Source organism: Schistocerca americana, chromosome 5 (assembly GCF_021461395.2).
Source record: "Schistocerca americana isolate TAMUIC-IGC-003095 chromosome 5, iqSchAmer2.1, whole genome shotgun sequence".
NCBI lineage: Eukaryota > Metazoa > Arthropoda > Insecta > Orthoptera > Acrididae > Schistocerca > Schistocerca americana.
Window position 1 is genome coordinate 97,884,832 of NC_060123.1, and position 236,828 is coordinate 98,121,659.

The window sequence follows — 236,828 nt, forward strand, 5'->3', positions numbered from 1 at the left end:
TGTTTTACTGCATCACGTTTTTATTCCGAAGACACACTTGTACACACGGTCTTAAATTCGTCTGAGTGTGGTGTGGTTTGAAACATCCAGGCCTAGAAAGAGCTACATCACAAAATGTATACCACCAGGATAGTTTCTTTTCGAGTGTGCGTTTTCATGATACAGGGACTTCCCTGTGACGTCTACGTGGCTACCGACACGTGGCGGGAGGCGGAATGTCAGCTACGAACTGTTACGCTCGGCACGAGCAGGACTCGGGCGATGTCCGCTCCAACTGCTGCTGCTCGAGCCCTACTCGGGCTCCGTTCAGAGTATGCTAGCGCTGTGGGCTGTCAATAAACCGGTGGTTTCCCGTACGGTGGAAACTGGTACCTTGTGAAACGTAGGTTCTCGAAAATTACAATTACCGCCGACTCCAGCCGAGTCTATCACGCACCGTACGCAGGAAAGGAAGGTGTGGTGGGGGACACAGTGTATTCGGTACACCTTGTCACTATCTACTTGTTCTGCTGAGAATTGAGGAATTGAAAGAGTACTAAAACCAACGGATCGGTACGAACGTGCGGAGATGACGACAGGCGGATATCGAAACGAGTCCGCGAAGGATAGCGAACTGGAGATGTGTGAAAACTGTCGAGTCGTGCGCGAGCTGCGTTCGGGGAGGCGACACGCGAGTAACGAAATGTTTGAGGCGGCAACGAAACGTGGACGGAGTCTGGTGGAACACTCGCTCCTCAATAACGGGAAGTCTACGATGTGGAACACCCGTAAGGGAGGGCCGTCGAAGCTGGTGTGAATTTATTTCGTGCGACCCGCGTGCGTGCGCCAGTGAGCGGCACAGCAGGCCGCCTGTAATAAGTTGGGCGAACGGCGGCGGCGGCGGCGGCAGCAGGGGGCGTAGCGGCGGCGGCTATCAGCGACACGCGACACCGCGGCAGGCGGCGGCCAGAGGCAGCGGGGGCGGCGTGGGCGGCGGTCGCGGTCCGCACACTCCGCGACATGGCGCCGCACGCACCGCCTCTGCCGCTGCTGCTGCTGGCGGCCTTAACGGCTGCTGTCACAAACGGTAAGCGCTCGTCAGCTGCTGTTGCGTCGCGTCTGTTGGCGTTTACCTCTTCTTCACTCTGCTGCCGTTTATCTAACAGCGTACAACTCTCGTTGCCATTCCCAGCGCACCTACCTCTTCATGTTCACCCACTACACTGATTCTAACATGTCTGCTGCAGAGACACAAATCACAGGCCTCATTAGCATGCCGACCGTCAGCCAGAGAGTTCTTCTTCTTCTTCTTCTTCTTCTTCTTCTTCTTATCCTGCCTATCCATTAATGAATGTTGGCAACTCGACGGGTCTTTATTCTGGACCGTAGTACCGTGTCCGCTGCCTTTTGTTAACGAACTGAGATATGCTTCTATGTCCTTTGTAATGTTGATGCATTAATTTGTTCTGAAAGCGGTGCTGTTATTCAAGACAATAAAAGCGGGTTAAAAGCTGGGAGCTATCTGGGGACGTTAACCTTGCGTTACTGAGCAACTGTTTCACCGCGTATCCAGTCTAGCTTACCAAATTCCCAACCAGACTAATATTAATTATAATCTTTTGATAGTCATCTTACGACAACCGGTGATATATGTATAAAAAGAGAATTTAAATAAAAAGAAATAAATCAGTTTGTATTTGGACATTTATTTTAACATTGATCATTGTTCCGTTAAAAATTTCAGCATATTAAACTTGATTCATAACTAAACTGGTGCCTTATTTAGGGTTGTGAAAATGCGAGTTTGTAATCTTACGGAACACATCAAATATGGAGCCAAGATTGGGAGACTGCATACAACAATGCATTCATAAAATAACACACGAAGAACGTTGAAACATATGCAAGAGGAAATTAACCACAGCCAACCGATTCAATTTTCATCCAAAGAAGTTACGTTCGTAGCGCAATCCTGTCCGTCATGAAATTACCACACACTGGTATACTAAATGCATACTAACTCTCTGTGAAATGTTCCCGAAAAGAATATCTGAGGGCTACTTTGATGCTGACACCACATGCTTCACATGGTCAACTTGGTTTACACAAAGACTGTAACTCCACAATAATTTTGATAATTAAAATAAATTACATCGAAACGCAATTTACAAAAGAAAAACGTCGAACTGGTTAATATCGTCTTACTATTAACTTGATGGGTCAAACAATTGTATAAGCACGTGGTACTGGTCTCACAAAGTACACCCCACGTGGGTCGAACATAAAGAAAAGTTGCTATATTGAAAAATATTGTCAAGACAAGACATTAAAATCTCACGCACATTCGCATTTAAGATTGATGATCCTAGAGTTACTGATCAACACGAGTCTCCACTTTACTCACAAAGTAGTGACAAAGCAACTACCGGAAGATATTCTGAACTTCACTCTCGAATTACACTGCGTTGCAATTTAAGATAACATTAGATATTTTAGATCTAAACCTGAAATAAAGGTTATTAACTTTTCAGTTAGGCTGAACTTAAGAAATCCATTGTCCTACGGACTTAGCAGAGACGCACTTAGCCAGAGATCTTACCACTTCAGACGCTCGCCGCGGACTGACTGCCCTGGGCCCCTACCGAGGGTGCTTCCAGATACAAAACGAAAGTGACCAGAGAGGCAGCTTCCTATACCAACATGACAACGGACGGACAGGACACCGAGCGAGGTGGCGCAGTGGTTAGACACTGGACTCGCATTCGGGAGGACGACGGTTCAATCCCGCGTCCGGCCATCCTGATTTAGGTTTTCCGTGATTTCCCTAAATCACTCCAGGAAAATGCCGGGATGGTTCCCCTGAAAGGGCATGGCCGACTTCCCTCCCCATCCTTCCCTAATCCGATGAGACCGATGACCACGCTGTCTGGTCTCCTTCCCCAAAACAACCAACCAACGGACAGGACCATGCCAAGAATAGAAACCTCTTTGCTTTTAGAAAGCGTAGCTACCTGTTCTGACGTTGGTCCTACTGTCCTCTAGCAGACCGGCTTGTCTGCTACCACCGAGCATGCAACTAGAAATACATTTGCTCATTCATCCTTTCACACAGAAGGGAAGGGGGATGACAGTATCTTATCATATACAGTATATAAAAGAAAGCGGATGTAGGTTCCGTATGAGATTGTGTGACATGAATTACATATAAACTGTGTTTTAAAGTGTAGTAGTGTGACAGATCGTTCTTGATTATGTGTAAAAGTAACACTTTCCACTGCTCAGTCTCCTCCCTGATAGAGTCAGAAACTCCACAGTAAATTTAGAAGTGGAATGTATGCCGTAAATGACAACAGTTTTAAGAAATTAACATGAAAGGAATCCAACAGGGACCTTTCACCTTTTCTTCTTTTACCGTCGATCTTGCCTTATATGATCAACTGTAGAGGTATATATTTGATGATCCGTAAGATATGTCGCTTGTACGCATTTTTTGCCTTTTTTTAAACCTTGTTGAGATTTATCGCTGTTTACATAATATTCACAACACTTCGGTGTCACTTATTCTTGCTGTCGACGGTATTTTAAGCATTCTGCAGTAAATTCACATTTCAAATGCCTCGATCTTCCTCGCTGTTTGCTTATTTAACGTCCGTCATTCAGAACGGTGTATAAGTACGGATCGGGTCTACCATCTTACGTCTATGATTTATATCTAGGTCTGTACTGCAGAGAAATATCTCGTATTTTAATGGAAGCGTTATGGGCATTCTCTATGCGACAATTCATCTCCCCACCAGTAGTAGGGTGGTGGGGTTACAACTCCTCTATTCATATCAAATTGATGTACAAATTAATTACATTGATCAATTGATCACCGCTGCCCACACCCACACCCCCGCCCCCGACCACACCCACCCCCGCCACCAGATGATGTCATGTGTTTTCTCAGCTGCACGTGTGTCCCATCCCCTCCACAAGCTCCCTCCTCCCCCCTCCTCGAACCTACCCTATTGGTGGAAATTTCGAATTTTCTTGGGAATGTCTTTGTCCCAGGGCTGTACTGACATCCCACCCCACCCCCCACCCGGGAATTGACGGTAAATTAAAATTGGTGGTTCCCTTCCTGGGACTCAAACCCTGGTCGTTCTGGGTGGAAGCTCAAGTGCACCCTCCTAACACAATTAAACCACTAGAGGTGCTTGGAAATGAAGGGAAATTAAAAATGACAGTGCCCTTTCTGGGAATCGAACCCTGGTTCTACTGGATGGAAAGCCCAAGAGCTCCCCCCCCCCCCTCCCCCGCCAACACATGAAAGCTGTCCAGATGCAGGAGAGGAAGGTTGGTTAGTGTTATTTATTTATTTTGGTTGGGAAACTGACGTAAAGATCGATCCTAATTATGTAATTAATCACAAAGATCGATCCTAATTACACAACTATATGCATAGCGCTACACAAGAATGGCACAAATTCGCAATACAGCTCAACGACTGATGATACCATACAACTGATGTTATCCTGCTGGAAGAAAATTTTGCGATACCAATCGAAACTAGCGACAGACACACTCAAACTCTACCCTACACGTACAAGCTGGTGTGAAAAAGGCTGGGGTGTAAGGTACTACCTTTATTCTTTTTGGTGGGAAATACATTCAACTGACGAGATGCTGGTGTTGGACAGAGAGGAGTTTAAAAAGTGTATTACCTGTAAGCATACAGTATCTATCGTTATTTGACGTCAGAGTTCGCTTCAGATGTCTGCTCAAAACCCATCCTGCAGCCCAGGTAATCGAAGCCAATACACGCTACCACAACTGATGGAAAAAATATGCGTCACAGTTATAATTACATTTCAAAATTGTCGTGAAGAAACCAGCACTCATGATGAACGGGTCTCAATGCAGCACATTGTGGAAAATCGTCATCCTAAAAGACTGCAGAGGAGGTGGTAGTTGAATGGATGCTCTCCTCGATATGCGTCCACAAACTGCCGAAAATCGAGGCCACCTTCCTCCCTCCCTCCATCCACCTACGGGGAGGACACATGTCCCTTCAAACAGCCAGCTGCTCCACCGACCACCTCGTGGTGCGGGCAGGCCGTTGTCCGCCCTTTGCTGCCACAATCTGGCAGCCGCCTTAAGGCGACGGTCCTAGACAACATAAAAGGGAAATTAAGTAGCCCAACCCCACCCATCCCGAGAATGATCCAGATGATCCGCAAAACTCGGCTTTCCACCACCTGGCCGCCGACTTAAGGCGACGCTCCTACACCAACAGTAGCGTGTATAGTCAACTAAACAAAAGGAGATAAAAGGACGAGTGCCACAAGTGCAACTTCTTCTTTGTTTTCACGTTCAACCCTGAGGTTGTTTTGCAGCTGAACGCCATTCCTCTCTTCTGTCTGCCTACCTCTTCATTTCCACGTATGTGTTACATCCATTGTCATTCATGATCTGTTGCATGTATGATATCCTTGGTCGCCCCCGCCGATTCCTTCCCTCAATAGCTGCTTCTGCTATTGTTCCAATGATGTTGTTGTGTCGTAGGATGTGCCCTACAAGTTTGTCTCTTCTTGTTTGGATGTGTCTCCGCAGAGATCTGGTTTCCTGTACCCTTCTAAGAACTTCTTCATTTGTTACTTTGTCTCTCCAGCTGATCTTCATCATCCTTCTATAGCACCACATCTCCAGGGCCCCCAGCCGTCTTCTCTCTTCTCTTCCAATTGTCCAAGTTTCACATCCGTATAGGGCCACACTCCAAACGAAACCTTTCGTGATGCTCCTTATTTTCAGACTGATGTTGTTGCTGGTGAGTAAGTTCCTTCTCCGATTAAATGCAATTTTGGCCTTTTATATTGTGCTCGCAATTTCTTTCCGGCTTCAACGATCCCTTGTGATTTTGCTTCTCAGGTAAGTAAATTCCTCTATCACTTCCAGCTCCTCCCTTCCAATTCTCATTCTCAGAGATTCATATTCTGCTCCTGTACTGCACACCATCACTTTAGTCTTTTTCTTGTTTATTCTCATTCAAAAAATGGTTCATATGGCTCTGAGCACTATGGGACTTAATATCTGAGGTCATCAGGCTCCTAGAACTTAGAACTACTTAAACCTGACTAACCTAAGGACATCACACACGTCCATGCCCGAGGCAGGATTCGAACCTGCGCCGTAGCGGTCGCGCAGTTCCACACGGTAGCGCCTAGGACCGCTCGGCCACTCCGGCCAGCCTTATTCTCATTCTATACTGATTGCATAGATATTTTCCCATTGTTCTGAGGACTTCCTCTAAATCTTCTTTTTGTCTCCGTGACTATAGTAATATCATCTGCATAACGCAGCATGTCTATCTTCTGCCCACTAATTTTGATCCCCACCTCAGTAGTTTCTCGAACTTGGTCTATAGTTTCCTGGATGTAAGCATCGAATATAAAATGAGAGAGAGCACATCCTTGTCTTACCCCTTTTCTAATATTTGCTTCTTGTTTGTGTGAATACAGCAACAGAGCCCCCAGCTGCCTCGCCCCCGGACAGAGAGCGGCTGTGTCCGGCGACCACCACAGTGGACACGCCCCCCCCCCCCCCCCCATTCGCCCACAGTAGCCCGCCATTCGGTGATGGAGAACAACTGTATTTGACGCCAACGCATCTATAATCAAGCATCTATTTTATAAAAGCAAAACACATTTGCGGCAACAATAAATGACCTCTTTCCACGAAAATAGGTAAAGTCCATTTTCTTTTAATTTTATGAGCAAAATCGGTATAGTTTTTACGTTCGACTGCAGTCGCATCTCATTATTTTGTGACGGCCAGCGAAATGTACAGCCACTGATCACATATGATCAGCAGAGACATGAACACCTTGCATAAAATGAGAAAAAAAAACTTCGACTATTTTGATGCGAGAATTACCGATCACCACAGAATGTAGTCGTTATTTCGAAAAAACGAGTGTTTGAACTCCAAAGAACAAAATCTATATTAAGCAATTTCTTGCAGCTTTCTGAACAAATTACATGACCCGAGAGCGTCTCTCGCGTTCAGTGTCTGCAAATAAACTCTTATTCACGTGTGTATTACAAACATTACAGAGAATCTTTCACGCCATTGGCACACATGTCGAAAAAAAAAAAAAACACATTCATTTAACGCTTGACAGCAAGAAGCGATAATTCAAGAGAACATAGCTGTTTTGTATACTATGACAAGTACCCTTTTACCAATGCAATGCTATATCATACTATCGTTTAGGAAACAAATCGTGAGAGCCTATCTCGACCTGTGTAGGTGGGAATTGAAATTTCGTTAAAACATATCGGCGCAACGAAAAAAAAAAGAAACTCTTGTCACGAATCATTCCGTGATGCCATAGCCATGGCTTCCACGCGCCAGGCGGTACGTCATTTTTATCAATTTGATAGGCTAATTAATTAAAATGATCATGAGAGTCACTTTGTATGGCGAGTAGTTTTTTTTTCAGCAGTCGGATTACACTCGCCATGTGGGACAACTGGGAATCCATGGAGGGAGCACGGTGTTGTTTTTGAGGAACACTGTTGAGAAATGACATCTGAAGCTACCCACAGAAGGATTCTACAACCCATAACATACACTCCTGGAAATTGAAATAAGAACACCGTGAATTCATTGTCCCAGGAAGGGGAAACTTTATTGACACATTCCTGGGGTCAGATACATCACATGATCACACTGACAGAACCACAGGCACATAGACACAGGCAACAGAGCATGCACAATGTCGGCACTAGTACAGTGTATATCCACCTTTCGCAGCAATGCAGGCTGCTATTCTCCCATGGAGACGATCGTAGAGATCCTGGATGTAGTCCTGTGGAACGGCTTGCCATGCCATTTCCACCTGGCGCCTCAGTTGGACCAGCGTTCGTGCTGGACGTGCAGACCGCGTGAGACGACGCTTCATCCAGTCCCAAACATGCTCAATGGGGGACAGATCCGGAGATCTTGCTGGCCAGGGTAGTTGACTTACACCTTCTAGAGCACGTTGGGTGGCACGGGATACATGCGGACGTGCATTGTCCTGTTGGAACAGCAAGTTCCCTTGCCGGTCTAGGAATGGTAGAACGATGGGTTCGATGACGGTTTGGATGTACCGTGCACTATTCAGTGTCCCCTCGACGATCACCAGTGGTGTACGGCCAGTGTAGGAGATCGCTCCCCACACCATGATGCCGGGTGTTGGCCCTGTGTGCCTCGGTCGTATGCAGTCCTGATTGTGGCGCTCACCTGCACGGCGCCAAACACGCATACGACCATCATTGGCACCAAGGCAGAAGCGACTCTCATCGCTGAAGACGACACGTCTCCATTCGTCCCTCCATTCACGCCTGTCGCGACACCACTGGAGGCGGGCTGCACGATGTTGGGGCGTGAGCGGAAGACGGCCTAACGGTGTGCGGGACCGTAGCCCAGCTTCATGGAGACGGTTGCGAATGGTCCTCGCCGATACCCCAGGAGCAACAGTGTCCCTAATTTTCTGGGAAGTGGCGGTGCGGTCCCCTACGGCACTGCGTAGGATCCTACGGTCTTGGCGTGCATCCGTGCGTCGCTGCGGTCCGGTCCCAGGTCGACGGGCACGTGCACCTTCCGCCGACCACTGGCGACAACATCGATGTACTGTGGAGACCTCACGCCCCACGTGTTGAGCAATTCGGCGGTACGTCCACCCGGCCTCCCGCATGCCCACTATACGCCCTCGCTCAAAGTCCGTCAACTGCACATACGGTTCACGTCCACGCTGTCGCGGCATGCTACCAGTGTTAAAGACTGCGATGGAGCTCCGTATGCCACGGCAAACTGGCTGACACTGACGGCGGCGGTGCACAAATGCTGCGCAGGTAGCGCCATTCGACGGCCAACACCGCGGTTCCTGGTGTGTCCGCTGTGCCGTGCGTGTGATCATTGCTTGTACAGCCCTCTCGCAGTGTCCGGAGCAAGTATGGTGGGTCTGACACACCGGTGTCAATGTGTTCTTTTTTCCATTTCCAGGAGTGTACATTTCGCGTAAGGACCACGCTATTAAAAAACACGATCATAACGCCTATTTTACCATCACCCTGCATAAAAAGCGGTCTTGAGTCTACATGCACACACGATCGCTGATAGTGTTTCACTTTCAGGCAGAAAAGCTGTCCGCACTTTGGAATCAAGTCTATCCACTCAACCACACATTTGCGTTCGATCCTGTAGACACGTCTTTTAATGATTACAGCCACTGATGAATCATATTCGTGGCACTCTCGTATCTCGAAAAGATTCACCTTTTTTTTTCGAATCTATCTGCTAAGAATCCCACACACCAAGAACTCCAACGCTGTTTTTAGACAGTCCCTCTGCATCTTGTAACTGCCCATAAGTCCCTGCCCCGCCTTCCCTGCAGCTTAGTCCATGTGATCGTCCTGATTTAAGTCTGACCTGTACGGAAGTCGGAAGGCTCTATATCTAAGACCATCTGCATCCTGTGGGGAAACAGGACGAGCTGAGTTAATGAGGCAGGAGCGCGTTTTGACCACTCGCTGGAAATAGGAACATGTTGTCATCGCTCCGTCAACCGTGTACAGTGTGCAAGGCCAGCGCCGAATGAAGCTTTCCTCTGCAACACGAGGTAGTAGAAGAGATAGTACGAGCAGTTACGGTGGTATTTCTTGTTGGGAATATTAGGAAGACTACACAACAGATATGGCATGGAGGAAGGATGAAGATTTTGTGAAAAATCTCCAAACTACATACAGGTAGTCCGAAGGAGATCTGTGTCTCTCAAGGTGCATTCATGTCTACCACCTAAACATATGTGGCGATCCTATTAAATATACAAGTATTGATTCATTGGAGCAGGAGGTTCGTGATCGAAGTCGCTCCCACAGACCAGTTTCATCACCTGTACTGTAGGATGACCATATTCAACAGACTATCAATCACACGAGAGGGTTCCTGGATTCTTACTTCATAAGCAATTTAATACACTTTTTTCCCGGTTGTAACACACCCAATCAGTGTACAACGCCATACATTTTGTTTTTTCTACCATGACTTAGAGATCCGTGTCAGCTGCAGCTAAACCGACTTCAACGCGTTTCGATCCTCCGACTCTCACAGAAAACTGAACATCGCGTGGCATAAACTATACAGCTACCATACAACAGGCTGGTAGAAATAAAACACAGATGCGATGTTTCTCATTGACACAAATGTGGAAGACATCGCAACATATGGAAACTGGAAGAGTTTGCGGTTTTGTAGAGCGCTTCCAGCAACTATTCGAAGGTGATTATCTGTACAGTTAATCTCATCTTCCCATCGAAATGGTAGTGGATGTCTCGGATGCTTCGTTTGGAAAAGCTTTGTTGCTTCATTCTCCAGTCATGTACATGATTACTGTTCCAGTGTTTACCATCGCCGGAAGATGCTGTTCACAACAAGAGTGAGGTAGCACAAATAAAAAGAGGTACTGTTATCTTACTGGTGAAAAAAAAATTAAAAAAATACCTTTAAATAGCATGAGTCTGTAGCAAAGAGGAACGCTTCCAAACAACTCTATTAAGGTGATGGATGACCTCTACATTTAATCCTATGTTCCACAGGGACAAGCAGCAGATGTCCAGTGTTCGGCCAAGGTTCCCTACATCTCAATGGAGTGGTGTCAGTCAAGCGTTATGCGGAAATCAACAGCGTACCTAGTGGACGGTCGGGATTGGAAAGACGCCATTGATATGGAGCAATGTAATGTAATACACACCGCAGTTGATAGCGAAATCAATTTTAGCAATTTTGCTCAGAAGTCGGAGAGAACAATATTAACCACATTCTGCAACCTGTGTAGAAACAGAGTGAGTTGAGTTAACGCTGTAAGAGCGTGTTTTGACCACTCAATGGAAGTGGGAACATGTTGTCGTAGCTCCACCACCCGTGTATGATGTGTAAGATCAGCATCAAATGAAGGCTGCTTCTACAACACGACGACAGTACGAACTGTTACGGTGGTGTTTCTTACTGGGAAAATTAGGATGACTCAACATCGAAGCAGAGCGGCATTTCGGACAGCATTTATGCCTGAAAGTGTAACTCTATCAGCGACCGTGTGTGCCTGTAGACTCAAGACCGCTTTTTATCTATATATATGACGGTAGTATCTGTTCCCGAAAGAACAGTTACCGTGGATGACCATGCAGCTTTGCTAGAAATGAAATGATAATTAAATGGACACCCTAGCTGCAAGCAGGTGTTGATGCACTTCATTGGGGACATGTTGAAAATGTGTGCCCCGACCTGGACTCGAACCCGGGATCTGTAAGCAGGTCGTGTAATTTGTTCAACAAGCTGGAAGAAATTGCTTAATATATAATTTTTTTTCTTTACTCTGATGTCGGTTTCGGAATAACGTGTACATTCTGTGGTGATTGGTAATTCTCGCATCAAAATAGTCGAAGTTGTTTTTCCTGATTTTACGCAGGGTGTTCATCTCTCTGCTGATCATATGTGATCGTTGGCAGTACACTTCGCTGGCCGTCACAAAATAATGATAAGTTACTGCAGTCAAAAGTAAAAACTATACCGATTTTACTCATAAAACGAAAAGAAAATGGTCTTTACCTATTTTCATGGAAAAAAGAACACTTCTTTTTTTAAATAGATGCTTGATTATAGAAGCGTTGACATCAAATACAATTGTTCTCCATCGCGGAACGGCGGGATGCAGTGGGTGAGGGGTAGAGGGGGGGAGGGAGCGGCCTGTCTAATATGGTGGTCGGACACAGCCACTTTCTGTCCTGGGAGGGGGGGGGGGGAGGCGGCGTGTGGGGCCTCTGTCGCTATATTTTAGACGAACAAGTTGCACTTGAGGCAGTCGGCCTTTCATCTCCTATTCTTTAGTTGACTATACACGCTACTGTGCAGGTGTAGGAATGTCGCCTTAAGATGGTGGAAAGCCGAGTTTTGAGGACCGTCTGGACCATTCTCTGGATGGGCCGGGTTAGGGTACTTAATTTCCCTATTGTGTTGTCTAGGACCGTCGCCTTAAGGCGGTGGCCAGATTGTTGCAGTGAATGGCAGACTGCGGTCTGCCCGCACAGCTAGGTGGTTGGTGGAGCAACTGGCCATTTAAAAAGGAACATGTGTCCCCTCATAAGTGGATGGAGGGAGGGAGGGGTGGAAGGATTTAGGAAGGTGGCCTCGATTTTCGGCCGTTTGTGGACGCATATCGAGGAGAGCATCCATTCAACTACCGCCTCCTCTGCAGTCTTTTACGATGACGATTTTCCACAGTAGATGTGCTGCATTGTGACCTGTTCATCATGAGTGCTGGTTTCTTCACGACAATTTTGAAATGTAATTACAACTGTGACACATATTTTTTCCATCAGTTATGGTAGCATGTGTGGTGTCACCGCCAGACACCACACTTGCTAGGTGGTAGCCTTTTAAATCGGCCGCGGTCCGCTAGTATACGACGGACCCGCGTGTCGCCACTGTCAGTAATTGCAGACCGAGCGCCGCCACACGGCAGGTCTAGAGAGACTTACTAGCACTCGCCCCAGTTGTACAGCCGACGTTGCTAGGAAAGGTTCACTGAGAATTACGCTCTCATTTGCCGAGACGATAGTTAGCATAGCCTTCAGCTAAGTCAATTGCTACGACCTAGCAAGGCGCCATTTATCCTTTGCTATGTATCTAATGAAGCATGTACAGTAACAAGACCAATGTTCACCAATTGTGGATTAAAGTTAAGTATTCCAGCAGCTACGTACTTTTCTTTATAGCATTCATTACGTATCCTGTTTCAGACCTCACGCCAGCCTGCGTGAGTTTAAGCGCGTGCCTTTCGGTTACCCGTCACTGTGGACTGGCTGTCTTGTCAGTCCACAACAGCATGTATTGGCTTCGATTACTGGGCTGCAGGATGGTTTTTGAGCAGACATCTGGAGTGAACTCCAACGTCAAACAACGATAGATACTGTATACTTACTGGTAATACACTTTTTAAACTCGTCTCTGTGCAACATCAGCATCTCATCAGTTGAACGTATTTCCCGCCAAAAGGAATAAAGGTAGTACCTTACACCCCAGCCTTTTCCCCACCAGCTTATAGGTGTAGGGTAGAGTTTGAGTGTATCTGTCGCTAGTTTCGTTTGGTATTACGAAATTTTTTCCCAGCAGGATAACACCAGTTGCATGGTGTCATCAGTGTTGTGTTTGAGCTGTATTGCACGTTTATGCCGTCATTGTGTAGCACTATGCATATAGTTGTGTAATTAGGACCAATCTTTGTGATTAATTACATAATTAGGGTCGACCTTTGCGTCAGTTTCCCAACAAAAATAAATAAAGTTCACTTAGCTAACCTGCCTCTCCTGCATCTGGACTGTTTCAATGCGTTGGTGGAGGGGGGAGGGGCGGCACTTGGTCATTCCATCCAGTAGAATCAAGATTCGATTTCCAGAAAGGGCACCACCATTTTTAATTGCCCTCCAATTCCAAGCACCTCTGGAGGTTTAATTGTGTTAGAAGGGTGCACTTGGGCTTTCCACCCAGGAGGAGCAGGGTTTGAGTCCCAGAAAGTGAACAGCCAATTTTAATTTCATGTCAGTTCCTGGGTGGGGGTTTGGTGGTATGTCATTACAGCCCTGGGACAAAGAAATTATGACGAAAATTCGAAATTTCCACCAATAGCGTAGGTTCGGGGGAGAGGGGTGGGTGAAGGGGGGAGGGGGGTGGAGGGGGCTGGTGCACACAGGCAGACGAGAAAACATGTGTCGTCATCCGGGGCGGGGGTGGGATTGGTCAGGGGCGGGTGTGGGAGGGGGGAGGGGTGATTAATTGATCAATTTAATTAATTTGCATATCAATTTGATACCAAAAGTAGCGCCACTACCCTGCTAATCCCGCCTAGTCTAAATTCTTCAAGAGCCGGGATCCGAGATTCTTATACTTACGTACTCTTTATACCAAAGAGCGATTGCCTCGCAGATCCTCATTTGTAAGGGTTTGGATGTTGTGTGACAGTCGTAAAATGGGTTTTTTGACATCCATATTTATATGTAGATTTCTTCTGTAATCTCCTACTACGTCTACGAGTTGTCGACCGTGAGCAATCAATACTGTACCATCAGCATAGCGAATGCTGTCGATGGAGACTCCATTGACCTTGATATTCGTAAGATAAGAGCTTACGGTACAAGACGTTAGTCACTCCATAAAAAAAAAAACCGCTCGCCTCTTTGTAGTGCTGCAGACGTTGTAGTAGTATTTGCAGAGAATCACGTGACCCTCCTTCTCTGACGTATGCCACAGCACTGGCCGGCCGGAGTGGCCGAACGGTTCTAGGCTCTACAGTCTGGAACCGCGCGACCGCAACGGTCGCAGGTTCGAATCCTGCCTCGGGCATGGATGTGTGTGATGTTAGTTAGGTTTAAGTAGTTCTAAGTTCTAGGGGACTGATGACCTCAGAAGTTAAGTCCCATAGCCCTCAGAGCCATTTAAACCATAGCACTGAATTGGTGTGTGTGTGTGTGTGTGTGTGTGTGAATGCTGTCGTCAGATTCGTTGTCGTACCAGCGTGCACTGACCAACATGTCTACAAGGAGCGGTTCTCCTCATCAGAGAGAACCCGTCTCTCAGCCGCCAGAAAGCGCTGCCCCTGTGAGTGCGAGCCTGTCTCGACCAGTTTCCGAGCGAGTACTGCGGCTGAAACTCGTGCAGTGGACGCCTCGTATAAGGGGCTGCCTCACGAAGCGGCCGTCGCTCACTGCGACACTTGCGTCCTGGAGCTTCACGTCTCCAGTGGGCTCAACGAGGCACTAACCAGCAGCAGCCGCCGACAGGAGGCGGAATGGCCCGACCAGTCGCTATTTTTCGTTTCTCCAGATGAGGTGAGGCACCCGGGCAGTGTTGGCTCTATGAGGCCGTGGGGACTATGCAGAGTTCCGGCCAGATGTAGCACTGCAGATGGCATTCTGGGGGTGCTTCTCGTACCGAGACTCGGGTCTAGTCATTCACGTTGCACGAACCGGGATGTTTTCTTCGACATTCTCATCTCGGTGGCCAGCATGCGGTGGACGCTACCACCTGTCAATACGGCGGCACGGGGAGCACCAGTCCGCGTTGGCGGACACAACACCCAGGCACCCAGCCGCCCAGCTGTCCTGCAATACCACAAGAAGCGTCTAGCAGTCTTTCGAATAGCAACAAACAGCATGCCCATAAATCTTGTAGCTCTACGGTGTGCGATCGACAACAAGTTGGTTACTATTAAAAATCAGTCTTGATCACAAACTTATTTATTCTGGTAACCGGTTTCGACCACGCCTGTGGTCATCTTCAGACCTACAAGTCAAATACAAAAACTGATCAGAGGGCTACATATATTAAAGAAAATTACATAAAACTACAAAGTTATAAAACGATGAATTACCAAAATGCTGTATGAGCAGGAGCCTCCTTCTGGTAGTAAATCATTGCTAGATAGAGCAGTGCACGTCTTACTTATATGCTGGAGGCTCCGCCCACTTTTGACAGAATGATGTCATCGCTAACCAATGGTTAAAAGTGAAGTAACTACATAAAATTTCGTAATTAAAAGAACAATGACAAGAATGAAAAATAAAAATACATGGAACTTAGTTGGTTCAATAGTTATTGTCACATAAAATACGCAAAAATATTAAACATATGAGATAAATAAAAATCGTTTCGACAGTATATTGGTTGCCCTCTATAGGCCTGTTGGAAAACCATTTAGAAGCTACTGGTTGCCATGGTAAGTACAGACGCCATTCCAAAGATGTGGCAGCCGGCTACCCTCCAACGAGTTTGTTGTAACGTCGGTAGTCTAACACTGTCACGTCGGATGACGCACCATGAACAGCAGCATGTTGTTATGGAAACGATAGACGCTCTACAAGGGCACTTTCCATTAAGGAAGCTGCAAAAATCGTTGTCTGACGTCTTGTAGTAAATGCTGCACAGATGCAGTTTGAAGGTGTCCTTTTAATATTCTGACACTACGGCTTCTAGTATTGTATTTTAAATTCCCTCTACTTTCTGACTAGTGGTCTATACACGATTTATGTTTCTATATTTGTTTCATAAACATTTTTAATATACTTATGGGCAAATGATCTTATTCTATGATAACATAGTCTGTCTCATAAGTTTTAGCCACTCTTCAGTTTTTCCTTTTCGTTTATACTTTACAAAGTTAATATAAACTGGTATAATTTGTGTATATTTTTTATTGACCAATAATGCATGTCACCCGTTTCAGTGATTGTCACAGGTACCTGTTAATTCCGTACCTTACACTCTCATTGTTTTAATCTTAGTCTTCTAGTACTATTTTTTATACTTTAACTATATTTTTGTTTATACGACTGGCATGTAAAATAAAACATAGCATTGCTGTCCAATATTATCACATGTAAAATTTGCAGTATATTTAGGACCGTCATAGGCAGTATTTTAAGAATATGCACAAGTACCGTACACTCCCGATTACTTTCTTTCTCAGTTCTCATCTGCAAGAACTAATTATTATCTATCGAATAATCTATACAAATGGATGTCTCTTGTTACACCTTCAAACTGTATCTGTGCAGCATTTACTACAAGACGTCAGTCAACGATTTTTGCAGCTTCCTTAATGGAAAGCGCCCTTGTAGAGCGTCTATCGTTTCCATAACAACATGCTGCTGTTCATGGTGCGTCATCCGACGTGACACTGTTAGACTACCGATATTACAACAAACTCGTTGGAGGGTAGCCGGCTGCCGCATCTTTGGAATGGCGTCTATACTTACCATGGCAACCAGTAGCTTCTAAATGGTTTTCCAACAGGCGTAGACAGGGCAACCAATATACTGTCGAAACGATTTTTATTTATCTCATATGTTTAATATTTTTGCGTATTTTATGTGACAATAACTATTGAATTAGCTGAGTTCCAAGTATTTTTATTTTTCATTCTTGTCATTGTTCTTTTAATTACGAAATTTTATGTAGTTACTTCACTTTTAACCATTGGTTAGCGATGACATCATTCTGTCAAAAGTGGGCGGAGCCTCCAGCATATAAGTAAGACGTGCACTGCTCTATCTAGCAGTGATTTACCACCAGAAGGAGGCTCCTGCTCATACAGCATTTTGGTAATTCATCGTTTTATAACTTTGCAGTTTTATATAACTTTCTTTAATATATGTAGCCCTCTAATCAGACTTTGTATTTGACTTGTATGTCTGAAGATGACCACAGGCGTGGTCGAAACCGGTTACCAGAATAAATAAGTTTGTGATCAAGACTGATTTTAATAGTAACCATTAGTAATAACTTTGATCACTGTCTGCTCCCATGATGTATTCGAAAGTAATTAGGCAACAAGCTGCTTCAGCTTAATATGGTACACCTGAAGAAACTTACGGGCCATTATGAAGGACGCAGGTAGTGTTACGCAGTATTTTCGTGATGCCTGTTGGAGGTGACCGTTCTTCGACACTCTCCCAAACTCTTTCAGAGGATTCCAATAGTTTCATTTCAGCCTAAGATGTCTAAAACGAATGAAAGCAGCAGCCCTAGATGGAGTATTCCCAGAATGTAGCCGGCCGGTGTGGTCGTGTGGTTCTAGGCGCTTCAGTCTGGAACCGCCCGACCGCTTCGGTCGCAGGTTCGAATCCTGCCTCGGGCATGGATGTGTGTGATGTCCTTAGGTTAGTTAGGTTTAAGTAGTTCTAATTTCTAGGGGACTGATGACCACAGATGTTAAGTCCCATAGTGCTCAGAGCCATTTGAACCCAAGCCAGAATGTATCATGAATCATGCCAAACATGAAAGGAAGTGGCTAAATAGACTTTTCTCACACTGTTCGAGCAAGGGTCAGGTACCAGCACATTTAAAGACAACAAAAAACCCTTGCAGTCCTCGAACGGCGGAAACCGAAAGACGATGCCTCGAGCTATCGTCCAATCGCCCTTCTCGGGGTCTGTAATAAACTACTGGAACGACTTATCTACAACAGGATTTACCGAACGCTTCAGAGTAAAGCGCCTTCGAGCGAACCAGACTTCAGGCAAAACTATAGCTGTTGTGAACAAGTGCCGGCATTAATTTTTTTTATGGAGGCTGGTCTCCAGACAGGATTAAAAACTTCACAAGCGTTTGTATATCTAACAGTGTGGCTGGATGGACTGATGTTGAAGCTAAAGCAAACTCTACCTTGCTTAAGACTAACGGCGCTATTGTCCAACATGTTGAAAACCGGTATTCCTGAGTGTGCCTTCATGAAAAAACGAAGAAGTCATACACAATAAAGAACGCTCTACCACCAGGATCTGTCCTGCCCCACTTGTGACGGTGCATAACGGTTTACTACTGAGTAGAGACTCTCTGACCAGCTGTCCATACGAGCAAACTAATTGCCACTTTACCTGATGTTGCTCTCACCTTAGGTAACTAGGCTACGCATGACTCTGTCAAAAGGAATAGCTCGACTCAGTCATAGGGTGGAGCCGTGCACGCCTGCTTTCATGTCCAGCAGCTAACTCGCTGCAACTAATAATCTGTAGTTGTGATCCCACAGGCAAAAAGTCTACGTATTGGCTAGAACTCCGATTAATAAAATACACAGAAATATTAGGTAAAAGATAAATGAAGAATGTAATATAAAGGGTTCTATTCTAACGCCTGTAGTTGATGTAGATGGCACGGAATTATGTTGAATGATGTTCATTCTTGAAAGTATACCTCAAGTAAATGGAAAGTGGTCCTACTGTACCTAATTAAAAAAAAGACACAAAATAACCTTACCAAATGCAGTAAAGTTGCTTTCAGAGCTTTACGAGAATGGTAGCACAGTCCCCATGCTAAAGACGCGCGGAAACTGAGTTCATTTCTAGATTCATCATCATCAGTGTTCTGCCAAAAGGCAGGTTTTCACATGGTAGTTCTCCAGGCTGTCCGGTCTTCTGCCATCCTCTTCAGGTCTGCATAATTTCCTCTTCCCTTTATGTCGTCTATCATCTTGTATCTCCTTCTTCCTCTCAGTCTTCTCCCACAAACCAATCCTTCCAAAGCATATGCTAGCAAGCACTCCCTTCTCATTGAATGTCCCAGCCAGTTCTTTTTCCTCTCTCTTACAACCTTCAGCAGATATCTTCTCTCACCAACCCTTTCCAATACTCTTTCAATTACTCACTCTTTCCATGCAGCGTATTCTCTCCATTCTCCTCCACATCCACATCTCAAATGCTTCTAACCTTTTTTCATCCCCTCGTCTCAGCCCCATATAGTGCCACACTCCAGACAAAACATTTGCCAAACCTTTTCCTTAGACCTTTATCTAATTTGCCACATAAGAGTCTCCTCTTCCTGTTGAATGCCTCCTTCGCTATGGCAATTCGAGTTTTCACCTCCTGGTGACATTTCAAGTCTTCAGTTACTGTGCTTCCAAGATATTTAAATGCACTTACTTGGCTAATGGTAGATTGTCCTATTTTAATATTGGACAGTTTGTGTCCTGTACTGATGACCATACTCATTGTTTTTGCTGTGTTTATCTGCATCCCATATTCCACACAAGCTTCATTCAGATCTTTCAGCATGTTATTCACTGTCCGCTCACTTTCTGCCACTAATACCATGTCATCAGCGAATCTTATGCATTCTATCCTCTTTCCACCAATACATATTCCTCTTTTCCCATCTAAGCCTTTCCCAATAATCTCTTCAATGCATGCGTTAAACGTCAGTGGGGAAAGGCAACAACCTTGTCTAACACCTCGTCCAAGGCTGCTTCCTCCTGATATTTCATTTCCAATCCTTATCCTTACTTTCTGGTGTAAATATAGATTCTGTGTCAGTCGTCTCTCTTTCCAATCCGCCGGCCGTTGTGGCCGAGCGGTTCTAGGCGCTTCAGTCTGGAACCGCGCGACCGCTATAGTCGCAGGTTCGAATCCTGCCTCGGGCATGAATGTGTGTGATGTCCTTAGGTTCGTTAGTTTTAAGTAGTTCTAAGTTCTAGGGGACTGATGACCTCAGATGTTTAGTGCTCAGAGCCATTTGAACCAGCCTTTCCAATCCACTCCTTTCCTCTTCAAAATATCCATCAGCTTGTTCCACTGAACTCTGTCAAAAGCCTTTTCTAAATCTATGAAAACAGCAAAGATTTCTCTACCTTTTTCCTTATATCTTTCCCCTATAGTTCTTAACAGGCCAATAGCATCTCTTATTCCTTTTCCTCTTCTAAATCCAAACTGCTCCTCTGCAAGCCCTCTATCCAGCTTGCCATATAGCCTTCTATTCAACACTCTCAGCAAGATTACAAATTTCTAGATTACAATACACTAAATATTCACCAGCTGAAGACAGTTCAGACTTCAACATGATGATTTATGAATTAACACTCGCGAAATAACGAATAGAAACTTATACTCTGACTGTTATCAATTCCGTAATGCAATCATAAAATGTTGGGGTGTCGCGGCGACCGTGCACCACCCAGACTCAGTCACCTACACGTCCGAATAATTCACGTCACCTGAAGCAAGTCTGCCTTCGGCCGGCAGAAACGTAAAAGTATCCCTTGTAGATTCAAACGAAAAGTGTCCTCAAAAGTTTAAGTCTTATAGCTGCCATTGACCGCCCAGAATCTATCACCTACACGAACGAATAGCACACGATAGCACAGGCACATCTGCCTTCATCATAAACATCATAAACTCAACATAAAGTTCCTCCAGCACACCACCCGAAAAAAGTGTCGGTCTCGACTTTATCCCTGTGGTGTTCCGCCACTGCCAGTTTCTCCATTGGCCGAAGGTCATCCCTACCAAAAGTACGTCGTCCTCAAGTTCTACAGAAAGTGAACTCACTTCGTACGCCACAATCGCAGTGTAAACATTTCTTTATTGTTCCAAGATGACCAGTTTCAACACTCTTATGCTGCCATCATCTGATCTGAAGGGAAAACGTAAACATGATAATGGTGGGTGGAGAGAGACTACAATTCATATCACGGATTATGTAAGTACACGAAATTCCAATGAACTTTTCGCACCTGTCATAAAATTGCAACGATACGTTACCTGAAGTCAAAGCATAAAAGGCACTCTCCACATATACCTGTCTTGATAGAAAACCAGTTGATAAAATGCACACAGTTGATGAAATCGTCGTATCGTCTATACATGCTGGTGGTGAACATGATTCTCACTAGCAGTGCGCTAAGTAATCACGTGCTGCGGTTGCAAGCAATAAATAGCGGAGCACCAGAGAGACAGGAGGATTTTTCAGTGTCCAGTTTCACGAGTAGAAGTGCCACCTCACCATACATATAAAAATACCATGGGCTTGTGTTCCAGATAAAATATGTACAAATTGCTTACTATGTGCTTGTTGACAGTAAGAAAATAACAGTAACAATAATTTTTTTTAAAAAAAACCTATATCTTTATCTAACAGAGCGACGTGATGTAAAAAGAAAACCATACTGGTGCGAGCGCCGATGCTTTGAAGTATCACCTGGTGGGGGGGGGGGGGGGGGGGGGGAGGGGGGAGGGGGGGAGGGGGCTGTGCGCAGAAACCACGCTGCGCTGGACGTACTTCAAAAGTCGTCGGAGCCAGAGGCAGATGCAAGCTTTATAGGGCGCGAGGCGTCACGCACAGAACCAATCGAAATTATATATACCGTAAAAAACAACGGAAGTGACTTCAATAAAATTAAAGGTATGAATTGTTAGTAAAAGTGTGTATGTGAATAAGCCATACAGAGTGCAGAGGATGTCTGTACTCCACGCTGTGTGTCAAGAACTACTGTAAATGGGGACATTGAAGCACATGACAATAACGATAATCAAGTAGATGGCCGTAATTAGTAATATGGCTGAGGGATGAAACATAACCTGTTATATCTCCAATCCCTAAGCATATATGATAACCGGGCTTCACATTAATGCAGTAAACGATGAAATACTGACTGCCATATGAGATACCGTTAAGCGCTGGATGCAAAGTGTGGATTCGTCATACAATTTGGGATACGTTACCTATAAAGTTTTGGGGTAAAGGAACGGTACCTACAGGCTGTTCTATTATAAGCGCCCACGTGTCGGTATACACGCACTTTACTTATAAATTAGCCAAGTAAGTAAGCTGCAGTCTCCTGCTCTGGCTTATCTAGACTTACAAAACACCATCAAAACTTCTAAAAAAAGTATGGTCAGCTGACTAATTGGGCATTCAGAAGATTATCTGTGTATCCTTCTTATGTTTTCCAAATGGGGAGATCTTTTTTCACCTAGTTCAGAGAACACACAAATGTATGTAACAGAACTGCCTTGAGGACAGTCTTCGCATATCTGAGCATAGAGTAGTAGGCATATGCCATAGAATGAAAACCCTTCATAAAGGTCCCAAACGTAAAAAGCTTAATATATTGGAAAACATACAACTTTACATAAATAAAAAGATACCCATATCACCTTCTGACTGACGAGTCAGGGTCAGCTGACCATACTTTTTTAGCATTTTTGATGGTGTGTTATAAGTCTAGATAAACCAGAAGCAGAGACTGCAGGTTACTAAGTTGGCCGGTTGATAAATAAACTATGTTTGTACTGACCCTTAGGCGCTCATAGTAGAACAGCCTGTAGATACCATTCCATTACAACCAAAACCGTACAGATAACATAACCCACATTGTGTGACGAGTCTGCAGTTTACATCCAACACTTAACGGGAATCTCATATGGCAGTCAGTATTTCATTGTTTACTGCATTAATCTGAAACCTGGTTATCATATACGCTCAGGGATTGCAGATGTAACAGGTTCCATCTCATTCCTCGCAATATTACTGATTACGGCCATCCACTTGATTTTCTTTATTGCTATGTGATTCAGTGTCCCCATTTACAGTAGTTCTTGACACACAGAGTGGAGTACAGACATCCTCTAGACTCTGTACGACGTATTCACATACGCACTCTTAGAATCAATTCATACTTTTAATTTTGTTGAAGTCATCTACATTATTTTTATGGTAAATATCATTTCGATTGATTCTGTGTGTGACGGCACGCGCCAAATAAGGCTTGCATCTACCTCTGGGTCAGATGACTTTTGGAGTTAGATCATCGCCGCGTAGTTTTTTTACACAACTCCCCCCCCCCTTTTTTTCCGCGGGGTGATACTTCGCTAGACCCCTCCAGGTGTAGCCAAATAGCATCCGCGCTCGCACCAGTGTGGTTTTCTTTTTACATCTCGTCGCTCTGTTAGTTAAAGATATAGGTTTTTTTATTTTATTTTTGATTATTACGGTTGTTTTCTCACTGTCAATAAGCACATAGTATGCAATTAGTACAGATTGAAAAAAAAGGCTCTGAGCTCTATGGGACTTAACTGCTGTGGTCATCAGTCCCCTAGAACTTAGAACTACTTAAACCTAACTAACCTAAGGACATCACACACATCCATGCCCGGGGCAGGATTCGAACCTGCGACCGTAGCGGTCGCGCGGTTCCAGACTGAAGCGCCTAGAACCGCTCGGCCACAACGGCCGGCAGGTACAGATTTGATGTGGAACATTAGCCCATAGTATTTTTAATATGTATGGCGAGGTGACACACTAATCGTGAAACGGGACAGTCTGAAAAATCCTCCTTTCTCTCTGGTGCTCCGCTATTCATTGCTTGCAAGCGCAGCATGTGATCATTTAGCGTGTACTACACATGCCACCCAGCGGCGAGGTAAGTACGAGTAACTTCAAAAAAAATTTGTGGTAAGAACTTATGGGACCAAACTGCTTAGGTCATCGGCCCCTTTGCTGACACACTACTTAATCTAACTTAAACTAAATTACGCTATGGACAACACACACACACATACACCCATTCCCGATGGAGGACTGGAACCTCCGACGGGGTAAGCCGTGACAAGACGCTCAAGACCGCGCGGCTACCTCGCGTGGCTACGAGGAACTTGGTAGCACGTCTACCGCCCCCTCTGTGTCAATACTCCCCTGACAGCGAAATGCTGGGCGACAAGCTCGTAAGAATCGTGTTCGCCACCAGCATGCATGATGATACGAAGATTTTATCAGCTGTGTGTATTCTACCATCTGGATTTTTATCAGGACCTGCATATGTGGAGAGTTCCTTTTATACTTTGACGTCGTGTAATGTATCATTGCAATTTTACAACAAGTTCCAAAAGGTACGTGAAATTTTCCATATTACATAATCAGTGATATGAATTGTAGTCTCTCTCCAGCCCCTCGTTATTTTCTTTATGTTTCCCCTTAGATCATAGTGTGGCTGCATAAGGCTGTTGAAACCGGTCACCTTGGAACAATATGGAAGTGTCTACACTGCAATCGCGATGTACGAAGTGTGTTCATTTTCAACCATACAGATCGCCGCACAGTACCTTATAAAAGTTTTACAAGCTGATTTCACTGCACTTGACCATTTCCTGCACTAACTAATATATTAAAACACTATTTTAATAAAGAAATGTTGTAAACATTGTCACACTCAGACTATTCATAATAATTACCAGTAAAGGTCTGCTCGTAAATAGGTAAGCTAGTATTGTTACGCAAGTGCACTCCCTTTAAATGACAACCAACTGTCGTTAATTACTGTTTATACAATTATTTACGTCTGCTTGACAGAAATGTCTTTTGGTTCTCTTTTCAGCGGTGGCATCAGCTAACACATGCAACTGACCACTTTTAAATTACCACAGTTTTTAATTGCAATTGCACTCAACATTTTAATAAAATTACTGACAAAAATAGTAAACTGTTCGTTAAATAACTTCCCAAGTATGACAACATATTTATGCTGCATTTACTTTCTGTGTTAGTGTGGAGAATACGATATTCTGACAGACATTTGTGTAATAGAAAAAGATATGAAAAATGTCATAATCAAGAAATGAAATACTTACAGATAGCTAGCTTTCAGCGATGATAGCTTTAGCGCAGTTCTCTCATCTGAGATATGGTTTGTTGAAATCACATGAAGCATTTAAAAGCTGTTACGTCACAGGTTCATTGTGAAAATATTTAGTCACTGTAAAATATTAACTTCAGGAGTTTTAACGATACTGAAAATGTTTTTGTGTCATTGAATCCTCCTAATTCTTTATGTAACTGTGATTTATTGTGAATTTCCTAGAGCTGTAAGAAGCCATCTTTGAGCTTGTCTGGCACTCTGCCGGTGTTGATGCACTGCCAGTCGTCTTAAGCGTCCACGCGTCTTCCACATACCCCGCCACCGTAGCCACTGTTAGTGCTGGAAGACGAGACTGTCGGTATACTATTGTGGTTTAGTAACCAATAATCAAATGACTTCCCGAATCCACGCAGATCAGGCACTGAGTGCCCACCTTACTGCAATCGACACATTCACAATCAGGATAGCAAAGCAAGAAGAGTTATTTATTCTATTGGCAAAGTATATTTGATGTACTTCAACATTTCAAACACTGTATCGATGTTCCCTCTACAGAACATGTCTTTTGTGCTATGAAATTTGTTCGATGCTATAAATCAACTAACATTTTGTCGTTTCTTTACAATTTTACTGCGGCTAATCATAAACTTAAAAACACTGATATTAGTCTGCGCAGGAATGCTCATTTAACTCTCCTTTTCTCAGCAGCTGAACTGCACTATGAATTCATCAGTATCCTATTTGCATAATAAAACACTTCTCCCTAGCATTATTCTCTCAAACGAAGTTATCCCCAACACTTACTGATACAAACCTATTGAAAAATATTCCAAAATAACATACATTATAGAATTAAGCCACCTAATATATCCCCAAAACTGAACTTTGCACATAACTATACATTTTACTCCTAAAAACAATTAAAATTTTAATGAGGTTTGATGGCCTAAACGCGCCAATTTTTTGCGAACAATAATTACAATTGAACGACACACTTTATATCGAAATCCACCCAGAATACTACAAGTAACACGTATAAATATCTCCTTGAAATTTTCCACGCAAATCTCATGTAGAGTACTATTTATATTTCGCTCTTTTATAAACGAAAAAATTAATTATGTTCTGCCGAGCTTCGCTCACCAACAATTGTGCGGCCAATATATGTATTCCATTCTTGCATAGTGACATAAATTGTCCCTCCCTACTCTATCAAGTAAATTTTTAATTCTTCAGTAGTTTACACAAAACAGAAAAAAAACTATAAAATTATTAAAACCTACACATTAAAATACACTTACGTAATACGTGTACTTGTACCCATCACGTGCTTCATACACAAGGTGCAACTCCGCCAGAACTGCCTCTAATAACGTCGATCTCGCCAGTCTGAGTACCTTCTGAATCTCACTTTTTCCGGCTTTTTCAACTGCTCGAATTCGGGCCCCCTATCCTTGTTCACCAACGGACTCATACGCACACACACAATATTTGTGACTACTGCTGGAAGAACTTTTATAGTTTCGAGAGATGTACACTTCCTTTCTTCAGCAACATCGATCATTTCACCTATAGGCTGCATACTTTTAATATCACCTCTCTCCAAACATCGCTCACTTAAAAGATCATTTCCAATATCCCTTCCTTTCTCCTCTACATCTATTGAACACATTATAAGTTCAGACCAACCGTCAATCTCATGAACCATTCCCAGATTTTTCCGATCCGATTCTAATTATCAGTTGCATCTAAATCTTCTGCAAAATAAGTAATTTTGTCGCCCTCTTCAGAATAAAATATTATGTCTCCTTACTCTAATGTAATGCTGTCAATACCTTCAACCTCCTCACAATTACTCACACTACTTACTTCTTCCCCATTAAAAAAAAAGAAAACCTCACTTGAATGAATTTTTCATCTGCAGCAAAGTGTGCGCTGGTATGAAACTTCCTTGGCGAATTAAAACTGTGTGCCGGAGCGATCCTCGAACTCAGGACCTTTGGCTTTCGCGGACAAGTCCTTTTCAAATTCTACTAATCTATCTGACTAAAACATAATTAGTGGTTACTTCCTCCAGCGCCTTTGCCTCAGCACACAATTCTTAACATCGCCACACAACTCACCCCAATCTTTTCCAACTTTTCTCTAAAATATTTTCCTACTATATTGACTCTGGTGGTAGCCAAGCCACCCTCCTCAGAAACATTGCCCACACCTGTCCTTACAACTTCTAATTTTGAATCGATCGCGTCTTCTTTATTCGATTTATTTTTTTTTCATCTCAGATTTTACAGTTTCTGATACATTTGTCTCTACATCCCATTTTTTTTCTACATTCTCAATTTATGTTTCTATGGTCTCTTTTTTTTCTTCCTACTAAATCTGAGTCTGTTTTTACAGAGCTTATCTCTGTTATTACTGAACTTAGCTTAGTACTGAAAGCCCCCATGTTGTTGTTGTTGTTGTGGTCTTCAGTCCTGAGACTGGTTTGATCCAACTCTCCATGCTACTCTATCCTGTGCAAGCTTCTTCATCTCCCAGTACTTACCGCAACCTACATCCTTCTGAATCTGCTTAGTGTATTCATCTCTTGGTCTCCCTCTACGATTTTTACCCTCCACGCTGCCCTCCAATGCTAAATTGGTGATCCCTTGATGCCTCAGAACATGTCCAACCAACCGGTCCCTTTTTCTTGTCAAGTTATGCCACAAACTCCTCTTCTCACCAATTCTATTCAATACCTCCTCATTAGTTATGTGATCAACCCATCTAATCTTCTGCATTCTTCTGTAGCACCACATTTCGAAAGCTTCTATTCTCTTCTTGTCCAAACTATTTTTCGTCAATGTTTCAGTTCCATACATGGCTACTATCCATACAAATACTTTCAGAAACGACTTCCTGACACTTAAATCTATACTCGATGTTAACAAATTTCTCTTCTCCAGAAACGCTTTCCTTGCCATTGCCAGTCTACATTTTATATCTTCTCTACTGCGACCATCATCAGTTATTTTGCTCCTCAAATACCAAAACTCCTTTACTACTTTAAGTGCCTCATTTCCTAATCTAAATCCCTCAGCATCACCCGACTTAATTCGACTACATTCCATTATCCTGTACTGCATTGGTCTCATACCACACTGGAAAGCCAAAGAAACTGGTGTTCCTGCCTAATATCGTGTGGGTCCCCAGCGAGCATGCAGAAGTGCCGCAACACGACCTGGCATGGACTCGACTAATGTCTGAAGTAGTGCTTTAGGGATAAATACGATAGTGCACTGCCCGTGCTATTCTGATGACGAAGCTCTGCGGCGACCACAGCCATTACGAAACACATACCGGGCATGCGACTTCCAAGTACAACGTCTGATATGTACGGGAATACACATAATGTAGTGCGAGTACAGATCGTAGACTGTGGTTGGTGACATACGGAATGTTGGGTCTAATCGTGGATCGTGCACGGATACCCAAAAGGTAAGGCGACCCCTCGCAATAAGTGGGAAATCCGGGTTCGAGTACAGGTCCGGCGCAAATTTTCACTGTGGGCATTCCATTCTACAGCTGATGGTAGTCATCATTGGCAACTGCGAAGTCATCTGATGTGTTTCGTAACAGCTGTGGTCGCCGCAGAGCTTCGTCATCAGAATACCACAGGCACAGCAATATCGCATGCTCAATATGTTCATGTCTGTGGAGTTTGGTGGCCAGCAGAAGTGTTTAAACTCAGAAGAGTGTTCCTGGAGTCACTCTGTTGCAATTCTGGACGTGTAGGGTGTCGCGTTGTCCTGCTGGAATCCGTCGGAATGCATAATGGGCATGAATGGATGCAGGTGATTAGACAGGATGCTTAGGTACGTGTAACTTGTCAGAGCCGTATCTAGACGTATCAGGAGTCCCATATCACTCCAACTGCACACACCGCACACTATTACAGAGCCTCCACCAGCTTCAACAGTCCCCTGCTGACATGCAGGATCAATGGATTCATAAGGTTGTCTCCACACCCGTGCATGTCTATCCACTTGATACAATTTGAAATGAGACTCGTCTGACCAGACAACATGTTCTCAGTCATCAACAGTCCAATGTTGGTGTCGACGAGCCCTGACGAGGCCTAAAGCTCCGTGTCGTGCAGTCATGAAGGGTACACGAGTGGGCTCCGAAAACCCTTATCGATGATGTTTCGTTGAATGGTTCGCACGGTAATACTTGTTGATGGACCAGCATTGAAAGCTGCAGCAGTTTTCGGAAGGGTTGCACTTCTGTCACGTTGAACGATTGTCTCCAGTCGTCATTCGTCCCGTTCTTGCAGGAATTTTTCCGGCCGCGGCGATGACGGAGATTTTATGTTTTACCAGATTCCTCATATTCACGCTACACTCGCGAAATGCTCGTGTGGGAAACTCCCCATTTCATCGCTACCTCGGAGATGTTGCGTCCCATCGCTCGTGCGCCGACTACAACGCCACGATCAAACTCACTTGAATCTTGATAACCTGAAATCGTAGCAGCAGTAACTGATCTAACGACTGCGCCAGACACTTGTTGTCTCATATTACTTATGACTATATTTGAATGCGCATGTCTATACCAGTTTCTTTGACGCTTCAGTATAGATTGCACTGCCACCTCATTAGAGCTCAAATTTGACAAAACTTCTTTTAAGCACGCCTTTGAATCAATGGCATTTACATCCCCTTTATCCGGCATCGGAGTGTTTGCCCCACTGATATTGTCGCTATCAATACTACCACGTTCAGATTTAGGTCTAACTAGCCCACTAGCATTACGTGAACCACACAGACCGGATAATTGCTTAATTGTTGGAAGCTCCGTCACTGATGATGACTGCCGATTCTCACATGTTGACGTTATTGGCGCACACGGGTGGATGTATGGGATGGGTCTTGCGTCTAGGTGTATTACAGGGGGATGAGCCTAGAGGTAAGGGGTTGGGAGGAGAGGTTGTCTAGTGACGGATGAGTATATTGTGTAGGTTCGGTGGAAGGCGGAAGCCACCTTGTGAGGGGTGGGAAGGATAGTGGGCACGACATTTCTCATTTCAGAGCACGACGAGAGGTAGTCTAAACCTTAGCGGAGAATGTAATTCAATTGCTCCGGTCCTGGGTGGTACTGAGACCCGCCCCATACATCCTCCCACCACCAGCTACTCCAATCCGATCACAGACATCACCTATCCCATCAAAGGCAGGGATACCTGTGAAACCAGTCATGTGATCTACAAGCTAAGCCGCAACCACTGTGCTGCATTCTATAGCATGACAACCAACAAGATGTCTGTCCACCTGAATGGCCACTGACAAACTGTGGCTAAGAAACAAGTTGACCACCTGGTTTGCTGAGCACCCTTCCAGACATGACATACTTCATTTCAATGACTGCTTCACAGCCTGTGCCATATGGACCCTTCCCACCAGCACCAGTTTTTCTGAACTGCGCAGTTGGGAACGTTCCCTGCAATACATTATGTGATCAAAAGTATCCGGACACCTGACTGAAAATGACTTACAAGTTCGTGGCGCCCTCCATCGTTAAATCTAGAATTCAGTATGGTGTTGGCCCACATTCAGTCTTGATGACAGCTTCCATTCTCGCAGGCATACGTTCAGTCAGGTGCTGGAAGGTTTCTTGGGGAATGGCAGCCCATTCTTCACGGAGTGCTGCACTGAGGATAGGTATGGATGTCGGTCGGTGAGGCCTGGCACAGAGTCAACGTTCCAAAACATCCCAAAGGTATTCTGTAGAATTCAGGTCTGGCTCTGTGCAGGCCAGTCCATTCCAGAGATGTTATTGCCGTGTAACCGCTCCGCCACAGGCCGTGCATAATGACCAGGGGCTCGATCGTGTTGCAAGATGCAGTCGCCATCCCCGAATTGCTCTTCAACAGTGGGAAGCAAGAAGGAGCTTAAAACATCAATGAAGGCCTGTGCTGTGATAGTGCCACGCAAAACAACATGGAGTGGAAGCCCCCTCCATGAAAACCACGACCACACCAAAACACCACGGCCTCCGAATTTTACTATTGGCGCTACACACGCTGGCAGATGACATTCACCGGGCATTAGCCATACCCACACCCTGCCATCTGATCGCCACATTGTGTACCGTGATTCGTCACTTCACACACCGTTTTTCCACTGTTAAATCGTCCAGTGTTTACGTTTCTTACACCAAGCGAGACGTCGTTTGGCATTTACCAGCGTGATGTGTGGCTTATGAGTAGCTGCTCAGTCATGAAATCCAAGTTTTCTCATCTCCTGTCTTACTCTCATAGTACTTGCAGTGCATACTGATGCAGTTTGGAATTCCTGTATGATGGTCTGGAGAGATGTCTGCCTGTTACACATTACGACTCTCTTCAACTATCGGTGGTCTTTGGCAGTCAACATACGAGGTCGGCCTGTACGCTTTTGTGCTGCACGTTCCCCTTCACGTTTCCACTTCACTATCATATCGGAAGCAGTGGACCTAAGGATGTTTAGGAATGTGGAAATCTCGCCTACAGACGTATGACACAAGTGACACCCAATCATCTGACCATGTTCGAAGCCCATGAGTTCTGCGCAGCACTTTCTGCTCTCTCACGATGTCTAATGACTACTGAGGTCGCTGATCTGTAGAACCTGGCGGTAGGTATGAAAAACGTATTTTTTGGGGGTGTCCGGATACTTTTGATCACATAGTGTATATCCTTCTTTCCCGTTACCCTCCTGGCCTCAACCTTTGTTAGTCATTGTCCTCACCCATCCAGCTCCTTCCCTGTTCCCATTTCAGCACTATACAGCCCTGATTCCACCATCTCACCCAGTCTCTTTACTTCTCTCCTTTTCCGCTACCTCCTATCCCCACCTCACCCTTGCCCTGCGTCTGAACTCCTGACTGCACGTAGCTGCCCTACCCTCTCCACCTCGCTCCTGCGTGGTCCCTAACAGCACTGCACTGTCTGCCACCCCTACGCTACTGCCGGCCGCTGTGGTCGAGCGGTTCTAGGCTCTTCAGTCCGGAACCACGCTGCTGATACGGTTGCAGGTTCGAATCCTGCCTTTTGCATGGATGTGTGTGATGTTCTTAGGTTAGTTAGGTTTAAGTAGTTCTAAGTCTAGGGGACTGATGACCTCAGATGTTAAGTCCCATAGTGCTTAGAGTCATTTGAACCTACGCTACTATCCCTCCCCCTCCCCACTCCAGCCTCCTCCTTACCCCTACCCAGTCACCACTCCAATCATGCGCTGGTGCTGCTGCTCGCAATGTGGCTACAGTTGCCTTAGACTGGAGTCATGTGCGTGTGAGTTGCGTTCGCATCACTGTGTGTATGTGTGTTCTGTTTTTGACAAAGGCCTTATGGGCCAAAAGCTTTATTTGGAACAGTCTTTTTGTTGTGCCTATCTGCGATTCAGCATATCTGCTATACGGTGATGGTTCAAATGGCTCTGAGCACTATGGGACTCAACTGCTGTGGTCATAAGTCCCCTAGAACTTAGAACTACTTAAACCTAACTAACCTAAGGACAGCACACAACACCCAGCCATCACGAGGCAGAGAAAATCCCTGACCCCGCCGGGAATCGAACCCGGGAACCCGGGCGTGGGAAGCGAGAACGCTACCGCACGACCACGAGATGCGGGCTGCTATACGGTGAGTAGCAACTTTCCTTTTCATAATATTGTTAAAGTGATTGCTGAGTGCGACAGTTGGAAGGTTCGCTGCAGGTCTACAGTGCGGGGCTCACGTATGTGTGAGTGTGTATGCCTGTTTGCCGGCAGGGGAGGAGCCCTGCCCGCGCACCCCCGGGCCGCAGTCGACGGTGGCGAGGCTCAAGGACCAGCTGCTGAGCCACTACGTCGCCGAGGAGATGCCGCCCACCCAGGGCGGCGCGGCGCTGGCCGTCGAGCACGCGGTCCTCATCAAGCACGTACTGGTCTGTACCTCTCACTCAGCAGTCAAGTACACTACACTGTCGAGTCACGTGGTCGAGGTAACCTCGTAGATGGGTAGGTCTGCAGTGTCCACTTCAAGCAAACTGTCACATTATTTACATTGATGAAGCAGGCATAACCCTTGCAGTCAAAATTACACAGACGGGTGTGGATCTTAAACTGAGTATTTCAAGACAAGGAGCCAATGGTGGTGGGTGGATATTTCAGGTGAGGTCCTGACTGACTGAGGACTGCAATCTGTAACTTCCCCACCGTAATTTTAAAAGAAATAAAAGGACAATACTTAATACAAATGGGAGCCAAGTGTAACCTCCCCTAGCAATTAAATTTAATGGCAACAAAAATGTGAAATTCGCAATCTGACTCAAATATAAATTCTTCACCAAAAATTAAAGTCCATTCAGTGATAAGAAAATTCAATTAAACCGAAATATCGGTCTTTGGCCCTGTGCAAAACAATCAGAATTAAAGTCTTACCTCAGAATAAATGGATGTCACATTTCTGCTCTTATCTTTCCGCACGGCTTGGAGGAACTGCATTGCAAATAATAATATTCTCTTTTTTTGTGATTTTACTGAAATTTTTCTTTAACGGAAGTGGAATGAAAGGGGAAGTGCAATTAAATCTTTAGTTCAATAAACAATAAATTTTTTTAAAAAAATGCTTTTGAAATCAAAATTATTATTGGGGCATTTGTTGGAAATTAATTACAATAAACAAATTTTTACATTATCTAATGATTATATTAATTAACAGTATACCTCATTCAGCATCTTGACCAGTGTTGCCGACCGCCTACATCACACAACCGCACTGGGCTGCTACTACTGACCGACCGCTCTGCATGACGACTATTAGCGTACTGCACGCGACGACTACTGACAGAGTACTGCTCTCAACTAGACAGAGCTACAGACTCGCAACGACTACTACTGACAGACTCGCAACGACTACTACTGACTGAGAACCGCTCGCAACACTCGCGCGGTCAAGCGCATACTCTCTGGTCACAGATGCTACAATGCCTCGCCATCGCTGCTATGTTACATACGTGTTTCATAACCCTCCACTGGGGGGGGCAAAAATTTGGCAGCGATGGTGAGTCATTTGGACTTGCCAAGCGCGGCAAAATTTTTCTTTAATTAACAAAATTCTACAACTTACAGAATATTTAAATGTTGTGCACACGCACTAAGTACAAAATATATCAGACAAAGACAAAATGTGAGTACAAAACATAGTAGCAAATCAGAAAAATGTATATACAAATTATTTGACAGATAACAGAGTGCACACGCACTGAAAAAAATCATACACACTGAAGTATTGAATATACAGAATGAGTACAAATCATCTTGAAAAATGAGAAAAGTGCACAGGCACTGAAGTTCAGTAGAAAACATATTGACACCTAACAGAAGTGCACATGCACTGTAGTTCAGAAAATAAAAAATGTATATACAATATAAAAGACAAAAGTGCACATATACTGTACTTCAGAACAAATCAAAAAAATGTCTTTTGCATTTTCGCAATGAATAAACTTAATGGCAAGAAAATCATGTCCAAAGTGCACATGCACTGAAAAATGTCTTTAGCATTTTCACAACAAATAAACATAATGGCAAACATCATGTCGACCAGTGCCATAAGTGTACTCGCACTGGAGTTCAGGAATCGAAAAAATGTATAACCTATGAACATAAATGATGTTACCAAAAATTTTTTTCTTTATGTGACAAGAATCAGGATAGGAAAGGGAAGGATTGCATCATGGTTGTAGCACTTTAGATTGCACACAGCTGCTCTGAAAGTCCATATCTTTCCACAGAAGTACAACACCAAGTGACACAACTTGAAGTTCTTTTCCCATCAGAATTTATCAGTGTAGCCAAGACACTGAACTGTCGTAGTAATGTTCCATGTTTTCATTTTGGCAGTACATTACGTACACCAAACAGTGGGACCATAATAATGTCTTCATCGCTCATGGTGGTGGACAGCATGTCGTGTCAACACCACACTCTTACAAGGCACACCAACGTAGAATTAGTGCAAAAACCAAATATAGTGCTCCATGATCACTAGGATAAACAGGACAAATGGACATTGCAGTAATTCAGGGTAGTCAGCTTATGAGGTGAAGGACATCAAGTCACATAATATTGACAATTACAGTCTTCATTGATAGTTTGTGGCATTCATAGCCCAGTTATTGAACATTTCTGTACCAAGTATGTAGTATTACAGAAAAATGTTCATTAATTGTTTTACATAGAATCAGTAGCCTTCTTTTCCTGGTTACAAAATATTATGAAATAATCGCATTCTTTTCAGTTACAGAGTATAATTAAGAATCATTAACCTTCTCCTAATTACAGATAATTAATCATTTGTCATTCCAATACTAATCATTAGCCTTTTCCTAATTACAGTTAATTAATCATTTGTCGTTAATTAATCATTTGTCTAATTACAGTTAATTAATCATTTGTCGTTAATTAATCATTTGTCATTCCAAAAGTAAGAATCATTAGTCTTCTCCTAATTACAAAGCATTATTAAACAGTCACATTCTTTTCTGGTTACAAAGTATGAACATTGAAAACAAGAGCTAATTAATCGCATAATTAATAACAATTCATCAAGTGACATTAATTATTGGCACTCAGTGGCCAGCAAGTATTGAACAGAATAAAACATAGTTCATCATTCAGTATTATTCAGATCATTACAAAGTCATTATTAAAAATCAGCTAATTACAATCATAGCATTAATAATCATGGGCATTATAAGTAGTCTCATTACAATAAACAGTGTTTCTCCTTCAGTAGTATTTAGATCATTACAAAGTCATTATTAAAAATCAGTTAATTACAGTCATAGCATTAATAATCATGCGCATTATAAGTAGTCTCATTACAATAAACAGTGGCAGTTATTAGCTAGTGACAAAGCATTATTTTATATATATGTGTATTTTTGTTGTCTCATTAATAAGTCATTACTCAAGTGACATACTATTCAGAGTTGATCAGTATTATTCAGAATTATCATAAACTAGTGACATTATGTGGGACTGGTAATACCTCTTTTAGCAATGCATTGCGTTGGGATCGATAATTAATTGGTGAGGTATAACACTATTTGCTTTTGACCTATTGCTGCAAATGAGGATAGGTAACGTCATTCGTCATGAGTCAGCTGTAGCAAGATTATGTAACAAGGCAGTATATGTGATCACATTTATAAGTGATAAACACAAATGGGTAAAAAATAAAAATGCAAGTACTAGAACAGGTATAATAACTAACAGGTTTAGTAAGTATCATGAAAAGCTTCTCCTGGAAAAAATACAAAAACGGATTATTGACCTGAAAGAAGAAACGCACACTATGCTGAAAAGTAGTGAACTTCGAATTAACAGGCAGTGAAGTGTGTATAAAAATGTGTTCCATAGCTGTCCTTTCCAAAACTTTCAGTCATCCTACTATGCAATGTAACACCTGGTGTCAAAGCAAACTGCAACAAATACTTAAATAACTACGTAGCATAAATACATAACTTCAACATTATCCTCATCTGTAAAGAAAAAAACTTCATTATCCATATCATCATAACTTCACCATTATCATCACCTGTAAAGAAAAACTTCATTATTCATAATACCATATCCTTCATCATTATTCATCAGTATTCATTATCATCTGCAAAAAATCACTTCATTACTCATTACATAACTATTCCTTATCTCTAGCATATTTCATCACTAAAACTAAGATGTGTAGTTCTCTCTGACAGCCTGCATCAATCACCTTGTATTCTGAAAGAAAAAAATTAGTTAAGACTGCTATTCTGTGATGAGTATAGTATATTCTTGTTAATGTTTGTTAATCCTGATCCATTTACTCTTCCTCATAAAGTTATTGCATCTCCTTTCGTTTATTCCGTAGGTGAAATTCCCATTTATGTTAAATTTATTTCTTAGAATCATCATTCCTTTCTGAAATTGATGAACAAAGATTAATGTCCTGCATTTAAATCATATACCCACTAGATAATGACTGGTTTATGGTAACATAATTAACCCTACAGCATAACATGACAGAAAACGTAATATGTCAAAAACATTGACAGTGTTCAAATGCAAAAATATACACAGAATAATACAATGCAGCAGCAAAAAAAAAATGTGAAACAGTCACGATGTTGAGATGTCATAAGGCAAAAAAAATGTCAAAGTCGACTGGTGTGTGTTATATCTTAACTATTTCATAGTGCATACAAACAAAACTGGAGTACAATCATACACACAAAAAAAGTGGAAAATGTGCACGGTCTGATGTGTAACGACAAGAAAAGCGACCTGCTAACCTTACCTTGCCGGGCACTTGCCAAGAAAAAATACGATAATCATCAGTAATTAGTCACGTGAAATAATTGCATTAGTAAATGGCATCATAGTGTGTTGAATCATACAGTGGTTTCACTCAATAAACGGTTTAATGTTTGAGATATGGTGATTGCCTTTCGATTTTCTGGTTCTCAAAGTTTCGACGTGTACAACATTGGGGTGAGGGATGCTGCGAATCCGATATGGACCTGCGTATAGAAGTTCAAATTTACTGCACTTACCTTTTAATTTACTGGATAAATAGTGTGTACGTACTAATATCTTCTGTCCAACGTGAAAGTCGCGGCGTGTACAAACCTGTTTTTGCTGTCTTCTCCGGCGCTCTGCGGCACGTTTGATGTTGTTCAGCGCAATGTCAATTATTTCGTGGTGTCGTAATCGACGAGATGTAGGAAATGTTATTAATTCTTTAATTTTGTTAGGTGGTTCAGCATTTTTCAGTATAACAGACGGAGATAGCATAGTGGATTCAGTTGGAATGGAATTAATTACATCTTGGAATGAGAATATGTGTGTGTCCCAATCAATATGTCTTTTGTGGCAGTATATTCGGCACAGTTTACCAATTTCTTTCATTAATCGTTCACAGGGGTTCGAAGAAGCGTGGTACTTGGATATATAGATCGGAGAAATGTTTCTGGCTCGTAACATGCGTGTCCATACGCTACTACGAAATTGAGATCCATTGTCAGAAATTACTTTCATCACATGCCCTACATGAGATAGAAAATGTTTTACAAATGCTTTCGAAACAGTTTTAGCAGTAGCTTTGCGTAATGGAGTGAACGTAACAAATTTTGAAGTGAGCTCAACAGCGACAAAGATGTAGCAAAAACCTCTGTTAGTTCTCGGAATCGGACCAAAGATATCTACAGCGGCCATATGTCTTAATTTAACAGGTATAATGGGATATAAAGGAGGAATATGTGAAGTGGTGTCTGATTTAGCTTTCTGGCAAATTTTACAAGACGCTAAAACTCGTCGTATACGTTTTTCCATGTTAGTAAAATAACAGTTCTGTCTCAGTATAAGAAAACATTTTCGTGCTCCGTAATGTGCGTAACTTAAATGAGTGTACCAAATTAATTTGTTAACCAGTTCGTCAGGAATGCATAATAACCAATTGTTGCTATCAGGATGAGAGCGGCGAAACAGAATGTCATTGCGCACAGTGTAATGGTTCCTAATCGTAACATTATTCTTATCTAGCCAAAGGTGTTTAATTTCTTTCCAGACATTGTCTTTGTTTTGTTCTTGTGCTATGTCCTGTAATGACGATGAAATAAAGTTTTCAAATGCAACTTGCTGAATGTACATGACACTGAAATTTGTTTTGCAGAAGTTGGTTGCTACGTCTTGCTGATTGTTGCCGAGAGAACGCGATAGTGCGTCTGCTATAACATTTTGTGTGCCGGGAATATGAACAATCGTAAAATTAAATTCTTGTAAATATAGTTTCCATCTACTTAATCTGTCGTGAGTAAATTTAGCTGAAAGCAAAAATTGTATAGCTCTATGGTCTGTGTAAACGGTGGTATGTCTGCCATAAAGAAAGTGCCGAAATCTCGTAAAAGCCCATACAACGCATAATGTTTCAAGTTCTGTGACGGAATAATTTCGTTCAGCAGGTGACAAAATGCGACTTGCAAATGCGATGTTTTTAATTATAGTAGAACCATCTTCTTCAATTTCCTGGAAAATGTGTACGCCTAAAGCGGTGTTGGAACTGTCAGTGGCAATGGAAAAATTTCTAGTAAGATCTGGGTGCGATAATAGTGGTGCATTCAACAAAGCATGTTTCAAATAACATTCTCGTGAGCAAAATTCTGCGTGTCAAAAGTAATGTTTGCGTTACTGTTATATAAAACCTGTACTGTGTCTGGTGAAATTCTGTCGTACGTACTATTATTTACGGGAGGATGCTGAGGCATATCCACTATATGAACTGCTTTGTTATTTCTTACTGACGTGTTACGCTATGGATGACACCTATTGTCTGTTTCATTCATGATTATTTGTTGTTGCTGATGTTGTTGCTGCTCATAAGATCGACTGTTATTAAATGTACGCTGAAAATTGTGCTCATCATTCTTTTTACGTCTGTCCTGATAGTAATTTCTATACGGCGCATTGCGATACGAGTTGAAATAGTGTGTTGTCTGTACGTAGTTATTTCTTTGCTGCCGTGCGTTACTATTGGTTGTAGCTGAGACTTTACGTGCACGCGGCGAAACATTAAAGTTTGGTTGACCTTGCAGACTGCATTGTTGGTTAGGTATGCTAAGCGGCTCACTTTCATGCTATTGTGGTGAAAAACATCTATTGTTACAAAAATATGGTTCCGATTGCTCAAAATTTTACACATACTGATGATTACGATTTTATCTGTTATTAAAGTTACGGCGGTAGTTGTCATTACGGGAGTGCCTACTGAAAATTGTCACATTCGGTAAAGATTTGTCATATCCGGTTTTCATTACTACGTTTCTTAATTCTAGATAGAGCAATAGTTAAAGAGCTATTTTGATAGATATAAAGGATAGTAGAAGAGAAGGCAGCAGTGCAGAAAACTAAAGATGAAACAGCACTACTACAGCTCGGGGCCCTATGCTCGCTACGGCACATATTCATTAAAGCGTAATGAATCCCCTGAGGTCATTTACGCACTGCAAATAAATTTTGGCTTTTGCGTTACAGGCAATTGCGGTATAAATCCAAAAGCAAATAGTTGTATCCATGTTAATTCAAGTTTCCTCATTACAGGCAATGCTGTTGTAAATACAAAAATAAATTGTCGCATCTGGTTCAAAGCTAGTTTCTGCATTACACGCAATAGCGGTGAAAGCATAAAAACAAATTGTCGTATACAGCTCAAAGCGTGTACCTGTGTTCTGTCATTATTAAATTCCTTAGATTTTCTTACAAATGCAAATTGCTCGAAATCTACGTTCTCGTCACTCAGTTTGATAACACGTTCAGGTTTGTGTGTGAATCTGTTCGTCTGTGTCATTTCGGATTTCAAGTTGCATAGCTTTTCAGATTTTAAGTCGCGTGGCTTTTCGGATTTTAAGTCGCGTAGTTGCTGTAAATTGCTCACATGATACGCGCTGCGTGACTCTGACAAATGTTCGCTAAGTGGCGTCTGCTGTGATGTGTTATTAACTGAGATGCTTTTCATCTCTGTTACTTCTTGTTGTAAATTTGATAACTTCCTACGTAACGTGTTGTTAGATGAATCGATCTCATTAATTGTCTGCTGTAAATTTTGAAATTCAGGTGTTTGGATAAATGAAACCGGTGCAGTATCGTCTGATTTATTGTCATTAGTATTTTCGATAGCATCAATACGACTGGCCAATTCATCACATTTTTCAGTCAGTATTTTAACCTGATCATCGGTTTTAGAATCAGACGCATTAATCTGTTTTTGCAACTTGCGCGTAGTTGCGCTCGGTTTTTTAACATCAGCTTTGATAACATCACAATTCTGTGTTAGATCTAATTGTTCGAATCTATCTGTCACTGTTTGAATATTTACTGTGTGTGTATCTGTTTTTGATTTAAGGTCAGAAATTTCATCCCGTAATTCCGCGTTCAATTGTTCTATGGTATTAATTTTGTCGGACACTGTAGTAATATTATTGTCTACATACGTCTTCGCTTTCGCGAATATTTTACGTTTGTCCTCTTGTCTTTGTGCAGTGATTGTTTCCATGACTTGTCGTTTTACTTTGTTTTGATCCTGAATAAATCTGCGGAAACGCGTATCACTGTTCTGTATGTGCTGATTAAAGCGCTCGTTAATCTGAGTGTTCTGCTGTTCGAATTTCGCGTCTATCTTTGCGTCCATAGTGCGCGAAAGTTCTACCGTCATTGCTTTAAACTCGTCCCGTAATTGTGCAGCTTTTTCAGAGCATTGTTTAGCGACTCCGCTAATTTCGTCTCTGAGTGTTTCTGTTGCGGCTGTCTGCATTTCCCTTAATTCTTGCGCAACAGACTTAATTTCTTCGCTATTTTTTTGAGAACAAGCCTCAATTTCCACGCGCAACTGTTCCTTAGTGTCATGACATTGCGCGGCAACCGCTCTAATTTGTTCACTAAGCTGTCTGGAATTGTCGTCTAATTTTTCATTTAAGTGTTGTTTGAGATTTTCATTATCTTGTTTGTTCTGTTCCCTAAGTTGTTTAAAATCTTCACTCTGTTGTCTGACCTGGTCACTAAGTTTGTCTTGTTTTTCGTTCTGTTGTTTGAAATTGTTGTCTATTTTCTCACTTTGCTGTTGTAGCAAACTTCTCATAATTCGTACCAAGTCAAAACTAGCGTTTATATTCTCTGTGCTGTTTAGTGGTGGATCTGGAATTGTCTCGTTTTGCGTGACCATTTGGTCATTCTGTAATTCACAGAAAGGTTTATCAGTCGGACGTACACTGTCAGTCATTGTTTCGGAATTAAATAAATCCGTCCTACTTTGTGTGATCTGTTCATCTTCATTAGACAAATTTGTCTGCTCGTCACGTGAATTTACTAAATCGGTTATGTTAAGCTCGGCAGCACTCATTACTATAGACCGCTCCGCGTCATCAATTGTCGTCAAGTTAACAGACGAGACAATTGAGTTCGTTTGTTCATCATTAAGGTAAAATTCATCATTAGTGGTTGGAATGCACTGATTGTTAGTGAACGCAGGATTGTCATCATTACGCTGCGTATCACAATTACTATCGGTCACGTTGTTTAAGTCGGTAATTTCATTCACAATACTTCGCGATACACTATTCACAGTCTTTCGCGGCATTTTTGCAATAGTCACAATTATTCACAAAACAAATAAGCACAATGCAAAAGCAACACACAAATACAACAGAGCAACGAATTGCCGTTGACCTGTAGAAAGAAAGTCACAAGTTAATAAAAGCATTGCGCCAAATCCTAATTATATCTAAGCAAATAAGAGCAGATATGTGACTGTTTTTCAAAAGACTCTCAACGAAATTCGATCCTGGCAGGGTCGCCAAGTGTAACTTCCCCACCGTAATTTTAAAAGAAATAAAAGGACAATACTTAATACAAATGGGAGCCAAGTGTAACCTCCCCTAGCAATTAAATTTAATGGCAACAAAAATGTGAAATTCGCAATCTGACTCAAATATAAATTCTTCACCAAAAATTAAAGTCCATTCAGTGATAAGAAAATTCAATTAAACCGAAATATCGGTCTTTGGCCCTGTGCAAAACAATCAGAATTAAAGTCTTACCTCAGAATAAATGGATGTCACATTTCTGCTCTTATCTTTCCGCACGGCTTGGAGGAACTGCATTGCAAATAATAATGTTCTCTTTTTTTGTGATTTTACTGAAATTTTTCTTTAACGGAAGTGGAATGAAAGGGGAAGTGCAATTAAATCTTTAGTTCAATAAACAATAAATTTTTTTAAAAAAATGCTTTTGAAATCAAAATTATTATTGGGGCATTTGTTGGAAATTAATTACAATAAACAAATTTTTACATTATCTAATGATTATATTAATTAACAGTATACCTCATTCAGCATCTTGACCAGTGTTGCCGACCGCCTACATCACACAACCGCACTGGGCTGCTACTACTGACCGACCGCTCTGCATGACGACTATTAGCGTACTGCACGCGACGACTACTGACAGAGTACTGCTCTCAACTAGACAGAGCTACAGACTCGCAACGACTACTACTGACAGACTCGCAACGACTACTACTGACTGAGAACCGCTCGCAACACTCGCGCGGTCAAGCGCATACTCTCTGGTCACAGATGCTACAATGCCTCGCCATCGCTGCTATGTTACATACGTGTTTCAAATCATACATATGACGGGTAGTCAAGTTTTAATCACCACGATAAAAACAATCGTGCTGCAGCCATGAAACGTGGTAATGATGCTAGTTCTTCTGTAGAATACGCTCACTCTTCAATGTGACACATTTTCCTCTGCAATAGATGTCTTGGCAGAGACCTCGGTTGTGGAGAAGTATCCAGGCTGCCCGTTCAGGACACCTCCCACCTCAAAAGTCAGTTTGTCATCGTTCTGGAAATGCCTTCTGCGAAATGGTTTCTTCATCCAAAGAAAAGACGAGGAAGTCATGTAAGGAGAACACGGCGTCGAGGCAAAATCTGACAGTTCAACGACACAGGACATGTGACTGTGTCTTCTGGTGCAGAATGAGGTGTAACGCTGTCCCGGAGAAAATCCATCTCCTTACACAGGATTTTTTTTATTTTCTATTTTACACGTCCAGTTCCATAGGGCCAAATTGAGGAGGAAATTTCCATGGTCCTGGAACGTGTCAATACGTGAAATTACAATAGAAAAGTAATAACAGATAAAACGAAATGTTTATTAATCCTAAAAAGACGTCAAGCTATAAGTTTGCTTAAATGCAGTCAACAATATAATACAGGAATGAGCTTAATTTTTCAAGGAACTCCTAGACAGGATAGAAGGGGTGGCCCATGAAGAAACCCTTCAGTTTCGATTTGAAAGCGCGTGCATTACTGCTAAGATTTTTAAATTCTTGTGGCAACTTATTGAAAATGGGTTCAACAGTATACTGCACACCTTTCTGCACAAGAGTCAAGGAGGTGCGATCCAAGTGCAGATTGGATTTCTACCTAGTATTAACTGAGTGAAAGCTGCTAATTGTTGGGAATAAGCTGATACTGTTAACAAGAAAGGCCAATGTCAGAATACCCAGACTAGTGAACAGGGGTCGACCAGAGGTTCGGGAACTTACACCACTTATTGCACTACTTTTCGTGTCGAACTATCACTTACTTCAGATGCTGTTCCAATAGAAAAAATGGCAACATTAAGTTTTTGAGCAAGATCCTGGACATGGGCTTTTCACGACAGTTTACTATCCATCTGAACATTGAAATTTGAACTGTTCACGAATCATATGCTCATCCTGTGTAATTAAGACGTAAGGTTTTGTTGAATTGTGTCTTAGAAACTGTAAAAACTTAGTCGTACTATGATTTAGTGCTACTTCATTTTCTACAAGCCATCAACTTATGTCTTGAACAACGCTATTTGAAACAGTGCTAACGTTGCATACAAAACCCTTTACTATGAAGCTAGCGCCGTCAGCAAACAGAAATATTTTACTAATACTAGAGGATGTATCATTTATATAAATAAGCAGCGACCTCTGGTGCACCCCCGCCCTCCCCCCCTCAATTGGACTGTGCCCCGCTTTGACCCCGCATCATAGCCCTTCTCAACACTGTGAATAATGACCTTTTGCTGTCTGTTGTTAAAGTAGGAGCTGAACCAACTGCGAGCTACTCCATTTATTTCATACTGGTCCAACTTCTGGTGCAATATTTTGTGATCAACACAACCAAACGCCTTAATTAAAGCAAAAAATATGCCTAGCGTTCGAAATCTTTTATTTAACCCATCCAGTACCTCACGGAGAAAAGAGAATACAGCGTTTTCAGTTGTTGAACGACTTCTAAAACCAAACTGTGCATTTGACAGCAAATTATGTAGCATTAAATGATCAATTATTCTTACAGATATAGCCCTTTCAATAACTTTAGCAAACACTGATGGCATAGAGATATGTCTACATTTGTCTGTATAATCCCTTTCTCCCTTTTTATAATGCGGTTTTACCAGTGAGTACTTAATGGTTTAGGAAACTGACCATTCCTATAGAAAAAATTACAAATATGTCTAAGTGAAGGGCTAACATGTGTAGCACAGTACTTTAATATTCTGCTAGGCATTCCATCATACCCGTGAGGGTCCTGAGTCTTCAGTGATTTAATTATTGACTCAGGGAGCCCCTTTTCTGTATCACAGAAGAGTATTTCAGTTATCAGTCTCGGAAAAGCATTTTACAAGAGAGTTATATGATTCCCTCTAGAAACTAGGTTCTTATTAACTTCACTAGCTATGTTTAGAAAATGATTGTTAAATACTGTTCATATATCTGACTTATCAGTAACAGAAATATTTTTACTATGAACTGACTTTATGTCGTCGACCTTGTGCTGCTGACCAGACACTTCCCTCACGACTGACCATATGGTTTTAATTTTATCTTGTCAATTAGCTATTCTGTGTGCGTACCACATACTCTTTCCCTTCCTAATAACATATTTAAGCACCTTATTGTACTTTTTTGTAATGGGCTGCTGTAGGTCGATTTGACTACTAAAAGTTTAATATAATTCCCATTTTCCTCTACATGATAGTCTTACCCCACCAGTCAGCCACCCGGGCTGTCTTTTACTGCCACTATCCTGTTTAGAACGTTCTAATGGAAAGAAATTTTCAAAGAGCATGAGAAAGCATTGTATTTGTCATCTATGCTGTCGGTACTATGTACATCCTGTCCCTCTTGTTCCTTAACGAGGTTAAAAAAAAAGAAACCTCTTTGGCCGTTGGAGTAGTTTTTCTACATAGTTTGTAATTATACACTGATGTCCAAAATGAAAACAATACACGGAAATTTTGCAAGGTTCGGTTATTTTGCTACAAAACAGGGTAAACAAGTGGTAGTAAAGTAGAAACAATGAACTGAATATAGAACGTAATAAACTGCAACTTGCATAACTGTAAACAAAAGTGTACTTCGTTTTTTCAACTCAGCGGATTTGCACAGACATTCCAACAACTGGTTAATATGCTCAGTGTGGGGTGTGACCACCTCTGGCAGAAATACAGACCTTACAGCAAGGGGACATGCTGTGAATGATGGCCGGCCGGGGTGGCCGAGCGGTTCTAGGCGCTACAGTCTGGAACAGCGTGAGCGCTACGGTCGCAGATTCGAATCCTGCCTCGGGCATGGATGTGTGTGATGTCCTTAGGTTAGTTAGGTTTAAGTAGTTCTAAGTTCTAGGGTACTGATGACCTCAGGAGTTAAGTCCCATAGTGCTCAGAGCCATTTTTTTGTGAATGATGTCTTCAATCTCACGCTGAGGCAATAACGCCAATTCTTCCTGAAGAGGTGCATGCAGGTTTTGGAGAGTGGTTGGTGGATGCTGACGTGATTCAACCCGTCTCCCTAGTGCATCCCAGACGTATGCTATGGGATTCAAATTGGGAGAGCGAGCAGGCCACACTATGCATGCAATGTTTTCTGTTTCCAAGAAAACATCAACCATTTGTGCTCTATGAGGCCGAGAATTATCTTCCATCAGTATGAAGTCTGGGCCCGTAACAACTCGCAACAACAGCACATGATGTCCCAAGATCTCGTCAGGATATCTGACAGCAGTTAAACCTTGCCGACGTACCCGTACACTTTCATGAAGAGTGATCAACATAATTCCTCCTACCGGACTCTTTCCCATATTTGGGTCCCGAAACCGTGTTCCACATTCCCTCCAGATGCGAATCCGTCGAGAATCACTCTCCAGACTGAATCGGGACTCATATGTTGAAAGGACTTGTTTCACTGTTCGACTGTCCAGGTGGCATGTTGACAACTCCACTCTAGACGTCCCCTTCTGGGAAGACGCGCCAAAAATACACATAAATCAGGTCTCTGACAATAAAGTCCACTCTTCCGAAGCCTTCTGTACAGCGTTTGCCTCGACACAACTCGTCCAGTGGATGCTGCGAGGTCAGCTGCCAGGTGCGGTGCAGTACTGGGGCAGTACCCTCGTGCTCTTACAGCCAAATAACGGTCATCTCTTCCTGATATCACACATGGTCGGCCCTTCCCTGGTTTTCAGGGTTTCGGTCTGTATAAATTGTCGCAACATCCGTGGAACAGCTTCCATTCTTCCTATGGCCGTCCACCGTAGGGTATCTGGTAGGTGTCTTCTCTGTGCCATACTGCACCGTCTGTGACCGTGTACACAGCGATTGTGGATGCGAGACTAACCAGCAAATTCTACCCCATTTGATAGGTGCCGTGACAGCATCGTTGCTGTGGTTGTCCGTTGATCGGAATGCTATCTCCAGTGCAGAACACGATCGTACGGACGTCTGTTGACAGTCTGTATGATTATAAAGTGAATTAGACACAGGACGGAGAAATAGTATTGAGTAAATAAACCATTTAGTGTTAAAATTTGTTCATCACGATCTCAAAGGCCAATTCACCCTTTTACTAACAGAATGCCCATCTACTAATGGAGAATGAATAAAAATATTGTCTGTATTTGTGCTACTGTTACCCTGCACCTGATTGGAAAAATACAGTCTGAGTCAGGTCATATGAATTTAGATCTTCGAACATCCTTTTTCTTGCACAGTCACATACAAAATTAATATTGAAGGCACCACATACAACTAATTATTGATGCTTCCTATAAAGTGAACCAAGAACCCTTTCTAGCTTGAGCAGAAATGCTCCGAAGTCAGACTTAGAGGACCTATATGCAACGACGATTAGAAGTTTGGTTTCACTGAATTCACCTGCCCATGAGCAACATTCAGATACCTGTGCAATGCTTTGATACATCTATGGGCTTAAATGGAATGCTATTTTTCGCATACATGACCACTCCTCCACGCCGCAAAGAACTCCTTGAAAAACGGCCAGCTAATCTGTATCCTGATAAAGGAAGCCTCTGAATTGTCACTTTATTTAAATGGTGTTAAATGGTGCTCTGATATACCAGAAATATGAGAGTCAAGTTCTATCAGCAGTCACTAACTTCATCGCTAATATCTCTTCTATTTTAATGAAATATGCTACTTCCTTCTCTACCTGGATACCTAACCTCCTCTCAGGAGGAGGAGGAGGAGATTAGTGTTTTACGTCCCGTCGACAACGAGGTCATTAGAGACGGAGCGCAGGCTTGGGTTAGGGAAGGACGGGGAAGGAAATCGGCCGTGCCCTTTCAAAGGAACCATCCCGGCATTTGCCTGAAGGGATTTAGGGAAATCACGGAAAACCTAAATCAGGATGGCCGGAGACGGGATTGAACCGTCGTCCTGTTACTCACCCCCCAACACTTCCTGCAACTGTTGGCCTACCCATCTACCACGAGAAGCATCCCACAGCAGAATCTTTTCTTTATATTTGAAACTGCAAATCTCAGCTAGTGAGATCTGCTGATGTTTCCTACACCACAACTACAAGAGGCTCCTCTCCACTGAACTCTGACAGTTGGTCAAATCTATGGGTGATACACAAAAGACAACTGTCTGAATATCTCGTCCTCCTAGCTGCCTTCTTACCAACTGCCACTCCACAGCGTCCTCCCCCCTCCTCATCCCATGTAGTTCCTCCTTTGGCAATGCTTCGTCTTGACAGCACTTTGTAACTTCGTCAGGAGATTGCCGCTTTCGAGCATAATCTGATAGCGCCACACCACGGCAGTCCTGAAAAAGAAACAACAGCATCAGCTTGTCCGATGATGGTCCGGTCTTCCACTTTTTGCACTGTTGGATTTGTTCCCACCGTCACTCGTGCGTGGTGATCAGGTGACTGAAGAAGTTGGCTAGACTGGTGTGACACAGCTGCTACGACGTTTCCGCCGCCGCTTCGGGCTTTCTCAGTGGCTGTGATCAGTCACGGCACCCAGGAGTTGGCGACCTCCATCATGTTCAAAATGGCGTGCTAGATGTTGGGAATTGAGCCGCTGCCGACCTCCGCTTTTTGTACGATTGCTACTCGGAGAGTCATATGCGGTGCATTCTTGGCGTTCACTTCCGCCGACTGATCATTAATTCTTGCTGAGCTGTTTCCTTTCAAAGTCAGAAAATGAATTATCCAACGAGACTGCACTTTTTGAAAGGGCTGTATCATTTAGTTTTGGATCCTATAGCGGCGTGTTACGCTAGCGTTGCGTGGGGATTTCATTGTGTACCAGGACTGCAGACATGTAGTTGCAAAAAGAAAAAAAGACTTACTTTTTTTGGAATTGATGATTAAAACATTCATTGCCACCTTTCGCAATTCCTGATACTCAACGAATGCACAGAGAAAAGTTTTGGAACAAATTGATTGCAGGAGGCAACACTGTCTGTAGAAACGTCAGCACCTTGTACTGTTGCCAGTTCATGAGAGTAAGCTGAATGTATGCATTAAGCAGACAAGGCAGCTGCTGGATGGCGTTGAGATCTAACAATATTACAGCACAGCCACGAAATTAAAGATAGTAACTGGCTGGAATTCGTTCCCAGCGAGTCAGGGAGTCACAATTCTCATCCAGCGTGGCGCTGCTTAGCTATAACAAAGTCTTGAGCAACCAAAGTGCGCTTCAGTGACCCGGTGGGTCGACGCTGTCTTGTTGTGCCCAAAGCCTGCGTACGATTCCCGCGACGTGCGATGATTTCCCGAAGGCACGAACGGACTCCTTCAACTCTGGCAATGCCAGGTTGTGTTGGGGCGGGTGACTGTCCTGAAAAGATAGTTTATCTCGCCTAAAAGTGCAGAGTTTAATGCTCCGCTTGTCACGCGGATTTTAATACGGCCGGCGCCCAAACACTCGCTAAACCGGAACGAATGAGACGAATGTTGTCTGATGTACGAACAGAAGTTCAAACCCAGTGCGAGCATAGTATCACTCACGATTACTTAACATTCCATTGCATGTAGTGACTCAAGTCTGGTGGCCACTACTGCAGCTACCTACCGTCACCAGCGAACACACCGCGACCTCGCACTGTCTGACTGGCACACCCACTACCTGACCAACTGTGACTGCGACGCACTATCACACACACACACACACACACACACACACACACACACACACACACACACTCACTCACTCACTTATGAAGGTCTTTCTGGACCCTGTTTCGCGTAGTTTGAGCATTGGTAATGCCTAGCCTACATATAGTCTGCAGTTGGGAAATTTGGACTTCGCGTTTATTTGTTTTTCTTCTCTCGTTGTCATCCAGTTTTGTGCAACTTCTCTAACTACTTGCCACAGGCTTGCTGCTCAAGTAGCATGTCCAGCCAGCGAGTGATCGGTCGCCAGTGGACTTGTTGCCTATGTTGACGGCGTACCTATTCTCCCACTGCTGTGCCAATGCGTAAAGTTGGCGAGCAGTCTGTTTAAATCTGTAGCGTAGGAATGGTACGCCTGCCATATCGTGCGCTTCTCTGGTGCTCGGTGTTCGCCTTGGGAGATATAGTGCAATGCGTAAGGCTTTGGTTTGAACCCGCTGTATTGGGTCGATTTGTTTATTGTCTGCATTACCCCACACGACAGCAGTACATTCTAGAATAGACCGTATAAGGGCCAGATACAATGTTACTCCACAATGTGTGGGTAGAGTCGAACTGGGATTCAGTAAGGGGTAGAGCGTTTTCATACGTCCTAGTGCTTTCCCCCTGACCTCTCTGACAAGTGAGGCTCACATTAGATGTCTGTCAAGGGTCACGCCTAGGTACTTCCCTGTTTGTGATCAAGAGATGGGGCCTCCCATGGTGCGAATCGGTTCTATGTCTCCTGGTAGCTTTTCCTTGGTTATGATTAAAGTCTGGCTCTTCTCTGCGTTCATTTTGAAGCCCCTCTTGGTGGCCCAAGCTCCGACCGTGTCGCATGCTTGCTGAAGGCGACGTCTTACTACGTGTAGTACTAAACTGCGCACAGACAGTGCAGTGTCATCGGCATATAACGCCAGTTCAGTTCTCGTGGTTTTCGGAGTATCGGCAGGGTGCAGAGTATGTAGTAGGGGCCCAAGCACAGAGCCCTGTGGCACTCCCGCCCTGATTTGTCACGCTGTCGGGATTCCTCCATCGGCTTTAACATGAAATGTTCTGTTACTGAGGTATCATTTGAGCAGGGCCTGCCGGCCGGTGTGGCCGAGCGGTTCTAGGCGCTTCAGTCTGGAACCCCGCGACCACTACGATCGCAGGTTCGAGTCCTGCCTCGGGCATGGATGTGTGTGATGTCCTTAGGTTAGTTAGGTTTAAGTAGTTCTAAGTTCTAGGGCACTGATGACCTCAGATGTTAAGTCCCATGCTGCTCACAGCCACTTGAGCAGGGCCACGCGAGACACCGGCACCCCCTCGTCCAGACGCTTGAAGAGGAGGCTGTTATGCCACACGCTGTCGAAGGCCTTCGACACACCTAGTAGTACTGCTGCAAGTTATTCCCCACAATCTAGTTCCCCCGCGCCTTGCTCAACTGACCTGAGTAATTGTTATTGCGTGGAGTGCCCCCTCCGTAAACTGAACTGCTTGTCCGGTAAGAAGCGCTCCGCTCCAACATGTCTCTGCAGCCATTTAGCATATAAACTTTCGAATACTTTCGAAAGTGACGGCAGAAGGATTATAGGCCTATAATTGCTCGAAAGTCTGGGGTCCTTACTCGGTTTTGTAATGGCTACCACCTCCGCATGTTTCCACACGGAGTCCTTAAGATGTTGTTAAATACGGCGATTAACGTGCAGACTTCTTCTGGCGGCAATTGTTAGGCGATCTTGTTTCTGATATTGACAACTGCTACTGCCTTACGAGTGTTCATGTGTGACAGGTGATTTTAGTTCTCATCATCAGAGACGTCGTCAGTGAGGTCGTTTTCGTCTGCATTTGCGAGAAAGACCGGAAGCCGCGCCTCCACAAGTTGACTGTGGTTTTCGTCCAGTACGTTGTCAATGGGCGTGAAATTATCTACAAAGGCATCTTAACCCTTTAGTGACCAAATTATTTCCCGAAGTTGTAGACTTTTTATGGGCACTTTATTGGGCTAAGAAACCATTCATAAAATCATAGTTTAAATCTTGAAAGTGAGAGTTTAGCCTACGAGCATAAAAAAATTAGTGGGAACTATTGTTCCCACCGAACTCTGGAGTAACTTCACTTGCTAATTTAAAAAAAAATGTATAGCCTTTATTTTTAGTACAAAAAGCATGTTAAACATTACATTTATATTTGTATTAGTTCATATTGTCCTTTGAGTTCACTAAGGTGATGTACTATGGAATTTAGAGAAGCATGGTGCTGCACACAAAGGTGCACGACAGTTGCTACACATTATTTTTGTTATCTTTTCTTTGTTCTTGATGCTACATTGGCGGCATCTTCTTTTGTAGGCAAATGAGTTCCAACTTTCTCCTGATGAACTTCATCTGGTACTCCAGACACGCCTCTTTTTGGTGTTTGAAAATGAACGGGCCTTCCTCTTCGCTTATCTCCTACATCTTCTGGTAAAGCGTACAAAATTCTGAAAACCTCATCTGGCGTCAGTCCACACATTCTAAACAATAAGAAACAAACAATAACTACGATGCCGATTGCACAGCCATATGCAATGCACTTCACACAAGTTCAGTGGGAAAAATAGTTCCCACTAACTTATTTACATAATTTTCAGTCAAATCAAGCAAATATACACGAATACTATCTCCCTCGTAAATATAAAAGTAGATAAATACAACACAAGTCATTTCACACGCAAAACGAAAGCACACTACAAAAAAACGCTGTAGCGGTCGAAACAGTGGCTCGTTTTCACGCGGAAACTGCGCTTCTCCATTGGCTCAAATGGCTCTGAGCACTATGGGACTTAACATCTATGGTCATCAGTCCCCTAGAACTTAGAACTACTTAAACCTAACTAACCTAAGGACAGCACACAACACCCAGCCATCACGAGGCAGAGAAAATCCCTGACCTCGCCGGGAATCGAACCCGGGAACCCGGGCGTGGGAAGCGAGAACGCTACCGCACGACCACGAGATGCGGGCGCTTCTGCATTGGTTGACTAAAAAGGCAGAAATACAACCGCTTTCGCACACCCGTTGACAATCTACATGTATTTAGCATACTCTAATAGAGATAAAAGCACAAGTTAGAAGTGGAAAACGGGTTACCACTGAACTTACAGCGAAAACAAGTAAGTGGGAACTATAGTTCCCACTGGTCACTAAAACGGCGTCGGCCTCGCGGATGAGCTCACGCCCGACTATGACTGATTGCGCAGCTTTTTACGTAGAAACTGTTCTATTATGCGCCAGGCAATATAGTAATCGATTCTGAGGGTCGCAATCCTCCGCTCCCTGTCCCGGTTCCTGTGGTTATCTACGGCAAGCTGGATTTCACGTCGAAGGGGGTTTTTAACCGTTTCGTCACCCGCATTCCGTGTGAGATGCCATTCTCGAACTAAACCGTTCTTTTCCGTAATGACCTGCAGTATGTCAGCAGGAAGCTGTTTTGCAAAAATCCTTCCCTTTAGGTGGTGTGGCCGGTTGGAGTAAACTGGTTAAATACTGCAAGAGCCTCGTCCGCTCCGACTTCGCCTGCGTTAGGCATTGCAGCGAATCTATTGTTTGACGAGAGAGAGAGAGAGCAGGATTCGACGCAGAATGTAACCAAAAACATGCATCTCTATTTATAAGGTTATTTGCAATGGGAAACCCATTGTCATCTCTTACTCACCATCTGTTTATGGAAGACTTCGAGGAACGTGCCTTGGAGTCGGTGGCTTTGAAACCTGCGTATTTTTTCAGATATTTAGACGATAATTTTGTTGTTTGACCTCGTGACGACGAGAATTTGAGCGTCTTGCTAGAACACCGGAATTCTCTCTCCTCGAAAATTTGTTCCACGATGGAGGCGAAAAGGGATGGTTTCCTTCCCTTACTTGATGTCTTGGTTAGGAGGAAGGCTGATGGTACGTTGGGACAGTAGGGTGTGTCTGTAGTAAGCCCACACACAGTGACTTGTGTCTGCAGGCTGGTAGTTGTCACCAAGCGGCTCTGCGTGAAGAGGCAACTCGTATCTTGGATCACAGGGCCCACGTCTTCACAGACCGAATTAGCCCGCCTTGAGGTCACCTTTCGTCAGAATGGTTACAGTCAAAGGCAGACCAGAGATGCACAGCTCCATCGACCAACCGTGCACCGGGTGAGTGATGATAAAACCGAGGTGGCACAAAAGTCAATGTCCTTTCGGCCTTACGCAAGGAGCATTTGCAATAGGATTAGTCGTACTTTGCGGAAATATGATGTGAAATGTATTTTTGGAACACCATCTAAGATCAGTGTCCTTATAGGTTCCGTAAAGGATAGTCCCGGTTTTCGTAAAATGGGTATCCACTATATTGCTTGCACCTGTGTCGTGGCACATACTGATAAGGATATCAGAACCGTGGTGGACCGGTGTACTGAGCATAAGCGGCACACACGCCCACAACTGCCGACCAAACCTGATATACTACGGCACCGGTCATCCTATGGAATATAACAACACGCAGATTCTGGCTTGAACTTCCAGCTATTGGTATAGCGTTATTTAGGCAGCAATTGAAATTAAATTAGCCAGTAACCTTATAAACAGAGATGGAGGTTGTGGTGTCACAGCCAGACACCACACTTGCTAGGTGGTAGCCTTTAAATCGGCCGCGGTCCATTAGTATGTCGGACCCGCGTGTCGCCACTGTCAGTGATTGCAGACCGAGCGCCACCACACGGCAGGTCTAGAGAGACTTACTAGCACTCGGCCCAGTTGTACAGCCGACTTTGCTAGGAATGGTTCACTGACAAATACGCTCTCATTTGCCGAGACGATAGTTAGCATAGCCTTCAGCTACGTCATTTGCTACGACCTAGCAAGGCGTCATAGCATTTGATAATTAATATTGTGAAGCTTGTACAGTAACGAGAGATGTTCACCAATTGTGGATTAAAGTTAAGTATTCCAACAGCTACGTACTTTATTTGCTAGACTCAAATCCTTTAACTGTTCCAGACCTCACGCTAGTCAGCGTGTAATTAAACGCGTGCATTTCGGCCTCCTCTAGCAACACAGTGTTGGCTCTTCTGCCAACACTTCAGAGGTTTTTGCTTTAATTCTGTGTAGAGCGCTGCTCTTTCGCTTGTGAAAAAAAAAGAGAGAGAGAAAAGAAAAGAGCGCAGAGGGACAGAGTTACCGCTACCCCACCCTACGTTGATCCTTAATTTTGTCTATCGATAACTTCCGTCGTCTTTGGCAGCGTGTTGGCGCTAAAGTGTGTGTGTTTTTTGTAAAGCGTTCGTAATTATTTTAAAAGGCATGTACGGAAATATGTGTGTGACGTTCCGTCTCTGACTGAGAACAAACAAAGGAAAATGAACAAAAGATTAACTACACCTCTCACGAATTATAAAGAAATCAATTCTCAGCCATCTGACTGCGAGTTTTAAAACATCCTCTAACGCCGCCTAACAACTGTTCTGCAATGCTCCGGCACAGAACAGATAACTTACCTCGTCTTGACGCTGCAATTGCGTTATCAGCAACATGCTACAATATTTCAAAGAGCAATACTGAGATCCATGCTGAGTGGAATGCATGGGCTAATTGCAATAATTACTGCCATACGTTTATACATAGAAACTGAATGATCAGGAGGGGTTTGGTCAACTAACCTTAAACGATGTAAAGAATAATGAAAGAAAACAATAAAAAAATTTAATTTACTATATTCAGAAAATTGATGACGTAACTGCTGACAAATTTTGCACAGACTTTTAATTATTCCACAAAGTCTATACTCAATAAACACGTTCCTGGCCACAGCAAAGATACAAATATTACTCTGAATGAATGTATACAGGGTGGTCCATTGATCGTGACCGGGCCAAATATCTCACGAAATAAGCGTCAAACGAAAAAAACTACAAAGAACGAAACTTGTCTAGCTTGAAGGGGGAAACCAGATGGCGCTATGGTTGGCCCGCTAGATGGCGCTGCCATAGGTCAAACGGGATCAACTGCCTTTTTTAAAATAGGAACGTCCATTTTTTATTACATATTCGTGTAGTACGTAAAGAAATATGAATGTTTTAGTTGGACCACTTTTTCGCTTTGTGATAGATGGCGCTGTAATAGTCACAAAAGTGTAAGTTCGTGCTATCACGTAAAATTCGCCAGTGCGGACCGTATTTGCTTCGTGATACATTACCCGTGTTAAAATGGACCGTTTACCAATTTGCGGAAAATGTCGATATCGTGTTGATGTATGGCTATTGTGATCAAAATGCCCAATGGGTGTGTGCTATGAATGCTGATCGGTATCCTGCACGACATCATCCAAGTGTCCGGAGCGTTCGCCGGATAGTTACGTTATTTAAGGAAATAGAAAGTGTTCAGCCTCATTTGTAACGTCAACCACGACCTGCAACAACTGATGATGCCGAAGTAGGTGTTTTAGCTGCTGTCGCGGCTAAGCCGCACATCAGTAGCAGACAAACTGCGCGAAAGTCGGGAATCTCAAAAACGTCGGTGTTGAGAATGCTACATCAACATCGACTACACCCGTACCATATTTCTACGCACCAGGAATTGCATGGCGACGACTGTGCCACTGGGCACAAGAGAAATTACGGGACGATGACAGATTTTTTGTACGCGTTCTATTTTGCGACGAAGCGTCATTCACCAACAGCGGTAACGTAAACCGGCATAGTATGCACTATTGGGCAACGGAAAATCCACAATGGCTGGGACAAGTGGAACATCAGCGACCTTGGCAGGTTAATGTTTTATGGGAGGAGGGATAATTGGCCCCCATTTTATCGATGGCAATCTAAATGGTGCAATGTATGCTGATTTCCTACGTAATGTTCTACCGACGTTACTACAAGATGTTTCACTGCATGACAGAATGGCGATGTACTTCCAACATGACGGATGTCCGGCACATAGCTAGCGTGCGGTTGAGGCGGTACTGAATGGCATATTTCATGACAGGTGGATTGGTCGTCGAAGCACAATACCATAGCCAGCACGTTCACCGGATCTGGCGTCCCAGGATTTCTTTCTGTGGGGAAGTTGAAGGATATTTGCTATCGTAATCCACCGACAACGCCTGACAACATGCGTCAGCGCAGTGACAATGCATGCGCGAAGATTGCGGAAGGCGAACTAGACGCTGTTGAGAGGAATGTCGTTACACGTTTGAGGTTGACGGACATCATTTTGAGCATTTATTGCATTAATGTCATATTTACAAGTAATCACCCCTGTAACAACAGACGTTCTCAGAAATGATAAGTTCACAAAGGTACATGTATCACATTGGAACAACCGAAATAAAATGTTCAAACGGACCAACGTTCTGTATTTTAATTTAAAAAAACCTACCTGTTAGCAACTGTTCGTCTAAAATTGTGACCCATATGTTTGTGACTATTACAGCGCCATCTATCACAATGCGGAAAAAGTGGTCCAACTAAAACATTCATATTTCTTTACGTACTACACGAATATGTAATAGAAAATGGGGGTTGCTATTCGAAAAAACGCAGTTGATATTCGTTTGACCTATAGCAGCGCCATCTAGCGGGCCAATCATAGCGTTATCTGGTTTCCCCCTTCAAGGTAGACAAGTTTCGTCCTTTGTAGTTTTTTCGTTTGACGCTTATTTCGTGAGATATTTGGCCCGGTCACGATCAATGGACCACCCTGTACATAAATGTGACAAAATCCCTCCAGTGTGCAAGCAACCAACAACCACGTGCAGCGAAAAGGCAAATTTACCAAAATTCGTCTATTAATGCCGCAGTCTCCTCTGGCGCCACTAGTATGATCACGGCAGGCTGCGACCCCTCGTGCCGCGCGGCATCTCTCCACCGTACTCTGCGTCCCATCACTGCCGACTCCCCTCGACAACGGCTCGCTCGCTACTACTCGCGACAATAATATCTCAGAGTTGGTGTATGCATACAGCAGAATCATAGGCGTCCAACTTTCAGTGTGTGTGTGTGTGTGTGTGTGTGTGTGTGTGTGTGTGTGTGTGTGTGGGGAGGGGGGGGGGGGGAGTATTTTTCTGGATTTCCCACGCGAAAAGTTGTTTTAAATGCCCTTTCATAGTGCTTCCTTCCTGCAGTGTTGCCTTGAAAGTGACTGGGTGTGAACCTGTCGAAATGTCGGCGGTTGTCGACGACGTTCCCCAATTGTTGCATTCCTATATGTTATTGGAACAATGAATATATTATTTCGGTAGCGTAATTTCTGTCGAGGATATTAAGATCTTGTCAACATGTTCACCGTAATTAACTGACACACTCCACCATTTAACTAAATATCTGTTGTTCTTTTGCAGGGGATCTATAATAACGTGGCCGACGTCCAGATTACAGTCGCTCTGGTAAGTGTGACTGTTGGTTTCTTTCTGATTTGCAAGTAAATGAGTAATTATTTACCACGGACGTTCAGATGTTCAGTCGTGAAACGTTTCTAAGCCCTTGCTGAGTGTCCATTTAAAACATATGTTTTCTTATTTCTTTCGCTGCTCTTCGTCGTCGCCTGTGATGGCAGAGTTGGCACGACTCCAGGCTGGAATGGGACCCCGCTCAGTACGATTACCTCTGGACCTTCTTAGCAGATTCTACTACTGTCTGGGTTCCTTTCATCGGCGTTCAGAGGTAAGCAAGAGCAGGCCCTATGTCTATAGCTACCTCCATGCTGATAACGTAGTCTGTTTCTTCATCAACTGTTTTCTCTTCCATTTATAGCAGGGATGGGCAACCTTTGGTGACCTGTGGGCCTGATTTACAGACACTGATCGGCCAGAACATTATGACCACCGATCTACTGTCGATATATAGACCCGTCCAGGCGATAGCAGCGTTACCTGGCGAGGAATAACTGCTAGTCAAACACACGCGGGGTGCATGTAGTATCAGTGAGCGTGCTGTCCTTGTGTAGACTTTTTAGGTTTTTTTTTTAGGTAGAGGTGGAGCCCCTCCACGCCCACACCGGCATGATGGCCAACACAAAAGGTCTACTGCCATCTCTGCATAAGGGTTAGTATTCACTAAAGTGAGGTGTCGCAGGATGTGGGTACTGCGATGTTTGCGTACGTCTGGTTAGGATTAACCATTAATACGCGCTCATCTGGAGATAGATTGGTCGAAATCTGACAAAGGGTAGCGGTTTGAAGGGCAGAGGAAAAAAAGTGCCAAGGCAAGAGCCAAGGGAAATAAACCTCTGCGAAAGTTAGGTCGGGTGGTAAGAGCAGTAGCGGTTGTCTTGCTGCCTGCGATAGGTTGTGCAAGGGTAGGCTTTGATAGTAGTGGGTATCATGCATGTCGATACCTTGACGTTGTGCGTTTGTGCTGCTCGGCGGCTGGCGCTGGGTGCTGGTACAGAGTCCTCGTTCAGCGTCAGCAACCTGCAACAGTTGGGTTTATTATCGATCTTGTGTCCGATAGGTCATATACCGGAAGCACAGTGTGAGGGAATGTTGGCAGCTTGTTTGTGCGTCTGTGGGCGAGCTCGTCGGTGTCCCTGCTGTGGCCTGTTGGTCGGCTCTAATAGCAGCTGGTAGTTGCCAGTCAGTGTTGCTGATATGCAGGGGCTTACCGACGTTTGTCGCTGTTTGCGTATGTTAGCTTACCATAAGTGGCTATGCCCTAGCTAGCAGTGTCTTTGGCCGCTTCTGCTTCCACCTGTGGTTGTGATCGTAGTTTCCCAGAGTGAGGATGAAAGGATTGTTCGAGTGTCTCGAGTTCCTGTATAGTCGTGTGGCGTGTTTTTTGAATACTTCCTTGAGGGTATCAAGGCGGTATTCATGGTGAAGATCCACGGTGCTAATGATTCATAGCACCTTGTTCTGTATGATCTGCAGGCGGTGCAGTCGTGTAGGAGCTGCATATCCCCCAGACGGGAGTTGCGTACGTCATCAGAGGTCTAATCAGTGTCATGTATATTTGTGTAGACTGGGTAAGGCGCGCTATTTATCTGAGTTTGACCGAGAGCAGATTGTGATGGCCCAGAGGCTCGGCGCTAGCATTTCTGAAACTGCACGACTTGTCGGGTGTTCGAGGAGTGCTGTGACGAGTGTCTTCGACACGTGGCGAAACCGAGATGAAACCACGTCCAGATGTCGTGGGGTTGGGCGTCCACCGCTCATTATAGATGTCGGACGTCGTAGGCGGGGCAGACGTATAACAGGACAGGCGGCGAACTGCGCCGCTGCTGACATCAGAGTTTAATGCTGAGCAGAGTATAAGTGTGTCTGAACACACAGAGCACCGAAAATTCCTAACGATGGGCCTCCACAGCCGACTATCCGTGCAAGAGCCAATGTTAACACCACGACGGACGTTGGCGCAGTAGCAGAGTGTTTCCCATATACCTTCGTCATCATGCCGGTGGGAGAACGCAAATCCGTCGTCTTCCAGGGGAACAGCTCCTTGATACCTGTACTGTGGGATGGAGACAAGCTGGCGGTGGCTCCATTATGCTCTGGGGAACTTTCACGTGGGCATCCATGAACCCGCCGAGTTCGTGCAAAGCACCACGACGGCGAGGGAGTATCGTACACTGGTTGCAGACCACGTACACCTCTTCATGACGATCATCTTTCCCGTTGGCAGTGGCATTTTTCAGCGAGATAATGCGCCATGTCAGCAAGGCCACGAGTGTCATGAAGCGGTTTGAGGTGGGAGGTTCCTACACCATTCTGTTTCATCTAGTAGTCAGGCCTACTAGATGAGTGACTTGCCAAGCGAGTGCAATTATTATTTGTACATCAGAAATACACCCCTGGAAATGGAAAAAAGAACACATTGACACCGGTGTGTCAGACCCACCATACTTGCTCCGGACACTGCGAGAGGGCTGTACAAGCAATGATCACACGCACGGCACAGCGGACACACCAGGAACCGCGGTGTTGGCCGTCGAATGGCGCTAGCTGCGCAGCATTTGTGCACCGCCGCCGTCAGTGTCAGCCAGTTTGCCGTGGCATACGGAGCTCCATCGCAGTCTTTAACACTGGTAGCATGCCGCGACAGCGTGGACGTGAACCGTATGTGCAGTTGACGGACTTTGAGCGAGGGCGTATAGTGGGCATGCGGGAGGCCGGGTGGACGTACCGCCGAATTGCTGAACACGTGGGGCGTGAGGTCTCCACAGTACATCGATGTTGTCGCCAGTGCTCGGCGGAAGGTGCACGTGCCCGTCGACCTGGGACCGGAACGCAGCGACGCACGGATGCACGCCAAGACCGTAGGATCCTACGCAGTGCCGTAGGGGACCGCACCGCCACTTCCCAGCAAATTAGGGACACTGTTGCTCCTGGGGTATCGGCGAGGACCATTCGCAACCGTTTCCATGAAGCTGGGCTACGGTCCCTCACACCGTTAGGCCGTCTTCCGCTCACGCCCCAACATCGTGCAGCCCGCCTCCAGTGGTGTCGCGACAGGCGTGAATGGAGGGACGAATGGAGACGTGTCGTCTTCAGCGATGAGAGTCGCTTCTGCCTTGGTGCCAATGATGGTCGTATGCGTGTTTGGCGCCGTGCAGGTGAGCGCCACAATCAGGACTGCATACGACCGACGCACACAGGGCCAACACCCGGCATCATGGTGTGGGGAGCGATCTCCTACACTGGCCGTACACCACTGGTGATCGTCGAGGGGACACTGTATAGTGCACGGTACATCCAAACCGTCATCGAACCCATCGTTCTACCATTCCTAGACCGGCAAGGGAACTTGCTGTTCCAACAGGACAATGCACGTCCGCATGTATCCCGTGCCACCCAACGTGCTCTAGAAGGTGTAAGTCAACTACCCTGGCCAGCAAGATCTCCGGATCTGTCCCCCATGGAGCATGTTTGGGACTGGATGAAGCGTCGTCTCACGCGTTCTGCACGTCCAGCACGAACGCTGGTCCAACTGAGGCGCCAGGTGGAAATGGCATGGCAAGCCGTTCCACAGGACAACATCCAGCATCTCTACGATCGTCTCCATGGGAGAATAGCAGCCTGCATTGCTGCGAAAGGTGGATATACACTGTACTAGTGCCGACATTGTGCATGCTCTGTTGCCTGTGTCTATGTGCCTGTGGTTCTGTCAGTGTGATCATGTGATGTATCTGACCCCAGGAATGTGTCAATAAAGTTTCCCCTTCCTGGGATAATGAATTCACTGTGTTCTTATTTCAATTTCCAAGAGTGTATTTTCATGATTATCATACACATTGTAACTATGCTTATGAGCCCTAGTGCTTATCAGTTAAGCTATAATTTATTCTCGTCCTTACTTTTTAATGCAACGGAATGGATAACGCATGTGACTAATAGCTAGTGCACATTTCTGATGGACTCACTCCACCCTGGGAAGGCCATATTTCCTTCCTGTCGTATATATTTTATGCAGCATGGACAACCCAGCAAGAAAATGGAGGTTATGTTAAAATACCTCAACAAAATGGCTACCCACAACTCAATAATCGAGACCACTAGTTGTCTCATATATCTCCTCTTTTATTACAATAAATTCTTTCACGCTAATGTTGAAAAATTCCTAGCAGTACACTTAAACACAATAGTTAAACAAGTGACTCTCCACCAAATGGGCATGATATAACATAAGCATTTTACTATTCTATGGTCTCGTAATGTTTCTGTCTATTGCTACTGTGCGCATTCTGGATTGGTAAGGAATCTTTCGCTACTTCATTCTATCCCACACTCTCGTAATCTCATTCATTAGCAACATAAAAAATTTATTGACTTTCGTGGTGTACTAGGAAAAATCGTGCTTGACCCACTAAATTCGCTACTGTCTCATGCAAATCACACAGATTAAATACACATAATAAATGACACTGACAGTATAAAACACATCTCTAAAAACCAAATGTTTGGTTTTATACTCGTTCTGGTTTCCCACATCAAACAGTAGTCACCCCAGATCCACACGTCACTGACCCACGTAATAATTTTCTTACCACAAACTCTGGAGGATTTATGCACATCTCCACGTGCAATGCAACCCTCATGGAGTTGCCAGGTAGGTGGCTGACTCACCTTAATTCACTCTCAGAGTATCTGAATATCAAGCTGGCGTCACACGAATGCATCTCATAATGGAAGTTTTGGTATCTTATTTATCTCGCACGCGAATCCTCAACTGAATGCTAGGACAAGCACTTCTAATTCTTTTTATTGTCTCGTAGTCAGGTTGAGACTCGCTCTGTACTCACCACGTGGAAGTGCTTGTCTCTAATTCAAGTTCTGCACACGGAAATCCTAATTATTTTCAACTTAGATTTACACACGCAAGTATTTCATCTTAATACTACCACACGCTAGTCTTTCGTCTTATAATTACAACACGTGGTTTCTTTGTCACTTCCGATGTATCCTCTGTTCCCCATTAATTTTTTTACCTGCCTATCTTTTTCCTAACAATTTATATGAGCCTCCCACCAAAAGTTCCTGAAAAGAGAAATTATTAGTTCATCTACTACTAAATATTCCACATGAATACCATTTTTATTTAAATTTGTTTTTCTGGAGCACACATAGAGCACGTCTTCACACCTCAGGAACCAGCGACATAAAGTGCTGAAACATGGTCGTTCATCCGGTCATCCCTCGCTTCCGCAGAAGTGGAGGGGGGGGGGGGGGGGGGACCTTGCCACCGTATTGGTCAGCCACATACCAGGCCCTCTGGTGCTCTGGTATACTTCCTCTCTTGGTTCGGGCAAAGGTGAGCAGAGAACCGTCTCAAATATGATTATAGAATCTACCTTCACTATCTGTGGTCAGCAGACGACCAGCCATTCATTCAGTTCGCAAACGTTACCAAACTGGATTCAGGGATTTATTTTAAGGAAGTGCACATCGGAATAATTAAACATACAAATTGCCCTTCTTTCCTACATTGGTATCCGGCTTCGGTGTATTAAATAAAATGGTGTTATTCTACAAAATAAACTGTTCTGACAAGAACAACAAAGTATGTTGTTATACATCTTTTCGATGTCGGGCAGTACTGTACCCTTTCAGAGGAACACAGCTGCGAGTTCCAGTTGATGAGCTGGTCCCCCGACTAGCTAGATCTGAACACAATCGAACACATCTGGGACGTGACTGAACGTGGCATCAAAGTCCATCGCTCCTTCCCCGGAATTTCCGGGAAGTCGGTGACTTGTATAGCCAACAGCCTTGTCGCAGTGGTAACACTGTTCCCGTCAGATCACCGAAGTTAAGGTCTGTCGGGCTGACGGCAAGCGGCGTGCACTCGGCCCTTATGAGGCCATTTGAGGAGCACCTCAGTTGAGGAGTAGTGGCTCTGGTAACGGAAACTGACCTCGGCTTATCCGTATCCAGTGGCGCCTCTCGGTTGTGGATGAGGCGGCGGCTGGTCAGTGCCGTTGGGCCTTCCGAGACCTGTTCGGACGGGGTTTGGTTTAGTCTAGGTTTTAGTTGACTTGCGTGTGCAGATGTGGTACCAACTTCCGCCAGCGGCACACCCAGGCCTCATTGGTTCCGTGCCACCACGCACTATCGCTGTTATCTGTGCCAAAAGTGGATACACCAGCTGTCAGGTAGGTGGCCGTAATGATCCAGCCGATCAGTGCATACATACCTAGGCTTGTGGGTCGTCTCGTCACGCGATGCGATAGCACCGCTGCGTAGCGTCCGTGACGTTAGTGTTCAAGTGGCGACGTACCCCTGCTGCCGTTGTTCAAATCGACACATTTTGCGAGCAGTCGGTTATTTTCGTGTCATTGTCAGCTACTGCCAACGTTTTGCAGTCTATCAGTATGTAGTACAGAGGAGGCCAGTGAGCAGTAAGTAACGCGTATACGTATGTTGTCAGCACCGATCCAGAGGCGAAAGTACTGCCCCCCTTCAAGGTAGTCAGCTTGAGCCATGCGTGGCTCATATGCCCGCCATCATGTATTTTACACCCTGTTTTTAACGTACTTCCAACACACTACGTTAATTTAAATTACTACTGTCGATGAGTTGCTGCTTTGCTTGATCGTGAGCGGCGCTAGCGGCGCGTATCGATATATCGCCTCTCGCAGTATCTTTGCTCGACTGCTATCACTTCCCGGTCGTTGTCTGTCGTAAGGAGTTCGGGTCGCGAGTGCCGGTCGGCCAGTCAGTTGGAACGCGTCTGGAACGCAGTCCGGGCCTGCCAGTCGAGAGTTGCAATGCGGCACCATATTTAGTGCAGCCCGGTTGGAGCAGCAGGGAGGTCTGCGTCGACATGGCTCGCCCGAGCGTTGCCGCCACGCATCACTTGAGCCGGGCCACGGTTTTGGTGGATCGTCGGTCGGTCGTCCTACCGGAAAACGCGTTTGGGCTCGCCGATCGTTCATGAGTCGGCTGTGTGTGTATGTGTGTGCATCGACTCCCGATTTGTCTTCATGCGTGCTTAGTTACTGTTGGGTGTCGTTGAAGTCTTCGTGCAAGCGTTTGTCGGGTTGTGTGTGTAGTTGGCGCTATTTCCTTGACAATTTATCTTAAATGTTGTCGGCGTACTACCTCTGAGAGGTCGGTCGTCTCATAGGGCGACGTGTAACTGGTTCCCAGAGCGCTTCTGGGCGCCTTCAATTACCATCTTGTGGAACTTGGGTCGGCCCTTTCCTGGTGCAGGGATGTCGTTTAGCCAGTGGGCGTGTTTCCTCTGCATGGTTGGGTCCCAGCCAGTATTTCCGCCGTCGTGTGTCTGGAAGTGAGTGGGAGACGGACCAGCAGTGGAGTCGTGTCGGACCAGCAAGCAGTCGGTCGGTTGCTGCGGACAAGGGAAGATATCTCCGCGTGGTGCAGTCGCTGGGTCCGCTGCCGGTGCCTGCGCAGTGTCGGAGCGTGTGTGGAGCTCTCCGATCGCTACGAGCTTCGTGGCTCACCGACCCAGGACGTCAAAATTGAGTGGTGTTTTAAGTACCCAAGCCTCGTCCATTCATGATGTGGTTCGTTTAGGTGGTTCGCTGTTGGGGAGGGGAGGGGGGGGGGAGGGAGGAGGGGGAGGGTTTCCTGTGGCCAACACGGAGTGTTTGTACTTATTTGATTGTGGAGAGTTACGTCCGTAACATTTTCCGTTTGAGTTCTCAGGCACTGATTGATGGGAAGCAAGTCGTTGTGTCGGTCGGTCCGTGGCTGTCCCCTGGTTGGGTTCCGACGGGTCAAGTGTAGTTGGGCTCACCACCTGTCTCGCCTAAGTGAGCGAGGTCCAACCGACCTCCCTGGAGGCTTCTGAGTGCCACCGGTGTTTTATTATCTGTTGACAGCTACTTTAAATTCAAGTCTTATGGCTTTTTTCAATTTTCTTAAAAATTTTGCAAAATTCATTTTTAAAATTGTCTTTCAAGCTTAAACATTTCGGCCTTCTGCCTTTAAAAGATTATGATAACATGTTTTAAAATTTTGAAACTTAATTGTGGCCTTCAGCCATTGGTATTGCACCTTGCATATGTATGTTCTATCTGCTTAGCCTTAAGGCTTTCCACGTAGCCGTGATATGTTTTTTATTTTACTTGATTTGCCTCTTTAATTGCATTTTAATCTTGTTGATTTTCAAGATTTCTTGTTGTTAAACATTCTGGTCTTCCGCCATAAAAGTCTATGGTAATACATTCTAAAATTTTGAAATTTAATTGTGGCCCTCAGCCATTTGTATTGCACTTAGCATATGTTTGCTGGTTCCTTTTTAAAATTATTTTATTGCTATCTTAATTGGATTTTAATCTTTCCGCTACTCTCCGGACGCACACGAGTACAAGGGCCATAACTTCGCGCTCAGCCTGGAAATGTGTTTCTCTCTGCTGTTCAAATCCAGCGGCGGCGAAATGGCATTGCGCATTCGCGGACTAGGCAAGAACTTTCACTGGGTTTACGTCTTGAGCAGAGCGTCGGACGAAATACCCGAAAACGCGTCGCTTGTACAGCGCGACGGCGTCGCCCTCTGTCAGGACGATCCCCCCCAGGCCGGACTGAGAACAGCCAGTCTAGCCAGCCGGCCGCCGGGATTTCCGGGGTAGGCGTGCGTAAACGATTCCTCCCAACGTAGCTAATCTGTTGTTGTTTTGAGGAGACATCTCGTGCGTGGCTTATGCTGGCCTGTGAAGTAAGGACAGTAGGCATTCTCAGGTGAAAAGGCGCGTCGTAATCAGGACGTAGCTCGGAATCTGCGGACTGAAATCGCAGTCTGATTGGAAACCAAAAGTCGGCATAATCATTATCGGAAATTTTAGCCGTAAATTACAACTAAAAAATAATTTGTTCGGTTGAGAAGGGTGATGTATCTTAGGCTTGAAGTTAGTGTAGGGGATCTTCTTTCAGTTGTGGTAGGTGGGTACTAGCAGTCTACAAATTATTATTGCTGCTTAGTGATGCTTGGATAACAATAGGCTGGTAACTGTCTTACATGAGATGGTTTGCAAATGTTCTCTACGTGTTTCCATTTTTCAGTACTTTTGGTGTTCACAGTAACTTATTCCAAAATTTGTTTGTCTTCCACGCATACCCTGAATGACAGTCATGGAAAGTTAAATCAGTTTTGTCGAACTTACTTGAAGGTGTGCAGAGTGCTATAATCTTGATTTTGAATGTTACCACTACTCTGTATATTGAGCAAGCAGTAAAGCAAACAAAAGAAAAATTCGGAGCAGGAGCTAAAATACATGGAGAAGAAATAAAAACTTTGAGGTTCCCCGATGACATTGTAATTTTGTCAGACAGCAAAGGACTTGGAAGAGCACTTGAACGGAATGGACAGTGTCTTGAAAGAAGGATATAAGATGAACATAGACAAAAGCAAAACGAGGATAATGGAATGTAGTCGAATTAAGTCGGGTGATGTTGAGGGAATTAGATTAGGAAATAAGACACTTAAAGTAGTAAATGTGTTTTGCTATTTGGGGAGCAAAATAACTGATGATGGTCGAAGTATAAAGGATATAAAATGTAGCTTGGCAATGGCAAGGAAAGCGTTTCTGAAGAAGAGAAATTTGTTAACATCGAGTATAGATTTAAGTGTCAGGAAGTCGTTTCTGAAAGTATTTGTATGGAGTGTAGCCATGTATGGAAGTGAAACTTGGACGATAAATAGTTTAGACAAGAAGAGAATAGAAGCTTTCGAAATGTGGTGCTACAGAAAAATACTGAAGATTAGATGGGTAGATCAAATAACTAATGAGGAGGTATTGAACAGAATTGGAGAGCAGAGAAATTTGTGGCACAACTTGACTAGAAGAAGGGATTGGTTGGTACGGCATACTCTGGGGCATTAAGGGATCACCAATTTAGAATTGGATGGCAGCGTGGAGGGTAAAAATCGTAGAGGGAGACCAAGAGATGAATACACTAAGTAGATTCAGAAGGATGTAGGTTGCAGTAAGTACTGGGACATGAAGAAGCTTGCACAGGATAGAGTAGCATGGAGAGCTGCATCAAACCAGTCTCAGGACTGAAGACCACAACAACAACAACAACCACAAATCATCTCTAGTATGTGGCTGAACATTTCTCTCTTCATCTCATGTATTCGTAAAATTTGCCTGGTTATCCCAATAATTAAGGGAAGAGTGTACAGTATTCGTCACGTTCTTTTGGAGACGGATATAAGTAATTCACAGGCATTCGGTGTCTTGTTAATAGCAAAACCCGCAGCGCAGCACTCTTCTCCAAGCACAGAGGCGCCGTGGCTTACATCCAGGCCACGGAGGTTCAGATAGATTTTGACCTTCTCGGTGGAACAGATTGTAACCTAACCCAGCCTCACCCTTCCTCCTAGAGCCCGACAAAAACAGGCGGAGGAGATCGGGCGCAGTGTAACAAAGCTGTCGATCGATGTTATCGGGCGATCTCTGCCGACCACCGTCGGTGGCGCTGTGAAGTCGACGTACGTCATGGAGCTTCTTGTGGGGAAGAGTCGGCGCTGTTTGTTTTGTGTAGCACCGAGGCCCACATCTTGTCCAACTTCTATCCTTCTTCTTTTCTGGAGGCTTCTGTATTGCTGTCCGTACATCCTAGCGCAGTAATTATTAGATCTTGTTGAAACCCCAGTGTCGACAAACGAATCTGGTGGTTTCCCGCTCCTAGTGTGTGATCCGCTATTGCTGATTTTCCTGTCTTTCCCAGGCGACAATTGCTCCTGTGTTCTTTAAGGCGGGTGTTAGTGCTTCTTTTTGTAGTTACCATGTACACTTGGCCGCAAGTGCATCGGATTTTTATACTCCTGTTCTGGAAAGTGGTGGGCGCAGTCCTTCGCAGTGTTCAAATATTCGCTCACTTTTTTGTCAGTTTATACACTGTGTCAGTATCATGTATTCTGAGTACTTTGCAAATGCGATCCATGAGAAACTCACAAATGGAAAGGAAACTTTCATTTTAGGTTCATTTTCATTAGAAATTCTAGATGTTTTAGCCTGCAGTGGTCTATTTATTTCTTTGTCGGTGTATACATATCTTTCAAAGGCGTTCTTAGGTTCAAAGACTCTTTTAGCTCGGCCCACCAATGTTTGGATGACTCGTTTTTCCTGCTTGGAATGATGACTGGAATCTCTGTGAAGGTATCAATCTGTGTCAATGGGCTTCTTGTAGGCTTTATGCCCTAAAGTTTCGTCAGGTTTCCTAATTACCTTGATATAGAAAAATGAAAACAAGTCCTCTTTTACTTTTTTCCATAGTGAACTTTATATTAGAATTAGTATTAGTCAGAAGCTTTAAAACTTCAGAGTTATCTTTTTGCGTGAGGTCATATAAAAAAGTGTCATCTGCGTATCTTCTTCACTTATAGAATCAAAGAATCCTGTCGGTGAAATTCTCGCCGTTTCTACACTCGCCTGTTTATCTCTCACTTCATCATACACAAGCGAGTCTACTCCAGGTTTTACGTCACTGGCATTAAAAAGCTCACTTTTTACTACTTCATTTTTGTTACTAACGTCTAGTCCTTAATCTCTACTGTCAGATACACCAATTTCTACTTCTTTGTCAACCATTTCGAAAATATTCATTAAACACTTACTGGAGTAAACATTTTTACCTTAATTACAGCTACTCCCACCTGTTCTTTATCCTGAACTATAATATAAACACTTGCTTACGTCAGGCAGGCTTTCCAATGGCTATTGCTCTTCAAATATGGCAGCCGCTTCCACGGCTTTCTACTGGCTACAACCTCTCGCAAAATAGTTGAAAGTGTTGTTTTGTACAACTTGTCTGCCAGGCATCGATTCCAGTTCCTTCCTATTTGTGGGCCACTTCGTTTCCAAATACTGTGTTTTCTCGTTCTTCACTAATCAATAAATCACAAATGATTAAAGTATTTTTGTCTAATATGTTGACACTATTTACAAATACTTTGTACACAGTGTTGAATATAGTTCGATACCACTCTTTTAACTTAAAGACGCGTGAGTTACTTTTACACTTCTTGTGCAACGTCCACGAATAAGAGTTCTACACCTGGGGCACCATTTCTTAAATTAACAACCTGCTTCTGAAGTCTCCTGGAGGTTCATCTTCAACGTTCTCCTATGATTATTTAACGTTATGCACAGTTGTTAAATAAAAGTACATAACATTGTTGAATTTACTTTTTCATTCTCTTAACGTTCATCGATGCTAAGCACATGATCAACAGCCTTCTTGTAACGTATTACTGTGAACTTCGGCTGCACTCGCGCTGTTCACCGCGAACTGCAACATTCATGCATCCTACACAGATCGTTTTCAAATGCGACCTTTGGCCACTCGTTTCGCTTGAGCAGCAAGTCTGTGGCCATACACGAGTCATTCGCTGAGAACGCTCCAAACAAGTTGGACTGTGCTGTCTTAACTGGGCGGCAATACGCCTACCTCTGTCTTGCTGTCTGAGCCGATGTGCACGCCAGCCGAATAAACCAAAGCACTCACAGCGAAGAGTTAGCTAGTTAATTTGTTGCACGTTCCACAGATCATCTGAACGATTCTTTTATCGAAATCATGTGGAACGACTCAGTTTAAAGGACATGTATACATGATTACTGTTAACGTTACACACTGTCATTTTATTACTACTCATGCAACTCCACATAAAAACAATGTTTTTGCTACTGGCTACCAGTTTTTAAGTAGAAATTCGTCAGTGGACTAGAAGAAGCTATCCAGGTGAAATGATTTTAATTAGATTTTAAACTTGGTTCGCTACCTGTCAAACAGTTTATGTTATTGGGCAAGTGATCAAACATTTTTATTGCTCCATATTGAACTCCTCTCTCTGCCGCTGACACCTTTAACGATGGGTAATAACGGTCATTTTTCGCTCTAGTTTTGCAGGTATGTACATCACTGTTCTTCTCAAATTGTGATGGATTATGACGAATTTCACTAGCGAAAATATGCGTTGTGACGTCAAGTTAAAATGTCCAACTCCTTGAAGAGGTAGCTTCATGACGTCCGTGGGTGAACACCACATACTCCTACTGCTCGCATTTGTGCGATCAATACTTTCTTTCTGAGTGCTGAGTTAGCCCAGAAATTAAATCCGTATGACATTACTGAGTGGAAATACTAAAAATTTGTCAGGAGGTTGATACGTTTGTTTCCAAGATTAGCATTTATATGAAGAGTAAAAATAACTGAACTTGATTGTTTGAGAAGGTCCATAATATACTTCTTCCAGTTCAAGTTTGCATCAATGTGTACACCCAAATATTTGGAGCATTCTACCCTACTTGCTGGGTCCTGCTCGTGTGCGACATAAATTTTTGGTATGATTCTATTTGTTGTACAGAACTGAATGTAGTGTGTTTTTCTCAAAATTTAGGGAGCGCTCATTTTGAGAGAACCACTTAAGGGAAGCCGGAGGTGCCTATGCTGCCCATGTTAAAATCACTAAGTTTGAGGAACATTTATGAATAAACTACCAAACAGAAAAATTTGAATTTTTTTACATATAGAGTGATTTAGTATTGCAGTTATGACAGAGGGATTTTGGAGTATCTTTTCTAGTTTCCTTCCAATTATTTTTCTTATTAATGACCCAATTTTTTTTTCAAATAATTGCTTTATAATTAAACTGAAATGAAACTCCTAAACATATTGCCAAATGGCTGTGTTACAATGTAAGTTTGATCACTAGGAGTGCTGTATAAAAATTTCATCTTTCTAGCTTGAGTGGATTTTGGGAAAATGTTACTTATATTCGAAAAATTCTAATTTATGGGAAATGGCTATCAAAGTTTCTCAATACATGCCTCCACTATAGGATGGATTATTATAGTCTTCTTCTTCTTCATCCTCCAAAAGCTTCCTTTTCTGTCTTCTTTTCTGGCCTGTCGTTCCATCATACTTCATATGCCTTTCTCTTCTTTCTGCTCCTCTTATCCTTTCTCTGTCAATATTTCTTAGTGCTCGTACAGTGTTCACCCCAGCTGTAAATCCTAATGCCTTCAGAACTTCACACTTCACACTGTTCCCTTGGTTGTAGGTTGCTATTGCATCATAAATGCCAAAGTACAGTGTTTTTATGCTGACAAACACCCTTTTAGGAATCACTTTCCAAATCAAATTGTTTACGCTCTCATTAGGATTCTGCGTCTTTCCGTGTAGACATTTGTGTAAAAATTCTGGCTGTGCTAAGTCATGAAAAATATCATCACTGTCAATAACATATTCACGAAATCTGTCAGCTTCTTGCTAGAAGATGTTACAGGGCTATTGCCGGCCATGTGTTGCTTAGCAGAAGAATGCACTGTTTCAGTAATTGTAGTATCGCAACTTGGTATAAGTGTTAATTTTCTTTTCAAATGCTTCAAATGGCTCTGAGCACTATGCGACTTAACTTCTGAGGTCATCAGTCGCCTATAACTTAGAACTAATTAAACCTAACTAACCTAAGGACATCACACACATCCATGCCAGAGGCAGGATTCGAACCTGCGACCGTAGCGGTCACGCGGTTCCAGACTGAAGCGCATTTAACCGCACGGGCACACCGGCCGGCCTAATTTTCTTTTCCCTACGTTCTACCTCTTCTTATATACACGGTTACTAAAACGTGGCATCCTAACCAGAACAACGCTTTACACAGGAAGTATAATACTACCAACAACAGGCGCAACACTGAACTAATTCGAAACGGTAAACAGCAAAGAGACGATGTTCCGCGCTCTTATCGCTTCATTTGTCACAGAAAGCGATGTAGCCAACCCTTGCACACTCGCTGTATGCGTAACATAAGGCGCTGTATGCGTAACAGGCCGAGAAAATCCCAAGCAGTTCGCCAGGAAGTCACGAGAGGGTGTTACATGCATTCAGCGCCCGCCCATTTCCTCTGCAGGCGTGGGGGAAAATGGTAATAACTCCACTTCCAGGGCGAGTAGAACAATAATTCAAAGTTTACATTAAAGAGGAATGTTCCAATTAATTTTCGGTAGCAAAAAAAAAATCGTAATTTTTTGGATTTGACCACCTTCGGCTCCCCTTAACGGGGGTTGGAACGCCCTATCCCGACAATGTTAAACTTAGTGACTTGACTTACCTCTTTCAGGTAGCACTGTAGCCATTGACATGGAACTTTTACAGGACATTAAACTCTGTGTTCTGAGTACAGAACTACAATAATTGTATTTCAGCCACTGCTTTCGGAAATACAATTTTTTAATCACACAGTTAAAATTTTGTGTATTTTTGTCTGTTATCCTAAATAATTTTAATTATACATAACAAACATTTTATACATAACACAAACATTTTAGTTCAGTATAATCAGGATATGTATGTTATTACTCCCTGAAAATTTGAATACTCTACTTGGAACGGTTTCTGAGATTTAGGGAAAAATGCATCAGAAAATGTAAATTTTCAAGAACGGCTTCTAAAGTTTCAAAAGACTGTAACTCACTTTATATACGCTTATTTTTTTTATTTTTAGTCACTCATAGCACCCTGCACCATACTGTATATGATCCTCTTTATCTTTTTCCATGTTTTTTCTTCTTTTCTTCTTTTTTCTTTTCTGGACTCCTTAGTGGCCAAGTGTGCTGCATACTCTGCTTTATCAATGCGAACCTTGTCCATCCGTTCAAGTTCTTTGATGCAGATTGCTCCAGGGTTAATTCCCATATGCTGTAGCACTTTCACCCTACCAATGTTGTCACCATTACAAGCAATAACAGCATCACTGATCCCTCGATTTAGTGTCTTCATTCCAACAAAAACGTTTTTTGTAACCTAGTCCATATAAGATTATTGACCGACTCATTGAGATTTTGAGTCTGACCATGCAGAAACTTCTTCAGTAATTCAGGATTTGCCAGTTCTCTGTAAATAGGTTTTATGATATCCGTGACTGCTGCTGGGATGGAATGTTTATGGCTGTATGAACTGTTTGAGAACTGGGCATTGCGGTAATTGCACCATGAATCAGGTCCAGGAGGGGAAAGGTGGTGTACTGGTTTTTAATGAGTTGACAGTCTGTGGAAGAAGATAGCCAATACTGCCTGCTTCATTTTCAACAAATCCTCAGTATTATTTCGAACGACCATCCCACAATACTGCTGTAGTTCAGCTTATGGTTTTACGATCAGAAAGTTCCTTGTCTCTCAAACTTTGTTTCATCTTCCTCAACCTGGTGCCCATCCTATTCTGGACATGCCCAACACATCCCAGTTTTGTGATAATCTTCTCACCATAAGGCTGAGCGGCAACTACCCTGTTATATGCTTTTGAGTCTCCATCATCTAAGAACTTAGTGTAACATGCTCCCCTTTCACTCACAGATCGACTAAAATTTCAATAGCTGCAGAGGACTCCATACCATCACTTGTTCCTGCATAATTTCTGTCACAGATATGCCCTTCTTCATTCCCTGATTTACACTTATAACAATGTTTGGTTAAAATCTTACCTTTCCAGTATCCACACTGGCCTACGTAACAACAGAATTCTTAGAACTGTAGCCGCACTTCTATCAAGTGCCATCAAAAGCTACTGGTACGTCAGTCATACCATCATTTATTTCAACAGCTTCGTTTGCAGCACCCTTCATTGACTCACATGCAACAGATTCCACAGCAGCTCCAATATATCCTCATACTTGTCGATTTTACAAGGTGGGAGTGGCATATTAATCACGGCACATTATTTCTGCTGCAGTGTGTCCTTTGCCAACAGCTCTCAGTCCTTAAAACTACCTAACATTTACTTCAAAAAATTATCTATACACTTATCAGAATTCCAAACTGATCTGGCACAATTAATGATAAGTTTCGTGGCTAGTCCATTTGATACCTCACTGTCTTCATGTAAAATAACTGGCCCTCCACATAATTTACAACACACACATTCACCTAACATCATTGTTAGGATGTGTAAATATATCAAAATATAACCTAACCTACCATTTACATAACTTTCCTTTTGGGAAAACTGTGTATCACTAGGTTTTATTTTAATCTTCGAAGCACTAATGGGTGTTTCTCTCGATACTGACGAGTTTGCCTGTATTTCATTGTCTGTAACTTCACACGCCACATATTGAACACAATATTTCCCTTTATTGGAAATGTATTACCATGAAACCCACGTTTCTTAAAAACATTTCGTTTTGCAATCATACTTTACTTTTTGAGAGATTTACCAATCTGTTCGTCACTTTTTCTCAGAAAAACGTCAGCACTTCGACATACAACATCTACATCTACATCCACACTCCCCCCTGCGGGTCCGGGGTAAGAATAGGCCCGAGGTATTCCTGCCTGTCGTAAGAGGCGACTAGAAAGAGGTTCAACCGTTTCGGCCTTCCATGTGATGGTCCCCCTTGGGGTTTGACCTCCATTTTTCAAAATTCTACAGAAGTATGAGCCCTTTGGGGAAGGACGCCTTAAGTGGTGTATCACTGGTCCTCCATGCACTAAGACCTTGGCACTCAGCATTGTAATGGCGTTGTAACCATACCCACTATTCCTCACATTGGGCCTAAACGCCAGATGGGTTGTACAAGTTACGCCCATGGTGCGTCCCCATCTGCACCTACGATCATGATGGACTTTCCATGGCGCCCGAAATCAAGCACGGTAGCCAGCCCGTTGTGGTGGGGTCGTCATGTACCCTCTAGGTTGTAGCCCCCTGACAACACAGGGATCGGTTCAATCCCACGTCCGGCCATCCTGATTTAGGTTTTCTCTGATTTCCCTAAATCACTCCAGGCAAATGCCGGGATGGTTTCGCTGAAAGGGCACAGCCGACTTCCTTCCCCATCCTTCCCTAATCCAATGAGACCGATGACCACGCTGTCTGGTCTCCTTCCCCAAACCAACCAACCAACCAACCAACGCAGGGATCATACTGCTGATACCTGAGCTGCACCCTCCCCACGTTGGCCAAGAGTAGGTGCCCGTCTTCTTGGGGCATCAGGACTCCCGGCAACGGTCATCCTGCCAGGTGGCCCTTGCTGAGGCTGGGTGGCGCCCGTGGGGAGAGCCCCTGGTCGGAGTGGGTGGTATCGGGGCGGACGTTTCGCAGATGAAACGTCAACATGTATCGGGTCGCTCTGCGGCCGAGTCTTTTAAAAAGAAAGGTACTGTCTCTGGTTCTGGTTCTCCTGCCCTTTCCCCCTTGGCCACTCCCTGGGAGGAAGGACAGGCCCGCTGGCTTGGGGCGAAGTACTTCCCCCGCTATTTGGTCTGTTCTCTGACCGATGGGGGGACGTTCGCCACCTCCAAGCCCATGTTCTTTGTTCAGCACATCGAGGACATCTTCGGGGAAATCGAGGCTCTCAGTAAAATGCGTTCGGGGTCCGTTCTTATAAAGACCACCTCCGCCACACAGTCAGTGACGCTCCAGGCGTGCGACCGACTAGGGGACATCCCAGTGTCCATTGTCCCGCATCTGGCACTGAATAGGACACAGGGGGTTATTTTTCATCGGGACGTCCTGCTGCAATCTGATAAGGAGCTCAGGGCCAACCTGGAGCGCCAAGGCGTGCATTTCGTCCGGCGAGTCCAGCACAGCCCCAAAGACCGTCGCATCGACACGGGCCTTTATCCTCACCTTCAAGGGGGACGCTCTCCCGGAGAAGGTAATAAGTTATGTGCTACCGGAGCGACGTGCGACCTTACATCCCACCTCCTATGCGCTGCTTTCGGTGTTTGCGCTTTGGGCACATGTCATCACGGTGTGAGGCTGAGCCCCTTTGTGGCGATTGTGCACGTCCTCTTCGTGAGGAACATACATGCACCCCACCAACTCGGTGCGTTAATTGTCCTGGCATCCACTCGCCTAGATCTTTAGACTGCCCTGCGTATCAGAAGGAGAAGAAGATTCAAGAACTCAAAACTTTGGATCGTCTCTCTTATTCTGAGGCCAGGAAGAAGTATGACCGCCTCCATCCCGTGACGTTGTCAACTTCGTTTGCCTCAGTCGTGTCCACTCCTTCCACAGTAACCTTACCCCTATCCTGTCCCCCCTCCACCTCCTCCCCCCATCCAGGGTCTATGCCTCCGCCTCCCAAATCCCTACCATCCAAATCCTCCTCCCCCGTGGCTCGCACCCCCTCTGACCCAGGGGCCACCCTTCCTCCTCCTCCCCCCCCCCCCCCCCGCCGCATGAGAAGCGACCCTCTTCTCAGGCGTCCATCGGGGAAATGTTCCGGACCCCGGCTTCCGAGATCCGGCGTTCCAAAACGGACCCCGCGCGTGAGGGCCTTCTTTGGGTCCAGCCCACCATCCCTGTGCCTCCTTGGACTTCCAAGAAGGCCTCCAAGAAGAAGTCTCTATCCCCCTCTCCACCTCGGCGCGTTTCGTCTGACGCTCCATCCGTGAGTCGCTGCTCCTGGCCGTCCTCAGTTTCACCGGGACGCTCTGCTGCCCGGCGCTCAGCTGGCCTCTCGTCGGCGAATGATGCTGCCCCTCCTACGCAACCCGGGACAGCGGCCGCAGCTGACGACGACTCGATGGAACAGGATCCGCCTCCCGCCAGTTGTAGCGTTGCTCCCTCGAAACCTGGCCCTCTGCGGCCGTCGAGGTGACCAGCTCTTCCCCCGTCTCGTTCCCCCCTCCTTTCTGTATAGCGATGGCCTTGTTACATTGGAACATAAGAGGTATTCGATCTAACCGGGAGGAGTTACAACTGCTCCTCTGCCTGCACTGTCCGCTAGTCCTTGGTCTCCAGGAAACCAAGTTGCGCCCAACTGACCGTATTGCCTTTACCCACTATACCTCGGAGCGGTATGACCTCACCCCTGTGGACGGTGTTCCAGCTCATGGTGGGGTCATGTTGCTCGTTCAGGACGATGTCTATTACCATCCCATCCCATTGACCACCCCACTCCAAGCAATAGCTGTCCGTCTACTCTTTCTGCCTTTACTTTTTCAGTTTGTACCGTCTACACTCCATCGTCATCCGCAGTTAGTTGGGCTGACATGATGCACCTGATTGTTCAGCTTCCTCCGCCGTTTTTATTGTTTGGCGACTTCAATGCCCATCATCCCCTTTGGGGCTCTCCTGCATCCTGTCAAAGAGGCTCCCTCTTGGCGGATGTCTTCAACCATCTCAATCTTGTCTGCCTCAATACTGGCGCCCCGACTTTCCTCTCGGACTCTACTCATACCTACTCCCACTTGGACCTTTCGATCTGTTCTACCACTCTTGCCCATCGGTTCGAGTGGTATGTCCTTTCTGACACCTATTCGAGCGACCACTTCCCCTGTGTCGTTCGTCTCCTGCACCACACCCCATCCCCACGTCCTTCAAGTTGGAACATAACCGAAAGCTGACTGGGGACTTTACTCCTCCCTGGCGACCTTTCCGGAACACGATTTTCTCAGTTGTGACAGTCAGGTCGAATACCTCACGGCTGTTATCATCAATGCTGCTGAACGTTCCATTCCTCATACTACCACTTCTTCACGTCGCGTTTCCGTCCCCTGGTGAAATGAGGCTTGTAGAGACGCTATCCGTGCTCGACGACGTGCTTTACGCACCTTTCGCCGCCATCCTACGTTGGCGAATTGTATTGGATACAAACGACTCCGAGCGCAATGCCATAGAGTCATCAAGGCAGCAAAAAAGCTTGTTGGGCCTCTTTCACCAGCTCCTTTAACAGTTTTACTCCCTCTTCTGTCGTTTGGGGTGGCCTGTGCCGGCTGTCGGGCATTAAGGCCCACTCCTCAGTACCTGGCCTGACCTCAGGTAATGAGGTCCTTGTTGATCCTGTGGCTGTCTCCAACGCCTTCGGCCGCTTTTTCGCGGAGGTTTCAAGCCCCGCCCATTACCACCCTGCCTTCCTTCCCAGGAAAGAGGCAGAAGAGGCTCGGCGACCTTCCTTCCACTCGCTGAATCTGGAAAATTATAATGCCCCCTTTACTATGCGGGAACTCGAACGTGCACTTGCACTGTCCCGGTCCTCTGCTCCGGGGCCAGATGCCATTCAGTTCAGATGCTGGCCCACCTTTCTCCGGCGTCTGGACCGAAGGTCAGCTCCCCATGCGTTGGCGTGACGCCATCGTTGTTCCTATACCTAAACCCGGGAAGGATAGACGCCTTCCTTCTAGTTACCGCCCCATTTCTCTTACAAGCTGTGTCTGTAAGGTGATGGAGCGCATGTTAACGCTTGGTTAGTCTGGATTCTTGAATCTCGACGGCTGCTTACCAATGTTCAATGCGGCTTTCGTCGCCGCCGCTCTGCTGTTGACCACCTTGTGACCTTGTCGACATTCATCATGAACAACTTTTTGCGAAAGCGCCAAACGGTAGCCGTGTTCTTCGATTTGGAGAAGGCTTATGATACCTGTTGGAGAGAAGGTATCCTCCGCACTATGCACAGGTGGGGCCTATGCGATCGCCTGCCCCTTTTTATTGATTCCTTTTTAACAGATCGAAAGTTTCGGGTACGTGTGGGTTCCGTATTGTCCGACGTCTTCCTCCAGAAAAATGGAATGCCACAGGGCTCCGTCTTGAGTGTAGCCCTTTTTGCCATCGCAATCAATCCAATTATGGATTGCATTCCACCTAATATCTCAGGCTCTCTCTTTGTCGATGACTTCGCGATCTACTGCAGTGCCCATAGAACATGCCTCCTGGAGCGCTGCCTTCAGCGTTGTCTAGACAGCTTATACTCATGAAGCGTGGCAAATGGCTTCCGGTTCTCTGAAGAGAAGACGGTTCGTATCAACTTTTGGCGATATAAAGCGTTCCTTCCGCCATCCTTACATCTCGGTCCCATTGTTCTCCCATTCGTGGAAACAACTAAGTTTCTAGGGCTCACATTGGACAGGAAACTTTGTTGGTCTCCGCACGTCTCTTATTTGGTGGCCCGTTGTACACGTTCCCTTAATGTCCTCAGAGTTCTTAGTGGTTCATCTTGGGAAGCGGATCGCAGTGTCCTGCTTCGCTTGTATCGGTCCATAGTCCGATCGAAGCTGGATTATGGGAGCTTCGTCTACTCGTCTGCTCGGCCATCCCTCTTACACCGTCTCAACTCCATCCACCATCGGGGGCTACGTCTTGCGACCGGAGCCTTCTACACTAGTCCCGTCTTTATGCTAAAGCTGCCGAATTACCATTGACCTACCGGCGCGACGTACTGCTGTGTCGGTATGCCTGCCAGCTGTTGTCAATGCCCGACCACCCCTCTTATCAGTCCTTCTTCGCCGATTCTCTCGACAGTCAGTACGGGTTGTATGTGTCTGCCCTGCTGCCCCCTGGAGTCCGCTTCCGTCGCCTGCTTCGACAATTGGATTTTGCCCTCCCTACCACCTTCAGAGAGGGTGAGAGCCCGACACCACCTTGGCTCCAGGCTCCGGTTCATATTTATCTCTACCTCAGCTCACTCCCGAAGGAGGGTACTCCGGCTCACGGTTTGTCGAACTTCGTGCACGACTTGCCAGTCACACCTTTATTTACACCGATGACTCCAAAACTGACGATGGTGTCGGCTGTGCCTTTGTCGTCAGGGCCGTCACCTTTAAATACCGGCTCCTCGACCAATGTTCCAGCTTTACGGCCGAGCTTTTTGCTCTCCATCAGGCCATTCAGTATGCCCACCGCCACCGCCATTCATCGTATGTACTCTGCTCTGATTCACTCAGTGCTCTTCAGAGCCTTGGAGCTCCCTATCTGGTCCATCCCTTGGTGCAACGGATCCAGCAGTCCCTCCATTCTTTCGCTGATGATGGCTCTCCTGTCAGCTTTCTGTGGGTTCCCGGACATGTAGGAGTGCCTGGGAATGAGGCTGCAGATGCTGCAGCCAAGGCTGCAGTCCTCCTGCCTCGGCCAGCCTCCCATTGTGTCCTGTCATCTGACGTTAGTGGGGTTGTTTGTAAGAGGCTTGTGTCGATGTGGTGGGATACTTGGTCATCCCTTCAAGGAAACAAGCTCCGGGCAGTAAAACCGTTCCCAACTGCTTGGACAACCTCCTCCCGCCCATCTCGGCGTGAAGAGGTCCTTCTGACCAGGTTGCGGATTGGGCATTGCCGGTTTAGCCTCCGCTACCTGCTCTCCGGTGACCCAGCCCCGCAGTGCCCTTGTGGTCAAGCATTAACAGTGCGCCATGTTTTATTGTCGTGTCCCCGCTTTAGTCAATCTCGTGTTGTCCTGTCCCTGCCATCTACTTTACCGGATATTTTAGCTGATGACGCTCGAGCAGCTGCTCGTGTTCTTCGTTTTATAACTTTGACTGGCTTGTCCAAAGACATCTAACTCTTTTACTTATTTTATCTGTATCTTTGTAAGGACTTTCTGTTGTCCCCCCCCCCCCCTCCCCTTGAGTTTTACTAGATTCTATGTGCTCTAACAATTGTGACTGGGCGCTAATGACCTCAGTAGTTGAACGCCCTTAAACCCCAACAAAAAAAAAAAAAAAACGTCCACACTCTGCAAGCCACCTGATGGGTGCGGTGGAAGGTACCATGAGTACCTTTATCGGTTCTCCCTTCTATTCCAGTCTCGTATTGTTCGTGGAAAGAAAGATTGTCGGTATGCCTCCATGTTGGCTCTAATCTCTCTGATTTTATCCTCATGGTCTCTTTACGAGATATACGTAGGAGGGAGCAATATACTGCTTGACTCCTCAGTGAAGGTATGTTCTCGAATCTTCAACAAAAGCCCGTGCCGAGCTACTGAGTGTCTCTCTTGCAGAGTCTTCCACTGGAGTTTATCTATCATCTCCAAAACGCTTTCGCGATTACTAAATGATCCTGTACCGAAGCGCGCTGCTCTCCGTTGGATCTCCATCTCTTCTATCAACCCTATCTGGTACGGATCCCACACCAGTGAACAGTATTAAAGCAGTGGGCGGACAGTTGTACTGTAACCTACTTCCTTTGTTTTCGGACTGCATTACCTTAAGATTCTTCCAATGAATCTGTCTGGCACCACTTTACCGACGATTAATTTTATATGGTCATTCCATTTTAGATCACTCCTAATGCCTACTCCCAGATAATTTATGGAATTAACTGCTTCAAGTTGCTGACCTGCTATACTGTATGTAAATGATAAGGGATCTTTCTTGCTATGTATTCGCAGCACATTACACTTGTCTACCTTGAAGTTCAATTGCCATTCCCTGCACAATGCGTCAATTCGTTGCAGATCCTCCTGCATTCAGTACAATTTTCCACTGTTACAACCTCTCGAGATATTACAGCATCATCCGCAAAAAGCCTCAGTGAACTTCCGATGTTATCCACAAGGTCATTTATAAATATTGTGAATAGGAACGGTCCTACGACACTCCCCTGCGGCACACCTGAAATCACTCTTACTTCGGAAGACCTCTCCCTTGAGAATGACATGCTGCGTTCTGTTATCTAGCAACTCTTCAATCCAACGCGTGTTTGTACTATGAAACGATACGATACGGCTTTTGACAGTGCTACCAAGACACACGTAATTTAACCTTTATAACACAGCAATCCTCAACCTTCTATATAAAAATTACCGATTTTATTAGATCTCGAACTAATGGACGTAGAAATTTTAACATTTTCAACCGGTTTAGATTATATATAAAAAATACTTCCCATGTGAGTTTGAGTGATATATATATATATATATATATATATATATATATATATATATATATATATATATATATATATTCGCAAAATTGCAAATTTTAAAATGAGATAAAAAACTGAAAAAGTGAAAAACAAATTTCTGTTCTAACTCCCCTTAATAGCTTCTTGGAAAATATTATTTCCTAACTCTTCTGTCGCTCTCTCTCGAATGGGATTTATTATATCACTAGTATCGTCCGCAAAATGTACCAATTTTACTTCATGACTGTTATATGGAAAGTAATCCACATGTAGAAGGAACAGGAGTGGACCTGAAAGAGAAACCTGTGGGTCTCCATTTGTGATTTTTTTTTTCCCCTCAGTCTACTCTTCATTGTCTGACTTATTCAGCACTATCTTTTGCATTCTGTTTGTCAAGTATGATTCAAACCAGCTGTGTATAAAGCCATCAGTTCAACAAAAACTGACTTTTACTAAGAGACTATCATGATGTGCACAATAAGATGTCAAAGAAAGAACCCAAGAAGTACCAATTGCCAATATTTTATTGAAGGTTTGTAAAATTTCACGAGTGAATGTATGAATAACATTGTCAGTTAAGCAACCTTCCTGGAATCCAAACTGTTATGTTCTGTGTAAATTGTTTCCACTTAGGTGTGTGGCTGCTCTTGAATACGTGACTTTTTCGAATATTTTGGGAAAGCTGTTAATAAGGAAATTGGACAATAATTGCTTAAGCCTATCTTGTTCCTTTTCTTATGGAGCGGTTTTATAATTGTATATTTTAACCTGTCTGAAAAAAAAATTCCCTGTGCCAGTAATGCATTGCATATATCACTAAGGACATCACTTATTAAACTGGAACAACTTTACAGGATTCTGTTTGAAATTCCGTCAACACTGCAAGAACTTTTGCTTTTTAGAATTTTTATAATTATATTAATTTCAGTGAAGGATGCCAGTGCTGGTCCTAATTGCTTGAAGTTTTGTGGAATGACCTTCTTAAATATATTCTCTTGCTTCTTCAATTGAACAACTTAATCCTGTATTTGGTGCTACGTTTAGAAAGTGATCGTTAAAAGTACTTGCAGCTCGTTAATTATCTGTTATAACATTGTCATTTAGTTTAATTGTTATGAAATCGTGTATGCTGACTGGCTGTCGTGTCACTCATTTGACAATATCCCATACAGTTTTAATCTTATTATCTGTATTATTTATTTTTGTCAGCACATGCGTACTTCTGGATATTCTAATGACTTCCCTTAAACTACTACAGTATTCTTTGTAGACTGCAAGAAATATCAGTTCTTGACTTACTTTGGCTTTTACATAAATTTCCCTCTTTCTGTTACTTGAGATTTCAATTCCCTTAGTTATCTGCAGCTTAGTTGCTTTTTTTTTAATGTGCACTACTGGCCATAAAAATTGCTACACCAAGAAGAAATGCAGATGATAAACGGGTATTCATTGGACAGATATATTATACTAGAACTGACATGTGATTACATTTTCACGTAATTTGGGTGCTGGCCAGGGCAGCAGTAGAACATTTTCTGTATCCAGAAAGGCCCGTACAGGACCTGCAACATGAGGTCGTGCATTATTCTGCTGAAATGTAGGGTTTCGCAGGGACCGAATGCAGGGTATAGCCACGGGTCGTAACACATCTGAAATGTAACGTCCACTGTTCAAAGTGCCGTCAATGCGAACAAGAGGTGACAGAGACATGTAACCAATAGCACCCCATACCATCACGCCGGGTGATACGCCAGTATGGTGATGACGAATACACGCTTCCAATGTGCGTTCTCCGCGATGTCGCCAAACACGGATGCGACCATCATGATGCTGTAAACAGAACCTGGATTCATCCGAAAAAATGACGTTTTGCCATTCGTGCTCCCATGTTCGTCGTTGAGTACACCATCACAGGCACTCCTGTCTGTGATGCACTGTCAAGGATAACCGCAGCCATGGTCTCTGAGCTGATAGTCCATGCTGCTGCAAACGTCATCGAACTGTTCGTGCAGATGGTTGTTGTCTTGCAAACGTCCCCATCTGTTGACTCAGGGATCGAGACGTGGCTGCACGATCCGTTACAGCCATGCGGATAAGATGCCTGTCATGTCGACTGCTAGTGATACGAGGCCGTTTCCCTGTACATGGCGTTCGGTACTACCCTCCTGAACCCACCGATTCCATATTCTGCTAACAGTCATTGGCTTTCGACCAACGCGAGCAGTAATGTTGCGATACGATAAACCGCAATCGCGATAGGCTACAATCCGACCTTTATCAAAGTCGGAAACGTGATGGCACGCATTTCTCCTTACACGAGGCATCACAACAACGTTTCATCAGGCAACGCCGGTCAACTGCTGTTTGTGTATGAGAAATCGGTTGGAAACTTTCCTCATGTCAGCACGTTGTAGGTGTCGCCACCGGCGCCAACCTTGTGTGAATGCTCTGAAAAGCTAATCATTTGCATATTACATCTTCTTCCTGTCGGTTAAAATTCGCGTCTGTAGCACGTCTTGTTCGTGGTGTAGCAATTTTAATGGCCAGTAGTGTATATTATGGATAATTTTTTTAGGAAAGCAAATTTCAAATATTGACACAAATTTAGTAGGAAATAAATTGGATTTAATATTATCTCTTTCTACATGTACCTCATCCAGTACCACCCCTCTAGTTTATTCTTAAAACACACAAACACGACTGAGAGAGTATATTTAATGCAGTGTTTATCAGTATCTGAGCATCGCATGCCTACTCAAAGCGTGGTATCTTCTGCTCCATTCAGTTACATATTGCAAAGAGTCTAATTTTCTCATTCACAGTCATCGCTCACCTTTTATCTTCCGGTTTTCCCTATTATGCTTAACTTTTGGACACTATTGTCGATATTCAGTGATACCCTCGACGATACACTAGTTTTGGATTAGATGCCATCGCAGAACCTCGGAAGGTACACAATTAAGCTATGCAGCATCAAACTTTCGCAGAGAATGACCGAGATAGCGTGGAGAAATAAGTGTTAGGGTGGTCAGTGGCTGGAGACAGTGAGCCGCGGTCGTGTCCGCAGCCACCCGACGAACATTCCCGACTGGGTGGACCTGACGGAGCACATGTGCGCCGTGGCGAGCTCGGGCGAAGTGATGTGCATGCTGGGCATGACGGCGGCGGCGCACTGCCTCGGCGACTACCGCGGCTGGCCCCGGGACGAGCACAACTGCTCCTTCCACGTCGGCTCCTGGATGCTCACCAGCGAGCGGCTCTTCCTCAAAGATCTCCACGTAAGTACGACTGAAATAGAGACGTTCTATGGCAACACGTATACAGCTGCTGTAAGTGCATTCACAATGCTGCACATATTTGTGCGCTGCTGAAAGGGGAAAGCAGCCACAGGTGTCAAACGCAATTCTATGGACGTCCACCCAACATAGGGCACACAAACATTGAGAATTAACAATAGGCTAATGGGAATCGGTTTGTCTTATCGCTAAATCATTGTCGACATGGTTTTACAGTCCTGTCAGATTAGAGAAGACCAATGGGCTATTAATTTTTTATCAATACGAATCACGATGACTCTGTAATACACAACTTTATCAGCGGCTGTAGAGTTTCTCCAGTTGGTGTAGCCCACAGGGAAAATTTTGAAAATTTGTGGTAAGTTCCTATGGGACCAAAACGTTGAGGGCATCGGTCCGGAGGCTTACAAATTTTTTAATCTAACTTTAATTAACTCACGCTAAGTACAACAGACACCCGTGCCCTAGGGAGAACTCGAACCTCCGATGGGGGGAGCCGCGCGAACCGTGGCTAGGCGCGGCGTCATAGGGAAGTGTAATACAGATGATCGGGCAACTTAAATCTGAATCTTCGAAAGAAGGACGATGCAGTCTCGTGGAACACAGTTGGTTAAATTCAGAGCTCCTGTATTTGAGGATGACTGTGTTACTACACTACTGGCCATTAAAATTAATACACCCCGAAGATGACGTGCTATAGACGCGAAATTTAACCGACAGGAAGAAGATGCTGTGATATGCAAAGTATCACAGAAGAGTATTTCAGACGTAAGCCTCGGAAAGGCATTGTAAAAGACAGTTATTTGATTCCCTGTAGAAACTAGGTTCTTATTTACTTCACTAGCCATGTTCAGAAAATGACTGTTAAATACTCATCAGTAACAGGAATATTTTTACTACGAACTGACTTTATATCGTCGACCTTGTGCTGCTGACCAGACACTTCCCTCACGACTAACTATACGGTTTTAATTTTGTGCTGTGAACTAGCTATTCTATTTGCGTACCACATACTCTTTCCCTTCCTAATAATATTTTAATCACCTTACGGTATTTTTTGTAATGGGCTGCTGTAACTCGATTTGACTACTTCTAACAGTTTAATATAATTCCCACTTTCTTCTACATGATAACCTTGCCCCACCAGTCAGCCACCTGAGCTGTCTTTTACTGCCACTATCCTGTTTAGAACGTTCTAATGGAAAGAAATTTTCAAAGAGCATGAGAAATGTGTTAAAGAAAGAATTATATTTGACATCTATGCTACCGGTACTATGTACATCCTGTCCCTCTTGTTCCTTAACGAGGTTAAAAAAAACTCGTTGGCCTTTGGAGTAGTTTCTCTACATAGTTTGTAATTATACACTGATGTCCGAAATGAAAACAATACACAGAAATTTTGCAAGGTTCGGTTATTTTGCAACAAAGTAGTGTAAACAAGTGGTAGTAAATTAGAAACAATGAAATGAATATACAATACTGGCCATTAAAATTGCTACACCATGAAGATGACGTGCTATAGACGCGTAATTTAACCGACAGGAAAAAGATGCTGTGATATGCAAATGATTAGCTTTTCAGAGCATTCACACAACGTTGGCAGCGCTGGCGACACCTACAACGTGCTGACATGAGGAAAGTTTCCAACCGACTTCTCATACACAAACAGCAGTTGACCGGCGTTGCCTGGTGAAACGTTGTGATGCCTCGTGTAAGGAGGAGAAATGCGTACCATCACGTTTCCGACTTTGATAAAGGTCGGATTGTAGCCTATCGTGATTGCGGTTTATCGTATCGCGACATTGCTGCTCGCGTTGGTCGAGATCCAAGGACTGTTAGCAGAATATGGAATCGGTGGGTTCAAGAGGGTAATACGGAACGCCGTGCTGGATCCCAAAGGCCTCGTATGACTAGCAGTCGAGATGAGAGGCATCTTATCCGCATGGCTGTAACGGATCGTGCAGCCACGTCTAGATCCCTGAGTCAACAGATGGGGACGTTTGCAAGACAACAACCATCTGCACGAAGAGTTCGACGACGTTTGCAGCAGCATGGACTATCAGCTCGGAGACCATGGCTGCGGTTACCCTTGACGCTGCATCACAGAGAGGAGCGCCTGCGATGTTACACTCGACGACGAACCTGGGTGCTCGAATGGCAAAACGTCAGTTTTTCGTATGAATCCAGGTTCTGTTTACAGCATCATGATAGACGCATCCGTGTTTGGCGACATCGCGGTGAACGCACATTGGAAGCGTGTATTCGTCATCGCCATACTGGCGTATCACCCAGCGTGATGGTATGGGGTGCTATTGGTTACACGTCTCGGTCACCTCTTGTTCGCATTGACGGCACTTTGGACAGTGTACATTACATTTCAGATGTGTTACGACCCGTGGCTCTACCCCGCATTTGGTCCCTGCGAAACCCTACATTTCAGCAGGATAATGCACGAGCACATGTTGCAGTTCCGGTATGGGCCTTTCTGGATACAGAAAATGTTGCACTGCTGCCCTGGCCAGCACATTCTCCAGATCTGTCACCAATTGAAAACGTCTGGTCAATGGTGGCTGAGCAACTGACTCGTCACAATACGCCAGTCACTACTCTTGATGAACTGTGGTATCGTGTTGAAGCTGCATGGCCAGCCGTACCTGTACACGTCATCCAAGCTACGTTTGACTCAATGCCCAGGCCAGAGGTGGTTCTGGGTACTGATTTCATAGGATCTATGCACCCAAATTGCGTGAAAATGTAATCACATGTCAGTTGTAGTATAATATATTTGACCAATCATCTGTATTTCTTCTTGGTGTAGCAATTTTAATGGGCAGTGGTGTATGTTCTACATAAATGATTAGCTTTTGAACCATGTTGGCCCGCGCTTACACGGTCAACATCAGTATCGCGGCGCAACATCATCTACCGGTAAAATGTGCTTGTGGCTCTCATTGTCACTATTAAACGGAAGTTAATGATCAGTGTGACTTGAGCAGACGTGCAGGATGCCTCGCAGATGTATGTGCGAAACTACCATCAAATCAGTGAGTTTGAAAGAGGGCGTATTATTGGCATGGGAGGATGTGATGCATCCATTCAGGAAATCGCTGCTAGTGTGGGACGAAGTGTTTCGGCAGTGCAACGGGTGTGTGCAGGATGGTCGATAGAAGGATGAATGAGGTCAGGTCGCACCACCCAGACCAGCCCGCAAGAAGATCGACACCTCATCCGAAAGGCATTACATGACAGATCTGCCTCCTGATCAGATCTGGCGCAACAGTGGGACAGTGTAACACGTCGTAGCCTATCAGGGGTGACAGTCCGTCGCCGTTTACAACGGCAAGGATTACATGCACGTCGTCCACTTCTCCGCCTACCTTTGACAAAAGTGCAGAAACATGCTAGACAGCAATGGTCTACGGAACGACGTCACTGAGGATAGGAGTAGCATCAGACAGTGTTTCCGGACGAATCCAGGTTCTCTTTGTTTGAAGATGATGGCCGCATTTTGGTTCGCCGCAGACAGGGAGGGCGGCATCACAGTGACTCCATTCGCACAAGACATACAGTGCCAGTTCAATGCCTTACGGTGTGGGATGCTACCGTTAACAGCTACAAATCACAACTGGTGCGTGTCCAGGGCACTGTGACCAGTGTGACCTTCGTGAATGACATCCTGCGCCCTGTAGCCATACCCTTTCTGCACAACGTCCAAGACGCCATTTTTCAGCAAGACAATGCATGACCACTTGTTGCTGGATGAACACTTGCTTCTTGGTGTCGCAGGATGTCAACCTTTTGTCCTGGCTCGCCAGATAACCAGACCTGTCGCCAGTCGAAAATATGTGGGGTATGGTGAAGCAATGGGTGCACTGCTGTGACCCATTGCCAGCTACCACAAATGAACTTTAGAACCAGGTGAATGCAGTATAAATGGCTATACCACAGGACGCCATTCGCCCCTTACGCGCGGCGATGCCATCACGCATGGAACAAGCTGTCAGGACCAATGGCGGCCCTATGCCTACTAGGCAACAGGACACATGCTGAACCGAGGCGACTGAAATGTTAATCACTCCTGCAGAGCATACTGATGTCACAATCCTTGTGAATATGAACGTGCTATCTCTAGTCGTTCAAGGTCTTCTGTTTTTTTTCTGAACATGAGTGTATATTTCGTCAGAGATCACGAGTAAAAGATAAGATAGATCAGGACACGTACAGGGTCAAGGGGTTGTTTGGTCACAGAGTTGACTGCCCTCTGCAATAAAAAAAAGTGAGTGAAGAAATCAACGATGAACTTGAACGGTTGTCATGTGGTGTCTGCACAGACCAAATGCCACAAATAAGAGAGCAGCTTCTTTGAAAAAATTTCCTGGGTCCCTTTTCGCACGTTGGCACAACTTAAAAAAAATTAACAAAAATCATCAGCAATAATGGCCTAAGACCTCCAGCACAAGGAGTCACCCTCGTTTTGTCAAAGTCCTTATCATAGAGGGCAGAGGAGTGGACAGACTTTCAGGGCACTCTCTTGCCCCGAAAAGGACAAAGAAGCAGCAATGATCAACGGTATGAGGATGCAGACGGCAATGGAAACAACTGCAGTAAAGACACACAATGTATATCCAAAGGATATGTGGTCTGTAATTGAAAAAAGTGTCATGATGATCTCTCCACTGGCAAAAGATTCTGGATTAGTCTCCCATTCGGCTCTCTGGGAGGGGACTGCCGGGGGCGAGTAGATGATGAGGAAAAAAATGTAATAACCAACGACGGGATATTATTCTACGAGTTGCAGCATGGAATGTCAGAAGTTTGAAAGTAGTAGGAAAGCAAGGAAATCTGAAAATGGAAGTAGAAAGGCTCCATCTAGACACGGTGAAATGGAAAGATGACAAGTGTTTCTGGACCGAGGAATATCGGGGTAGTATCAACAGCAGCATAAAATCGTGAAACTGAAGTAGGATTCGTTACGAATAGGAAGGTAGGGCAGAGTGTGGGTTACTGTGAATAATTTAGTGACAGGCTTGTTCTCATCATAATTTACAGCAAACAAACGCCGCCAACAATAGTTCAGGTATACATGCCGACATCAGAAGCATAAGACAACGAGACAGAGGTAGTACATGAGGATACTGACTAATTCACTATGTTAAGGGAGATGAAACTCTAATTGTCACGGGTACTGGAACCCAGTTATAAACTAGTAATAAGGAATGCTCTCTTCAAGAATAACAAGAGAAGGAGGTATACATCGAAAAGCCCCAGAGACATGGGACGTTTCCATTTCGATTACATCATGGTGTAACCACATACCCTTCTGAAGGAAGAATCTGTTCTAAATCTAATCTAAATACTGATAATAATTTTGAAATGGGTGGAATATAGTGCAGTCACTCACGAACGACAAGGGGGGTGGGGGGGAGGGAGGGTACCACGTAATACGACGGTCGCCAGCCCACTAGGGCATTGAATCCCGAGATCTTAAAAAAAGTAATGGTAAAGGAAATTAAGCAAATAATCTCTTTCGTGGCAATATAAAGTTGTTACAATTTTCCACAACACAACATTTCGTGAGAAAATAAATGAATCAGAAAGCACTGAGTTTGTACTTAGTTAATTTGAAATACTAAATTCTGAAAGCAAAGTTAAATGAAAGTACTGGTTAAATAAATGACTGGCTGTAACTGAAATTTTGTTATGTAAAAAAAAAAAAAGATACTTTCAGTAACTTCAGCCTGACGTAATGTAAAATTTGGAAAAGGGCAACCAATTTACTTTTAATTATTGAAAGACTGAATTGAATTTACTTTAAGAAAACGAGCAACTGAACTTACTTTTAACATAAGAGCAACAAGGTACTTACCTAGCCAGCAGAAGTCAGTAGCTAAGCTTAATCCAAAATATATGAAATTGTGCACTCTTAATTTGTGCTGTATCTTTAGTTACTAATTTTGCCAGTGAAATTTTACGTTATTTTAAGTGAGTGACGTTAATACTGAAAATTGCTAATTCGTTAAGCCTCTGTTATGCAATACAAGAATGAACAGTTACCGAAGCAGCAAAATTTAGACTGAACCTGGCAGTAAATAGTTAATACATTTTCATATTTTTACGACACTCGGTGATTGCATGGAAAGGAAAGGGACACTGCTTGGTAATAATGTCTTAGGACAATTATAACACCGGTGCCCTACAAGTTTTAACTATTCCAGTTTATTATTCAAGAAAATTGTTTATGAAGGAAATGCCACTGGGCAAAGCCTCTACAATACTAGTAACACTCTGTCACTTAACAGTCTGTCCGCCCCGATAGCTGAATGGTCAGCGTCCCGGACTGGCCTCCTAAGGGGCCCTGGTTCCATTCCCGGCTGGGTCGGCGATTTTCTTCGGTCAGAGACTGGGTGTTGTGTTGTCTCCATCATCATTTCATCCCCATCCGGCGCGCAAGTCGCCCAATGTGGCGTCTAATGTAATAAGACCTGCACCAAGGCCGCCGGACTCGCTCCGTAAGGGGCCTCCCGGCCAATGGCGACAAACGCTAATTTCCATTCTTTACTTAACAGTCTCACAATGTCGTAGGTGTGTGGACGACGGAGAATGTGCCGGCGACAATGCTGAATTGCTGCTGTTTGCAAACCACGAGTCGTTTTCAGAGACACTGATAATTACGGGACAGGCACTAGTTGGAACTGCAGCTTCGTCCACGTGTCCTCTCATACCATGCTCTCAATGCTCTCTGGTTAATGAATTAGGTACGCCTACACTGGCTGCACACCGCATCTTCGGGAGCGCCCAACAAACACTTCCGCACTCTTCCATCACTCAAGCTGCTGTGTTTTCTGTCTGCCCGCAACACAACAGAGGCTCTCCATGCACAAAGATAAACAACGGCATAGCTACTGTTATTTCGTCGTTGCTGTAGGTACATTTAAATAAAGTTCCCTTGGCTGTTATCCATAAATTTACAATGTTTACATATAATTACAATCAATTATATACAGTCACAAATAAATACTCTATTATATCCATTGCATGTTAAATATAGTTTCTGTAACAAAGCTAACAGATTCAGAATTAGAAGTACAGTACAAGTTATCAACGGATATTAAACGGTGAAAAATTTTGGATGGTGCAGAAGGTATTTTATCTGCATTTTCGATGACACAATGGTCAGGCAGCGATTCCGAAAACAGATATTGGATTTTAAGGCGTACACAGAAGCAGATATAGACTCAGATCAGAATTTAGTCATGACAAAGAGCAGACTAAGAATCAGTGTGGGAGGAAATGCGAAACTGATGTGCTAAAAAAAAAATAAAAAAAAAATAAAATAAAATAAAATAGTGACTAGGGCCTCCCGTCGGGTAGGCCTTTCGCCGGGTGCAAGTCTTCGATTTGACGCCACTTCGGTGACTTGCACGTCGATGGGGATGAAATGACGATGAGTAGGACAACACAACACCCAGTCCCTGAACGGAAAAAATCTCCGACCCAGCCGAGAATCGAACCCGGGTCCTTAGGATGACATTCTTTTGTTTTTTTAATAAATTTTTTATAAAAAATGTTAAACTTTCCAAATACATACTATTCATGTACTAACCATGTACACATGTTATACATGAAGTTATTTAAACAAAACAGTTTGATCATTTCATTTACGCTGATGTTAAAGAAAGGCAACAGAAGATTGTGTTACTGACTAAATTACCAGAAAGAATTAAGTTAAACATCAAGAAAAGTTTTTTTAAAGACATTCAAACTTCAACCTGAAGAAATAAAATCTGCACTTGGAATTACATGAGCTTCAATCTTTACAGAAGCATAATTAGTTCTTTATGATAGCTATCAGCAAGTTGGTGGGATAATTTTAAATATAAAACAATTTAATAATCATATTAGACAATTTCTGAAATCCAGAATGAGATTTTCACTCTGCAGCGGAGTGTGCGCTGATATGAAACTTCCTGGCAGATTAAAACTGTGTGCCCGACCGAGACTCGAACTCGGGACCTCTGCCTTTCGCGGGCAAGTGCTCTACCATCTGAGCTACCGAAGCACGACTCACGCCCGGTACTCACAGCTTTACTTCTGCCAGTATCTCGTCTCCTACCTTCCAAACTTTACAGAAGCTCTCCTGCGAACCTTGCAGAACTAGCACTCCTGAAAGAAAGGATATAGCGGAGACATGGCTTAGCCACAGCCTGGGGGATGTTTCCAGAATGAGATTTTCACTCTGCAGCGGAGTGTGCGCTGATATGAAACTTCCTGGCAGATTAAAACTGTGTGCCCGACCGAGACTCGAACTCGGGACCTCTGCCTTTCGCGGGCAAGTGCTCTACCATCTGAGCTACCGAAGCACGACTCACGCCCGGTACTCACAGCTTTACTTCTGCCAGTATCTCGTCTCCTACCTTCCAAACTTTACTGGCAGAAGTAAAGCTGTGAGTACCGGGCGTGAGTCGTGCTTCGGTAGCTCAGATGGTAGAGCACTTGCCCGCGAAAGGCAGAGGTCCCGAGTTCGAGTCTCGGTCGGGCACACAGTTTTAATCTGCCAGGAAGTTTCAATTTCTGAAATACTTGAGAATGGCGGAAAGGAGATATACAATAAAGTTGACTAGCCTTCCAACTACACTTTCTGGACATAAATTGAATGTTTAGTATCTGAAGTGATCAGACCTATATAATCAGTCTTTCACTGCGAAACTGACTTACACATCACAGTGCAAAAATGAACAGGGCAATGTACCAGCCATTGAATATTACATTATATCAGATAGAAACTTATGGTTTTGACCAATCGATAAGGACATTTCTATAAAAACTGTCTGCTTCCAGATTTCTAATATAAGCCAATAATGCATCTTTAATGTTTTATGCTTTGACACTATTAGACACACAATCCAAATGTCACATAAGTTCTGTATATTAGCTTACAAATTTCAAAAACTACTCTCTGAAGTAGGAAAAGCACACATCATCATATACTGTAAAATCTTAAATAATATCCTTAAGGTAACTACATCACTGTCAACACTTGATGTATTTCCCAATGCCCATTCTTGCAAATACAATTTTTAACATATTACCGAACTTTTTCTTGTGATTCGAATACCTTCTAATTTTGTGGAATTCACACAGCATGTGTACCTTGAACTCTACGATGCTATCGGATCCTAATTTGTTAAGGACGTAATTAACAAAATTTCCCAGCAACCAGTACACAGCGTTATTTTCTGCTTCTGGGAAATAGCGTGCTTCAGGCCTGTTTATCAATGACAGCGATATACACTCAGAGGATGTTCTTGTAATCAGAGCTATTTGCTCCTGTATCCACTTCCAACTATTCATGCGACCACTGCAAGTATAACTACGAATTATTGTGTCAACTAGATGGCATTGTTGACATAAATTTGTTTCACAGAGTCCGATTGCGTGCAGTCTTTCATTGGTGCTAACTATGTTGTTAACTGTCTTGTACCATGACGTTTTTATATTAGACGTGAGCACATTAGAACTAATGTTTTTCCATATCTCAGTCCACTCAATGTTTGGAAACTGTCGTTCTATTTTGTTCCTTCCTTCGCTTTTCTTTCGTTCCCGCATTATGGCTCTCGATGTTAAGTGTCGTGACTGCCTGAGTTCGACACTGACATAACTAAACTCAAGATACAAAATCCTCACATGCTGTAAGCGACTGTTGATATTCTGCACGTCAATCGGGGGAAGCAGACTTCGAGGTTTAATGATCTCGAAAAGTTGGCTGGTTATGCTTTCTCGCGAGTCTCTTATTAAATTAACTTGCCTTTTGATAAAAAGTGCAGAGGCTTTATCCGTTATATCAGTTAATCCTAGTCCACCACTTTTAGGATCTAAAGTGGCTACTTTAGCAGGTACTCTGAACGCTTCACCTCTCCACAAAAAGTTGGTGATTTTGGACATTATTCTCCTCGCTATCATTCTCGGTATTGGAAACAGCTGGGCAGTATAATAAGCTTTAGCAAGGATGCATGAGTTGATATACTGTGTTCTTTGAACTTGGTTCATATATCGAGTTAAGTTCTCTACAATGGCTCCTTGCACTTTATCTGTTGAAACTTTCCAATTTAAAGCCGTCATTTTCATAGGGCATGCTGTCAGGGTGATCCCAAGTGTTTTATGTTGTCAGACTAATTTTGCCCACTCGACGTTGATATTATCAAAACCTCTGAGATTTAACACCTTACTTTTTTTCGTTTGCATTGGCTCCAGATGCTCTACAGTACGAATCAATCACTGTTGCTAGCGTAGTTACCTCGTCATTATTCCTTATAATGACCCCTATATCGTCAGCATAGGCTCTTATAACTGTTTTATTTCCTGATAATGTTAAGCCTTTTAATCTAGCATGGACATGTCTGAGAAACGGGTCCAGCGAAATGGCGAAGAGCGACATGGACAGAGGACTTCCTCGAGGAACACCTCGTTGTATTTGCATCTGCCTGGATTGTTGACAATTCACCGCTATTTTAGCATTTATTCTAGTTGCTATGTTCTTAATCAACTGTATGACCGTATCGTTGAAACCCATTTTCTTCAATGTCTGTAGAAGATATTCATGATTTACTACATCGAACGCTTTATAAAACTCTATAAACAATAAGGCACACTTTATGTTTGTTACAGAAGTTATTGCAGTGATATCCCTGAATTCTGCTAGATTTTGAAAAATGGTTCTGCCTTGCGCGCAGTTCTGATGTTGACAAATAATTTTATCTGCAAGGCATGAAATTCTCTTGTTTACTATTCTAGCTATTAATTTATAATCAGAATTCAGCAGTGAAATTGGACGAAAATTATTTAAATCTTTGTTTCCATTATTTTTTGGCACCAGAACAATTTTACTCTCCTTAAACTCAGCCGGAATCATTTTACCCTGAATAACCTCATTTACAATGTCTGTGATTTTCTCACCTACTATTGGCCGGTAACGGATGTAAAACTCTGCTGGCAGACCATCCGTTTCTGGGTATTTTTTTGGTGGTGAGGCGCACAGAGTCTCATACACGTCTTCTTCACTGACAACCTCGAGAAAATTTTCGTTGTCATCTTCTGTCAGCTGTGGGGCTAGGATGTCAAGGAATTCTTCCAAGGAAGCATCACTAATTTGATGTACAGAATATAGCTCGCAATAATAGCGATAAATCTCGTCCATGATACCCTGCTGGGTTCTGAGAATCGTACCGTGTTTTGTTCGAATTTCATCAATAAAAGTCCTTCTCCCGTTTTCCGTATGCTTCACTAAATGATATAGGGAAGTAGTTTCATCCTCTGACACCGAATTTGCCTTCGATTTTATTTTCAACCCTTCCATCTGACTTCTCTTGATATTAAGTAACTTGGCTTTGACTTTTTTGATGTCTGCTATCCGAAGTGAGGAACCTGCTGAGACTTGATCATATAGATCTCTCAAAACGGAATAGTAATATTCTATACTGCATTTCATTTCCCTTGCGCTCTGGGCACTGTATTGAATAAGAACCTTCCTCAACTTTGGCTTTGCCATTTTAACCCACCAGTCAATAGCAGTAGCATATCTACTACGGGCACGCAGGCATATTGCCCATGTTTCTTTAATCAGGTCTTCTAAATCATGATTTACTAACAAGGAAGTGTTCAAATTCCACTGATTCTTGAATCGGCGAACCGGCTGTCTTGTTAGATTTATACAAGCTAAGACACTTGAATGGTCTGAAAAGTACGTAGGAATGGTTTCTACTTTTGTCACGGAAGTTTCAAGATTTTTAGAAATATATAGTCTATCAATCCTACTACGTGATGTTGCTGTGACATAAGTGAACTCAACAATGGAGGGTATTTGATTTCCCATATATCCTTTAATTCTAAACCAGTAACTAGTTGTTTTAGTCCACTTGAGGCGTTAAAATTAGGTAACTGATCTTTTCGATTTAAAACACAATTAAAATCACCTCCGAGTAATAACTGTCTTGGAGTTTTTCTTAACAAGTGTATCAGGTCATCTTTGAAGAAACGTGCCCTGTCAGCTCGATGAGAACTTCCTGAAGGGGCGTATAAGTTGATGACAGTCACATCCTAGATATTTAGTCGTATTCCCCTTCCGGATTCCAGTCGTTCCACCTCGCTTACTGTAATCCCTTCCCTCACCAAAATAGCTGTTCGAACACTGGTTTCAGGAGACACATTCATGTAACTGACAAAGCCGGGTATTACTAAATCCGAAATTAGAACTTCTTGCAACAGGGCAATATCAGTCGCGGATTCGTATAAAAATTCCTTAAGGGCCGATAATTTCAAACCGGTCGTAATTTTATTTATGTTTATAGTGGTGACAGAATAACATTGCATCATTGTGCTGTCACTATGTAGTTGTTTTGATGAACTAATTTAGTTTCCTTTGGTTCAGGGTTCAGTTGAGCTGTAACAGTTTTCTCGGAAGGCTGAATATGGAATAACACTTCAATCAGTTTATTAGTTACTGTACTGTGAAACGTCCCCTTAGAAAAATTAATGAATTACTGTGCTGATAAACCTCTTACATTATTTGATTTTCAAACAGCTGAGCAAAACTGAACGTACTCAGACATTACTCTCTTTACTTATTCTGATCAACACTAAACTGACAATATTTTTAGCGCAACGCAATCTGACTTTCAATAATCCCTACAAAAGAAATGCCCTGACTAATATTAAACTATACCATTCACAAATCACTTACCTCACAAAAATCTTCGTTACTCAAGCTACTGCAACACAGCGAGCGCCACTACTGCCAGCTAAATAAGATTCAAACTACTGAAGGGACTAACTACTGATAGGCATAGTTAGCAAATGAAAGATTTTGATAGAGAACAAACAATGTATTTACCTCAATAGTGTTCAAAAGTGATAATATATATATATATATCAGTCCAGGATATCCAATATTACAAATTTACTCTTTCTGATGGACACACGTCCAGATCGTCCGCTCTCAAAATTCCTCCATCTCTCTCCCCACGTCCACCACTGCTGGCGGCTCACCTCCAACTGCGCAACGCTACGCGCTTTTAATAGCCAACGACCAACACTACAATAGGCAACAACAATGCAAACCAGCCACAGACTGCACACAGCACAGTCAGTGATTTTCATACAGTGCGCTACATGGCGTTAGCAATACAAAAACCTAAACAGCCTACTTACATAGCCCCATGCTCCCCACAAAAAATTTTACAAATTGTTTTGGGCTCTGGCCAATATATATTTGTTAAAATTTTTTCACAATTACAATAATAAAGAAATCAAATGCACACACCTATTGATACAATGTTGGTCAAAAGCTAAAATTTTCTCACAGTCCATAAAGACAGTCCTGATCGTTCATCATAGTAAAATTGCAGTGTTTTTCTCAAAGTCTGAGTAGTAAAAGAAAATGCACACGGAAGTAGTGGATTTCCATGCAGTCTTGAAGAAGTAGTGTTGTCCTTCCAATGGAAAGATAGTGCCAACTCTTGACATGCAGACAGGTAATGGGCCACAACAGAGCAAACCCACCGCAGAGTCTGTTGAAGTTTTGAAGAATATTGGTAGGTCATCACAGAGCAGACCCACTGTAGTCCTGGTAGAGATTACGGTATTGGTGGGCTACCAGAGGTGCAGAACCACTGCAGTCCTTGTAGAAATAATGGTATTGGTGGGCCATCAAAGATGCAGACCCACTGTCACCGTAGAGTCAGTCGAAGTTTTGAAGAATATTGGTAGATAGGTCATCAGAGCCGACCCACTGTAGTCCTTGTAGAGACGGCCAGCAGCCATCTGTTGCGACTGTGCAGGTGCACAATCACCATCAAAGAGTCTTTCGGAGAATATAGGAAGTCCATAAACCACCACTTGTGCACTCACAAAGTTTTTGGAATTGTCCTTAGAACCAGCAATGCTGTTATCCAGTCCCTTGCTGAATTATTAACACACGTGCACACACTAACAGTCCTCTTTTTTTCACATATTGTGCATATACTGTGACCAAAAGAAACACGTGCAGTGAAATGTAACTTAATTTGAAGAACTGGCGTCTATACAATTATAAATTGAGAACATAAGAATACAATTTAAAAGATACAAAGTACATGATTAAAGAACATAACAATACAGACAACATTTGTAGTAGTACAAGCTTTACAAAAGAATAGAAATAAACAGATACATCAGTGTTACAGGAATTATGACATAAGTACATACATAAAAGATCAGAATAATTTTCGAAACATCAACTTCACACATGAGCATTGAAACAAAACAGAATAAATAATGTCTAAACATCTTTACAAAGTAAATAATACATTATTAGAAAAATTCTACAACATAACTCTAATTAGCTAAACACATAAAGACAGGAAAAACACAAATACACAAGGGTACACAAACACATAGGGGGATAACACAAAAAGAAAGGACAGGGTTCGTTTTCAGTGTAACATTTGGTACTGCAGTATTTTGCAAACAAAACCTTTTTTTCTTGGAGATCTCCCTTCGTTCATCATTATTCCCAAGAAGTCCTATCTATACCTGCTTTCTGTACTTTTTTCGTATAACTTCTCAATGCATTTCTTCCAGTTAATCGCAACTCTTTCTTTTATATAGCCTACCCGCTGTTAAGCTAACTTAAATCTACTGAGCTCAGATGCTAAACTAAGGGACGAGCACTGCAGCAGCACAAAACAATTAACACAAACAGCAATGACAAACAAATGCAAATTGGCAAAGCTAGCAGCAGTAAAACTAAATTAGCAAAGCAATTGCAATATTACAACTAATATGAGGCAACGTGCAGCGACAAGAAAAATAAATCAGTAGTAAAACTAGCTTAACAGAGTAATACAAAGTGAAATTCGGTAGCACTATGCCTGGCAAACAGCAGCAGCAAATGGTTGTTCTTATATCTAAACATGACAGAGCTCAAGCACAAAAAATAGTAGATTAAAGACAACAATGCAGATAAGGGAAATGTCTATTCACATCTTAATATCTATGTCATTAAAGTGGTGCACCACAAGAAGTTACTCTACCAAAAATATTACCAAGTACTTTAAAAGAAAATTATGTATGCAGTTACTGTTACTAGTCCCTTCTCATTGTTCTTTCCTTTCCAAGTGCTCCTTTTTTCTTAAGAATGTGGATCATAAAATTATTATCTAACAGATCTGTTGACAGAAAGTGTTCACATTAGCAAATGCATTTAATTTTATTTTATAAAACCATTGGTGCAACACACCTGGAAAACAGATACCAAATGAAATAAGCAACTATCTAAAGCGAAGCATAAAAATATCATTCAGTAGTAATGAGGCATTTCATAAGTTAGTAGAAATTCTTTCAATTCTCGTAAAAAGACACTTGTCATAATCAGGTGTGCAGATGTACGAATATTTCCCATCAATTCATAAGCATTTTAGTAAGTAGCTCAAAGTACGAGTAATCATATGTTTCCAAGCAATAAGCGTGTCGTATGCTTTCTACAAAGGAATGTCAATAGCGAGGTTAATGCTCTCTCTTTTTTTTCCCACCTAATGGCTTTTTCTCCAGGCAGGTGGCACAGCTGGGCATCCACGACGCATTACGTGAAGGTCACTTAACTTTCTTACCGAAATATTTACGATAGCAGTGACAGTCCCATATAAAAAAAAAATTTCACAGGTCGAGAATTTGCATTATGAATGTGTAGACACAAAATCTTATAAATATAACATTGTCCAAAAAATTTTCGTCGGCATTGTAATACATTCACACATATACACACATTTCATAACTCTTAAAGTACGATTCTTGGTTTCCAACATCCTTTTTCACAAACCAGAGTCCCTAACCACTACTCATTATTCCTTACCTTATTACACATATACATATTGGTCGACACTTCTTCAATATTTCATCATAATAAATACATATAATAAACATTCCTCAACAGCATAACACACATCGTCATCATAATAATATTATAACACCTCAGTCAAATCTCAAAAACGTCGTAGTTTTCTGCAATAATTTCAAAATCTAAAAAAACTCTCTGCTCATTTCAATAATGTCATCTACCTCAAACGTACTTTAAAAATCATGATCCCATACCAAATACATCATTCAAAGCTCTCATAGTATCGCAATGGTTCCGAAAAAATATGAACAGTTCACAACGTACAGACAAAATACAATTTCGTAAGTGTGAAGTTATCCAACGGTGTAATTACGTAAACATCTGTCACTGATGTAGTAAAATAAATGTTTGTCTCTTTCAGTTAAATGATCAGATAGCTATGTAATTTATGTGTTAGAGAAATATGGTACCGATGTGTAAAGTTGTATAAGCAAATACCATATTAGCTAAGGCTCCTTGTGCTTGCCAAATACATGGTACACAAAGTAAGCGTGTACCCCCCCCCCCCCCCCCCCCCCGAGGATTAATGTAATGATACCCTCAGGTGTTACAGATTACAGCAATGGAATGAAATGTATCACGGAAAACCTTTGTATCATTGTAATTCAAAAATCTTTAAAAATAAATGTTTTAAGTACAAAATTAATCACTCAAATGCATGTACTGTAGTGCTAAACTGTGCGTCTTGTTGTAAGATAATCTCTGTGGAAGTGTCTTAGTTACCGTCCTCTGAAAGTTAAGTTCTGCAGAAGTCAATGTACTTACCTCATAATAAACAAAAGTGAAATGCTTTGCGTATAGATATCTTAGTTCAAATGGTTCAAATGGCTCTGAGCACTATGGGACTCAACTGCTGTGGTCATAAGTCCCCTAGAACTTAGAACTACTTAAACCTAACTAACCTAAGGACAGCACACAACACCCAGCCATCACGAGGCAGAGAAAATCCCTGACCCCGCCGGGAATCGAACCCGGGAACCCGGGCGTGGGAAGCGAGAACGCTACCGCACGGCCACGAGATGCGGGCAGATATCTTAGTTATTACGTTATTGCCGTGATGAAGAAAGTACTGTGCTGTAACGTATTGTTGTGCTACGGAAAAGGCTGTCTCATTGTAGCTATACCAGAAAAGTTACTACTAAAACATGTTTTACTTTCCAGAATAATACAGAAAAACTGTGCAAATATAAAACAGATACACCGCAAAAGCAACAATGTAAATTATGTCACATATTAGTAGCGTCGTGATATAATCGTGTAGCTGTCACATAAACTAACCACTGTGTCATCTGATATCTCTCAGAAAGTACTTTAAATCCAGAGTGTATTTTCAAGTAAACCAAAATGTAGCATTAAAATCTCATTAGCAGTACCAGTATATGTTCTAAGTATGTAAGCCTTATAGTCATTACGTAATCGTGCAACTAACAAGCAAGAATGTACACACACAATAACGCTGACGTCTGTTCACTATAACAATGCATTCGTAATTTCTGTTTAAATAAGTTCTCTTGGTTCTTGACTGGATGTTTAACTTCAAACATTGTTGTATGTCAACAGTTACTAAGTCTGACAAAGCATACTAGTAACGTGAAGTGATAAGTTGTATGACAAAGACAAAGTTAAAAAGCAGATTATCTCTCAATAAACGGTTTTACATGTGAAATGTGGTGCAAGCCTTTACTCTTCCTACTATGCAGAGCTCCAGCTTCAAAGCAATTATCATGTGGTATATGGTACATCGGTAAAGAATGCTCAAATTTTTTCTCAAGGTTAGCGTCTGTTATTTTTTCTGAGCCAGCCGGCGCACGTGGCTGCCTTCGGTGCGAGTCATTGTCTGCTATCTCTTTGTTGGCGTGCATCGTTATTGGGATTAGGAGACCTAACTTCTACAAATTCACCTTGCCGAGAGGGCCCAGCCCTGTTTGAATCCCGCCAGTTCTGATGAAATTCAGGTCTGTCGTTATGATTATATCGTCTGTCATCATGTCGGTAGTTCCCGTAGTTTCTTTCTTGTCGGTTAAGTGGTGGAGAATTTCTCCCTGAATTATCACTGCACGGTGGACCGTTGCGTCTGAAGTTATTCTGTCTCCCGTGATAATAATAGTTCTGGTTGCCATATTGTCTGTTTCTATGATTGTCTCTGTCATATTCATTACTACGGAAATGCGATCTTTTTCTGTAACTATTACTACTCTGCCAACGGTTGCCATACGGGTGGTGTCTGTTTTGGTTACGATTTGCATTGTAAGAATAGCCTTGTGTCCATTTATTATTTCTGTCATCGCGGAATTGTGACGGATGTGACCTGTAATTGTTGTGCTCCTGTTTTTGCGTTCCGCGATTGTCAGTGTCAATTTCCAATTCTTGTAACAGTCCCTGAAAAGCTTCAATGTCGTCTTTGCAACGTCCTGCCAAAATAATATGTTGTAAATGTTCAGGCAATTTCATTAAGCAAATGCGAATGAGTTCTGAGGGGCTGTATGGGTTTGACAGGTACTGATTCTTGTGCAACATGTTTTCACAATATTTCACAAGACTGGAAAATTCAGATTGTTCGAAATGTTTCATCATTATGATGCTATGTTTACTCGGACTTGTGTAGCTTGAGACCAATATGCTGAGAGGAAGGCATGATAAAATTCTCCTTCACTGTGGCAACGTGAATGACCGATCGCATTCTTACAGCTGGTTCATTCTCTAAGTAGCCACACATAAATTCTAATCTGTGCTCTAATGACCAGCTGGGAGGAAAACAATGACAGAATTGAAGAAGCCACGCTTGTGGATGTATGTCGTTGCCGGAATTCTTAAATGTTTTGAATTTACGTGTAGTAATAAACATCTTATAGTCAAAATCATCATGTCGGCGAGTCGCATATCTGTCATTCTTACTTCGTTTCGGCGGTTCCATCTCAAAATTCGGCGTACCTTGCCAATTTTTTTCATAATTTCCGAAGTACCCCGTGTTTTTATTTTGTGGCTGTTCCGTATTTCTATGTACCTCATCCCGTATTGGAGCCGAGTGTCCTCTGAAATACGTAATTCTTGTATTACCTGTGTCAGCTGATCTTGTACTTCCTGGATTTCTCTTTGGTGTTGCGTATTAATTTGATTCTGATTTTGTTTGAATTTCCTAATTTGTTCGCACTCTTCTGTGTCATTAAGGACTACCGGTTTTGTGTCATTCAGATTATCATCTACCTTCGTAGATAAATTATTTAGCTGATCCGAAAGTTCAACTACTTTCTCTGATAATGAACTAATTTCCTCCATGTGTCTTTCTGAACCAATTTTCAGAGTATCTTCTGTGTCCTTTAAGTTTTCCTGAGTTTTTGCAAGTTGCGTAACCGAATCGGTAGATGCAACTGAATCAATTTTAGCTTGAAAGGTCTCATGATTTTCATGAACAATAGTTTGCAGTTCTTTTATGGCTGCTTCATGATTCTGTAATGCATTTTCATGCCGCGAAAAAATAGGTTGAAAATGCTCACAAATTTGTGGTTTTGCGTCATTACAGACTTTTTGACATTTCGATTCAATGTTATGTAACTCAGTAGTTAAATCTTTACGTGTTTGTTCAAGCGTGGTGTCTAACTTCCGAAGATTTTGTTCCATTGTGTCTAACTTTTGAAGCTTTTGCTGTGTTTGTCTCTGATTTTGTTTCATTGTGTCTAACTTTTGAAGCTTTTGCTGTGTTTGTCTCTGATTTTGTTCCATTTGTTGCATTAATTGCAATAATAATGTATTAGTGTCTGGAATCTGTTTCTCTATGCTTTTTGGCAGTGCATTTTCACCGGCAACATTCACATTTTGACAAGCAGAAAATGTGTCTTGACTCATTTGAGAAAACGGTGAGGACCCAAAACCTGAGTCTACAGTATTTGCAATATTGTGTTCTGTCATTTCGGATTCCTGAGGCGAGCTGTTGCCGACCGATCGATCGATAATGCTTCCCTGTTCACTACTTGTTTCACTGTCTACACCATTATTTGCCGCCTGCTCCATTTCCCTATGCACAATTACCAAATTACTACTTTGAATGTCTGTTACTTCATTACACAGTGGTGCTGATAAGCTACGCTTGTCGTAACTATTATTTCTCAGTTTATTTTGGAGCCTAGTGTTACGTTTTTCACACGCCATTATTGTCACAATATTTCACACGATAACACAGAAAAGCACAATTTTAAGAGCAAAAATAAGAGGACACATCAACATAGCACTGAAAATATTATCTAGTTAATTGCAAGCGCAGCTGCGAAATACTTGGTGCAAATCTACATGCATGCCACAACTGTTTTACTGTACAACAATGAAAGACCGCAACTACAAATGAGATTCTCTCTACAATTACGCGCTAGCAATAAACAAAAGCTACACTAATTATACAAACTACAAGAAAAAATCAGAAGATTCCAGTGAGGTATCCTCGGCTAAGGGTCGACATATGAAACGTCCCCTTAGAAAAATTATTGAACTACTGTGCTGATAAACCTCTTACATTATTTGATTTTCAAACAGCTGAGCAAAACTGAACGTACTCAGACATTACTCTCTTTACTTATTCTGATCAACACTAAACTGACAATATTTTTAGCGCAACGCAATCTGACTTTCAATAATCCCTACAAAAGAATGGCCCTGACTAACATTAAACTATACCTTTCACAAATCACTACCTCACAAAAATCTTCGTTACTCAAGCTACTGCAATACAGCGAGCGCCACTACTGCCAGCTAAATAAAAGATTCAAACTACTGAAGGGACTAACTACTGATAGGCATAGTTAGCAAATGAAAGATTTTGATAGAGAACAAACAGTGTATTTACCTCAATAGTGTTCAAAAGCGATAATATAGATATCAGTCCATGATATCCAATATTAAAATTTACTCTTTCTGATGGACACACGTCCAGATCGTCCGCTCTCAAAATTCCTCCATCTCTCTCCCCACATCCACCACTGCTGGCGGCTCACCTCCAACTGCGCAACGCTACGCGCTTTTAACAGCCAACAGCCCAACACTACAATAGGAAACAACAATGCAAACCAGCCACAGACTGCACACAGCACAGCCAGTGATTTTCATACAGTGCGCTACATGGCGTTACCAATATAAAACCGAGCGAGGTGGCGCAGTGGTTAGACACTGGACTCGCATTCGGGAGGACGACGGTTCAATCCCGCGTCCAGCCATCCTGATTTAGGTTTTCCGTGATTTCCCTAAATCGCTCCAGGCAAATGCCGGGATGGTTCCTTTCAAAGGGCACGGCCGACTTTCTTCCCCGTCCTTCCCTAATGCGATGAGACCGATGACCTCGCTGTCTGGTCTCCTTCCCCGAAACAACCAACCAACCGATATAAAAACCTAAACAGCCTACTTACAACCGTTTTTTTTCTACTTCTGATGTTTTCTCTTGTACCGCAAGCAGACTGATTTCCTGGTAAACTTTCTGATTTTTCCTCCAGTGATTCGTGTATGACCTTTTCGGATCGAACATTCTTTGGGCTTGGGTCGCCCCTACCGGATTTTCCCTTCCCTTGGTTACGAGCTACATTCTCATTTGGTTGCGTCGGTATTTTACTTCGCGGCTTATCTGGAGCAGCAGCAGGCGCTTTCGCAATTTCGGTTGCCGGCGCCTGCCCTGAGGTGTTGACAGTGATTTCAGTTTGGCCACCACTTTCTCGTTCTTCATTAATTTCACTCACTTCCTGATCGAGGGAAACAAATGGAGACTGCAGTTTTGCAACCTCTCCCTGAATTTGTTTATTAACAGATAGCTGCTGATCTTTGCAATCGGCTGCTGCTCCTGTTGTTTCTTGCAAATTAGTGCTGATTACATCCCCTTCATTTTCTGGTACCGTATGTGTATTATCTTTCTGTTCATTAGTTTCCATTCGCATTTTGCCTTCAGGTTCCTCTGCCTCCTCATCGCACTGTTTTTGCTTGCGAAGTGAGGGAGTGGGACGAGACAGCTCGTCCTCTGAACAACAATCAGTTATCTCCAGAGGTCGTTTTTTCGGTTGCATTTCAGTTTCACGAGTAGTGGCAACAGGGTTTCCTTTTGTTGTTAACGGGAAAAAATTGACTGTTATCGTGAAGGCAGACATCAGCTTGGCGTTAACATCCTCAACCAGTTGATCCGGGCTACTTTTTGGTAACAGATCATTTAACGTAAGCTTCTGACGCTGTATCAAATTACTTTTAAGAACAACAATTCGCCGCAGACATTCCTGTCTGAAGTGGCCGGTTTCGTTACATATATGACATGTAGCTTCCTGACCTGTATAAACAATTTGTGCCTTATACCCACAAACAATTATGTGAGACGGAATATTTGTCTTAACGTCCATCTCTACACAGCGGACCCCATTCAAACACTGCAGTTTAAAGCGAGGCGACCATCTTTCATTTGCAATTGATTTAACGTCTCCGTAGTTTGAAAGAGCTTCCTCAATCTTATCATTTTCAGTTTCAATGGGAAGATTCAAGACACGAACGGTTTTGTTATGAATGTCCGCTCTATAGATGGAAACCTTACATTTATAACCATTTCTGTGCGCAAAATCTACTTCATAGCCCCACTTTCGTAACACTTTATCAACAGTGGAATCACTGATTAACTTGACAAAAACACAGTATTTTTCCTGATCCAGTTGCCAGGTATGGACGGATTCAGAATTTAGACCAATTACCTGTGTAATCCAGTCATCTATTTCCAGGGATGTCGGCTGAATAGGACGGGATTCCTTGTCAAAAGCAAATACCAGAGTCCAGAATGAGATTTTCACTCTGCAGCGGAGTGTGCGCTGATATGAAACTTCCTGGCAGATTAAAACTGTGTGCCCGACCGAGACTCGAACTCGGGACCTTTGCCTTTCGCGGGCAAGTGCTCTACCAACTGAGCTACCGAAGCACGACTCACGCCCGGTACTCACAGCTTTACTTCTGCCAGTACCTCGTCTCCTACCTTCCAAACTTTACAGAAGCTCTCCTGCGAACCCTGCAGAACTAGCACTCCTGAAAGAAAGGATATTGCGGAGACATGGCTTAGCCACAGCCTGGGGGATGTTTCCAGAATGAGATTTTCACTCTGCAGCGGAGTGTGCGCTGATATGAAACTTCCTGGCAGATTAAAACTGTGTGCCCGACCGAGACTCGAACTCTGGAAACATCCCCCAGGCTGTGGCTAAGCCATGTCTCCGCAATATCCTTTCTTTCAGGAGTGCTAGTTCTGCAGGGTTCGCAGGAGAGCTTCTGTAAAGTTTGGAAGGTAGGAGACGAGGTACTGGCAGAAGTAAAGCTGTGAGTACCGGGCGTGAGTCGTGCTTCGGTAGCTCAGTTGGTAGAGCACTTGCCCGCGAAAGGCAAAGGTCCCGAGTTCGAGTCTCGGTCGGGCACACAGTTTTAATCTGCCAGGAAGTTTCAAATACCAGAGTATTCTTCCTGAGGTTTGTAGCCATAATTAATCCAGCGAAGCTATTTCGATTAAACAACCGAAATTCCAATTAGCAGCAGCAAAACCAGAAAGAGCGATCAGATCACAAGGAATAGAAACGAACACGGAGATTAACGGACGGAAGGCAATCGGCGAAGCGCAAGGACAGCGATGTAAACACGGAAGTGCAGCGCAGCAGTTAACAGCGGCCACTCGCGAGCGCGGCTGAAACGGAACAAGTTTTGGATACTGCGATAATGAAAAACACAGTAGGCAGGCCAGTTGAAGAGGAGTGGATATCTCTACGAATAGCAATCACAGATACTGGAAAGATAAACAGAGGCATTGGAAAGGTAACTGGTACGAAACCTTTGCTAACAGAAGAAATACAGGGTATACAAAAAAGAATCATCCGATTTGGCATGCCTATATTTATGAAGCTAATAAACATATACAATGAATTTTGTTTTTTGATGAAAGGGAAACTCAAAAAGTTTTTTTCATACCTTTTCATAGGTGTTCAATATGCCCCCCTTGAGATGCACGGTATATATCAATGCAGTATTCAAATTGTTCCCACACTGCAACGAACATGTCTTGAGTTACAGCTTCCATAGCTGCTCGCTGTTATGCTATATTTCAGTTCATGAATTGTTGTTGGTAGAGTAGGCACATAAACATAGTCTTTTATAACCCTCCCCCCCGCCCCCCCCCCCAAGAAATAATAACTTACAGTCGGGCCAGTAATGTAAGGCTGAATCATTATGTCCAGTACGATCGATCAATCGTTTAGTAACCCTTTGATTCAAAAATTCCCGCACTTCCAGATGCCGACGTGACGGTGACCCATCCTTTTGGTAAATGAAGTCGTCGAATCAGTCTTCAACTGTGGGAAAAGAAATTTCTCAAGCGTATCGAGAAATGTGCTTCCTGTAACAGTGTTCTCGACAAAGAAAAATGGATCATACATCTTTTCCCGTGAAACTGCACAAAAGACATTACATTTTGGAGAGTCCCTCTCATGCTGTTCAACTTCATGTGGTCGTTCCGTGCCTCTCGTCTCACATAACGGTTCACCTTTCCATTTAAATGGAATTTTGCCTCGCCACCGAACACTAAGCGTGGAAGAAAACTGTCATACTCCATCTCGCCAAGAGGGAAATTGCGAACTATGGCGGATGCGTTCGACGTCTGTGTCAGACACTCGGGGACGGCCCGGCGATTTCCCTTTACACAAACAACCTGTTTTTCGGAATTGTTCATGCCATCAAAGATTGTCCTGCCGTGACTCTTGATAATGGAAACACGGCTGAAGAAAAATCAGGACACGCTCATAGGATCTGTCGCCCTGGAAAAATGGTTCGACGATGTAAAATGGAGCTAGATGTTCGAAATTCCGAGAAAAATGGGAATAAACTATAGGGGAATGTGGTGTCACCGCCAGACACCACACTTGCTAGGTGGTAGCCTTTTAAATCGGCCGCGGTCCTAACAGTATACGTGGGACCCGCGTGTCGCCACTATCAGTGATTGCAGACCGAGCGCCACCACACGGCAGGTCTCGAGAGACTTACTAGCACTCGCCCCAGTTGTACAGCCGACGTTGCTAGGAAAGGTGCACTGAGAATTACGCTCTCATTTGCCGAGACGATAGTTAGCATAGCCTTCAGCTAAGTCAATTGCTACGACCTAGCAAGGCGCCAATTATCCTTTGCTATGTATCTAATGAAGCATGTACAGTAACAAGACCAATGTTCACCAATTGTGGATTAAAGTTAAGCATTCCAGAAGCTACGTACTTTTCTTTATAGCATTCATTACGTATCTTGTTTCAGACCTCACGCCAGCCTGCGTGAGTTTAAGCGCGTGCCTCTCGGTTACCCGTCACTGTGGACTGGCTGTCTTGTCAGTCCACAACAGGGAACACGGCTGATATACAGTATATACAGGAACCAAGAAGGAATAATAACAGTGGAAGACTGAAACTAAGAGCTCGGATTAAACTATGATGTGAAAAAGCTACTGTTTGTGTAAAACTCTGGTCCGATATCATAGAGGGGCTAATGGCCTTCATCCGATCAGGTTAATTAAATACGAGGGCAGTTCAATAAGTAATGCAACACATTTTTTTTCTGAAACAGGGGTTGTTTTATTCAGCATTGAAATACACCAGGTTATTCCCCAATCTTTTAGCTACACAACACTATTTTTCAACGTAATCTCCATTCAATGCTACGGCCTTACGCCACCTTGAAATGAGGGCCTGTATGCCTGCACGGTACCATTCCACTGGTCGATGTCGGAGCCAACGTCGTACTGCATCAGTAACTTCATCATCATCCGCGTAGTGCCTCCCACGGATTGCGTCCTTCATTGGGCCAAACATATGGAAATCCGACGGTGCGAGATCGGGGCTGTAGGGTGCATGTGAAGAACAGTCCACTGAAGTTTTGTGAGCTCCTCTCGGGTGCGAAGACTTGTGTGAGGTCTTGCGTTGTCATGAAGAAGGAGAAGTTCGTTCAGATTTTCGTGCCTACGAACACGCTGAAGTCGTTTCTTCAATTTCTGAAGAGTAGCACAATACACTTCAGAGTTGATCGTTTGACCACGGGGAAGGGCATCGAACAGAATAACTCCTTCACCGTCCCAGAAGACTGTAACCATGACTTTACCGGCTGAGGGTATGGCTTTAAACTTTTTCTTGGTAGGGGAGTGGGTGTGGCGCCACTCCATTGATTGCCGTTTTGTTTCAGGTTCGAAGTGATGAACCCATGTTTCATCGCCTGTAACAATCTTTGACAAGAAATCGTCACCCTCAGCCACATGACGAGCAAGCAATTCCGCACAGATGGTTCTCCTTTGCTCTTTATGGTGTTCGGTTAGACAACGAGGGACCCAGCGGGAACAAACCTTTGAATATCCCAACTGGTGAACAATTGTGACAGCACTACCAACAGAGATGTCAAGTTGAGCACTGAGTTGTTTGATGGTGATCCGTCGATCATCTCGAACGAGTGTGTTCGCACGCTCCGCCATTGCAGGAGTCACAGCTGTGCACGGCCGGCCCGCACGCGGGAGATCAGACAGTCTTGCTTGACCTTGCGGCGATGATGACACACGCTTTGCCCAACGACTCACCGTGCTTTTGTCCACTGCCAGATCACCGTAGACATTCTGCAAGCGCCTATGAATATCTGAGATGCCCTGGTTTTCCGCCAAAAGAAACTCGATCACTGCCCGTTGTTTGCAACGCACATCCGTTACAGACGTCATTTTAACAGCTCCGTACAGCGCTGCCACCTGTCGGAAGTCAATGAAACTATACGAGACGAAGCGGGAATGTTTGAAAATATTCCACAAGAAATTTCCGGTTTTTTCAACCAAAATTGGCCGAGAAAAAAAATGTGTTGCATTACTTATTGAACTGCCCTCGTAAATAGAAAAGGCTCAAGACAGGGACGCCTACTTTAACCTACACATCGAAGAATCAATGATGGAAGTAAAAGAAAGTTAAAGAGTGGGATTAAAATTCTGATTGAAAAGACAGCAGTGAAAGGCATAGGATTAGCTGGTGATATTGCTATCATCAGTGAAGATGAAGGATTATAGGATCTCCTGAATGGAACGAACAGTCTTATGACTACAGAATGCAGACTGAGAGTAAACCGAAGAAAGACGAAAGTAATGAGAAGTAGCAGAGGTGGGAACAACTTAACATCAAAATTGGTGATTACTAAGTAGACGAAGATAAGGAATTCTGCCACCTTGGAAGCAAAATAACCTATGGCGGACGAGGCAAGGAGGACATAAAAAGTACACTAGAATTGGCAAAAAGGGCATTCCTGGTCAAAATAAGTCTACTAGTATTAAACATAGACTTTAATTTGAGGAATAAATTTCTGAGAACGTACATTTGGAGGACGCATTATATGACAGCGAAGCATGGCCTATGGGAAGGCCAGAACTAAAGAGAATCGAAGCGTTTCCGATGCGGTGCAACAGAAGCATGTTGACTTAGGTGGACGGATAAGGTAAGGAATGAGGAGGTTCTCCGCAAAATCGGTGAGATGTCGAGCTTGGACGGTGCCTTGGGGTCGCGGTGGTCTCATTCCGCAGACGACACAAGGCGCGTTCTCTTGTTGCCGCGTGCCGCGCCGCCTGCCTTTTCGAGCACCTCAGCTGCCGCCCTCCCAAGAATAGGGAAAAAGTAGGCCAAGACCTGGAAGCGGGCCGCGGAACCAGACAGGTTTTCCGCCTCCTCCGTACAGAACTCTGCGGAACACAACGGTGCCAACAAAGGTTTAACTGGCAATCCTCTGCCAGCAGCCCTCCTTTCCGCTCCGGATACTGTGACGTCTACACAAAATGCAAATACACACAAAACACAGACAAATAATTACATTGTCAGTATTTGCGATCCCCTCCCTGCCTCCCCTCTCCTGAGTCCGCTCTTGCTTGCCAACGCCCAAAAACGACTCGCCCAACACCTCCTCGACCTAAATGATGGCAAGTAGAAGTCCCCTCAACCAAATCCTCTCCAAACCCACAAGTGCTACCCAACCCCACACCCCACACCCGATCCCAATTCCTCAAATCCCCCCCCCTCCTACCCCCCCCCCACTCAAGTGCACGTAGACGAAGCAGCGGCGTGCAAAGGACAGAAAGGGCAGACATAGGAAGAGCAGGAAACCCACTCCTCCAACCCAAATCGCCCCCGCTGCCCCTGAGGAGCCAACGGTTCCTGAGCCACCGACAGCACCTGTCGTCGCCCTGGAAGGGAACTAGGAAACCGCTGCCCTGGAAAGGAACCATGAAACCGAGCGTGATTCGGAGGGCTTTCTGTGGCGAGGAAAATCTTTCGCCAGCCAAGACTTCCACTAGCTCGGGGGGTGGAACCCACCCCGAACAGGTTTCAGGCTGTGGTCGATACATCAGACGAACCACACAAAACAACAGCACAGAATCACACATCACACCGCCTCCCACCGATCGTCACGGAGTTTCCCTGCAACTAAGAGGAACTCTACAACATGATCAAAACACAACCCAAGGGGGATAACTTCAAAGCGAAACCAACAGGAGGGGGCGGGGGGGGGGGGGGGGGGGGGGACAAAATAAAGATCACACTGCACAACATAGAAGACTACAACACCATAAAAAAGGCCCTCACAGACAAAAGTATACCACACTACACGTTCCCCACCACCAAGACAAGAAACAAAAACATCGTCATTAGGGACCTTCCCAGACGGCTCTCTGCCCAGGCAGTGAAGGCAGACTTGACTGCCCAAGGATTTGTTGTAAATGTGGTGTCACCGCCAGACACCACACTTGCTAGGTGGTAGCTTTAAATCGGCCGCGGTCCATTAGTACATGTCGGACCCGCGTGTCGCCACTGTGTGATCGCAAACCGAGCGCCACCACAAGGCAGGTCTCGAGATACGGACTAGCACTCGCCCCAGTTGTACGGACGACGTAGCTAGCGACTACACTGACGAAGCCTCGCTCCTTTGCAGAGCAGATAGAATAGCCTTCAGCTAAGTCAATGGCTACGACCTAGCAAGGCGCCATTAGTAACATTGAATGTATCTAAAGAGTCTCACTTGTATCGCCACAATCTCCAGATGTACCAAAAGGATGGATTAAAGTTAAGTATTCCAGAAGCTACATACTTTTCTTTATAGCATTCATTACGTATCCTGTTTCAGACCTCGTGCAATCCTGCTTTAACTCAGCGCGTGCCTTTCGGCTTCCTCTCATTGTGTCTAGGCTGTCTTGTCTAGACACAACAGTAAAAATGGCGAGCAGATGGGCAAAAATGGGGCACTGAGTAAGTGGCCGTTATTTTAAGTCACTCTGCCAGACATACCCCAGAACAGGCGCGAGATCAAAGCTGTTCTGGCAGTCCCTGTCACCACGGAGCCATTCCGCTGCAAGAACAAGGTGGTGTAATGCTTCAGGTGTCAGGGACTGGATCAAATAGCCACCCACTGCCAGATCCCCGTATGATGTAGAAAATGCGACGAACCCCACGACACCAGGACATGCATAATAAAACTCATGGACCCACAGATCGGGCGCTAATGACTGTAGCAGTTTTGCGCCCTAAAACAATAACAAAAAAAAAACCCACAGATAAGGTAGGCACTGTGTGGGATAAACCACACGGCAGGGTAACAAGGCTGTGAGGTCGACAAAAAACACACACAGAAGGCAAAGGATGCGAAGGCTGACCCCCACACACCAAAACAAGACACCACCATCCTATCAAACCACACAGAGAGACAAAACAGGACAACACACACAGACAAAACTTGGCTAAAACCAAGGCCTGACACACCAAGGGTAACATATGCAGAAGTTGTCTCTCCACCAAAGAGCGCCGACTGAAACGTCAAGAAATCGACGCAAGCCCAGTCACCACAATACCAGACACAGGCGAAAGAACAACACCAGGAAAAACACAACAACAACCAGGTCCACCATGACAGAGGAAGCCTTAGGGAACCCAACACTCAGTCCACCCCCTCGGATCAATTGTTAGGCATTATGGTCCAGACCATGAACCTCATCATGGAAATGATGAAGGAATTCAGGTAGGCCAGAATCAGAACACTCAGATCCTTGTTGCCCTTCAGGCAGCAGTCCAGCAGTCGCTCCCCTCTGCGACTTCCTCAGTAGTTTCAAAACCCCATCATGGATTGACGACCAAATATCCAAGGTCTGACAATGTCCGTTTTTAATGCAGATGGCATTGTTGTCCATCGACATATGCGTAATGGGGGAAACCCACCTAAAAGCGGGAATAAAAGGGACAGTTCCCAACTACGTTAGCTACCATAAAGACAAGCCAACCCAAGGCGGAGGAGTGGCCATATGCATCAAAAGAGGGATCCCCCACCACCAGGTATTCTTACCAGCTACCAATAAAATCGAAGCAGTGGCGGTGGAAGTAACCACTGCCACTGGACCCCTAACAATTGTTGCAATCTACCGTCCCCTATAAGAGGAGAGAGACATAGCTGCTCTAGGGCAAATTGAAGGCAAACTCATATAGGAGGCGACTTCAGTGCCAAACACCCCGATTGGAACTCTAGAGTAACCTCCAGAGCAGGCACCAAACTGCGACAACTAGAGCGCAACCACCACTTCGAAACATGGTGTCTCGTCGAGCCCACACATTTCCCAAAAAATGGAGCTAGGCCCGACGTGTTAGACATAGTCCTCACAAGAAGGATCGCGGGGTTTGTGGCCGCAAGGACAATCAACAGAATGTCCTCCGACCACAACCCAGTGATTCTAGAGGTCGATGTGGGAGAATTAGTAGCACTCCCACGGTACCAGACGTCTTACAAACGTACAAACTGGGAGCGATACCGAGAAACTGTCGCCTCTAATATCTCTCGCGCTCCGCCACCTACTGCCGAAACAGTAGAACAAGCGTTACAAGACCCAACAGGTACCATGCTGTAGGCAGCGGAAGATGCCTCTCCCCACAAAGGGATGGCCCGCCCCCGCAAGTACAACTCCTGGAACATCTGCTAGCTCAAATCCGACACAAGAACAGAGTGTCAAAAGAGTGGAAGATCACCAGAAAGCAGGCCACCAGGAGGCTGCACAATCGTCTACAGAGAGAGCTGAAGGCAGCGCTCAATGAGCACAGAAACCAGCAATGGCAAAACCGTCTCACAGTCCTCAAAGTAAACGATCACACACTATGGCAAACAACCAAGAAATTCACCAAAAGATGCGTTAGGAGGCCGCCACTGCACAGCGAGTGGGGTCTGGTTCAAAAATGGTTCAAATGGCTCTCAGCACTATGGGACTGAGGTCATCAGTCCCCTAGACTTAGAACTATTTAAACCTAATTAAGCTAAGGACAGCACACACATCCATGCCTGAGGCGGGATTCGAACCTGCGACCGTAGCAGTAGCGCGGTTCCAGACTGAAGCGCCGAGAACCGCTCGGCCACAGCGGCCGGCAGCGGGGCCTGCCCTACAGCCATGCTGAAAAGGCCATCGACTTCGCCGACACCTCTGAGAAGCACTTTCAAGCGGCAGAATCCCAGGATGAAGAACACGAAGAGGTAGTCCGTCGTCAATTGGCTGTCTTCCTCAATGCTGAGGAGGACCCAGAGGACGAACCCCCACTTTTCTCCCCTGAAGACGTGGCAGAAGTAATTAGGTCCCTCCCTACAAAAAAGGCGCCAGGGCACGACAGTGTCACCAACCAGTTAGTTAAAAACCTCCCAACCTCGGCTATCGAACACCTCGCGAACGTCTTCAACGAGATTACTCGTACCTGCGAGTTCCCAGCATACTGGAAACACGCGAAGTGGTCGCGATACATAAACCAGGGAAAGACCCTTTATTCCCGCAGCACTACAGACCGATTAGCCTCTTGCCAACTCTCAGCAAGATCTATGAACGCCTCCTGCTTATTCACATACGAGACCACATCACCGACGAGCGACTTCTGCCGGATTTCCAATTCAGGTTCCGACAGAAGCACTCCGCCCCACAACAGATCGTGAGACTGGTGGAAGCAGCCAGAGAGGGCTTCAACCACAGAGGCTACTGTGGGATACTGCTACTTGATGTAGCCAAAGCCTTCGACTCAGTATGGTATAAAGAGCTATTATACAAGTTATACACACAGGGGTTCCCTGGGAGCACAGTCAGGTTAATTCAAAGCTATCTTACGAATTGAACTTTCTCTGTCAAGCTAGAAACAGCCACCTCCACAAAAGCCGTATTAGTGCTGGGGTGCCACAGGGATCGGTCCTGGGGCCCGTTTCGTACAGTCTCTACACTGTGGACACACCCACAGCCTCCCTGGTGCACACTGCACAGTATGCTGATGACACAGCCTTTTACACTCTTAATGCGAATAAGGACCTGGTCATTCCTGGGCGACAAAGGGTTTTAGATAACACAGCAACCTGGGCCCATCGCTGGCGCATCACCATCAATCCTGAAAGGACACCGGCTATGCTTGCTGATGACCCAGAGACTCGGGAGACTTGGACCCCCCAACACCCCCCCCCCCTTTCACCTGCACCTACATGGATCCAGACTCTCCTGGCGCATATCCGCCAAGTATTTCGGCATAACCTTGGACTCGAGACTAATGTGGAAACCCCTCATAGGCGAGGTCCACAGGAAGGTCTGTGCCTGAATGTCCATCCCATACCCAGTCCTCAATACAACCCACTCCATTACCTGCTCTGTAGGAGTAAATGTCTATCAGGCCATTATATGGCCAGTAATGGAGTATGCGTGCTCAGTCTGGGGATATGTGGCGAAGCAGCGTCTGGACAAACTCCAGAAGCTGCCAAACCGCGCCTTCAGGAGGGCACAAATGCCCTATGTCGATCTTCGACGACTAAGACGAAGAGAAAAAAATCCCAAAATCTCCAAGTCCTAATACCAATCCTTAGTCCTTAAAATACCCAACATGTAGCCAACCTCAGGCAAGTACAAGACACCACCAGAACACCACCACAATACACAGACAGCCAAAACAATCAAAGATAATCACACACACACAACACACATTGTGGAGTAAAAGCCAACAGGCTATAAACTCCTCCATACACTTCCCCAACGAGGGGAAAGTAAAAGGTGTGTATGTGTGTATGTGTGTATGTGTGTGTGTGTGAGAGAGAGAGAGAGAGAGAGAGAGAGAGAGAGAGAGAGAGCAGACAGGCCATTCCATCAGAACCACCTGATGATGCGGAAAGGTTATTCGCCGAAATATCGTCGGACTTCAACGATTGCATCCGGCTGGACATCCGAGAGCCCTGGAAGCAGCAGAACTTCTGCTTTCCAGTTCTCTACCGAAGGAGGTCATCAAGAAATCGAGACCAGATAGTTCAGTTCTACCTGATCTGTACGGCCTGCACAAGGTCCACAGAGAAGGTGCGTCTTTACGTCTGTAGTGGGTAACACTGGTGCAGCCACCTATGAATTGGCAAAGTACTTGGCCTCTTTACTCAAACCCATTGTAGATAAGTGTCCACATCATACAAGAAATTCTAGTGATTTTATCAGCACACTTCAGTCACCTAAGCTGGAAAACAATGTTTAATAGTAGACATCTCATCGAATGGAATTCGGTGTCCGTTTTCCAGAGCATGTTCTGCTACAGCTGACTTTTCGGGATAGCGCAGACGGTAACACCTTTCATGTTCTATGCGGCGCTGTTCAGTAGTGCGAACAGTCTGGCCGACATAGAACTGCCCACGTCCACACGGTATCTTGTAAATTCCTGGCGTTCTGAGGCCTACATCGTCTTTCACAGATTTCATTAGTTGCCGGATCTTTGCCGGAGGCCTGAAGATTGTGTCTATTTTATGCCTTATCAGGAGCCGACTAATCTTCCTTGTTGTCGAACCACAAAACGGTAAGAATGCAACCTGCTTGGTGTCTTCTTCAGAGGTCGTCTTCCTTTGAGGCTTGGATGACACTGCTTGTGAGATCTGTTTGTTGTTGTAACCGCTTTCCGTAAAAACTTTGCGTAAGTGGCTCAGTTCTCTCGGCAAGTTTTCAGCGTCTGAGACGGTTTTAGCTCGATGTACTAAGGTCCTCAGAACTGACTGTTTCTGTGCTGAGTGATGGAAGCTGGTGGCGTGCAGATACCGATCCGTGTGGGTGGGCTTGCGGTAAACGCTATGACCTAGAGACCCATTGGGTTTACGGCAGACAAACACGTCCAAGAATGGCAGGGAACCCTTCTTCTCTACTTTCATTGTGAAGTTGATGTGCTCTTGAATGCTGCTGTGGTGCTCCAGGAACTCTACTAACTTTTCTTGTCGATTTGGCCAAACGACGAAGGTATCGTCGACGTAGCGATAAAAACAGCTCGCCTTTGCAGGGTCTCTAGGTCATACCGTTTACCGTAAGCCCACCCACACGGATCGGTATCTGCACGACACCAGCTTCCATCACCCAAAACAGAAACAGTCAGTTCTAAGGACGTGGGGCCGGGCGAAGTGGCCGTGCGGTTAAAGGCGCTGCAGTCTGGAACCGCAAGACCGCTACGGTCGCAGGTTCGAATCCTGCCTCGGGCATGGATGTTTGTGATGTCCTTAGGTTAGTTACGTTTAACTAGTTCTAAGTTCTAGGGGACTAATGACCTCAGCAGTTGAGTCCCATAGTGCTCAGAGCCATTTGAACCATCTAAGGACGTTAGTACATCGAGCTGAAACCGTCTCAGACGCTGAAAACTTGCCGAGAGAATTGAGCCACTTACGCAAAGTTTTTAAGGAAAACGGTTACAAGAACAAACAGATCTCACAAGCAGTTCAAAATGGTTCAAATGGCTCTGAGCACTATGGGGCTTAACATCTTAGGTCATCAGTCCCCTAGAACTTAGAACTACTTAAACCTAACTGACCTAAGGACATCACACACATCCGTGCCCGAGGCAGGATTCGAACCTGCGACCGTAGCGGTCGTGCGGTTCCACACTGAAGCGCCTAGAACCGCTCGGCCATCACAAGCAGTGTCATCCAAGCCTTAAAGGAAGAAGATCTCTGAAGAAGACAACAAGCAGGTTGCATTCTTACCGTTTTGTGGTTCGACAGCAGGGAAGATTAGTCGGCTCCTGAAGAGGCATAAAATAGACACAATCTTCAGGCAGCCGGCAGAGATCCGGTAACCAATGAAATCTGTGAAAGACGATGTAGGCCTCAGAACGCCAGGAATTTACAAGATACCGTGTGCATGTGGGCACTTCTATGTCGGCCAGACTGTTCGCACTATTGAACAGGGCGGCATAGAATATGAAAGGTGTCACCGTCTGTGCTGTCCCGAAAAGTCAGCTGTAGCAGAACATGCTCTGGAAAACGGACACCGAATTCCATTCGATGAGATGTCTACTATTAAACAGACTAATGGCTTCTGGGGTAGCGTGATAAACCAGGCCATAGAGATTAGAATCTCTGACAACACCCTCAATAGAGACGGTGGACTGCAGCTGAGTACAGCGTGGGATCTGGTGTTGAGGGAGTTGAAGCGGGCCCGGTGGTAGCGCGGCCAAAACATTACCATATATGGTGCGGGACCGAGCACCAGTGACGTCACGAGCGACGGCGCGGCTTTATAAGCACGGCAATGACAACCACGCGCCAGTCATCCACTTGACAATGGCAGAGAGGATCTCTGCCGAAAGCTCGTGGGCAGTAAACCACTTGACGCGGCTTGAAACCCTAGAATGTTTTATTAACAGATATAGCCGCGAAACCATGCATTCTTACATCATCGTATAAGTATTGTATGAGAAATTTAGAATGTGAGATGATGCCTAACAATTATTTCAATGAAAAATTGTGGTATTTTTCTCACTGTTATCAGGCGGAAAACCCGGGAAATGTACCTGCATAATAAACTCTGTTGTATGTTTACATAGCTGCAATTTTTCACTATTGAGCAGCTAATTTTGTGTCAGTTGAGGACTATCTGTAGATTATATAAGAAGTACTTAGCTGAGCGTCATACACACACGTTGAAGAGCCGAGACATTATGCCGGCCGGTGTGGCCGTGTGGTTCTAAGCGCTTCAGTTTGGAACCGCGTGACCGCTACGGTCGCAGGTTGGAATCCTGCCTCGGGCATCGATGTGTGTGATGTCCTTAGGTTAGTTAGGTTTCAGTAGTTCTAAGTTCTAGGGGACTGATGACCTCAGAAGTTGAGTCCCATAGTGCTCAGAGCCATTTGAACCATTTTGAACCGAGACATTATGACCAGCTGCTTGACAGCACGTTGCTCCACTCTTTGAAAAACAGTACAATAGCGATTCCATGTTGGATGGAGTCTGCAAGTATTTGGTAATTCACACAATTCACCGGAATTACAGGCTGGTGACACTTTCTAGCTTATTAAAACTGTGTGCCGCACCGAAACTCGAACTCGGGTTCTTTGATTTCGGTGGGCAGGTGCTGAGCACGGGTCGTGAGGCATGCTAGGGCTGTTCAGTCTGTTGAGCAAATGTTTGCGAAAGACAAATGTGCCGAGTTCGAGTCTTGGTCCGGCACAGAGTTTTAGTGTACCAGGAAGTTCCATATCCGCGCTCACTCCGCTGGAGTGTGAAAATTTTATTCTCGATACGGGCCAGTGGTTTATGGGCGTTGAGCTGGCGGCCAATAGCGTCCTAGTCGCATTCCATTGGGTTCACATAAGGCGAATTTGGTGGCCGAGACATACACGTGAGCTCACTATCATACACGTCATACCACTATAGCACAGTTGTGGCTTTGTGACACGTTGTTCACATCCCACAGGACGATGCCGTCGCTTCCGAGAAGGCATCAAGCATTAGGGTAGTCCGCAGTAACGATCACATAGTCCATATCTGTCATGGTGACTCCAATTGCTATCACAGGTACCACAAAAGTGCACACGAACGTCCCCTGTAACGTAATGCTGCCCACATCGGCGTGTGTCCGCGGCGCAGTGCACGTTTTGAGCAGCAATCCGTCTGGATGACGGCGTATCCAGACACCACCTTCGGTCAGGCATAACGAGACACGAGATTCATCGGACCACGTGATACTTTTCCATTGATCCACGCCCTGTCTCAACGATACAGTGCCTATTGCAATAGTAACTGACTACACTGTCAGTTCAACACGGGCGCTCTTACGGCTAATTTGCTGTGGATCCCCCAATGTTCGACAGAGCGCGTTAAACAGTGTGCTCCAAAAAGCTTGTGGCTGTACCACGATTGTACTCTTTCGTCAGAAGTACTTCCTGCTCAATAGAACAGGACAGATAGCGACGCCCATGGTACATGATGAAGCACGGACGTCCAGCATAGTGGTTTCGCCGTCATTCGACCGCTTTCCATTGGTGCTCGAGACCGTATTATACAAACAGCCAACCAGCCTCACCTTTTGAAAGACGTTGTCTTCCAGACCGTGATGACCTGCCATTTGTCAGAGTCACTTGTGGCAGCGGATTTCCTCACTTTTGGCTCGTATCGTCGTCAGAAGCACTCTCCACTCATCCCTGCTGCGCTCGTATACTCTGCTCGTTTCCTTACGTGTCTGCAGTGTCACCAGGTGCTATTCAGTTTCACGGCAGACAATGGCTGCCAAAATGTATTGGTTTATCAGTCTAACTCTTTCACAACATGTGTCTCATACCATGCCATTATAAATACAACGTGCAATAGAATTATGCATATGTTGTGTGACCTGCTGATCTACTATTATAGTGTTTCTTATTTGTATACAGTCACGAAACCTAAAGTTTCTCGAGTAGCTACCTTATAACTGTTAATGACTGCCTGTAGAAACAACTGATAATACCCTGCCATATACAAAATTGACAAAAAAATCAATTAATTCCATGTTTAGCTGTTATGGTGGAGTTTCATTATAAGACAAGCAAAGTTTCAGTTTTGTTATATAGATTCACAGTGAGGAGATTGTCAAGGATGTGGAACACTTCATAAAATAAGAGTACATAATGCATATTTACAAAAACCCAGGTATCGTAAGTCCTAAGTGAAATTGTCATAATGGATGTTGAATAATGCAAAAAAGTCTTGAACATAAATAATTTAAGAATTAACAACAAATTAGCAGAAAATATGTAGCTTAAATGTACAATACACTGATGTGAATATGATAATAGTACTCTTTTGATACTGTAGCTACACATTATCAAACAGGAAATCAGTTTTGCGGTGTGTATTTCCATTGATAACGTTATTCCATTGAAGATCTGCAAAAGCTAGATTTTACACAACACTCAGATTATTTTTTCCGTCAATGATGTGTACATTAATTAGTTCTTCTAGGAAATTGGTCACTAGAATATATAATGAGCCCCGTCCTTCCTTCTTCCAGCTATTGTCCACATTAAACGATGACCAGCCCAAGTAATTAGTAAGCAAAGTCTTTATGAAGATTTTTGAGAGGAGCGAAGATTACAATAAACTTCCAAGTTTACTTAGATTGTCATGTTGAGATGGCTCACATCAGGTCCTCAGGGTTGATTTGAGCTAAATAAATTTAAAGAGTGTTGTTGCAGATTTTTTTAGGTAAATATATTTTCTCACATTTTAGTATATCATACAGTCTTTTGACTTTCCACATTAACAAAGCGGAAATCACATTGTTTGCGCCTGTTATACAGAAGTACATCTGATCACATCAGAGGAAGCTTACAACTCCCACACTCTGCGGAAAAACAATATTCCAAAGGGTTTATAGTTTTTGTTAACAAATTACTCCGTCTAGTTTTTGTTACATTAATAAGTTCGATTAATATTTCATAAATTAATACAAAAATAAACATAGTAAACAGTATAGGATTGAGCAATTAGTAATAGAATTTTTAATTGTGCAAATATTTCGTAATTTCAAATGTTTATAAGAAAAAAAATAGAAACTTAAATATTTTTTAAAGTAATTCCTTTTCATAAATTTCAGCTTGAAATATAAGCCGGCCGGAGTGGCCGAGAGGCTCTAGGCGCTTCAGTCTGGAGCCGCGGGACCACTACGGTCGCAGGTTCGAATCCTGCCTCGGGCATGGATGTGTGTGATGTCCTTAGGTTAGTTAGGTTTAAGTAGTTCTAAGTACTAGGGAACTGATGACCTCAGCTGTTAAGTCCCATAGTGCTCAGAGCCACTTTTGAAATACAACGTATTATGTATAAAACCACATGAAAGTTTTCAAAAAAGCAACGAGATAACATTGACCTGTCCAAAATTCGAAAAATAATTCTGGTATCGACAACTACAGTCGAGGAAAGGTAATGCTAGAGAAGGATGTCCTGCATCGAGAGATAGTGGTTGAAACTTTACTCTTCGCACATGTCCAGTTTTTTCCAAAATGGAGCTGCTTCATCGTACTGTAAGGCTAACAAATTTACACCGAGCTATTGCCACGTCATGCCGTCACTGTGCCCTTGGCCGTCGCGTGTGCCGGCAGCTGAGGCTGGCGACGCCGCCCGGCACCTCGTGGCAGGTGCAGCAGCACGGCTTCGCGACGACCAACGCCAGCGTGGGGCCGGACGGGCGCGTCCGCAGCAGCACACACGTCTGGCTGCAGCTGCGCCACCGCGAGGCCGTCATGGCCGTCGCCGCCTACGCCCCCGCCCTCGGTGAGTACTCCCTGCAGCCTTCTCTTGTCACTGTCTACTTTATTCTGGTTGCTGCAGGCTTGGGGTGAGATATTATAGCTTATATCTCCTCGTTAGGAGTCTATTTGGAGGGTGGGGGGTGGATGATATAAGGGGAACAGCTCCGGCATTCGTCTTACGACAGAGGGAAACCTGCAAAAACCTCAGTCGGAGCTGCCGGTGCTGCCACCGTGGCGTCGTACTCTGCAGCCGCGAACTGTTCCGTCGCCGTGAGCTACCGCCGTCGCGACTGAGTTTCGTGGCTCGAGACCGTGAGTGCAGTCGTCCTCACTGCTTGGTGAGTGAGTGTCGGCTCGTCTGTGTTCTGGAGGCGAACGCTGCGCTATTTGCTCGCGGCTGCCTCCTCCAGTGTCCCGAGTGGAGAGGGATCGTTAGCGCCAGGATTTCACCCGGAACAAAGTCCCGCCCACTCACTCCCGGTTTTCCCGGTCTTTGTTCGGCGCCTGGGCATCGTTTCAGTTGACCCACGTGGCTTACCGCGTTCGGCTGTACTTGGAGTGAATGTTAAATTAATATCTTGCTAGGTCTTAAATTTTGCCAGATAGTTAAAAGACACGTTACAAAAAACGTGCACAATTGGCGTCAGCTGTGCCAGGTACTTCCACAGCAAACATAAGAGAAAACAATTTAGCACTGAATTCTTTAAATGCGAGAACTCAGTATTGAGATGAATAGCCTATGAAGAAACATACTTCTATGTGAGAAAAAGCACCTAAAGCTACAACAGGAAAAACCTACCCTCAAAGCCCGCCGAAGTGGTCGAGCGGTTCTAGGCGCTTCAGTCTGGAACCGCGCGACCGCTAAGGTCGCAGGTTCGAATCCTGCCTCGGGCATGGATGTGTGTGATGTCCTCAGGTTAGTTAGGTTTAAGAAGTTCTAAGTTCTAGAGGACTGATGACCTCAGAAGTTAAGTCCCATAATGCTCAGAGCCATTTGAACCATTTTTACAGCCGTGAAACACTGCAGCATTTATTTCCTCCTTAACTGCTCTGTGACAAACATACACATCATCATTATTATTTTTAAAAATGGTTTGAATGACATTTAAGAAGTTAATAAATCTTTTGGTTAAAAATAGACGGGACAAATAATGACAGATTATTTTCCTGGGACGTTTCCAACAGCATATAGGTCAGTAATCACACAGAAACAGCCACAATTCTTTATAACCTCGTTTATAATGCGCAGGTATGGCATTGGACGAATTTACAAGCTAAAATTCACCCATTACCCACGCAAATACTAACGAAATATGTCATATAACCAAATATCTTACTGCTTTCATTAGGCATTTCTACTTTATGGCATTCTTATATTCTTTAATTTTAGTGAGCTACTATGAGAGCCTACATAAACCAAACGACTTTCACTTATTTCTATATAACGTTGATTTTAGACAACAGAGTTAGTCGACTGCATCCGTGGCTTTGGTACCGACATGACATATTCAAGACCATTGTTTACGCGTTGTATGCTTGCTCTGCTGTTTCCCTCAAATAAACGTATTATAATAAGTGAATTAGTTGATGAAAATTTGTTCTTATTGCCCTTAAACATCATCACGTTATTTTTTGTTTTCTATTGCTGGCAATGCTTTCAATTCTCTATAAATATTTTTATTTCTTTAATAATGCAAATTCATATTAAATCACTATCCAGAAAAACTTAAATTTCTTATCATTACTGAATCTCATCACAGTGTAACATGTGTTGGACTGTGACGATAACAACTTTGATGTAGCTTGCAGAACTGGCGGCTGTTTAGGGGAGGGTCTTACACTATGGATAGGCGTGGATGCGGGTGAATGGGCGGGACTTGTTCCGGGTGAAATCCTAGCGCTAAGGGCACGACGAGTGGAGTAGTATACCTGCTCGGCTGGACGCCTCCGCGACTAACGAGTCGTCGTCGTCTCGGCGACTGCTGCCGCGTCAGCCTGTCGCTTCCCTCACCTCTCACTGGGGGGTTCTGGAGTTCTCCCACAGGCTGGCGCTGCGCAGTCGAGGCGTGCGCGCCTTTGTCTGGCACAGGCGGCAGGGCTGCTTGTTGCACTCGCCCCTCACTCGCCACATCTCGTTTTACTTTATTTGCCTAGTTTTCCACCTTCTTTTTATTCGTCTGAGGAGCGGGTACAGTCTTTAAACGCCTCACGCCCTCACCATGACGCCACCCGCTGTCCTCCGTGGCCTACAGACACGCACTTTCCTGCTCACTGCTGCGCCTTGTGGCGCGTTTTGCTACGTGGCCAGTTTCCTGGCATTTGAAGCACTGTGGCTATGTGTCCGGGTCAGAGGCGAGAGACTTCACTGTTACTCGGAAGCCTGAAAACTTCGAGACCTCGAAGATCCCGCTGAAGTCTCGCGTGGGCGTCCTAGATGAAGAGGGCGGAGTTTTCCTGTCGGTTGCGGTTATGAAGCTGTACTGCTGCCTCCTGAAGTCCGATGTCGTCTGAACCCATCTCGACCGACTTCTCGTGCGCAATCCACAGCAAGCTCCTCATTGGGACATCGATTACCAGTGGTATCAGTGGATGTAGGTTGTACTAGACTGCTCCACCCGATTTCTGACGGTCTCTTGGTTCATATCTCTAGTGTGCTGCCATCGTCCACAGACTTGACGCCGAAAGCGAATGTGGCAACACAGCATAGGTTGCCGTGGAAGTCTGCCTAGCATTCGCCTGTGTACTTAATGCATGGGGTAGTGTCTCAGTTTCGAGGCCCTCGTGATCCTCGGCAGTCATCAGTTGGTCGTCAATCCGCATCAGACCATTCGTTGTCCTTACCTACAATGGTTGATCGTCGTCCTCTTCTCGGAAGTGGCTCAGTTTTCGTCCCCAGAGTTCTGAAACGTGAGGTTCTCTTCACTTTCTGATATTTGTCAAACGTCGAAAGTCAGTAGGTCATTTGTATCATCATTCGTCATATTGGTTGGTGAAGCACAGTCTCTGCCTGAGGCACTTCTGGACTTCTTGCCAAATTTTCCTCGTTTCCTTCTTTTCCCTATCCTGCTCAGTGCACACGACAGTTTTGCTTAGTGCTGTGAGAAAAGCACACAGTAGTGTCCTCCACTGGGCAGCTTGGATAAGCCACGACGTCCTCTCTCTCGCAGCAGTGGAGCGCTCAGCGTTAGCGATGCGCTCTGTGTGGCTGCCTGGCTCGGAATGCAGTCTCCACAGCCGGCATCCTGCTCCCTTCTCTTGCATGTGAGATACTTTCGAGGGAACCCTCTAGCAGTGTAGCTACCTACTTTTTGGTGCACAGTTCTCAGGTCACGACTAGTTGGCAATGCAGGCACCAAATAATCCAAGATGACGGTCACCAAAATTTAAAACACCAAGATGGCGGTGGCGGGAAGTTTTAAAAAATGCAAGATGACATAATTGAAAAAAGTCCTTTATGGCGGAACTATTCTACTTGTTAAAACTGTGTGCCCGACCGAGACTCGAACTCGGAACCTTTGCCTCTCGCGGGCAAGTGCTCTACCATCTGAGCTACCGAAGCACGACTCGCGCCCGGTACTCTCAGCTTTACTTCTGCCGGTATCTCGTCTCCTACCTTCCAAACTTTACAGAAGCTCTCCTGCGAAACTTGCAGAACTAGCACTCCTGAAAGAAAGGATATTGCGGAGACATGGCTTAGTTTGGAAGGTAGGAGACGAGATACTGCCAGAAGTAAAGCTGTGAGTACCGGGTGCGAGTCGTGCTTCGGTAGCTCAGATGGTAGAGCACTTGCCCGCGAGAGGCAAAGGTCCCGAGTTCGAGTCTCAGTCGGGCACACAGTTTTAATCTGCCAGGAAGTTTCATATCAGCGCACACTCCGCTGCAGAGTGAAAATCTCATTCTGAAAACATCCCCCAGGCTGTGGCTAAGCCATGTCTCCGCAATATCCTTTCTTTCAGGAGTGCTAGTTCTGCAAGTTTCGCAGGAGAGCTTCTGTAAAGTTTGGAAGGTAGGAGACGAGATACTGGCAGAAGTAAAGCTTTGAGTACCGGGCCCGAGTCGTGCTTCGGTAGCTCAGATGGTAGAGCACTTGCCCGCGAGAGGCAAAGGTCCCGAGTTCGAGTCTCGGTCGGGCACACAGTTTTAATCTGCCAGGAAGTTTCATATCAGCGCACACTCCGCTGCAGAGTGAAAATCTCATTCTGGTATTCTACTTGTTCTTTGTAGCCCCCTCAAATTTGATGCTGCAATCCAAGATGGCGGCATGTTCAAAATGTTTATGTCAAATACTGTACCTCTTATCTCACACGCACATACGTGGCATCAATAAAATATACAAACTTCACCTGAAATGTGTAAAATGGCGCCATTTTTAAAAAAGTATTACCAATTCTACGGTATTTCCATGTCGAAAAAGAATATCAAAGCTTCAACTGACTTGTGTAAATCTGCCCCGTTAAGTAATTTCATTTCTCTCTCTCTTTCTCTCTCTGGCTTACGCCTAACTAAAACTGTTTATGGGAAATACTTTACTGTCTCCTTAGTAAATTTCATCTCTCTCAGTTTGACACTTCGCTAAAAAACGTTTACGTCAAATTTCCTTCCTGTCTCTCTAATGGTCACTTGGAAGAGGCACAAAAAGTGCAATACACTACAGAGTTGCCTGCAAAGAAATAAAAAATAAACAAAAATGCTCTAAGTATAAGTTTTATTATAAACAAGATTTCATTCCAAAGAAAATGTTAGATCCACGCTACGAGTAGAGCTCTTTCCTGAGCCAACACAACAAAGTGCTCTACACACGAGCTATGGATCACACAGTCTGTCACGAGATCACACAATCTGTTCACTGCAGTGATCAGCAAGCTAATGAATGGCATGCAACGAATCAGCTATGTCTGGCAATATGTCTACCTGTTTAGTTGCTTGTCTTATTCTTTCTTCAACAAAACCATCAGGATTACTTTCATTCACCCCTTCTGTAAGATCAATAACGATGGATCTGTATTCAGGATATGAAAATACCACCAACAGCCAAAAATTTATACCCTTGCAAGGATTAATTTGGAAGCTGTTAGTAATTCGTCAGTGTTTAAATGAAAACGAGCTTAATAAAGCTACGTTCGTTATAGTTATTCCATGATTTGGTACAGTACTATGCTTTCAGCTACCCATTTCCAACTAGTTTACAAAGTCAGTCAAACATTATTAGGCTAAAAAACTATATAGCCTTCACAAGGAATACCATATATAGATGGATTATAATAAGTATTAAATTACGATCTGTAAAAGAAGATTTACTGTGTAGTAGATCTCGTTCTACTGATAACGATATAAAATTGTGCAGCCTGAAACCTTATGCAATAAAAATTTTTTTAGATTGGTTTCAGTCATATATCTTTTACGTATATCCTATTATGTTCTATGGTAATGACTGCTAATATACCATGAGGAGTAGAAAGACTAACTTAACCATCAGCCATATCATATTTCATGATAGCACATTTGATACTAATCGTCTAGAAAGACTATTGTGTGAAAATAACGACTGGACAACAGATATGCATTAAGGTTTAGTAATAGAACACAGTTTAGTTAAAGAGCAATTACAATCCTAGACAGGTTTATAATTATGTTGTTTGTATCAAATAATGGAAGGGATTTTACCTAGATGTTGGAACATGACACTGTATATGGTTGTTGTACGATGTGTTGTCATAAGTAAGTGTGTTTATGTATCACATATTATAAAAAAAGGTAAATAAATGTTAAATAGATAGATCATGGGTTCACTAAGAGCTGTTGCGTTTCTATGAAATAAAATAGTACATGACACATCAAACAATGGAAGAGAATTCACCTTGACATTGGGTGACGACAGTACATGTAGACATTGGCTAATATGCTCTCACCTAGAAATCAGATGATGTATTGTCGTAAATAAGCTGATATAAAAAGCATATTTGTTAACAAAACTGCAAAATATTATTTATAGCCTCATCTTGTCTTCTGTGTGAAATTTTTGTCTTTGATTCCAAGTAACTGTGAATGGAATAAAATTAATCCAGATGATATTAGATATACATGATCGCACATTGATGGTGGTCATCTAGGGAGAACAACTATGAATATAATAATTACATTACATAAAGATATCTTTGAATATTTAGCAGTGTTAGATCATGGGTTATTTTATGAGCATTTGAAATCCACAGGGGATTATAACTGTATGGTGATCATAGCAAACAATGGAAGAGATCTAACCTATATAACAGATGACAAGTTTACACATAGATGGTGGGTAACTTGAGTTTAGCTATTTGTCATACAATGTGTTGTTGTAAGTAAGCTCATTTATACATTGCATCATATAGAAAGAGCAAAATTTTATAGATACATAGTTCAGTGAGGAGCAATTGCAATCCCATGAATGAATTGTACACTGGTACATCAATTATTGAAGAGATTTCAGCTAGACATCAGGTGATGAAATTGCAGGTAGATATAGGATAATAAGCTCTCACCTAGTATTGAACCACATATTGCCATATACAAGCTTTTACAAACAGCATGTTTGCTATCAAACATGCGAAATATTAGTTGTAGCTTCCATTCATAAATAGATACAGACTATATTTTCCAGATGAAGAATGTCATAATTTATTGATTACACCTTTGATTTCGAGTTTATGCGTGTAATAAAATTAGCTCACATAGAACATTATGAGGCATACATAGGATTTTTTTTAAAAAGTTATAGATTTATCTTATGTAATTTGATATTAAGAATTATTAAAATATTTTTAGAAATATTTTAGAAAAGTTTTTAGATAAAGATTGGCATATAATGCAATTCTGTACAGAAATTTGTCTTAAGGATTTGTTGCAAAAATGGTTTTAAAATAATGATGATCTAGCCAGTGGTCATATTCTGTTATATGATGGTATTTTTGACATTAGTTGTCTAGGTTGACTGTTGTTTGAACACATTTGTTTTAGCACATGCAGTTGTAAGAGTGAGCTGTTATGCTAGATCATGGGCTCAGTCTAAGAGCGACTGCAATCCACTATAGTGTAATAATTGTACATTGGCTACATTAAACATTGGAAGAGTGATCAGCCAGATATCAGGTGATCAGATGACTCAGAGGCGTCAGGTGACGAGATTTCACGTAGACCTTGAGTGATCTGTTTTTGTGTATAAGCGCATGTAAACATCTTAACTGATAACAAAAGCACAAACATTAAATAGCTCCATTATTAGTATATATATACGAGGGCTATCCACGAAGTACATTACGTTTTGGAATTAAAAATAAATAAAGTATTGGAAATTTTTTTATTATGTCCAGATGAAAGCCACACTTAAATACTACTTTTCTACATAGTTGCCATTTAAATTAAGTCACTTATCGTAGTGATGGACGAGCTTGGAAATTCCTTCGTCGTAAAATTCGGCCGCCTGCGTCTTCAACCACGTGATTAATCAGTAACCCGGTAGAAATACGATTTTTGTTGATTTCCTGGAAAGAGGCACTACAATAAACTCTCAAAGGTATTGCAAACTCTGCACAACCTCAGAAGAACAATACAAAACAAACGCAAGGGAAAGTTGGGCTCAAAGATCTTGCTGATTCACGACAACGCCCGGGCCCACACGGCAAATGTCACTCGTGAAGTTCTCGAATCTTTTAAGTGGGAGTTGTTTCCTCATCCGCCGTACAGTCCCGACCTGGCACCGAGCGACTTCCACTTATTCCCAGCAATGAAGAAGCGGTTAGCTATGCAACGTTTTGATGACGACGTACAGCTTCAAGAAGAGGTAACCACGTGGCTGAAGGCGCAGGCGGCCGAATTTTACGACGAAGGAATTTCCAAGCTCGTCCATCGCTACGATAAGCGCTTTAATTTAAATGGCAACTATGTAGAAAAGTAGTATTGAAGTGTGGCTTTCATCTGTATATCATTAAAAAAAATTCCAATACTTTATTTATTTTTAATTCCAAAACGTAATGTACTTTGTGGATAGCCATCGTATATGCTTTGACTGCATTTTTGATGAAATATCGTATCTGTGCCTGTAGATATCGAGCTATTCCAGGTTGTATTAAAATCAATCAACATATGATACCATAAGATGTACATAGAGAGCTTTTAAGTGGTTATAGGTTGTCGTATTGTGTGATTTGGTATAAATAACATGTCTTTAAAATTTTTCTAAAAGAGTTTCTAAAATGATATAATAAGTTTTATGTAGAAATAATGTTTTATGAGTGCTGCACATAATTTTAGTGACACTTTTTTATTAAAACTGTAGAGTACAGACCCATCTTACATATTACGATAATAATTTAGGCATATGTAACTACATGGAATAGTAGGTCCATGCCTTTATGTAATGTGAGATGATAACATACTGCTGTGCCGTCTGTTGTAGTTATCTATCACTAAGAATGTGTATGCTGACATATACCAGTTGTAAAATGGTGATGAATGTGAGCACTTGTACTCAGTGCAATAACATGTGTGTACATAGCTGTTATTTTAAAACTGACATGCCAACTTCTAACATAGCTCGCAATACCAACTGCACAGCCCCACTTACTATACTCTAGGAGAAGATTGTGTAAAGATGTAAACACAGGCATGTTGTCATTCCATGTATTGCAAATCTTGGATATAATCATGTAATCTGTTACGCTAGTTGCTGTGCCATAGCATTTTCAGCATATTCGGTCCCATCTTTTGCAGATCCGATGATAGCAACAGAATTTGTCAAAAATGGTATCTACATGAATGATTTTAGCAATCTTAGAAGTTGAAAATTCATTCAGTGTCCATAATGCTACTGATCGTCCCCTTGCTGACGATGTCAGAAGTGTACAGTATGTTTATTATCATCAGCTGATAATGCTGACATGTGGGAGACTACCTGAGACTTTGAAGAAATTATATACTGTACAGTAGTATTACACATTTGTATCGGTAACAAAATTGGTTAAAACCAATTTATTGAAGTCCGATGATAGGGTGGAGCATATGTGATGATTGGAGCCTCCTCCCTCATACTGGGATCTGTACAATGCCAAACACAGCACTTGTATACACCAGTGGTGGGTGATCAGAAGAGGCAAGAGAAGCTGGGTCTCCTCACTTTTCTGTATTAGAAATAGGAATGCCAATAACAATAAGTATTTCTGCAATAACTCTTTAAGCACATTTGTTAGCGAGGGCAAAAGATGTTAGCTTGTCTTTTTTTTTTTCTAAACCACCAGCAACAGAGAGCAAGTCAAAGGGTGAAAGCTAAACCTTAACGTAAGGCAGACGGCAGCGTGAAGCATATGGTGAGGAGGTCACGCATGTGCCAGACTGCCTGTAAATGCTCGGTTGCCATGGTAACCATGACTTCACTGTTGTGAACAGTAGAGGGGGTACAGGCTATCGCAGGCGTGTGGCCATGCGCCTACGTGGCATTGGAGGCCAGTAGGTGTGGTGCCGCCTGTCTAGGTTTCTCTAACAGCAATTGTCTCGTGTGCAGTAGTTGTCCCGTGTGCAGTAAGAATAGATGAAGCCCAACCTTGTACAAGTACTGACGTAACGCTTTCGAGTGAGGGCATCGTTCATTCCTTGGAGGAGGTTTCCTTTTCAATGGGATGTGAAAGTGAACGACACGAAATTTTGAAGGAAGGACGTCTAACACTGCCCCTACAGCTTTTTCATAAAGATAAGTTCAAAAGATGTGCATTCCAAAGTTCATGGAATGTGTAGCACTAGTGGTTATGTGCTAGCCCTACAAAACGAAAATTATTCTGTTGGCCATGTTTGCGGTTAAGTACAAGAGAAACTGTACGGTCTGCTGAGAATTACGATTATCTGAAGACACTGTCTAGAGGTTTAGCGTGGTATACGTCTTCTAAAAATCATCCAAGTAGTTTTATTTCATATAAGGAATTATCCAAAGAAGCATTTAGTATTTCAGAGCTACTTAATGAACATTACAGACTGATGAAAATCAGACACAACAATGAAGTGAAAGCTAACTGAGACATCATGAAAGTTGTAGTTGACGTCACAAATCTTTTATGTAAGCAACCGCTGGCTTTCAGAGATCATGATAAAACAGAAAGTCTCTGCATTTAGCTTCGTGATCTCTTTGCGAGATGTATGTAGCAGGAAGCAATATATTGGTTGACTCTTTAAGAAACGAGCACCCTTCGAATTTTAACGGTAAACCACACATCCTGTCTTGCAACGTTCTCAGTGAATTTGGATGAGAACCAGTGACGAAATGCACTGCTCCTTCCATGTACCTTCTCTGTTTCCTCTATAAATCGAGTTCAAGACTGGGCAGCAATGGTAAAGTGTCGATTGATCGAGAGTTTTGTGGGCTACGTATACCGTAGATGCTGTCTGTTTGCCGGTAACTCTTCATATTAATGTGTCTTGAGTCTGGCGTACGGCATTTCTGTCACATACGCTTACTCCCATATACTTTTAATGGTGTGACTGTTTCCTGCGGTTGCCCGAAATCGTGCAATCAAACAACAACACGTCTTTCTGCCTCCTTGTGCACAATGCGATACATATGTTTATGGTGAGAGTTAACAGGCAAGATTGGCAGGTCTTCCAGAAATTTGTAGCATTGCTACGTTTCTACATGTTTCATCACCATTCGCAAAGAATCTCGTGGTGTAAATGACGTTGTTGAATAGGTTATTTATGTACAGAACATTGTAGAACTGCGGATTTTTTTTCAGTGTTATTTCATTTGCACAAAAGGGAAGCTCTCAGTAGAATGTAAATATCTCTTAATTCGTGCAGTTTCTTGAAACACATTGTTAAAATAAATATATAATTATGAAACATAGAGTGATATTATTGAAAACCGATCTGATGGTGATGGATTCCTATGTGATCACTTTTGCATTGATTTTTAGGTGAATGATAAAAGTTCGTGCTTTTGTATGTCAGCTGGTTCAAAAGGCTCTGAGCACTATGGGACTTAACATCTACGGTCATCAGTCCCCTAGAACTTAGAACTACTTAAACCTAACCAACCTAAGGACATCACACAACACCCAGTCATCACGAGGCAGAGAAAATCCCTGACCCCGCCGGGAATCGAACCCGGGAACCCGGTGTCAGCTGGTGTATGGTGTTTGGAGACTGGACCATTCCTGGTAGACAGGTTTATGGAATAAGATCAAAAGTAGAGAAAAAATGGATGGAGATCTAATGCAGGTGATTGGAGATGGAAATCTCTCACTTTTAGTCCCAGGGCTAGGGTAGTCGTCAAGAACAGGTTACAGGATTTGCTACAACAGGATTGGATATGTTGTGTATGGTAGTGAAACAGGGATCAGATAAGGGCATCTAGACGGGAGGAAAAGAAGTGGGAGTGGGTCTGTGTACATGTGCTGGAGTAATTAAAGTGAAATATGGACTGAGCCGCCAGTGTGATGTCATGAGGGATGTAGGGTCACTCAAATGGATGGATATTTTGGAGGACAGTCTTTTGGAAATCTGTGGTGAGGTATTGTGAGACCAAGCTGCTGAGGTCATCGATCCCTAGACTTACACACTACTTAACCTAACTTAAACTAACTTGCGCTAAGGATAACACTCGCAGCCATGCCCGAGGGAGGACTCAAACCTCCGACGGGAGGTGCCGTACGAACCATAGAGAACAGTTGTGATGAAACGTATTATGTCGTCTGTGGTGGGGATAGGACGCACTGAGGTGTTCAGATGGAGTGGGATGTGCATGGGTATTTCAGGTTTTGGCAAAGACTGTTTTACGGGAGTATCTCAGATGGTATAAATCACAAATATTTCATTCAAGTGTGAACCACAAGTTACGTCATTGGTTGAGCATTTTATTTAATATGCATAGAAATGAGGTTGGTAAAGCTGTAGCGCCTTTTTAAATTTTGCATTCATTTATATTCACCCTACTAAGGATGGAATGATAGCAGCAAATTGCCTTTCTTCATCCAATGGATTGTACATTTTATAATTTTAATTTAAAAAAGATTGAGAAACTAATTAAAAATGTTTATGCATGACAATGATAGTGTGATCTACATTCCTTCATTTTGAGGGTGATGTTCTTGGGGCTCTTGGTAATTGTGGGTAGGGATTAGTATGGGATATTTATGTTAGCAGGAATTGATGGGTGTAATGTAGGGGTTAGGAGTTGCAATGCCAGTTGGGCAAGGAAAGGATGGATTGGAACCTTCATTTCGGATGGGTAGGTTACGTTTTGGTTCGGGAGGGGGGGGGGGGGTGTTTGTGGTCTGGGAGGGTAGAGGATGGCTGTTTAAATGCTGCCGGAGAAAGTCACAGTGTGTTCAGAGATGAAGGTAAGGTAAGACACATTGACAGGGCTGTGGGAGTGAGCCAGAGTTCTCGAGGACGGGAGAGACTGTAGGTAGTTGGGATTCGAGTTTACAAGAGGTGTAGAAGAGGCTGAGTGATAGCAGTAAGACAGTTTGGTTTAGGTGCTGTAGCGAGAATGGTAAAGGTTAAGGTGGCGCCGCTGTTGCAGCACTGACGGTGTTGACGCTGTCGGCACTGTGGCTGCCTTCGGCATGTGGCGAGCGGCTGGCACTGGTCGCCATCTCAGTGTTGGCGCACTGCACGGTGCTGGTCTACCTCAGCTGGTGGCTAGAGGGCGGCGCCCGCGCACCTCGCATCGGTAAGTCGGCCAATTCGGTGCTGGCGCGCCCACATTGGTGAGTCGCAGCGAGCAAGCCAGCCATTGTGGCTCACCTTCCCCACTCCTCACTGACCTTCTTCTCATCTCTGAAATCTCGCTTATTGTTCTCAGATTTGAAGACATTTTGGAGGTGCTGCAGCAGGTAGATACTGAACTTCCTTCATATTCTTGTGAGGCCTCAGGAATTGTGTTTCGTGTGTTTTTACTTACACGAGTAATGGAGCCCCTCCATGCGTACACTTGGGTTGGGACCAACACGAGAAGTTCTACTGTGACCTTGAAAGCCTACTACATCTTGTAAAACTTTAAGTGCAACTTCAAACAAATTATGAACAAGAATGAGATATTCACTCTGTAGCAGAGTGTGCGCTGATATGAAACTTCCTGGCAGATTAAAACTGTGTGCCGGACCGAGACTCGAACTCAGGACCTTTGCCTTTCGCGGGCAAGTGCTCTACCAACTGAGCTATCCAAGAATGACTCACGCCCCGTCCTCACATCTTTACTTCCGCCAGTACTTCGTCTCCTACCTTCCAAACTTTACAGAAGATCTCCTGCAAACCATGCAGGACTAGCACTCCTGAAAGAAAGGATGTTGCGGAGACATGGCTTAGCTTCCGTAAAGTTTGGAAGGTAGGGGACGAGGTACTGGCGGAAGTAAAGCTGTGAGGACGGGGCGTGAGTCGTGCTTGGGTAGCTCAGTTGGCTGCCGGCACGGTAGCTCAGTGTGTTCGGTCAGAGGGCTGCGTGCTCTCTGTAATAAAAAAAACTGAGTCAAGGAATCAACGATCAACTTGAACGGATGTGTTATCACGTACGCCCGGTAGAGCACTTGCCCGCGAAAGGCAAAGGTCCTGAGTTCGAGTCTCAGTCCGGTACACAGTTTTAATCTGCCAGGAAGTTTCAATATATGAACAAATTTCACTCTGAATTTATACCAAATTTTCCAATATGAGTCCCTGTACAAAACAATCTAGCTTGTAAACCTTAGGTACTGCCATGGCATAACTTTCGCAAACGCAATGGTGTCGTTTTCTATACAGCATTTGTAACTAGCACAGATTGAATGTGATGCATACTCGCTGCCTAAACGAAGGCGAAATGTATAATGAAAATTACCTTACAAGCCCAATTCGTGCAGTGCAAATGTGCTTGTCATCTGTTATAGCTATCACTTCAAAATTACTAAACAACGAGTGTAGTGAACCTGTGAACACTGATTGTGTAATGACTTAAGGCTGACAGAAGCCAGTAAGGGCATTCAAAGATAGTAAATGAGGGACACACTGCAGAGAACAGGCAAAAGTGGTAGCGTTTAGGTGACCAGACTTAAACGGTAATGGCAGATGCCTGCCAACTGCAGAGGCTCTGGGCAACTGTTCTAGGGGAGTAGTTTCACTCCAGAGAGTTAACTGGCGACTCCACCAACCGACCAGATGCTACTGTACGGCATCACAGTAGAAGATGGTCACAAAAAGGCACATCTCAGAGAACGAGGCGAACTTGAATCTTGCCCATGAGAATAGCAACGTCAGTGGGTTTCTGCAGGTTGGAATGCTACAACAGCGGTCCCCTCTCACAAAGGGTCTGTGGCCGGCGCCAAGTGACGTAAAACGTTATTGTTACTAGCCACAAGAGGAAAGACAGTGACGTCGTTGCTACAAAACTTGGAGTTTTTTAATGTAAAGTCCAGAAACATCCCTGCCTACTGGGCAGAAGAACGGGAGGAATCCGAGTGTAGCCGCCCACAGGTGTCCTCGATGTTCAGAGCCACTCGTCAGATTGTCGGAAGCGTGTGAAGTGCCGGTTAATTGGTGGGCCGGCTATAGGTTGGGAGAAATAGTGCGCCGCCACAATCGTTTATAAAGCCACGTTTTAGCATTATAAGGCAAGTGTGGCTGTTAGGTTGAAGGATGTTACATATGAACAGTAGGCCTATATCGTAAAGTCATTGCGTGGTAATGAAAGATGGTTAAATTTCCCAAAGTAAACGAATTCATTGTCTATTATTAACAAAAAATAATAAGAATGGAATTTTCACTCTACAGCGGAGTGTGTGCTGATATGAAACTTCCTGGCAGATTAAAACTGTGTGGCGGACCGAGACTCGAACTCGGGACCTTTGCCTTTCGCGGGCAAGTGCTCTACCGACTGAGCTACCCAAGCATCCCCCAGGCTGTAGCTAAGCCATGTCTCCGCAATATCCTTTCTTCCAGGAGTGCTAGTTTGCAAGGCTCGCAGGAGAGCTTCTGTGAAGTTTGGAAGGTAGGAGACGAGGTACTGGCGGAATTAAAGCTGTGAAGATGGGGCGTGAGTCGTGCTTGGGTATCTCAGTCGGTAGAGCACTTGCCCGCGAAAGGCAAAGGTCCCGAGTTCGAGTCTCGGTCCGGCACACAGTTTTAATCTGCCAGGAAGTTTCAAAAAATAATAACACAAAGTAAAAAAAGTAAGCCATGCTAAATGTGTAATAGTAGATCCTACGTCAACAAGGACGTTGCACAGGTAACACTATGGGAACTAAGAACGAAGTGTGCATGGAACTGGACCCTTCCAGTAACAACGCATTTTCTGTAATGTGTACTACCAAGAAAGAGAGGGGGTGGGGGGAGAAGGGCGTACTTTGTGACCACCACTTACAAATTAAAGAAAAAATAAATTTCGTTACTTGTTAACTTTCATTAATAACATCTTCTGAAACAAGTACTTACGTATAAGTAGCGTCTGAAAATGTATCATAGCACTATCTTAGCAATACCAACGCATTTTCTGTAAGGTATAAACAGAGAGGAGGGATAGTTTATGACCACCACAAAAAATTTAAAAAATAGAGATTTCGTTCATTGTCGTTGAGTTTTATACACAGTATATTCCTTAATGTTATATGGATGTGTAAGAAGTGTCCTGAAAATGAAAATATGAATATGATATCTGTTGTGTATTGTCACATACATCACTAAAAACTATGTTTCTGGGTTACGTTTTTTTTTTTTTTAATTCAAAACAATTACGGTTTCTGATGTAACAAATAATTAAAACCAATAAATAATTTTTCAACATTTTAAAATATAAAGTACACGACTAGATTATAATATTTCAAAAGATTCGCATAAAAAACGCCCTTCCCCTCCCTCGGTTTTGCGAGGCTTAAATATCGGCAGCGTGACTACTATATTGAAAAACATCTAATATACTAACTGTAGCGTCAATATAAAATTTACTGCACTACATGTGAAATACGCTACTCGTAGACAAGAGCTTTTCAGTGGCAAAAACGGGTCTTCGCAATCACGCTGGAAAATATTAAGACCTCGGAATATTGTCACGTAGAAGAAGGTGTAATTAGATGAATGACGAACACTAACTTCACTTAACGAAGGTTTATTCAGCATTTGCACATACAAGAGCGCGGAGCGAACTGCCTCCGGCCAGAACAAATACAGCATACATACAGCTACAGAACATTCCAGTACAATGTTGTTTGGCATTTGTGGATACTGCTAGAATGTACTCGAACCGAATATAGAAATTAAAATTGTTTAGTCCAGTTGAGTTTTGAACTCACGACCCTCCATGCAACACTTTAGTATCACAACCACTACACTACGGTGCTACTCAGCTTCTTCTCCGATATTGCTCCATCGTTAAGAGAAGAGAGTCGCGGTGTTACGTCCTCCTAGGCCGGGAACGAGTCATCGATCCTGCATACTCCGACTCCCGACTCCCGATGCCTGATGGCTGATGCTCGCCCAGTCGGTGATGTTCTTAGAACTTCTTTTTCCTCTACGCTCTTCGTCACCTTTCCGCTTGTTGCCTGTCGCTGGAACTTGGAATTCACCCTGGGTTGCAGGATCCCATAGGTGTTCGGGCTCACATGTGGTTCCTCTTCGTCGAAATGTGTTGGCTCAAACTCGTCTAGGGGTTGAACGGCACGTGTCGCATGTTGTTGTGGTCTTCAGTCCTGATACTGGTTTGATGCAGCTCTCCATGCTACTCTATCCTGTGCAAGCTTCTTCCTCTCCCAGTACCTACTGCAACCTACATCCTTCTGAATCTGCTTAGTGTATTCATCTCTTGGTATCCCTCTACGATTTTTACCATCCACGCTGCCCTCCAATGCTAAATTTGTGATCCCTTGATGCCTCAAAACATGTCCTACCAACCGATCCCTTCTTCTAGTCAAGTTGTGCCACAAACTTCTCTTCTCCCCAATCCTATTCAATACCTCCTCATTAGTTACGTGATCTACCCACCTTATCTTCAGCATTCTTCTGTAGCACCACATTTCGAAAGCTTCTATTCTCTTCTTGTCCAAACTAGTTATCGTCCATGTTTCACTTCCATACATGGCTACACTCCATACAAATACTTTCAGAAACGACTTCCTGACACTTAAATCTATACTCGACGTTAACAAATTTCTCTTCTTCAGAAGAGTCCAGCCTACATTTTATATCCTCTCTACTTCGACCATAATCAGTTATTTTACTCCCTAAATAGCAAAACTCCTTTACTACTTTAGGTGTCTCATTTCCTAATCTAATTCCCTCAGCATCACCCGATTTAATTTGACTACATTCCATTATCCTCGTTTTGCTTTTGTTGATGTTCATCTTATATCCTCCTTTCAAGACACTGTCCATTCCGTTCAACTGCTCTTCCAAGTCTTTTGCTGTCTCTGACAGAATTACAATGTCATCGGCGAACCTCAAAGTCTTTACTTCTTCTCCTTGAATTTTAATACCTACTCTGAATTTTTCTTTTGTTTCCTTTACTGCTTGCTCAATATACAGATTGAATAACATCGGGGAGAGGCTACAACCCTGTCTCACTCCTTTCCCAACCACTGCTTCCCTTTCATGCCCCTCGACTCTTATAACTACCTTCTGGTTTCTGTACAAATTGTAAATAGCCTTTCGTTCCCTGTATTTTACCCCTGCCACCTTCAGAATTTGAAAGAGAGTATTCCAGTTAACATTGTCAAAAGCTTTCTCTAAGTCTACAAATGCTAGAAACATAGGTTTGCCTTTCCTTAATCTTTCTTCTAAGATAAGTCGTAAGGTTAGTATTGCCTCACGTGTTCCAACATTTCTACGGAATCCAAACTGATCTTCCCCGAGGTCCGCTTCTACCAGTTTTTCCATTCGTCTGTAAAGAATTCGCGTTAGTATTTTGCAGCTGTGACTTATTAAACTGATAGTTCGGTAATTTTCACATCTGTCAACACCTGCTTTCTTTGGGATTGGAATTATTATATTCTTCTTGAAGTCTGAGGGTATTTCGCCTGTCTCATACATCTTGCTCACCAGATGGTAGAGTTTTGTCATGACTGGCTCTCCTGAGGCCGCCAGTAGTTCTAATGGAATGTTGTCTACTCCCGGGGCCTTGTTTCGACTCAGGTCTTTCAGTGCTCTGTCAAACTCTTCATGTGTCGCATAACACGCCCTAAATTAGACACTTGTGACCCTTTGGTTAAATTGTCTGGCTTATGGCAAGTTTGCGAAATAGAAAGTTAATATAACATATAATAACAGTAATAATAATATCGTGAACTAAACTAATGACCCATAAATGATGTAGGCCACACAGTTGCGATTTGGTTAAAATAATGTTTATTCAGAAAGCAAACAAACAGCGAAGTGGTCGTATTTAGAATTGCTACTACACTTGAGCACTTAACCATTTGACACAGTTCGATCATTCACAGTGTCATCGCGGAACACAAGTCCAGTACTCCACGTCAACATTTACCCAAAAAGTTACGAGTTCACATCAGGCGCGCAGCTGCTCACCACTCAGAGACTAAGTCCCGCGATACCACACAACGCGAAATTTTCTAAGTCGTTTCACTTCCTAGCTGCCTAAAGACAGACCGTCCGCTTTCGCGTCTCAATCCGAACTGTACCCTTTGGTGTCTCCAGCCGAACTGTCCGCTTTCGCGTCTGCACCAGCACTGTCCCTCTGCCCGTCCCTGGCCGCGTTTCCTACGCGCCGAATATCCTCGCTCAACTGACTAGGGCAGTTCCCTCTCCTGAAGCCGCCCATCTGATTGGCTACAGCTTATTCTACATTATTTTATAGCCATCTGATTGGCTACAGCTTATTTTACATTATTTTACATTTTAAAATATTTAAATAATCTAAGCTTGACCACTTTCACGTGCTAGATAAAGTAACAGTAATATCCATTGTGAAATTATTTTACGTAAAACCATTACAATTTCCTTCTTTGCTATAAACGTCACGACCAGTAGCCTTGCACCAATGTGCTTTCTGATAAATAAATAAAGAACAAAAGTAACTGTTATGCACTAAATTTTACAACAAATATTCTATTACCTAATGATTCAAGAAGGTGTCATACTTGTCATCTTTCATTGTGTTTTGTGTGGAGGAAATGATGATCTGATGCTTAACTGAAAATAATGATAATTTAAATTTACTATATCTTTTAAACAAATGAAGTTACAGAGTTGATATTTACAACATTTGTCATTTTAATGATGTGCTTCTATATGAAATGTCGATCGTTAAGATTGATTAAAGCGTTCAGATTTTAGCATTGAGATCTTTGTTACAAAACTTGTGAATTTCACTTTAACTGTAAACGCTAAACTGTTATAGATATGATCGATAGTCAAGTTTTATTGGGATCACCATGATAATTTATGAATGATGGTAGATTAAAATTACTGTGGCTTCATTCCCTGCATTACTACAGTATTAAATAGTTTTCATAAATATTTCCCTTTATGGCCGATCTTAGGTCCGCCATATTTAACACTGCTACATCTCCTTGGCCACAAACGGCTTCCACTGGGTTTCCGTATGACATGGGTGCTCGTCTGTCTCACACACACACTACAGCACTTAAGCCTCAATAGACAATAGACGCCTGTGAATTTCCCCGTCTCGTGCTGAATCTGTGCTCTTTGTGGCACGCGGTTCTGGACGGCAGGGTTCGTTTCACAATTCCTTAAAGCTGAGTCTTTCGACCATATACTGAAATGAGAGCGAAATGTTCGTTAACTCATAATTCGAACATCACGAGCTGTGAGTACAGTTAGCCGCCATGTCGCTTGCCACCAGTCTTCGCCACTGCTTCACTAACTTCATACATGCAGTAATGTATATGGGCATGGACCAGTTAATTTGTGTGTGGTTTGAATATTAATCACAAAAACAAATTTGTGTCCAGAACCATATTTTCTATCCTGATCATGAACCTATACAGGGTCCGCACCTAAGTGACACTAAAACCGAGTATCCTGATTTAAATGAAGAATTCTTGCATTCAAGTGTTTTAAAGTGATTTTTGCCTAATGTAAAAGGAGTAGTAAAAGTTAAAATTAAAACCACAAAAGTGAAGTTAGATAGGATTTTGCTAAACTAGGCTTAATTTATTACAAAGTATAGTTTTGTAGGAATACAGTGCAAGAGTGTGTAAATATTATTGACTAAAATACCTTCTTCACAGGTGATAAAAGGGCAAGTAAGTTAAGTTCATTTTCAAAAATAGTGTGGTTTTGGTTTCTATCATGAATGGTTCCTTTTTTGAAGTTAATTAAGCCAAGTGTTGGGTTTTATTCTCTTACAAAGTAAATTATGTACTACTCCAAGTGAAGTGAATGATTATCTTTTTGAATTAGCCTTTTTTACTGTAATAATCAGAGAGAGTTGACTAGAGAAACTATACTAGTTGACGTGTCTCCATCATATTCTCCACTTATTAGGAGAAAATTTGAAGTACTACAGTTGCTAGGGAATACTGATGTTTGTAGAGGGGCTTAAACAGTGTATTTATGAGATTATTCATCTTATTGATTTTTGTGTCAGTTAAGATAAAAGCCCCTCATGTCCAAATTTAGTTCTGCACTTCATGCAGTAAAATTTAAGTATTTGATTAAGTAATGCTCTTGAGTGTAGCTGTCATTGGTATAAGCTTGGTGCAAAGTTACTTCTTATAATTTACTGACGTGTGCGTTATTGGTAACTGCTGCTAAACACAGTTCAGAGTGCACCGTGTCAGATTTTATCCTGTTTGCTATTCAGAGGGAAAGCTCAACGAAAGTAACTTGAATAACCAATATTCAGTTTTCTTAAACGTATACTTCTAAAATAATGTGCCTAATCGGGCTGACGACCGTTCATTTTTTCATTCAGTTTTGATGTTATCACTTCCATTAACTCCCAAGGTTAAAGGCCCTTTGATTTTTTTCTGTTAATTTCACCAAATTCAGAATTAAAGTCCGATACCTTTGTCGATAAGACACACGCGTGTTCAATTTTCAAAATCCTCCCAGAGGGTGACATTAGCTTGTTTCACGGCACGTTAGTGTTATACTATGGTGCTCTGGTTCAGGTTCATTATTTGGTCTAGCTTCACTTTCAAAACTCCTGGACGGTATAGTGATCTCACATTCCAAGTACTGATGAATAAATCCGATTTTTTTCTTTCTTTTCTTACTTCTCTTGTCTCCATCGTTTGGTTCCTGCCTTCCATTGCCTTGTCCATTCCATGTCTGTCTTATTTATCCATCTGGCTTTTGTCTGTTGACGTTTCGTAACAGGTGTTTTTTTTTACAGAGTGGCCCATTAACTCTACATCTAACCTCTAATGGAGGATAGGAATTTTTTTTCTCAAAGTTTTCTTTCCTTAGCCTTTGAAGACCCAACTCTCAGCTGCAAGGCAGTAGTTTGCTAGTTATGGTCCGCCTCGGGCATTTTATTTTCTTGGTGTCCACCACATACGGTGAACATTCTCCTACAGGGTGTTTCAAAAATGACCGGTACATTTGAAACGGCAATAAGAACTAAACGAGCAGCGATAGAAATACACCGTTTGTTGCAATATGCTTGGGACAACAGTACATTTTCAGGCAGACAAACTTTCGAAATTACAGTAGTTACAATTTTCAACAACAGATGGCGCTGTGGTCTGGGAAACTCTATAGTACGATATTTTCCACATATCCACCATGCGTAGCAATAATATGGCGTAGTCTCTGAATGAAATTACCCGAAACCTTTGACAACGTGTCTGGCGGAATGGCTTCACATGCAGATGAGATGTACTGCTTCAGCTGTTCAATTGTTTCTGGATTCTGGCGGTACACCTGGTCTTTCAAGTGTCCCCACAGAAAGAAGTCACAGGGGTTCATGTCTGGCGGATAGGGAGGGCAATCCACGCCGCCTCCTGTATGTTTCGGATAGCCCAAAGCAATCACACGATCATCGAAATATTCATTCAGGAAATTAAAGACGTCGGCCGTGCGATGTGGCCAGGCACCATCTTGCATAACCACGAGGTGTTCGCAGTGTCATCTAAGGCAGTTTGTACCGCCACAAATTCACGAAGAATGTCCAGATAGCGTGATGCAGTAATCGTTTCGGATCTGAAAAATGGGCCAATGATTCCTTTGGAGGAAATGGCGGCCCAGACCAGTACTTTTTGAGGATGCAGGGACGATGGGACTGCAACATGGGGCTTTTCGGTTCCCCATATGCGCCAGTTCTGTTTATTGACGAAGCCGTCCAGGTAAAAATAAGCTTCGTCAGTAAACCAAATGCTGCCCACATGCATATCGCTGTCATCAATCCTGTGCACTATATCGTTAGCGAATGTCTCTCGTGCAGCAATGGTAGCGGCGCTGAGGGGTTGCCGCGTTTGAATTTTGTATGGATAGAGGTGTAAACTCTGGCGCATGAGACGATACGTGGACGTTGGCGTCATTTGGACTGCAGCTGCAACATGGCGAACGGAAACCCAAGGCCGCTGTTGGATCACCTGCTGCACTAGCTGCGCGTTGCCCTCTGTGGTTGCCGTACGCAGTCGCCCTACCTTTCCAGCACGTTCATCCGTCACGTTCCCAGTCCGTTGAAATTTTTCAAACAGATCCTTTATTGTATCGCTTTTCGGTCCTTTGGTTACATTAAACCTCCGTTGAAAACTTCGTCTTGTTGCAACAACACTGTGTTCTAGGCGGTGGAATTCCAACACCAGAAAAATCCTCTGTTCTAAGGAATAAACCATGTTGTCCACAGCACACTTGCACGTTGTGAACAGCACATGCTTACAGCAGAAAGACGACGTACAGAATGGCGCACCCACAGACTGCGTTGTCTTCTATATCTTTCACATCACTTGCAGTGCCATCTGTTGTTGAAAATTGTAACTACCGTAATTTTGAAAGTTTGTCCACCTGAAAATGTACTGCTGTCTCAAGCATATTGCAACAAACGGTGTATTTCTATCGCTGCTCGTTTAGTTTTTATTGCCGTTTCAAATATACTGGTCATTTTTGAAACACCCTGTATCTATCACGTGGCGAGGCGCCCGATGGGATACTACCAACTCCACACGGGCATTTCAGGTATCTGGCAAGTTTAATCCGACTGAAGGAAAAAAGGTTACTCACTATGCAAAGTGACTTTCATGATCAATTTAATTAATTAGTCAATTTGATATCAAAGACATACTGCTGGGCTGGTGGAAGCGAGTGCAAGAGCATCACGGATATGATTCGCGAGCTGAAGCGGTAATCAGGCGTTTTTTCGTTGCGGTGAAATCTTTTAACGAAATTTCAATCTCCCACCTAAACAAAGAGGGCTGACCATCATCATAAAATCAGCTTTATCACAGAATTCTTAAGGTGGTACGTAGTATTGAAACTTCCCCTTTGGAAAATTATGTATTACTGTGCTGGTAAACCTCTTACGTTATTTGATTTTCAAAAAGCTGAGCGAAACTGAGCGTACTCAGACATTTCTCTCTTTACTTATTCTGATCACCACTAAACTGACATACAATATTTTTAGCGCAACGCAATCTGGCTTTCAATAATCCCCACAAAAGAATGGCCCTGGCTAACAATAACCTATACCTTTCATGAATCACTTACCTCACAAAAATCTTCGTTACTCGAACTACTGCAATACAGCAAGCGCCAATACTGCCAGCTAAATAAAAGATTCTAATTACTGAAGGCACTAACTACTGATAGGCATAGTTAACGAATGAAAGATTTTGGTAGAGAACAAACAATGTATTTACCTTAATAGTGTTCAAAAGTCATAATATATATATCAGTTCATGACATCCAGTCTAACAAATTTCCTTTTTCTGACGTACACACGTCCAGATCGTCCGCTCTCAAAATTCCGCCATCTCTCTCCCCACATCCACCACTGCTGGCGGCTCACCTCCAACTGCACAATGCTACGCGCTGTTCACATCCAACTGCCCAGCACTACAATAGCAAATATTTCAACAATGCAAACCAGCCACAGACTGCACACAGCACAGTCAGTGATTTTCATACAGAGTGCTACGTGGCGTTACCAACATAAAAACCTAAACAGCCTACTTACAGTATATACCTAATATTTACTACTCCTCTCTGCTGCTACTTTAAGAAACTTTGCATTTGTTTACTTTGACAGAATTCGAATGTGCGGATGCATCCTGTGACAGAGGTAGAGCATGTTCTTATCACTCTGTCATTAGCCCAAAATGAGTTTAATTTTATAGTCCTGTGCTGCAAGATGTAGCAGACATTAAGCTGATACAAATAGATATTTTTTTAACTATGAGAGAATACTTAGAAGTAATATACCTATGCCATACTGTTGTACAGCATTTTCACAAAAAATAATGATAAAAAAATGCGTGTACGCTCCGCTTTCTTCTATCTTCGAAAATATCTCGTATAAAAGAGAGGACTCTACATTTTGCGTGGGAAACTCGACGTGTATGGACAACAACATCCCTGTCTAGGACTGGGTAAAGTAGATTTTTTTTTAAACTGGGGAGAACCTGTGTCAGAGGTGGAATTGCAGTTACAAGTTTAGAACCGTGTGTCCAAGCCGCACCTGTTTGTCTCACAGTGTCTGCAGCCAGTGGCTGGCCAGAAACCACGGCTTAGTAGCCACTTGAGAGAGAGCAGAGGTGAGTGGTCTCCTGGGTATCAAATATCAAAGGACGCCGACTTTTGCTCCGCATTCGCTGGACTGAGCCGGTGGCGACACTCGAAGCGCCCTCTGGCCGGGTGAATAGCGAACTACTGCTCAGTACGAATCTGGCTACCTTCGTGATCGCGTGGGTCATAGGCAACTCGTGGAGGTGGGCCTCTGCACACAAGACCACCTATATGTGGCGAGTGTTTTTGCAATTTAATTACTCGATTTTCTTTCGCCTGTTTATACATGTGAGGATGGACCACGTCACTGTTTGTGACGTCATCATCAGTCAGTAGTTCCCGATGGTCCTCGGGTGCTGGGATCGCTGAATAGTTGCCCCCAGGCCTGGGCACTAGGCTTCCAGAAACCGTGGGAAGCAGACGTGTTGTCGCGACAGTCCCAGCAAAGTGCAGTGAAGGAGTCGTTTCTCTAACTTCATGCAACTGCTCAGTGCTGTTACCTGCTACATGTTTTATGGAGCCTGTTTGCTATATACAGGATGGTCCATTGATAGTGACCGGGCCAAATATCTCACGAAATAAGTATCAAACGAAAAAACTACGAAGAACGAAACTCGTCTAGCATGAAGGGGGAAACCAGATGGCGCTACGGTTGGCCCGCTAGATGGCGCTGCCATAGGTCAAACGGATATCGACTGCGTTTTTTAAATAGGAAACCCCATTTTTTATTACACATTCGTATAGTACGTAAAGAAATATGAATGTTTTAGTTGAACCACTTTTTTCGCTTTGTGGTAGATGGCGCTGTAAGAGTCACAAACATATGGCTCACAGTTTTAGACGAACAGTTGGGAACAGGTAGGTTTTTTAAATTAAAATACAGAACGTAGGTACGTTTGAACATTTTATTTAGGTTGTTCCAATGTGTTACATGTACCTTTGTGAACTTATCCTTTCTGAGAACGCATGCTGTTACAGCGTGATTACCTGTAAATACCACATTAATGCAATAAATGCTCAAAATGATGTCCGTCAACCTCAATGCATTTGACAATACGTGTAACGACATTGCTCTCAACAGCGACTAGTTCGCCTTCCGTAATGTTCGCACATGCATTGACAATGCGCTGACGCATGTTGTCAGGCGTTGTCGGTGGATCACGATAGCAAATATCCTTCAACTTTCCCCACAGAAAGAAATCCGGGGACGTCAGATCCGGTGAACGTGAGGGCCATGGTATGGTGCTTCGACGACCATTCCACCTGTCATGAAATATGCTATTCAATACCGCTTCAACAGAACGTGAGCTATGTGCCGGACTTCCATCATGTTGGAAGTACATCGCCATTCTGTCATACAGTAAAACATCTTGTAGTAACATCGGCAGAACGTTACGTAGGAAATCAGCATACATTGCACCATTTAGATTGCCATCGATAAAATGGGGGCGAATTATCCTTCCTCCCATAATGCCGTACCATACATTAACCCGCCAAGGTCGCTGATGTTCCACTTGTCGCAGCCATTGTGGATTTTCCGTTGCCCAATAGTCCATATGATGCCGATTTTACGTTACCGCTGTTGGTGAATGCCGCTTCGTCGCTAAATAGAAGGGATGCAAAAAAATCTATCATCGTCCCGCAATTTCTTTCTTGCGCCCAGTGGCAGAACTGTACACGACGTTCAAAGTCGTCGCCATGCAATTCCTGGTGTATAGAAATATGGTACGGGTGCAATCGATGTTGATGTAGCATTCTCAATACCGACGTTTCTGATTCCCGATTTTCGCGAAATTTGTCTAGTACTGATGTGCGGATTAGTCGCGACAGCAGCTAAAACATCTACTTGGGCATCATCATTTGTTGCAGGTCGTGGTTGACGTTTCACACCTGGCTGAACACTTTCTGTTTCCCTAAATAACGTAACTATCCGGCGAACGTTCCGGACACTTGGATGATGTCGTTCAGGATACCGAGCAGCATACATAGCACACGCCCGTTGGGCATTTTGATCACAACAGCCATACATCAACTCGATATAGACCTTTTCCGCAATTGGTAAACAGTCCATTTTAACACGGGTAATGTATCACGAAGCAAATACCGTCCGCACTGACGGAATGTTACGTGATACCACGTACTTATACGTTTGTGACTAGCGAAAAAGCGAAAAAAGTGGTCTAACTAAAACATTCATATTTCTTTACGTACTACACGAATAATAATGGGGGTTCCTATTTCAAAAAACGCAGTTGATATCCGTTTGACCAATGGCAGCGCCATCTAGCGGGCCAACCATAGCGCCATCCGGTTTCCCCCTTTAAGTTAGACAAGTTTCGTTCTTTGTAGTTTTTTCGTTTGATGCTTATTTCGTGAGATATTTGGGGCGGTCACGATCAATGGACTGCCCTGTATGTATTAGGTGTGGTTCTTGGCGACCTTTGTGGAATGTTTAGGTCTTTATTAGCGAAGTATTTTTTTGTGATACGTTATTCTCGCTGCCAATCAGTAGCATTGTAATCAGAGCAGGAGATCACAAACGGTTCAAATGGCTCTGAGCACTATGGGACTTAACATCTATGGTCATCAGTCCCCTAGAACTTAGAACTGCTTACACCTAACTAACCTAAGGACAGCACACAACACCCAGAGTCTATTGCGTGGATTCTATTATCCCTAGATAACGAAACTGTTCAATAATCGTTATCGATGTAAATGTTCAAAGTGAATGCTCGCCAAAGTTTGATGTTAATACTCTTCAAACGCCACGCTAGTAATGGTAGAAGGTCTGTCCTGTGACGACACATGAAAATACGACATACGCAAACTGGCAATAAATCATTGGAATGGTTCCGTTAGTAACACTTTACCCCAATGTGAGCTCATTGTTAACTGCACATCGAGTTACGTACTACGGCATCCAAGGCTGTTGCTGGCAACTGCACAAACGCGTCGCGGCTTCCGACACGGAGTGCGCGCTGATACGAATCTAGAAGAGAACTGGGGCCTAACTCTATCTCGCATGCTCTTATTTGTATAGCCGCGGTGCGGACCGCCGAAGGCACAGCCGACGACATTTGCCTTACTGACTAGCCGCTGGGCTAGCAAAACACCACTTCAAGTAACTAAATAATTAACTCCAGAATGATATTTTCACTCTGCAGCGGAGTGTGCGCTGATATGTAACTTCCTGGCAGATTAAAACTGTGTGCCCGACCGAGACTCGAACTCGGGACCTTTGCCTTTCACGGGCAAGTGCTCTACCATCTGAGCTACCGAAGCACGACTCACGCCCGCTCTCACAGTTTTACTTCTGCCAGTATCTCGTCTCCTACTTTCCAAGCTTTACAGAAGCTCTCCTGCGTACCTAGCAGAACTAGCACTCCTGAAAGAAAGGATACTGCGGAGACATGGCTTAGCCACAGCCTGGGGGATGTTTCCAGAATGAGATTTTCACTCTGCAGCGGAGTGTGCGCTGATATGAAACTTCCTGGCAGATTAAAACTGTGTGCCCGACCGAGACTCGAACTCGGGACGCAGGCTGTGGCTAAGCCATGTCTCCGCCGTATCCTTTCTTTCAGGAGTGCTAGTTCTGCAAGGTTCGCTGGAGTGCTTCTGTAAAGTTTGGAAGGTAGGAGACGAGATACTGGCAGAAGTAAAACTGTGAGACCAGGCGTGAGTTGTGCTTCGGTAGCTCAGATGGTAGAGCACTTGCCCGCGAAAGGCAAAGGTCCCGGGTTCGAGTCTCGGTCGGGCACACAGTTTTAATCTGCCAGAAAGTTTCAAATAATTAGCTGCTTCATTCGCTGAAGGCCAATGAAGCTCTCGATTTAATTGTGCAATCAGCATACAGGTAAGTATCTATAATAAAATTTTAATGTGGCTAGGTTAAATACTTTTGGGGAGAGAATTATTTTAGTTGTACCGCACGCAATAGATGAGCTCTGAACTTCCCATTTAGAGAGACGCTACAGCTATAGTTTTATAGCTACCTTTTAGAAACTTCTCACATCTTTGTTATTATAGCGAATCTCCATTCTACCTAAATCTAAACATCCTAGCTTTATCTAATCACTTACTTAATCTATCTTGCTTCCGAACTTTTAGGACACAAAAACAGAAAATCGTGAATTTCAACCAAAATATTACTTTGGGAGATCCAGCATGCTGTTTCCATTAAATTGCAATGAAAAAGGAATCTGAATATAAATTTTGAAGTTTCTAACTCCTTCCTGTTGTTCCGATGATTTTTACGTAATTTCGAAAACTGTTGAAGTTGCTAAACTGAAAGTTAACACATTATTATTTTAGCATCACTCCTGACATGCTATCAACTTTTCAGATTATTTACTTTATTTTTAAGGTATTGCGTAAAATTAGTGACGTCATAGCTAGTTAGAGTGGACTAGGCTGGCACACAATGGAAAGCATATGAATTTTATATGGCGTGAGTAGGCTGCTTCCGTACATGTGGTTTAATTGATCAATTTGATTAATTCGCGCATCAATTGGATATCAGAAGTGCACCAGAACGAACTACTAACCAATCTTCAGTATTTTTCCGTAGCACCGCTTCTCAGAATATTCTATTCTATTCTTTTCTGAACTGTTTATTGTCTGCGTTTCACTTCTGACACACCAGACAAATACCTTTAGAAAAGACTTCTTAACATTTAAATTTACATTATATGTTAATGAATTCCTCTTTTGAAAATGCTTTTCACACTATAGCCAGTCTGCATTTTAGATCCTCTCTGCTTTGGTCATCGTGAGTTATTTTGTTATTCAAATAGCAAAACCCATCTGCCAGTAAAGTTAATGGCATTAGTACAATAATCATGTATAGTGTACGAGGAGTTTGGCTGAGACTGGAGAGTGTGGGAGTGTGGTGTGCCCACAGTGGTGTTCCACCGGGACGGGCTGTGCGCGGCTGGGGCGGCGCTGCTGGTGCTGGTGGCGGCGCAGCGCCTGCAGGCGTCCCGGCGCGCCGCCCCCAGCTGGCTGTCGGCCGGCCTCGCGCGGCTCCGGGCGTCGCCCGCCGGTCCTCTGCTGCTGCCCCCTGCCGCCCAACAGGTGAGCCACGCGCACCGCCCACAACTCTGCACCAGTTGCTTTACGAGTACACTAGACTAAAGATGGGCAAACTCGTTCATCCTTGGGAACTAGTTCACTGCTGATCGTTCTTTTTTGGGAACCGTTCATTTTTTACTCGTTCACCGTTCATTTCTGCTTGTTATATGGTTCTTAAAATAGGAGTGCGGGTAAACTACTACAAACAGCGTAGTAAACGCATTATTGTGGCCCAGATTGACACGAAGCCCACACTAGTACAAGTTTATATGCCAACTAGCTCTGCAGATGATGAAGAAATTAATGAAATGTATGATGACGTAAAAGAAATTATTCAGGTAGTGAAGGGAGACGAAAATTAAATAGTCATGGGTGACTGGAATTCGAGAGTAGGAAAAGAGAGAGAAGGAAACATAGTAGGTGAATATGGATTGGGGCTAAGAAATGAAAGAGGAAGGCGTCTGGTAGAATTTTGCACAGAGCAAAACTTAATTATAGCCAACACTTGGTTCAAGAATCATAAAAGAAGATTGTACACATGGAAGAATCCTGCAAATACTAGAAGATATCAGATAGATTATATAATGGTAAGACAGAGATTTAGGTTGGTTGGTTGGTGGGATTAAAGGGACCAGACTGCGACGGTCATCGGTCCCCATAGCTTTAGGAACCAGGTATTAAATTGTAAGACATTTCCAGGGGCAGATGTGGACTCTGACCACAATCTATTGGTTATGAACTGTAGATTAAAACTGAAGAAACTGCAAAAAGGTGGGAATTTAAGGATATGGAATCTGCACAAACTGATTAAACCAGAGGTTGTACAGAGTTTCAGGGAGAGCATAAGGGAACACTTGTCACAAATGGGGGAAAGAAATACAGTAGAAGAAGATTGGGTAGCTCTGAGGGATGAAGTAGTGAAGGCAGCAGAGGATCAAGCACGTAAAAAGACGAGGGCTAGTAGAAATCCTTGGGTAACAGAAGAAATATTGAATTTAATTGATGAAAGGAGAAAATATAAAAATACAGTAAATGGAGCAGGCAAAAAGGAATACAAACGTCTCAAAAATGAGATCGACAGGAAATGCAAAATGGCTAAGCAGGGATGGCTAGAGGACAAATGTAAGGATGCCGAGGCTTATCTCACTAGGGGTAAGATAGATACTGCCTACAGAAAAATTAAAGAGACCTTTCGAGAAAAGAGAACCACTTGTATGAATATCAAGAGCTGAGATGGAAACCCAATTCTAAGCAAAGAAGGGAAAGCAGAAAGGTGGAAGGAGTATATAGAGTGTCTATACAAGGGCGACGTACTTGAGGACAATATTATGGAAATGGAAGAGAATGTAGATGAAGACGAAATGGGAGATACAATACTGCGTGAAGAGTTTGACAGAGCACTGAAAGAACTGAGTCGAAACAAGGGCCCGGGAGTAGACAACATTCCATTAGAACTACTGACGGCCTTGGGAGAACCAGCCCTGACAAAATTCTACCATCTGGTGAGCAAGATGTATGAGACAGGCGAAATACCCCCAGACTTCAAGAAGAATATAATAATTCCAACCCCAAAGAAAGCAGGTGTTGACAGATGTGAAAATTACCGAACAATCAGTTTAATAAGCCACAGCTGCAAAATACTAACACGAATTCTTTACAGGCGAATGGAAAAACTAGTTGAAGACAGCCTTGGGGAAGATCAGTTTGGATTCTGTAGAAATATTGGAACACGTGAGGCAATACTGACCTTACGACTAATTTTAGAAGAAAGATTAAGGAAAGGCAAACCTACGTTTCTAGCATTTGTAGACTTAGAGAAAGCTTTTTACAAAGTTGACTGGAATACTCTCTTTCAAATTCTAAAGGAGGCAGGGGTAAAATACAGGGAGCGAAAAGCTATTTACAATTTGTACAGAAAGCAGATGGCAGTTATAAGAGTCGAGGGACATGAAAGGGAAGCAGCGGTTGGGAAGGGAGTGAAAAAGGTTGTAGCTTCTCCCCGATGATATTCAATCTGTATATTGAGCAAGCAATAAAGGAAACACAAGAAAAATTCGGAGTAGGTATTAAAATCCATGGAGAATAAATAAAAACTTTGTGGTTCGCCGATAACATTGTATTTCTGTCGACTTGGAAGAGCAGTTGAATGGAATGGACAGTGTCTTGAAAGGAGCGTATAAGGTGAACATCAACAAAAGCAAAACGAGGATAATGGAATGTAGTCGAATTAAGTCGGGTGATGCTGAGGGCATTAGATTAGGAAATGAGACACTTAAAGTAGTAAAGGAGTTTTGCTATTTGGAGAGCAAAATAACTGATGATCAAGATTTTAAACATGGCTGCAGCAGCAACTGTTAAAATTCTTCACAATAAAGGATGGCAGCCAAAAACAGTTGCAGGATAGAATTTTTTTATTAAAATTCTTGATCAAGGTTTCGGTACATATAAATATACCTTCATCAGAAGTACATTTCCTGAATAGAAAGACACATTCATTAGAAAAGCCATATCAACGAAAGTGAGAAACAGAAGCTTAAATAACGGTGAAATTGCTAAAGTAATACAGGCACACAATCTTTAGTACTTACTAAAATTACATCATGCACTGGAGAATAATGAAACAATTATGCCAAAAGGCGTCGTCAGTAATTAAAATATCATCTCCATTTGTACGACATGTGTAATGGGTACAGGATCAAAGCGAACAGTTTAACAATGTTACTTCGCCTATGAACTGTTGAGACACGAGTGTGAAGGCACTAAGGTAGATTGTTTCGCCGAGAGAGGGCACTTGCATGTGCCAGACTCGCGCATATTACAATCCATGAATACATACATAAGCGCATCAAAATTATTAAAGGTTGTGTTAATTCAAACTTTGTCTTAATACATAAAGCGTATCACGCCAATTAAAGACATTTATGTAAACTAGAAATATAGAACCAAATTTACCTGTGTCCTAGTGTCAAATGGATAAAACTTGCGCTTGGAACATCTAACGAGAGAGGGCACTACTGTAATGCGCGAGAGTCTCGCGTAACGTAGGCAGTGAAATTCATACTAGCGAAACAACATTTTGGTGATTCGGCGTAGATCCCTCAGAGTGGTTGGTGGGTCACATCGTCCATAAACAGCCCTTTTCAATCTATCCCAGGCATGTTCGATAGGGTTCATGTCTGGAGAACATGCTAGTCGAGCGATGTCATTATCGTGAAGGAAGTCATTCACAAGATGTGCACTATGGGGGCGCGAATTTTCTTCCACGAAGACGAATGCCTCGCCAACATGCTGCCGATATGGTTGCACTATCGGTCGGAGGATGGCATTCAACTAACGTACAGCCGTTACGGCGCCTTCCACGACCACCAGCGGCGTACGTCAGCCCCACATAATGCCACCCCTAAACAGCAGATAACCTCCACCTTGCTGCACTCGCTGGACAGTGTGTCTAAGGCGTGCAGCCTGACCGGGTTGCCTCCAAACACGTCTCCGACGATTGTCTGGTTGAAGGCATGTGCGACATTCATCGGTGAAGAGGACGTGATGCCAGTTCTGAGCAGTCCATTCGGCATGTTGTTGGACGCCCATCTGTACCGCGCTGTATGGTGTCGTGGTTGCAAAGATGGACCTCGCCACACCCGTCAGGAGTGAAGTTGCGCATCATGCAGCCTACTGTGCACAGTTTGTGTCGTAACACGACGTCCTGTGGCTACACGAAAAACATTATTCAACATGATGTAATTACTGTCAGGGTTCCTCCGAGACATAATTTGTAGGTAGCAATCATCCACTGCAGTAGCGAGGCAAGTCATTGACGGTTCCTGTCTCTGTATCTCCTCCATGTCCGAACAACATCGCTTTGGTTCAGTCCGAGACGCCTGGACTCTTCCCTTGTTGAGAGCCCTTCCTGACACAAAGTAACAATGCGGACGCGATCGAACCGCGGTATTGACCCCCTAGGCATGGCTGAACTACAGACAACATGCCCCATGTACCTCCTTCCTGTTGGAATGACTGGAACGGATCGGCTGTCGGACCGCCTCCGTCTAATAGACGCTGCTCATGCATGGTTGTTAACATCTTTGGGCTGGTTTAGTGACATCTCTGAACAGTCAGAGGGACGGTGTCTGTGATACAATATCCACAGTTAACGTGTATCTTCAGGAGTTCTGGGAACTGGGGTGATGCAAAACTTTTTTTGATGCGTGTAACTTAACAATGTGGAATTCGTGCGGCGGATTACTGTTTGGTCTAGTAAACCCACCCGCTTGAATGTACTGTAGTTTTGGACAGTTTTCCATTCACATTCACATGTCCTCCAATGTCAGCCACGGTATTTACGATACACAAACAGGTACATACAACAGAATACAGAACAGAATTTATGTAATTCACAGACAGATGTGTACACAACTCCCCTGCCCCCTCCCCCTCCAACTTAAGTTAACTGATAACTGAGGCGAGATGAAGAGCACCCGGTCACTAAGTTAAAATAAATTTACTAATCACGAAAACAGTGGACTCCAAACAACGGAGTAACGCTAAGTAAGGTTGGACGAATTTCTCAAATGATTTTAAGTCTGCTATGGCTTATGAACCTTTAACCCCTTATACTGCATGCGAAAGATTCGGGATGTGTTAGACTCCACCAGGGACAAGGCATATTCTCTGCTCATTGTGGGGCTGTGTAAGGCGGACTGATCAGCAGTATACGTTTTAGAGCACGAAAGCTATATTTGATTTGGGCAGTACGACAAATCTGTGATGGCCGAACACAAGACAGACTGCAGCAAGAAAATAATATTGAACGAAACTTGCGTACTTGCCAGGCAACGAGGGATGGTGAAGCATATCAGTGAGGTCATTCAGATATTAATACATCCTAACAATATGAACATAAAGGATGGTTTTAGGGTTACACGATTCTGCCTGCTGGTTGTCAGAGCCCAACAAACAGCACAAACAGCTCGAGTTGCGAGTGCTGCTAGCAAGAAATTGTCGCTGCGAGACTCATGTCCCACACTGCAGCGACGATGACTGCCAATCGTAGCACATAATGTGCGGAGCAATAGACAACAATAAATCGCACTTGTTCTATCACACGAAACCAATTGCAATGTTATACTACTTCTTCAGTCACCAGAGACCAATAATGTCAACAGTTTCAAAATTGTGATGTAAAATATTGCTCTTTAGAGGAGTCATGATGAAATATAATGGACCCTAAACAATACAGACTGAAGTGACAAAAGTCATGTGATAGCGATACGAACATATACCGATGGCGGGAGTACCGGGTACACAAGGTATAAATGGGCAGTGCACTGGCGGAGCCGCCATTTGTACTGAGGTGATTCGTGTGAAAAGCTTTCCGACATGACTGTGCTCACATTACAGGAATTAACAGACTTTGAACGTGGAAGGGCAGTTGGAGCTAGATTCGTGGGATATTCCATTTCGCAAGTCGTTAGAACATTCAATATTCCGACATCCACAGCGTAAGGAGTGTACCGAGAATACCAGACGTCAGGCATTACATCTCACCACAGATATGAAACGTCCCCTTAGAAAAATTATACTTGACTGTCCTTAAGCTGACACACAGTATTTTTAGCGCAACGCAATCTGACTTTCAAAAATCCCTACAAAAGAATGGCCCTGACTGACATTAACCTATACCTTTCACAAATCACCTCACAAAAATCTTCGTTACTCGAACTACCGCAGTACAGCAAGCGCCACTACTGCCAGCTAAATAAAAGATTCAAACTACGGAAGGGACTAACTACTGATAGGCATAGTTAGCAAATGAAAGATTTTGATGGAGAACAAACAATGTATTTACCTTAATAGTGTTGAAAAATCATAATATACATAGCAGTTCATGACATCCAGTCTTACAAATTTCAAAACTCTGCCATCTCTCTCCCCACATCCACCACTGCTGACGGCTCACCTCCAACTGCACAACACTACGCGCTGTTAACATCCAGCTGCCCAACACTACAATGGCAGACAACAATGCAAACTAGCCACAGACTGCACACAGCACAGTCAGTGATTTTCATACAGAGCGCTACGTGGCGTTACCAATATAAAAACCTAAACAGCCTACTTACATAGCCCCCATGCTCCCCACAAAAATTTTACAAATTGTTTTGGGCAGTGGCCAATACAGATTTGAAAAAATTTTTCATAGTTACCATAACAAAGACATCAAATGCACACACTTATTGATACAATGTTGGTCATAAGATAAAATTTTCTCACAGTACATAAAGACAGTCCTGATCATTCATCACGGCAGGGTCGCCATATGAAACGTCCCCTTTGAACAATTATACATGACTGTCCTTAAACTGACACACAATATTTTTAGCGCAACGCAATCTGACTTTCAAAAATCCCTACAAAAGAATGGCCCTGACTAACATTAAGCTATACCTTTCACAAATCACTTACCTCACAAAAATCTTCGTTACTCGAACTACTGCAATACAGCGAGCGCAACTACTGCCAGCTAAATAAAAGATTCAAACTACTGAAGGGACTAACTACTGATAGGCATAGTTAGCAAATGAAAGATTTTGATGGAGAACAAACAATGTATTTACCTCAATAGTGTTGAAAAATCATAATATACATAGCAGTTCATGACATCCAGTCTTACAAATTTCTAAACTCCGCCATTTCTCTCCCCACATCCACCACTGCTGGCGGCTCACCTCCAACTGCGCCACGCTACGCGCTGTTAACATCCAGCTGCCCAACACTACAACAGCAGACAACAATGCAAACTAGCCACAGACTGCACACAGCACAGTCAGTGATTTTCATACAGAGCGCTACGTGGCGTTACCAATATAAAAACCTAAACAGCCTACTTACATAGCCCCCATGCTCACCACAAAAATTTTACAAATTGTTTTGGGCAGTGGCCAATACAGATTTGAAAAAATTTTTCATAGTTACCATAACAAAGATATCAAATGCACACACTTATTGATACAATGTTGGAAATAAGCTAAAATTTTCTCACAGTCCATAAAGACAGTCCTGATCATTCATCACGGCAGGGTCGCCATATGAAACGTCCCCTTTGAACAATTATACATGACTGTCCTTAAACTGACACACAATATCTTTAGCGCAACGCAATCTGACTTTCAAAAATCCCTACAAAAGAATGGCCCTGACTAACATTATTCTATACCTTTCACAAATCACTTATCTCACAAAAATCTTCGTTACTCGAACTACTGCAATACAGCGAGCGCCACTACTGCCAGCTAAATAAAAGATTCAAACTACTGAAGGGACTAACTACTGATAGGCGTAGTTAGCAAATGAAAGATTTTGATGGAGAACAAACAATGTATTTACCTTAATAGTGTTGAAAAATCATAATATACATAGCAGTTCATGGCATCCAGTCTTACAAATTTCAAAACTCCGCCATTTCTCTCCCCACATCCACCACTGCTGGCGGCTCACCTCCAACTGCGCCACGCTACGCGCTGTTAACATCCAGCTGCCCGACACTACAACAGCAGACAACAGTGCAAACTAGCCACAGACTGCACACAGCACAGCCAGTGATTTTCATACAGAGCGCTACGTGGCGTTACCAATAAGAAAACCTAAACAGCCTACTTACACAGACAATGCAGTGGTCAACAGCCTACACCTAACGACAGAGAGCGGCGGAGTTTGCGTTATCAGTGCTAACAGACAAGCAACACTGAATGCAATAACCGCAAAAATCAATGTGAGACGTACGACTAACGTATCCTTTGGGACAGTGGGGAGAAATTTGGCGTTAATGGGCTATGGCAGCAGATGACCGATGCGAGTGCCTCTGCTAATAGCATGTCATGGGTTGCAGTGCCTCTCCTAGGCTCGTGATCACATCGGTTGGACCCTAGATGACTGAAAAACCGTGGCGTGGTCGGATGAGTTCTGATTTCAGTTGCTAAGAACTGATGGTAGGATTCGGATGTGACTCATACCCCATGAAGCCATGAACCAAAGTCATCAACAAGGCACTGTGCAAGTTGGTGGTGGCTCTATATTGGTGTGGGCTGTGTAACATGGAATGGACTGGGTCCTCGATCAAACTGAACCGATCATTGACTGGGAATGGTTATGTTTGGCTACTTTAAGGCCATTTGCAGGCATTCATGGGCTTCATACTCCCAAACAACGATGGAGTTTTTATGGATTACAATGCGCCATCTCACCAGGCCACAATTCTTTGCGACTGGTTTCAAGAAGACATCGGACAGTTCGACAGACCGATTTGGCCACCTAGATCGCCAACGTTAATCCCAGTCAACATTTGTGGGACGTAATCGAGAGATAGAATTGCGAAAAATGATGGGGTAATGACCGAATATACTCCGAGATGCGGGGAAATTGAGGAAGTGCTTGCGTGTCTTCTGGTTCGCGCAGAACAATTTGTACATGGGAACAAGTATGCGGCAGCAAGAGGAATCCGGGAAAACGTCGACATGGAAGCGAAGGGAATCAGGGAAGCAGTCAATTTTTCTCCGTCAAGGCAACATTATACTGTATGTCTATTGAGGTACCGGTGATACACACGAGTTGACTACTGTATTTGACGATTTTCAGGAAGACAGAGAGCCATCCGGCTCTAAACATACATGCATCTGCGTTAAAGCACAACAAAGAGTGGACGGGGTGATCGATTGAGATGGAGCTGAAACGAGGTACGATTTAATGGTAGACTGATGACGCGTTCTAGAGAATGAGAAGTTGCTGCAGGTCAGTTTTTCCACTGTTCTGTCAGGATGCATCAGTCGCGTGACATAGCCTGCGTTCTACTAGTCGCGTGGCATAGCCTGCGTTCTACTCGTATACATCCATGTGTTCTGTATGTGGTTTCAAACACTGTCTACTTGCGATCGTTAACGGTAAACCTGTCGGTCATCAGATGACTTCCATCTCACATGTGATGAAACGAGACGCATTCCTCTAAACGAGCTATGAGTTATGTGATGTACTCCATGTCCCTGTCGCATCTTGGATGTAAAATCGAGACTTCAGCTTCATAACTAAGTTAGCGATAGGTGCTTGTGAGGCACTGGAATCCCCGTGTATACATTTACCTGACAGATGTGCTGTTTACAGAGTTAGTGGCGGAATGACTTGTAATTTTCACATGTCGGACGCTGCTGGTATGCGTTTATCTGTTTCCTTGTAAGATGTATTCCCCTCTACTAACGATCTTTTTATATAGGGCTGAGGCAGGCATAGTATAATGATCCATGATCGGATGTGAACAGTGGACGCTATACATCTCCAGAAAGCTATATTGTGCTCGTATCACACAGAACCGATGTTTTATTGTTCGATACCATAGTTTATCGTAGAGAAACGTGGAAGAAGGATGTATGTCATGCGCTTGAAATATATTTCTTACATTGGAATATTAACAGCTCCACATTCCATACGACTGATAGGTCGGAGACGCAAGCGATCTAACTTAATAGCCCGTTTTAAGTGTGGAACGTTGTAGCCTTAGGAGTGTATGTGGTTATGTTCTCTTTTACCAATACCTTCCAGATACTGATCCTTGACTCTGGAATAATACTTCAAAATTGATACCTTGGCTGAACTACGTAAAAATGCTTCGAGCTCCATCCACCTGGAGCTCCATCGCGCATAAAAATCGCCCATTTCTTGTTCTTCTTCACCGTCTGCTATTAAATGACAACACTTTCAAATCTGTTCTCGAGAAATCTTGCGCACTTGGATGGGCGATGACTCGGCAAGCTCCATTCATTCATGAGCCGTGGAATGTAGTGGCCTACTTCTGGTCGATTGCAGATTAAATCGGTAATGGTGCTGCTGGGCAGATTGATCAATGACAGTGTGAGGGGGTCTTTCAGTCTCTAATTTTACCCTAAGACTGCGAGAATGCACTGTGACTCCCTTCAGCATAGATATAGATCGTAAATAAAGCGCTATGCTCGAAGTGTTAGAAATATGTAGAGAATTGTTCAAATGGTTCTGAGCACTAAGGGACTTAACATCTGAGGTCATCAGTCCCCTAGAACTTAAAAACTACTTAAACCTAACTAACCTAATTACATCACACACATCCATGCCCAAGGCAGGATTCGAACCTGCAGCCGTAGCGGTCGCGTGGTTCCAGACCGGGGCGCCTAGAGCACTGTCTGATATACTTTGATGATGGATGTGTTCGAGAATTAGCAACGCAAGGACGTACTGCGCAGTCATCTATGCACATTCGTGATGATACTTGCAAAGTGGGGGATGAGGTGGTTTAGCTATGATACTGAAATTGAGAAACATGGTGTCACATCAATGGTTGGTGTTGAACTTACTGTAAAATTGTTCACACAATCAACTGTAATGATTATTATTCCAGTACATCAGGTATGTCTTTTCCATCCCATCCGTCCACTGGTGCACTGTTGGTTACCACATAATGATTGACTGACATCGCTTGTTTGAGTTGGAGAAAGAGTTTTGGTGGAGGGACAACACCTTCTGGGGACAGATAGCACCGAAACAGGGATTGCATACATGACTGCAATATGGGGAATCAGTCTGAACGGAATGCAGAGCCATCAGCTATTTAGTCAATGTGACAGATGAGTTTAAATGTAGTACGGAACCCACTCAACGCTGTAAAACTCTTCCAGTTTCCTTATGCTGTAAAGGTCTTTTATTTTAAAATCATCCAGCGTGTGTGGCGTGTTATGGTAGGTGCAGCAACAACATGATTTACACCATGCGATGTCTAGTTTTCTGTGAGAGGCAATGGATCAGAGCGTGTTTAAATCAGTTTAGAACCTGACACAGACCTTGAAGTCGTGGCGGAAAAACATAATGTATGGCAGTGTACCAAGCGTGTTCAAATGGCTCTGAGCACTATGGGACTCAACATCTTAGGTCATAAGTCCCCTAGAACTTAGAACTACTTAAACCTAACTAACCTAAGGACATCACACACACCCATGCCCGAGGCAGGATTCGAACCTGCCACCGTAGCAGTCCCGCGGTTCCGGACTGCAGCGCCAGAACCGCTAGACCACCGCGGCCGGCCCAAGCGTGTTACAGCAGAAAAGAAAACAATGTTTCAAACAATGACACAGGGCCACAGGGAGCGTCTCTGGCGACTTACAATATAGTCTGTGGAAAGCGGTCATCCTCCTACAGTATAGGTGATGAAACTTTAAACTGGTCTGTGCAGTGGGTCAATACCCGTATACTTAATAGGATCGTCACATGTGCTTGAAGCCGGCACGCATGTGGTATTTGTTTTCTATATGGGAGGAGAATGATGCGGTAAAAGTCTTATTGAGTTCTCTATCAGATGAAGTTAGTGGATCTTTTATAGTTCGTAATTTTTCCCTGGTGGATGGGCCAGAACAACGATGATAGAATGTAGGGGTGATAGATGGGAATGGGCCCTGAGGGATGTGGATCTGCAGTACCTGCCTGTAGTGTGGAGAAGCACCACAATGAAGTAGCAAAATCCACTTCCTTTCCCCAGTTCCCGTACTGTCTTTTATACTACCTCGTGTTGCAGGAGCAGGCTTCATTTCCGTCGAATGGTCAAAATACAATACTGTCGCAATAACTCAGCTTCGCCTGTTTCTACACAGGTTGCAGAAGGTGGTAGATATAGCTTTCTCCGACTTCTACTCAGTTCCGACATACAATGGAACAATCACATGCGCAAAGCTGCAGGGATGGTAGTGCAGAGTCTGAGAGGTAGTTGCAAGATGCATAGGGGCTACCTAAAACCATGTTGGAATTTTACTGTAGAAGATAGGTTCCAGAAAGGTGGCTCGTTTCGAGATATGAGAGTGCCAGAAATATGATTCACTAGTATTTGTAATCATTAGAGGACTTCTCCATGGAAAGACTTGATTCCAAATCATATACATCATTTCTAGCAGTTAGCGTAACACTAGAGATCTGAAAATCTAGTGTACGTTTCTTGCGAGCTCAATCAGCACACCATCTACTACTACTGTTTTTGATTCTTCTCAATCAGTCATCGCCTATAACTCAGTGGATGAATCGCAGAACCTCTGACATGGTATCGAGACAGAATACGTTACAAATACTATATAAATATCTAGCTGGGGCGCTTACATACCACGTTCCTTAGCCGAATCACTTTCAAAATTCAGCGATTTTATCACGAGGTTGCATTGTGGGCTACATGTAATCAGACTGCTGGTCTAATACTATACACTCCAGCGATCATTGTCTCAGTACTTGTCTGGACAAAAACCATCTCATTCAGGGGTAATGTCGTAAATTGGTTTATAAAGCAAGTATAGCTTTTAACATGGATACTTGTGTGCACCTACAGAACCAAGAGCGCTTGTGACAGTAACATTAAGTAGTCGTTGCGGTCGGGTTTTTTAAACATATGAGACGATTCCACCTCTCTTTCTAAGACACAATGGTATCACGCACAAGAAAAACTTATGAGACATTTCCACCCATAGTTGATTTTCGGTCAGTATTATTTCGTATCGCCAGCGATCAGTAATTGACGAAGCATTATACTTAGTAGTAGGGGGTGCGTGATTGGTTCGCCTTGAGCATCAGGCTTACAAAGTATGTGTTTGTGTTCTGACATGTCCAAAGGAGATGACTGTGGAATACTGTGATAGCAGAGGGAAGAGTATGTCAAGTCATAAGAATGGTACTGATATTTCTATTTCCAGAGCCGTGGCCATCATCTGGGTGTATTTCCGTTACTTCGCTCGCTGTCAAATGTCGTTCAACTGAGACCGCGATCGTACCATTTAGTTGTAAGTACAGGGATAAAATATATGTGTGACGGATTTCTTAGGAGGATGATTCTGCCTGTGTGTGCTCAGCATGCAGCGTAGGTGACCTGTGCGGGGATGATTCACGTTTTCTGTTAATGTTAGGAGCTGTCAGAAGGGAGAGGCCTGTTGGAGTGTAGGAATGTAGATGAATTAACTGTATTGTCCTCTAGACGAATAGCTAACTAATACTTAGTATGTGTTGGACAGCTTTCGTGATAAAGTGGAAATTTGGCAAGATATGGACATGTGTTTGCACTTGGCCATTATTCCCTCCCATGTACATTGTTCGGTTCACGAGAAGATCGATTGTGGTGTGTGTGTCTAGCAGGTGGAAGACACGTTTGCTGGTTCTCTAGACATGAGAAACACCTTAGTTGACTTTGTAAATTATAGGGATGAATTGGAATCTGTTACATCACCGACATCGGTATTTGCGAGTGGAAATATCATTTTCCTCTATTTGTTTCGAGTTCTCACGTAAAGGTCTTTGCAGATGGGATAAGTTTCTAGTTACTCAGTGGTCTAGAGCACACTCCACCTCGCTAAAGTTTGGGGTTTGCAGAGAAATAATTTCCAGTCTACATCTTCGGAATTATGTTGCACGAGTGATCACTGGCATACTGGTGTGTGCTTGATATCGAGAAGTACCGCGAAAATGGTATAATACTATGGCAAGCGATGCAAAAATACGTGTGTTCTTTTAATCTCAGAGTCTGGAGACGGGTGTAGAACAGCAAGCAAGGAAGCAGGTTCGGACCAGATACAGTAACACATTTGTGCCGAGGGGGAACGAGCCCGAATTTGTAGAACAGTTCTGAGAGTGACTTCGGTCCACTGAGGGTGCTCTGGTCACCCGTCGGGAGTGGATGACCACCAACCTCTCAGGGAAATATCGAGTGCTGCGAGGGGTATATACGGCCGTGTCTGTCTTCGCAGTATATGTACAAATGATGTAAGAGGTCTGGTTTTGATGGCGCAGGATACGAATTGTATGTTTACTACATCGACAATGTACGCAGTGATATACTCCTGGGTTGGATATCGGTTTCACGATCTTGTCCTCAGTGGGAGAGCAGTGTAATTGAATAAGTATTTCATTATTTGACAAGGTTTAGTTGTTGGTGCAATATCGCGATCAGTGTAAATAGTTTTTTCTTGCCGCTGAAAGTCTCATCTGCAGAAAGAAAGAAAAAGTGCTTCCACACTGGCGGCATCAGTAATTCGGTGGGTAAATTCGATAAGAGCTAATCATAATCCCCCATTCAATCACAAGACGTCCTTTGTGCTGAGATATAGGAGTCTACATAGCGGTGAGAAGGTTTGTGTATGTTGAAAGCAAGAAGGGTAGCATGTGATGGGCGGTGAGCCACGTTAGAATCGCGAGGAAGAACGAAATCGCATTTTCCTTGTTGTCCTATCGATAGTGATGACGACTGCAGTAAACCAACCCTTTTCAGTTATGTCGTGGCATGATGCAGCACCTTCCAGAAGCGCTGATTGTAAAACTTTGTCAGATAATTTCCTAGGACTGAGGAGAATCGAGACATATAGCTGGTGTGAGTACAGGCAGTCCAAAATTTTTTGGGTGCTGTACAGATATAAAAGATTACTGCACTGTTTGTGTAAAATGTATATATATAGTAGTGTAAAGTTACTGTGGCTTATGTTGTGGCATGTCCAGAGAAGATGAGTGTGTGTTCTATCGTGAGGGACGTATAGATTCAAGATATTAATAACCACGAGGGTATGAGAGAGATTATTTATGTGGAAATTGTGAGCGCTATAGATACTGAGATTCGTTTCAGAACCACAGCTGTCAAGAGTAGATGTACATTGATCGGAGTCAGACTGTAGCAGCAATCAGAATATTTAATTGTAGTTGCATTAGTAAATATGTTCCTGGCTCCCAATGTTCTTGTGAGTCTCGTATGTATTTGATGATCTGTAGACAACTTTTACAGTTTTAACTGTCAGTGCAATTTAGCGATGTGTGCAAAATAATTTTACCGCTGAATGTCCTGTCCGCAGGAAACAATGGCGAACGCTGCTCCCATTGGCCCCGCACTGCAGCTATGCGTCATTGCATCAGCAATGGTAAACACATGCACGCGCAGTCTAGAGGATGACTTAGCACTTAAATAGATAGACATATAATGTCCGTTTAGCAATGGATGAATTTCCACTGCTGGCCAGGGTGGCCGAGCGGTTCTAGGCGCTACAGTCTGGAACCGCGCGACCGCTATGGTCGCAGGTTCGAATCCTACCTCGGGCATGGATGTGTGTGATGTCCTTAAGTTAGTCAGGTTTAACTAGTTCTAAGTTGTAAGGGACTGATGTCCTCAGAAGTTAAGTCCCATAGTGCTCAGAGCCATTTTTTTGAATTTTCACATGTCAGCAGCTGAGTGAGAGTACTGGCTCGCACTGGCTTGCGTCCGGCGGTGGCTCGCGACGTTGACGCCCTCTGCATTTAGGTCTTCGCTGCCGTCCAGTCGCGTCAGCAACTGTGCCTAGGTGAACATGTATTTCGAGAAGAATTTCTCAGGTATCAAGTATGAAAGGGATGTCGCCACCTCATGCTTGTAGGGGACCTGAACGGGCATCTGTGCATCACTTTGCAAGGTGTGCCGGTGCATCCCGACTTCTGGGAGTGTGTGCGGTAGGCTCCTGTGGGACCCAATGGACAGGGAGCGGCAGATGCTGTGCACATTGTTTGCGTGTCTGTTGCATTATTTTGCTAGCAGGTCTGTAGGCTGTGATAAACATTATTATCAGCGCACACTCCGCTGCAGAGCGAAAATCTCATTCTGATTATTTGGACAGTTTATGAGCTGATTTCGTTTCTGCACATCAGTGTACTGCATTATTTAGTGGGAGTTTGCATAGTTGTACTGAAATTATTTCGGTAATTTAGGAGTTGTTTGCGTGTCTGTAGTGTGTTATTTAGGAGTAGTTTACAGGTCTGTGGGCTGTGTGGCAAGACCCCTAGCAATGTCAGTGCATTTGTCTTGTTACAGTGTGAAAAATATACTATATTTCAAAATCCATCCCTAAATAAATTGTTCCAAAATAAATTAAGTACCCTCCTTCCTCTCTCTAGCAGCCCAGCACAGGCTGAGTCATTTTCCCCTCCAGATAGTCATCTTGGGTTATGTCACAGAATGGATGACAGCAGCCTCTGATGACAGTACTATGTACTAGGTCCAGTCCTCATGGTGAACACACTGTTTTCCGCCATCTTGGATAACGGTACTTGCTTCATCAGCTGACGACATGGCAGCCATCTTGGATAAAATCACAGATGAGAGTGCCTTCTGGTGGTGGTACTATGTACTAGACCAATTGGACTCCAGACTTTGTGGTAACTACACCGGATGGTGGTAGTGCCTATAATTGTTTAAATAAATAGTGCAGCAAAATAATAAAGATTTATGTCCTTCACAGGTTGAGTCATCTTCCCACCATTTCCTAGGACAATGTGGTGGTCAGGTGACTTAGGTTAATGGATGTAGCCCAAGTGCCCTTTCTTTCCCACTGTTTTCTTAGGTTAGTAGAGATAGCCCGATTGACCTATCTTTCCTCCAAAATTCAGACTTTCCGTCAATCCTTAGGAAGAGGTGGCAGTCGGATGACTTAGGTTAGTGGAGGTAGTCCAAATGCCCTTTCCTTCCCTCCATTTTCTTAGGCTTGTAGAGGTAGCATTGTCCTAATGGAATTTGAACTTCCGGCCATTTTCCGGGTGGTGGTGAGGGGAGGGGAGTAAGTTAGTGGAGGTAGCCCAATTGACCTATCTTCCCTGCAAAATTCAAACTTCCTGCCAAATGCTGCCATCTTTGATGATGTCATGTCCGCCATCTTGGATGACGTCATGCACTGACGTCATCGTTGCCATCTTGGATAATGTTACTTTGGGGTAGCACCGCCCTTGTCTCAATACTACGGATTTGTCTCTTCCCAACATTTGCTATGATTCTAAGTGCAAATCTGGCTGGACTAAGTTGTGGCTTTTTCCAGTTTAAGTTCGTGGCAATATGGACACCAAAGAATATTAAAGCTTGTGCCCTTTTTATCATTTCCCCACTATGTGTTGCGCGAATCATTGGTGTAGTACCTCTAGATGTGCAGAACTGAATGTGTTGTGAATTTTTAGAATTGAGTTTGCGATTATTCACAGAAAACTAGTGAATGATACTAGAACATTGTTCACTGTTTCTTCTGTTGCTGCATGTATGTTTGGGTTGATTACAATACTAGTGCTATCAGCAAAAAGAATTATTTCTGTTTGTTGTATATTAGACAGATGGTTCACATATATGAGGAAGAATAGTGGTCCTAAGATATACAGATGTGAATTAGTATATCCTACCCACCATCCTTTACACATTGCAGCAACAGAATTCTTCTACACAATAGAAGAATGTGTCAAGGAGACACTTTTTTAATTTGTTTTCAAATTTTACTTTGCTCTCTGTGAGACATTTTATATCCCTGGGTAAGCTATCAAAATATTTTGTTGCAGCATTGTGCACCCCTTTTTGCGCTAAAGACAACCTTAACGTGGAGTAATGAATGTCACTTTTCATTCTTATATTGTAGTTATGTACACCATAAGCCATGTTGAATACAGCAGCTGTACGCAACCCTACTGGGAGGGCTTTATGCCCGCATGGTGCCACTCTACAGGTCAAAGTCAGAGCCAACTTCTTGCTGCATCGATAACCTCCCCAACATCCATGTATTGCATCCCACAGAGTGCATCCTTCATTGGGCCATACAGATGGAAGTCGGAATGTGTAAGATCTGGGCTTTAGTGGGTGAGGAAGAATGGTCTAATAAAGTTTACTGAGCTCCTCTCGGGTGCGCAAACTTGTGTGAGGCCTTGCATCAGCATGGAGGTCTTGGATTGTGATGTGTCGATCACCTCGAATGAGAGCGTCCACACGTTCCAACATTGCAGGAGTCATAGCTATGTTTGCCTGGCCAGCATGAAGGAGACTGGACAGATTTGAATGTCCTTATTGCGTTGTTGACAGACCCCTCGCCGAACGCCTCACCGTGCTCTCGTTAACCGCCAGGCCTCTGTAGACTTTCTGCAACCGCCTATGAACGTCTGCGGTGCTCTGGTTTTTCCGCCAAAAGAAACTCAATGGCAGCTCTTTTTGGAATGTATCCCCATTGCAGACGCCATTGTGAAGGATACTTGTGGCCCCACCACCTATCGGAACTTTAGGAAGCTATAGATACCGAAGAGAGAATACTCCAAGCTGTCCAGCAACAAATTCCACTTTTTTTTTCAACTGAAATTGGGCGAGAGAAAAAGTGTAACATTAATTATCGAATGGCCTGGTGCATGTGTGTGTACAGGCTTCAGCTGTTGATCTGCTCCTCCCCTACTACACGTTGTCGTTCAGAAACGAGCCCCCACCACTACTGTGCTGTCCGCTCCCCCACCGTCACCTCGCCACTCCATCTGCACAGTTAGGGCCTAAGTTATTTTCTGTGCGTTCTAGAACATAAATTACCTGTGCTTCAAGTCTTATTTTTTATTAGAATCTATCTGTCCTCGAAGGGGGATGATATTGCGTACTTGGTTCAGTGCTAGCAACATCTGCTGTGGCTAAGGGGTCCCTGCTGCAGTTCGAGCTCGTGAAAAGTGAGGGACTTGGAACAGAAGCCGCTCCCCTTTTCCGCCTTGTCCTCTCCCTGATTTATTCTTGTGTGTCTTCGTTAGCTGCAAGCTTGACCCCATTTTGTACTTTTAGTCGCCACTTGACACGGTCATCAACGGTACAGTCCAGGCGACTCGGATTGGTACTGGCCATGGTCAGGTCTCTCTTGCAGGCATCCTTGAAGCGAAAGAGCGGTCTTACTACTGGCCTCACATCCTCCTGAAGTTCTCTGTACAGCAGTTTTCTCGATATTCGTGCACGCGCCTGACATATTCCAGCCAACTTAGACGTCGGTGGCTCAGGAGTGCACAAACGCTGGTTGTACTTGTGAGCTGTAAGACTTTGGTGTTGGTTATTCTGTCTCTTCAAGATATCTGAAGGATCCTTAGCAAGAGCTGTCCATGACTCACAGATGTAGAGAAGAGTGCTGATAACACAAGCGTTGCATACGTGCAATTTAGTTTTTATTGTAAGCAGTCCATTGTTCCACGCACTGTTTTTCAATCTGGACATGCCAAATATGCTTTTGCGATTTTGCTAGTAATCTAAGTGTCTAAAGACAGGTTGCTACAAATTGTAGATCCCTAGCAGGTAAAGTCATCAACTACCTGGAGAAAACTGCTGTTAGTGCTGATGGATGGCGGTTTGGTGGTGCCCTGTGCCATGATCTTAGTCTTTTGGGGGCTGATTGTAAGACCAAATTTGTTAATTTGTTAATTAGCTTCTGCAGCTCATCTTCTGTGTTTGCTAGCAGAGCTGCATCTCCTGCAGCAACTTGGAGAGCCTTATGAAGGTCAATAAAAGCGATGTACAGAGGCCTCTGCTGCTCGTGTCGTAGAGAGAAGATGACGTCCACGGTTGATCGACTGGGTCTGAACCCTCGTTGAGATTCCGGGTAGATTCTTGGAGCTGTGACTTGTAATCACATTGGGATGACTCTTGCATATGCCTTCCCATCTACATTGAGCAGTGAAATGCCTTGATAATAGTTGCAATCGCTTCTATTCCCTTTCTGTTAATACATGCTAACAATCTTAGAATTCCGCATACTCAGTGGGATATAACACTCTTCCAGTTGGTCGCGAGAAATGAGTGTAGGTGTTTGAGAAGTACAGAATTGTTATACATAATAACCTCTGGAGGGATTCCTGGAGCCTTTCCGTTAGCAAATGAATCTATTGCTCTACTTTCTTCCACAGTAGGCATTGCATTTACTTTTTCCATAACTGGCATATACTTGATGGCGTCAAGTGCATCCCTGCTAACTTCTTTCTCAGCCGCAGACAACTCGAGGTAGTGTTCAACCCAGTGTTCCACTTGCTTGGCTTCATCAGTGATGCCTGCCTGCCCCAATAGCTGAGAGGTCAGCGTGACAGATTGCCGTCCTATGGGCCCGGGTTCGATTCCCGGCTGGGTCGGGGATTTTCTCCGCTCAGGGACTGGGTGTTGTGTTGTCTTCATCATCATTTCATCCCCATCCGGCGCGCAGGTCGCCCAATGTGGCGTCGAATGTAATAAGACCTGCACCAAGGCGGCCAGACCTGCCTCATAAGGGACCTCCCGTCCAATGACGCCAAACGCTCATTTCCATTTCCATCACTGATTCCACCTCTCTTTGACTTCAGAGGAGCTGTTTTTCTGGCAAATGGACAAATTGCTTCCCTAATTCCATCATACATTGCCTTAGTATCCCCTCAATCGCCCGTTTTCTGTATACCTGTTCATGAATTCAGTGAGTAGTTATTTGCAGATCTTCTGGATGTTCGCTTCTCACAAGTCATCCCGAGATCTTGCATTTGGGTTCCTTTTGTAAGCAAGCAAGGGCTTCCATTTAGCCTCAATCACTGGCTGCATGTCTTCCAAATGTTGCTAGTACCTGTAAAGTTAGGGTAAGTTTACGAGGGACTTCTGCAACCGATGTTAATGTATAGCTTCGCCAGGAAGGGGAAAGAAGGCTGTTAAATATGCCTCGTGGCGGCAGTGTGCAGCAGGTCAAGCGGTCAGGATTTGATAATGGGCATCCAGGGCTGCCGTTAAATGACAAAACAGGAAATTAGGTACAATAAAGAAGATACATTTCAATATGCGGAATGCAAAGAGCGCGCCTAGGGTCGAAGTTAGAAGGTTTAGGCCAGTCTAGGAGGTCGAATAATTAATTAAAATGGACAACGGAAGGGGAAGTGGTTCATGTTAACTTACGTTGGTGGCCGGTCGCGAAAGGCAGAGCCGGAGGCTCTGCCTTCAAAAAAGACGTCGGTTGTGCTCGACGTCTGGATTACAAGAGAGAGAAGCAAGTGTGTTCTGCTCCGCAGGACGCTCCGGCGTCCACACACGTGATCGATATCCCGCGCACACTATTGGCTAAAAAAATCAATGGCGTGAATTCGCTAGCAGTTGCAGCAGAGGGCTCAGGGCGTCTCCTGTCAGCAGCTTTAACTGGACAGAACCGCCTAGGACTTAACTGCTAAGGTCATCACTCCCTAAGCTTACACACTACTTAACCTAAATTATCCTAAGGACAAACACACACACCCGTGCCCGAGGGAAGACTCGAACCTCCGCCGGGACCAGCCGCACAGAGAAAATCATAAAACAGCTACTTGTCTTCCGTGCTCGACGGTAAAGTGGAAGCATACAGATTCAAGATGTTGACAGTGCCCTTGAAGAGCACTGCTGTACAGTGAGAATCCGCTCTGTTCCACCAGAAGGCATTACAGGACAGTTCAGGAGGATGCTTTTAACTGCGAATCCCACGCCGTGAAGCATTGGCTCGTCTTGAGACGTCCCCTGCCAGAACAATCTGTGGTTAGCTTCTGTGACGCAGCCCTTGTCTGGAAGGCGCATCTCCCGCAGTCCAGCAATGTCCAAATTCGAGCGATGGAGCTATCTGTCAATTACAGCAGTCTCGCGAATGAAATCAACCTTTCGGGTATCGTCATTGTATCATTGTATCTTGGACACACGATCCTAACATTCCAGGTGGCAGTGCGAAATGGTGATTCTTTCATTATTTCCTTTTTGTTTTTTGTGGGTCAACCCGCTTGTCGAAGATTACTCCTAAGCTTCCACACCTCACGAAGCAGGCGTATAGTGGCGGGACAGCCACTTACTGACTGGGGGCTGCCCAGCTCGACGAGGGCAGTAGCTGTCCAGTAATGGGCAACAGTCTCTCCCACCGTCGGAAGTGGCCCGTAGTGCTCGTGTCTTACGCCAGTCAGGTGGAGCTTACAACCGGTAACTGCCTCTTAAAGTGTCCTCTTCAGGACGCTACATACCTGAGCGATAAAGACATGTGGGTCTCCCTTTCGACCTAAATGGTACTGTCCAGAGGAGAGGCAAGCAGGTACGTCTGGTGCCGCTTCGGTTGCAGGAGCTGCTGGGAGGCGACGTGGTATGCCTTCCAGCCGCCTTTGGGATCCGACTCCAGAGGTTTTCTCTCTTTGCCTTCATTCCCCCCTGAGACTAACCACGAGGCAGTGGTGCGTAAGGTAATTAGAGGAAGAGAAGGAATAGTAAATGAGGAACGGGGAGGGGATAGACTATGCAGGATATAAGATGGTACAGCTGTCTGTAATGAAGCACTTTCTGAAAGAAGGTGCATATCCAGCCGTATCACGATAATTTCAAAGTGGTGCAAGATTCGGAACATGCTTTACATCTTCAAAAAAATAAAATTTTGCACGTCACAAAAATAAAAAAACCTACTATCCAACGAGTACAATGTCGGTGAGTCACAGGACAATAGGTTGACTCGTACAAATCGCTGGGTGTATCACTTTTTAGTGAAATAAATGGAGTTAGTCCTTAGGCACTGTCAGAGATAAATCAGGTGGTAGACTTGGGTTTATTGGTAGAATACTGGGTAAATACAATTAATCTAGAAAGGAGACTGCTTACTAACCACTCTCGCGATTCATCATAAAATATTGCTCAAATGTATGGGACCTGTACCAGATAGGACTAATGGGAGATATTGAACGTATACACAGAAGGGCTGTACGAATGGTCACACCTTTGTTTGATCCGTGGGAGACTTTCACAAAGATCCTGAAGGAACCTAACTGGTAGGCTCTTGAAGATAGATGTAACGTATCCAGAGAAAGCCTACTTACAAGCTTTCGAGAACCGGCTTTACATGATGACTGAAGGAATATACTACAACCCGCTACCTGTCGCTCCCATAGGGATCGTGAGGACAGGATTACATTAATTACAACATACACAGAGGCATTTAAACAATCATTCTCCCCACGTTCCGTATGTGAATGGAACAAGAAAAAACCCTAATAACTGTTACAATGGGACGGACCCTCTGCCTTGCACTATACAGTTGTTAACAGAGCATAGACGATAAATAAAATGATAAGTAGGACCAGCGGGCACTGCCACATCACACGTCTGAAATGGGCCTTCAGGGCTCGAACTGCACCGTACTTTAAATAAGAACCACGTTCGTGACTTTTTGCTGGTGTTCTTTCTTTCTTATTATATTAACGTAAATCAGAACTCCAACAATAACCATTACGGATAAAAATTGTTCTGCAGATCGTGTTGTTACTTCGTTTGCTTAAACTTACATTATCGTGTAATGTGTACCGACGCATACAAACAAAATGTCTTTTTTTGTCGACGCCGTCTCTCTGTGCATTGTGAAGTTTGTTCTCATTAGTCAGACGGTTTCAGAATGGACACTTTATGCTGGAGATCTACTCTACATCTACATCCATACTCCGCAAGCCACCTGACAGTGTGTGGCGGATGGTACCTTGAGTACCTCTATCGGTTCTCCCTTCTATTCCAGTCTCGTATTGTTCGTGGAAAGAAAGATTGTCTGTACGCCTCTGTGTGGGCTCCAATCTCTCTGATTTTATCCTCACGGTCTCTTCGCGAGGTATACGTAGGAGGGAGGAATATACTGCTTGACTCCTCGGTGAAGGTATGTTCTCGAAACTTCAACAAAAGCCCGTACCGAGCTACTGAGCGGCTCTCTTGCAGAGTCTTCCACTGGAGTTTATCTGTCATCTCCGTAACGCTTTCGCGATTACTAAATGATCCTGTAACAAAGCGCGCTGATCTCCGTTGGAGCTTCTCTACCTCTTCTATCAACCGTATCTCGTACGGATCCCACACGGGTGAGCAGTATTCAAGCAGAGGGCGAACAAGTGTACTGTAACCTACTTCCTTTGTTTTCGGACTGCATTTCGTTAGGATTCTTCCAATGAGTCTGTCTGGCATCTGCTTTACCGACGATTAGTTTTATATGGTCATTCTACTTTAAATCACTCCTAATGCCTACTCCCAGATAATTTATGGAATTAACTGCTTCCAGTTGCTGACCTGCTATATTGTAGCTAAATGATAAAGGATCTTTCTTTCTATGTATTCGCAGCACATTACACTTGTCTACATTGAGATTCAATTTACATTCCCTGCACCATGCGTCAATTCGTTGCAGATCCTCCTGCATTTCAGTACAATTTTCCATTGTTACAACCTCTCGATATACTACAGCATCATCTGCAAAAAGCCTAAGTGAACTTCCAATCTTATCCACAAGGTCATTTATATATATTGTGAATAGCAACGGTCCTACGACACTCACCTGCCGCACACCTGAAATCACTCTTACTTCGGAAGACTTCTCTCCACTGAGAATGACATGCTGCGTTCTGTTATCTAGTAACTCTTCAATCCAATCACACAATTGGTCTGATAGTCCATATGCTCTTACTTTGTTCATTAAACGACTGTGGGGAACTGTATGAAACGCCTTGCGGAAGTCAAGAAACACGGCATCTACTTGGGAACCCGTGTCTATGGCCCTCTGAGTCTCGTGGACGAATAGCGCGAGCTGGGTTTCACACGATCGTCTTTTTCGAAACCCATGCTGATTCCTACAGAGTATATTTCTAGTCTCCAGAAAAGTCACTATACTCGAACATAATACGTGTTCCAAAATTCTGCAACTGATAGACGTTAGAGATATAGGTCTATAGTCCTGCGCATCTGTTCGACGTCCCTTCTTGAAAACGGGGATGACATGTGCCTTTTTCCAATCTTTTGGAACACTACGCTCTTCTAGAGACCTACGGTACACCGCTGCAAGAAGGGGGGCAAGTTCCTTCGCGTACTCTGTGTAAAATCTAACTGGTATCCCATCAGGTCCAGCGGCCTTTTCTCTTTTCAGCGATTTTAATTGTTTTTCTGTGCCTCTGTCATCTATTTCGATATCCACCATTTTGTCATCTGTGCGACAATCTAGAGAAGGAACTACAGTGCAGTCTTCCTCTGTGAAACAGCATTGGAAAAAGACATTTAGTACTTCGGTCTTTAGTCTGTCATCCTCTCTTTCAGTACCATTTTGGCCACAGAGTGTCTGGACACTTTGTTTTGATCCACCTACCGCTTTGACATAAGACCAGAATTTCTTAGTATTTGCTGCCAAGTCAGTACATAGAACTTTACTTCCGAATTCATTGAACGCCTCTCGCATAGCCCTCCCCACACTACATTTCGCTTCTTGTAATTTTTGTTTGTCTGCAAGGCTTTGGCTATGTGGCTATGTTTATGTTTGCTGTGAAGTTCCCTTTGCTTCCGTAGCACTTTTCTAACTCGGTTGTTGTACCAAGGTGGCTCATCTAATGCATCTAATGGCCCCATCAGCAAGCGTGGCGAGTCTCCTGCGGAAGCGCGCGTGTTTCAGCCTGACCTGCAGCTGAAGCTCATATCGTGTGGTGTGCCCCAGCCGGCGGAGGCACCGGCGGCCGACGCCGCCTCCTCCGCCCCCGAGGCCGACGTGGAGGCTGCCGGCACTGGCGGCGGCGACGTAGAAGGCGACGCGACCGGCGGAGGCAGCGACGCGCTGGTCGCCACCACCACTGCCGCCGGCGCCGCCTCCGACGCCGAGTGGTGGGGCGCCGCCTCCGTCCTGACGCAGCGGCTGGGGGCGGCCGGCGTCTGCAGCGCGCTGTTCGCCGCCCTGCTGCGTCTGCTGCTCGCCCACTGACGTCACGCAGCTCCCCGCCAATCCCGACGCACTCCTACTCCGAAGCACCGTCACAACTAACTCGACGCCACTACCCCTCGCTGTCGGATATAACCACCTAGCGACGCATTCGAATATCAGTGTTTACAAGCGTTCCACACAATAATCTCCGCATTCCGATGCGACGAGAGGAACAGATATTCCAATGTGATCCGTGACACACGATCGGAGTTGCGCTTCCTGTGTCTTCTTTCACGAGTTTTCTCGCGAACATCACTACAGTCGTTTTGCGTGGGGGTACCCACAGCAAACCGAACTTATTTTTGAAGATTTATTTATTCAATTAGAAAAAGCCTTTAGCACCCCTCGGAGTACCTACTCTCCACTGAAACATTTTTTAAATTCGTCTTCTGTGGTGCCCGACGGCTTTCTGTGTCGTTTTTTTCTTCACTTCAGCACCGTCAGTAAAACGCTCTCGTTTCGTGTCGCTTTCGTGGAAATAAAAAAAGGTCACAAGCGCCAAGCTCAGTTGGACACGCGAGATATGGGGCCCGTGGGTCGTGGCACTTTTGGTCAAAAACTGATGGACTATGTTATCGACACGGTGAAACCAGACGCCCGACTCCCGTAAATGGTGCCTCTTCCGCTGAAAACTATTATGCAATCTTTTCAAAAACATCCAATTAGAAAGCCCGGTTAACTACCTGACTCAGTGCAACAAACTCTTCTTTGACGTTCGCCATCACTCGAGGAGCTGTATTGGGACGAGACGAAATTGTCCTCCACTGATTAGATTCTTGCTTCGTTTCAGCGTCGTAACCGTAGCACTGTGATTCTCCACCTGAGATGGCTGTGCAAAAAAGTCTCTGTCATTTCGGAAATCTCGTTTTAAAGCGCAGCACGATTCCACGCAATGTTGCTTTTCTTCAGCACGAATCTGGCAGCCACCCTTTTCATCCCTACGTCTTCCGTCGAAGTTCGACTAAATGAGTTCAAAATCAATCCAGGCAGATCCACAATCGTGCGCTGGACACTAGGATCAGCCTCTAGAAAAATGACAAGCGCACATAACATGTCACTAAAAAAGTGATTCAAGCCGAATGGAACCTAATCAGCGGCGGTGCTTGGCTCACGGAATCAGGAATGGTGAAGAGCCTGCATGTTGTACATAAGCTCTCTCTGGAAGGATAACTCTGTACACTCTCAGTGGCAGAAAGCAGTACTACAGAAAAAAAAATACAAATACAAACGCTTTGCTCACCTGGAGCATCTTTACATGGAATCTGTGTCACCAAAGTTAAATGAAATAATAATAAAAAAAAACCTGGTCAAATGTCACCAAGAACAGAAAACTCATGCAAAATAGATACACTAAGTTAATTACAGTAATAATAAATAATTACATAATGGAGCAATTACAAGATAAATGCACCACATAGTTAAGTGAATGACAAAGACAATAAATATAAGGGCCACTCAGAAAGTAATGCAGCAAATTTTATATTCTTCAGCAGTTCTTTATTGAACACAATGAAACGCACAAACAAGAAAGAGTTACGTTTCTTCTACTCGCCCTGTACTTCCTTGAAATTTCCTTCCTGTTCTATGGCCCTCCTCCAGCGCGACAGAAGTGCGTGTATGCCCTGTTGGTACCACTACTTGTTCTGGTCAAGAAACCGCTTGTTCACTGTGCGCAACACCTCTTCGTCATCCTCAGAATGTCTTACACGAATGACATACTTTAAGGCCAGGTTCTAATTCAAGTGACCAAAAAATAGGCAAAGGTTGCAATTTCTTTTTGAGAGAATGAAAAGATATACAAAGGATCTGTTTGGGACTTACAATTGATCATACTTTGAACTTTCTTTTAGATTTTCAATTAAAAAACAAAATGTCGCTCATAATTACGGTTTGATCGAGGGCCTGCGAGTTTGAAGGACGCAGACTGTGTGCAGTGTAGCCGTCAGGAGTTATCTGAAATCAAAATGGATAACATAAGTCAATACTACATTAAATGTATGGGAGATTATACCTAACCATAATGAAATAAACTAAAATTTAACGATATGGTGCTAACTCCAACTTTGATTCGATTTTTTTTCACTCTTTATGGATTTACAAAGAATAGTTAATATTAACAAATTTCATGCATTATAAGCTCCAAGAAAGTATGTACTTCTCGGTGGTCGAAGGTAGAAGTTAATAGACTGAACCGTTTTTACTTTATGCTGTACGGAGTTTCGAACAATCGTTTCTCGAGAAAAACCTGTTTAAAGTTTAGGAAAAACTTTTATATGTATTATTCGTTGAATTTGCATAAAAACTACATATTATTACATATTTTTGATGTCGCTGAACACAAATCTGACGTTACATTTTTAAAATTCGGAATAGCTAAACCAATGTGGTGGACCAGAAATTATGTTTTTACCATTTGTGACGAAAATATGACCAAAAAAAGTGTTTTCATTACTTACGTTTTGCCTGCGGTATATCAACCTTTCCTCTAACTCGAATTGTTTCTGGAGAGCAATTCCCTCGTTCTTCTTGGAGAGAAAAGCCGATGTGGTTGAGCTGGATATACTGCGTTCGGCAGCCTGCGCACGTTGTACGTCAACTTTTTCGGCGAATATGTCTGCACGCATTACTTTGTGGACGCGCGTCATGGGCTGAGAGTATACCACGGCGGCCGCGAGAATTCTTCAACAATGGGCTGTAGAGACTTTTGTAACGCACGGATTTAAAAAAACCTTATCCTCCCAACATGCTAGATACATATGCCTTTCAAAAAATGCAACGAAAAATCGTATTTTCAACTATTTTGAATGGGAACCTCGCCATAATGGCCCAAAACAGTGGAAGTGTGATGGAACTAGATCAGGGCTGTAGGTGGATGGGATAACACTGTCCAACCCTGTTTAGTGAGGCCGAGTGTTATCGTGTTGAATCAATCACCCGGGTTGTCGCTGGAAGTGCTTCTTGAGTTCGGTTAATGTGTTCACATATGCTTCAGAATTAATGGTGCTGCCTCGCTGCATCACATCAATGACACAGTGTGACACCCTCACAGCCCCTAAACACAGTGGCTGTGATCTTACCAGCAGAAGCAGTTGCTTAGAATTTTTTTCTGTGGAGAGTGATGATGATATCACTGCGTCAATTCTCATTTTGTTTCGGGTTCAAAATAGTGAACCAACGTTTCATCATCCATCACATTCCGGAATAGAAGGCTTTCCCCTCAGCTTCAAAACGTAGCAGCAACTCGGAAGAAATGTTTTTTCTGAAAGTTTTGTGTTTCATTGAAGGCAGGGCAGAACCATAGTGCACATCCTGATTTAGGTTTTCCGTGATTCAAAATAGTGAACCAACGTTTCATCACCCATCACATTCCGGAATAGAAGGCTTTCCCCTCAGCTTCAAAACGTAGCAGCAACTCGGAAGAAATGTTTTTTCTGAAAGTTTTGTGTTTCATTGAAGGCAGGGCAGAACCATAGTGCACATCCTGATTTAGGTTTTCCGTGATTTCCCTAAATCACTCCAGGCAAATGCCGGGATGGTTCCTCTGAAAGGGCACGACCGACTTCTTTCCCCATCCTTCCCTAATCCGATGAGACCGATGGCCTCGCTGTCTGGTCTCCTTCCCCAAACAACCCAACCCAACCCATAGTGCACACACTTTTGACTGATCGAGAGCACGGATGATCGCATCCACATTTCCTTTGCCGATTTACAGCTTCAGCGCCAACTGCCAGATCGTTATGCGCCGACCACCCGAATGAGCACATCAGCCTGCAGGGAGCTCCGCAGAACCGTCTGCTGATGGCCCCCACCGTCTATGCTACGCTTCAACCAATATTTCTGCCAACTGCAGATTCTTCATAAACTGCACACAAACGTTTGTGACTGTTTCCAACAGTTACTTTCTCCCCAGTCAAAAAGTCAATGACCCATGCTGCTTGCAACGTACATCGCTTACTGGTGCCATTTTGAAACACTGTTGCAGCTGCGCTATCTGTTGGAGGAAACGGAAAATTGGCGTGCCCTCTCCGGAAACTTCAGATAATGATTACCTATCATTTTGCATTCGTATAGTTGTTGTTGACTGAGAAAAAAAATGTGGTGCATTATTTTCTGAATGACCCTTCCAATTACACAGATAAATTACAATAAGCACTTGAAACAGAAATAACATAGTTACACAACCTGGCGTTTATCGATATATAATAACTTCTGGTGTTTATTTATTGCTTATTCTCATAACAAATGTAGGTCATTTGTTACACACTCAAGTAACTCCTGAGCAGAGTAAAATCTTTTATATTTCATCCGTAATATAAAATCAGTTTCAAATTTATTCATTGGTACTGTATAGGCATTTTCAGATAATTTGTTAAAGTGGACAAGACCAAGATATTTGTAGCTATTATAGGTCTTCGCCAGTCTTGCATATGTCACATTAATTGTATTCCACTTTTTGTTGTACGGTCGTGAATTGTCGTCCTTAAGTAAAACATACATAGGTTTTCTGTAACAAAAATACCGTAGTTTTAGATATAAAGGCTAGATACTGTCAAAAAAAAGTTAATTGTTTCCAATAGTCTCTATATTATTCACGTGGTCAAATTTCCAAAATGCACCTCATAGCTTTCTTTCGCCATTTAAACACTAATTTAGAGCATAGAGAATTGCCCCATAATGGAAACCCAAACTTAGGTGGTTGCGGAAGAATGAAAAATATGGGTATAATAGAAGTTCTACACTAACACTGCTCCTCAGCTTGAACAGCAGGCGGATGACACATGTTAGTCTGCTATATAATTTTCTTGTGTTGATATTCCAGCTGAGCTTTAGGTCTGTATGCAGTGCTAGCAGTCTGACTACATACAACGACCTCAGTTTTACTATCATTTCTGCAGTACATTTGTCTCGAACCAAGCGGTACATCTCTCCATCGCTACTGCTATGCTGTGTTGCACATTTTCAAGGTTGGTATCACATATGATAGGTTTTGTGTCATCTGGATATGGTCCAACTATGGTTAAACAGTATAAAGAATGAAAAGGGAAGGTGTAAGAAAAATGCCTGATATCCATCTTTTACAACTGGACTTTTCATTATTTATCTTAACTAACTGATTTCTACTGTCCAAATAAGACTGCTGTAAGTATAGAGCATTCTCTCTCACTCTGCAGTGGCAGAGTTTTTTATGAGAGTATTGCTTTCCTGGGATCCAGCAGAGTTGCACAGATAATCTCTCTATTTTCAAAACAACTGCATATTTTTTCCAACCATACTTTGATCTGCTTTGGCTGTAGAAAGGCTGCACCTCAAACAACCCGTGAGGAGTTAAACATTATCATTAGATTAAAAATATTGACTCATCAGTTTATGCATGCCGTGGTCTACTATTTTTTATATTATAGGTACAAGTGACATAGGTCAACAGTTATCTGAATTTGCTTTATCTCCTTTCTCATGAACTGGTTTGACTACCAGTAATTTCAAACATTCTGGGTTATTACCTGTTTTTAACATTTTATTGGTTATTCTAGTCTATGACATTGAAACTTGATTTCTGATATATTTATAAATGTAATTTGAGAGACCATAGTAATCCTCTGCTCTAGAATTACTGACCTTAGCTACTGATCTGTTGACCACCTTCTCTGTTACATGATCCAGCAAAAGCTGTTACTCAGTTTACTGCTTATTTCTGGCAGTAGTGCCTGTGACTCACTCACATCCTCACATCCGAGTTAGGACTGACAAAAATGTGAAATTAGATTGTTAGGTGAAATCACTGTCTGCTGTACTTTATCTTCAAAATCTATTTCTGTTCTAATAATGTCCAATGCAGCTTTGCATTTATTCATTGAGTTTGGTATATATGTATTATTTCTTTTGCACTGTGCTGCCATGATTTCAGATATGTAAAGCTTTTTCACTTTCATATACTTTTCCAAGTCAGCATTATTATGCTTCGACCTATCATGATATGGCAACATCATGATTCTTATTCTACTAATATTTGGGATGTGTCAATTTTATAGATTTTTTGGTTTAGTGCAGCGACTTTGCCTAGATGTTTTCATGTAGCCTACAGAACAAAACGTTCAGTTAATAGGTCTAAAAATGCATTAGTCAATTCATCAGCATTGGTTATTATTTTATCCCACTTCACTGAATTCAGTTTACTTATTAAACTGTTCAGCTTTGAGTCATTAATTAGTATTAAAATTCTTTTATGTGCAGTGGAAGTTTCAGTTATTTTACTGTGAAGACCTTGTCTGAGCCATAGTCCCTCATGCTCAGAAATGCACAGACTGGCCATTTCAAATTCTCTTTAGTTTAGATGAATTATTATTAATTGTATGGCAAGTTACACAGCACTTTAAAAATACAAATAAAATATTACACAAGTCACAAATTTGCAAACATATTATTTACATAATTTTTAATCGAATCTACTGAAATCCGAGAGTTTCCAGGACACGAATTTCAAGAGCACTCTTTAACAATATGCCTGACAGTCTGTCTTGGAAAGCCACAGGTGCACTCCAAAGTGATTATCTTCCCCTCTCTGTGTAATAAGTCACAGTACCTTCCGTAGTTAGTCCATATTCTGTTAAGTGAGCTCCATGTTCTACAGGGCAGGCGAAGGTCTAATGGTCTATTCTTGGCTCACAGAAAGCTGTGAAGTTGTGGTGGAGTGTTATTCTATCATTCTTGCTTCCAAACTTTGTGGAGATGGAAGTTATGGTCACTAGGTCGCTAGTTGTTCTGAGTAGGGAATGTCTGGTATGGAGTCTGTTGATTCAGATAGCAGTTATGTCCTCATGAACTGGCAGCTATTGACTGTTGCAGATTTTATTATATTCCTTCAAAAGGATATCTTTCTTGTTAGGTTAGATTGTGAATCACAACTCAGAGCAGGTACCCAGAATGGATTGATTTAGTTGTGCATTTACTAGCTGCTGGTTATCCAGACAGAGTTGCAATATTTTCCACTGACCAGATAAGGTCAAGGGCAAAAGATTATAAGCTCGAAGTTGCAGAACCCCATGTTGTACGACAGTCTTTACAATGTACCGCCTACCCATCATCAGTTCGGCTTCTTTAGTGTACCCTCTCGTAAATACACACTTCTATCACTGAATAACGAAACAAAAAGAGCCCAGAGAGGAAATTAATTTTGACCATGCCGGCTAAGTTTATGGACCGTGAGTGCGTGGAATTAGTACTGCCTGACAATAAGCAAAACTTGCTAGAAACGTGTTGCACTACGTTAAATTTAGCATAAAATAAATAAATGTGACTGGTAGCAGAAAAAATAAATAACTAGCCCAGAGACTGATATTGCTTTTGTGTCACTTTTGTGTGCTGTTCAATTATACAAATGTATTTTTATAATGGCCCTCAGTGTTTCCATTGAAATATCTTCGTATTGAATGTTAAGACTGACAACAGGCTATATCCAGGAAAAGAAATTCAAACGCAATCCACTGATTCACCTGAAGATCAGGGTGTGAGCCTTCAAAACGCACCACTGAAGAAAATAAAAGTGCCTGGCACAGATAGTTTGAATTTTTCCTTTATGCCATAAACACAGTTTCTAAGTCATAGTCCAACGTCGACGACATAATTTCACTGCAGTTGCCATATCTTCATGAGAAAGACAAGGAAGAAGATTTATCAACTGTGCCATCACAATTAACATGAATTGGTCCTTATCTGATGTACTTGACGATAATCTTATAGGATTTCAATACATTCTTATAGAGAGATGTCTTCGGATGGGTGGTTCAGTGTTTAGAAAATTTGGAAAAGTCTTCCTCTGTTTTTCAGCTATAAAGGTTTTCGTTTCTCTATGATCTTACTTGCTTTTGTAGGTGAAGTCTGAGATCTGTAGTGCATAATGTAATAAAAAATGAGAGTGACGTCATTCAATAATTTAATTGGGGAAAGCTGGTTAAATATAAGCTGTTTTACACCGTCCCAAGACATGTGGTGACAATGTTTAGTTACAGTAAGTACTTGCAAGGAGATGAAGCATTCAGGCTGTCGACGGACATGATGAAACCTTCCTCAAGAGATAACATTTATGTGATCAACAAAATCCTATTTTAAATTGTAGACACTCACGAGGCAGAAGAATAACACGTATGCTCCTGAATCACGTTTTCTAACATTCGTTACACGAAAAGCCGTTAATCCAGAAGTTGCAACTTATTAGTAATAAGCGGGCCTTGCCTTCAAATATGCACCAAGATGCCTTCCTCGAAAGATAAAATGCGTTTTATGTTGTTTCAAACTCAGGAAAACTGTTAATGTAAACTTTAATACAAGAGTGGCTAGGAGTGGCTTTCGAAACATTAGAGGATTTACTGTAAGAGAAGGTTTCACTGATTATTTTAGTGGAAGCACTGTCTTGGTATTGTGGCAAATGAAACAGGCAACCACACCAGTCCAACAGCATTGAAAACAAATTGTGTGTTTTTCGAGAATTTCAGTGATTACGTCCATTAAAAAAATATAGAATACTCTAACGGGGTCTTTTGGACAGCCGAGTAAAATGTTATTGGATCCATTTCCTGTTAGGATGGGATGCGTGAGCGGTAGTTCCGGGTAGTGCAGAATGTGGAACACAGAAAACTTAGTTTTAGCATTTATTAATAAAGACGGTGCGACAATGCATTCGCTCTTCTGGTAACCCGTCATCACTGTGTCAATGTAAGTAATTTTAGTTGCTACTTCTAAGAAATTTAACTCATTATTAGTATTTATTACACTTTCATGGATATCCGCAATTAAATTGTCATTCTCAAGTAAGCTGGACAGAGAATGATTTGCACAAATGGTTCAAATGGCTCTGAGCACTATGGGACTTATCTTCTGTGGTCGTCAGTCTCCTAGACTTAGAACTACTTAAACCTAATTAAACTAAGGACATCACACACACCCATGCCCGAGGCAGGATTCGAACCTGCGACCGTTGCGGTCGCGCGGTTCCAGACTGTAGCGCCTAGAACCGCTCGGGCACTGCGGCCGGCTGATTTTCATTGGTCAGTAAGTATGATTCATTGTAATAAAGAGGTAACATCCTTTTTAAAGGGAATTTTGCATCTGCATGAAAGGTGGTTGGTAATACAGAAGGAATTTCAAACAAATCACATGATAAATCACAGTGTTTAACATTCACAATTAATCCACCGCCAGTTAATTTGAATGTGAACGGTAGTTCAGGTGTGTCAAACGTTTTACAGGTAAATCTGATTTCGAGAGTTGAGTTAAACGAATATATTATACCTTCAGAATATCTTTTAAGGAATGGTTGATAAAGATGCATTAAAATCCTAGGGCAATCACCGCAAGGCGGATTGTTTATAAACAAATCTTTCTCACAACTGTACACTCTAGCATCTAAGAATACTGCCGTCTCTGGGCAAATTTGCTTATGACTACGTTTACACTTACGAACATCATGTTCATTCAGGGATACAAAATATCTTCTATCTTTACTGATTAATAAATAATCCTTTAGCTGATAGATTGCGTGAATACCTACTTGATTCCATTTCACAGGGTAAGTATGAATTTTATATATTCAAAATGATGCTTGGATCTGGCAATCGGTATAGAAACAATTACAGTTAACTGATCTTCAATCATTAAAGAATACGTGATAATTAATCTGTAATAAGCATATAAATTGTAGGAATTGACAGGGTAAATCGTGGTAGATGATGCATCTAGCTTACGTTCAATCAACAGCAACAGTTGTAAAAACTGGTCTGGATGCAATAAAACACTATTCAAGCAATCATTTGAACTACTTTCTAAGGCTAGTCTTAAATTGAGAGCATCAAATTTAGCGTGTGATAAACTGTCAGTAATTCTTAACAGTAGGGTGTTTAAATCTAAATGTGCACTCACAGCTTGAAGAACTGCATATACTTCAAGGATGGTTGCATTCATTTCACCACGAATTGTGTTAAAATGTGTAATGAACTCTTTCACAACTTGTTCAATAAACAATGTGTGGTTAGTAACGGCCTTTTGCATATTTCTTAACACAATTATTTCATTAGGAATGTTAATTGAATTTGTGTTAGACTGCTGCTATAGAGCTAGTATTTTATCCTTTATGTCTAATAGATCTTGGCTAGTTAAGGTACCGAATACAGTACGAAAAACTTTACCTCCAAAATCAAACCAGGCACGTTTGAGCCTAATCTAGCTTTTACGTGGCAAGAGTTTTAAGAAACAGTTAATCTCTTGCTCATAGCTAGCGAAAGTGGATTCTACTTGCATTTTTGCAGTAATCCAGTTGTTATACCAAGAGGTTCCAGTTTCCAAGACTGTATCATTATTCTTAATTGAACGGATCAAATCAATTTGTTTTTTAACAGAATCAAATTGTTGGTGAATCTCAGACAAATTATATTTAAGCACAATTGTAGCACTGTGAGTTGAGACTGCCATGCCTGAATGTGGTTCAAACAACACACCTGCATTCTGTGATACTACGTTTACAGCATTAATGGAACACACTAACATAACAAAGAATGGAATTACAGTAAACATGGTTAATAAGTTCTACACACGAGAATTAAACAATGAATATGAAGAAACATGCGTCTTCGGTGACCTGTGGAACAGATATTATTTACACTCGAGTACCTTGCGCAATAGCTGCGATTTTATGTTGTACAGCACATTCACATATGCACTCGGCTAAACGCAACACACCTTGCATTCACTCACACTACACACGCTGACGGAGGTTGTAAGTGTGCCTCGGGCTGGATCGCTGGGTTGGCGGCGGCGACGCCTCGGGCTCGAAGTCTGGACTGTGAACTCGCGGTGCTCGGCTCCTGGATTTTGGAGCAGCTGGTCTGCCCCTCGGTCAGTCCTCGTCGTCGTCCTGCGTTGCTACAGGGAATCTACCCATGTAGGGCTTTACACGGTTGACATGGACGACAACCGAACGAAAAGGCAGTTGGAGCTTTAGGGACACCACCTCCAAAATCGGGTATGGTCCCTTCCAAAACTTCTTAAACTTTTTGACCTGCGACTTCTTTAGCACTACGTTGCTCAGGTAGACAAAGTCTCCCACTCGATACTGCGGTGCGACCGCTTGGCAATCACGTTGCTTGGCTAGCTGAAGGAAGGACTGATGATTCCGCTGTTTCACTCCCCTCCATGCTTCCTTCAGTTTGCGAGCTAACTGCCTTACGAGTCCATTGCTGATTCCAGCTGTCGATCGTGCAAAGTCCAATCCGTCCATATACAATTTCATAGGGACTGAGGCCCGTTGATGAGTGCATTTTAGCGTTGTAGGCATTTACAACATATGGAAGACAGACGTCCCAATTATCGTGTTTGCTGTTTATATAGTGGCTAAGCATTTTAATGATGGTTCTGTGTACTCTCTGGACACGACCGTTGCCTTCAGGGTGTGCTGGTGTCGTTCTCAACTGCGTTATTTGCATCAGCTTACATGTCTGTTTAAGTAAATCACTCATAAAATTCGTCCCTTGGTCACTGATAATGCTTAATGGAGACCTAAACTTTAGAATCCATTCCTTCACAAAAACTTTAGCTATGGTTTCAGCACTTTGATCAGGTATTGGTACCATCGTAAGATATCTGGAGAAATGATCTAATATCGTCAATATGTACTTGTTTCCATCCTTAGTCTTCGGCAGGGGACCGACGACATCTAACCCAATTCTTTCAAAAGGTTCACTAGTCTCCGGCAGTTCTTGTAATGGTGCCTTAGTTCTTCCCGAATTATTCCGTCTGTTGCAGGAATCACATTGTGAAACAATCTCAAATACGTCAGCCTTACGACTTGGCCACCAATACTTTTCAGCTACTTTGATATTCGTTGCATTTTTTACCGGAGTGTCCTGATAGTAAGGAATCGCGTTGTTCAGTTAGGATTTGCTCTCTCATGATTCTTGGAATAACTAGGTGATTCCCTTTGTTAGCAACTTTGTACAGCAGTCCATCTGTTTCAACGAACTGTTGATCATTTTTCCATATTTCGCATTGTGGATCTTCTTCTTGGGCTGCTTTTAATTCCTCCTCATGGCTTATTGTGACACAAACACGAACCTTACGACTCATTGCATCAGCATTCACATGTTGTTTCCCAGGACGATGGAAAACTGTGAATTGGTAAGCTTGTAATGTTGTTGCATTAATTTGTTCTGAAAGCGGTGCTGATATTCAAGACCATAAAAGTAGGTTAAAAGCTGTGAGCTATCTGAGGAAGTTAACCTTGCATTACTGCGCAACTGTTTCACCAGGTATCTAGTCTAGCTTACCAAATTCCCAACCAGACTAACATTAATTATAATCTTTTAGTACTCATTTTACGATAACCGGTGATATATATATATATATATATATATATATATATATATATATATATATATATATAAAGACAATTTAAATAAAAAGAAATAAATCAGTTTATATTTGGACATTTATTTTAACATTGATCATTGTTCCGTTAAAATTTCAGCAAATCAAACTTGATTCATAACTAAACTGGTGCCTTATTTAGGATTGTGTAAGTGTGAGTTTGTAATCTTACGGAACACATCAAATAGGGAGCCAAGATTGGGAGACTACATACAACACTGCATTCATAAAATAACACACGCAGAACGTTGAAACATATGCAAGAGGAAATTAACCACAACCAACTGATTCAATTTTTACCCAATGAAGTTACGTTCGTAGCGCAATCCTGTCCCTCATGAAATTACCACACACTGGTATACTAAATTCATACTAACTCTCTGTGAAATCTTCCCGAAAAGAATAGCTGAGGGCTACTTTGATGATTACACCACATGCTTCACGTGGTCAACTTGGTTTACACGAAGAGAGCAACTCCACAATAATTTTGATAATTAAAATAAATTACATCGAAACGCAATTTACAAAAGAAAAACCTCGAACTGATTACTATCGTCTTACCATTAACTTTATGGGTCAAACAATTATATAAGCACGTGGTACTGGTCTCACAAAGTACACCCCACGTGGGTTGAACATAAAGAAAAGTTGCTATATTGAAAAATATTGTCAAGACAAGACGTTATAATCTCACGCACATTCGCATTTAAGATTGATGATCTTAGTTACAGTTACTGATCAACACGTGGTTCCACTTTACTCACAAAGTAGTGACAAAGCAACTACCGGAAGATATTCTGAACTTCACACTCGAATTACACTGCGTTGCAATTTAAGATAACATTAGATATATTAGATCTAAACCTGAAATAAAGATGATTAAATTTTCAGTTAGGCTGAACTTAAGAAATCCATTGTCCTATGGACTTAGCAGACACGCACTTAGCCGGAGATCTTACCACTTCAGACGCTCGCCACGGACAGACTGACCTGTGCCCCTACCGAGCGTGCTTAACAGATACAAACAGAAGTGACCAGAGAGGCAGCTTCCTATATCAACATGACAAGGGACGGACAGGACCATACTAAGGATAGAAACCTCTCTGCTTTTAGAAAGCGTAGCTACCTGTTCCGACGTTGGTCCTACCGTTCTCTAGCAGACAGGCTTGTCTGCTACCATCAAGCATGCAACTAGAAATATATTTGCTCATTCATCCTCTCACACAGAAGGGAAGGGGGGTGACAGTATCTTATCATATACAGTATGTAAAAGAAAGCGGATGTAGGTTCCATATGAGACTGTGTGACATGAATTACATGTAAACTGTGTTTTAAAGTGTAGTAGTGTGACAGATCGTTCTTGTTTATGTGTAAAAGTAACACGTTCCACTGCTCAGTCTCCTCCCAGATAGTCAGAAACACCACAGTAAATTTAGAAGAGGAATTTATGCCGTAAATGACAACATATTTAAGAAATTAACATGAAAGGAATCCAACAGAGACCTTTCAAGCGCTCAGTTCTAATGCCCATCTTGTTAGTCTCGAACTGGGATCCTTTAAGCTCAACAGCCATTTAAGTGTGGCATGGTCTGTGATTACAGTGAACTCTCTTCCTGTTAAGAAACATCTGTTTTGTTTGATACCAAAGACCAGAGCACAAAGTTCCTTTTCAGTGGTAGTGTAGTTACATTCTGCCTTATTTAATTGCTGGGAAACAAATGATACTGGACGTTCTTGCCCATCAGATTTTTGGGACAAAATAGCACCAACTGCAAAATTTGAAGCATTTGTGGGGAGGATAAAGGGCTTACTGAAATCCAGATAGGCCAAAACTGGAGCTGTGGTTAGAGCAGTTTTCAGTTTTTCCATTGTATTTTTGCATTCTGTTGACAACGCAAAATCGGAACTGTGGTTCGCCCGAAACAGAGTTCTTCTTTACTAGGACCACTGGTGATGACCATGGTGGATCAGCCGGATCTCTTGGTTTAATAATTCCGGCTCTAGTTGTTCCCTGACCATATCTTCGACCAATTCTCTTTGACTGAATGGAATTCGGTAATGCTTCTGCGTGATTGGTGCTGCATTTACAACGTGTATGCGATGCTGAACTAAGTGAGTAACAGGTAAATTTGAACGTTCTCTGAAAAGATCTGAATACTCTAACAAAACAGTGAGGCTGTGGTGCATGGCAAATCGCTTGCCTGATGTGTAACCCTCATTGTTAACATTTATTGTAAACAACTAAGATGTCTTGCAAACATAATCCAAGAACAACGATGAGGAAGATTATGGAAAGTGATGCTGCTCAATGATAATTCCCACCAGTATTCTGCTAGACTGACAAAAAACATTATACAGGAGATTCACATGATCTTGGGCCCTCAGATTTTCACAATTTCCGGTCTCTGTCGAACAACCTTCAAGGAACTTCCTTTCCATCTTAAAATGCACTCTGAACATGACTCGATGAGTTCCTCGCCCCAAAAACACATGATTTCTACAGTCATGAAATCGAAAAATCAACCCAACATTGGCAAACTGTTGTAAATAGTGAAGGAGAATATATTATTGATGTCTGCAGTCTCTGTTATGTGTATCAGTTGCGTTTATTAAACTTATGGAAGAACGCTAGGAACTTACACACCAACCTAATACATTGCATTTTAAATTGTGTACACATAACTCAACCTCCATGCACCAATAAATGTGCATCCATACCTCATCCCTAAATTCTATCCTTAATGCACATTTTAACATAAAAGAATTTTCAAATTATCCACCAAAATCGTATTACCCAAACACAAAATACACTTACATCTATTTACCATTTCAACACATGACACACTTTACCTGACTTTATACATGTACCCTATATGTTTGCATACAGTCCTTACATCCTTTTGCATCAGCGATGCAATTGTCGCTCCTCTTGATGAAGCTGACTGTATAATTAAACTGCTGAAGAAATTTCACAAAACAAATACTCGCCTCTGTGGCCAAGGTCTCTAATGCACGCTTGTGTGGTGGCACTTGACCTGGGGGTAAGCTGGTTTGAATCCTAGTCGTGGAACAAATTTTCGCTTCTAGTATTTAGCCTGCAAGAGGAGGAGAGGTGGTGGTTGGTTGGTTGGTTTAAAGATTAAAGGGACCAAACTGTAAAGGTCATCGGTCCCTTGTTTCATAAACACACAGAGCATATTGAAACCATCCACCAGTCAGGCTAAGCACTACAATAAAAATTCTGGGGGAAGAAAAGCCCCAAGGTCAATGGTAAGGCAACATGAAAAATGTAGCACAGCATCAAAAACAACATATAGAAGAAAGGCAGAAAGAATTAAATCTGTACAGCAGAGGACCGTGGCTGGCTGATTACGAAAATAAAAGGATGAGCCAGCCACTCTGCAACATGTTAAAACCTCCAGCCTAAAAGATTAGGGTGGAGTCGAGGTGGTGGTGTAAAGTTGCTAGTCACCAGACTGTGCACCAACGTCCTGCCTTAAATACCAAACCTCTCTGCAGTGTCTCATGAAGTGAGAGCATGTGACACTGTTGTTGGTGATCCCTCTGAGGGATGGGGGTGTCAAGCTTGGAGGCCCCCTTGGTGCCATTCGTGAGGAGTAGGCTATGTACTGGCTCTGGATATCACCATCTCCCTTCTGCCATCACCATCATCATCACCATCACACAACACAAACATTACACTATACACACACACACACACACACACACACACACACTCATAAACAAATGAAAATCACCAAACACGCCAGTCTCTCGTTTAACAGTCAGCAATCCTGCAGATAGCTCAAAGCCTTATGCTCCTCCAGATAAAGGTGAAACTTCTGGAAGCCACACACTATACTCCTTTTCCAAAATATTATAACCTCTCTCATGCTTGTTTGTTATATGACTTGCAGAGCCCATATTTGGATTCTCTAATACGCCATTCTCCATTTTACCCCGGAACACATCACATTCGATTCTATAATCCAAGCTATCCATCGCTAGACAAAACTGTAACGTTATGTTGGTCTAGTACAACCAACTACTGATGTTCAGACTATCTTTATTCTCATAAATTCTCTCTCACACTCCTCATTCCACTTCCACACCGAGTTTTTTTTTTCAAAAGCCAACATAGGTTTGATGTATTCATACTTCTCATAGAATCCGCGTAGTCCTAGATATCCCTTAAGCTGCTTTTTCGAGATTGCACTCAGCGACTGCCTAAGATTCTCGTTACTTGGCAGGATTCCTTCCGGTGCCAATTTGGGCCCCGAGAATTGTGTCTCAGTCCTGAGAAACTCATTTTTCCCTAGTCTTAAAGTCATTCCACCTCGTCTTAAAGCAATCAGTACCATTTCCATTAGTTCACAGTGCTTGCATCAAGAATTTGTTGCAATCAATGTGTCACCAACACACACTGTCAGTTTACTCATCAATTCTGCGACCAAAACATGATTTAACTCCCTCACAAATGCTGTCACAGTTATTGTCCAAAAGGTACCTACTTAAATGTGTAATTTATCCTTCAAGTAGAAATGCTGTATTTCACCTACTTTCTTCCACCAGTGCAACTTGCCAGAATCCCTAGTTTAAGTCTATTCTTGACACCAGCTTAACATTCTCGAAGTTCTGTAGCAATTCAGCCATGTTATACAGCTGACTATGATCTCTATCTATTATTTTGTTTAGTTTATATGTGTCAGCACTATCCTCACCAAACCGTCCTTTTTCTTCGCTATGACTATTGGATTGCATTCGTCACTCCTACATTGTTCTATGACATCCCATTTCAACATCTGGTTCAGTCTCACCTTACTCCTTCCCTACCTGCAATTGTGATACAGTACAGCTTTATACGTATTGGCTTGTTCTGCCTACCTTTTGTAGTGTATTCAAAATCAGCAACATTTGTTCGAGAAGATATCCTTGAGCTACCCCTGAAACTTGCAAATCTCGTCTTTCTCCTTATTAGTGATGATTTCTATTAGCTCCACCATATCTCCAATTTGCTTCACTCCAGTCATCCATTCTTTTCTGTATGTGTGACCAGTTGCTCACTAGTGAGCATATCCTTGAACCTTATTCTACACCTTTTATCCTTAGAAAAACTCAAAACACTTTTCCTCTATCAATCCATTTACATTGAAGTATGTCACATTAAACTTCCCCCCTTCTAACAGCCGTGTACCACAAGTCTCTAGAGGAACGAAAGGTTCCAAATGATTGGAAAAGAGCACAGATAGTTCCAGTTTTCAAGAAGGGTTGTCGAGCAGATGCGAAAAACTATAGGCCTATATCTCTGACATCGATCTGTTGTAGAAATTTAGAACAAAAAATGGCTCTGAGCACTATGGGACTTAACTTCTGCGGTCATCAGTCCCCTAGAACTTAGAACTACTTAAACCTAACTAACCTAAGGACATCACACACATCCATGCCCGAGGCAGGATTCGAACCTGCGACCGTACAGGTCGTGCGGTTCCAGACTGTGGCGCCTAGAACCGCTCGGCCATCCGGGCCGGCAATTTTAGAGCATGTTTTTTTGCTCGCGTATCATGTCACTTCAGGAAACCCAGGATCTACTCTGTAGGAATCAACATGGATTCCGGAAAAAGCAATCGTGTGAGACCCAGAAAATATTAGACACAGGCTCCCAGGTAGATGCCATTTTCCTTGACTTCCGGAAGGCGTTCGATACATTTCCGCAGTGTCGTCTGATAAACAAAGTAAGAGCCTACGGAATATCAGACCAGCTGTGTGGCTGGATTGAAGAGTTTTTAGCAAACAGAACACAGCAAGTTGTTCTCAATGGAGAGACGTCTACAGACTTTAAAGTAACCCCTGGCGTGCCACAGGGGAATGTTATAGGACCATTGCTTTTCAAAATATATATAAATGACCTAGTAGATAGTGTCGGAAGTTCCGTGCGGCTTTTCGCGGATGATGCTGTAGTATACAGAGCAGTTGCAGCATTAGAAAAATTGCAGCGAAATGCAGGAAGATCTGCAGCGGATAGGCACTTGGTGCAGGGAGTGGCAACTGACCCTTAACATAGACAAATGTAATGTATTGCGAATACATAGAAAGAAGGATCCTTTATTGTATGATTATACAATAGCGGAACAAACACTGGTAGCAGTTACTTCTGTAAAATATCTGAGAGTATGCGTACGGAACGATTTGAAGTGGAATGATCATATAAAATTAATTGTTGGTAAGGTGGGTGCCAGGTTGAGATTAATTGGGAGAGTCCTTAGAAAATGTAGTCCATCAACAAAGGAGATGGCTTACAAGACACTCGTTCGACCTATACTTGAGTATTGCTCATCAGTGTGGGATCCGACCAGATCGGTTTGACGGAGGAGATAGAGAAGATCCAAAGAAAAGCGGCGCGTTTCGTCACAGGGTTATTTGGTAAGCGTGATGGCGTTACGGAGATGTTTAGCAAACTCAACTGGCAGACTCTGCAAGAGAGCCGCTCTGCATCGCGGTGTAGCTTGCTGTCCTGGTTTCGAGAGGGTGCGTTTCTGCATGAGGTATCGAATATATTGCTTCCCTCTACTTATACCTTCCGAGGAGATCACGACTGTAAAATTAGAGAGATTCGAGCGCGCACGGAGGCTTTCCGGCAGTCATTCTTCCCGCGAACCATACGCGACTGGAACAGCAAAGGGAGGTAATGACAGTGGCACGTAAAGTGCCCTCCGCCACACATAGTTGGCGATGTACGAAGCGATATGGTTACTTTAACGATGACATTGAGGACAGGCCTTTCACAGTTTATGTGGCTCATCGCCCCCTATCCCAAATCCCGCAAAGGATTGTTATCCTCAGCACTCGCTATTTGGGCGTCATTGGACAATTCACAACAGATATTTGACATCTGCATGGTGCAAACAATGTTGTAGCTGATTTCCTCTGTCAATAAATACTGATTTTGATAAACTTGCCGTGGCGCAAGTAGAAGACCCACAGTTATGGGTAATTCTGCCCAACAACAGAATGGGATAGTGCATCAAAATCTGAAGTTAGTGGTTCTACAAAACATGATAAACTGCACCGACTTTCACACCTTAGGATTCGTCAAACAAGTTTGTCACTGATCGCTTTATCTCATCAGATGTCAAGAAGACTCTAAATCTTGAACACAAGCATGCGCTGCCTGACTCAGTTGTTGCTCCATTCCTAAGGGCTGTTTTCATCATATCGACTTTGATCGAGTTGGGTTCCTTCCTGATCCAAGTGGGTATCAACACATTCTTTCAGCGACTGACAGAGTAACACACTGGGTCAGTGGCTGACATTACTTCTGAAACATCTGCAAAAGCATTTATCATCTAATAACTTTCTCGAATGAGATTTTCACTCTGCAGTGCTGATATGAAACTTCCTGGCAGATTAAAACTGTGTGCCGGACCAAGACTCGAACTCGGGACCTTTGCCTTTCGCGGGCAAGTGCTCTTCCAACTGAACTACCCAAGCACGACTCACGCCCCGTCCTCACAGCTTTACTTCTGCCAGTACCTCGTCTCCTACCATACAAACGAGGTACTGGCAGAAGTAAAGCTGTGAGGACGGGGCGTGAGTCGTGCTTGGGTAGCTCAGTTGGTAGAGCACTTGCCCGCGAAAGGCAAAGGTCCCGAGTTCGAGTCTTGGTCCGGCACACAGTTTTAATCTGCCAGGAAGTTTCATATCAGCACTGCAGAGTGAAAATCTCATTCTGTAAACATCCCCCAGGCTGTGGCTAAGCCATGTCTCCGCAATATCCTTTCTTTCAGGAGTGCTAGTTCTGCAAGGTTCGCAGGAGAGCTTCTGTAATGTTTGGAAGGTAGGAGACGAGGTACTGGCAGAAGTAAAGCTGTGAGGACGGGGCGTGAGTCGTGCTTGGGTTGCTCAGTTGGAGGAGCACTTGCCCGCGAAAGGCAAAGGTCCCGAGTTCGAGTCTCGGTCCGGCACACAGTTTTTATCTGCCAGCAAGTTTCAATAACTTTCTCGTTTCTGTTATCCTGCTACAATAACAGACCAAGGCAGGCAATTTGAGTCAGCACATGTTAGTGAACTTTATAACGTACACGGCGTCCAGCACTTTCGAACAACACCTTACCATCCACAAAGTAATTGTGTCATAGGACGTTGGTAACGTGGGGAAAGGGTAGCGTCTTTGATTGGTTATGGAAATGTCCTTGGTCCTGAGTTCGAACCCTGCCATCGCTTAAATTTTGAATAAAAATCATCAGCCCTGGAAATCGAAGACTTTCAGCATAAGGAGTCACCCCTCATTCAGCCAACGACCTTGTCAAAGTGGGCAGAGTAGAGAGCAGAGGTTCAGGCCATTTTCTTGTGCTTGTGGAGTGAAACTGCCCTTAAATGCGGAAGAATCAGCAATGATCGCCGGTATGACAATGCAGAAGGCAATGGAAACCACTGCATTAAAGACACATAACGTGAATCCACGGGACATGTGGCCTGTAATTGAGAAAGTGTCATGATGATCTCTCCATTGTCAATAAATTCCAGACAAGTCTTCCATTCTGATCTCTAGGAGGGGGCTGCCAAGGGGGAGGTGACGATGAGAAAAAGATGGAATAATCAACGAGAGCATAACGTTGTGCGAGTTGGGCATGGAATCTCAGAAGTTCGAACGCAGTAAGAGAGCTAGAAAGGAAATCCTAAGGCTCAGTCTAGAATTAGCGAGGGTCAGTGAAGCGAAATGGAAAGAAGATAAGGCTTTCTTGTCAGATGAGTACAGGGTAATATCAACAAGCGGGGAAATTGTATAATGGGAGTAGGATTGGTTATCAATAGGAAGGTAAGTACGAGAATGAGTTACTGTGAACAATTCAGGTGACAGAATCGACAGCAAACCAACACCGACAACCATAGTTCAGGTATACATGCCGAAGGCCCAAACCGAAGATCAAGAGACAGAGAAAATATATGAAGATACTGAATAGATAATTCAGTTTGTGAAGGAAGATGAAAATCTAATAGTAATGGGGGATTGGAATGCGGTTGTAGGCGAAGAAGTTACGATAGAATAGGGGTTTGTTACTAGGAATGAGAGAGGAGTAAGATTAATTGAGGTGTACAGTAAATATCAGCTAGTAATAGGGAAGACTCTATTCAAGAATCACAAGGGGAGGAGGTATAACTGAAAAAAGCTGGGAGCTATGGGAAACTTCAATTAGATTACATCATGGTCAGACAGAGGTACCAAAATCAGATACTAGATTGTAAGGTGTACCCAGGGCAAATATACACTCCTGGAAATGGAAAAAAGAACACATTGACACCGGTGTGTCAGACTCACCATACTTGCTCCGGACACTGCGAGAGGGCTGTACAAGCAATGATCACACGCACGGCACAGCGGACACACCAGGAACCGCGGTGTTGGCCGTCGAATGGCGCTAGCTGCGCAGCATTTGTGCACCGCCGCCGTCAGTGTCAGCCAGTTTGCCGTGGCATACGGAGCTCCATCGCAGTCTTTAACACTGGTAGCATGCCGCGACAGCGTGGACGTGAACCGTATGTGCAGTTGACGGACTTTGAGCGAGGGCGTATAGTGGGCATGCGGGAGGCCGGGTGGACGTACCGCCGAATTGCTCAACACGTGGGGCGTGAGGTCTCCACAGTACATCGATGTTGTCGCCAGTGGTCGGCGGAAGGTGCACGTGCCCGTCGACCTGGGACCGGACCGCAGCGACGCACGGATGCACGCCAAGACCGTAGGATCCTACGCAGTGCCGTAGGGGACCGCATCGCCACTTCCCAGCAAATTAGGGACACTGTTGCTCCTGGGGTATCGGCGAGGACCATTCGCAACCGTCTCCATGAAGCTGGGCTACGGTCCCGCACACCGTTAGGCCGTCTTCCGCTCACGCCCCAACATCGTGCAGCCCGCCTCCAGTGGTGTCGCGACAGGCGTGAATGGAGGGACGAATGGAGACGTGTCGTCTTCAGCGATGAGAGTCGCTTCTGCCTTGGTGCCAATGATGGTCGTATGCGTGTTTGGCGCCGTGCAGGTGAGCGCCACAATCAGGACTGCATACGACCGAGGCACACAGGGCCAACACCCGGCATCATGGTGTGGGGAGCGATCTCCTACACTGGCCGTACACCACTGGTGATCGTCGAGGGGACACTGAATAGTGCACGGTACATCCAAACCGTCATCGAACCCATCGTTCTACCATTCCTAGACCGGCAAGGGAACTTGCTGTTCCAACAGGACAATGCACGTCCGCATGTATCCCGTGCCACCCAACGTGCTCTAGAAGGTGTAAGTCAACTACCCTGGCCAGCAAGATCTCCGGATCTGTCCCCCATTGAGCATGTTTGGGACTGGATGAAGCGTCGTCTCACGCGGTCTGCACGTCCAGCACGAACGCTGGTCCAACTGAGGCGCCAGGTGGAAATGGCATGGCAAGCCGTTCCACAGCACTACATCCAGCATCTCTACGATCGTCTCCATGGGAGAATAGCAGCCTGCATTGCTGCGAAAGGTGGATATACACTGTACTAGTGCCGACATTGTGCATGCTCTGTTGCCTGTGTCTATGTGCCTGTGGTTCTGTCAGTGTGATCACGTGATGTATCTGACCCCAGGAATGTGTCAATAAAGTTTCCCCTTCCTGGGACAATGAATTCACGGTGTTCTTATTTCAATTTCCAGGAGTGTAGATTCTGATCAGAATTTAGTAGTGATGAAGAGTAGGTTGAAGGTTAAGAAACTAGGTAGGAAGAAACAATGCACAAAGACGTGGGATACAGAAGTATTAAGGAATGAAAAGATACGCTTGAAGTTATTGAGGCTATAGATACTGTGATAAGAAATAGCTCAGTAGGCAGTTCAGTTGAAGACGAATGGCAATCTCCGAAAAGGGCAATCACAGAAGCTGGAAAGAAAATCATAGGTACAGAGAAGGTAACTGCAAAGGAACCATCGTTACCAGAAGAAGTATTTTAGTTGATCGATGAAAGAAGAAAGTATAAAAATGTTCAGGGAAATAAGATATACAGAAACATAAGTCACTTAGTAATTAAATAAATAGGAAGTGCAGGGAAGCTAAGGCTAAATGGCTGAATGAAAAATCTGAAGAAATCGAAAAGGAAATGGTAGTCAGAAGGACAGTCTCAGCACTTAGAAAAGTGAAAACAACTTTTGGTGAAACTAAAAGCAAGAGCGGTAACATCAAGAGAGCAGTTGGAATTCCACTGTTACGAGAATGCAGAGGAGAGAGTGGATAGGTGTAAAGAGTATATTGAGGACCTCTATGATGGGGAAGACATATCTGATGACATGATAGAAGAAGACACAGGAGTTGATAGGAAATAGATGTAGGATCCAGTATTAGAATCAGAATTTAAAAGAGCTTTGGAAGACTTAAAATCAAATAAGGCAGAAGGGATAGATAACATTCCATCAGAATTTCTAAAATCATTGGGGGGAGTCGAAACAAAATGATTATTCACGTCGGTGTGTAGAATGTATGAGGCTGGCGATATACCATCTGAGTTTTGGTAAAACATTATCCATACAATTCCAAAGATTGCGAGAGCCGACAAGAGCTCGTACGGAAAGATATAGGTGTTAATTCTTTCCGCGCGCTATATGAGATTGGAGTAATAGAGAATTGTGAAGGTGGTTCGATGAACTCTCTGCCAGGAAATTAAATGTGATTTGCAGAGTATCCATGTAGATGTAGATGTAGAAGTGCGACAATTATTGTACAATCAGCTTAACAGCTCATGCATCCAAGATGCTGACAAGAATAATATATATAAGAATGGGAAAAATTGAGGATGTGTTATATGACCATCAGTTCGGCTTTAGGGAAGGTAAAGGAACCAGAGAGACAGTTCTGATGTTGTGGCGGATAATGGAGGCAAGACTAAAGAGAAATCATAGGATTTGTTGACCCGGAAAAAGGATTCGACAATGTTAAATGGAGTAAGATGTTTGAAATTCTGAGAAAAATAGGGGTAAGCTGCAGGGAAATATGGTTGATATACAATATGTGAAAGAACCGAGAATGAACTATAAGAGTGGAGGACCAAGAACAAAATACTAGGATTAAAAAACTGTAAGACAGTGATGTAATCTTTCGTCTCAATTTTCAATCTATACACCGAAGAAGCAATGACGCCAATAAAAGAAATGTTCAAGAGTGGAATTAAAATTCAAGGTGAAAGGATGTCAGAGATAAGATTCGCTGATGACATTGCTATCTTCAGTGAAAGTGAAGAAGAGTTACAGAATCTGCTGAATGGGGTGAACATTCTAATGTGTGAAGAATATGGATTGAGAGTAAATCGATGAAAGACAAAAGTAATGAGAAGTAGGATAATTGGCGATCGTGAAGCAGATGAAGTTAAGGAAATCTGCTGCCTAAACACCAAAACAATCCATGACGGACAGAGCAAGGACGCCGTAAAAAGGAGATAATCCCTGGCAAAAAGGACATTCCTGGCCAAGAGAAGACTACTGTTATGTAACGTGGGCCTTAATTTGAGGAAGACATTTCCGAAAATGTACGTTTGGAGCACAGCATTGTATGGTAGTGAAACATGGGTTGAGCAAAAACCAGAACAGAAGAGAATCGAGGCATTTGAGATGTGATGCTATAGAAGAATGTTGAAAATTAAGTAGCCTAATAAGGCAACGAATGAATAGATTCTCAGCAGAATCGGCGATGAAAGGAATATATGCAAAATACAGATAAGAAGAATGGAGAGGATGGTAGGACATCTGTTAAGACATCACAGAATAACTTCCATGGTAGCTGTAGAGAGTAAGACCTGTAGAGTCAGACATAGATTGGAATATATCGAGCCAATAATTGATGACATAGGTTGCAAGTGCTACTATGAGATGAAAAAGTTGGCACAGGAGAGGAATTCATGGCGGGATACATCAGAACAGTCAGAATACTGGTGATTAAAAAAAATGCTGGCACTGTACCCTAGAAACACCTCTCATGTGCCATGGAGGAGAATGGACAAACACCTTTCCATGCTTCTTCTAGGTGTGTGTCTTGTGGTACTCTTTTGTGGAGAACCTTCACCCTTGTGGCGGATTTCGTGGAACTGTTTAAATTACCTACAGACAAAGAACTGCTGCAGTTTCTCTACAGATCAAGCAGCACATTGCTCAGCTGGACCCCAGAAAATCCTCTTCAATAAAATTCTGGAGGACTGCAACCACATTATGCAGCACGATGATACTGTTCGACTGACATTACAACCACCCTACACTGGACCTTACGGAGTGATTAGATGGTGCGGCAATACCTTTGACATTTTGCTGCATGGTAAACTGATCACTCGTAAGGTCAAATGACTTAAACCAGCCTGGACTCGGCATGACATACTGACACAACTGACAGTGTTAGCAATCACACAGACGATATTCTGTATGTTAACATAGACGACAACGTAACTATAGCGGGAGTGGACATTTACTGGTTTCGACCTGAGGAGATCTCAGTCAAACTAATCGACAACCTTTTCGTCACGGAAGGGTAACAAGATAAGCAACATGTCCATGATAGCACACCACCAGAAACATTTTCCCAACAAGACTGACTCTCATTGGAGGCCGTTCTGGATTCCATCACTTCCACATTTTCAGCAGATGGTATTCTCTCAGTCACAGATACTAAAAGATATCTCCAACTCCAACTTGTGTTATCAGTGTAAAACACATCCTAGGATACATCCACTGCATCGGCCACAGCGCTCTCCTCACTTCAGCCTACACCACTCGGCAACCCCAATCTTCACTCTTGTTATGGATGACCTCATTGACTACCACCTGGTCTCATACAGTACCACCTCTTTTAACTGCTAACGGCTGTGCCCGCTTCTCCTTCTTATTGAAGCAAGAAACAGTCTACCCGTGCCCCCGCATATGCAGCCAGCCATTGCAAGGGTGGTCGTACACACACCTATGTGAAGCTGAGCAAAGGCATCCTCCACCCTCTCTCTCTGTGTTCTGCAGTCCCGGCGGGGGGGGGGGGGGGGGGGGGGGGGATGGCGATCAAGCAGCAATCGAGTGTTACACCTTCACTGTTGCAATCCCTGACTTAGTCCCCTCTAGACTTGGGCACACAAGTGTTTTGTACGTGTCGCATCAGTTAACAAAGTGTAGATATTTGGTATTTACAGTCTCCTCCATTCCATCCGAAATATCTCTGCCTGTGTCTACACTACAACTTTATTACAAATGCACTATTATAAGGAATTGCTGAAAGCTAGAATGAGATTCGTAACACAAGGTTTAACAACATTTTTACCACTTTACAAAGTAGCCTATACATTTACTTAGTTGAAGACAGTGTCTGTTTTCTTGTCATGACGCTAACTATTAAGGTACGGCGAGTGCTGTCGAACGAACGAAAGCAGAGCCACCTGACGGCAATTGCTGAAGCTCTTCAATGATTGCGAACTATGTAAATTTGAGGCCCTACACTCGAGCGATGGATTGCAGCATTCCATCGATAGGTCGCGCACTCTGTCTTCAGATAGCACGTGTATGTGCAGATCACAGCGATTGATCGCTGATCACACCGAATTTCTACACATTCGGATGAATCATATGAGACATTTGATAGTATGTAGTTTTTTTCGTTTCTCTATGGCCATATAGAGTAACAGTTCCGTATTAAAATTTAGAGTTACTCAGGAAGCACAAATAAATCTGAAAAGTTGAAGTGATTAGCATTTTGAACCTTGTGCTCTAGAAGAAGGAATTTATGAAGTTCATAATAACAGATGTGATATAGAGGGCTCTTTCTGGTTATTTATGAAATTAGATACATTATTAAAGTTTTAAGTACTAATCAGAATGAGATAATATTAAGGGGCCATTTTAATTTAAATGTTTACAGCATACTTATTCTACTGCTGTATCTAAGTCCATATCGTTTCACGTAGTCTAACTTCCCTCACACGCTCTACAACAAGTCATAGAAACAAGCAGTGCTGCATTTGATAACGTTTCTACAGGCATGTCGAGATTTCAGGACCACTGTGTAAATAGTTGAAGTTAAACTCAAAGATTAAAAAATGAAAGAGGAATTGACGACATTAGAAAGCATTTGCGAAATACGGATATAAAAATGTAGACAACACAAACAAAGGTTAACTGCCACTGCTGCTAAATACAGCTATCCGTCGCTTTTACCTTTTCTGTCAGGCCAGCTAGCTTAACAGCCAGCAAGTAAAGTCCGATTCACACTGGCCGCCACGGCACGGCCCAGCCACCGTCACGTTCACTACGTTTACATGTGACACATCTTGCGAAAGACGAAAAACCGAGTTTCGGAAACCGTGTTTCGCTGTCGTATTTACATGTGCAAGTCTGAAGCGGATTTGCTGGCGCCTGGAAAATAGCCTTTATTCTTTATGATTTAGTCAGCACAATCACTGTTTCTCTTTAGTTAGACGAGATGCAATCAGTTTCACTCTAATATTTCTTCTTATCCTTCACTGTACAAACACCTCTCCGACCGTATTAGCCGAAAATTTTTAAGAACAAGACGAAACCTGACACGCTAAGTACGTTCCAAAATCGGCTGCGTTTACATGGGAGTGAAAATCGATTGCATAATTGGAAAACCAGTAACCAGAAGCGGATTTCCAGAATCGATTTTGAAATGTTCACTTGACAGCCCAGGAGCGGTTTTGGGAGACCGGGTTACGAAATCCGTTGTGGGAGCCCCGTGTAAAGGGTCTGAGTGTCTGTCACGTCACAAGTCATTTCAAGTCATGTCATCTTAGTTTGCACGAACGTCCTCAACTATTTTCAATCTGCAGCAAATAACAAAAAATAATAAGAGCAAATAACAAAGAACGAATACCAAAGATCAGTAACGTAGCGTCGTTGTAAAGGTTGGGGAGACTCTACATTTATTATAGGTAGACAAAATAGTACAATAAACAATAATTTGAACAAATGAAACAAAATGCATCAAATAAAGCAACAACAACAACTACTACTGCTACTACTACTACTACTACTACTACCACCGCCACTAATAATAATAATAATAATAACTAACTTGTTCAAGAAACGATGACAAATTGGTAGAACTCCAGCAGCAAGAGAAGAAGCACTTATATTTTCTTGTATACAAGTGCAATGCGCCTGTCTTTTCTTTCCACGAATAAGTGTATAACTCGGTCTACAAAGATCTGATCGCTGGATAGCTCTCCAAGTGGTGTCTTTTCTATTGCTAAAGTGCTCAAACACGACAGCCGGGTGTTGGACATTGAATTCTTTAAATAATTCTTCACTCGTTTAAGAGTACTCATGCTTCGTTCACTGCCTGCTGTAGTTGCAGGTAGGGTCAAAACCAAACGCAGGAACTTCGTTGTTTCTTCATAAACAGAGTCTAAATCATTGTTGACAATGTACTTTAAGCGTATTCTTGGAGATAAGTGTTTTTTCACATCAGCGTATATGTTACACAGTGCATTTTCAAGTTGTTCTTGTTTGAAAAATGGGTACTGTTCTAATAACTGAAGCAGTTTCAACTTTGGAAATTCTTTTTGATAGTTCGGGAAACACTTTTCGTTCAAAAGTTCACAAACTGAATTTGGGGAAACTCCTGAAATTTTCTTTCCATCTGAACAATTTGCAAATCCAGTATCTCGTAAGTTAGTGCCCTGCGAGTTGTCTTTTGACTGTCACGGAATGGTAAGTTGCCACTCAAACACAAACTGCATTTAATGCATTCATCAACGAATGTTTCTGTTCTTAATTGCCGTAAGTTTCTGAAAACAGTTCTTATTTCGTCGTGGCAAGCAGTTATACTGACAGATTTTGACTGAAGAACATAAAAGAATTGAACAACATAAACAAAGCAGCCTCGGTAGAAACAAAGCAAGTAGACAAACGTAGGATCATCCATCCGTCGTTTCATTCTCACAGCACAGCTCAAAGATTCTGGGTCCCACTGAAAGTCTGTATCATCAATTGTACAATTAAAAACACTATATAGCTATGAGAAATGACTGGATATTGTTCAAAATGCCCTGGAATCAAAGTTTCAGTGAGTGTTTCTTGCATGTGGCAGTTTAAATCCTTTCTCTTAGCAATACAGTTCGTTTTGATGATTTGCTGCAAAACGAATGGAATGCAGTAAAATCACTTACAAACATGCGTACTTGTCATATGAGTTTGGAGGCATGTAACAGTACCTAAATCAGTTGGTGTGCGTAACAATGAATAAATAGTGCATAGGGACAGAACTGATTCACCAATTGTTGTAATCCTCTTTTTCTCTGCCCGCCATTACGGAAGCGCCATCGTATGTTTGACTAACCACTTTTCCTTTCACATTCCATTCTTTCATTCTCCAGAAACATCGTAAAATGCAACGAATCTTTCCTCAATTTTGTCTGCAATACAGCATCTGAATATTATACTCATTTGACTCTTGCATGACACGCCTAATATTTCATCAGATTGAATCGAAATGAAATTGCAGTTCTGAAATTTCAGATCTTATTTTCTGATTAACTGCCAGAGTTATCATTTCTATTACATCATTCTGTATATCTGGAGAAGTTCCTTTAAAGGTTGAAGATGATAACAGATGGTCTTGGATTAACTGCTCTCCTTGAGCTAGTAAATCCAACAATTCCAGATAGTTATCTTTGTAGCTGGAGGATTCATCCTCTCAATGGCCGCGAAAGGCTAGTTCTTGTTTACAAAGAACTACAATTGCGCGAATAATACAAGCCAATACTCTCCTGTTGTATGCAACTTGTTCGTTGTATTTTATTGGTGTCAGACGAGCGGCTTCAGAAAGGGCGTGCTCAATTCTACTTTTGCCCAATAACTGAAATGATTCTTTGTTCTGCAGGTGACGTTTTGATATCTGATGCTTTGGTGCTTTCCGGTCAAAGTTCTTTATTGTACAAATGCCCTCATTGCACCATTCCTTTTCACCACCAAACATAAGACATATATAACAATATAATCTGTTATTAACTGCATTCGCAGTCAGCCAAGTATAGTTTTCGTACCAGGCTGTCTGAAAAGTGAGTTTTTGTTTGGCTTCACTTAAAACTACACTGATTATAGGAGTAGGTCGTTTGTCCTTCAATTAGCACTTTTTTTCGTACGGTATGTTAATGCAGAAAAGGGCGTTTTTAAGAAAAATTCTATAAGGTGTTCAGTTGCTCGCTCACTCATGTTGGCGACACAACGAAAATACGCACTAAAATCTCACAAGAATGACTATGAACCCAAACCGTGCGACTGTTCTCTTCCGTGTTAAAATCCTGCATAGAAGCGGCAGAGACTAGTCTCGATACCTGCTAGCAAGTGCAGCGCACCGGCCTTAGTGGTAGAGGGGAAGTGGAGGGGGCGCAGGCGCACACAGCCAGGTAAGGGAAGGGAGGCAGAGACTGAGAGCAGTCGAGTCTCAAGCAGACAAATACACCATTACTCGGGGTGCGGCGCGGGCTACAAGACTGATGTTTTCGCACATTTAGAGCTCTTAGCATAAAGTTATTTATATTTTTGTTATGAATTACTACTGAATCTTTTTTAAGCACGAATACAGGGGAGACTAAGTCTCAAAGTCTCCCCTCACGCTACGCCACTGCCAAAGATATAGAGTAACAACTGATATCAACATGGAGGTAAAGAAAGAAGGTAGACGGCACTATAGACTTACACTGCATTTTGTTTTTAAGCCAGAGTGGGCTGGACCTGCCGTCATCTTAAGTAACCCAAAACATTAGCAGACCACTGATTACGATTGCTTCTTGTTTATTATTCCCGCCGCGCGCACGCAACAAGCGTTTTAAATACTAAAAATTGCAGTTCTTACATGAGTAACGTAGAATCAGGAAGGCAATCTCAACATTTTTCATATCTTAAATGCATATTTGTTCTAGTAGTACGACACAATTGGCCTCGTTAATGTAACTTGTTTTTGTTGGTGTATTTCGAACAAACAAGGAGAGAATGAAGTGAATGAAAAGCATTCTTTCGTAATCCATTTAATTCCTTTATTACTCTGTTTGTATCGATAGCAAATGAAGCTGGTATGGTTCATGGGTTATGGTAGAAGGACCATGAAAGACAAGAAATGATGTAGTTATACGTTTAATGTACACTCAAAACATTGTAGAGGTGAACAAGATCAGAAGTGATAACAGTTTTTGAATAATAAGAATGTAAACAAGTTCAGAGATCTAATTTACAAAGATTAACCCCGCTACACTGGAAATTCGATACCAATGGTTGTTTGCTTAATGGTATCATAGGGAAGATGTAGGGTTTCTATAGTACCTTGTGTATGTCAAGAAAGTGAACGATTATTGAAACGCCAGACAGAACTGCATACCTCCATGCAGAATAGACTTCTTTCTTTATTAGATTGTCAGTGCATTAGTTTTACCGGAGTGTACATTTTTTCTGACTTTGAAATCTTTCCTATGATGCATCATTCAACGTGACCAATAATAGCAATTTACAGGGTATAAAAGTGATGTATTTTTCAAACATGTTCTAGCATTCTGCGATACTATAAATATGATTAAGGGAATGGTCTCAAACGTTTAGACCCAGAAATATGGATATTTTGCTTTAATACATATTAATTCATTGTGTAACATGTAGGTCTATTTTTACAACAGTGGCCTGTTTGCTTCTTTTCCCAGAATATTTGTCTCTTAACTCAGGCGGTTTTTCAGGAATAAGCAAACGTATCACAGCTGGAATTTACTTCAACTTCGATCATCTGCTTCACTTCACATTTGAATTTCATTTCGAAATTTTCAATGTATTGAAGTCTATACCTTACTTTGAGCTATACCAAAAGTTAGTTAGCTTCATGTTCCACATATTATTTGCAAGATAAATCATAAACTGGAACGAGGCATTTTATATTAATATCGTTTTTTTGTAAATATGCCTCCATGTTGATCATTTATTAGTTTTTTTTAAATTAAAGGCAGACAGATGTTAATAATTCCTTATCATCACCATTTTACAACACAATAATAGATAGTCTCCTGCAGAACAGGAGAAACTTTCAAAGATAAATGTTTTCAGTTTAGTTTCTATTTTACTTCGCTATCTGTCAGGCATTTTAAATCACTGCATAAGTGATCAAAACCTTTGGTTGCAGCATCATGAACCCTGTGTTGACACATATCAACACCTTAATGTGGAGTTATGAATGTCATTTCTTTGCTTCTGGTATTGTAATTATGTACATCGTTGTTCCTGTTGAAGTGCAGTGAATTATTTACAAGAGATTTCATGGGCGATACTGTAAAGCAGTTAGATTGTTATTCAAATGCCGAGCAGTAGACAGGCATGACGAAAACAGCATTCATGTAAGTTTTTGGCCAAAGTCTTCTTCAGAAAGGAACCAAAGAATACACACACACTCACACACACACGCACACACACACACACACACACACACACACACACACACACACACACACACACACACACATACATGCACACAAACATACATACAGTCATACACATAAAACTCAAGTATACACATGGCCATTGTCTCCAGCTGTTCTTCCCAGAATCTTTTTTAAAGAGGGAGGAAAGGTGAACAATTAATAATTATCAGTGGCAGGAATTTAGTGCATGAGATGCTACACCAACAAGCAGAGAAGTCACATAGCTATGTTGTGCAGGGATGAGGCCATTCATACAGTGTGGCTCAGATATTGGAGCGTTTGCAGTTTGTAAGGCAAAGAAAACACAGGGAACAATAAAAGTAAACAGCGCAACCGTATTTTACCCATACAAAAGAAAATATTGCTTGAACATCTCCACTTGTGAATGAAATGCGACTCTTTTAAGCTTTAGATTAGGATTGGATCGAATAGTATGCTGACATTTTTGATGCAACAACTACATCTCCACACAAAGCACCAGAGGCTATATGGGATACGACCACAAACGAAGACAGATATTCCCAAAGATTGAAAGTGGGCAGGGGCACACCAGAGTAGCATCATGGGCAAGTATCACTGAATCATTAGGGTAGAAAAGTGGTGAACCTAATGTTTTGGTTTATATAAGATGGCGGATAGCAGCTTCAAGTTTGTGATGTAATGATAAGTCCCTTCTTTTTTTTACCTCCGTGGATGTCAACCATGGAAACAACGACATAACGAAAACATGGCGAAACGAAGCATGGAGGATGACAGCATGGTTTTGTATTGGGAAGAAATGAGTTTGGGGGTCACATGATCAACAACAGACGATGACATCAGCCATCAAAGTGTTGCTGCAGACTCTCACTGTATGTTGCTTTGAAGCTGGTACTGTTATGTTAGTAGCCCCAAAATATCAGCAGACTACTTGTTGCAGTTGCTTCTTGTTCTTGATTTCTGTCTTGTCCACACAACAGTGTTTTAATTACTAAATATAGCAGTGCTTTTGTGATTAACCTAGTGTCAGGAAGGCATTCTCAGGTATCTTTCTGGTCTTAAAGACATATTTTATCCAGTAATACGACGCATTTAGCCTCAGTAATATAACTTTTTATATTGTATGTTTCGAATAGCCAAGGAGAGAAGCACGTGATGTAAAGAGGCTGCTTTTGTAATCCAGTATTTTCTGTGATATGGGCTGACAAAACCGTTACTCAGTTTATGTCTACATCCTGAAAACGCTGGGAATGAATTTTGCTATATCTAGTCGATTTTTCGTTCTCACACAGTTCACCAAGAGAGCTTTTTGAGTTGGACTTATTGAAAATCTGAAGTAAAATGATAGAAATAAAACCACTACAGTGAAAGTAAACAGCATAATCAAAATTCATTTATACAGAAGAATATATTGCTTGAACAAGTTCACTTATGAATGAATTGGCATTCCTTTATAATTTATACTACAATTAGAATGATTATTACACATGTAATTGAAGCAAGCTGGCATTTTTTATCAAAACACTTCCACCAGGAACAGATGGCTGGTTCCACTAACATGGTTGATGGCGGCTTCAAGTTTGTTATTTCATGACTACTCCCCTTATTATACTTCCACAGTCAAAACTTTGCTCCTGAGAAACCTTGATGACGCTGTGATGTGACATGATGAACAGTGTGAATTCTGCCATTTGAAATGCGTTGTGGAATGTTTTGATGTGACGTGAGATGATAGCCACTATTAATTGGCCTTAAGTTGTTTCTATAGAACAGTTGCCAAACTGCTACAGCTAGAGACTATGTACACAGGCTCTCTTAGCGCAGTGGTAGGGGATACATGTGCAAGTTTTTGTTGCCTGTGGAAGTGCAGCATAATGACACTATTCAGATAGGTAACCAGTGTCTCTACAACAACGAGCTTAAATTTCATAGTGGTTAATACACAAGCTACAGCACTCCTTGTAACAACCGAAGTTAACTTGACCACCATAGTGATGGTGGTCAGAACAGTGAGAGAAGCCAGTCTATTGTTTGTCTGTGTGAAAAGTGAAGTGCTTTATTCAGTGAATTGTTTAATTTTTCTTTGCAATTTATTTAGCAAAATATGAATTAAACATTCCTAAAGTATGTTAACATTCAATTGCATGAACTGAAGTGACAGGAGCTATGTAGAAATAGGCAGCAAATATGAAATTGGGCAAATTTTTTCGAACTGTAACGAGCTACATCTGCTCAGATCACTTTGAAGAAAAATATACGTATGACACAAATGATCAGAGGTGCCTTTTGTCCAAGAGAATCCCAACTGTCTTTAATTTTCTACAATATTTAGAAAAAAAGATGAAATCACACAACTGGGGCCCAAAAAGCGAACTTTCGACAATTTGGTCAATTATACTCTTAATGAGTCATCAGTAGCAGCGAACTTTCGACAGTGTGATCAGTAACACTCTTAATGAATCATCAGAAGCACATAGTAAGTCAGCATTGGCGAAGACTTCCGGCATAAGAAGTCAGCCTCTTTCTGCCTTGTCAAAGAGGGCAGAGGAGTGGATAGAGGTTCAGGGCACTCTCTTGTCCTAGGGGTGGGAAATCGCCCATAAAGGTGGAAGAATCAGCAATGATCAACGACATGAGGATGCAGAAGGCAATGGAAACCACTGCATTAGAGACACGTAACGTGTATCCACAGGACATGTGGTCTGTAATTGAAGAAGTGTCATGACGATCTCTCCATTGGCAAAAGATTCCAGAATAGTCCCCCATTCGGATCTCCGGGAGGGGACTGCCAAGGGGGAGGTTACCATGAGAAAAAGATTGAATAATCAACGAAAGGATAATGTTCTACGAGTCGGGGCATGGAACGTCAGATGCTTGAACGTGGTAGGGAAACTAGAAAATCTGAAAAGGGAAATGCAATGGCTCAATCTAGATATAGTAGGGGTCAGTGAAGTGAAGTGGAAGGAAGACAAGGATTTCTGCTCAGATGAGTATCGGGTAATATCAACAGCAGCAGAAAATGGTATAACAGGTGTAGGATTCGTTATGAATAGGAAGGTAGGGCAGAGGGTGTGTTACTGTGAATAGTTCAGTGACCAGGTTGTTCTAATCAGAATCGACAGCTGACCAACACCGACAAAGATAGTTCAGGTATACATGCCGACGCGCATGCTGAAGATGAACAGATAGAGAAAGTGTATGAGGATATTGAAAGGGTAATGCAGTATGTAAAGGGGGACGAAAATCTAATAGTCATGGGTGACTGGAATGCAGTTGTAGGGGAAGGAGTAGAAGAAAAGGTTACAGGAGAATATGGGCTTGGGACAAGGAATGAAAGAGGAGAAAGGCTAATTGATTTCCGTAACAAGTTTCAGCTAGTAATAGTGAATACCCTGTTCAAGAATCACAAGAGGAGGAGGTATACTTGGAAAAGGTCGGGATATACAGGAAGATTTCAATTAGATTACATCATGGTCAGACAGAGATTCCGAAATCAGATACTGGATTGTAAGGCGTACCCAGGAGCAGATATAGACTCAGATCACAATATAGTAGTGATGAAGAGTAGGCTGAAGTTCAAGACACTAGTCAGGAAGAATCAATATGGAAAGAAGTGGGATACGGAAGTACTAAGGAATGACGAGATATGTTTGAAGTTCTCTAACGCTATAGATTCAGCAATAAGGAATAGCGCAGTAGGCAGTACAGTTGAAGAGGAATGGACATCTCTAAAAAGGGCCATCACAGAAGTTGGGAAGGAAAACATAGGTACAAAGAAGGTAGCTGCGAAGAAACCATGGGTAACAGGACAAATACTTCAGTTGATTGATGAAAGGAGGAAGTACAAACGTGTTCCGGGAAAATCAGGAATACAGAAATACAAGTCGCTGAGGAATGAAATAAATAGGAAGTGCAGGGAAGCTAAGACGAAATTGCTGCAGGAAAAATGTGAAGACATCGAAAAAGATATGATTGTCAGAAGGACAGACTCAGCATACAGGAAAGTCAAAACAACCTTTGGTGACATTAAAAGCAACGGTGTTAATATTAAGAGTGCAATGGGAATTTCCCTGTTAAATGCAGAGGAGAGAGCAGATAGGTGGAAAGAATACATTGAAAGCCTCTATGAGGGTGAAGATTTGTCTGATGTGATAGAAGAAGAAACAGGAGTCGATTTAGAAGAGATAGGGGATCCAGTATTAGAATCGGAATTTAAAAGAGCTTTGGAGGACTTACGGTCAAATAAGGCAGAAGGGATAGATACCATTCCATCAGAATTTCTAAAATCATTGGGGGAAGTGGCAACAAAACGACTATTCACGTTGGTGTGTAGAATATATGAGTCTGGCGATATACCATCTGACTTTTGGAAAAGCATCATCTACACAATTCCGAAGACGGCAAGAGCTGACAAGTGCGAGAGTTATCGCACAATCATCTTAACAGCTCATGCATTGAAGCTGCTTACAAGCATAATGTGGGGCGGCGGATAGTATTAATGTTGCTGTTTGAATGTTGAAACACTTCCTGGCCGATGCACCATATGTGGGGCGGCGGGTAGTAAATATTTACTGTTGTATAAATGTTTGAATGTTGAAACACTTCATTTCCCGGCCGATTAACCATATGTGCGGCGGCGGGTGAAATTGTTGTTCTTAAAAATGTTCCTATTATTTTTGCTGTTGTTTGCCGTTCTCAACACCGGCTCTCTAACTACAATATTGGCTACCAGAAAGTGATTAGGAAAACGTGAAGCCTGTAATTAGAATTACTAGTGCCCACTTCATCTGAGAATACACTTATAGTTACAGCTTATAGCTCTGAGGAATTAGGAGATTGTCCGGGCTTTATAATCAAAAACGATTTTCTAAAATAGTTGAGTATATTCTGAAAGTCACAGATGAAAAACAAAAGAATCCACACAACCTAACTAACAGAGCAGTTCAGAGTCTAATGCGCTGATGCAACTATAATTGTCCATATTGAATATTTAAATGAATGCTCGCCATAATTTGATGATTAGTTTCATCAAACGCCACGCTAAATAATTGGTAGAATGTCTGTCCCGCGACGGCACGTGAAAATACGACATACGCGAACTGAAGCTAGATAGTTAAAATCATCCCAGAATTAACACTTCACTCGAAAATGATTACATGGTTACGCGTATCTCGAGTAACTTAATACGGCATCCGAGACTGTTTGTAGCAATGATACCGACGCGACGCGACTCCCGACACAGATGGTGTGTTATTCAGCGTCTGGAGAGAACTGGGGCCTTGCTTCCTCGCGCAGCGTTCTTATATATAAAGCCGCGGTGCGGACGGCTAAGGGAACGCCTGATCAAATCGGCTCTCCCGACTAGCCGCTGGGCTAGTAATGCACCACTTTAAGTTACCTAATAAATCATAGCTTCTCTTGCTGATGGCCGATGAAGCTTTTAATTTAAATGTGCATTCAGCACGCAGGTAAGTATTGATAATAAAATTTTGACGTGGCTAAGTTAAATATTTTGGGCGAGAGAATTAATTTAATTACACTGCACGCAGTAGACGAGCTCTGAACTGGCCCTTTGGAGATACGCTATCGCTATGGTTTTATAGGTATTCAAATGAAACTTCTCACATCCTTATGGTGATAGCGGATCTCCATTCTACTTAAATCTAAACATCCTAGCCTTATTTATTAGCCTACTTAATCTATCTTGCTTCCTTAATTTTTAAGACAAAAACCAGAAAATATTGAATTTCAACTAAAATCTTAATTTGTGAGATCCGAAGACTGTTTCTATTAAATATTTATAAAAAAAGAATCTAATTATGAATTTTAAAGTCTCCAGCTCTTTTCTATTGCGCCAATGATTTTTACAGAAAAACGTCCAAATTTTGAAAATGGCTAAAGTTATCGAACTGATATTCAACACATATTAATTTAGTATTACTCCTGACATACTAGAATCGTTTCAGGTTATTTATTTTATTTTTAAAGTATTGCGCAACATTTATGACGTCAGAACTAGTTACAGCGGACTGGCTGGCACACAATGGAAAGACTGATGTGAATTTACTATGGCGTGAGTAGGCTGCTTCCCTACAATAATATACAGAAGAATGGAAAAGAAAATTGAGAATGCGCTAGGTGACGATCAGTTTGGCTTTAGGAAAAGTAAAGGGACGAGAGAGGCAATTCTGGCGTTACGGCTAATAATGGAAGCAAGGCTAAAGAAAAATCAAGACACTTTCATAGGATTTGTCGACCTGGAAAAAGCGTTCGACAATATAAAATGGTACAAGCCGTTCGAGATTCTGAAAAAAGCAGGGGTAAGCTGTAGGGAGAGACGGGTCCTATACAATATGTACAACAACCAAGAGGGAATAATAAGAGTGGACGATCAAGAACGGAGTGCTTGTATTAAGAAGGGTGTAAGACAAGGCTGTAGCCTTTCGCCCCTACTCTTCAATCTGTACATCGAGGAAGCAATGATGGAAATAAAAGAAAGATTCAGGAGTGGAATTAAAATACACTCCTGGAAATGGAAAAAAGAACAAAACAAAACATTAAAACTAAACCTAAATGATGAAGTCACATCAGATCCCCAAAAAATAGTAAATGGTTTTAATGACTATTTTAGCAAAATAGCAGAAAACCTGATAAAGAACAACTGCCACAGACCAAATGCTCAACACCAAACACTAATAGAAACCGCACCGGTACAGGCATCAATGTTTCTTCACAAAGTCTCCAATCCTGAAGTACTTACAGTTATAAAAGGACTAAAGAATAAGTACTCCAGTGGTAGTGACAATATTCCTGATTTAATTGTTAAGAAATGTGGAGAATCCATTGTAGAGCCCCTAACCCACATAATAAATGAATCCTTTACAAACGGAGTTTTCCCTGACCTACTAAAGACTTCTAAAATTACCCCACTTCACAAAAAGGGCTCTAAAAATGATGTAGCCAATTACCGGCCCATAGCACAACTCAGCTCATTCTCAAAAATATTTGAAAAATTATTTTACACCAGATTGGAAGACTTTACTAATAAACTATCCTTATTGACAAAACACCAGCATGGTTTTAGAAAGCAAAAGACAACTACCACAGCTATTTATGAATATCTCAACGAAACCTTAAAAGCACTGGATAATAAGGAAATCACTACTGGTATCTTTTTAGATTTATCCAAAGCGTTTGATTTAATTGACCATACCATACTCCTTAAGAAGTTAGCAAATAAAGGTATAAGAGTAATTGCAAACAAATGGTTAGAATCTTACCTGTCAAACAGATTTCAAAAAGTTGAAATTAATTTTGAAAAAAAGAATACAGCCACCCATCAATCTACTGTCCACTCCTCTGACACAATGCCTATTAGATATGGTGTGCCACAAGGCTCAATCCTGGGACCCATACTGTTTCTGCTATACATTGATGATATAAGCACAAAGCTTGCTACAGGACATACCACACTATTTGCCACTGACACAAGTATTCTAATAACGGGTACTGATACAGAGGACCACAACCAAAAAATTAAACCACTTATGTCGTCACTCAGCAAATGGTTCAATGAGAACAAACTGATTATAAACATACAGAAAACAACCTACATCAACTTCAGACTCTCATCCCAAAAACAAGAAATGCCTGATGTGATTCTAAATAACCAAGAGCTTATGTGTGTGGACTCTGTCAAGTTTCTTGGCATATGGCTTGCAGAAAATCTTAAGTGGGAGACACACACAAATTATATCTCAAAAAAGCTCTCAACTGTGTGTTACATTTTAAGGATACTCAAAAAATCAGTCACAAAATCTGTTCTCATACATGTATATTATGCTTACTTCCATTCTACATTACAGTATGGAATCATATTTTGGGGGAACTCACCTGGAGGTAGATATATTTTCAAAATGCAAAAAATGGCAATACGCATAATATGTAATCTAAGACATAACGAATCATGCAGACAACATTTCAAAACAAATGGCATTATGACACTGCCCTCTGCTTACATTTATAATATCGTCTCATTTGTCAAGTCATACCTGTTAAACAATGACTGCACACTAAAATTCAATGGAGATATTCATAACTATGCAACAAGGCAGCAATCTGACCTACATATGATTCAGTCCAGAACTACCTGCTACCAAAAAAGTGTTTTAAATGTTGGGATAAAAATGTATAATAATTTACCCAATGAAATCAAAGCAACAAAGAACCCAAGAGCCTTCACACATAAGTTAAAAAAATATCTCTTGGACCATTGCTTTTATGCAGTTGATCTTTTTTTTTAAAGGGGTTAAAAATGTAAAAAATATGATAAATGTTCAATTAGGTCTGACAATTATATACTGTGCATGTCTATGAAATACACTGGACTACTTTACTATTACATTTGTATTGGCTGTTTGTATTTTACCATACAACATTTGCATTTACTGTTTTGTTAAAGATAGCTAACTTCCTCATTGCAAAATAATGTAAAAACAATTTATTAAATATTACCTGCAAATATGTTCCCTTGCCCTATCCAATATTGTATGTAAAACCTTACATCTCTTTGATTTGTATTAACTGTTTTGTTGAAGAAAGATAATTTCCTTGCTACAAAATAATGTAAACATCAATTTGTAAAAATTACTGTAAATAGCTCTCTTGACCTATCCAATATCATATGTACAGCTGTACAATACTATGATTGCCTGGATCAATAAAAATACAATACAATACAAAACACATTGACACCGGTGTGTCAGACCCACCATACTTGCTCCGGACACTGCGAGAGGGCTGTACAAGCAATGATCACACGCACGGCACAGCGGACACACCAGGAACCGCGGTGTTGGCCGTCGAATGGCGCTAGCTGCGCAGCATTTGTGCACCGCCGCCGTCAGTGTCAGCCAGTTTGCCGTGGCATACGGAGCTCCATCGCAGTCTTTAACACTGGTAGCATGCCGCGACAGCGTGGACGTGAACCGTATGTGCAGTTGACGGACTTTGAGCGAGGGCGTATAGTGGGCATGCGGGAGGCCGGGTGGACGTACCGCCGAATTGCTCAACACGTGGGGCGTGAGGTCTCCACAGTACATCGATGTTGTCGCCAGTGGTCGGCGGAAGGTGCACGTGCCCGTCGACCTGGGACCGGACCGCAGCGACGCACGGATGCACGCCAAGACCGTAGGATCCTACGCAGTGCCGTAGGGGACCGCATCGCCACTTCCCAGCAAATTAGGGACACTGTTGCTCCTGGGGTATCGGCGAGGACCATTCGCAACCGTCTCCATGAAGCTGGGCTACGGTCCCGCACACCGTTAGGCCGTCTTCCGCTCACGCCCCAACATCGTGCAGCCCGCCTCCAGTGGTGTCGCGACAGGCGTGAATGGAGGGACGAATGGAGACGTGTCGTCTTCAGCGATGAGAGTCGCTTCTGCCTTGGTGCCAATGATGGTCGTATGCGTGTTTGGCGCCGTGCAGGTGAGCGCCACAATCAGGACTGCATACGACCGAGGCACACAGGGCCAACACCCGGCATCATGGTGTGGGGAGCGATCTCCTACACTGGCCGTACACCACTGGTGATCGTCGAGGGGACACTGAATAGTGCACGGTACATCCAAACCGTCATCGAACCCATCGTTCTGCCATTCCTAGACCGGCAAGGGAACTTGCTGTTCCAACAGGACAATGCACGTCCGCATGTATCCCGTGCCACCCAACGTGCTCTAGAACGTGTAAGTCAACTACCCTGGCCAGCAAGATCTCTGGATCTGTCCCCCATTGAGCATGTTTGGGACTGGATGAAGCGTCGTCTCACGCGGTCTGCACGTCCAGCACGAACGCTGGTCCAACTGAGGCGCCAGGTGGAAATGACATGGCAAGCCGTTCCACAGGACTACATCCAGCATCTCTACGATCGTCTCCATGGGAGAATAGCAACCTGTATTGCTGCGAAAGGTGGTTCTAATGGTTCAAATGGCTCTGAGCACTATGGGACTCAACTGCTGAGGTCATTAGTCCCCTAGAACTTAGAACTAGATAAACCTAACTAACCTAAGGACATCACAAACATCCATGCCCGAGGCAGGATTCGAACCTGCGACCGTAGCGGTCTTGCGGTTCCAGACTGCAGCGCCTTTAAGCGCACGGCCACTTCGGCCGGCTTGCGAAAGGTGGATATACGCTGTACTAGTGCCGACATTGTGCATGCTCTGTTGCCTGTGTCTATGTGCCTGTGGTTCTGTCAGTGTGATCATGTGATGTATCTGGCCCCAGGAATGTGTCAATAAAGTTTCCCCTTCCTGGGACAATGAATTCACGGTGTTCTTTTTTCAATTTCCAGGAGTGTACAAGGTGAAAGGATATCAATGACATGATTCGCTGATGACATTGCTATATTGAGTGAAAGTGAAGAAGAATTAAATGATCTGCTGAACGGAATGAACAGTCTGAAGAGTACACAGTATGGTTTGAGAGTAAATCGGAGAAAGACGAAGGTAATGAGAAGTAATAGAAATGAGAACAGCGAGAAACTTAACACCAGGATTGATGGTCACGAAGTCAATTAAGTTAAGGAATTCTGCTACCTAGGCAGCAAAATAACCAATGATGGACGGAGTAAGGAGGACATCAAAAGCAGACTCGCTATGGCAAAAAAGGCATTTCTGGCCAAGAGAAGTCTACTAATATCAAATACCGGCCTTAATTTGAGGAAGAAATTTCTGAGGATGTACGTCTGGAGTACAGCATTGTATGGTAGTGAAACATGGACTGTGGGAAAACCGGAACAGAAGAGAATCGAAGCATTTGAGATGTGGTGCTATAGACGAATGTCGAAAATTAGGTGGACTGATAAGGTAAGGAATGAGGAGATTCTACGCAGAATCGGAGAGGAAAGGAATATGTGGAAAACACTGATAAGGAGAAGGGACAGGATGATAGGACATCTGCTAAGACATGAGGGAATGACTTCCATGGTACTAGAGGGAGCTGTAGAGGGCAAAAACTGTAGAGGAAGACAGAGATTGGAATACGTCAAGCAAATAATTGAGGACGTAGGTTGCAAGTGCTACTCTGAGATGAAGAGGTTAGCACAGGAAAGGAATTTGTGGCGGGCTGCATCAAACCAGTCAGTAGACCGATGACAAAAAAAAAAAAAAAAAATTAATAAATATATTGCTTTTACATATTTTTACACAAACAAAATTGCCATTTCTTTTAGCTAACCACAGCACATTTCGAAGATTACTGCATAATCTTCAGGTGGTACCTACTCATTTATGTTCAGTTCGCAGACAACAAGAACTTATCATAAGTGGACGAAAATGTTTTGAGTAATGTTGCAGTTTTATCTACATCGAAAAGTTTATTCATATTTCGACTTAAACTTCCCTTGTTGTGAGGGTGATACAGCAGACAATGGCCTTGACTACGGACAAAATGGCGGATGGGCATTCAATTTGATTCAAACATGGCGGACGTATAGCTGCTCTATGAAATTTACACTTATTGCTCCACAAGGTAGAGGACACATTGTGTTGATGTCACTTCTGAATACACATTGATGACTGCTAAAACAAGTTTGCATCTCTGGTCCTGAAACTGAATTCCACTGTGTTCAGTATTGCCAACTTGGGGGTTTCCCTCCTACGTTTAGGGGAAATTAGTTGTCTTAGGAGGGAGATAAGAGGGATAAGTGTTTCAGGGGGCACATGTAGGAGGAAGAGCACTTTGTGACGAATTTTAGGGGATTCTCAAATTGTGTAATTCAGTTAAAGATCAGTTAAAATTATTTAGGCCCAGCTAATACTCAAATATTTCATTCCTAATTTTTCACTGTGAGTCCTCCTTCATGATCATTTTTGCAACTTAAACTTTTCTTGAAATGGACTGCTCTGAATATGAGTAGTTGAGGTATCCAGAGGGAGAGAGAGTGTAGATCAGATGAGTTTGTAGCAAATGATCAGTAAAATGGAAAAGTACAGTAAAACTTGTGAACTGAAGCTTGATAACTATGCAAGTGTGTGCAGTGAATATGGTACCCATACAAAAAGTAATTTCAGATGTACACAAAGATGTGGGAGTTAGATTACTTGATGAAAGGCTTGATTTTTACATTGCACCCCTTGTTGTTTTTTAGATTGGTTGGTTCCTGATCCACCAGTGAATGTAAGGCCTTTTGCAAACATTGTTATTCTACTCTTAAAGCTTATGAACTGGAGCTGCTAGATAATGCAAAAAGTTAAAAGCATGAAGGTAAACGTAAAATGAAAAAAAAACAGCACAATCATTCCAAAAAATAAAGCTTCCAGAAATCAGCACCCATATTAAAAGGGGAGAATTATAAGTTGTCTTTTACATTGCCCAACATTCCTCCATTAACAGCGTAAATCGTCTATGAGAACTGTTGCCAATGTTGGGACCTTCAACGTCTTTGCAGGGTCTAAAAATACATTGCACAAAATGTACCATGATCAATAAAAATGTAATCAGTGCTAGTGTGCAACAGGATTTAATCCTAGAAATATGAAATTGTCTGTATTCTTTAATCACTGTTGAAAGCATAGACATAACAACTCATTTGCTTATGTATCTTTCTGTTTTGAAGAAATGCATGGTAACTACGTTTTATTACATTCTGCAATTAACTGCTCACAGCATTTACACTGTCCTAAATTCCTTATTGGAAAGAGGCGGTTTTAAAGTGGAAAATTTAGTAGGTTTTAGAGTGGATTGTGCAAGCGTAATGGTAGGAGTCCACAGATGTGTAACTGCTCTTCTGACAGAAATAGACCCTGACTTATTTGTTGTTAAGTGTGATTGTCATTTTCTTCATCTTTGTGCAGAAAGAGCTGCAGCAGTCTTTCCACACCAACTGGCATTCCTTATTAGAGAAATACCTAATTGGTTTTATTGCAGTCCTAAGAAGTTGAATCAACACAAACACTATTATAACAAATTCAAGGACTCTCTGGCATACATTGGCTAGCTAGGTATTCTGCTATTAATATAATTTTGAAGCAATGTGAAGAACTGAATTTGTTTTTTCTCTTGTTAAAAGTGACGATCAGTGCTACATGGCTGGACAACTTTAGAACATACTGGATTGACCAGTATACTATGTCCTACTGATGTTTCTCAGAAATGAATTAAAATCCATATGTAGAATTCATTTGCTTTTTCAAAGTGAGATCATTAAGATTGAGAAAGTCTTGGACGATGTCTCTCTCTTCTCCAGAACTCTACTCAGAAAGATCGTTGTTCTCACTCACTTAGGAAAACGAAAATATGACTATCTCGCAAATTTTCACTTTTACAGTCACCTAATGCATACTTCAGCCTTGTTCCTAGGATTATGACTTTCAATCTATGGTTCAAGTTCATAAAGGAGAATAACGTTCTGATGTCCAAGATGTTTATAGCAGGACTTTGTAGGAAATTTAAAAGTGATTGCTGGAAAATATAGCAGCTTCACACTGGATGACTATACTTCACCCTTCCACTACAACTTCCCAGCAGAGACCAGATATTCTTCCACTTGTCTCCAGCTTTGGAAGTACAAATATAACTGGTAAAATAGATAGCATCATCTCAGAATGGAGCACCCTGTCAAATAAACAATGAAAAACGTTTCAAACACTGTAGGTTCCTGGACAAAGGTTTTGAAGTTACAGATGCAGCTGGTAATGCCCGTATTTGGAACATTGGCAATTTTGCTACTGAATTATAAATGGTGCTGATATAAAATGCTACAGTTGAATGTGCATTTCGACTATTTTCTTGCATAAAAAAATTAACTGAAGAATAGACTCTCTTTAGAGTTACTAAATGCTTTGTTAAGCATCAGATACTATTTAGAAAGTGAAAACACATTATGCACTCGTTTCTAACCATCTTCCAAAATGCTGAAGTAGTTCAACATACTCACACAGACCACAAACAAACAGAATTAAGCAAAGAGGAAGAAGTTCTGGAAAACCTTGGAGACTTCTAGAGACTAGCAATTTCCTTTGTGCCATATGTAATGAGAACATGCTTTGTAAGTAGTTTAAAATATTATTAAAATCGTTGTTGCATGATTGGAATTTGATGTGAACACTTGGAATAGTGAGAAGCAACTCTCAAAAACAACTCAGATTCTAAGAAGGACTGCAACCATATATATATATCTTTAGATGTCCACCACAGTATAATCCATGCTACTATATAAAGACAAGACATCGTTTAATGCTCTTTACAAAAATTTCCAAAAGTTATTGGCTGATTTACTTCAAATTTTTAACAATATTCTAATAAACAGTGAAATGGATAAGTAAGTGAAATATTGTTACCAAAAATGTAGAAAGGTTCTTGACTGATTTACTACAGATTTAAATACAGTACTCTAAAAAACATTTGAACAGACATAGGCTACATATTTTTAATATTTATGACATATAAATATACTGGTATATATAACATACCGGTATAAAATAGATATATTGTTTGCAAATATTTCGAAAAGTTCTTCACTGATTTACTTCAAATTTCTACACAGCACATCAATAAACATTCAGATAGACATAGGCAACATATTTTTTAAACAACAGTGTACAGGTATTCTGTTAAAACCAACTTTGACAAAGAGAATGCTTTGTTACGTTGTGAAAATGTGCGATTTAGTGTTCTTTCTCGTAGACAGTTTTAATTGTGATAGTATGATATTTAAACCATTACACAAATTTGTCTTCCCATATATATTCTTCATCCTTATAAATTATTTGAAACAAAACTTTCATACACACCAAGAGTTGGTTTTATTTTCTTTCTCACAGTCTTTGTTAGTAGAAAAGAGTAAATTATCTTATGGTTTATCAGTTTATGTCTAGAATACTACTACTGAACCTGAATCGTTCAAAACTTTGTAACCCAGCCCATTTGCAAATTAAAACTATGGAAAATACTGTCACTGAAGCTAGAGAGGTCCTTTTAAACGACTTCAGTTCCCAATGAAGGTTTTGTTTTCAATAATAATAGACAAGGCTCAAGGTCAGAGAGAGGGGTGAGGAAGAGGAGAGAGGGTGCAAGGAATGGACATAGAGAGGGGGAAGGAGGTGATGGACAGAGAGGGGAGAGGGGGAGATAGAGAGTGAGGAGGAGGACATGGACAGAGAGAGGAGGAAGAGGTGATGGACAGAGAGAGGGAGAAGATGGAGATTGGGATGATATAAATTTCTAATACATATTTGCCAATTACAAAGCAATGTCAGTTCCGCTACTATATTTTAATGATTCAAGGAAATTTATGTGTTACTGGAGTCGAAACAAGACCCTGGGAGCAGACAACGTTCCATTAGAACTACTGACAGCCTTGGGAGAGCCAGTCCTGTCAAAACTCTACCATCTGGTGAGCAAGATGTATGAGACAGGCGAAATACCCTCAGACTTCAAGAAGAATATAATAATTCCAATCCCAAAGAAAGCAGGTGTTGACAGATGTGAAAATTACCGAACTATCAGTTTAATAAGTCACAGCTGCAAAATACTAACGCAAATTATTTACAGACGAAACTGGTAGAAGCTGACCTCGGGGAAGATCAGTTTGGATTCCGTAGAAATGTTGAAACACGTGAGGCAATACTGATCTTATGACTTATCTTAGAAGCTAGATTAAGGAAAGGCAAACCTATGTTTCTAGCATTTGTAGACTTAGAGAAAGCTTTTGACAATGTTGACTGGAATACTCTTTTTCGAATTATAAAGGTGGTAGGAGTAAAATACAGGGAGCAAAAGGCTATTTACAATTTGTACAGAAACCAGATGGCAGTTATGAGTTGAGGGACATCAAAGGGAAGCAGTGGTTGGGAAGGGAGTGAGACAAGGTTGTAGCCTCTCCCTGATGTTATTCAATCTGTATATTGAGCAAGCAGTGAAGGAAACAAAAGAAAAATTCGGAACAGGTATTAAAATCCGTGGAGAATAAATAAAAACTTTGAGGTTCGCCGATGACATTCTAATTCTGTCAGAGACAGCAAAGGACCTGGAAGAGCACTTGAACAGAATGGACAGTGTCTTGAAAGGAGGATATAAGATGAACATCAACAAGAGCAAAACAAGGATAATGGAATGCAGTCGAATTAAGTCAGGTGATGCTGAGGGAATTAGATTAGGGAATGAGACACTTAAAGTAGTAAAGGAGTTTTGCTATTTGGGGAGCAAAATAACTGATGATGGTCGAAATAGAGAGGATATAAAATGTAGACTGGCAATGGCAAGGAAAGCATTTCTGAAGAAGAGAAATTTGTTAACATCGAGTATAGATTTAAGTGTCAGGGAATCGTTTCTGAAAGTATTTGTATGGAGTGTAACCATGTATGGAAGTGAAAAATGGACGATAAATAGTTTGGACAAGAAGCTTTTGAAATGTGGTGCTACAGAAGAATACTGAAGATTAGATGAGTAGATCACATAACTAATGAGGAAGTATTGAATAAGATTGGGGAGAAGAGAAGTTTGTGGCACAACTTGACTAGTAGAAGGGATCGGTTGGTAGGACATGTTCTGAGGCTTCAAGGGATCACAAATTTTGCATTGGAGGGCAGCGTGGAGGGTAAAAATCGTAGAGGGAGACCAGGAGATGAATACGCTAAGCAGATTCAGAAGGATGTAGGTTGCAGTAGGTACTGGGAGATGTTGGAGCTTGCACAGGATAGAGTAGCATAGAGAGCTGCATCAAACCAGTCTCAGGACTGAAGACCACAATAACAACAACAATTACCTCACTTGTTCCAACATTTCTCCAGAATCCGAGCCGATTGTGACGTTCGTTGTGTTATTCAGTGGTTTGGTATTTAACTAATTTGTAAATGAAAATGATAATCCTATTTCATTACAGTGAGTAATTACAAAATAATTTTTCCCTCCTGGCTAAAGATTTGGTCAAGTTGCTAAAGAACTCCAAGTTAACGTCTTGTTAAAGTGTTGTCTGTAAGTTGGTAAGTGTCACTAAACCACAGTTCATACAACAGATTCTATACAACCATTGATTATGATGGAAACAGTTATCTTCAGCAAAATGATCATTAAAACCACCGAATATCAGCTGCACACAACAGTGACATATCTTATCTGAAACAATATTCTTCGCAACTTGCGCGTAATTAATTTTGGCTCCATACATCAGCAAGAAAAAATTTGTTATATGGATCTTGCTATGAACAATGTTTTTAAAGAACCAATCTCATTCGAATTATTTTCATTAAAATGAGTTCAGGACCAGCAGTGCACATTTATTTTTACACATTTTTATTACCTTTGGCATTTATGTCTGCAGAGTTGCTTAATTTGAATTTGCCACTGAGATATTTGTTAAGATGGTGGCAGACGATTGACAGAGACTTTCTATTGTTAGAGCAAATTTTCTTTTAACAGGAGAAGTATTTGAATTAATGCTTATTAAAATTCACTTTTATATTGTGCATTATTTACACTAATTTTCATCAAGCAAACCTTTGTTACTTTCGCAAGAAACACAGATAAAAATGCAATACAAATCGCTATCATCAATGGCTGTGGTCCTTGCAGTGGAAAGAAATAATTAACACAGACAATGCTTATTGGGAGAGAAATTAAAGTTACAAATAATTATTCACACATATCTATTATAATAAAGAACTCTATTCTCAAGTAGTAATTAACAAATAATTACAATTTCTTCACAGACCTCAATTTGATATGCATCTTGTGTCCACAACCAACAAAATCCAACCAACAAAAGGTAAAAACAAAGGAAGATGAATGCAGATCATAAAAGGAATTTACAATTATCATTTTCTTTGTATGATACTCATCGATATGTCCAATTAAATCATAAAATATTATACAAATAATTAATATTTATCATCGTTTTGTTTTATTTCACTGTTTTTCTATATGTCAGATAAATAATGTTTATAACTGTTAGAGGCATAATTTCCTCTCATCACACTGTAGCTAAAACTTATTTTGTGGATGTTACACGATCTCCTGCGACATTGGCTTCTACCAGTTTCTTCATTCTTCTGTTAATAATTCTTATCAGTATTTTGCAATCATGACTTATTAAACTGATAGTTTGGTAATTTTCACACCTGCAAGCACCTGCTTTCTTTGGCATTGGAATTATTATATTACTCTTAAAGTTTGAGGGAATTTCGACTGTCTCATACATCTTGATCAGCAGATGGAGGAATTTAGTTATAGCTGCCTCTCCCGAGACTAGCAATAGTTCTAACAGAATGTTGTCTACTCGCAGGACCTTGTTTTGAATTAGGTCTTTCAGTGGTGTGTCAAATTCTTCTCACAGTATCAAATCTCCCGTCTTATCTCCATTTCTATGATATTGCTCTCAAGTACATCTCCTTTGTACAGAACCTATATATACTCCTTCCACCTTTCAGCTTCCCCTTCTTTGCTTAGGACTGGTTTTCCATCTGATATCTTGATGTTCATGCAGTTGGTTCTACTTTCTCCAAAGGTCTCTTTAACTTTCCTGTCAGTGGTATCACCTAGTGATATATGCTTCTAAATACTTACATTTGTCCTCTAGCTATTCCTGCTTAGTCATTTTGCAGTTCCTGTCACTCTCACTTTTTAGATGTTTGAATTCCCTTTTTCCTGCCTTATTTACTGTATTTTTATGTTTTCTCCTTTCATCAATTAAATTCAATATTTCTTACTTTACCTACAGGATTTCTACTAACCCTCATATTTTTAACTACTTGATACACTGCTACCTTCAATATTTCCTCTCCCAAAGCTACCCTTCCTTCTTTTACTGTATTCCTTTCCCCTGTTCTTGTCAATCGTTCCCTAATGCACTCTCTGAAACTCTTAACAACCTCTGGTTATATCATTTTATCCATGTCCCATCTCCTTAAATTCCTGCCCTTTTGCACTTTCTTCAGCTTTAATCTATAGTTCATAACCAATAAATAATGGTCAAAGTCCACATCTGCCCTTGGAAATGTTTTACAATTCAAAATCTTGTTCCAAAATCTCTGTCTTACTATTATACAATCAATCTGACACCTTCCAGTGTCTCCACATCTCTTCCGTATATACAACCTTCTTTCATGATCCTTAAACCAAGTGTTACCGATGATTAAATTATGTTCTGTGCAATATTCTACCAGCCGGCTTCCTCTTTCATTACTTTTCCCCCAATCCATATTCATCTACTACTTTTTTTTCGTTACTGTCAAAATCCTGTCCCTAATGTCTATTAAATTTCGTCTCCCTTAACTGTTTCAATAATTTCTTTTATCACACATACATTTCTTCAATCTCTTCATAATCTTTGGCGCTGGTTGACATATAAACTTGAGCTTCTGTGGTGGGAGTGGTCTTTGTGTCTATCTTGGTCACATTAATACATTACATTATTGCTATTTCACTATTTGTGGACAGCCATAAGCGCTTTTTCAGTTTTTACTTCTAACATTTCTTGTGTTCTGTCTTTAATTATTATATTGCTGTCATCAGCAAATAACACAGTTTCTCTTGGTGTGGCCCACAATGGGAAGTCATTAATGTAACTGCGAAAAAAAGTATTGAGCCTAACATATTCCCTTGATTGACTCCAATGTTCAAGTGTAACGATCTGAAAGATGTTTCACCCTATAATTTGAGACACTTGAAATTTCAGATATCTCTGCCCTCTGCACTCTGTCTGCTAGATAAGATCTAAACTGTTTATTTGCAAACACCTTCTTTTCCCTAGTGCTTCAAGTTTAACTTATAGCATTTCATGATCAACTGTATCAGATTCTTTACTGAGATCTAGGAAAATGCCTGTTACTTTTTCTCCTTTATCTACGGCTTCTAAAATTACTTTTGTAAATCTTTACATAAAAATAGTTCTAAGATTAGTAGAACATCAATCCCAGAAGAACAAAGTGTTAATTCATTATTGCCACCTCCCACAAACAAATTGGAAGTTAATCGAATAATAAAAACAATGAAGAATAAAATATCCTCAGGGATTGACGAGATACCTTGCTCAGTCATGATGAGATGTGCTAGTGTCATATCAGACCCACTCTCACACATCATAAACATATCATTTTCAGAAGGTGTCATTCCACAACGATTAAAAATTGCAAAAGTAAAACCATTGTATAAAAAGGGCAATATACATGAAGTGGGAAACTATAGACCAATAGCTTATTATCGGTATTTTCAAAAGTAATAGAGACAGTCATGAAAAACAGAATTACAAATTACCTCGAGAAATTCATTCTATTGTCTGTAAACCAACATGGCTTTCACAAAGGAATGAGTACAGAGTCAGCCATCACCCAATTCATTGAAAATATTGTAATGGGGCTAGATAAGAACAACAGTACAATAGGAATAAATTTGGACCTCTCAAAGGCATTTGATACTGTCCAACATGATATCCTGCTAGACAAATTAGAATATGTCGGTATACGAGGAGTAACTAAAAAGTGGTCAGTCATATCTCCATAATAGGAAACAGGTAGTAGAAATTGAAACAACAAACAGTAAAAACCAAAGTATTGTTTACAGATCGGATATTCAGACTGTGCCAATAGGGATACCGCAGGGGAGTGTTCTAGGACCTCCCCTATTTCTTCTTTACATAAACGATATCAAGATTCCAGTAAATGGTACTCATATAACCCTGTTTGCGGATGACACAAATATTGTAGTAACTGACATAAACCGGGTATTGCCAACATCTGCAACCAGAGTTATAGAATATTTGCAAAATTGGTTTGAAGTGAATAATTTAACCATAAATATCTCTAAAACTAATTATATCCATTACAGGAAAGCAAAGTCACACTCTGATCTAGATCTCAGAATACAAAATAAAGAAATTGTGAGAGTTGCTACCACAAAATTCTTAGGTGTACATATAGATGAAAATTTAGACTGGAAATCCCATATCCTGTATCTCTCGCATAAGTTAAGCTCTGCTTGCTTTGCTTTACGCGTTATTAGCTTTGTATGTAGTAGGGAATGTAGCAGAGCTGTTTACTTTGCTTATATACATTCTGCTATTACCTATGGCCTCATCTTCTGGGGTCATAGTAAGAAAAATCTCAAAACCATCTTCACTCTACAAAAACGAGCTGCTAGAATAATTACCAACAGTTCAAGGCTAACTTCTTCAAAGCAATTATTTAAACAGCTGAATATTCTACCCCTACCATGCCTCTATATACAGAAAAGCGTAATTAATGTAAAACGAAATATTAACAATTTCCAATCCAACTCGGATCTACATACTTACAACACAAGAAAGTGCAATGACATTCATATAAAAAGAGTTAACAAGGCTTTGGCGCAGAAACAAACAAACGTACAAGGAAGCAGATTGTATAACAAACTACCGGTAAAGATAAAAGAAATAAAAAAATTGTCTTCATTTAAAGAAGCAGTATTCAAATTTTTAATGACCAACTGCTATTATAGTGTAAAAGAATACCTGGAATAGCTTCATACTAAACAATTATATTTATGTACTCTGTGCCAATAGTAATTTTTATCTGACTGTTGCTATGATCTAAATAAACAATATGTACAAAGTGCTAGAATTGTTTGTGTTATATTTAAATATAAACTGTGTATTCCATGTAAAAAGTCTTTCTCATACATCAATGTAAATAATCAAAGTTGTACATGCTATTTCAATGTGGTCTGATGTTATGTAGTCTACTATGCACATCTGTATTTTGTATAGTATTGTTCACCCTATATATATATATGCTATGTACTATATACTATATACTATATACTATGTGTATTTTGACGAAATCCATGCAATGTAAATTGTCTCTGGATGAATTAACTACTACTACTACTACTACTACTACTTTGTAAAGATTTAAGCATTGTGGCAGATCGTGGCATTTACTAAAAGAATTGCAATTCACATTTGCGCCGTCTAAAGCGTTACAAGTTGTTTAAAGGGTACAAACCACCCCTCTTCCCTCCCACCCTCCCCCCCCCCCCCAAATAAAATATAAATGTAGTAATATAGCCATTGTTCGATAAATTGTTTAGGGGATTTTGGCACAATTTAGGGGAATTTCAAATGCAATGCAGGGGGAAATTGTGCTTCAGATTTGGCAACACTGGCTGTGTTACCAACGTAAATACGTTGAAACTTGAAAGTAGAGGTGGGCCAAACGGTTATTCTGGAGTAACCGTTATCACAGTTCCAGTTATTCTTTGATAACCGTTATCGTTAACGGTTATTAATAACTGCCAAGTTATTTTTCGCTAGCGAATACCGATAACTCCGACAGTTAAATAACGACATAGTTGGAATCCATCAGTTTAGTTATCAGTATAACTGCGAGTAGTGTGAAATAGCAGGAATGTCGTATGAATCGTGTCATAACCTCAGCTTATTAACTCCGGGTACATTTTAGTTGATGTTAGAACGATTATTAGTGTTTCAGATTATATGTTTGTAGGTTATCGGTCGCTATTAGAAATATTATCTTCGCAGCTGCGACAGAAAGTACGCGGAACTTCGTCAAAGCACTGTTTAAGTAAAATGTTAACAACGTGCGTTTTTAAGTATGAAGTAATATGTAAACTGAGTACTGTAGGTTAAATTCGAAGCTTAATTTCTTGTGCTGCTCACATAATAGAATAAAGTGTACAGCCTTGTAACACAACAAAAAATATACGTAATGTGACAGATTCGTTTACTCCTGTGCTGTAAAAGCTAGTCCTATTGGGGAAAGTGTGAGTACGCTAATCCAAGTTTTATGTCAGATTTGCAAACTGCTCGATTTCTCCAGCGACAGCATGTTTATAACATATGAAGACATGCAGATCGAAAAGGTTGACAGTGTTACATTTCTGGGACTACAACTCGATAATAAATTCAGTTGGGAAGGGCATACCACATTTTTTCATTCTATTATTTCATAAGGGAACATATTCTGTGGTAACTCATCAAACGTAGCAAAAGTTTTTCGCATGTAAAAGC

The 236,828-nt window shown here is 42.8% G+C and overlaps 1 protein-coding gene across 2 annotated transcripts; it reads left to right on the plus strand.

Moving 5' to 3' along the window:
* The first annotated feature begins 957 nt into the window (after positions 1–957).
* On the plus strand, positions 958–188,541 carry LOC124615700 (neuronal acetylcholine receptor subunit alpha-4-like). Of its 2 annotated transcripts, XM_047143738.1 has the most exons (10): positions 966–1,066; positions 32,750–32,904; positions 58,330–58,374; positions 58,545–58,651; positions 86,077–86,287; positions 125,619–125,790; positions 138,313–138,462; positions 155,299–155,471; positions 180,725–184,303; positions 184,476–188,541. In XM_047143738.1, exons 1-9 carry the CDS (start codon positions 1,000–1,002, stop codon positions 180,983–180,985), a joined length of 1,341 nt encoding a protein of 446 aa, XP_046999694.1. In that variant the 5' UTR covers positions 966–999; the 3' UTR covers positions 180,986–184,303; positions 184,476–188,541. The 2 variants fall into 2 exon arrangements, with proteins under 2 accessions (XP_046999695.1, XP_046999694.1); XM_047143739.1 differs by lacking the exon at positions 32,750–32,904 and having other exon boundaries at positions 958–1,066.
* Positions 188,542–236,828: the final 48,287 nt, after the last annotated feature.

What these genes read in the sequence shown, in the direction of transcription:
- LOC124615700 (XM_047143738.1), top strand. Translation starts at nt 1,000, where the DNA reads ATGGCGCCGCACGCACCGCCTCTGCCGCTGCTGCTGCTGGCGGCCTTA. An exon ending in TCCAGATTACAGTCGCTCTG is followed by an intron (nt 58,375 to 58,544) that starts GTAAGTGTGACT and finishes CTGTGATGGCAG; the next exon opens with AGTTGGCACGACTCCAGGCT. An exon ending in CGCCTACGCCCCCGCCCTCG is followed by an intron (nt 125,791 to 138,312) that starts GTGAGTACTCCC and finishes CCGCTGTTGCAG; the next exon opens with CACTGACGGTGTTGACGCTG.